The sequence below is a fragment of the Bombina bombina genome, chromosome 5, assembly GCF_027579735.1.
Source record: "Bombina bombina isolate aBomBom1 chromosome 5, aBomBom1.pri, whole genome shotgun sequence".
In the NCBI taxonomy this organism is placed as follows: Eukaryota; Metazoa; Chordata; class Amphibia; order Anura; family Bombinatoridae; genus Bombina; species Bombina bombina.
This window is the reverse complement of record NC_069503.1, coordinates 102,170,268-102,458,625: the sequence shown is the minus strand read 5'-3', so window position 1 is coordinate 102,458,625 and position 288,358 is coordinate 102,170,268. Positions and strand designations below refer to the sequence as shown.

Genomic DNA, 288,358 nt, shown 5'->3' with positions numbered 1-288,358 from the left:
ACTTTTCATTGACAGATGAAGATAAATATAAATCTTATAATAGTACCATTATTAGCTCGCTCCCTAAGGAATGATTATAATGAATGAATAGCATAAATTACAATAAATTAGAAATTAAAATCTAAAAATCAATTGGAAAAGTTGATTTATTTTTCATGCCTTTTAAAAATGTTATGCCCTTTAAAAATTGATATGGTTAGGCATGGAGCTCTGTCAAGTATCAAGATTTAATTCTTTAGTAAAGTAACAACGTTGACACTATGTTAGCATGTATTTTATATTGTGTCAATTCCTAGCTGATCAGTAGAATGTGGCTATTGTCAAGTATAGTACAGCGGTTAATGAAATTATACATGAATATATTTTCATGACAGTCTTTGTTAAAATGTGCATTTATCTTGTATACCTTTAATATGGAAAGGCTGTTGATTATGTTTAAAAGCTGTTTCTATTCAGGAATAACTAAGTTGCAATAGTTGCGATACATATTATTGTCTACGTACAGGTTTTAGCATAACGGGTTCCCATTTTAAGTTTTCTTTTCGCATCTTAATTTAATTTGTATTTTACACTTTGTATTTTTGTATTTTATAATTACGCTGTTGCATCATGGGAGTCTTTGTTAAGTTCATTTGCAACTATATTGAAAATACTGATAAACATGAAACAGTTAAAGTGCAGGTGTACTCTGCTTTTCTTTGCTTGAATGCGATTGGACTTTTCAAAATTTCCCCGGTGTTTTAACAGCTGATTGTAGCATTCTCCAATTGCTCTGATGAACTGCCAGTAAGGCAGGAAACGCGTTAGCGGTGGAGTCTCAAAGTGTGCTGTGCCAGGTCTGTTTTAATGTATCCAATAAAGTGATATTTTAACTTTTATCATCTCTCTCTCTCATAATCCTGAGTATACTGAACTGTAATATTTGCATGGTATTCGTTTTGCTTGAATAAGGGTTTAGGAGAGCCCTAACAGTTTCAGCACAGGACAGCCTACGACACAGGTATTTACCTGCCGTATTTATAGAGGACCAGATACCGCTTACATACCGGAGGGTGAGCGTCTTGACATCGAGAATATACAAGTGCATTGCTATCACAGTAACGCCAGGGTCAGTGATCCAGTGTTCAACCCTTACAGTCACAGACTGGTGCCGGAGCGGTAAGCCCTCTATATAAGTTACATATCAGTCTTGCTTGTTTATATAAGAAATGGTTATTAACCTTTATACTCTGTGATATCCGCATTTGGTGGGACCCCAGGACAGGGGATTTTTCACAAGAGTTACATTCTTATGATTGAATACAACACTATTATAGTCCGCACAACTACTTTGGATTATTAAGTAACAACATTGCAGCTTGCTTCTTTTATTGATACAGTTAGAGACTTTATCTCCTTAATATCTGCAAGTTTGTGATTAATATTCGTTGGATTTAGAACAGAGACTTTATTACCAGAAATATAATCTCTGATTTAAACAAGTATCACGCATCTCTAATGTTATCCAACTCGATAACAACACCTGAAAACCATTTGGTTTAAAGGGACACTGTAACCAAATGTTTTCTTTTGTGATACAGATAGAGCATGACATTTTAAGCAACTTTCTAATTTACTCCTATTATCAAATTTTCTTCATTCTCTTGGTATCTTTATTTGAAATGCAAGAATGTAAGTTTCGATGTCGGCCCATTTTTGGTGAACAACCTGGGTTGTCCTTGCTGATTGGTGGATAAATTCATCCACCAATAAAAAAGTGCTGTCCAGAGTACTGAAACCAAAAAAAAGCTTTGATGCCTTCTTTTTCAAACAATGATAGCAAGAGAACGAAGAAAAAAATTGATAATAGGAGTAAATTAGAACGTTGCTTAAAATTGCATGCTCTTTCTGAATTACAAAAGAAAAAATTTGGGTACAGTGTCCCTTTAAGTGCAGATTACTTTTTGCTTCGGATTTTGTATTCACACTATGATCTAAACAAATTTGAAAAATCTTAAAGGACCAGTCAACACATTAGATTTACATAATCAACAAATGCAAGATAACAAGACAATGCAATAGCACATAGTTTGAACTTCAAATGAGTAGCAGATTTTTTTATAACAAATTTCAAAGTTATGTATATTTCCACTCCCCTTGTACCATGTGATAGAAATCAGCCAATCACAAATGCATATACGTATAGTCTGTGAATTCTTGCACATGCTCAGTAGGATCTGGTGACTCAAAAATTGTAAATATAAAAGACTGTGTACATTTTATTTAATGAAAGTAATTTGGAAAGTTGTTTAAAATGACATGCTGTATCTGAATCATGAAAATGTAATTTAACCTGAGTGTCCCTTTAATGTTATAGCTGCTAGAAGTTTATATATGTTGTAGACGACTTTATAAGAAGTGTTCCTCCTATTTAGTATCACGACTATAACACAACTTTTACTGTCATCATATATAAGTGAATAAGGATTGCTATTTTTATTATTTTTATTTATGAATATCTGATACATATTGACACCGGTGTCTAGATAAAAGCTTTTACTACGTTTTTAAGTATTGTTTTTTAGATTGTCTACCCATATGGTATTTTAATATAATCACCACTTACTTACGAATATTGGTCATATTTACTCTCAGTAACAGGAGTACATAGTACACTTTACACGTAAATATATATAAATATATATATATATATATATATATATATATATACACATATACATACATACATACATACATACATATACACAAATATACATATATATATTTTTTTATATTGGCTACCAAGAATTAGGAATTAGCAATTACTAATTGCACCACCTTAATTCTGTACATAACATTTTAAACATTTTTGGGATAACATTTTTAAAGGTGAGCTTTTTTCCCACTCTAACCAGACAGTTACAATCTCTTTTTTATTATTTTGTCAATCATTTGAGACTGATGTTCTTGTTTATATAATTGTCTAACACTCTATTCATATAAAGACTCCTTTATTCTGCAAATGTAATTATTTTCTCCCCTATGTGAATCAAATGTACAACTCCTAACACTGGGATATTAATAAACAACACTGGGGGTGTTTTGGTAATGAATGGTTGTATAAACTGGTCAGTATGAGGGCAGATTTGTATATTCCTGTGTCTTATTTGGATTCTATCACATTTATATGAGAGAAACCAAAGTGCACATATATAGAGGCACAAAGGACAGCAGGAGAGCACTTCCAATCCGAGGCTTCTATAAATAAAATTTAGAAAGTATTATTACAATATCATCTCTTTTGATGCTTCTATTTAGAGAGTTTGTCCTCTTTAGGATAATTGCAAAAAAGTTTATACACTATGTATATAAAGTTTATTTGTGTGTAGATATTTGGTGTTTTGTGATACCTGATTTAAATAAAACCCTTTTTCCACTTTCTAAACGTGTGAAAGGTTTCTTCCCTTGTGAATCCTTTCATGGTATCTCAGATTACTTATTTGTGTAAAGCTATTTCCACACTCTGTACACGTGAAAGGCTTCTCCCCTGTGTGAATCCTTTCATGCTTTTTCAGATCACTCTTTTTTGTAAAACATTTTCCACACTCTGTACATGTGAAAGGCTTTTCTCCTGTGTGAATCCTTTCGTGATTTCTCAGAGTACTCTTTTGTGTAAAACTTTTTCCACACTCTGTATATGTAAAAGGCTTCTCCCCTGTGTGAATCCTTTCGTGATTTCTCAGAGTACTCTTTTCTGTAAAACTTTTTCCACACTCTGTACATGTGAAAGGTCTTTCTCCTGTGTGACTTTTTTCATGATTTTTCAGATCACTCTTACATGTAAAACTTTTTCCACACTCTGTACATGTGAAAGGCTTCTCCCCTGTGTGAATCATTTCATGCTTTTTCAGATCACTCTTTTCTGTAAAACATTTTCCACACTCTGTACATGCGAAAAGCTTTTCCCCTGTGTGAATCATTTCATGTTTTCTCAGATTACCCTTATCTGTAAAACTTTTTCCACACTCTGTACATGTAAAAGGCTTTTCTCCTGTGTGACTTCTTTCATGATTTTTCAGATCACTCTTCCGTGTAAAACTTTTTCCACACTCTGTACATTTGAAAGGCTTTTCCCCTGTGTGAATCCTTTCATGCCTTTTCAGATCACTCTTCCATGTAAAACATTTTCCACACTCTGTACATGTAAAAGGCTTTTCCCCTGTGTGAATCCTTTCATGCCTTTTCAGATCACTCTTTTCTGTAAAACATTTTCCACACTCTGTACATGTGAAAGGCTTTTCCCCCGTGTGAAATCTTTCATGTTTTCTCAGACTACTCTTTTCTGTAAAACTTTTTCCACACTCTGTACATGTGAAAAGCTTTTCTCCTGTGTGAATCCTTTCATGATTTGTCAGACTACTTATTTGTGTAAAACTTATTCCACACTCTGTACATGTGAAAGGCTTTTCTCCTGTATGACTCCTTTCATGCTTTTTCAGATCACTCTTTTGTGTAAAACATTTTCCATACTCTGTACAGCTAAATGGTTTTTCCCCCATGTGGGTCCTTTCATGAGCTAGATGTTTTGTCATTTGTATAAAACATTTGACACCCTCAGTACATGTGTTTGGCTTCTCACCTGTGTGAATGTTGTGGTGTTGTAGGAGATGAGACTTACATCTAAAGATTTTCTCACATTCTGTACATTTGAAATGTTTCTCCTTTGTATGAATCATTTGGCTAGACTGTAGACTTTTCTCTTCTTTAAAATGTTTTGAAAACTCAGTAAATGTTTGTGGCTTATCCTCAGGGATAATCATTTCACTAGATAAGGCATAATTCTTGTCCTCTTGTTTGATGACTAAATTACTCTCTGTACATAGTGATTGCTGCCCAGTTCCTGCCAATTCACCATCTTCTTTAAATATCTGCTGTGATTTCCCCAATGTTTGTGAATAATTATTAATGTCTACAAATGTTGGAGTCTGTGGTATCATTCTGATGCTTGCTGTGGTGAAGGATGGATATGAACTATTCATGTGTTTGTCTACATAAAAACAAATTAAAGAAAGAAAAATAACAATATGTATTCTTTATAATATAATCCATTTAAATAAAAAATCATATTATTAGTTTATACGCAAAACAAAATGTCTTCCATTTTTTGTTTATTTTTAAATTTACCTATAAATCATAAATTAAAAAATTATGACAAAGAATGTTGCATAATGTTCTCAGCCAGGGAACAAGTACATCTGTATTCCGGGCAAGAGAGTTGGCATCCAACATCCTCATTTAACATTGCACAAGCAAGCGCACATACAGTCCTGCACGGCTCATGCTCAACCAGTTGGGTGAGAACATTATGTCTTAATTATCACAGACTAATAATCAGTGTGAGATGTTTTGAGAGGGTAAGAAGCAGTGATTTTACAATACTTTTAAGCTTCAGCTGTGGTTGTTTAATTTATATAAACAGCCAAAAACTTTATTAGTTTAATAATATTTACTGCAAAATTAAGCACACAAATCAGGGGCGGTTCTGGGGTGGTGTAAGGAATCTATATCCTTTTCCCTTTAGGACCCCACTGTCACACTACTGTGTGTTAATCCAACCCACTCTCCCTACTTAACTGCTACCTTGATGTTTAACAGGTGCTTTGTTATTTTGTTCAAGCAAGGAACACATCCATGGAAATGTTCAGCCCGAGTTTTCTATATTTTGTTCTACCTGGATTTATTAGTTACCTCTCAGGAATTAAGAACTTTGGATTTCACTGTTCAGCACTTTTTACATTCGTGGTTGCAGAGTAATTGACGTCATTCAGGTTGCCCTCTAACGGAGTTTCATTTTCATATAGGAATCCTGTTTCCAATTTATTGAACTATACTCTACAACTTACCATACTCCTATGTAGTTGTTGATGACAGCTAAACATTTCTACAGAGATAAATCTTTGAGATTATAACTACCACTCTGTGTTATCGTAACTCTGACACACCCACTTGCTCGTCATCATCCTGGCAGCTGACTCCGGGTAAACCACCTACATCACCAGTATCGAGGATTCCTGCTCAGCCGCAGCATTACTGATAGCCATAGTGTAAACAGCATTCAAGCAGTGTTGCTTCCTCTGAGTTCCATAACAAAAGTTCTATAGTATACTCTGCTACCTATTATTCAGTTTCTCAAGTTCTTCTCTTGCTGTATCATATATTATCAAGTAGTTGATACATGTTAATACATGATCCAATTATTACGTATTAATTTCACTTAAGGCAGCCAAAAATCTTTTGGATATATCTGATCTATTGCCAAGTGATACATTTACCAACTTTTGTCTGCAGTTGCGATCCACAGATGTTCAGGATTTCAGAGATTCCAAGGTCTATTCTTACATAATAACAAAGCCATAACATGGATCCAGCAGACCTCTCCCAAATAGTTTACAATCTGTCTCAAAGTGTGGATCAGGGCCTAAGGGATCTACTGTACAAGTGGAAAATGACACTCTCAGGAAGGTCATCAGTGAATCACTTTCCAGTAAGCCTGTATTATCTGATAACACACCAGAACCACAGCTATCCCCTCCAGATCTGTTTTATGGTGACAGAAAGGCATTTCGCCAGTTTAAAAATGCTTGTTTGCCGACATTCAACCTTAAACCAAAGACTTATCCCAATGACAGGATTAAGGTTTTAACATTGATTTCTTTTTTAAGAGGAGAACCCAGGGTCTGGGCTGACTCATACTATGAATCAGATAATCTGATACTATCTTCATTGGATGACTTTTTGTCTGTAATGGATGAATTGAATCTCAACACCAATTTGCAAATTATTGCAGAAAGCAAAATGAGAGCACTGAAGCAAGGGAACAGACCAGTTGAAATGTTTATAAGAGAGTTTAAACAGTATGCAACTGACTCCCAATGGAATACTGTGGCATTGAGAAATCAGTATAGGCTAGTACTGTCTGACTTGGTGAAGGACAAATTAGCTAGGACTGAATTACCTACCTAATTACTCTAGAGGCATTAATCAAGCTTACTATGCAGATTAATAAAAGATTCAGAGAAAGAAGTGAACATCTGCATACAGACTCAGGATATAAAAGAAACGTAAATCCTATACCATATGTCCAGCAATCAAGCCAAAGTTATTCAGTAAACAGCTCAGAACCGATGGAAATTGGAATGCTAAGGGGACGTTTCACTGCAGAATCCAGTATAAAATGGTTTAAAAACGTACTTAGAAGCTTTCAGTTTAGCTCTGTTAAAAAGGCAGTTGGAAAGCCCACTGCAAGTGGGAAATAAGACACTCCCCCCCCTCCCCCTTCTTTTGCATATGAAAAGACCCTTTACACAAACAGGAGCAAGCTGGAGAAGGTAGCTGACGGTATTCAAATAAAACTTTGGGGCTTGGTTAGGAGTCTGAAAATCAGAGCAATGTTCTTTAAAAATAAGCAAAATTATACATTTTTTTTAAAAAACAAACTTTATGGGCTTTATAAATAGATCATATACAAAACATTTATGCAAAGAAAAAATGAGTGTATAATGGCCCTTTAAGGACTGCCCTATACTGGACAAGAATAAGAAAAGTAAGTGCAATGCCTCTTTAACCTCATTGTACATGACAAACCAGTTTACTGTACTGTATTTATCTCATTACAGTGGGACCGAAATCAAATGATGACAGAAGCCATCCTTGACACAAGAGTCTTTGGAAATTATATTGACAACACTTTAATTGATAAGAATAAAATACTACTCATAAAAAAGAAAACACCTGTGTCAATCTGTGTAGTCGATGGTTCAGAAATCTCCACTGGTCCTATTACACTGTACCTATTTTAACTACTATACACAATTCTTATCATGAAAATATAGTTTTCGAAGTCATTCCTTCCCCATTATTCCCTTTAGTGTTAGGTCTTCAATGGTTACGCATTTATGAACCCACACTTGATTGGAAAACTCTCCAAATAACCTTAAAATCTTCATACTGTCAACAAACCTGTTATACACACTCTCCTATTATGCAAATATCAAAAGTATCTGAAGATCAACTTAATATTCCTAAGGTATATTCAGAATTCGCTGAAGTATTAAGCGAGGCAGAAAATCTCCCTCCGCATAGATCTTACAGTTGTCCAATCGAATTGAAGCCAGGAACTACACCTCCATATTGACATCTATACCCTTTAAAGGGAGAGTCTAGGCCAAAATAAACTTTCATGATTCAGATAGAGCATGTGATTTTAAATAATTTTCCAATTTACTTTTATCACCAATTTTGCTTTGTTCTCTTGGTATTCTTAGTTGAAAGCTTAATATGCTAATTTCTTAGACCTTGAAGGCCACCTCTTTTCAGAATGCATTTTAATAGTTTTTCACCACTAGAGGGTGTTAGTTCACGTATTTCACATAGATAACACTGTGCTTGTGCACGTGAAGTTATCTGGGAGCAGGCAATGATTGGTTAAACTGCAAGTCTGTCAAAAGAACTGAAATAAAGGGGCAGTTTGCAGAGGTTTGGATACAAGATAATCACAGAGGTTAAAAGTATATTAATTATAACTATGTTGGTTATGCTAAACTGGGGAATGGGTAATAAAGGGATTATCTATATTTTAAAACAATAAAAATTCTGGCGTAGACTGTCCCTTTAAGTCAGCCGAACTTAACCATCTAAAGACTTATTTGGAAGACAACTTGAAAAAGGGGTTTATATGACCATCTGTATCACCAGCCGCTGCTGGTATGTTCTTCGTTAAGAATAAGGATCAGTCACTTCAACCTATAGTTGATTACAGGGATCTCAACAAAATCACAATCAAAAATAGGTATCCTCTCCATTGATTCCTGAATTGATTGAACAACTACATCAAGCCAAGTGGTTCACAAAATTGGATCTCAGGGGAGCCTATAATTTAGTACGCATTGTTACGGTTGCCTCCAGGCTGGCTGGAAGTTGGACCGTAGAAAAGGATGCTCCTAGCGCTCACCAAAGGATCATCAGCACCACAGACACCATAACTACTGCGTAGCCACCATAAGTAATGCAGACTCTATGAACCACCGCTGCTGGGCTGGTATCTCGCCGTCTGCTCTGCGCCCTGGACCTACGACCAGGCTCCAGTAGGTGAACCTCTTCCTTCTGTAGAGCGAAGCAGGATCAGGAACTAGAGCTCTTACCAGAGCTCAGTAGCTAAGGGAGGATGAAGAGCATAGCAATCCCTGTAGTGATTATAGCTGTCCCTTACAAACATGAGTCAAGGCTGCAAGTTAGAGGTTCAGAAGAGGTCTGAGGTGCTGGAACACCCAGCCTGGTTTTTATTGAGGTTACATGCAAACAGGACACTCTCAGGGGGAGGCATAAAATCACCAATCACACCTTTGGTACATTTAGATAGAGAGACAACGCCCTTTGACAGGCCACAATAGAATTACATTACTTCAGCAGATAACAAGTTACACACAAGAAAACAATGCAGTCCATCTTATCAACTAGCAGTCTGACTCTGGAGGTGATTAGACAATGGGAATGTTTATCACTAAACTTAATTAGAGCTGATGCCAGCAAACTTGTATTTAGAAAATAGCTTCTTAAAGCTGAACAAAGTTAACTCTTTCAGTTCTGACCGAAGGGTCTGTCACATAGCACTTAACGGTACATAATGAAAACTAATGCTTTTGTAACAGTGCTCCCTTTCTGTGGAACACTCTGGCAGACACGGTCTGACCCCTTTTCGGGGGCATTGTTCACCAAAGTCACAATATGTCCCCAGCCGGTTCTTAAAGGGCCATACACACCCAATAAAAGTTAATACGTTTTCAGGGGCACAATCTTCCAGGGGCCATAGTCATGAGGAAGGAGGCTGGCAAATAGGCTTCTCCACAATCCAGGAAAGCAGGGCAATTTTCCATTTAAAGGGCCAGTTACAAATAGCAGTTTGTAACATATCTCCCCTTTTGGAGGGAGACTAACCAGGCACCTGACCTTCTGTCGGTCAGTGCCTAAGTTAGTCTCGCAACCCACCCACAAATAAACATTAGCAGCAAAGTAGCCCCCCCACAATAAGTAGTACTGGCCTGTAGGTTCCAGGTTGTAGGATGAAAATGTAGCATCCTCGGCCTTCCTGGCGCAGCTGGGCAAATAGCTGGGGGTACTTAGGGGGCAGAGGCCAGCGGCACTCTGCCCTGGTGCCAGCGCTTCTGCTGGGGGAATTGGGGCATAGTCCTGCCCGGTGGCAAAGGGAACGTGGGGGTCAGTGGGGGTTAACATCTCCACTATTAACCCTGGGCCCAAGTTAGGAGTTAGCTGGGGAGGGGGAGATTGGCTTACCTCCTCCTCCTGATACTCCGGCGGCCGTTGGGAAGGGAGGTCGATGCTCTCCGCTCCCTGTGGAACATGCTGCGGCTGGGGAGAGAGACCGGTTGTCTCCTCTCCCTGGAAGACACACTCCGGCTGGGGAGGGAGGTCGATGCTCTCCCCTCCCTGTAGCTGGGTCTGTCGCTGGGGATCTGGGCCGCCTGCCCAGCATCCCTGTAGGGCCGGTAGAGAGACTGCGGTCCCATCTCCACCTGCCTGCTGGGGGTCCTCCCAGGACCAGTCTATGAGGCCTGCTGCCTCGGGTATCTCTGGTTGGGGTTGGGGAAGGAGACCAGTTGTCTCTTCCCTCTGCACGGTATACTGCCGCTGGGGAGGGAGGTCGCTGCTCTCCTCTCCCTGTAACTCACTTTCTCGCTGGAGACCAGGTGTCCATACCCCCAAACTCCACAGTTGGCGCTCAAAGGCTCGTGCCGCTTCGTTCTCAGTATCCAATTCACGGATGATTCGACTGACTACCTCCTGCGCAGGGTCTGGACCATATCGGACTAGCCGCCTCTTTACCTCTGGAACGAAATCAGCGCCCTCATAGCGACAGATCAGGTTGAGGTGCTCTTCCCAGGGTTCTGACCAGTGTCCTGTCAGCTCCATGCTGCTGTAGGTAGGGACGCTGCACAGTGGCTAGCGTTGCCCTCAATAACTCTCATACGATACCAGTGCTGTTGGGGTGCTGCTCCTTGCGCTAGGACGCCATCCCACCGCTGCCGCCAAAGGTTACGGTTGCCTCCAGGCTGGCTGGAAGTTGGACCGTAGAAAAGGATGCTCCTAGCGCTCACCAAAGGATCATCAGCACCGCAGACACCATAACTAATGCAGACTCTACGAAGCACCGATGCTGGGCTGGTATCTCGCCGTCTGCTCTGCGCCCTGGACCTACGACCAGGCTCCAGTAGGTGAACCTCTTCCTTCTGTAGAGCGAAGCAGGATCAGGAACTAGAGCTCTTACCAGAGCTCAGTAGCTAAGGGAGTATGAAGAGCATAGCAATCCCTGTAGTGATTATAGCTGTCCCTTACAAACATGAGTCAAGGCTGCAAGTTAGAGGTTCAGAAGAGGTCTGAGGTGCTGGAACACCCAGCCTGGTTTTTATTGAGGTTACATACAAACAGGACACTCTCAGGGGGAGGCATAAAATCACCAATCACACCTTTGGTACATTTAGATAGAGAGACAACGCCCTTTGACAGGCCACAATAGAATTACATTACTTCAGCAGATAACAAGTTACACACAAGAAAACAATGCAGTCCATCTTATCAACTAGCAGTCTGACTCTGGAGGTGATTAGACAATGGGAATGTTTATCACTAAACTTAATTAGAGCTGATGCCAGCAAACTTGTATTTAGAAAATAGCTTCTTAAAGCTGAACAAAGTTAACTCTTTCAGTTCTGACCGAAGGGTCTGTCACATAGCACTTAACGGTACATAATGAAAACTAATGCTTTTGTAACAGTGCTCCCTTTCTGTGGAACACTCTGGCAGACACGGTCTGACCCCTTTTCGGGGCATTGTTCACCAAAGTCACAATATGTCCCCAGACGGTTCTTAAAGGGCCATACACACCCAATAAAAGTTAATACGTTTTCAGGGGCACAATCTTCCAGGGGCCATAGTCATGAGGAAGGAGGCTGGCAAATAGGCTTCTCCACAATCCAGGGAAGCAGGGCAATTTTCCATTTAAAGGGCCAGTTACAAATAGCAGTTTGTAACACGCATAAGGGAGGGTGATGAGTGGTATGGGTTATACGAGTATCTGGTGATGCCCTTCAGCTTATGCAATGCCCCAGCCACCTTTCAGCACTTTATTAATGATGTCTTCAGGGAATTGCTGGATATATGTGTAGTAGTTTACTTGGATGATATCTTAATCTATTCTCAGTCTATTGACGAACATATCAAACATGTTAGGTGAGTGCTATAAAGACTTCAAGTGCACTGATTATATGCCAAAGCTGAAAAGTGTGTTTTTCACACTCAGAATATATACTTTCTTGGTTATACCATTACGGTCCCAAAGGAATTCAGATGCAGGAGAATAAGGTAGATGCCATGAAGCAATGGCCTCAGCCTACCACCAGGAAAGAACTACAGCAGTTCCTGGGTTTCAGCAACTATTATAGGAAATTTATAAAAGAGTTTTCCAAAATTGCTAAACCCCTCACCTAACTTACGAGTTCTACCACTCCATTCCATTGGAATAACGAGGCGCCACACTCTTTTGAATATCTAAAATAATCTTTCACTTCAGCACCCATTCTTCGCTTCCCTGACCCTACATTACATTTTATATTAGAAGTCGATTCCTCTGACTATGCTCTGGGAGCTGTCCTCTAACAAAGGAAGAATCTTCACAAACCTCTACATCCTGTGGTTTATTATTCCAAGGTTATGTCACCTCCAGAGATGAACTATCCCATAGGGGAAAATGAACTTCTGGTAATAAAAAGATCCTTTGAACATTGGAGACATTTGCTTGAAGGCACTGACCTCCCGATTATCATTTATACTGATCATAGGAACCTTGAATATACAGGAACCTTGAATATCTCCAGAAAAACAAAACTCTATCATGTAGACAAGTAAGGTTGAGTCTGTATTTCAGAAGATTCAACTACCAAATCATTTACAGACACGGATCAAAAAATGGGAAGGCTAACTCTCTATTTCGAAAAGAATAAAGACCATTAACATCTCCATCACCTGCCTCCATCATTTCTCAAAAGAATTTCCTAGGATTGTTACCAGTATTCTCCTCACAACTTTAATCTGCCTTACGTACAGATAAGGATCTGCCAATCAAAGACCTCAAAAAGGTCAAAACTCTACATACCTGAATAACTAAGATCTGTAGTACTCAAACAGCATCATGACTCTCCCCTCTCTGGACACCCTGGAATTAGGAGAACTAAAGATCTTTTAGATGGACTTTATTGGTGGCCTAATATGTCTAACGATGTCAGAGAATATATTCAAAATTGTACTACTTGCACAACATCAAAACCAGAGAAAAAATCTCCTTACAGTCTACAGATGCCCATACAGATACCAGACTAACCTTGGAATCACTTGGGATCGGACTTTATCATTGATCTACTGCTCAGTTCAGGAAATAATACGATCCTTGTGGTCATCGATTTACTTACTAAGATGGCACAACTTTTCCTAGATCATGTAGTCAAATACCATGGTATTCCCTCCATATTGACTACTGACAGAGGTAATCAGTTCACTTCTAATTTTTGGAAACATCTGTTTCAGGTTTTACAGTTAGATCATTGATTCAGCACTTCTTACCACCCACAAACTAATGGACAATCAGAACGCCTGAACCAGTGGTTGGAACAGTATCTGAGGTGTTATTGTTCCTATCATCAAAATGAGTGGATGAACCATCTATCCATGGCAGAATTAGCCTATAACAATATACGTTAAACTCATCATCTACAATGACTCCGTATTTTGCGAACTACGCATATCACCCTAGGATGTCTTTACTAAGTGCTGATGGATCACCTTGTCCATGTATAGATGACCCGACACATAAAATTACAGAAAACTTCCAAATGTTACGAAAGAATATCCAAAACGCACAAAGCAACCAAAAGAGATATTACGATCTCAGAAGAAGAACACCCCCTCAATACACTGTAGGTGATTTGGTTTGGCTTTCCACCAAGAACCTCAAAATACAGGTACTGAGTAAAAAACTTGCAGGTTTATTCATCGGTCCGTTTCCTATTTCAAAGATAATCAACCCAAATGCTGTCAGCCTTGACTTACCAACTTTGGTTTGGCTTTCCACCAAGAACCTCAAAATACAGGTACTGAGTAAAAAACTTGCAGGTTTATTCATCGGTCCGTTTCCTATTTCAAAGATAATCAACCCAAATGCTGTCAGCCTTGACTTACCAACTTCCCTCAAGATACATCCCACATTCCATGTTTCTTTGTTGAAACCAGCCAAAGGAAAAGTACAGAACACTATATTACCACCTGCACTGATACTCTTGGACACTGAGGAGTTTGAGATTTAAGATCTATTGGATGCTAGATTTTTGGACGGTGAAACTACAATATTAAGTCTGCTGGAAGGGGTACTTTCCAGATGATGATACGTGGGAACCCCATACTCATGTAAATGCTCCAAGGCTTGAGTCACGGTTCCACAGGAGGTATGCGCGTCATCCTAGTCTTCAAGCCTTTGGATGGCTTGTTTGAGGAGGGGGTCATGTAAGGAATCTATATCCTTTTCCTTTTAGGACCACGCTGTCACACTACTGTGTGTTAATCCAACCCACTCTCCCTACTTAACTGCTACCTTGATGTTTAACAGGTGCTTTGTTATTTTCTTCAAGCAAGGAACACAGCCATAGAAATTCTCAGCTCGAGTTTTCTATATTTTGTTCTACCTGGATTTATTAGTTACCTCTCAGGAATTAAGATTTCACTGTTCAGCACTTTTTACATTCCTGGTTGCAGAGTAATTGACGTCATTCAGGTTTCCCTCTAACGGAGTTTCATTTCCATATAGGAATCCTGTTTCCAATTTATTGAACTATCCTCTACAACTTACTATACTCCTATGTAGTTGTTGATGACAGCTAAACATTTCTACAGAGATAAATCTTCGAGATTATAACTACCGCTCTGTGTTATCGTAACTCTGACACACCCACTGGCTCGTCATCATCCTCTCAGCTGACTCCGGGTAAACCACCTACATCACCAGTATTGAGGATTCCTGCTCAGCCACAGCATTACTGATAGCCTTAGTGTAAACAGCATTCAAGCAGTGTTGCCTCCTCCGAGTTCCATAACGGAAGTTCTATACTATACTCTGCTACCTATTATTCAGTTTCTCAAGTTCTTCTCTTGCCGTATCATATATTATCAAGTAGTTGATACATGTTACAACGTGATCCAATTATTACGTATTAATTTCACTTAAGGCAGCCAAAGATCTTTTGGATATATCTGATCTATTGCCAAGTGATACATTTACCAACTTTTGTCTGCAGTTGCGATCCACAGATGTTCAGGATTTCAGAGATTCCAAGGTCTACCCTTACAGGTGGGGAACACACTGTCATGAATTTTTCATGACAGAACAGACTCCATGTTGTTTTCTTGTTTTAAGCTTAACCAGGGCTCAGCTATTATTACATTGAATTTTGTTTTCCTCAGTCTTGCTGACTGAGAAGTTTCATATCAATATGTTTTCATTATTCAAGGTAGTTTACTTGCTTAGGCCCCAGCTAGTCGCTTATTTCTGTAAATAAGTGCAGTTTATAACCTTGATTGTAGTTTAGGAATGTTGGGGTAAACATAAATATAATAAGTGTTTTTCCAATATTTTTACCCTATATGCGAGAGCCATCTACTGTTAGAACAATAATATTTCATCTAATTAATTTTATGTTAATCAATGATTAAAATATTATAATTAATGACTCCTCCTAGATGAAAGAATGGGAATATATAGGGTCTAGCCCAAGGGGAGGGGGTCGTTTTTCCTGGGCTTTTAAACTGGTCACATAATTTATGGAGTTGGTAATTTGCTAATCAACTACAGAGGTCCGAGAATATTGGATTATAACTGCTGAGACGAGTTTAGCCTATTCGGACAGACCTACGACCTGACAGTTTGATTCCTGTCTTAAAAGGGGGAATTTATTACTTTGGTGATGTATGAAAGAAAGTCACTTTAGATGTTAATATCATTAAGATTTACATTTAACATTTATGTAAAATGCCTTTTCATATTTAATCAGGTAAATTAATTAATTGTTTTATAGCTTTGTGTTTTCTTTATAAAAGTTCCTACCACCTGGTCTTATTTGTCGACAATAACACCGGGTGAATCAGGAATTAGGATAGATTATCATCTGACGGTTTGTCATAATTATTAATCTACCTGATTCTCCGCAATTACCTTAGAGGGTTATAATGAAATATTTGGTTCTTATCATCATGCAAATGTTTGTGTTATTTTGAAAATATGACTTAATCATCTTTATAGTTTAATCTCTGTATTATTCTGTTTTCCTTGCTATTTGTAGCGTTAGTGATTATTATAGAACCGTAGTTTATATCTCTGTAATATTTTGATTGCTTAAGTTTCTATTAAATGCTAATTATTAAGAACAGAATACTTTAATAAAGCTAATTTTTTTTTATTATTCATCTGGTGTCGGTATAATTAGTAGACTGATAGCAACTAAAAGGATTCAGATTTGTTTATTACCTTTCATAACTTATAGAAAAATGTGTCATCTAAAATTGCACCATTTCACATAATATACTTTTATAGATAAAGGTAATATTCATAACATCTTGGAGGCACTAGCAGAGAGTTGAAATAGTTTATTGATTGCCGATATTGCTGTTTTCTTGTGGAAATAATTAGTATTAATTACGTATCTTCTTGCAATTGTATTTCTCCTTTAAGTGAAAAGCAGACTTGAGTTTGTTTTGCTGTCCTTGTGTTGCTTTGAGAAGAGATAACATTTTGGCTGTTGTCCCGGATAGGGAAAAAGTATTTTACAGTTAAAGCTACAGTGGGATATTTGAGCATTTGATTAGGGAAAATGTCTGTGTTTGGGGATGTTTCTCGTCAGGATAGTGGGTCCCTGTTGGGAAATTCCCAACCTATATCTGATACTGATACAGCGGAAGTTGTGCGAAATAGAGTTTTACATCAACTGTTTCGTAAAGTTAAATCAAAGGATTCTTTTGATAATTGGTATCTGGGTTTGAAGTCAATGATCCGTGACCCAAAATATATTTTGTGTGATAACCCTGATGGTTATATGGCAAAATTGTTAGAATTGGCAAATGCTAAGGGCTCTAATGAGATAAATAAATTGATATATAGTACATGGCCAATATTATTTCTTTTGCATGAATTTTGGATTGACAAATATGTCCAACAGAATGCTGAATTTACTATTGTATCAGCTGAGGTGGATATGTTGAATAAAAAATTGTCTGAAAGTGAAAATAAGGTTCGCTGCCAGGAAAAGACAGAACGGGAGTTGCAGATTAAAATAAATGACTTAGAATACAGAGTTAGCGCTCTTAAAGACAGATTGACATCCTCTAATCGTGAAAATGATGCTTTAACACATGTTAATAGCATTCTTGATAAACGAGTAATGTATGCTGAAAAGGAGTTGGAGAAATTAAAGGAAGGTCAATCTGAGCTCTGTGTTCAACCTGAGATTAAGTTTTCAACTCCCGCTCATGTTGATTTTTCCTCAAAGGAAAAGAAAGATTTGGATCACAGAATTAAGACTTTAATACATTCTGACTGTGATGTGTCAGAATCGGGAGAGGCACAGGAATTTTCTGACGGTGCTGAAAGTATTGATTATAAAACAATGCCAAATAAAAGGAAACAAGCAAAACAATTGAACGTTAGACATAATGATGTGAAAATCATAAAGTTTCTTAAGGAAACTATTCAACCATTTGATGAATGTAGTAAAACATCAATTGTTGATCATATAGATTTATTTGAACGTACTCTGGAGTTGTTGGAGGTGACAGATAACAGTTCTAAGATACGTTATTTACCTTGGACTTTTGCCATTAAGCATTTTGGATTTTTCAAATGTCTTGAGGAAGAGGGGGTTAAACGGTGGGATGATATAAAGGATGAACTGTATACAGCCTTTTCCCCTCTTAAATCTGTCCTTGCAAAGAAAAAAAGTTTGTATAGTATGCAATGTGCAGATGATCAGAGCCCTCGTGATTTTCTGGCTTGTCTCAAACGCTTTTATTGTGAGTGTGAAGCCAGCGCCGATTGTAATTGCCCAGAATTTAAACAATTGTATTTTTATGCATTACCTGCATACATACGTCAAAATCTGGTTAGAGATTTTAACCCGACAGTGTCATTAAATTGGCTTGTTAAAGAATGTACCAAAGTTTTTGAAATTCACCAACTTGAGTTAAAGGGTATTTCTAAAACAAAGAGTTTTTCAGGCCAAGTAGCAGAAATTAGTGTTGCTTCTGAGCATCCATTACAGTCCAGTCAGAATTATCAGACAGAAAAATGTTCAGGAGAGGGGGGGCCGAGACAGAACACACGGGGTCCTGCAAATGCTAATACTGATTATTTTGGTCGAGGGAAAAGAAACTGGTTTAACAGGAGCTATTATAATAATAGGTTTCCTGGCAGAGGATCTGCAAATACTAATCTTACAGCAACAGCTGTAACACAGCCTGCCCCTTCCAGTCCAAAGGAGGGAACGTCTAAGAAAGCTCCTCAAAAGTCTGAAGACTATGGTAGGCTGGAAAAACAGGTTAAGGAGTTAAGCTTGCAGATGAGCCAGTTGATGTCAATGTTGTCCCAGCCAAACATAAAATCAGGAAAGAACCCCTTTTCTGACTGCCAGCCTAGTACTAGTCAGGTAAATTGACTAATTGATACCCCAAAGCAAACTCCAGGATTTGATGTGATTAATGAATCTAATGTACACGTGTTGTCTGATGTAAATAGTAATTTAGAGAATGTTATTGCTCATGGTACTAATGTTTCCTCAGGTGAAAATGTGGTAAAGCTTCAATCTAATCAAAAAATTATTGTAAGTGATCATGTAAGCTCTAATGAATGCAAAAATGCTTCTCTCCCTTTAACAGGACAGACTGAGAGTGTGTTATGTGTCACTCCTGATCTTGCTCATATGGGGTTAAGAGATAACATGTTACTTGAAAACTGTAGTCATATGCAGGATGTTATTAAATCCCATGAGACTACGGCAGTTCTGCAAGCTTTACCTGAAGGTGGTGGTAATGGGTTGATATTGGATACCCCTACCATTAATACTGATAATTCACCTAAAATTTTTACAATACAATGGTTAGGTGCTTCAGACCTGGAGGGGGACAATATTACCAAATGTAAACAATGGAAGAATGCTAACATGTTGGAGCATTCTCATTTTCTCTGTGAAATGCAAGAAAGAAATCAGAGGTATTATATACCCCTCAACATCCAGAACATTATGGGACAGGTCATGAGCCTGATTGATACTGGTTCTCAAATTACTGTCATGTCAGAAAATATTTTTAGGCAAATCATGGACATAGCTCCAGAGGAGTTAAAGTTAAAAACTTACATTGGTATTTTGCAAAATTTTGATGGAAAACCTATTGAAGTTATAGGTTATGTATGGCTTAAAATTAAAATTGGGAAAATGTCCCTGCAACATCCAGTTGTTGTGGTTAAAGCAGCGGAAGAACAATTTCTTATTGGGAATGATTTGCTTAGACGTCTTAATCCTATAATTGATTGCATAAATGGTGTTGTATGGTCACAGGTGAATACACCAATTAATTATCAACGGGTTAAATATTATACTAACCCAAAGTGTTGTCATATAATTGAGCATAGAGAGGATTCTGTTGAAATTCATTTTCGGAACAGTCAAGTACCTGAGATGACAATCCTACAAAATAAGGATGTTGGCATGCAGTTATATATGTGTGACAATGTAATTCAAGTCAATCCAAAAGAGATTACAGGTACTTTGGTGGAAGGTGATGTACTTACTATTTCTTTTCTTCAGAAGAATGGTAAGTCATCTGATTTAAAGAATCATACTCAGTTTTTAACCGAGTTAAAAGAAATAGATCATGAATTGTTTATTCCTCTTCAAATTAATGATATTGGAAGGGTAAAACATGCAAAACTTGCCCTTAATAGAGAGCATAGTTACATTAGTAGTTGCTTATTAAGACAATTGGAGAATCCAATGATAATTAGGAATCTTCCACCTTATGATCAGTGGGTGCATGATATTGATGGTGATGTTACAGACGTAGCTGTTGTAGCTAAATGCTTGTTGTCTGTCTCTCTTGGAAATAAGATTGCCAGACATTTATTTTTGGTTTTGGATGAGCCAAAATATCAAATGTATATTGGAAATGATTTGTTACATCGCTTTGCTGTTCAAATTGATTTTACTAACCATATTTTATGGTCAAGATTAAAGAGTAACCCTCTAAACTATATGGATGACATAAAGGTTTTGAGATCTGCTCAACAATTGCCATATGCAATGATTGTACAAGTTCAAAATAATGTAACTATTCCAGGGGGTGGAAATCAATTTCCCCTTTCTCTAGAGGTTAAAAGGGGGCAAGAAATTCAAGGCTCTGATGCTCTGATAAATATATGTCAGAGGATCCAACAATTGGGCATAACTGTTACTCATATGCCATTGGTCAATATTCACCAGATGCCATTTACCATTTTGGTAAATAATGTGATGCCCCATAGTATATGTTTGAAGAGGAGTACTATAGTGGGGTTTGCAATAGATTCTGAGTATTTTACCTCTGATCCCACTAATTCTGTTATAGGTCTTATCCCTGATGGATATTTAACAGAAGAGCAGATAGTGGAGCAATGTTTCCATTCCCAACCTGATGGATTGTTCACAGTGCAATCTGTATACCCTTTCAAGGAAAAGGAAGGTATATGTAAGATTACAGAATCTGAGATTATCTTTGATCAAAAGCTCTCTGATGATGAATCAGAAGGGTATGCAAAGGAAGAAAAGAAGAGGGTAAATATGATTACAAAGGATCTATCCATACAGCTCGAAGAGACATATGAGATAGGTAAACCTGAAATTTTTCCTGGATTTAATGAAATGGTGGAGGAACAGATTTCTTTGGCAGATGGGTGTTCTAATGAAAGGGAATGCCAACAATTAAGAGAAATCTTAATGGAATTTCAGGAGATATTTGCCAAAGATTCTTATGACTGTGGTTCAACAGATCTACATACTCTTAGAGTTCCAACTGATCCTAAAGCACCTCCAGTATATGTGAGACAATATCGTTTGCCATTGGCCTCCTATGAATCTTTAGCAGATATTAAGAACTTAGAATCAAGAGGTATTATTAAACCAATACATAGTCCCTTTAATACTCCTATTTTGAGAGTGTTGAAACCAAAATGGGCAATGGAGGTTGTGTGCTGACTTGAGACAGCTTAATAAGCGTGTGCCTATGTCAGGATGGCCAGTTCCATACATAGATCAATGTCTTGCACAGATACAAGGTTCTAAAATTTTTACGACCTTAGACTGTGCGCAAGGTTATTGGACTGTCAAGGTGTGTGAGGAGGACCAACCTAAACTTGCATTTTCATTTGGTGGAGAACAATTTACCTGGGTCAGGATGCCTTTTGGGTATATTAATTCGGGACAGGAGTTTGGTATTTTTATGCATAAGGCTATGCCTGATGCTGCTGAAAGGGGGACATTATGCTATGTGGATGATATATTAATCAAAAGCTCTACTTTTGATGAACACTTGGAAGAAGTCAGGCATGTACTTAATCAATTGAAAAGGGCAGGTGTAAAACTCTCAATTCATAAAGCTCAATGGTGTAGAACTAAGGTGAATTTCCTTGGTCATGAAATAACTGCTGATGGTTTGAATCCCCAGAAAAAGAAAGTTGAAGCTTTATTGAAAACAAAGAGTCCAACAAGTATTAAAGAACTAAGATCCTTCCTAGGTATAACAAATTACTCTAGGAAATTTATTGACAGCTATGCTGAAATTACTAAACCCTTGATTAGGCTATTAAAGAAAGGGGAGCCTTGGAATTGGACAGTAGAACAAGACCAGGCAGTTCAAGAGTTAAAGCTAAGACTTACTCAAGCCCCTTGTTTAGCCTATCCAGTAAAGGGAGATCCATTTTACTTGGAGACAGGATATACGGATCTTACCTTGAGTGCAGTTCTTTATCAGCAACATGATAAACAGAATAAGATCATTGCATATGCAAGCAAGGCCTTATCTCCAGTGGAGATCAAATTTAATGATTGTGAAAAAGCATTGTTTGCAACAGTTTGGGCCTTACAATATTTTCGGAGTTATATCCAAGGAGAAAAAATTATTGTGGAAACTGCTCATCAGTCTTTGCAGTATTTGCAGAGTAATAAAATAAAGGCAGGAAATCTATCTAACAGTCGTATTACATCCTGGACCTTGTCTTTGCAGGGTTGGCCTTTGGAGGTTCATTATGCACATAATAAGAAAAATTATGTTGCACAAGGACTAGCTGAACTTCATGATTGCTCTGAACAGGATATAAAGGAGGAAATTTGTGAGGATGATTATATGGATGATTACATATTCTCACGACATAAGGTTTATGAGGAAATGTATTGTCAACCACTACCTAAGGTATATGTTGATGGTTGTGCTTTTCATACCACTGAAAATGGTGAAAAGAAACTTGTAGCTGGAGCAGGTATTGTGTGGGGTAGTGATTATCACATACAACCTGTTGGTTATTGTTTGGGCCCGAAAAGTAGCCAAATGGCTGAGTTAAGCGCTGTGTATAAGGCCATTCAGATGGCAGTAAATCAGGGATTTAAAGAATTTGTTATCATTACAGATTCAGATTATGTCCGTAACAGTTTTGTTGAATACCTTCCTGTGTGGAAGCGTAATCGGATGATGAGAGCCCGTAACAAGCCAGTTAAACATGGAAAAATGATACTTGCAATTGATGATATTGTTATCTCTAATGACTTGATTGTCTTTTGGAAGAAGACAAAGGGTCATTCAAAGATGCATGGTATTGACAAGGAAGGAAATAATTTAGCTGATACAATGGCTAAACAGGGTGCACTAGAGGGGGAAATATTTGACATTGAACACCTTCTTGGTGCATGTCAAATCGCAGTAGTAACCCGTCAGCAAATAAAGAAGGATCAAGAACTATCTGTAGTGCAATGGAGTCAGGATGCACCTAACGAGGATTTGATTACCGGTCAGAGAGAGGATCCTGTTGTGGGTAAATTTTACCTTTTTAAGGAGAATCCTATAGTGTATCCAATCCAGAAAAAAGATTGCACTGGAAATGAGGACCTTAGGATCTTATTTAAGTATAAGTCTAAATTTAGTCTTAAAGATGGTTTGTTAGTTCGGACAACTAATAATGGATCTATACAGTGGGTTGTTCCTACTTCTTTTAGAGGTCTTATGCTGCAGCATGCCCATGATGCACCAACATCAGGTCATCGCGGGGAGAGAATTACTTATGAAGTATTGCGTGACTATGCATATTGGCCACATATGCTGAAAGATGTTCAGACTTATTGTCAGGGGTGTTTGGTTTGTTCACAGTTTCAACCAAATTCTCCAACCCACAGGGCACCTTTACAAAAAAGAGGTATGTCTCTCCCATGGTCTGATCTACAAATTGACTTTGTAGGACCACTTACAAAGACATCACGGGGCAACCAATACATGTTAACCGTTACAAGTATGTTTACCAAATGGGTGGAGTGTCTTCCATCCCCTAATTGTAGGTCTGAAACAGCTGCTGCTTTATTAATCAATCATGTTTTCTCTAGGTTTGGACTTCCTCAGAGGATTGAGTCTGATAGAGGTACTCATTTCACAAGTGAAGTGATGAGAAGAATGTGGTCTATTCTGGGTGTGAAAAGGAAATTACATATTTCTTACCGTGCTGCCTCGAGTGGTGGAGTTGAACGGTATAATCAGTCAGTTGTAAATATCCTGAAAAAATTTGTGAAGGAATCAGGGAAAGATTGGGATATTAAATTACCTTTGGTGTTGATAGCTATTAGATCCACTCCTAGTACTGCGACAAAAATGTCTCCTTTTGAACTAATGACAGGTAGAAGGATGGTACTTCCACAGCATTTGTTGTATCGTACTCAGGATCAGAGTTTGATCAATGCAACAACAACCTATCAATATGTTGAGAATTTAAGAAAGCATTTGCAACAAGCATTTGCTTTTGCTCAGAGAAATCTTGAGAAAGCCGCAATATGTGCTAAAACATATTATGACATGAAAACCACAAAGAAAGAATATGAGGTAAATGATAAAGTTTATCTTTACAATTTTCTTAGAAATCAAGTTAGAGAGAAGAAGTTTCTCCCATCATGGAAAGGGCCGTATGTCATTATTGACAAACTTTCACCTGTGGCATACAAGATTTTGATTCCCACAAGTGGGAAGTCAATAGAAAAGTGGGTGCACATTAACCAATTGCGTGCCTGTCACCCTAGGTCAAAGTTAAAACTAGAGGGGGAGAATAATACATATATAGAAGAATAATCACTATGATTATTAAAATGGTTTCTTTAGGATAAAGGTGTATATTTTGTACTGAATATGTTTTTTTTTCCCCTATTACAGATAAATATCACCTTCCAGTTGGGTTTGGATTGATGAGATCCAGGATGTTGGCAGTTATCTGGACCATCCTGTTCCTGTGCCAGGGTGTCTCGGTTGAGATTCATGTACAGCCTGTAATAGAACCTGGTCCATCTTCTGGGATCATGATTGAGGAATCACCTGGTTTCCTGATTACCAACCGGAAAGTTTTCTCCCAAAAGATATTTATCAGTCTGGATCCTAAGGTTACTATTGAAAAATATTTTGATGTTTCCAAGGTTGAATCACCAGAAATTAAATCTTGGTATCAAGAACATGTTAAAAGGATCCAGTCTACTACTAAGGAAATGTTGGGGCAGTTGCAGAAATCTTTTCCTGGTGGATCTTACAATGTACAATCACGTACCAAACGTTCACCTGGAGTTATTGCTGGACTAGTTGCGACATCCGTCATCGGTTTTTCAGCTGTTACTGCCGCGGCTGTGTCTAATTCAATTTCCATCAGTAATTTGAATCATGAAATGTCAATTTTTCGTGAACAGATGGCAACCATGATGGAGGTTTTGAAGAAACAAAAGGAGAGTTTGTCAGATATGATGGAGATAGTCAATGATACTGTTGTGACCACTAATTTGCATTCAGGTCTTTCCATCCGAGCGATAAAGGTCCAATATAAACATGAACTAATTCAGAATGAACTGTTAAGTTTTTTGGACCCAGTGGTGTATTTTACAGGAAATTGGTTACGAGAGATTCAAAGTGGAATTGAGAGTCTTGTTGAGGGACGTATTCCATTATATTTTGTCAACAAGGACATTATAAAAACAATGCTCTTAAGAGCTTATGGAAAGGATGTTGATGAAATGCAAATAAACATTGCTTTTGATGCTGGTTCTGCTTTGCCACTCTACATTGATCCCCAAAACATGGAACTTTGTTTTCTAATAAAGGTGCCACATATGTCATTTAATGATATTTATCAATTGAAAGTTGTACATAATGTGGGTACTTGGAAAAATAATATACATGTACAAATCCAAACCCCAAGTGTGGTGGCATATCAATCCCGTACATCTAGTCCGTATTTGGTTCCCAAACTTGAAACTTGTGTTAAGTTTAAGGATCATAATTATTTATGCCCTGGTAAACCTTTCTTAAATTATGCTTCAAAGGCACTATGTGGTGTCAGGTTTATGTCACAGGTTCAGGAACAATGTGAAGTGACTATGACTAAGACTGATGACTTGGCTCAAACTAGAGCTGTGTTGGTAAAAGATAAGTGGTTAGTGAGTACAAATCTGAAGAATATGACTGTTACTTACATAATGCATGGTGGGGTTTATACAATACCAATACCCTATAATGTGATGCTCATACAGGTACCTAAAGATCACCTTGTTACCATTGGTGATATTACTCTTTTTTATATTGAATCTTCAGTATTAGATGGTGAAGTAGAAGTGGTAGATGCCTTCCAAGGTCGTGAGATTCCTATAGATGCTGAGTTAATGTATCTCCTTAATAATAAACCTAATCATACTGTAAAGATGAACATCCGCAAGGATGACTTATCTATTTCTGATTTCATGTATCCTACATTTACTGGCTGGATGTCTCCTTTTAACATTTGGAACCAGAAGATAGGTGCAATTATATCCATTTTTGATATATTTATTGTAATTTGGAATTGTGGATTAACAATTCTATGGTATAAGAATTTCAAGAGGGGAAGATACCCTCCTCCTCTTAGTCTTCGGATGGTTGACCATAATAATCGCCCATATAAGACAGTGATCTAGACTGATCTCATCCATCCTGGGCGGGGTAAGATAGTCTAGATGAGGGGGAATATGTCATGAATTTTTCATGACAGAACAGACTCCATGTTGTTTTCTTGTTTTAAGCTTAACCAGGGCTCAGCTATTATTACATTGAATTTTGTTTTCCTCAGTCTTGCTGACTGAGAAGTTTCATATCAATATGTTTTCATTATTCAAGGTAGTTTACTTGCTTAGGCCCCAGCTAGTCGCTTATTTCTGTAAATAAGTGCAGTTTATAACCTTGATTGTAGTTTAGGAATGTTGGGGTAAACATAAATATAATAAGTGTTTTTCCAATATTTTTACCCTATATGCGAGAGCCATCTACTGTTAGAACAATAATATTTCATCTAATTAATTTTATGTTAATCAATGATTAAAATATTATAATTAATGACTCCTCCTAGATGAAAGAATGGGAATATATAGGGTCTAGCCCAAGGGGAGGGGGTCGTTTTTCCTGGGCTTTTGAACTGGTCACATAATTTATGGAGTTGGTAATTTGCTAATCAACTACAGAGGTCCGAGAATATTGGATTATAACTGCTGAGACGAGTTTAGCCTATTCGGACAGACCTACGACCTGACAGTTTGATTCCTGTCTTAAAAGGGGGAATTTATTACTTTGGTGATGTATGAAAGAAAGTCACTTTAGATGTTAATATCATTAAGATTTACATTTAACATTTATGTAAAATGCCTTTTCATATTTAATCAGGTAAATTAATTAATTGTTTTATAGCTTTGTGTTTTCTTTATAAAAGTTCCTACCACCTGGTCTTATTTGTCGACAATAACACCGGGTGAATCAGGAATTAGGATAGATTATCATCTGACGGTTTGTCATAATTATTAATCTACCTGATTCTCCGCAATTACCTTAGAGGGTTATAATGAAATATTTGGTTCTTATCATCATGCAAATGTTTGTGTTATTTTGAAAATATGACTTAATCATCTTTATAGTTTAATCTCTGTATTATTCTGTTTTCCTTGCTATTTGTAGCGTTAGTGATTATTATAGAACCGTAGTTTATATCTCTGTAATATTTTGATTGCTTAAGTTTCTATTAAATGCTAATTATTAAGAACAGAATACTTTAATAAAGCTAATTTTTTTTTATTATTCATCTGGTGTCGGTATAATTAGTAGACTGGAAATAAAGTAGTCATTCAAGTGTAGTTATGGGTGTTCCATGAGCGACGTCAGGGCAGGGGAAGGTGGAGTTGCCAGTGTTCTGAGTACAGAAGTCTGGGGGTGAGGTTAGGCAGTTGTTAGACATGATCTATCTAAAAGGACAGAGGGGGAGTAGTATTTTTTACCCTGATCCTCATCCAAATGGGAGTTGCTCCTTCTTCATAACCGTCACTGACACAAATGTACTTAAAAGATGCAGATATAAATATAATAGGTTATATTTGCTTAATGAATAATTTACTCTATTTTCCCAGTAATTAAAGTCAGCATCATATCTATTTTACTCACCTAACACATAGGAGTTCATGCTGATAACAGGCTCCAATGTCTGTGTTCAGGAAGAAGGATCCCTTATTCACTCCAGTTACATCAATACCCAATATTATTATTATTGGTTATTTGTATGGTGCTAACAGACTGTGCAGCGCTAATATCTCTCAGTGCTCTGGCCGTGTCTGTAAAAAGTATATTAAATGGTTTAAAGGGATAATAATACATAATTGTTCTGATTAACTGTACGTATGTTATAATTAAAGGCACACATAACAATTCATGTGATACAGATCAGCCGATTAGGTTATTACATATGTGGTATTGATTCACCACAAGCATTTAGTACAGTTAACACTGTGTGTGTTATAATTGCCCCTTAAAGGGACATTAAAGTCCAAATTAATTGTTCATGATTCAGATACGGAATGTCATTTTAAAAAACTTTCTAATTTACTTTTATCATCAAATTTGCTTTGTTCTCTTGGTATTCTTAATTGAATGCTAATTCTTGGAGGTTCCTTTGCTAATTTCTAAGCCCTAGAAGGCTGCCTCTTATCTAAATGTATTTGACATTTTTTCACAGCTGGAGGATGTTAGTTCACGGGTTTCATATAATAACATTGTGCTCATGCACGTGGAGTTATTTAAGAGTCAGCACAAATTGCTTTAAATGCGTCTGTCAGAAATATCTGAGATAAGGAGACAGTCTGCAGAAACTTAGATTCAAGGTAATTACAGAGGTAAAAAGTATATTTCTATAACAGTGTTGGTTATGCAAAACTAGGGAATAGTAAATAAAGGGATTATCTATTTTATCAAACATTAACATTTTGGGTGTTTACTATCACTTTAAATATGAATCTTCCTAGATCTATACAACATAATGGTAGAAAATCTATTTATGAGTGAGGCCATATCACAACTTTACAAATATATTATAATCTTTGTTTTCTGTCATTTATATGAAACAATATTTTCTCCTGAAATAAATTAAATATAATTTGTTTTAATATAAGTTAAATTGGATACTGCAGTATGGGTATTTTACTTCCTACTAATTCTCACTGTCAAACATTTTGTATTTGTCATGTGCTCCACCCCCCGTCCTTTAAAGGGACACTGAACTCAAAATTTTAATCTGCCCCCTACCAGCTGAGCTGGAATGAGGGCCGCACCTTCATGTGGCCTTGGGGGCTGGCTTTGGTTTCTTAAATGGCTTGGATTTATTCCAATTTGAAGAAGGTTTCCAATTAGAAACAGATTCCTTGTGGGAAGGAATAGGCTTCTGTTCCTTAATTTGTGAAAAGGAACAAAAACGGTTAGAAGCTTTAGATTTACCCTTAGGTCTGTTATCCTGAGGCAAAAAAACTCCCTTCCCCCCAGTGACAGTTGAAATAATCGAATCCAACTGAAAACCAAATAACTTATTACCTTTGAAAGAAAGAGATAGCAATCTAGACTTAGAAGTCATGTCAGCATTCCAAGATTTTAAGCCACAAAGCTCTTCTAGCTAAAATAGCTAAAGACATAGATTTAACATCAATTTTGATGATATCAAAAATGGCATCACAAATAAAATGATTAGCATGTTGAAGCAAGCGAACAATGCTAGACAAATCAGAATCTTGTTGCGCTAAATGTTCCAACCAAAAAGTTGATGCAGCTGCAACATCAGCCAAAGAAATTGCAGGCCTGAGAAGATGACCAGAATATAAATAGGCTTTCCTTAGATAAGATTCAAGTTTCCTATCTAAAGGATCTTTAAAAGAAGTACTACCTTCCATAGGAATAGTAGTACATTTAGCAAGAGTAGAGACAGCCCCATCAACTTTGGGGATCTTTTCCCAAAACTCAAATGTAACTGCTGGCAAAGGATACAATTTTTTAAACCTTGAAGAAGGAATAAAATAATTACCAGGCCTATTCCATTCCTTAGAAATCATATCAGAAATGGCATCAGGAACTGGAAAAACCTCAGGGAGTAACCACAGGAGGTTTATAAACAGAATTTAAACGTTTACTAGTTTTAGCATCAAGAGGACTAGTTTCCTCAATATCCAATGTAATCAACACTTCTTTTAACAAAGAACGAATATACTCCATTTTAAATAAATAAGTTGTTTTGTCAGTGTCAATATCTGAGAAAGGATCCTCTGAATCAGATAGATCCTCATCAGAGGAGGATAATTCAGTATGTTGTCGGTCATTTGAAATGTCATCAACTTTATGAGAAGTTTTAAAAGACCTTTTATGTTTATTAGAAGGCGGGATGGCGTACTTGAGCTCTGTAGATAAGACCAGACTATTATAACAATATAGAAAAAAAAGACAATAATGATAGACAATAAACAAATATTTTTATTGCAGGATTTTTCAGCGGAGACATCTGCAGAAGAAGGGAGATCGCCCCTTATTGCACAGGATGCATAAATGCAGGATTAAAAGCGAATTTAAGATACCCAGCAAAACTAATAATTGAGGATAAGTGTTAAAATCTGTATCAGAAGCTAAAGCTTATTGCATCAAAAATAATGTAAAAGTGATTAAGAATACACAAAACAGAATGGGCAGCTAGGGACGATAACAAGAAAGATGAAAAAGTCAGGGGTGACCCCTGAATGAATGAGTAAATCAGACAAAAATGATGACAGTTTATTTAGATTACAGGTTGAAGTGCAATTATTGTTGTTTTTTTTCTGTGTTATGTTGAAGCACCACCCCAAGGGTGTTTTTTTTTTTTTTCTCCCTGCCTCTCTTCCCTCGACTCCCCCAAGACAATATGACACCCGGGTGTCTCACACCCTAAACTAGAGATATGGGAGACCTAAAAGTAGTTTCATGGAATATTGGCGGAGTCACGTCGCCTATTAAATGTAAAAATATTTTAAAAGCATTGAAAAAGCATAGCCCTGATATAATTGGGCTGCAAGAATTACACTTAAAAAGGGAAGAGATTCCGAAATTAAAAACAAATTGGATTAAGGAAATTATTGCCACTACAAGTATAAAAAGAAAAGGAGTAGCTATACTTATCAATAAAGAATTTCATATAACTTGATTAAGCAAGAACTGGACCCCCTAGGGCGCTACATGATTATACAGCTAGAAATTGAGAACATAGTTTGGTCATTTTGCAATGTCTATGGTCCAAATAGATTAGATCTAGATTTCTGGCATAACTTAAAAAACAAATTAATTCCATATATAGGTCAAAATCTAGTAATGATGGGAGATTTTAACATGGTAATGTACACAGAGACAGATAGATTTTTGCAAAAACAATCTTCCAGACATCAAAGAGAAGCAAAATGTTTGAGGACATTTTGCAAAGATTTAAATTTAAAAGACATTTGGCGGTTGCAACACCCTGATACCCGGAATTTTACATGCGAATCTAGGGCTTATAAGAACTTCTCTAGGATAGACATGTTCTTAATAGAAGAAACAATTTTAAAATTAGATATGGAGTCTCAAATAGAGAATATTATAATATCTGACCATGCCATTATTTCCCTAACGATAAAGGTCAATAACAATGAAGGAAAAAAAATAAACACTTTTAGCTTCCCAAAATACATGTATCACAATGTACGGTTTTGTAATTTGCTCCGAATTAGGTGACAAGGATATTGTAAGTTCAATTCTGAATATCGATGCAAATCGGAAATTTTTTGGGAAGCGGGGAAAGCAGTAATGAGAGGAGAAATAAAAGCAGAAATGGTCAAAAGCAAGAAAAAGGCAGAAGGCAAAGAGCTACAGTTAGCAAGTCAACTTAAAAATAGGTTCAGGAAGTATTTAAATAATCCTGACCCAAGATCTTAGGAAAAATATTGTCTAGCCAAAACAGAGAGGGAGATATTTTTAAAGTCTAAATGGGCATTAGAGGAATTGAAGGCGAAAGCATATTTTCAGGGATTCAATGGAATTTCGGCAAAACATCTAACAAAACTTAGAAAATTTAGAAAAAAAAAAAGAACATGATACCTTTAATAAAAAAGGATAAGGAAAGCTATTCCCAAGCATCAGAGATCAGAGGGGCATTTTTACAATACTATTAACAATTATATTCACAAATCCCAATTGACAAGACAGAGAAAGAAAACTTTTGGCAGAATATTACTTTACCTGAGATAGAATCGGAACAACTAAAAAAAATTAATAGAGAAATCTCTATAGATGAAATAGCTGCAGCGATAGATAAGATGAAATTAGGGAAAGCACCAGGGCCGGACGGGCTGCCAGCAGAATTTTATAAGATTCTGAAGGACAGTGTTTTAGATGTATTATGCAGTTTATTCAATCAATATTTTATTCAGAATGAGATGAATTCACCTTATTTTTTGGACTCGATAGTCACTTTAATTCATAAGGGAAAGATCCAGAGAATATGGGATCATATAGACCAATTTCTCTCTTAAATCTAGATTATAAAATCCTGACGGCTATTTTAGCTGAAAGACTTAACAATGTCATGGGATCTTTGATAAAAGAAGATCAAACTGGTTTTATGGCAGGAAGAAACTCCACACAAAACATGCGTAGAGTCCTTATAACATTCGACTATTTTCATAATAAACGAGAAAGGCCAGGTAAGAACAGCAAAGACGATTTAGCGTTAGTCACTATAGATGCCGAGAAGGCATTTTATTCCATAACATGGGACCACATGTTTACATCCCTGATGAAGTTTGGATTCGGAGGTAATATATTGAACATTATCAAGTTAATATGCAATAAGCCCAGATCACAGCTATTAATAAATAGTGAACTAACGCAATATATAACATTACAGAGAGGTACACGTCAGGGGTGCCCACTCTCACCTTTTCTGTTTAACATCTCGAATGAGTCACTAGCCACCTATCTGAGGAAGGAAATAAAAGGCATAGAGATAGGCAACAAGAATCTAGTGATTTCGTTATATGCGGACGATATTCTCCTGTTTCTAAAGAATTCAAATTTAAATATACCTAAGTGTCTTGAAATTATAAAAAAATATGGCCAGTTTTCTGGATATAAAATAAACTCTAGTAAGTCGGAAATTCTGTGGATACACAAAACCCAAAAAAGTATACGACCAACATCCATTCCAGGAAGTCAGGCACATTAATTATTTAGGAATCAAGCTTAGTAAAAGTCCAATGGAATGGTACTCGTTGAACTATGACAAGGTCTTTAGGGAGCTTGACAATGATTTTAGTAAATGGAATATGTTTCTCTTGTCATTGTCAACAAAGATAATGATAATTAAAACAATCATTTTTCCACGTAACTTATTTTTGATGCAAAATTTACCAATACTCATTACCCCGCAAGACATAAAGAAATATAATAAGGCCTGCGCAAAGTTCATATGGGGAAGCAAGAAACCACAACTTGCAATTAACAGACTTATGGAGCTCAAAGAATATGGGGGTTTCTCCCTATCCAATTTAAAATACTATAATCTAGTATCAATGACAAAGTATGCCGTAGACTGGCTGACAGAAGCCGAGTATACCACATACTACGATTTAGAATCCAAGATAGTTAGGCCATTTAATTTAAAGGCTTTACTTCATTATCCACACAGTAAATTGCCAAGCATAATTTGTCAGATGCCTACATTGGTAAATATAATTTGTGCTTGGCAAAAGATACTACAGCTGATGGTGATTGACTATCGTGTATCACGCTATTTACCTTTGAGGGGTACCCTTTATTTTTCACCAGGCTATCATAATATAGTCTTCCAGGAATGGCAGGAGAAGGGTCTAGTGAATATTATACAATTACTAGATGAAAATAGCAGTAAGATAGAAACATATTCAGTGATAGCAAAAAAATTTAACATTTCCCCAAAAAACTTTTTCGCATACTTGCAGGTTAGAAGCTTTATGAACCAATTAGACTGGGGAAGAAAGAGAGATTGGCTAGAGATAGAAGCAGGGCTGAATATATACAAAACTGGAGCCCGCTCAATTAAGTATTGGTACCAAAGATTACTCACAAGGGGGGGACAAGACTATGTCGACAAGTTAAAGAAGGGTTACCTGAAACATTTTCCAGAAATAACAGTTCACGAGATAAGGAAAAGTATAAATATATCAGAAGACACCACAACCAATTATAGTCGGAGAGAGTCACAACTGAAACTAATGAATAAATATTACCTGACACCAGACAGGATCAATAAGTGGGCACAAAATGACCGCAAGCGCCTATGTTCAAAATGCAGAGCAGAGGGGGCAGATATGTTTCACAGTTTTTGGGGATGTACAAAGATCAGACAGTATTGGGGCAAGATTAATTTTTGGCTAAAGAAGATAATGAAAAATGATTTTACTATCACACCATATTTTGTGTTCTTTCTGGTTCAATATCCAATACAGAAGGGAGATAGAATGTTAATAAATATGTCAATTTTAGTAGCACGTAATTTAATCCTTAGAAAATGGGTATCACATTCCGCCCCTAGTATTGCGGAATTTACTAATGCTTTAAAAGTTCAAATGAACATAGAACTACATGACAATAATTTAATGAAAGAAAGTAATTTCAGAAATTATTTCAAAAAGTGGTTAAAAGTGATTCTGTCTTGGCCAATGCCAAACCAAATTCAATTTATTACATACTTAAAACATTCAATATATTTACAAGTACTGATCATTGAGGGAGTTCTTCCTAGACAATGGACAGATCTATAAGAAATAAGAAGAAGGGCCCTAGGTATAGATAGGAGGGGTCGGGAGGAGGGGAGAGAGAGGATGATCCTTAAAGGGAGGAGAAGAGAAGGGAAAAATATTTCCCTTTTTTTTTTCATTGTTTATTTTAATTTTTTGTTCTTTATTTACTTATTGGGTGAGGTTCTGTATGTATGTATACATGTATGTATCTAGGTACACAAATTGAAAGTTTATGTAATATGAGGTTCTAATATTGCATAGTATTCCTGATGCACTTATACTTTAAGAATTTACATGTTATATTGCCTGAAAACCGGAAAACTTGCAATTTACCATATTCCAATGCAACTATATCCGTCATGTTTGGTTATTTACCATTTATTTTCTTTTTTCTGTTATACGGATGCCTACAATTATATTTTCTGATAACCTGAATAAAAATATAAACTAGAAAAAAAAAAAAAAAAGAAGACGGGATGGCAGACAAAGCCTTCTGAATAGAATCAGCAATAAAATCTTTTAAATTTACAGGTATATCTTGTACATTAGATGTTGAAGGAACAACAGGCAATGTACTTTTACTGATGGACACATTGGGGGGTAGTTTTCAAGCTGTCTACTTTTCTGCCTTCGCCGGCCCAATACGCCCGCCTAAGCTCGCCTACCTTCGCCGCCGCGGACCTTGAATACGTTCGCCTAAGTTATCAAATAAAGCTGTCAAAAAGCCGCGGGGCGATGAGCAGCGGACTGTGAGAGTTATCACTCATCCGATCTCGCTGCTCTTCGGCTTTTTCCCAGCTTTATTGCTAGCCTGTCACTAAGCACTCACACTAAACTGCACTGTTCTATCCCTATACCGGCGCCCCCGGAGCCTCCCGCAACTAAATAAAGTTACTAACCCCTAAACCGCCGCTCCTAGACCCTGCCGCAACTCTTATAAATGTATTAACCCCTAAACCGCCGCTCCTAGACCCTGCCGCAACTCTTATAAATGTATTAACCCCTAAACCGCCGCTCCCGGACACCGCTGCCACCTACAGTATACCTAGTAACCCCTATCCTGCCCCCCCTATACCGTCGCCCTCTATAATAAAATTATTAACCCCTATCCTGCTGATCCCGCACCTCGCCGCAACTAAATAAATAGTTTAACCCCTAAACCGCCGCTCCCTGAACCCGCCGCAACCTATATTAAACCTATTAACCCCTATCCTGCCCCCCCTACACCGTCGGCACCTATAATAAATTTATTAACCCCTATCCTGCCCCCCACTACACCGCCGCCACTGTAATAAAATTATTAACCCCTAAACCTAAGTCTAACACTAACCCTAACACCCCCCTAATTTAAATATTAATTAAATAAATCTAAATAATATTTCTATTATGAACTAAATTAATCCTATTTAAAACTAAATACTTACCTTTAAAATAAACCCTAATATAGCTACAATATAAATAATAATTATATTGTAGCTATCTTAGGATTAATTTTTATTTTACAGGCATCTTTCAATTTATTTTAACTAGGTACAATAGCTATTAAATAGTTATTAACTATTTAATAGCTTACCTAGCTAAAATAAACTGAAATTTACCTGTAAAATGAATCCTAACCTAAGTTACAATTACACCTAACACTACACTATACTTTAATAAATTATTCCTATTTAAAACTAAATACTTACCTGTAAAATAAACCCTAATATAGCTACAATATAAATAATAATTACATTGTAGCTATCTTAGGATTTATATTTATTTTAAAGGTAACTTTGTATTTATTTTAGCTAGTTAGAATAGTTATTAAATAGTTATTAACTATTTAATAACTAACTAGCTAAAAGAAATACAAAATTACCTGTAAAATAAATCCTAACCTAAGTTACAATTAAACCTAATACTACACTATCATTAAATTAATTAAATAAACTACCTACAAATAACTACAATTAAATACAATTACATAAACTAACTAAAGTACAAAAAATAAAAAAAGCTATGTTACAAAAAATAAAAAAAATAAGTTACAAACATTTAAAAAGATATTACAACAATTTTAAGCTACTTACACCTAATCTAAGCCCCCTAATAAAATAACAAACCCCCCAAAATAAAAAAATGCCCTACCCTATTCTAAATTAAATAAAGTTCAAAGCTCTTTTACCTTACCAGCCCTTAAAAGGGCCATTTGTGGGGCTTGCCCCAAAGAAAACTGCTCTTTTGCCTGTAAAAGAAAAATACAACCCCCCCAACATTAAAACCCACCACCCACACACCCCTAATCTAACCCAAACCCCCCTTACAAAAACCTAACACTAATCCCCTGAAGATCATCCTACCTTGAGTCGTCTTCACTCAGCCGAGCAGCGATGGAACCGAAGTGGACATCTGGAGCAGAAGAAGTTAATCCCCCAAGCGGCGCTGAAGAAATCTTCTATCCGATGAAGTCATCATCCAGGCGGCGCTGAAGAAGTCTTCGATCCGGGCGATGTCATCTTCCAAGCCGGGTCTTGAATCTTCCTCCCGCCGACGCGGAACATCCTTCTTCACCGACGGACTACGACGAATGAAGGCTCCTTTAAGGGACGTCATCCAAGATGGCGTCCCCTCAATTCCGATTGGCTGATAGGATTCTATCAGCCAATCGGAATTAAGGTAGGAAAAATCTGATGGAATCCGATTGGCGAGCTCAATCTGATTGGCTGATTGGATCAGCCAATCGGATTGAACTTGAATCTGATTGGCTGATTCCATCAGCCAATCAGATTTTTCCTACCTTAATTCCGATTGGCTGATAGAATCCTATCAGCCAATCGGAATTGAGGGGACGCCATCTTGGATGACGTCCCTTAAAGGAGCCTTCATTCGTCGTAGTCCGTCGGTGAAGAAGGATGTTCCGCGTCGGCGGGAGGAAGATTCAAGACCCGGCTTGGAAGATGACATCGCCCGGATAGAAGACCTCTTCAGCGCCTCTTGGAAGATGACATCGCCCGGATCGAAGACTTCTTCAGCGCCGCCTGGATGATGACTTCATCGGATGGAAGATTTCTTCAGCGCCGCTTGGAGGATTAACTTCTTCTGCTTTAGATGTCCACTTCGGTTCCATCGCTGCTCGGCTGAGTGAAGACGACTCAAGGTAGGATGATCTTCAGGGGATTAGTGTTAGGTTTTTGTAAGGGGGGTTTGGGTTAGATTAGGGGTATGTGGGTGGTGGGTTTTAATGTTAGGGGGGGTTGTATTTTTCTTTTACAGGCAAAAGAGCAGTTTTCTTTGGGGCAAGCCCCACAAATGGCCCTTTTAAGGGCTGGTAAGGTAAAAGAGCTTTGAACTTTATTTAATTTAGAATAGGGTAGGGCATTTTTTTATTTTGGGGGGTTTGTTATTTTATTAGGGGGCTTAGATTAGGTGTAAGTAGCTTAAAATTGTTGTAATATTTGTAAAATGTTTGTAACTTATTTTTTTATTTTTTGTAACTTAGCTTTTTTTATTTTTTGTACTTTAGTTAGTTTATGTAATTGTATTTAATTGTAGTTATTTGTAGGTAGTTTATTTAATTAATTTATTGATAGTGTAGTATTAGGTTTTTTTTTTTTTTTTTTTTTTTTTTAAATATTTTTTATTGAGACAAACAAGAGAAAATAAAGTAATACAGCTCCACATGGGTATGTGCATAGTAATTACAGACATAAAAAGGTATACGATAAGTCTTAGACAGTGGTGTAATAATTATTTCTTATACTTAACACATACATAGTTCTTCATTTGCTGGTAAGTATAGAGGTGGAATTTCTCAGGAGTGAATATAGGGTCTCTTTTTACTGTTATGAGGAGTATTATGAATATAAGTTGGCATAATTATATCTCTGTTTTGTGGAGAGTTAAGCCAGGTAGACCACTCTCTGTAAACTAAAGTGGATGCAGAGTGATAATATATCAAGAGATCTGTGTCAATGGGGAGATATAACCAATAAGAGTACTGTGAGAGAAGGGAAAGAGTACAGCGGGCAAGAGCCGCTTGGGTTAAAGAAAAATGGGTATAGGACCCAGTATAAGGGGGGGGGGGAGGCAGAGCTATAATAGATTGCTCTAAACATTAGTTAAGTACAATATTCATATGTTATGCAGTCAATATATCTAGATGAAACAGAGTAGGGGTAAGTTAGAAAAGTTTAACTTGCACAAATGAAACCTGATATAGTAAGTTATGAGCCTGTCTATGTGAGTATATAATTATATGGCCTATACAAATATATTTTAGTTTTAGTCAAGAACAACTGACCAACTCAGAGAAAAAAAGAAGACAAGAGGATAACATAATAAAATAAAGATTGCCAGACCCTAGATGCTTATGTAATACAAAAAAGTAAATCTTCTGAATGAACATGAGCAACCTTCAACTATTATTTAGACATCCGTCAAATAGACTTCACAAATACAATAGTTTCACATCTTATGGTATGGCTTAACAGTCCCTGTTATGAGTCTGAGGTGTTAGGTCTCCTTTATGACTTATCTTGCTCCCTGTCTCCAACCATGGGAGACGTTTACTTAAGGAAGGAGGATCATGGCATATTAGAAGGAAGTTGTCATTAAATGTATGAGGGCATTTAGTACAAAGGTAATACAGTTATAGCTACAATGAGGTGCACATTCAAATTGCCAATAGCTATATTGGACCATATATGTGCACTTACCATAGGATATTATCAGAGTAATAATCAGGTATACAAATATACTTTATACATAACCATGTGTAGCCAAAACAGCCCTATTTACATATTGTAACAGTTATTCTCACTGCATAATTGGCGACCTTTACGCCATTCTTCATTATATAATTGGGTTATGAAATAGCAAGGGTGACATCTCAATTAGCACTTATTTAACCAACTATATATTATGTGTGACAAATCCTACCCAATAGGCTTTATAACCCCCTGCTATGTCTAAATAAACAAGTAGAGACAAACCTAAACGTAATATAACAAGCTTATCTAACTGTTTAAAACTGGGTTGTATAACTTGCAAAAAAGAAAAAGGGAAGGGAGAGAGTCTCTGTCATAAAGTTGCTTTTAAGCGATGGGATGATGTCGAAGATTTTACCCAATACCTAACCTACAGCAGGATACAATCCAGGCAGCTCCGGACACTCTCATTCTTATGACAAGTAGTTGTATCATCCTTCTCAAGGTATTGGAGGGTCTGATGTAGTGTGTTACTGTCAGGAGGCTCAAGTGACACCGGGACTGTATCGGCATTAAGCAGACCTCATATGACTCCCCTGTGTCTAGCGTAATGATCAAAGACTCTACACAAGTTCCTAGGAGTGGAGAGGTAAGTGACAGTGCAGTCTCCGGGAAATATGCAGGGGTGTTGAGATCAGCGGCCGTTATCAGAGGTATGGTGGGCGCTTTCTGCGTCATGGAAGAATTAGCTCCTAAAGTGATGTTCATTGGCAGACGCAGCCCAGTTGCTAGAACCCCACTTCCAACGGCTGGTGAAATGGCAGAGGCCCCTCCAGAGTTACCCCAGTCTAAGAAATCAGCTGTTTCTTCCTGCTCCGCGGGATGCTCACTACTGCTAGAGTTAGAGTCCGGCGTTAGTGCGAAGGTAAGTGAATTCCGGTCAGACCAGGCAACCCTTTCTAGACTGGAAGGTTGGTGAACTTCCACGTTTAAGTAGGTGAAGCTATTGCCGAACTCGAGACCCTGTGGTTGAGGGGAGGAAGAGGTGGCAAACAAATTGTCTACAAGCAGAGGCTGCCTAGCGTAGGAACCGCATTCCCCTCCTGTGATAGACCTTACTGAGACCAGTTCCTCCTTCAGTGCAAGAAAGTGAGTGTCTAGCTTAGCATCTAGCTGCTGTAATAAGCGTAGGATCGTCGCCATTTTGAATAGGATTCAGCTTTAATGAAGTTTAGTGATCTTATTGAGGGGTTATCCGTGTGGGTGCTTCTGTGAAGCGATGTATTTAGGAGAATGGGTGTTCGCTGCAAGGTTTTCTGTTGCATATGAGCCACGTTATCAACTGACTCTCAAGTCTGTGATATGCAATGACGCGTGGTTGTTCCTAGGCAGAAGTACAAAGTCTCCTTCAAACTACTACTTCTCCGACTATTCCTCAGCCCTGTGGTTCCTGTTGTTCCTTCTGAGATTTATATTATACACACACATGATGACAGTTTCAAGGATAATATCCATTTTAAAGTGAATAGAGTCAGGAGCTTCATCGGAAGTGTAGTATTAGGTTTAATTGTAACTTAGGTTAGGATTTATTTTACAGGTAATTTTGTATTTCTTTTAGCTAGGTAGTTATTAAATAGTTAATAACTATTTAATAACTATTCTAACTAGCTAAAATAAATACAAAGTTACCTGTAAAATAAATATAAATCCTAAGATAGCTACAATATAATTATTAATTACATTGTAGCTATATTAGGGTTTATTTTACAGGTAAGTATTTAGTTTTAAATAGGAATAATTTATTAAAGTATAGTGTAGTGTTAGGTGTAATTGTAACTTAGGTTAGGATTCATTTTACGGGTACATTTCAGTTTATTTTAGCTAGGTAAGCTATTAAATAGTTAATAACTATTTAATAGCTATTGTACCTAGTTAAAATAAATTGAAAGTTGCCTGTAAAATAAAAATAAATCCTAAGATAGCTACAATATACTTACTATTTATATTGTAGCTATATTTGGGTTTATTTTAAAAGGTAAATATTTAGTTTTAAATAGGATTAATTTAGTTAATAAGAGAAATATTATTTAGATTTATTTAATTAATATTTAAGTTAGGGGGGTATTAGGGTTAGTGTTACACTTAGGTTTAGGGGTTAATAATTTAATTACAGTGGCGGCGGTGTAGTGGGGGGCAGGATAGGGGTTAATAAATGTATTATAGGTGGCGACAGTGTAGGGGGGGCAGATTAGGGGTTAATAAATTTAATATAGGTTGCGGTGGGCTCCGGGAGCGGCGGTTTAGGGGTTTATATGTATAGAGTAGCTTGCGGTGGGCTCCGGGAGCGGCGGTTTAGGAGGTAATAACTTTATTTAGTTGCGGCGGTGTAGGGGGGACAGATTAGTGGTGTTTAGACTCGGGGTACATGTTAGGGTGTTAGGTGTAGACAGCTCCCATAGAAATCAATGGGATATCTGGCAGAAGCGAACTTGTACTTTCGCTATGGTCAGACTCCCATTGATTCCTATGGGATCCGCCGCCTCCAGGGGTGGCGGTTTGAAAACCAGGTACGCTGGGCCGTAAAAGTGCCGAGCGTACCTGCTAGTCATTTGATAACTAGCAAAAGTAGTCAGATTGTGCCGCACTTGTGTGCGGAACATCTGGAGTGACGTAAGAATCGATCTGTGTCGGACTGAGTCCGGCGGATCGAAGTTTACGTCACAAAATTCTACTTTTGCCGGTCTCGAGCCTTTGATAACTAAGGCGAATCAGCCTCGCCACAAATACGCTGCGGAATTCCAGCGTATTTGAGGTTGACGGCTTGATAACTAGGCCCCATTCTCTGCATGTAAAAGTTTATCATGACAACTATTACAAACCACAGCTGGAAATATAATCTCCACAAGTTTACAACAAATGCACTTAGCTTTGGTAGAACTGTTATCAGGCAGCAGGGCTCCAACAGTGATTTCTGAGACAGGATCAGATTGAGACATCTTTTAAAAGTAAGAGAAAAAAACAACATATAAAGCAAAATTATCAATTTCCTTATATGGCAGTTTCAGGAATGTGGAAAAATGCAAACAGCATAGCCCTCTGAAAGAGAAAAAGGCAAGAGGCATATAGGAATGGGGTTTTAAATAATGAAAATATTTGGCGCCAAGTATGACGCACAACACAAACAGAAATTTTTTTTTGCCGCTAACAACATCCGGAAATGACACACTTGCGTCATTGAAGATGCAACTTTGTGAAAGGACTCGGAGTCGACTATGACGCCGGAAATGACGAATTTGCATCATCGAACGTAACTTCGCACCAAAAAATCTCACAACAAAAATGGCGCAACATACTTTGGCATTTTGTGCCCTCAAATTTAAAATAACAGTCAATTTGAAAAAAAGACTATACCCCAGGTAAGAAAAAAAAAATTCCTAAAAAATGCATTTCCCAGATATGAAACTTATAGTCTGTAAAAGGAAATATATTTAAACCTGACTCATGGCAAATATAAGTACAATACATATATTTAGAACTTTATATAAATACATAAAGTGCCAAATCATAGATGAGAGTGTCTTAAGTAATGAAAACATACTTATCAAAAGACACCCATCCACATATAGCAGATAACCGTTTCAGTACTGGTTTGGCTATCAGTAGAGGTAATGGAATATGAGAGTATATCGTCGATCTGAAAAGGGAGGTAAGAGATGAATTAACAGAGAACCTATGAAATAGATATCCCGTGAGGAAAAGCATTGCATTCAATAGGTGATACTCCCTTCACAGCCCTCTGACATTCACTGTACTCTGAGAGGAATCGGGCTTCAAAATGCTGAGAAGCGCATGTCAACGTAGAAATCTTAGCACAAACTTACTTCACCACCTCCATAGGAGGCAAAGTTTGTAAAAACTGAATTGTGGGTGTGGTGAGGGGTGTATTTATAGGCATTTTGAGGTTTGGGAAACTTTGCCCCTCCTGGTATATCAGGCGCTTGCACTAGGAGCTCTGCAGCCTAAATAGATGTTTCATGCACCGCTAAGTTTGAAAATAATGATTTGACTTCTATGGTATAAGGTCGGAATTCCTGCTATTGCACTAGTTTAGCTTAATTGTTGCGAGGTTTGTCCTCTTTATTTAGGGTTAGTTTTTGTGCAATCCGTGAGCATATTTGGGTGTTTATATAGCAGATTTTTTCCTCTCTGATTAATTGAGTATATTAGTGTTTTAAATTGTGTGCAGTCACATCTCCAAGGATATTTTTATGGGCTTTCCAGATCTGCTGTATTTCAATACAGTTTTTAATACACCACACTGGTAGTAATTTACTACCTTTTTAATTACGTTATTTAATAAATGTTAAGTTTTATTATTTTTTCTCTGTGTATTACCTCACTGTAAATACACTTACTACTTGACACGCCTAAGAGTGCTCTGGATTATCCATTTCTCTTGTTTTTGTTTAGGATTGTATATCCCATACGTAACCAGCTCATGTACTATTGTCCAATTACATGAAAGAAAAAAGCTTAGATGCCTTCTTTTTCAAATAAAGATAGCAAGAGAACAAAGAAAAATTGATAATATGAGTAAATTAGAAAGTTGCTTAAAATTGCATGCTCTATCTGAATAACAAAAGAAAAAATTTGGATTCAGTGCCCCTTTAACTTCTCTTGGTCAATACTGTGTTGTCTTAAATCACACTGCAATTGAGTATGAGAGATAGGCACTAAAAACAGAATTTATGCTTACCTGATAAATTTCTTTCTCTTGCGATGTATCGAGTCCACGTATTCATCCAATACTTGTGGGATATTCTCCTTCCTAACAGGAAGTGGCAAAGAGAGCACCCACAGCAGAGCTGTCTATATAGCTCCTCCCCTAACTCCACCCCCAGTCATTCGACCAAAGGCTAAGAAGAAAAAGGAGAAACTATAGGGTGCAGAGGTGACTGAAGTTTTAAAAAGAAATACTACCTTTCTTAAATAGACAGGGCGGGCCGTGGACTCCATACATCGCAAGAGAAAGAAATTTATCAGGTAAGCATAAATTCTGTTTACTCTTGCAAGATGTATCGAGTTCACGGATTCATCCAATACTTGTGGGATACCAATACCAAAGCTTTAGGACACGGATGAAGGGAGGGACAAGACAGGTACCTAAACGGAAGGCACCACTGCTTGTAGAACCTTTCTCCCAAAAATAGCCTCCGAAGAAGCAAAAGTATCAAATTTGTAAAATTTGGAAAAAGTAGGAAGCGAAGACCAATTCGCCACCTTACAAATCTGTTCAACAGAAGCCTCATTTTTAAAAGCCCATGTGGAAGCCACCACTCTAGTAGAGTGAGCTGTAATTCTTTCAGGAGGCTGCTGGCCAGCAGTCTCATAAGCCAAACGGATGATGCTTTTCAGCCAAAAAGAAAGAGAGGTTGCCGTAGCCTTTTGACCTCTCCGCTTTCCAGAATAGACAACAAACAATGAAGATGTTTGACGGAAATCTTTACTTGCTTGTAAGTAGAATTTTAAAGCACAAACCACATCTAGGTTGTGCAACAGACGTTCCTTCTTGGAAGAAGGATTAGGACACAGAGAAGGACAACAATTTCCTGATTGATATTCCTATTAGAAACAACCTTAGGAAGAAACCCACGGCACACTGGTTGAAAAACACTGCTATATCCTTTTAAGCCAGGGCTGCCCTCTGCACTACTTACTGTGCGCCCCTCTGCGCTAATTACCGTGTGCCCCTAAATAAAGCAGGACTGATAACGTGCATTTTATGGATTTCTGGTAGGTCGGGAAAAAAGAATTGTAGAACTTGCCCTGTGCAGCTGGACATTTGTTGTAAATATTATTATTTGTGTGTTTGACAAAATGTATACGCAGCCCCTGTGAGTTAGGACCCATCACTGCCCTGTGCTACTCTGGGCAAATCTGACCATAATGCAGCTAATCATTCCCATACATTCATATCTACACATATATTTATTTATAATATAAAACTTTAGCTGTTGTCTGATTACAAATGAATAAACTACACCTGTGTGATGACACGTGAGCTGCACATTATACACATTACATGATACTCAGTGTCTAATACTGATTTATATAACGTTTTATCTTATTCCCCTGCCCTGTGTGTAGCTGCTGTAAATGACTAACTCAAACATAACTTGTGCTACAGTTGTGCTTCAGTGTGTATTAACCCTTCACTGGCACAGAGAGCAGCACAGTGTGTATTAACCCTTCACTGGCACAGAGAGCAACACAGTGTTTATTAACCCATCACTGGTACAGAGAGCAGCACAGTGTGTATTAACTCTTAACTAACACGGAGCAGCACAGTGTGTATTAACCCTTCACTGGCACATAGAGCAGCACAGTGTGTATTAACCCTTCACTAGCACAGAGAGCAGCACAGTGTGTATTAACTCTTCACTGGCACAGAGAGCAGCACAGTGTGTATTAACCCGTCACTGGCACAGAGAGCAGCACAGTGCGTATTAACCCTTCACTGGCACAGAGAGCAGCACAGTGTGTATTAACCGTTCACTGGCACAGAGAGCTGCACAGTGTGTATTAACCGTTCACTGGCACAGAGAGCAGCACAGTGTGTATTAACCCTTCACTAGCACAGAGAGCAGCAGTGTGTATTAACCCTTCACTGGCACAGAGAGCAGCACAGTGTGTATTAACCCTTCACTGGCACAGAGAGCAGCACAGTGTGTATAAGCCCTTCACTAGCAGAGAGCAGCACACTTTGTATTAAGCCTTAACTAGCCCAAAGAGCAGAACATTGTATTAACCCTTCATTAGCACAGAGAGAAGCACAGTATGTAATTACCCTTCACTAGCACAGAGCAGTATAGTATGTATTAACCCTTCACTAGCACAGAGAGCAGCACAGTGTGTATTAACCCTTCCCTAGCACAGAGAGCAGCACAGTGTGTATTAACCCTTCACTAGCACAGAGCAGCACAGTGTGTATTAACCCTTGTCTAGCACAGAGAGCAGCACAGTGTGTATTAACCCTTATTATTAATTTGTATAGCGCCACCAAATTCCGTAGCGCTGGTGCAGTGATAGGGGTATACAATGACAAGGATTTGTGATAAAATACAAAACTAAACAAATCTAGTACAGGAAGAAGGGGGCCCTGCTCCGGAGAGCTCACAGTCTACAGGTTTAGGTTGCAGAGACATAAGGTTGGGGGTAGCTTTTCACATCGGTTGTAGTTGCAGCAGTGTGTCAGACAGTTCATGTATTAGTTTGGTTAAGATGAGAGATGGTAAGCCTCTCTGAATAGGTGGGTTTTCAAGGAGCGTCTGAAGCTATACAAGGTTTGAGACAGTCTTATGGAGCTGGGTAGAGAGTTCCAGAGAACAGGATCAGCACGTGTGAAGTCTTGGAGACAGGATTGGGACATAGAGATAACAGGAGTGGAGAGACGTAGGTCAGAGGTTGATCAAAGAGGACGGAATCGGCAATATTTCATGATGAGAGAGGAAATATGTTGGGAGTTAGACTATTGAGTGCTTTGCAAGTTAGGGTTAATACTATAAATTCTATTCTGGAATGTATGGGGAGCCAGTGTAGAGACTGGCAGAGCTGAGCAGCTGATATAGACCGGTGACTTAGGTGGATGAGTCTAGCAGAAGCATTCATAATAGATGGGAGGGAGGAGAGGCAGTGTTTTGGAAGGCCATTTAGAAGTAGATTGCAATAATCAATCCGTGACAAAATGAGAGAATGAATAAGTATTTTTGTAGGTTTTTTTGAGTAAGGAAGGGACGAATTCTGGAAATGTTGCGTAGGTGTGAACAGCAGGATTTGGTAAGCGCTTGTATATGTGGGTTGAATGTGAGTTCTGAGTCAAGTGTAACCCCAAGACATCGGACCTGGGGTGAGGTGTTGAGAATTGAGTCTCCAACCATCAGAGAAATGTCAGGTGTTGGATGTCTCGAAGAGGAGGGAATAAGAAGCAGCTTAGTTTTGGACAGATTGAGTTGGAGGTAGTGTGAGAAGCACAGCGTGTATTAACCCTTCACTAGCACAGAGAGCAGCACTGTGTGTATTAACCCTTCACTAAAACAGAGAACTGCACAGTGTTTATTAACCCTTCACTAGCACAGAGAGCAGCACAGTGTGTGTTAACCCTTCTCTAGCACAGAGAACTGCTTAGTGTTTATTAACCCTTCACTAGCACAGAGAGATGAAGTGTGTATTAACCCTTCACTAGCACAGGGATCAGCACAGTATTAACCCTTCACTAGCACAGGGAGCAGCACAGTATGTGTATTAACCCTTCACTAGCACAGAGAACTGCACAGTTTGTATTAGCCCTACATTAGCACAGATAGCAGCACAGTGTGTATTAACCCTTCACTACCACAGAGAACAACAGTGTGTATTAACCCTTCACTAGTACAGAGAGCTGCACAGTGTGTATTAACCCTTCACTAGCACAGAGAGCAGTACAGTGTCTATTAACCCTTCACTAGCACAGATAGCAGCACAGTGTCTTAACCCTTTACTAGCACAGATAGCAGCACAGTGTGTATTGACCCTTCTCTAGAACAGAAAGCTACAAAGTGTGTATTAATCACACTAGCACAGAGAGCAGCAACATCTGTATTAACCCTTCACTAGCACAGATAGCAGCACAGTCTGTATTAACCCTTAACTAGCACAGCACAGTGTGTATTGACCCTTCACTAGAACAGAGAGTTGCACAGTGCGTATTAACCCTTCACTAGCACAGAGAGGACAGCACAGTGTGTATTGACCCTTCACTAGAACAGAGAGTTGCACAGTGTGTATTAATCATTCACTAGAACAGAGAGCTGCACAGTGTGTATTAACCCTTCACTAGCACAGAGAGGACAGCACAGTGTGTATTGACCCTTCACTAGAACAGAGCTGCACAGTGTGTTTTAACCCTTCACTAGCACGGAGAGCAGCAGTGTGTATTGACCCTTCACTAGAACAGAGAGCAGCACAGTGTGTATTAACCCTTCACTAGCACAGAGAGCAGCACAGTGTGTATTGACCCTTCACTAGCACAGGGAGCAGCACAGTGTGTATTAACCCTTCACTAGCACAGAGAGATGCACAGTGTGTATTGACCCTTCACTAGCACAGAGAGATGCACAGTGTGTATTAACCCTTCACTAGCACAGAGAGCAGCACAGTGTGTATTGACCCTTCACTAGCACAGGGAGCAGCACAGTGTGTATTAACCCTTCACTAGCACAGGGAGCAGCACAGTGTGTATTAACCCTTCACTAGCACAGGGAGCAGCACAGTATGTGTATTAACCCTTCACTAGCACAGAGAACTGCACAGTTTGTATTAACCCTACATTAGCACAGATAGCAGCACAGTATGTATTAACCCTTCACTAGCACAGAGAGATGCACAGTGTGTATTGACCCTTCACTAGCACAGATAGCAGCACAGTGTGTATTGACCCTTCACTAGCACAGGGAGCAGCACGGTATGTGTATTAACCCTTCACTAGCACAGAGAACTGCACAGTTTGTATTAACCCTACATTAGCACAGATAGCAGCACAGTATGTATTAACCCTTCACTAGCACAGAGAGATGCACAGTGTGTATTGACCCTTCACTAGCACAGAGAGAAGCACAGTGTGTATTAACCATTGACTAACACAAAGAACAGCACTTAGTAACCCATTGCCTGGCACAAGCAGGTGAATAACATGCACTAAAAAGAACAACATTTATAACAATTATAAACGTTTTAAGCAGACTAGAAAGCAACTAAAACGTTTTATCACACAATACACACAGCCTGACTCACTCACCCAGCAGGAGCTGCACAGGAAGTAAATGGGAGGGGAACAAAAAGCTGTTCAATACTGAACTACATCTCCCAGAATACATGCAGAGAAGTCACATGTTAAGCAGCAGCCAATCAGACAAAAAGAAAAAAATTTAAACATTTCAAAAACAAATTGGATGCTAGCATTGTTTAAATGCTGCAAGTTCATAAAATTAGTAACTGAGGAGATTGTCACTGTCATATCCTCTACTAGTACATTACAGCTACACTATATACATAAAGCTACACAATATATATTAGCACTTTCACTAGCACTGAGAATACAGCTGCACAGTGTGTATTAACCCTTCACTAGCACAGAGAGCAGCACCATTTGTATTAACCCTTCACTAGCAAAGAGAGCAGCACAGTGTGTATTAACCATTCACCAGCACAGTGAGTAGCACAGTGTATTAACCCTTAACTAGCACAGAGAGCAGCACAGTGTGTATTAACCCTTCACTAGCACAGAGAGCAGCACAGTGTGTATTAACCCTTCACTAGCACAGAGAGCAGCACAGTGTGTATTAACCCTTCACTAGCACAGAGAGCAGCACAGTATGTATTAACACTTCACTAGCACAAAGAGCAGCACAGTGTGTATTAACTCTTCACTAGCACAGAGAGCTGCACAGTGTGTATTAACCCTTCACTAGCACAAAGAGCAGCACAGTATGTATTAACACTTCACTAGCACAAAGAGCAGCACAGTGTGTATTAACCCTTCACTAGCACAGAGAGCTGCACAGTGTGTATTAACCCTTCACTAGCACAAAGAGCAGCACAGTGTGTGTTAACCCTTCTCTAGCACAGAGAACTGCTTAGTGTTTATTAACCCTTCACTAGCACAGAGAGATGAAGTGTGTATTAACCCTTCACTAGCACAGGGATCAGCACAGTATTAACCCTTCACTAGCACAGGGAGCAGCACAGTATGTGTATTAACCCTTCACTAGCACAGAGAACTGCACAGTTTGTATTAGCCCTACATTAGCACAGATAGCAGCACAGTGTGTATTAACCCTTCACTACCACAGAGAACAACAGTGTGTATTAACCCTTCACTAGTACAGAGAGCTGCACAGTGTGTATTAACCCTTCACTAGCACAGAGAGCAGTACAGTGTCTATTAACCCTTCACTAGCACAGATAGCAGCACAGTGTCTTAACCCTTTACTAGCACAGATAGCAGCACAGTGTGTATTGACCCTTCTCTAGAACAGAAAGCTACAAAGTGTGTATTAATCACACTAGCACAGAGAGCAGCAACATCTGTATTAACCCTTCACTAGCACAGATAGCAGCACAGTCTGTATTAACCCTTAACTAGCACAGCACAGTGTGTATTGACCCTTCACTAGAACAGAGAGTTGCACAGTGCGTATTAACCCTTCACTAGCACAGAGAGGACAGCACAGTGTGTATTGACCCTTCACTAGAACAGAGAGTTGCACAGTGTGTATTAATCATTCACTAGAACAGAGAGCTGCACAGTGTGTATTAACCCTTCACTAGCACAGAGAGGACAGCACAGTGTGTATTGACCCTTCACTAGAACAGAGCTGCACAGTGTGTTTTAACCCTTCACTAGCACGGAGAGCAGCAGTGTGTATTGACCCTTCACTAGAACAGAGAGCAGCACAGTATGTATTAACCCTTCACTAGCACAGAGAGATGCACAGTGTGTATTAACCCTTCACTAGCACAGAGAGCAGCACAGTGTGTATTGACCCTTCACTAGCACAGGGAGCAGCACAGTGTGTATTAACCCTTCACTAGCACAGGGAGCAGCACAGTGTGTATTAACCCTTCACTAGCACAGGGAGCAGCACAGTATGTGTATTAACCCTTCACTAGCACAGAGAACTGCACAGTTTGTATTAACCCTACATTAGCACAGATAGCAGCACAGTATGTATTAACCCTTCACTAGCACAGAGAGATGCACAGTGTGTATTGACCCTTCACTAGCACAGATAGCAGCACAGTGTGTATTGACCCTTCACTAGCACAGGGAGCAGCACGGTATGTGTATTAACCCTTCACTAGCACAGAGAACTGCACAGTTTGTATTAACCCTACATTAGCACAGATAGCAGCACAGTATGTATTAACCCTTCACTAGCACAGAGAGATGCACAGTGTGTATTGACCCTTCACTAGCACAGAGAGCAGCACAGTGTGTATTAACCCTTCACTAGCACAGAGAGAAGCACAGTGTGTATTAACCATTGACTAACACAAAGAACAGCACTTAGTAACCCATTGCCTGGCACAAGCAGGTGAATAACATGCACTAAAAAGAACAACATTTATAACAATTATAAACGTTTTAAGCAGACTAGAAAGCAACTAAAACGTTTTATCACACAATACACACAGCCTGACTCACTCACCCAGCAGGAGCTGCACAGGAAGTAAATGGGAGGGGAACAAAAAGCTGTTCAATACTGAACTACATCTCCCAGAATACATGCAGAGAAGTCACATGTTAAGCAGCAGCCAATCAGACAAAAAGAAAAAAATTTAAACATTTCAAAAACAAATTGGATGCTAGCATTGTTTAAATGCTGCAAGTTCATAAAATTAGTAACTGAGGAGATTGTCACTGTCATATCCTCTACTAGTACATTACAGCTACACTATATACATAAAGCTACACAATATATATTAGCACTTTCACTAGCACTGAGAATACAGCTGCACAGTGTGTATTAACCCTTCACTAGCACAGAGAGCAGCACCATTTGTATTAACCCTTCACTAGCAAAGAGAGCAGCACAGTGTGTATTAACCATTCACCAGCACAGTGAGTAGCACAGTGTATTAACCCTTAACTAGCACAGAGAGCAGCACAGTGTGTATTAACCCTTCACTAGCACAGAGAGCGGCACAGTGTGTATTAACCCTTCACTAGCACAGAGAGCAGCACAGTGTGTATTAACCCTTCACTAGCACAGAGAGCAGCACAGTGTGTATTAACCCTTCACTAGCACAGAGAACAGCACAGTGTGTATTAACCCTTCACTGGCACAGAGAGCAGCACAGTGTGTATTAACCCTTCACTAGCACAGAGAGCAGCACAGTGTGTATTAACCCTTCACTAGCACAGAGAGCAGCACAGTATGTATTAACCCTTCACTAGCACAGAGAGCAGTAGTGTGTATTAACCATTCTTTAGCACAGAGAGCTGCACAGTGTGTATTAACCCTTCACTAGCACAGAGAGCTGCACAGTGTGTATTAACCCTTCACTAGCACAGAGAGCAGCACAGTGTGTATTAACCCTTCACTAGCACAGAGAGCAGCACAGTGTGTATTAACCCTTCACTAGCACAAAGAGCAGCACAGTATGTATTAACCCTTCACTAGCACAGAGAGCAGCACAGTGTGTATTAACCCTTCACTAGCACAGAGAGCAGCACAGTGTGTATTAACCCTTCACTAGCACAGAGAGCAGCACAGTATGTATTAACACTTCACTAGCACAAAGAGCAGCACAGTGTGTATTAACCCTTCACTAGCACAGAGAGCTGCACAGTGTGTATTAACCCTTCACTAGCACAAAGAGCAGCACAGTGTGTATTAACCCTTCACTAGCACAGAGAGCAGCACAGTGTGTATTAACCCTTCACTAGCACAAAGAGCAGCACAGTGTGTATTAACCCTTCACTAGCACAGAGAGTAGCACAGTGTGTATTAACACGTCACTAGCACAAAGAGCAGCACAGTGTGTATTAACCCTTCACTAGCACAGAGAGCTGCACAGTGTTTATTAACCCTTCACTAGCACAGAGAGCAGCACAGTGTGTATTAACCCTTCACTAGCACAAAGAGCAGCACAGTGTGTATTAACCCTTCACTAGCACAGAGAGCAGCACAGTGTGTATTAACCCATCTAGCACAAAGAGCAACACAGTGTGTAATAACCCTTCAGTAGCACAGAGATCTACACTGTGTATTATCCCCTCGACTTAGACCAAGAGCTGCACAGAGAGCAGCACACTGTGTAATAATCCTTCACTAACACCAATAGAAGAATAGCACTTAGTATCCCATTGCCTGACACAGGTAGATGAGTAACATGCATTAAAAAAACACCATTTATAACAATGACTAGTCCTAAAGCCCGTGCACACAGGGCATTTTTTGTAGTACAGCGGCCCCACCCCTTGCTCTCTCTCTCTCTTCCCCCTCACTTTTGCGCTCTCTCCCCCCTCTCTTATGAGCTCTCTTTACCCCTCTCTTTTGCGCACTCTCTCTCTCCCCTCTCTTTTGTGCTTTCTCTCCCCCCTCTCTTTTGCTTTCTTTCTCTCTCCCACTCTCTCTTAAGGAATTTAAACTTTATTAACTGTATATAAATGGATTTCATTAGCTATCACCTTCTGCTTCCAAATCCTGATGCCATTAAAACTTCTTAGGAAATGGGGGGGCGGAGCTATCTAGCAGAGAGAGCAGACGTGTTTGTCTGTAGCTCTGCTACCAATGCACAAGATTCAAAATTTATAGCAATACCACAAAAAAATTTAACAAGCCCTATCTGCCTTTCTACGAGGTATACCCTTAAATAGTGGGACATTTCTTATTTCTTTTTTGCCCCTTCAAAGCGGACCTTACTTGGGAGCCTGCTGATTTCCCTGGAGGACTCCCCCAAATATCCTGCCACTGAAGCTTCGGGATCAGTGAGCAATTTCACTCTGCAGGGAGCTCGGAGCCCTCTCAGCAGCGTTGTGCAACAGGGGACCTGGTGGAGATCGACAGTCTGCTGCATCCGCTGGCAGGTCTTGCTTAGAACACCAGAGCCTAGAGAACTTGAAGGTACTTATCCCAGCAAACAGCCGGGTCACTACTTCGGACGTGGCAGCAGTCCGTCTCAACTTAACTCACCTTAGATCATCACGCTCCAAATTTCCAGCTAGCAAGGGTACCTCTCAGCCGCATCTAGCCCCTTGGAGAGAGCTCCGATCACCCTCGGTGTCTACGGGAGAGGCCTGTTCTTTTGGCGCGAGCCGCCATCTTGCCTAACTTAGTAAGTGCGCAATTCCTCCGGCCCACACCTGCACAAGGCCTTCACTAATTTACACCCACCTGGGCCTCTGGGTCTACATTAAATCAGTTGGGTGCGGGAGTGGAACAACTGTATGGGAATTAAAGGAGGCTTCACATATCCAAAATTAATAGAAAGGTAAATTACTAGCCCTGCCTTCACTTCAGAGGCCTACAATCATTTCTACAACTATAGTTCTGAAGTATAATTCCTTTGACTGTCACTTGTTGTTAACAGATTAAGAGACACAGGGAGCTTGCGGTAAATCTACTTCTTTACTAAACTCCTCCTGCCAGTGGACAAAAAGTTCTCTTCCCTACATTTATACTGCAGCAGATGCAGGCCTATTAGTCTCCGCAATATATCCTTGGCTTATGGTACCTTCTGACTGACTCTTCTCCTCCCTTTTCCGCCGGCACACTTGCCTGTGGGTCATATCCACACCCCTTCACCCACATTGCTCTGAGGGAGCACCTCGCCAGGAGAAGAGGTCTAAACATCTTTGTCACCAGGCTGCTCCCCCTACCATTACATCACTTGTTTACCTGTCTCACAGTGGACATTTAATTATGCTGGAGTAGACTCCACGAATACGGGGTACCGGGTACACTCTCCCCCTTCAACCTAGTCTGCTATTTCTTGGAATTAGCAACCAGCAGTTCCCATATTCAACTTACTGTTATAACTATCCACATTTCCAAATGGCGCATTCTCAAAAGAAAAAACAGAAACAGACAGACAACCCTTAGAGAACCCTAGCGGATCATTTCAACAGTAAAATACTGCCAGATCAAGAGGGATCAGATGAGGATTCCAGGTAATCAACATTCTCACTTAAGGGTACCCATAAAACGGATTATCACTCTATGGACAGATCTATATCCTCACACTCTTCCATTATGGAGTCTATTAAGGCCTTATCAGATAAAATGGACACACATTACACGTCCTTAAAGCAGGACCTTAAGACTTCTGTCAGAGCTTAAAAGGAACATTTCTTCCTTGGGTGAGCGCACAGAAACCCTTGAACGAAAGCACAAGGACCTTGCAGTGGACCACGCTAACTTACTATCATATACCCAATCCTTATCTGAGATGATAACAGACCTAGAATCTAAACTGGCTGACCTTGAGGACAGGTCACACAGTAATAACATTAGAATCCGGGGAATACCGGAGGATGTGAGTTCTGTTGACCCAATTTTTTGTTAGGCCTTTTCAAGGAACTCTTGGGATCCCTGAAGGATCATGATCCCCTTATTGATAGGGTTCATAGAGCTCTCCGTCCACAGAATTCCAACTCAGATACCCCAAGAGACGTCATCATCCGTCTGCATTATTATACCTTTAAAGAGAAGTTGTTGAGGGCTTCATATCTAAACAAAAATTTGAAGGAGCCCTATCAGGCAATACAGATCTTCCCTGATCTTTCCTCACACACGCTCGCAAGAAGGCACTCCTTCCAACAGGTCACACAGTCTCTTCGAAAGAATAGTGTCAAGTATTGGTGGGGTTTTCCTGTGAAGGTTTTCTTTCAGCATGAAGACCATTCCTACATCATTTTCACTCCAGACCAGGGGATTAAACTTCTTTAATCTCTAGGCCTGTCTCCTTCTTCGGAACAAAACAGAAAACGTTCAGACAACCCCAGACAACTCAACACTGAAGCTCCAGAATGGCAACCTTTACCTAAAAGGCCTCAACAACAACCAAAGAGGCAAGATAGACCAGAACCTAGAGAAGACTTTTGATCCACAATTCTTCGGCCAATTGGTCATGTAAAAAAATAATGATATCTCCCCATATCGGGGAAAGTCCCAAGGACTGGGGACCACATGTATCCTTTTGCTATGTGGTTTCTTATGTTTCATGTTCAATGTTTTTTGTTTCTGGTTCTGACTTTTTCTTTTTTCAGAGACTAACAGTTGTACAGGCACTTCCAGGAGTGCTGGTCTAGAGGAGATAATTGATCATAGAACATTTAATGGACTCTGGGGCTGGCCTGCAGCATCCACAACTCTTAAGGAGATGAACTGTAGTACTTTCATAATCATAAGGGCATTTGTCAGAGTCAGCTGTCCAGATGATCTTGAAGGTCAAGAGCACAGACGAATAAGACTCCCCAGGGAAATTATTTCATTTCATACCATAAATCTATTAAGCTAACTTATTGGAAATGTTTCATTGTTGTTTCGATTTTATGTTATATCTTGTTTAGTCTTTGATAATGGTTATTTGCATGTAGAAGCCTTTTTGTGGGTCCCTCTCTTCCTACTCTCATTCCTTAGACCTATCGAGTTTGGGTCCCTCCTGCTAAATTCTCCTCCTCACAAGATGTGATACACAACAATATGGCCAGTTGGCCAGCTGAGCATACAGTCGTCTGGTCCCAGGTAAAGGTATCATATGTCCTTCCCCCAGCCCCTTGGACTACAAATAACTCCACCATCTTTTTAAAAAAAAAAAAACACTTCACCCCTTTAATTGGCTTATCTCACTCTAAGTCCTACAGACCTTTCACTATTCCTCTGACCCCCAACCTACTCCCTCCCACAAACAGGCTCTATATGGTCCTTACTTATGTGAATTATGCACTTGTTATGATATATTCTTTATAGCGTTTAATTCTTATTCCTTTCAATATATTGTAACTAGAAGGTTATGTATAATAGCTTGCATGCTGGATGGTATCAAGAGCCTTTAACCAATGATCAGTTGGCTTAGAAATAGAACCTACAGGTTGGTACATTAACGACCATATTGCACTATGCACACAATTCAACCACTCCTCATGGGAGTCCGATAGAAATTAATTATTTACCTCATTGTTTACACATTACACGTCCTTAAAGCAGGACCTTAAGACTTCTGTCAGAGCTTAAAAGGAACATTTCTTCCTTGGGTGAGCGCACAGAAACCCTTGAACGAAAGCACAAGGACCTTGCAGTGGACCACGCTAACTTACTATCATATACCCAATCCTTATCTGAGATGATAACAGACCTAGAATCTAAACTGGCTGACCTTGAGGACAGGTCACACAGTAATAACATTAGAATCCGGGGAATACCGGAGGATGTGAGTTCTGTTGACCCAATTTTTTGTTAGGCCTTTTCAAGGAACTCTTGGGATCCCTGAAGGATCATGATCCCCTTATTGATAGGGTTCATAGAGCTCTCCGTCCACAGAATTCCAACTCAGATACCCCAAGAGACGTCATCATCCGTCTGCATTATTATACCTTTAAAGAGAAGTTGTTGAGGGCTTCATATCTAAACAAAAATTTGAAGGAGCCCTATCAGGCAATACAGATCTTCCCTGATCTTTCCTCACACACGCTCGCAAGAAGGCACTCCTTCCAACAGGTCACACAGTCTCTTCGAAAGAATAGTGTCAAGTATTGGTGGGGTTTTCCTGTGAAGGTTTTCTTTCAGCATGAAGACCATTCCTACATCATTTTCACTCCAGACCAGGGGATTAAACTTCTTTAATCTCTAGGCCTGTCTCCTTCTTCGGAACAAAACAGAAAACGTTCAGACAACCCCAGACAACTCAACACTGAAGCTCCAGAATGGCAACCTTTACCTAAAAGGCCTCAACAACAACCAAAGAGGCAAGATAGACCAGAACCTAGAGAAGACTTTTGATCCACAATTCTTCGGCCAATTGGTCATGTAAAAAAATAATGATATCTCCCCATATCGGGGAAAGTCCCAAGGACTGGGGACCACATGTATCCTTTTGCTATGTGGTTTCTTATGTTTCATGTTCAATGTTTTTTGTTTCTGGTTCTGACTTTTTCTTTTTTCAGAGACTAACAGTTGTACAGGCACTTCCAGGAGTGCTGGTCTAGAGGAGATAATTGATCATAGAACATTTAATGGACTCTGGGGCTGGCCTGCAGCATCCACAACTCTTAAGGAGATGAACTGTAGTACTTTCATAATCATAAGGGCATTTGTCAGAGTCAGCTGTCCAGATGATCTTGAAGGTCAAGAGCACAGACGAATAAGACTCCCCAGGGAAATTATTTCATTTCATACCATAAATCTATTAAGCTAACTTATTGGAAATGTTTCATTGTTGTTTCGATTTTATGTTATATCTTGTTTAGTCTTTGATAATGGTTATTTGCATGTAGAAGCCTTTTTGTGGGTCCCTCTCTTCCTACTCTCATTCCTTAGACCTATCGAGTTTGGGTCCCTCCTGCTAAATTCTCCTCCTCACAAGATGTGATACACAACAATATGGCCAGTTGGCCAGCTGAGCATACAGTCGTCTGGTCCCAGGTAAAGGTATCATATGTCCTTCCCCCAGCCCCTTGGACTACAAATAACTCCACCATCTTTTTAAAAAAAAAAAAACACTTCACCCCTTTAATTGGCTTATCTCACTCTAAGTCCTACAGACCTTTCACTATTCCTCTGACCCCCAACCTACTCCCTCCCACAAACAGGCTCTATATGGTCCTTACTTATGTGAATTATGCACTTGTTATGATATATTCTTTATAGCGTTTAATTCTTATTCCTTTCAATATATTGTAACTAGAAGGTTATGTATAATAGCTTGCATGCTGGATGGTATCAAGAGCCTTTAACCAATGATCAGTTGGCTTAGAAATAGAACCTACAGGTTGGTACATTAACGACCATATTGCACTATGCACACAATTCAACCACTCCTCATGGGAGTCCGATAGAAATTAATTATTTACCTCATTGGACTCACACCTTGTAGCTTACTAGTCCCCTTGCCCCCCCCCCCAACTGTCCATTTGGATTATCATACTTCTGTTTCCTAAGTGTCTGGTCAGGTCCACTTAATTTAAGACTTGTTCTATGATGCATCGTAGCCATAACTCTCTTATTTCTTAGAAATCTATTGGATTTGACAGACCTTCCATATGGTCCTCCCTCTGCACTAGTGTTACAAATTTCACACATACTAGGGGTGGGTATCCACCCCTCTTGGGGCGGCACCCCCATTCTCTTATTACTAACACTACTAAGGTACTTTCATTAGATCTTCAAAACACCTCAAGCATTACAGGTGTCGGCTTCCCTTGAAGCCTTCGTAGACTCCTTCCACCCCCACATAGCATAATTAAGTGTGTTCGAAGGATTGTTGTATATACTATGTTTAATTAGAATCCAGAGCTTTACCTGCAGGACATAATGCCTCACAAGGACAGCCAGCAATGGCTCAGGTTAGTTGGTATCAGTCCATAACCTATGTCATGTCTATACTAAATATTATAGACTAGTAATGTATACCATCCTGCACTGTTATTAGATACTGCCTTTAATTGTATAAATAGCACGTTTACTTACCTATCTAATTTTTATTCACATGGCGCTCTTATAGTTCGTCAAAGGCTTTCTTTATTACACTGTACATTCCAGATCTCACTGTTTGTTTTGGGTGGAGGTTTGTAGAATATTGATAATTAATAATGGCCTTCAAATATCGCCAAACAGAGGGTGTCACGCATAGGGGAGGTAGATACACTACTCACTGATCAACATAGTATCTTAAACAGCTAGCAACATTAACCGTTGTAGTGGTTAATTTCACTATTATCTAATAGGGGATAATGCTAGATTATACACATATAACCTACTTTGAGACCAATACCTAGGACCATATACTCCTTTTACTTAATTGATGGTCTCTCACTACCCTGATCTATGATATTCCCAACTGAGACTTTAAAGCATACTCTTGCCCTTATTTAAACACAACAGTCCTTGTCCTTCGGACAGCGGCCAAGTCTGTGGGATAGGACAAGTCAATCCCATCAAAGGATTTATACATATAGGCCAAGGAGAGACTAATATATCTGTTATATATTCGTACTATGGAGCTAACTGTAACCACTATAAAGATTTCACATTGATCTAATACTTATATTCTAACAGTTACATCGGGTAGTTTTACCAGCAGCACATACTTATCTCTAGGAGATGTTCTAAGCTTTATTTCCGTTTAGCCATGACAAGCTCCTATCATCCTAGCCCCTTGATAACAATGTGTATACAATAGCTCCCTACTCATTTGTAACAATCTCTGTGAGTATGTGCACCTCTATAGATAGGACCCCTATAGTTACTACATTTCATTATACGCAGTGACTGATTATTATGATACCTCCCTTGGCTATATATCATCTGTTGTGTACTAATGCCCTTGGTTTAATAGTAGGGTATACTAATATGCTTGGTTTAACAGTGGTCTCTTGTGGTTTTTATATGTTAATGATGCTGGATATTTTCTTGTATCTTATTCACCCATGCCAATCATATAATTTGTCCCCATATCACTGCCCTTTATTCTTCTATTCATTTACTGACATACCTTAATAGGCCCCGCCCCTCCCTTCCCCCTCTTTAATATGAGCGGCTCTCGCCCGCTGTACTCCCGCCCTCTCTCACATGCTATGGTCCAGGAGTGACCAAAACATAAGTCATATCCCCTTATTACGCTATGGTTAACTTAGATTATACAGAGGTTTCCTTCTGTCATTTTGGGGAACATATGCTACATATTAAACTATAGAAGTGAAGTTCAATTTTGATTCGTTCATACCTTCTCTCATGCTCCATTAGAATATGATATGCTATTGTAATTTATACCTAACTTGGATGTAATTACCTGTCTTTTGTTTGTCAATCTCACAACTTCAATAAAAATTTATTTAAAAAAAAAAAACTTCTTAGGAAATTATCCCATACTTTTAAATCCCTTTTTAATTGGCTGTTCAGTCAAATCATGTGACTAGGCTTTACAACCCCTCTGGTACTCACTTTCAACCTTCTTTTTACAGCCTGCCAACCTAACCAAAGTTACTGCCTGGTCAAATCACTGGTTGGATACTGATGCATCCTCCCTACTGATTGTGTCATTTACTGACTGACCCTTGGGGCAGGATAATTGCTGATTTATTCGGAATTTACAAGCCTCTTTTTTGGTCACCTCTCCCAAAAGTGATCTAATCAAATTTTTTAACTGTTTGTCATTAAAGGGGCCTGCTATCCTTCCTAAGACTTCTGCCCATCTGGAGGACCACTTCTGCCCGGCTTGGATGAAGACTTCTGCCCGTCTGGAGGACCACTTCGCCCAGCTTGGATGAAGACGTGTCCCGGTAAGTCGATCTTCAGGGGGTTATTGTTAGGTTTTTTAAGGGTGTATTGGGTGGGTTTTATTTTTATGTTAGGGACTTTGGGCTGCAAAAGAGCTAACTGCCCTTTTAAGGGAAATGCCCACCCAAATGCCCTTTTCAGGGCAATGGGGAGCTTAGGTTTTTTTAGCTAGTATTTTATTTGGGGCGTTGGTTGTGTGGGTGGTGGGTTTTACTGTTGGGGGGTTGTTTCTATTTTTTTTTACAGGTAAAAAAGCTGATTACTTAGGGGCAATGCCCGCAAAAGGCCCTTTTAAGGGCTAATGGTAGTTTAGTTTAGGCTAGTTTTTTTATTTTTATTTAAATAGGGCTATTAGATTAGGTGTAATTAGTTTACATTTCTGTAATTTGTTTATTATTTTCTGTAATTTAGTGTTTTTTTTGTACGTTAGATAATTTAATTTAATTTCTTTAATTGGATTTAATTTAGTTAATGTATTTAATTATATTGTAGTGTTAGGTGTTAGTGTAACTTAGGTTAGGTTTTATTTTACAGGTACTTTTGTATTTATTTTAGCTAGGTAGTTATTAAATAGATAATAACTATTTAGTTAAGTTAGGGGATGTTAGGGTTAGACTTAGATTTAGGGGTTAATAACTTTAATATAGTGCAGCGTTTTAGGGGTTAATATATTTATTATAGTGGCGGTGATGTCCGGTTTGGCAGATTAGTGGTTAAAAATTTTCTGTTAGTGTTTGCGATGTGGGAGGGCCTCGGTTTAGGGGTTAAGAGGTAGTTTATGGGTGTTAGTATACTTTTTAGCACTTTAGTTAAGAGTTTTATGCTGCGGCATTGTACCATAAAACTCTTAACTACCGACTTTAAAATGCGGTACCAGTCTTGACAGGAGAGGGTGTACCGCTCACTTTTTGGCAGACTCGTAATACTGGCGCTATGCAAGTCCCATTGAAAAAAGAGGATATGCAATAGACGTAAGTGAGCGGTACACCTGTACCTGCAATACCAGCAAGCATTAAAAAGCAGCATTAGGACAGGCTAACGCTACTTTTTAACCCTAATGCAAAACTCATAATCTAGACGAAAGTTTTTTCACAATTTCTTAGCAATTACCCTGTTCCTTGGAGCCATTTCTGCAACAAAGAAAAACTGCTCTGCTCTGAAACAAAGAAAAAAGGTTAGTGATCCCTTCTTCTTGTCTCACCCTTATTAATTATTTTTCTGCCTTGGCATGGTGTTCATCAGCTTATATCCCCTATGCAACCCCTCCTTTTTGTGACATCACGCATATTAATTCATCAATCCAGTAGAAGCATGACCAGCTGAAACTTTACACCTGGTTTACTCACCCACCCCTTATGTGGCTTACCTAGCTTCTAAACAATGCCCTAGCTTAAAACAACAATGCAGACCTTACTTCCCTTTGCTAACAAATGGCCAGATTCCGAGTTTTGTGGTAACAGGGGTGCGTTGTAAACTTTCACTTTACAGTATAACTGAAACTTGGTGGGATGATTCACATGACTGGGCAGTTAACTTAGAGGGGTATACATTATTTAGGAGGGACAGGAATAATAAAAGGGGTGGAGGAATTTGCATGTATATTAAACCTGACCTTAAACCTACAATAAGGGAAGATATTTATGATACAAGTGACAATGTAGAGACCCTGTGGGTTGAAATAAAGAGTGGGGGGAAAAATCCTAAAAAAATATTACTAGGAACATGCTACAAGCCTCCCAACATTAGTGACCCGGAGGAAACTCAACTACTTATCCAAATAGGTAAGGCTGCTAATAACAGTGCTGTAATTATGGGAGATTGTAACTACCCTGATATAAACTGGGCCAATGAAACTAGTAATTCAGCTAAGGGGGATAGATTTTTAAATGTTCTCAGGGATAACTTCTTGTCACAATTAATAGAGGAGCCAACTAGGAGTAAAGCTATATTGGATTTATTGCTATCAAACAATACAGATATAATATCAAACATAGAAGTTAAAGAACATTTGGGTAACAGTGATCATAACATGGTCACATTTGAAATCTCTTTTCATATGCAGTGTTTTAAAGGCTTAACTAAGACTTTTAATTTCAAGAAAGCAAAATTCAACGATTTAAGGAAATCATTAAATATAAATTGGGACAATGTATTTTCTAATAAAAATACAGAGGATAAATGGATAATATTTAAAAATGTGTTAAATAAATATACATATCAATACATACCATATGGTTATAAAAATAAAAATAAAAAAACAAAGCCGTTATGGCTAAATAAAAATGTGTTAAGAGAAATTAGGAAAAAACGTAGGGCATTTAAATTATTAAAAGAAAATAGTACAGACTCAGCATACAATATTTATAAGGAATGTAACAAAGCATGCAAAAAAGCAATCAAATTAGCCAAAATTGAAAATGAAAAATTAATTGCCAAGGATTCTAAGTCTAACCCTAAAAGGTTCTTTAAGTACATAAATAGCAAAAAATCTAAGAAGGATAATATAGGTACATTAAAATGTGTGGAGGGTAGCATGATAAATAATGACAGGGAGAAGGCTGAGGTACTAAACCAGTTTTTTTCTTCAGTATACACAAGAGAGGAACCATTGAATGATACTTTGGAACAGAATAGAACATGCCAGTCCATACCGCTAACTGGGTTTTGTTTAGAGGATATCAGGAAAAAACTAAAAAATATTAAGGTAAATAAAACTCCAGGCCCAGATGGAATACACCCAAGGGTGTTAAGTGAACTTAGCACTGTTATAGACAAACCTTTACTCTTAATTTTTCAAGACTCATTATCCTCAGGCATGGTACCCCAGGATTGGCGTAAAGCTGATGTGGTGCCACTCTTCAAAAAGGGAAGCAGGGATGATCCAGGAAGCTATAGACCAGTTAGTCTGACATCAATAGTGGGGAAGATATTTGAAGGGATTATAAGGGATTATATTGATGAGCATATTCGTGTAAACAAGATTATGAGTTCTAATCAGCATGGCTTTAGGAGAAATAGATCATGTCAAACTAATCTAATTAGATTCTACGAGGAAGTAAGTAAAAATATAGATAAAGGGGAATCAGTTGATGTGATATACTTAGATTTTGCAAAGGCATTTGATACAGTGCCACATGAGAGATTAATGCACAAAATTAAGGGACTGGGAATAGCTGAAAATGTTAGCTCATGGATAAATAACTGGATAAAAGATAGGGAGCAACGAGTAGTAGTAAATGGATCATACTCAGATTGGACAAAGGTAATCAGTGGCGTCCCCCAGGGATCAGTACTGGGCCCTGTTCTTTTTAATATTTTTATAAATGACTTGGAGCAAGGATTAAATAGCGACATCTCTATTTTTGCAGATGATACTAAGTTAAGTAAGGTCATTAGGTCAGAGCAGGACGAACTCTCTTTACAAAGGGATTTGCTAAAATTAGAACTATGGGCAAGTGAATGGAAAATGAGATTTAATACGGAAAAATGTAAGGTTCTACATTTTGGAAGTAAAAATAAGCAGGCTACGTATTTTTTAAATGGGACAAGACTTAGCCAAACACAGGAGGAAAGGGATTTGGGAGTAGTAATAGATAACAAGCTAAAGATGAGTGCACAATGCAGGGCAGCGGCTTCAAAGGCTAATAAGATACTAGCATGTATTAAAAGAGGCATTGATTCAAGGGAGGAAAGCATAATTCTGTCATTATATAAAGCCCTGGTAAGACCTCACCTTGAGTTTGGAGTGCAGTTCTGGGGACCGATTGCTAAAAAAGATATTGCAGAACTAGAAAAAGTTCAGAGAAGGGCCACAAAGCTAATAAGGGGATTGGAGAAATTAACCTATGAGGATAGGCTAGCCAAACTGGGTCTGTTCTCTTTAGAAAAAAGGCGCTTGAGAGGTGACATGATTACTTTATATAAATATATTCAAGGCCCATATACAGAGATGGCAGAAGCTCTTTTTATTCCAAGAAAATTGTTTCTGACAAGAGGTCATAATTTAAGGTTGGAGGAAAGGAGATTTAATCTCCTGCAACGGAAACGTTTTTTCACTGTAAGAGCAATAAAATTGTGGAACTCATTACCAAAGGAAGTAGTGAATGCCAATACCATAGATACATTTAAAAATAGTCTGGATAAATTTCTGTATATAAACAAAATTCATGGATATGATTGCTAGTATTAAATGGGTCACATTTAACTGGAGCTTTTTGTAAGTATTTTAGATTTGTATAGGTTGAACTCGATGGACTTCAGTCTTTTTTCAACCTTATCTACTATGTTACTATGTTTATTCTGACCGCTCACTTACATGCAGCGCTGGTATTACAGGTTTTTATAAACCCGGCGTTAAAAGACAAGAAGTAAGCGTAGGGCAAAATTGAGCTCCACACTGCACTCCAATACCAGCGCTGCTTAAGTCAGCGGTGAGTTGGTTATACATGCTCATGCACGATTTCCCCATAGACATCAATGAGGAGAGCCGGCTGAGAAAAAGTCTAACACCTGCAAAAAAGCAGTGTAAATCTCAGTAACGCCCATAATCTTACAGTTATTAACCCCTAATCTGCCGCTCCGGATATCGCCGCCACCTACATTATACTTATGAGCTTGCATTCTATTGGCTGTTCCAATCAGCCAATAGAGTGCGAGCTCAATCCTATTGGCTGATTGGATTTTTTCAACCTTAATTCTGTTTGGCTGATATAATTCTATCAGCCCATCGGAATCTAAGGGACGCCATCTTGGATGACGTCACTTAAAGGTACCTTCGTTTGTCGGGTAGTCGTTGCTTGAAGATGGACCCGCTTATTTAATTGCAGTTTGAGTTTAGGTGTTAGTGTAACTTAGGTTAGGTTTTATTTTACAGGTAAATTTGTATTTATTTTAGCTAGGTAGTTATTAAAGTTTATAACTATTTAGTAACTATTCTATCTAGTTAAAATAAATACAAACTTGCCTGTAAAATAAAAATAAACCCTAAGCTAGCTACAATGTAACTATTAGTTATATTGTAGCTAGCTTCGGGTTTATTTTACAGGTTTTTTAACTAGGAATAATTTATGTAATAATTGTAGGTTTTATTTAGATTTATTTAAATTAAATTTAAGTTAGGGTGTGTTAGGGTTAGACTTAGGTTTAAGGGTTAATAAATATAATATAGTGGCGGTGGCGACGTTGGGGGCGGCAGATTAGGGGTTAATAAATGTAGGTAGGTGGCGGCGATGTTAGGGATGGCAGATTAGGGGTTAATATTTATCTATTGTTTGTGAGGCGGGAGTGCGGTGGTTTAGGGGTTAATATGTTTATTATAGTGGCGGCGATGTCGGGAGCAGCAGATTAGGGGTTCATTTTATTTTGGTGTTTGCAATGCGGGAGGGCCTCAGTTTAGGGGTTAATAAGTAGTTTATGGGTGTTGGTGTACTTTTTAGCACTTTAGTTATGAGTTTTATGCTACGGCTTTGTAGTGTAAAACTCATATCTACTGACTTTAAAATGCGTTAGGAATCTTGACAGGATAGGGTGTACCGCTCACTTTTTGGCCTCCCAGGACAAGCTTGTAATACCGGCGCTATGCAAGTCCCATTGAAAAAAGCCTTTACGAAATTTACGTAAGTTGCTTTGCGGTAAGGCTAAAAAAGTGTGCGGTGAAACTAAATCTGCAAGACTCGTAATACCAGCGGGCGTGAAAAAGCAGCGTTAGGACCTGATAACGCTGCTTTTTCACCTTAACGCAAAATTCGTAATCTAGCCGATAGTAAATTCCTTAAGCTGTTACATTCCTAGACTGTCAGTACACTGTACTTTGCTCTCATTCACTCTCCCCCTTTCTTTTGCTCTCTCTCTCTCTCCCCCTCTCTTTTGCTCTCTCTCCTCACTCTCTTTTGCTCTCTCTCCCCCTCTTTGCTCTCTCTACCCGCTCGTTTGCTCTCTCTCCCCATTGTTTGCTCTCTCTCCCCCCTCATTTGCTCTCTCTCCCCCTCTTTAGTCTCTCTCCCCCCTCCTCTTTTGCTCTCTCTCCCCCCATCTTTTGCTCTCTCTCTCCCCACTTTTGCTCTCTCTCTCCCCACTTTTGCTCTCTCTCCACTCTCTTTTGCTCTCTCCCTCCTCTCCTTTTTTCTCTCTTGTCAGGATTTTTTCCTGCTTTGTTTGCCATGTGCTGCTGGCAGCCATTTTACTCACCTCTCTTGCTGACTTTTTTGCATTCTGTGTGATGCTGCTCATTTCCTGCACTTCCTTTTATGGCCAGACTGGTGTACATCATCCGTGTGAGACAGGATGCAGTCTCAGAATTGTGATGTCATCACTTATTATTTAAAGGGCCTTTGTTCAGTATGCTTGGCCCTTGCGTTGTCTCAGACCTGTTTGTGAGAGCTCCTGTGTATTACCTGGCTGTCTGACATCCCTCCTGGTTCCTGATCCCTGGCTTGTTCCTGACTCTGCTGTTCTCCTTGTTCCTGATTCCAGCTCGTCTGACTACTCACTTTGGCTCCTGACTCAGCACATCTGACTACCAGCTCTGGTTTTGATTCCTGGCTTGTTATTTGACTTGTGGACATTTTATTATTTTTTGCTATTAATAAAGGTGTGAATATTTTTGCAGTTCTCGTCTCAGTCTGATTCCTGGCACCCTGACATTACGCAAGGGCTATGAATCCTGATGGTGCTAATAATCCACCTTTAACTGCCATAATTTCCAGGATGGATGAACAGGATCACCGGCTGACTCGCACTGCACATTTAGACCAAAGTGTCCCGCAAGTTCTGACTGCTTCTATTTCCGCTGCTGCACCTAGTCCTACCAGGAGCATGTACGGTTCTGCACCTCTACCTCAGCGATATGGAGGCGATCCTAATCAGTGCTGAGGTTTTTTGAACCAGGTGGGCATTGACTTTGAGATGTTACCTCAGGCGTTTCCCTCTGACAGAGCTAAGGTGGGATTTCTCATCTCGTTACTCTCTGACAAAGCACTTGCCTGGGCTAATCCCTTGTGGGAGACTAATAAACCTGTGATTTCCAATTACCCTGAATTTGTGGCCTCCTTTCGAAGGGTATTTGATGTTCCGGATCACTCCTCCTCTGCTGCTAAACGACTCATGTCCATTCAGCAAGGTACAAGATCTGTTGCTCAGTATGCCATTGAGTTTCGTACGTTTGCCGCAGAGGTAGGTTGGAACAATGAAGCCCTTGTTGCCGCCTTTGTTCATGGGCTCTCTGATGTGATTAAAGACGAAGTTGCTGCCAGAGATTTACCAGAAGATCTCGAGGCATTGGTGTCTTTTTTTTATCCTAATTGATATCAGACTAAGTGAGAAGCCCTCTTTCAAGGAGCGCTTGTGGAAGCCTCCTGTTTCGTTGTCTCCTACATGCTTGTTCCCACCCATGCCTCCCTCTCCTCCCATGCCTCATGGTCCCAAGTCACTAGGTACTGCTGAGCCAATGCAGTTGGGATTCACGCATCTCTCAGCGGTGGAGAGGGCCTTTAGGAGGAGGGAGGGGCTCTGCCTCTATTGTGGGTTACAGGGCCACCTTTTGAAGTCTTGTCCTACACGGCTGGGAAATGCTCACACCTAAGGTCCTGTCGGGGGCAGACCTTGGGTGGTTTATCCTCATCCCCGGAACCGCTAAAGGAGAAAACTTTGGTCATGGTTGTCTTTTCCTGGGTGGACTCCTGCATAGTCACCCAGGCTCTTGTTGACTCCGGTGCTGTGGGCTATTTTATTGACAGTGCTTTTGTATCAAAGCACTCCATTCCTGTATTGCCTCGGTCTGTTCTGTTTGCTATTGAGGCCATTGATGGCAAGCCCCTTCAGCCCGCACTCGTTACTCACGAAACTGCTCCATTATCCATGGCTGTTGGGGCTCTCAATTTTGAAACCTTCCAGTTCCAGGTAATAAACTCTCTGCATTTTCTGGTTGTTCTGGGTTATCCCTGGCTCCAAAAGCACAATCCCAGTCTCGACTGGCGCAGGTTTGAAATTTTGTTGTGGTCTCCGCAATGTATTTCCACTTGTCTTCGTAAACCAGTTAAAGTCTTGTGCGCTTCTTCGGTATCTCAATTGCCAGAGGAGTACCGAGAGTTCCTAGATGTTTTTGACAAGGTGCGTGCCGGTACGTTGCCTCCTCACCGGTCTTACGATTGTGCCATAGACCTGCAACCCGGAGCCATTCCTCCTCGGGGCCAGGTTTACCCTCTGTCTGTTGCGGAGAATTGAGCTATGGAGGAGTATGTTGCTGATGCTCTGTCACGGGGGATCATCCACAAATCCTGCTCTCCTGCAGGGGCTGGCTTCTTCTTTGTGAAGAAAAAGGGTGGCGAGTTAAGACCATTCATTGATATAGTGGTCTTAATCGTCTTACCATTAAGAAGGCTTACCCTATTCTGCTCATTACGGAACTCTTTGACTGCCTCAAGGGATCTACGGTATTTACTAAACTTGATTTGAGAGGAGCATACAATCTCGTTAGGATCAAGGAGGGCCACGAATGGAAAACAGCATTTAACACCAGGAGCAGGCATTATGAGTATCTTGTAATGCCCTTTGGCCTATGTAATGCTCCTGCTGTTTTCCAGGAATTTATTAATGATGTCCTATGAGATATGTTGCAACAGTGTGTTGTGGTGTACTTAGACGACATCCTCATACACTCACCCTTGAGGCTCATCGTTCTGATGTTACACAGGTTCTTCAGAGACTACGTGATAATGGCCTGTTTTGTAAACTCGAGAAATGTGAGTTCCATCAGACTCAAGTAACCATCCTAGGTTATGTTATTTCTGTTGCAGGGTTCTCCATGGACCCTGACAAGTTGTCTGCAGTTCTGCAGTGGCCTCGCCCAGTTGGTCTTTTGTCTATTCAACGTTTTTTGGGGTTCGCAAATTACTATAAAAAGTTTATTAAAAACTTTTCTTCCTTGGTCAAACCTATCACAGACATGACCTATAAAGAGAATGATCCACTCCATTGGACACTTACTGCCATTAAGGCCTTTGATAGTCTTAAGACTGCCTTTTCTGCTGCTCCAGTTCTGGCTCATCCTAACCCTGTCCTGCCTTTCATTCTTGAAGTCGATGCGTCTGAGACTGGAGTAGGTGTCCTCTTGTCTCAACGTCCTATGCCTGATGGTTCCTTGCATCCGTGTGGTTTCTTCTCTAAGAAATTGTCTCCAGCGGAGTGCAATTATGAAATTGGCGACCGGGTTATTACTGGCCATAATTTTGGCACTCAAGGAATGGAGGCATCTTCTCGAGGGTACTAGCGTGCCAGTGCTCATTCTTACTGACCCGACAGGCCAGATGTGCACTATTTTTGTCTCTGTTTAATTATGTGGTCTCCTACCTGCCTGGTAGTAAGAATGTTAGGGCTGATGCCCTCTCTTGACAATTTTCGCCTCTTTCCAAGGAGGAGTCTGTACCTACTCCAGTTATACCTCCTGAATATATTTTGGCTACCATACATACTAATTTGACTTCTCCATGGGGGAGGAGATCCTGGCTGCACAAACCAATGCACCTCCTGAGAAACCTAGTGGTAAGTGTTTTGTTCCTGAGAATCTTCGAACTAAACTTTTGCACACTTACCACTATCCTACAGCCACAGGTCACCCAGGCAAGAACCAAATGATTTGGTCTGTCACTCGACAATTCTGGTGGCCAGGTCTTCGTTCTGATGTTGCTGCGTATGTTGCCTCCTGCTCAGTTTGTGCACAGAATAGGACTCCTCGACATCTTCCTGTGGGTCTTCTTCAACCTATTGCTAATGGTGAGCACCCTTGGACACATATTTCGATGGACTTTATTGTCGAGCTCCCTTTTTCCAATGGCAATACTGTTATCCTTATGGTGGTTGACCGTTTTTCTAAAATGTCACATTGCATTCCCGTGAAGAAGTTGCCTACCGCTCAGGAGCTTGCTTCAATTTTTGCCCGGGAGGTCTTCCGTTTACATGGGTTACCCAAGGAGATAGTGTCAGATCTGGGTAGCCAGTTTGTCTCCATATTTTGCGTTCCTTTTGTGCTCAAATGGGGATCCAGCTTTCCTTCTCCTCGGCATATCACCCTCAATCCAATGGGGCTGCGGAACGGTCTAATCAAGCTCTGGAACAGTTCCTCCATTGCTATGTCTCAGATCACCACAATAATTGGTCTGAACTGTTACCTTGGGCAGAGTTTGCTCGTAATAGTGCTATTAATGCTTCCTCCAAGTTATCCCCGTTCATGGCGAATTATGGGTTTCAACCATCCTTGTTGCCCGATTCATTCATGTCTCAGGGTATTCCGGCTTTGGAGCAGCATCTCTGGCAACTCCGTTCCACGTGGGTACAGATTCAGGATTGCCTTCATCATTCTATGCAGTGCCAAAAGTTCCAGGCTGATCATAGGCACCTGCATGCGCCTTCCTACCAGGTTGGTGAGAGAGTTTGTCTGTCCTCCCGCAACTTGAACCTTCATGTGCCTTCCAATAAACTGGCTCACCGTTATGTTGGTCCTTTTCGAATACTCCGACAGGTCAATCGTGTGGCCTACGCTCTTGACCTTCCTCCTGCAATGCGCATCTCCAATGTTTTTCATGTCTCCCTCTTGAAACCATTGGTTTGTAATCGGTTTACCACTGTTTTGCCTCGTCCCCATACTATCTTTGTTGACAACCATGAAGAGTATGAGGTCAGCAGCATTATTGACTCTCGTATTTCCAGGGGCCGCGTACAGTATTTGGTTCACTGGAGGGGCCATGGTCCGGAGGAGCATTCATGGGTTTCCTCCTATGAGGTTCATGCTCCCACCCTCCTTTGTTCCTTCCATTCCAGTTTCCCCAATAAGCCTTTTGTCCTCCTGCAGGGGAGGGGTCATTGAGGGGAGGGGTACTGTCAGGGTTTTTTTCCCTGTTTTGTTTGCCATGTGCTGCTGGCAGCCATTTTACTCACCTCTCTTGCTGACTCTGGTGCATTCTGTGTGATGCTGCTCATTTCCTGCACTTCCTTTTATGGCCAAACTGGTGTACATCATCTGTGTGAGACAGGATGCAGTCTCAGAATTGTGATGTCATCACTTATTATTTAAAGGGCCTTTGTTCAGTATGTTTTGCCCTTGCGTTGTCTCAGACCTGTTTGTGAGAGCTCCTGTGTATTACCTGGCTGTCTGACATCCCTCCTGGTTCCTGATCCCTGGCTTGTTCCTGACTCTGCTGTTCTCCTTGTTCCTGATTCTGGCTCATCTAACTACTCGCTTTGGCTCCTGACTCGACTCATTTGACTACCAGCTCTGGTTTTGATTCCTGGCTTGTTATTTTTTCGTCTCAGTCTGATTCCTGGCACCCTGACAGACATACAAACCTGTGATGTAAACATATAAAAATACACACACACACACATTATATATATATATATATATATATATATATATATCACAATGTTGCGGAAATGTATTACCATATAATCCATCACAGGTGCCATACTTATAATCTTTATACCCTTATTCATTTTTTTTTAGCCAGTGTTATAATAAAATAAATAGCAATCAATAATGATAAACTAATTCTACTGATATTGAGATCTTGAGGTTAATGTTAAAAAATGTATATATTACTGCGTGAAGTGCAATCCTCCTGTGATTACGATTATAACATGTTATGCTCTGTTCTAATCCCTCTGATTATCAGGATTCAGATCGTATATTTCTTGTAATGTTCCATTATTGCATCATTTTCCAAATAAATGTATCTCATAACCGAAGATAAAGACACTATAAGGGGCATATAATGTTGAGCTGATACTGGCTAATAATAGCCAAACAGATGAGACTCCTCCATTTTCCAGAATGGATCCAATCTGGATTTCCTATTCATAATGATGTCACTCTGATTAGCCAATGGTGTGATTCGCTATGAGTGACGCATGACAAGAGTCGTGTAATGTGAGGACTGAGTCGGTTGCGTGTCTGTCAATCTCCTATCTGATGTTGACCCAATAGAGTAGTGTCTATTCCTAATGAATGAATGTAATTAATAACACCTACACTAGCCGTGACCTAATCCTATGAGACGATAAATGGGTTATTGCACATGTTATAATGATATGATGGTGTCTATAGCGCTCTGAAAAGATATATATTAAAGTTACTATAAGTATACATGTCGATAAGTGCCCATCGATATGTGAAATATTGTCTAGGCTTGAAAGCATGATTCAAAATCTAATATAGGACAACTTGATCTTTAGTGTAGTGTGTGATCAAATATTTATATATAATAGTTATAAAATAGACATATGTCTCCCAATGGATGTGAAACTACGTGCCTACATCTAAAGTATGTGAATGTGTATAAACGATTATAATTAAGAAATACAAACTAAAGCTTTTACCAAGTGTCTGTATTTGTGATTTAAGTATGTGATAAGAATAGCTTCTTATGTTCTAATTATTATTACTGTGCTGTCCATAATCCAGTACATAGAGTGTACTATTCTAACTAATAATGTACTAATAATAGAAGGTGTTTGTGTACTTTATATAGAATATATATTGTAAAGATAAAACTAATATCTGTTAACAAGTGTATCTAATACGAATTAAGCTAATCTATAATGAATAGATGTTTCTATACTAATAAAGAGAGGACGTCTGAGATTTATCTATAGGTTTATAATGGTATATAATGGCGATGTACCTAAAATGGTTGTCCTCCTATATGTTAACTATATAACATCTGAGATTTATCTATGGGTATGTTTGGTATTTATCTATAGGTGTATAATGTGATGTAATGACAATATACTTAATATGGTTGTTATCCTATGTGTTAACTGTATGTGACGATTAACTAATATAAATCTATATTTGTGATTTAAGTATGTGATAGTAATAGCTTCTTGTGTTCTAATTATTATTACTGTGCTTTTCAAAACCAGTGCAAATAAATAGAATTATTTGAGTGCACTATTCTAACTTAATAATAGACTAATAATAATGTGTGTTTGTGTACTTATATAAAATATATACTGTTAAGAAAAAACTGGGGGTCGATCCGATATAAATCGTCGCCCGCAAAAGCCGGCGACGCCAATATTTACGCTGATTTGGTATCCTATATACGGCGTAACCTAGAAGTTACGCGCGTATATTTCTGCCGTCGCCCGTAGTTTTTTGGGCTATAGGCAGGTATACCAAACCAGCGCAGTTTGGTATCCAATATGCAGCGTAAGGACTTACGTGGCGAAAATGGAGAAAACTTACTCCATTTTCACCTCGCCACAAAAAGCAGCCGTAAGAAGCCTTACGCTGACTATTTGAGACCCGTAACTCCCTAAACTGGCTGCTAAAATAAACCTAACACCTAACGCATGCGCAATGTCTATCTCCCTGTCAACCGCGATCTTCTAAAATAAACCTAACACCTAACGCATGCGCAATGTCTATCTACCTGTCAACCGGGGCCCCCCCCCCGAAATCCCTAATAAAGTTATTAACCCCTAAACCGCCGCTCCCGGACCCCGCCGCCATCTACATAAACTAACCCCCTACTGTGAGCCCCTAAAACCGCCGCCATCTACCTTATCTATCCCCTAATTAGAACCCCTTACACCGCTGTCATCTACCTTATCTATCCCCTAATCTGACCCCTTACACCGCCGCCACCTATATAAAAATTATTAACCCCTAATCTAATCCCCCTATACCGCCGCCAGCTATATTAATATTATTAACCCCTAATGTAAGCCCCTTACACCGCCGCCATCTCTATTAAAATGATTAACCCCTAATTTAATCTACCTACCCCGCCGCCAGCTATATTATCTATATTAACCCTAAGTATATTATAGTTAATATAGGTATTACATTATATATATTAACTATATTAACCCTAATTATATTAGGGTTAATATAGTTAATATAGTTACTATAGTATTTATATTAACTATATTAACTCTATCTAACCCTAACACCCCTAACTAAATTTATATTAAATTAATATAATTCATTTATAAACTAAAATATTCCTATTTAAATCTAAATACTTACCTATAAAATAAACCCTAAGATAGCTACAATATAATTAATAATTACATTGTAGCTATGTTAGGGTTAATATTTATTTTACAGGTAAATTGTTAATTATTTTAACTAGGTATAATAGCTATTAAATAGTTATTAACTATTTAATATCTACCTAGTTAAAATAATTACCCAATTACCTGTAAAATAAATCCTAACCTAAGTTACAAATACACCTACACTATCAATAAATTAAATAAACTACAAACATCTATCTAAAAATACAATTAAATTAACTAAACTAAATTACAAAAAAAAACCAAACACTAAATTACAAAAAATAAAAAAAAGATTACAAGATTTTTAAGCTAATTACACCTATTCTAAGCCCCCTAATAAAATAATAAACCCCCAAAATAAAAAAAATTCCCTGCCCTATTCTAAATTAAAATAAGTTCAAAGCTCTTTACCTTACCAGCCCTTAAAAGGGCCTTTTGTGGGGCATGCCCCAAAGAAAACAGCTCTTTTGCATACAAATACAATACCTCCCCCCCCATTACAACCCACCACCCACATACCCCTATTCTAAAACCACCCAAACCCCCCTTAAAAAAGCCTAACACTACCCCCCTGAAGATCTCCCTACCTTGTCTTCACCACACCGGGCCGAACTCCTGATCCGATCCGGGCGATGTCTTCCTCCAAGCGGCAAAGAAGAATTCTTCCTCCGGCGATGTCTTCCTCCAAGCGGCAAAGAAGAATTCTTCCTCCGGCGATGTCTTCCTCCAAGCGGCAAAGAAGAATTCTTCCTCCGGCGACGTCTTCCTCCAAGCAGCAGCAAAGTCTTCATTCTTCCGGCGGCATCTTCAATCTTCTTTCTTCGCTCCGCCGCCGCGGAGCATCCATCCAGGCCGACGACTGAACGACGAATGAGGTACCTTTAAATGACGTCATCCAAGATGGCGTCCGCCGAATTCCGATTGGCTGATAGGATTCTATCAGCCAATCGGAATTAAGTTAGAAAAATCTGATTGGCTGATTGAATCAGCCAATCAGATTCAAGTTCAATCCGATTGGCTGATCCAATCAGCCAATCAGATTGAGCTCGCATTCTATTGGCTGTTCCGATCAGCCAATAGAATGCGAGCTCAATCTGATTGGCTGATTGGAGGAAGAATTCTTCTTTGCCGCTTGGAGGAAGACATCGCCGGAGGAAGAATTCTTCTTTGCCGCTTGGAGGAAGACATCGCCGGAGGAAGAATTCTTCTTTGCCGCTTGGAGGAAGACATCGCCGGAGGAAGAATTCTTCTTTGCCGCTTGGAGGAAGACATCGTCCGGATCGGATCAGGAGTTCGGCCCGGTGTGGTGAAGACAAGGTAGGGAGATCTTCAGGGGGGTAGTGTTAGGCTTTTTTAAGGGGGGTTTGGGTGGTTTTAGAATAGGGTATGTGGGTGGTGGGTTGTAATGGGGGGGGGGGGTATTGTATTTGTATGCAAAAGAGCTGTTTTCTTTGGGGCATGCCCCACAAAAGGCCCTTTTAAGGGCTGGTAAGGTAAAGAGCTTTGAACTTATTTTAATTTAGAATAGGGCAGGGAATTTTTTTTATTTTGGGGGTTTATTATTTTATTAGGGGGCTTAGAATAGGTGTAATTAGCTTAAAAATCTTGTAATCTTTTTTTTATTTTTTGTAATTTAGTGTTTGTTTTTTTTTGTAATTTAGTTTAGTTAATTTAATTGTATTTTTAGATAGATGTTTGTAGTTTATTTAATTTATTGATAGTGTAGGTGTATTTGTAACTTAGGTTAGGATTTATTTTACAGGTAATTGGGTAATTATTTTAACTAGGTAGATATTAAATAGTTAATTACTATTTAATAGCTATTATACCTAGTTAAAATAATTAACAATTTACCTGTAAAATAAATATTAACCCTAACATAGCTACAATGTAATTATTAATTATATTGTAGCTATCTTAGGGTTTATTTTATAGGTAAGTATTTAGATTTAAATAGGAATATTTTAATTAATAATATTAATATTAGATTTATTTTAATAAGAGTTTAGTTAGGATGTTAGAGTTAGATAGGGTTATTATACTTAATATATATATAATTATAATAACGATATTAACTATATGAACCCTAGTATAATTAGGGTTAATATAGTTAATATATATAATATAACTATATTAACCCTAATATAATTAGGGTTAATATAGTTAATATAGCTGGCGGCGGTGTAGGGGGATTAGATTAGGGGTTAATACATTTATTATAGGTGGCCGCGGTGTAGGGGGATGTAGATTGTAGGCAAAAGAGCAGTTTACTTTGTGACAAAGCCCCGCCAAAAGCCCTTTTAAGGGCTGGCAAAAGAGCTGTTACTTTGGGGCAATGCCACGCAAAAAGCCCTTTTCAGGGCTATTTGTAGGGTTAGACTTAGGTTTAGTGGTAGGGATAGTTTAGTATTTTAGGGGTTAAATAATTTAATATAGATGGCGGCGGGGTAGGGGGATTAGATTAGGGGTTAATAATTTTAAAATAGCGGCGGGGTAGGGGCTCACTTTAGGGGGTAGGTAAGGTAGATGGCGGCGGTGTTAGGGGCTCACTTTAGGGGGTTATAGATTTAATATAGCTGGCGGCGGTTTAGGGGTTAATAACTTTATTAGGTAGCGGCGGTTTAGGGGTTAATACATATTTTATTGTTAGGATAGTGAGGGGGGATAGCGGATAGAGGGTTAGACGTGTCGGGCTATGTTAGGGAGGCGTGTTAGACGTGTCGGGCTATGTTAGGGAGGCGTGTTAGACAGTGCGGGTGTTTTAGACTTTAGTCAGGTTTTATAGGCGCCGGCAGTTTCTAACGTGCCGCAAGTCACTGGCGACGCCAGAAATTTGTACTTGCGCAGATTTCTGGACATCGCTGGTTTGTCAGACTTACGGCACGTTAGCATCTGACGGCGACTTATATAGGATAGCTCGAGTTGCGAGCTGAAACTGCGGGCGACGCCGGTTCCCTCGCTTGCGCCACAAACTGCGATCTATATCGGATCGCGCCCCTGATGTCTGATAAGACAAGTGTATCTAATTCAAACTGAACTAATCTATAATAGATAGATGTCTCTATACTATTGGATAGAGAATGTCTGAGATTTATCTATAGGTGTATAATGGTACTTATATAAAATATATACTGTTAGGATAAGACTAATGTCTGATAAAACAAGTGTATCTAATTCAAATTGAGCTAATCTATAATAGATAGATGTCTCTATACTATTAGATAGAGTGTCTGAGATTTATCTATAGGTGTATAATGGTACTTAAATAAAATATATACTGTTAGGATAAGACTAATGTCTGATAAAACAAGTGTATCTAATTCAAATTGAGCTAATCTATAATAGATAGATGTCTCTATAATACTAAATAGAGGACGTCTGAGATTTATCTATAGGTGTATAATGGAATATAATGATAATATTTCTAAATTAGTTGCCCTAATATGTGTTAACTATATAACATTTAAAATGTATCTATAAGTGTATTTGGTATTTATCTATAGTTGTATAATGGTAAATAATGACAATATACCTAAAAATGGTTATCCTCCTATGTGTTAACTATATGTGGCAATTCACTATTATAAATCAATATGTGAGATATATCGCCCTTATTTTAAAACCTCTATGATGGTATGTTCCTATATTAAAATCTCTATGAATTAGATTAGTAAAGGATGGTATCAGAATGAGCCGAATATAACACTGGCTAATATGCCAATAATTAAAGTGCTAGCAACACTTATATAAAAGTCAATAAATTTGTTCTACATTATCATATAGGCAAAAAATAGACAATGAATCAAACCAAATGGTAGGCCATTAGTATGTGACCAACACTGATATTTGCTTATAAATAACAAATATGCAATACAGACTACTAGAGGGGAATAGACTTCCCTCATAAACTAGTAGGTAAGTAGTAGCCTCTTCTCTAAGTGCAAAAATATACAAACAGCAGCTAGATCAATGACCTCATTTAGACCAGAGGTAAAGAGGGACTGGAAACGATAAATCCAGTATGTCTCCCTCTGGCGTAAATGAGTGTATCTGTTGCCCCTATTGGAGCATGGTATGCTCTCTAATGGAGTGATCACAAATGTATTTTGTTTGTCATGTTGTAGGACACTGTGTCTTGAGAAACTATGTTTCAGTGAACCAATTCTTACATTCCTGTTGAGCTCACTCCATCTTGTGCACACCTTCCTGCACGTACGGCCTATATATTGTATTCCACACTCAGATGTGAGAACATAGATAATGTGGGTTGGTGAATGTTGGGGGTTAATTTGATATTATTTTATGTACTGTTAAAGGGACGGTAAAGTCAAAATTAAACTGAAATGGATTGAATAGAACATGACATTTCAAACAACTTTCCAATTTACTTATATTATTATTTGTGCTTAGTTCTCTCAGTATCCTTTGTTAAATAGTAATTATAGGTGAACTCAGACAGCAGAGTTTGCAAGAACATTTATAGCTGTTATACATAGCTACAAACACTGCTGCACAGACTGCTAAATACACATGCACGCCCCTAAGCTCATATAATATTAGCCTCCTAGGTTTATTCTATAACAAAGGATACCAAAAGAACAAAGCAAATTATATAATAGCAGTAAATTGGAAAGTCTATCTGAATTATCAGCGTTTAACTTTGTCAGTTTTGGTTTCTGTCTTTGATGATGTTTCCCTAATTATTCTGTGATATTGTGTTTTTAATTATACAAAAAACACAAAATACTGGTCTGGATTACAATCACTTTTTATTTGCAGGGAAAAAAAACATTGTATATCATTATATAGTAAAAAGCAGCATTACATGATACATGCACACAATGGTATAAATATACCTAACACTTGTGCTCTTGATACAAAGGGATTTATCAGATATATAATGTCCCATTTAGTTATAGTAGCCATTAAAATTAAACTGATTATGATCACGTATTTTACTGATATTGTGTCTCATGAAAAAAAATCAGTTTCCCCTCAGTAATTCCTCTGATATATAACCGTGATACCAAATAGGAGGAACACTTCGTATAAAGTTAACTACAACATACATAAACTTCTAGCAGCTATAACATTAAGATTCTTTAAATTTGTTTAGATCATATTGTGAATACAAAATCTGAAGTAAAATGTAATTTGCACTTAAACCAAATGGTTTTCAGGTGTTGCTATCGAGTTAGATAACATTAGAGATGCGTGATACTTGTTTAAATCGGAGATGATATTTCTGGTAATAAAGTCTCTGTTCTAAATCCAACGAATATTAATCACAAACTTGCAGATATTAAGAAGATAAAGTCTCTAACTGTATCAATAAAAGAAGCAAGCTGCAATGTTGTTACTTAAACAAATTCAGAGCACAAAAAGAGAGAGCGCCTAATGGTGTAATATCGTCAAGAACCAAAATTGATGCAATCAGATACAGTATCAGCTGAATGGATACTCACAAAGAGATTGGCACTCGCAAGTAGTGCATACAGGCGGGCTGACCTTTGTACAGCAGTCATTACGCTGAATATATGAAAATCATATCGGAGATCTGTTATGATCCTCTAGATGTAACGTGAAAGAACCAAAAACAATGCACCTGGAGCTGAATGGAAGCTCAGAGTGTGCACAGTGTATAGAATACAAACGCGTTGTTTGTAGCTCCAAATAAATTCCCTTTTAATTATTTTGACCCAAAATTTTTGTCCGCTGACTTCCTTTTTAAACTTGTGATTTTAAAAATATATTTCTCAACTATACGTCTTTACCCTGCCACCAATATATCAGATTTACAACTTCTATACACTGTGCACACTCTGAGCTTCCATTCAGCTCCAGGTGCATTGTTTTTGGTTCTTTCACGTCACATCTAGAGGATTTCTTCTTACTAGAGAACAGCTGAGCTGCAGCCGATGATTCAGTGCACACGCTGTGTGCAGAGGACAAGCCTGAGCCGATAACGGTTACAAACAATCAGCGTACTGACTGCTGTATCAAGGTCAGCCTGCCTGAATGCACTACATGAGAGTGCCAACTCCATTGTGAGTATACATCTTGCTGATACTGTGTCTTTTCCATGTCCATCTGGGTTCAGACGATATTGCACCATTGGTTCTTTTGTGTTTTTTGTCTATCATAACAGATCTCCGATACGATTTTCATATATTCAGCGTACTGACTGCTGTACAAAGGTCAGCCCGCCTGTATGCACTACTTGCGAGTGCCAATCTCTTTGTGAGTATCCATTCAGCTGATACTGTATCTGATTGCATCAATTTTGGTTCTTGACGATATTACACCATTAGACGCTCTCTCTTTTTGTGCTCTGAATTTTACAGATTACCCGACTTACCACCGGCTTGGAATGGAGCAGCCGTCCAGAATAACAGATTCTGACAACGTCTATTTCACATATTGCCTCTATATTCTGGACTTTACAGTGAATATTAACTTTTTTGTATTTTTATTTTGAACACATTGTGTTTTTTTAACATTTTTTCAACATATTATTATTTTTGCACACCCAACTAGAGTCATTAGTGAGTGCACTGTTTGGCAAGGTTACATCTCATTTTTATCACATTGTTTTTTATTAACCATTTTTCTGTCACAACATGAATACCATATGATCATTTGTAGATCCACTACTTTTATCTACTTCACATATACACTAGTATATAGAATACACAATATTTGTGTTTCATTATTTTACGCACCCTATTGTATGATCTAATATCATACTTCTCTTTTTACTTAAACAAATTGTTTTCTTTTCCTGTTTGAGTTGTTAAGCAGTAAATTTTGTATCACAGTCGTGTTAGTTTTCTCAATTTTTCATGATTATCGCGATCAACACATTTATGAGTGTAAGTTAATTTTAAGCAGTTAATAAATACAAATCTTCGGCTATACGGCCAAATAGTACCTTTATATTCCAGTTCATAGTGCACTGTAAAAGATGTTGTTATTTGGTGGTGGGGGTGAATCTCCAGTATTTCAAATGGAGTTCAAGCGTACAGTCTCACCTATGGAAAGTGATCTGGAGCGATCTCCAATGCTGGATGCTGGTCACTTCACCTTTATTTCACCTTTTGTGAATCCTTTTGTTGGGGTAGCTGTTCTGCTACACAGGCTTCTTTGCTGTTTGAGACAGGTCTTTGGAGTGTCATTGTGGGACCTCTATGGATCTGGTCTTTACCTCCTGTCCATACTCTGTGTTCTTGGATTTATTTGTCCAGTTCTTTGCTGGGGTAGCAGTTCTGCTATACAGGCTTTTTTGCTGCTTAAGACAGGTCCTTGGAGTGTCAATGCGGGACCTCTGTGGATCCTTTTTTTACTCCTCTCCGTGTTCTGTATCTTTGAATCGATATATCAGGTTCAACGCGTTTCGGCTGGGGAGCCTTTCTCAAGATACCTGATATAATTGATTTCTTGCCTTTTATAGCTCTGTTCGTTTACATCTTCGGTTCTCTTAACTCCTTAATTGCCATTCTTATATGCGTGTGCAGTGCAGTTAATAGATACGAATATAATTCTTCTCTCTTAAAATGTATTTTATTTTTATATACTATTAATTCCTATTGTTGGTAGTTTTTACAGGAGTACACAGTACTGGATAAGAATTGTTTACAATATCCAGATTGATATTATAATTGTGTATATTTAAGAACGTGTTCTTAATAGTTATAACCTACTACACATTCAACGAGATTACGAGTTTTGCGTTAGGAGCTGTGCGGTGCTTTTGAGCAGTTTATTGTCATCGCTCACTTACCTGCAGCGCTGGTATTACAGGTTTTCTGAAACCCGGCGTTAAAAGACAAATAGTGAGCGTAGAGCAAAATTGTGCTCCATACCGTACTCCAATACCAGAGCTGCTTAAGTCAGCGGTGAGCTGGTCGTACGTGCTCATGCACGATTTCCCCATAGACATCAATGGGGAGGGCCGGCTGAGAAAAATTCTAACACCTGCAAAAAAGCAGCGTAAAACTCAGTAACGCAGCCCCATTAATTCCTATGGGGAAACACATTTTATGTTTACACCTAACACCCTAACATGGACCCCGAGTCTAAACACCCCTAACTTTACACTTATTAACCCCTAATCTGCCGACCCTGACATTGCAGATACCTGCATTATATTTATTAACCCCTATTCTGCCGCTCCGGACACCACCGCCACCTACATTATACTTATGAACCCCTAATCTGCTGCCCCCAACATCGCCAACACCTACATTATATTTATTAACCCCTAATCTGCTGCCCCCAATGTCGCTGCAACCTACCTACACTTATTAACCCCTAATCTGCGGCCCCAACGTCGCCGCCACTATAGTAAATGTATTAATCCCTAAACCTAAGTCTAACCCTAACCTAAATAGAATTTAAAAAAATCTAAATAAAATTACTATCATTAACTACATTATTCCTATTTAAAACTAAATACTTACCTGTAAAATAAACCCTAAGCTAGCTACTATATAACTAATAGTTACATTGTATCTAGCTTAGGGTTTATTTTTATTTTACAGGCAAGTTTGTATTTATTTTAACTAGGTAGAATAGTTATTAAATAGTTAATAACTACCTAGCTAAAATAAATACAAAATTACCTGTAAAATAAAACCTAACCTAAATTACAATAACACCTAACCTTACAGTATAATTAAATAAATTCCCTTAATTAAATACAATTAAATAAATTAAATTAGCTAAATCACAAAAAAACACTAAATTACAGAAAATAAAAAACAAATTACAAGATCTTTAAACTAATTACACCTAATCTAAGAGCCCTATCAAAATAAAAAAGCCCCCCAAAATAATAAAAAAAAACAAGCATAAACTAAACTACCAATAGCACTTAAAAGGTCTATTTGCGGGGCATTGCCCCAAAGAAATCAGCTCTTTTTCCTGTAAAAAGAAATACAAACACCCCCAACAGTAAAACCCACCACCCACACAACCAACCCCCCCAAATAAAATACTAACTAAAAAAACCTAAGCTCCGCATTGACCTGAAAAGGGTATTTGGATGGGCATTGCCCTTAAAAGAGCATTTAGCTCTATTGCGGCCCAAAGTCCCTACTCTAAGAAATAAACCCACCCAATACACCCTTAAAAAAATCCTAACACTAACCCCCGAAGATTCACTTACCGGGAGAAGTCTTCATACAAGCGGCAAGATGTCCTCAACGAAGCTGGCAGAAGTGGTCCTCCAGACGGGCAGAAGTCTTCATCCAGACAGCATCTTCTATATTCATCCTTCCGGCGTGGAGCGGGTCCATCTTCAAGACATCCGACGCAGAGCATCCTCTTCAAACGACGGCTTCTTCGTAATGAATATCACTTTAAGTGACGTCATCCAAGATGGTGTCTCTTAGATTCCGATTGGCTGATAGAATTCTATCAGCCAATGGGAATTAAGGTAGAAAAAATCCTATTGGCTGATGCAATCAGCCAATAGGATTGAGCTGGCATTCTATTGGCTGATTGCATCAGCCAATAGTATTTTTTCTACCTTAATTCCCATTGGCTGATAGAATTCTATCAGCCAATCGGAATCTAAGGGACGCCATCTTGGATGACGTCACTTAAAGTGATATTCATTACGAAGAAGCCGTCATTTGAAGAGGATGCTCCGCGTTGGATGTCTTGAAGATGGACCCGCTCCGTGCCAGAAGGATGAAGATAGAAGATGCCGTTTGGATTAAGACTTCTGCCCATCTGGAGGACCACTTCTGCCCGTCTGGAGGACCACTTCTGCCGGCTTCGTTGAGGACATCTTGCCGCTTGGAAAGACTTCTCCCGGTAAGTGAATCTTCGGGGGTTAGTGTTTTTTTAAGGGTGTATTGGGTGGGTTTATTTTTTAGATTAGGGACTTTGGCCCGCAATAGACCTAAATGCCCTTTTAAGGGCAATGCCCATCCAAATGCCCTTTTCAGAGCAATGGGGTTCTTAGTTTTTTTTTAGTTAGTATTTTATTTGAGGGGGTTGGTTGTGTGGGTGGTGGGATTTACTGTTGGGGGGTGTTTGTATTTTTTTTTTACAGGAAAAAGAGCTGATTTCTTTGGGGCAATGCTCCGCAAAAGGCCCTTTTAAGGGCTATTGGTAGTTTAGTTTAGGCTAGGTTTTTTTTTATTTTGGGGGGGCCTTTTTATTTTGATAGGGCTATTAGATTAGGTGTAATTAGTTTAAAGATCTTGTAATTTGTTTTTTATTTTCTGTAATTTAGTGGTTTTTTTTGTGATTTAGCTAATGTAATTTATTTAAGTGTAGTGCAGTGTTAGGTGTTAGTGTAACTTAGGTTAGGTTTTATTTTACAGGTAACTTTTTATTTAGGGTTAATAAATTTAATATAGTGGCAGCGACATTGGGGATGGCAGATTAGGGGTTAATAAATGTAGGTAGGTGGCGTCGATGTTGGGGGCAGCAGATTAGGGGTTAATAAATATAATGTAGGTCGCGGCGATGTCCAGAGCGGAAGATTAGGGGTTAATAAGTATAATGTACTTGGCGGCGATGTTAGGGGCGGCAGATTAGGGGTTAATATTATTTAACTAGTGTTTGCAATGCGGGAGTGCGGCGGATTAGGGGTTAATATGTTTATTATAGTGGCGGCGATGTCCGGAGCGGCAGATTAGGGGTTAAAATTTTTATTATAGTGTTGGCGATGCGGGAGGGCCTCGGTTTAGGGGTTAATAGGTAGTTTATGGGTGTTAGTGTACTTTTTAGCACTTTAGTTATGAGTTTTATGCTATGGCGTTGTAGTATAAAACTTATAACTACTGACTTTAGAATGCGTTAGGGATATTGGAGGTAGAGGGTGTACCGCTCACTTTTTGGCCTCCCAGGACAGACTCGTAATACTGGCGGTATGGAAGTCCCATAGAAAAAAGACTTTATGAAGTTTACGTAAGTCGGTTTTCTGTAAGGCCAAAAAAGTGTGCGGTGCCCCTAATCCTGCAAGACTCGTAATACCAGCGGTAGTGAAAAAGCAGCGTTAGGACCTGTTAACGCTGCTTTTTCATCTTACCACAAAACTTGTAATCTAGCCGATTATTAGGGTGACAGTACATCCTATATCATACAAGAGGTAGTGTGAACCAGCACAACTGTGGATAGTGCACGAGTGACAGAGGTATACTGCTTTACCCCAATGTAAATTCAAAGTCCAAGGAGTCACCAGCACTGTAGAGTTTTAAAAAACTTTTATTGGAAATACTGATTAAAATCGACGATTCAGGGATTCACCCCTTAGTCATGCTATAGATGATACATATTCAACATTCACCTTCTAGACATCATTTGGCACCAAACATTTCAAAAAAATTGGTTAGGGCCCCCTCTACTAGTACAAAGGTCATATGACATCTTTACTTGCATATATATCATTTAAAATACTTTGTATATAAAATTGTTGGATGGTTAGCAATAGGTTACATATTTACAAAAATTGCTGTAATGTTACACTTTGGTGTCATTTATATTGGAAGTGGTTTCTTTTTTTTTTTTTCTTTTTTTTTTAACATCGTTTTTATTGTTTTACACATAGTTAACTACAATCACAATTAACACCACACAGGGTGTATAAATAAACAAAAAAAAGGAAAAGAAAACAGACAGTAAGAAAAAAAGAAACTTGTAACCCCGGCTCCTGCGGGTGAGATTGTAAACACGGTAAACATAGTCTTTGACACAATTAAATATGACTAGAATTCAACTAAAATGCGTTAGGCACAGAATCTCTGTAATCCAGTCTCTCCAACTTTTTACTTCTTATATAATCGGGTCTAGAGAAATATTGTGTTATATTACACAGTTATTCTCGTAACTGGTCGGCTAAAGCCCCAACCGACCAGAGCAGAACCATAGCTAATTCATCAAGACACAAAATTTAAAACAACTAAACAAAACTAGACAAAACAAAACGAAATAAAACTCAAAAAAACATAACAAGACAAAACAAAACGAGACAAAACAAAACAGAACCAAACAAAATGAAAAAAAAAAAAAAAAAAAAGGGGGGGGGGGAAACTTTCATCTTCCGAGCCTTACCTCTCATCTCCAATACCCAACAGGGCCTCAATTAGGGAGTTCACCTCTAAGACATGCTTCCAAAACAGGGACAGAGTTTCTAAACGGGAATATATATTGTTTCTGTATACCTGTAGGTAAGCTTTGTAAAAAATGAATCCATTTATTAAGGAATCTTTTAATCTCCTGTTCTGAATCGATTGATGTATCATACTGTTCAATAGTTAATTTTAAATGCAAATTATTTAGAAATTGCACAAAACTTGGAGAACTCTTCGATTTCCAGGAAGCAAAGATGGTGTTCCTGGCACATAAAACTGTAAAATTTATAAATGTTGTATTCAGATTAGTTACCAAGGGTGTCTTTTCAAGTAGCAAAATTATGTCATCTAGTTTAAGGTGAATCTGTTGCCTGAATATTTTTGAGAGACAAAATGAAATTTTAGCCCAAAAGGATGCAACCTTTGGACAACTCCAAATACAATGGATCAAGTTAGCCTTCGGGAAATTACATCTCCAGCAGGCATAACAATAGTTTTTATTCCAGAGATTTAGTGCGTGACGCGTTACATATGTACAATTAATCAATTTTAGCTGTGACTCTCTCCAAGCTAGTAACGGAGTAGCTTGCCAGGCCCTCAAAAAACTTTTGCTTATTGCATCAGTGTCAATCCCTGGCATATCAGATGACCATCTTTGTGCCAAGCAAGTAAGATGCTTCTCTCCTTCTTTTTGTATAGCAGCTTGTACCAGTAGGAGATGGAATGCACACCAGCACGGAAGAGGGCAATCCCTGTATACAAGCCCTCCCAACTAATATTATCAAACCTAGATTTCTTAGAATTCAAGTAGTGTCTCACTTGTAGATATCCAAAGAAGTCTTTGTTATCAACTTGAAAATTAGTTTTAATACTTTCAAATGAGTGGAGATTTCCAGACTCTCGGTTAATACATTGATCAAAGTAGGCCAGGCACTTAACCTGCCAGTTTTTGAAGATCTTATTATTTATCCCCTCTGTAAATTCAGGATTACCTATAATAGGTAAATATTTAGAGTAGCTATAATCAGTTTTTATAAACTTGCATATTTTATGCCATGCGATAATAGGGTTTTTAAAAGTACACATGCTTTTTAACATGGTAGGTAGTTTAGGTGTATTTAAATGTATAAGAGCTTTTAGGCAGAAGGGCCAGAAGAGGTCCTGTTCTAACTCCTTTATTTGAAAATATCCCATATCCACTAGCCAATCTGGAATAATTTTAACCAGGCAAGCCCAGTTATATTTTTGAAGACAGGGAAAACCAAATCCCGCTGAGTCTCTCTCAAGAACAAGTTTATCTAGAGATAGTTTGATTTTATCTTTCCCCCACAGAAAAAGCCTAAAAGCTTTATTCATTCTTTTGAGATCGGAGGATTTTATGAACAAAGGCATGTTCTGCATTATATATAGGAATTTAGGGAGAATAGTCATTTTAACTAGGTTTATTTTGCCTGCTAGTGTAAGAGGGAAATTAATCCATCTTGATAAGTCATTTTCCGCTTTGTTAATCAATCCTACAAAGTTTTCCTCGTACCATTTTTCTGGAAATCTATTAACATTAATCCCTAAGTACCTCAAGCTTTCCACTTCCTTAAAAAGGCATTCACCTTTGTAGTTACCTGATTTTTGAACCCATAGTATTTCAGATTTTTGTAACTTTACCTTATAACCTGAGAAAGTACTGAAACTATCAAGAATTTTCATAAGTTTTGGAATATTTTCATCTGCTTTACTGATAAACACCAGTAAGTCATCCGCATAGAGGGATATTCTAAGCTCTTTGGAGCCTACTTTAATACCATGCATGTTGTTCCTCAGCACTGATGCCAAAGGTTCTATACATAGATTAAACAGCAGTGGAGATAGCGGACATCCTTGCCTCGTTCCTCTGTTCAGTTGAAAACTTTCAGAGAGTAAGCCATTTACCACCAGTGCTGAGAATGGGTTATCGTATAATTTATAAATAAATTTAAGAAAATTACCTATTAGGCCAAAACGAGCTAGAGAACTAAAAAGGTGCTGCCATTCCATCGCGTCGAAAGCTTTTTCGGCATCTATGGCAATCACTGCCTTATCATCGCCTAAAAAAGTGTTGTCTTTAGCTTGAGCATTATAATAATCCACTGTTAGGAGCAGTTTCCTTAAGTTGGTAAAAGAGGACCTGCCTTTCATAACATAGTGACCAAACTGGAAGTGGTTTATTAGTTATATCACTAAAGATCACTCGCTAATTATATCACAAAGATAGTTATTGTATAAGAAAGTTAAGCACATAGATAAAATTCAATTAAGGAGCTTCAACATGTTACTATGATTACAGTATATCATTCCTATAAAAAGCAAGTGAGATCAAAATCTCTAAGCCCCTTGGGGTGCATAGTGTCTAACTTGTGGATACACCACATTTATTTTTGCTTAAGAAGTTTTTTCTAGGTATTTTAACCTGTTTGATGACTTGCAACCTCAGTTGGCTAATTCCATGTCCTTGCTCTAAGAAATGCTTGGACAATGGGGCTTCTAGGTTTTTCCTTCTTATGTTGGAGCAATGTTGACACAATCGCTCCCTAACCTTTTGGGTGGTCTCTCCTAGATAGAAAAGGGAACACTGACATTTTATCAGATATACATTGAAAGAACTATAACAAGTGAAATATCCATTAAAATGTGTTCCTTTTATGATAGAACTACAGCTCATACACCCCAAGCAGGGGAAACTGCCATTCCTTTTACTCCCTATAAGTGTTTGTTGGATATTTTTTGCTGAGCCTATATCTGATTTCACCAAATGGTCACAAATGTTTTTGACCCTCCTGAATGCCATTAGTGGTGGTTCCCTGAACAACTTAATCTGGGGATTACATTCTCTAAGCACATGCCAATTTTTCCTTATTGCTTTTGTGATGGCATTACTATGGGGACTATATTGCGAGACAAAAACCAACCTACTTTCTTTATTCATTTTATCTTCCTTTGGTTTTGGGCTTTTTATCTCTTCAGGTTTTTTGTTAATGAGTTTCAATGGGTAACCTCTCTCTAAAAAACTTTTTGTCATCTCTTTGAGTCTTAAGTTGTTATCAACATCATTACTCACTATTCTCTGCACCCTAAGTAAGTGGCTCTTAGGTAGTGAGTCCACCAATCTTTTGGAATGAAAACTGCCATATTTTAACAATGTATTCCTGTCTGTTTCTTTGTGATATAAATCAAATTTTAATGACACCCTTGTGTCTAAAAAGGTAACTGACTCTTCACTGAAAGAAAGGGTACATTGTAACCCTCTAACCGCCAAATTGAGTTCACTAACAAACTGTTCCAGGGTTCCAATGCTGCCCCACCAAATGCCAAACACATCATCGATATAGCGCCACCATATCGTTCCGTGCTGTTTAAACAAATCACTCTCATATACAATTCATTCTTCAAATTCATTCATATAAAGGTTGGCATAAGATGGGACAACATTGGAACCCATGGCAGTTCCCTTGACCTGCACAAACTGCTCATCCTGGTTGTTTAAAAGGCAAATGTAGAGTACTTCCTATATATATGCCAGATGTGTTAATATGTTATCTCTTTGATATCATAAAAAAATATAAATATATATATATAAGTAATAACTCTACATTAATGGATAGCTTTATCTATTCATGGGATTGGATAACTATAGTTATTGTTATCCCCCATGATATGAATTATGTTGTTATTGGCCAAGCTCATTATTCTATCCTTATTCATAGGACTAGTATGTATGTTGGTCTATATACATATTCCTATATCAGTGAAATTTATTCTTACTTAAAATAGATATATGTTAACCCTATTTAATGGTATTTTTGTTATTGTTGTTTTTTTATTTTAATTTAGATGATTGCATTAAGGTCGAGTTCACTATTTAGACCTTTGAGGTATAGGGTTACCATCTTGAAAATAAGTTCTGCTTCTTGATGGAGCAGTCTCTTTTCTATCTTCCCCCCCCTTCCATCTGTCCTGACCTTCCTAATACCCCAATATACACAATTATAATATCAATATGGATATTTTAAACGATTCTTATCCAGTACTGTGTACGCCTGTAAAAACTACCAACAATAGGAATGAATAGTATATAAAAAATAAAATACATTTTAATAGAGAAGAATTATATTAGTATCTATTAACTGCACTGCACAAGCATATAAGAATGGCAATTAACCCCTTAATGACAACTGACGTACCAGGTACGTCATGCAAAAACAACCAGTTAATGACAATAGACGTACCTGGTACGTCAGTTGTCTAACAGAGTGCTGGAAGCAATCGCAATCGCTTCCAGCAGCTCTCAGGGTATTGCAGTGATGCCTCCATATGGAGGCATCCTGCAATACCTTTTTAGAAGACTCCGATGCAGAGAGAGCCACTCTGTGGCCCTCTCTGCACCGGTAGCGATGGTGCCGGTTCGTTGGTGGGTGGGAGCGTAACAGGGAGGCGGGTGGGCAGCCCATCGCTACCCGGCATCCGGTTCCTGTAAGTCCAATGTGCACGCCGGGTGCCGGGAGCATGCGGGGGGCGCGCGCGCATTAGCTGGCCACTGACACCAATGAGGAGGGAAGAGGGGGGAAAAAAGATTTAAAAAAAGTTAATATAAAAGGATCTGGGAGGGGGAGGGGGATAGGGGTATTGTGGGGGGCTGCTACACTACAGAAAACATTAAAAATTGCAAAAGAGGAAAATATACTTTTGTTTTTGGGGCAAATTGGGTACTGGCAGACAGCTGCCAGTACCCAAGATGGCGGCAATTAGGTAGGGGAGAGGGTTAGAGAGCTGGGGGCGGGGGATCATGGAGGTTGGGGCTAAGGCAGGGGTCCATCACAGCTAAAATATTTTATTTTTTTTATAAAAAAAAAAAAACTCCTTTTATTTAGTACTGGCAGACTTTCTGCCAGTACTTAAGATGGCGGGGACAATTGTGGGGTGGGGGAGGGAAGAGAGCTGTTTGGGAGGGATCAGGGGGTGGGATGTGTCAGGTGGGAGGCTGATCTCTACCCTAAAGCTAAAATTAACCCTGCAAGCTCCCTACAACCTACCTAATTAACCCCTTCACTGCTGGGCATAATTTACGTGTGGTGCGCAGCAGCATTTAGCGGCCTTCTAATTACCAAAAAGCAATACCAAAGCCATATAAGTCTGCTATTTCTGAACAAAGGGGATCCCAAAGAAGCTTTTACAACAATTTGTGCCATAATAGCACAAGCTGTTTGTAAATACTTTCAGTGAGAAGCCTAAAATTGTGAAAAATGAATTTTTTTTTATAATTTGCTCGCATTTGGCGGTGAAATGGTGGCATGAAATATATCAAAATGGGCCTAGATCAATACTTGGGGTTGTCTACTACACTACACTAAAGCTAAAATTAACCCTACAAGCTCCCTAAATAACCCCTTCACTGCTGGGCATAAAACACGTGTGGTGCACAGCGCCATTTAGCGGCCTTCTAATTACCAAAAAGCAACCCCAAAGCCATATAAGTCTGCTATTTCTGAACAAAGGGGATCCCAAAGAAGCATTTACAACCATTTGTGCCTTAATTGCAGAAGCTGTTTGTAAATAATTTCAGTGGGAAACCTAAAGTTTGTGACAAAATTTGTAAAAAAAAGTTAACTTTTTTTTTTATTTGATCACATTTGGCAGTGAAATGGTGGCATGAAATATACCAAAATTGACCTAGATCAATACTTTGGGATGTCTTCTAAAAAAAAATATATACATGTCAAGGGTTATTCAGGTTTTCCTGACAGATATCAGGGTTCCAATGTAACTAGCACTAATTTTGAAAAAAAGTGGTTTGGAAATAGCAAAGTGCTGCTTGTATTTATTGCCCTATAACTTGCAAAAAAAGTAAAGAACATGTAAACATTGGGTATTTCTAAACTCAGGACAAAATTTAGAAACTATTTAGCATGGGTGTTTTTTGGTGATTGTAGATGTGTAACAGATTTTGGGGGTCAAAGTTAGAAAAAGTGTGTTTTTTTCCATTTTTTCCTCATATATTAAATTTTTTTTTATAGGAAATTATAAGATATGATGAAAATAATGGTATCTTTAGAAATTCCATTTAATGGCGAGAAAAACGGTATATAATATGTGTGGGTAAAGTAAATGAATAAGAGGAAAATTACAGCTAAACACAAACACAGCATAAATGTAAAAATAGCCTTTGTCATTAAGGGTAAGAAAATTGAAAAATGGTCTGGTCATTAAGGGGTTAAAGGGACACTGAACCCAATTTTTTTCTTTCGTGATTCAGATAAAGCATGCAATTTTAAGCAACTTTCTAATTAACGCCTATTATCAAATTTTCTTCATTCTCTTGGAATGTTTATTTGAAAAGCAAAAATGTAAGTTTAGATGCTGGCCCATTTTTGGTGAACAACCAGGGTTGTCCTTGCTGATTGGACAGCACCAATAAACAAGTGCTGACCATGGTTCTGAACCAAACATTTGCTTAGCTTAGAAGCCCACTTTTTCAAATAAAGATAGCAAGAGAATGAAGAAAAAATGATAATAGAAGTAAATTAGAACATTGTTTAAAATTGCATGCTCTATCTGAATCATGAAAGAAAAAATTTGGGTTCAGTATCCCTTTAAGGAGTTAAGAAAACAGAAGACGTAAATGAACAGAGCTATAAAAGGCAAGAAATCAATGATATCAGGTATCTTGAGAAAGGTTCCCCAGCCGAAACGCGTTGAACTTGATATATTTATTCAAAGATACAGAACACGGAGAGGAGTAAAAAACGGAAAAAACACAGAAGTCCCGCATTAATACTCCAAGGACCCATCTTAAGCAGCAAAAAAGCCCGTATAGCAGAACTGCTACCCCAGCAAAGAACTGGACAAAAATCCAAGAACACAGAGTACGGACAGGAGGTAAAGACCAGATCCATAGAGGTCCCACAATGACCCGTCTCAAACAGCAAAGAAGCCTGTGTAGCAGAACAGCTACCCCAACAAAAGGATTCACAAAAGGGAAATAAAGGTGAAGTGACCAGCATCCGGCATTGGAGATTGCTCCAGATCGCTTTCCATAGGTAAGACTGTACGCTTGAACTCCATTTGAAATACTGGAGATTCACCCCCACCACCAAATAACAACATCTTTTATAGTGCACTGTGAACTGGAATATAAGGTACTATTTGGCCGTAGAGCCGAAGATTTGTATTTATTAACTACTTACAATCAACTTACATTCATAAATGTGTTAATCGTGATAATCATGACAAATTGAGAAAACTAACATGACTATGATACAACATTTACTGCATAACAACTCAAACAGGAAAAGAAAACAATCTAAGTAACACCATTGCAGCTTGCTTCTTTTATTGGTACAGTTAGAGACTTTATCTTCTTAATATCTGCAAGTTTGTGATTAATATTCGTTGGATTTAGACTTTATTACCAGAAATATCATCTCCGATTTAAACAAGTATCACGCATCTCTAATATTATCTAACTCGATAACAACACCTGAAAACCATTTGTTTAAGTGCAGATTACTTTTTGCTCCAGATTTTGTATTCACAATATGATTTAAACAAATCTGAAGAATCTTAATGTTATAGCTGCTAGAAATTTATATATGTTGTAGACAACTTTATACGAAGTGTTCCTCCTATTTAGTATCACAACTATAATACGACTTTTACTGTCATCATATATAAGTGAATAAGGATTGCTATTTTTATTATTTTTATTTACGAATATCTGATACATATTGACACTGGTGTCTAGATAAAAGCTTTTACTACATTTTTAAGTATTGTTTTTTAGATTGTCTACCCATATGGGATTTTAATATAATCACCATTAAACATATTTGTTTTATACTTACGAATATTGGTCATATTTCCTCTCAGTAACAGGAGTACATAGTACACTAAATGTAAATGTAATTATTTTCTCCCCTATGTGAATCAAACGTACAACTCCTAACACTGTCATACTAATAAACACTGGGGGTGTTTTGGTAATGAATAGTTGTATAAACTGGTCAGTATGAGGGCAGATTTGTATATTCCTGTGTCGTATTTGGATTCTATCACATTTATATGAGAGAAACTGAAGTGCACATAAAGAGAGGCACAAAGGACATCAGGAGAGCACTTCCAATCCGAGGCTTCTATAACTAGGATTTAGAAAGTATTATTACAATAACATCTCTTTTGATGCTTCTATTTAGAGAGTTTGTCCTCTTTAGGATAATTGTAAAAAAGTTTGTACACTGTGTAAAGTTTATTTGAGTGTAAATATTTGGTGTTTTGTGATACCTGATTTAAATAAAAACCTTTTCCCACTTTCTAAACATGTGAAAGGTTTCTTCCCTTGTGAATCCTTTCATGTTTTCTCAGATTACTCACTTGTGTAAAGCTATTTCCACACTCTGTACATGTAAAAGGCTTTTCCCCTTTGTGAATCCTTTCATGCGTTTTCAGATCTCTCTTTTCTGTAAAACATTTTCCGCACTCTGTACATATGAAAGGCTTTTCCCCTGTGTGAAATCTTTCATGTTTTCTCAGATTACCCTTATCTGTAAAACTTTTTCCACACTCTGTACATGTGAAAAGCTTTTCTCCTGTGTGACTTCTTTCATGATTTTTCAGATCACTCTTCCGTGTAAAACTTTTTCCACACTCTGTACATGTGAAAGGCTTTTCCCCTGTGTGAATCCTTTCATGCCGTTTCAGATCACTCTTTTCTGTAAAACATTTTCCACACTCTGTACATATGAAAGGCTTTTCCCCTGTGTGAAATCTTTCATGTTTTCTCAGATTACCCTTATCTGTAAAACTTTTTCCACACTCTGTACATGTGAAAAGCTTTTCTCCTGTGTGAATCCTTTCATGATTTGTCAGACTATTTATTTGTGTAAAACTTATTCCACACTCTGTACATGTGAATGGCTTTTCTCCTGTGTGAATCCTTTCATGATTTGTCAGACTACTTATTTGTGTAAAACTTATTCCACACTCTGTACATGTAAAAGGCTTTTCCCCTGTGTGAATCCTTTCATGCCTTTTCAGATTACCCTTATCTGTAAAACATTTTCCACACTCTGTACATATGAAAGGTTTTTCCCCTGTGTGAAATCTTTCATGTTTTCTCAGATTACCCTTATCTGTAAAACTTTTTCCACACTCTGTACATGTGAAAAGCTTTTCTCCTGTGTGAATCCTTTCATGATTTGTCAGACTACTTATTTGTGTAAAACTGATTCCACACTCTGTACATGTAAAAGGCTTTTCCCCTGTGTGAATCCTTTCATGCCGTTTCAGATCACTCTTTTCTGTAAAACATTTTCCACACTCTGTACATGTGAAAGGCTTTTCCCCTGTGTGAAATCTTTCATGTTTTCTCAGACTACTTTTTTCTGTAAAACTTTTTCCACACTCTGTACATGTGAAAGGTTTTTCTCCTGTGTGAATCCTTTCATGATTTGTCAGACTACTCTTTTCTGTAAAACTTTTTCCACACTCTGTACATGTGAAAGGCTTTTCTCCTGTGTGACTCCTTTCATGCTTTTTGAGATTTCTCTTTTCTGTAAAACGTTTTCCACACTCTGTACATGTGAAAAGCTTTTCTCCTGTGTGAATCCTTTCATGGTTTTTCAGATTACTTATTTGTGTAAAACTTTTTCCACACTCTGTACATGTGAATGGCTTTTCTCCTGTGTGAATCCTTTCATGCTTTTTCAGATCACTCTTTTGTGTAAAACTTTTTCCACACTCTGTACAGCTAAATGATATCTCCCCCATGTGGGTCCTTTCATGAGCTAGACGTTTTGTCATTTGTATAAAACATTTGACACCCTCAGTACATGTGTTTGGCTTCTCACCTGTGTGAATGTTGTGGTGTTCTAGGAGATGAGACTTATATCTAAAGCTTTTCTCACATTCTGTACATTTGAAATGTTTCTCCTTTGTATGAATCATTTGGCTAGACTGTAGACTTTTCTCTTCTTTAAAATGTTTTAAAAACTCAGTAAATGTTTGTGGCTTATCATCAGGGATAATAATTTCACTAGATAAGGCATAATTCTTGTCCTCTTGTTTGATGACTAAATTACTCTCTGTACACAATGATTGCTGACCAGTTCCTGCCAATTCACCATCTTCTTTAAATATCTGCTGTGATTTCCCCAATTTTTGTGAATAATCATTAGTGTCTAAAAATATTGGAGTCTGTGGCATCATTCTGATGCTTGCTGTAGTGAAGGGTTGATATGAACTATTCATGTGTTTGTCTACATAAAAAGAAATTAAAGAAAGAAAAATAACAATATGTATTCTTTATAATATATTCCATTTAATACAAAATCATATTATTAGTTTATACACAAAACAAATGTCTTCCATTTTTTGTTTATTTATAAATTTATTTACCTATAAATCATAAATTAAAAAATGATGACAAAGAATGTTGCATAATGTTCTCAGCCAGGGAACAAGTACACCTGTATTCCGCGCAAGAGAGGTGGCATCCAACATCCTCATTGAACATTGCACAAGCAAGCGCACATACAGTAATGCACGTCTCATGCTCAACCAGTTGGATGAGAACATGATTTCTTAATCATCACAGATTAATAATCAGATTGAGATGTTTTGAGAGGGTAAGAAGCAGTGATTTTACAATACTTTTAAGCTTCAGCTGTGGTTGTTTAATTTATATAAACAGCTAAAAACTTTATTAGTTTAATAATATTTACCGCAAAATTAAGCACACAAATCAGGGGCGGTTCTGGGGTGGTGTAAGGAATCTATATCCTTTTCCCTTTAGGACCACGCTGTCACACTACTGTGTGTTAATCCAACCCACTCTCCCTACTTAACTGCTACCTTGATGTTTAACAGGTGCTTTGTTATTTTGTTCAAGCAAGGAAAACAGCCATAGAAATTCTCAGAACGAGTTTTCTATATTTTGTTCTACCTGGATTTATTGGTTACCTCTCAGGAATTAAGAACTTTGTATTTCGCTGTTCAGCACTTTTTACATTCCTGGTTGCAGAGTAATTGACGTAATTCAGGTTTCCCTCTAACGGAGTTTCATTTCCATATAGGAATCCTGTTTCCAATTTATTGACCTATCCTCTACAACTTACCATACTCCTATGTAGTTGTCGATTACAGCTAAACATTTCTACAGAGATAAATCTTTGAGATTACAACTACCACTCTGTGTTATCTCAACTATGACACACCCACTGGCTCGTCATCATCCTCTCAGCTAACTCCGGGTAAACCACCTACATCACCAGTATCAAGGATTCCTGGTCAGCCGCAGCATTACTGATTCCTCTGAGTTCCATAACAGAAGTTCTATACTATACTCTGCTACCTATTATTCAGTTTCTCAAGTACTTTTCTTGCTGTATCATATATTATCAAGTAGTTGATACATGTTAATACTTGATCCAATTATTACGTATTAATTTCACTTAAAGCAGCCAAAAATCTTTTGGATATATCTGATCTATTGCCATGTGATACATTAACCAACTTGTCTGCAGTTGCAATCCACAGATGTTCAGGATTTCAGAGATTCCAAGGTCTATTCTTACATAATAACAAAGCCATAACATGGATCCAGCAGACCTCCCCCAAATAGTTTACAATCTGTCTCAACGTGTGGATCAGGGCCTAAGGGATCTACTGTACAAGTGGAAAATGACACTCTCAGGAAGGTCATCAGTGAATCATTTTCCAGTAAGCCTGTATTATCTGATAACAAACCAGAACCACAACTATCCCCTCCAGATCTGTTTTATTGTGACAGAAAGGCATTTTGCCAGTTTAAAAATGCTTGTTTGCTGACATTCAACCTTACACCAAAGACTTATCCCAATGACAGGATTAAGGTTTTAAGATTGATTTCTTTTTTAAGAGAAGAACCCAAGGTCTGGGCTGACTCATACTATGAATCAGATAATCTGATATTACCTTCATTGGATGACTTTTTGTCTGTAATGGATGAATTGTATCTCGACACCAATTTGCAAAAGAAAGCAAAAATGAGAGCACTGAAGCAAGGGAACAGACCAGTTGAAATGTATATAACAGAGTTTAAACAGTACGCAACTGACTCCCAATGGAATACTGTGGCATTGAGAAATCAGTATAGGCTAGTAGTCTGACTTGGTAAAGGACAAATTAGCTAGGACTGAATTACCAGACACTCTAGAGGCATTAATGAAGCTTACTATGCAGATTAATAGAAGACTCTGAGAAAAAAAGTGAACATCTGCATAGAGACTCAGGATATAAAAGAAATGTAAATCCTATACCACATGTCCAGCAACCAAGCCAAAGCTATTCAGTAAACAGCTCAGAACCTATGTAAATTGGAATGCTAAGGGGACGTTTAACTGCAGAAGAAAGGTACAGGAGGAAAACCAAAGCTTTGAGCATGTATTGTGCTAACCCAGCACATACAGTTAAGGACTGTCCTATACTGGACAAGAATAAGAAAAGTAAGTGCAATGCCTCTTTAACCTCATTAATTGTACATGACAAACCAGTTTGATCGAATGATGACAGAAGCCATTCTTGACACAGCAGCCTTTGGAAATTATATTGATAACACTTTAATTGATAAGAATAAAATACCACTCATAAAAAAAGAAAACACCTGTGTCAATCCGTGTAGTCGATGGTTCAGAAATCTCCACTGGTCCTATTACACTGTACCTATTTTAACTACTATACACAATTTCCACCATGCATATATAGTTTTCAAAGTCATTCCTTCCCCATTATTCCCTTTAGTGCTAGGTCTTCAATGGTTACGCATTCATGAACCCACACTTGATTGGAAAACTCTCCAAATAACCTTACAATCTTCATTACTGTCAACAAACCTGTTATACACACTCTCCTATTATGCAAATATCAAAAGTATCTGAAGATCAACTTAACATTCCTAAGGTATATTCAGAATTCGCTTAAGTATTTAGCAAACGTGAGGCAGAAAATCTCCCTCCGCATAGATCTTACAATTGTCCAATCGAATTGAAGCCAGGAACTACACCTCCATATGGACATCTATACCCTTTAAGTCAGCCAAACTTAATCATCTAAAGACTTATTTGGAAGACAACTTGAAAAAGGGGTTTATATGACCATCTGTATCACCAGCCGCTGCTGGTATGTTCTTCTTTAGGAATAAGGATCAGTCACTTTGACCTATAGTTGATTACAGGGATCTCAACAAAATCACAATCAAAAATAGGTATCCTCTCCATTGATTCCTGAATTGATTGAACGACTACATCAAGCTAAGTGGTTCACAAAATTGGATCTCAGGGGAGCCTATAATTTAGTCTGCATAAGGGAGGGTGAGGAGTGGTTGGTCGCATTTTGAACCAGATATGGGTTATACGAGTACCTGGTGATGCCCTTCAGCTTATGCAATGCCCTAGCCACCTTTCAGCACTTTATTAATGATGTCTTCAGGGAATTGCTGGATATATGTGTAGTAGTTTACTTCGATGATATCTTAATCTATTCTCAGTCTATTGACGCACATATCAAACATGTTAGGTGGGTGCTATCAAGACTTCAAGTGCACTGATTATATGCCAAAGCTGAAAAGTGTGTTTTTCACACTCAGGATATATCCTTTCTTGGTTATACCATTAGGGTCCCAAAGGAATTCCGATGCAGGAGAATAAGGTAGATGCCATGAAGCAATGGCCTCAGCCTACCACCAGGAAAGAACTACAACAGTTCCTGGGTTTCAGCAACTATTATAGGAAATTTATAAAAGGGTTTTCCAAAATCGCTAAACCCCTCACCCAACTTACGAGTTCTACCACTCCATTCCATTGGAATAACGAGGCTGCACACTCTTTTGAATATCTAAAAGAATATTTCACTTCAGCACCCATTCTTCGCTTTCCTGACCCTTACATTACAGTTTATATTAGAAGTCGATTCCTCTGACTATGCTCTGGGAGCTGTCCTCTCACAAAGGAAGAATCTTCACAAACCTCTACATCCTGTGGCTTATTAATCCAAGGTTATGTCACCTCCAGAGATGAACTACCCCATAGGGGAAAAGGAACTTTTGGTAATAAAAAGATCCTTTGAACATTGGAGACATTTGCTTGAAGGCACTGAACTCCCGATTATAATTTATACTGATCACAGGAACCTTGAATATACAGAAACCTCAAATATCCCCAGAAAAATAAAACTCTATCAGGTAGACAAGTAAGGTGGAGTCTGTATTTCAGTAGATTCAACTACCAAATCATTTACAGACCAGGATCAAAAAATGGGAAGGCTAATGCTCTATTTCGAAAAGAACAAAGACCATTATCATCTCTATCACCTGCCTCCATCATTCCTCAAAATAATTTCTGAGGATTGTTACCAGTATTCTCCTCATAACTTTAATCTGCCTTAAGTACAGATAAGGATCTGCCAATCAAAGACCTCAAAAAGGTCAAAACTCTACATACCTGAAGAACTTAGATCTGTAGTACTCACACAGCATCATGACTCTCCCCTCTCTGGACACCCTGGAATCAGGAGAACTAAAGATCTTTTAGATAGACTTTATTGGTGGCCTAATATGTCTAACAATGTCAGAGAATATATTCAAAATTGTATAACTTGCACAACATCAAAACCAGAGAACAAATCTCCTTACAGTCTACTGATGCCCATACAGATAACAGGCTAACCTTGGAATAACTTGGGATCGGACTTTATCGTTGATCTACTGCTCAGTTCAAGAAATAATACGATCCTTGTGGTCATCGATTTACTTACTAAGATGGCTCATTTCATCCCATAAACTCCCTTCATCAGCACAAACAGCACAACTTTTCCTAGATCATGTAGTCAAATACCATGGTATTCCCTCCATATTGACTACTGACAGAGGTAATCAGTTCACTTCTCATTTTTGGAAACATCTGTGTCAGGTTTTACAGTTAGATCATCGATTCAGCACTTCTTACCACCCACAAACTAATGGACAATCAGAACGCATGAACCAGTGGTTGGAACAGTATCTGAGGTGTTATTGTTCCTATCATTAAAATGAGTGGATGAACCATCTATCCATGGCAGAATTTGCCTATAACAATATACGTTAAACTCATCATCTACAATGACTCCGTATTTTGCAAACTAAGCATATCACCCTAGGATGTCTTTACTAAGTGCTGATGGATCACCTTGTCCATGTATAGATGACCTGACACATAAAATTACAGAAAACTTCCAAATGTTACGAAAGAATATCCAAAATGCACAAAGCAACCAAAAGAGATATTACGATCTCAGAAGAAGAACCCCCCCCCCCTCAATACACTGTAGGTGATTTGGTTTGGCTTTCCACCAAGAACCTCAAAATACAGGTACAGAGTAAAAAACTTGCAAGTTTATTCATCGGTCCGTATCCTATTTCTAAGTTAATCAACCCAAATGCTGTCAGCCTTGACTTACCAACTTCCCTCAAGATACATTCCACATTCCATGTGTCTTTGTTGAAACCATCCAAAGGAAAAGTACGGAACACTATATTACCACCTGCACCGATACTCTTGGACACTGAGGAGTTTGTGATTCAAGATCTATTGGACTCTAGATTTTTGGACGGTGAACTACAATATTAAGACCGCTGGAAGGGGTACTCTCCAGATGATGATACGTGGGAACCCCATACTCATGTAAATGCTCCAAGGCTTGAGTCACGGTTCCACAGGAGGTATGCGTGTCGTCCTAGACTTCAAGCCTTGGGACGGCTTGTTTGAGGTGGGGGTCATGTAAGGAATCTATATACTTTTCCCTTTAGGACCACTCTGTCACACTACTGTGTGTTAATCCAACCCACTCTCCCTACTTAACTGCTACCTTGATGTTTAACAGGTGCTTTGTTATTTTGCTCAAGCAAGGAACACAGCCATCTAAATTCTCAGCCCGAGTTTTCTATATTTTGCTCTACCTGGATTTATTAGTTACCTCTCAGGAATTAAGAACTTTAGATTTTGCTTTCAGGTTTCCCTCTAACAGAGTTTCATTTCCATATAGGAATCCTGTATCCAATTTATTGAACTATCCTCTACAACTTACCATACTCCTATGTAGTTGTCGATGACAGCTAAAAATTTCTACAGAGATAAATCTTCGAGATTATAACTACCACTCCGTGTTATCATAACTCTGACACACCCACTGGCTCATCCTCTTCCTCTCAGCTGACTCCGGGTAAACCACCTACATCACCAGTATCGAGGATTCCTGCTCAGCCACAGCATTACTGATAGCCATAGTGTAAACAGCATTCAAGCAGTGTTGCCTCCTTTGAGTTCCATAACGGAAGTTCTATACTATACTCTGCTACCTATTATTCAGTTTCTCAAGTACTTCTCTTGCCGTATCATATATTATCAAGTAGTTGTTACAACTTGATCCAATTATTACGTATTAATTTCACTTAAGGCAGCCAAAGATCTTTTGGATATATCTGATCTATTGCCAAGTGATACATTTACCAACTTTTGTCTGCAGTTGCGATCCACAGATGTTCAGGATTTCAGAGATTCCAAGGTCTACTCTTACAGGTGGTTAACACACACTGGAAATAAGGTAGTCATTCAAGTGTAGTTATGGGTGTTCCATGAGCGAGGTCAGGGCAGGGGAAGGTGGAGTTGCCGGTGTTCTGAGTACAGAAGTCTGGGGGCGAGTTTAGGCAGTTGTTAGACATGATCTATCTAAAAGGACAGAGGGGGAGTAGTATTTTTTACCCTGATCCTCATCCAAATGGGAGTTGCTCCTTCTTTATAACCATCACTGAATCAAATGTACTTAAAAGATGCAGATATAAATATAATAGTTTATATTTGTTTAATGAATGATTTACTCTATTTTCCCAGTAAGTAAAGTCTGCATAATATCTATTTTACTCACCTAACACATAGGAGTTCATGCTGATAACAGGCTCCAATGTCTGTGTTCAGGAAGAAGGTTCCCTTTTTCACTCCAGTTACATCAATACCCAATATTATTATTATTGGTTATTTGTAGAGTGCCAACAGATTGCGCAGCGCTAATATCTCTCAGTGCTCTGGCCGTGTCTGTAAAAAGTATATTAAATGGTTTAAAGGGATAATAATAAATAATGGTTCTGATTAACTGTACGTATGTTATAATTAAAGGCACACATAAAAATTAATGTGATACAGATCAGCTGATTAGGTTACTACATATGTGGTATTGATTCACCACAAGCATTTAGTACAGTTAACACTATGTGTGTTATAATTGCCCCTTAAAGGGACATTAAAGTCCAAAATAATCATTCATGATTCAGATAGGACATGTCATTTTAAATAACTTTCTAATTTACTTTTATCATCAAATTTGCTTTGTTCTCTTGGTATTCTTAATTGAATGCTAATTCTTGGAGGCTCCTTTGCTAATTACAGAGGTAAAAAGTATATTTCTATAACAGTGTTGGTTATGCAAAACTAGGGAATAGTAAATAAAGGAATTATCTATTTTATCAAACATTAACATTTTGGGTGTTTATTACTATCACTTTAAATATGAATCTTCCTAGATCTATACAACAGAATGGTAGAAAATCTATTTATGAATGAGGCCATATCACAACTTTACAAATATATTATAATCTTTGTTTTCTGTCATTTATATGAAACAATATTTTCACATGAAATAAATGGTAAATATAATTTGATTATATATAAGTGAAATTGGATACTGCAGTATGGGTATTTTACTTCCTACTAATTCTCACTGTCAGACATTTTGTATTTGTCATGTGCTCCACCCCCATCCTTTAAAGGGACACTGAACTAAATTTTTTTCTTTTGTGATTCAGATAGAGCATGAAATTTTAAGCAACTAATTTACTCCAATTATCAAATTTTCTTCATTCTCTTGGTATCTTTTATTTGAAATGCAAGAATGTAAGTTTAGATGTCGGCCCATTTTTGGTGAACAACCTTAGTTGTTCTTGCTGATTGGTGGATAAATTAACCCACCAATAAAAAAGTGCTGTCCAGAGTTCTAAAAAAACAAAACATAAATTTATGTAAGAACTTACCTAATAAATTTCTTTCATATTGGCAAGAGTCCATGAGCTAGTGATGTATGGATATACAATCCTACCAGGAGGGTCAGAGTATCCCAAACCTCAAAATGCCTATAAATACACCCCTCACCACACCCACAATTCAGTTTAACGAATAGCCAAGTAGTGGGCCGATAAAGAAAGGAGTAAAAAGCATCAACAAAGGAATTTGGAAATAATTGTGCTTTATACAAAAAAATCATAACCACCATAAAAAGGGTGGGCCTCATGGACTCTTGCCAATATAAAAGAAATTAATTTATCAGGTAAGTTCTTACATAAATTATGTTTTCTTTCATGTAATTGGCAAGAGTCCATGAGGTAGTGATGTATGGGATACCAATAACCAAGATGTGGAACTCCAGGCAAGAGTCACTAGAGAGGGAGGGATAAAATAAAAACAGCCAATTTTCACTGAAAAAAATTAATCCACAATCCAAAATATAAGTTTATTCTCATAAATGAAAGGAAAAATTTAAAATATAAGCAGAAGAATCAAACTGAAACAGCTGCCTGAAGAACTTTTCTACCAAAAACTGCTTCAGAAGAAGCAAATACATCAAAACTGTAGAATTTAGTAAATGTATGCAAAGAAGACCAAGTTGCTGCTTTGCAAATCTGATCAACTGAAGCTTCATTCTTAAAAGCCCACGAAGTGGAGACTGATCTAGTAGAATGAGCTGTAATTCTCTGAGGTGGGGCTTGACCTGACTCCAAATAAGCTTGATGAATCAAAAGCTTTAAACCACGATGCCAAGGAAACGGCAGAAGCCTTCTGACCTTTCCTAGAACCAGAAAAGATAACAGACTAGAAGTCTTCCTGAAATCTTTAGTAGCTTCAACATAATTTTTCAGAGCTCTCACCACATCCAAAGAATATAAAAATCTCTCCAAAGAATTCTTAGGATTAGGACACAAGGAAGGGACAACAATTTCTCTATTAATGTTGTTAGAATTCACAACCTTAGGTAAGAATTTAAATGAAGACCGCAAAACTGCCTTATCCTGATGAAAAATCAGAAAAGGAGATTCACAAGAGAAAGCAGATAATTCAGAAACTCTTCTAGCAGAAAAGATGGCCAAAAAAATAACACTTTCCAAGAAAGTATTTTAATGTCCAAAGAATGCATAGGCTCAAATGGAGGAGCCTGTAAAGCCTTTAAAACCAAGGAGGAGAGATTGATTTAATGACAAGCTTGATACGAACCAAAGCCTGAACAAAAAGGACAGCTTAGCAATCTTTATGTGAAATAAAACAGAAAGGGCAGAGATTTGTCCCTTCAAGGAACTTGCAGACAAACCCATATCCAAACCATCCTGAAGAAACTGTAAAATTCTAGGATTCTAAAAGAATGCCAAGAGAATTTATGAGAAAAACACCATGAAATATAAGTCTTCCAAACTCAATAATAAATCTTTCTAGAAACAGATTTACGAGCCTATAACATAGTATTAATCACTGAGTCAGAGAAACCTCTATGACTAAGCACTAGGCGTTCAATTTCCATACCTTCAAATTTAATGATTTGAGAGCCTGATAGGAAACACGGACCTTGAGACTGAAGGTTCGGCCTTAATGGAAGTGTCCAAGGTTGGCAACTGGACATCCGAACAAGATCCACATACCAAAACCTGTGAGGCCATGCTGGAGCCACCAGCAACACAAACAATTGTTCCATGATGATTTTGGAGATCACTCTTGGAAGATGAACTAGAGGTGGGAAAATATAAGCAGGTTGATAACACCAAGGAAGTGTCAATGCATCCACTGCTTCTGCCTGAGGATCCCTGGACCTGGACAGGTACTTGGGAAGTTTCTTGTTTAGATGAGAAGCCATCAGATCTATTTCTGGAAGACCCCACATCTGAATAACCTGAGAAAATACATCTGGATGGAGGGACCACTCCCCCGGATGTAAAGTCTGACGGTTGAGATAATGCGCTTCCCAATTGTCTATACCTGGGATATGAACCGCAGAAATTAGACAGGAGCTGGATTCCGCCCAAGCAAGTATCCAGGATACTTCTTTCATAGCTTGGGGACTGTGAGTCCCACCCTGATGATTGACATATACCACAGTTGTGATATTGTCTGTCTGAAAACAAATTAACTGTTCTCTCTTCAACAGAGGCCAAATCTGAAGAGCCCTGAAAATCGCACGGAGTTCCAAAATATTGATAGGTAATCTCGCCTCTTGAGATTTCCAAACTCCTTGTGCTGTGAGAGATCCCCAAACAGCTCCCCAACCTGAAAGACTCGTATCTGTTGTGATCACAGTCCAGGTTGGACGAACAAAAGAGGCCCCTAGAACTATATGATGGTGATCTAACCACCAAGTCAGAGATAGTCGAACATTGGGATGTAAAGGATATTAATTGTGATATTGTTGTATAATCCCTGCACCATTGGTTCAGCATGCAAAGCTGTAGAGGTCTCATATGAAAACAAGCAAAAGGGGATTGCTTCCGATGCTGCAGTCATGAGACCTAAAACTTCCATGCACATAGCTACTGAAGGGAATGACTGAGACTGAAGGTTCTGACAGGCTAAAACCAATTTTAAACGTCTCTTGTCTGTTAGAGACATGGACACTAAATCTATCTGGAAACCTAAAAAGGTGACCCTTGTCTGAGGAATCAAATAAATTTTTGGTAAATTGATCCTCCAACCATGTTTTCGAAGAAACAACACTAGTTGATTCGTGTGAGATTCTGCAGAATGTAAAGACTGAGCTAGTACCAAGATATCGTCCAAATAAGGAAACGCTGCAAAACCCGCTCTATGATTAAAGAGAGTAGGGCACCAAGAACCTTTGGCAAGATTCTTGGAGCTGTCGCCAGGCCAAAAGGAAGAGCGACAAATTGGTAATGCTTGTCTAGAAAAGAGAATCTCAGAAACTGATAATGATCTGGATGAATTTGAATATGAAGATATGAATCCTGCAAGTCTATTGTGGACATATAATGCCTTTGCTGAACAAAAGGCGGAATAGTCCTTATAGTCACCATTTTGAAAGTTGGCACTCTTACATAACGATTCAACATTTTTAGATCCAGAACTAGTCTGAATGAGTTTTCTTTCTTTGGAACAATGAATAGATTTGAATAAAACCCCAGACCCTGTTCCTGAAATGGAACCGGCATGATTACCCCTGAAAGCTCCAGGTCTGAAACACACTTCAGGAAAAGCTTGAGCCTTTACTGGATTTGCTGGGATGCATGAGAGAAAATATCTTCTCACATGAGGTCTTACTCTGAATCCTATTCGATACCCCTGAGAGACAATACTCAGAATCCATTGATTTTGGACAGAATTTGTCCAAAACATCCTTGAAAAATTTTAATCTGCCCCCTACCAGCTGAGCTGGAATGAGGGCCGCACCTTCATGTGGCCTTGGGGGCTGACTTTGGTTTCTTAAATGGCTTGGATTTATTCCAACTTGAAGAAGGTTTCCAATTGGAAACAGATTCCTTGGGGGAAGGAATAGGCTAGTCCTTCTATTACCAAATCTGCTTTATTCCCTTTGTGGCACTTAGTCACTGATTTGATCTAAATGTCACCACACTCAGTACTTTCAGATAGTTTGTTCCCTAATGAAAATAAAACAGATTTGCACTGAAATCAAATCTAATCTGCATGTAACACATTTTATCTCAGTCTGGGCACCTTTTACAGCTACTCCAGTCAAGAACAGATGTTTTTTAAAAAGAAAACGTTATTACAACCAACTCTAGTTAAACACATAAACAGTGACAAAACAATTATAAGAAACCATTTCACAGCTTTTATTATATGCTCAAAGACTATCATGAAATAGACAAAAACTTATCCACAGGGATAGGAAAACAATAATTTATTCAGTGTTAGGGGCTGATTTATCATAGCCCGAATGGGGCCGTATACACCCGTTACTGCGTGAGCCTTCAGGCTTGCCAGAAACAGGAGTTAAGAAGCAGCGATCTAATGACCGCTGCTCCTTAACTCGTCTGCCACCTCTGAGGCGACGGACAGCAATCAGCCGGATCGCATACACATGTGTGTGTGTGTGTATATATGTATTTACAGACATATATATATATATACACATAAATGCATTAATATATATGTATACATGTGTGTGTATATATGTATTTACAGACATATATATATATATATATATATATATATATATATATATATATATACACATAAATGCATTAATATATATGTATACACATGTGTGTGTATATGTGTATATATGTATTTACAGACATATATACACATAAATGCATTTATATATGTATACATGTGTGTATATGTGTATATGTATTTACAGACATATATACACATAAATGCATAATTATATATGTATACATGTGTGTGTATATGTATTTACAGACATATATACACATAAATGCATTAATACATATGTATACATATTTTTCATATTTTCATTTCGGCATTTATCGATGTGCGGCGAACATGATCTTCTACAGCGGATCATGTCTGCTGCACTTTGATAAATCGGCCCCGTTGTGTTTACATAGAGTGATAACAAAATTAGATAGTTTCTCCCAGCAAGCTCAGCACATTTAAAAGGATAATAAAGTATAGCATTACAAAATCAAGAGATGCATAATAACAATACAGTGCAATAAAACTTACTATGAATTTCAAAAGGAGATTTTTTCTGACATTTTATTCTACACCTGTGCCATGTGACAGCTATCAGCCATTAACAGACTCATATTTTATATATGATAAACTCTTGCATTGTAGGAACTTGTGCCTTATAACATGTATTTTATTTAATATAAACTCCTGCACTTGCTAAGTAGGAACTGGTGCTGTATAACCTGTATTTTATTTAATATAAACTCTTGCACTTGCTAAGTAGGAACTGGTGCCATATAACCTGTATTTTATTTAATATAAACTCTTGCACTTGCTAAGTAGGAACTGGTGCCATATAACCTGTATTTTATTTAATATAAACTCTAGCACTTGCTAAGTAGGAACTGGTGCTGTATAACATGTTTTTTATTTAATGTAAACTCCTGCACTTGCTAAGTAGGAACTGGTGCCTTATAACATGTATTTTATTTAATATAAACTCCTGCACTTGCTAAGTAGGAACTGGTGCTGTATAACCTGTATTTTATTTAATATAAACTCTTGCACTTGCTAAGTAGGAACTGGTGCCATATAACCTGTATTTTATTTAATATAAACTCTTGCACTTGCTAAGTAGGAACTGGTGCCATATAACCTGTATTTTATTTAATATAAACTCTAGCACTTGCTAAGTAGGAACTGGTGCTGTATAACATGTTTTTTATTTAATGTAAACTCCTGCACTTGCTAAGTAGGAACTGGTGCTGTATAACCTGTATTTTATTTAATGTAAACTCTTGCACTTGTTAAGTAGGAACTGGTGCTGTATAACGTGTATTTTATATAATGTAAACTCTTGCACTTGCTAAGTAGGAACTGGTGCCGTATAATGTGTTTTTTATTTAATGTAAACTCTTGCACTTGCTAAGTAGGAACTGGTGCTGTATAACATGTATTTTATTTAATATAAACTCTTGCACTTGCTAAGCAGGAACTGGTGCCTTATAACCTGTATTTTATTTAATATAAACTCTTGCACTTGCTAAGTAGGAACTGGTGCCGTATAATGTGTTTTTTATTTAATGTAAACTCTTGCACTTGCTAAGTAGGAACTGGTGCCGTATAACATGTATTTTATTTAATATAAACTCTTGTACTTGCTAAGTAGGAACTGGTGCTGTATAACGTGTATTTTATTTAATAGAAACTCTTGCACTTGCTAAGTAGGAACTGGTGCTGTATAACCTGTATTTTATTTAATATAAACTCTTGTACTTGCTAAGTAGGAACTGGTGCTGTATAACATGTATTATATTTAATATAAACTCTTGCACTTGCTAAGTAGGAACTGGTGCTGTATAACGTGTATTTTATTTAATATAAACTCTTGCACTTGCTAAGTAGGAACTGGTGCTGTATAACCTGTATTTTATTTAATATAAACTCTTGTACTTGCTAAGTAGGAACTGGTGCTGTATAACATGTATTATATTTAATATAAACTCTTGCACTTGCTAAGTAGGAACTGGTGCTGTATAACGTGTATTTTATTTAATATAAACTCTTGCACTTGCTAAGTAGGAACTGGTGCCGTATAACGTGTATTTTATTTAATATAAACTCTTGCACTTGCTAAGTAGGAACTGGTGCCGTATAACGTGTATTTTATTTAATATAAACTCTTGCACTTGCTAAGTAGGAACTGGTGCCGTATAACGTGTATTTTATTTAATATAAACTCTTGCACTTGCTAAGTAGGAACTGGTGCCGTATAACCTGTATTTTATTTAATATAAACTCTTGCACTTGCTAAGTAGGAACTGGTGCCTTACAATGTGTATTTTATTTAATATAAACTCTTGCACTTGCTAATTAGGAACTGGTGCTGTATAATGTATATTTTATTTAATATAAACTCTTGCACTTGCTAAGTAGGAACTGGTGCTGTATAATGTGTATTTTATTTAATGTAAACTCTTGCACTTGCTAAGTAGGAACTGGTGCCATATAACGTGTATTTTATATAATATAAACTCTTGCACTTGCTAAGTAGGAACTGGTGCTGTATAACCTGTATTTTATTTAATATAAACTCTTGCACTTGCTAAGTAGGAACTGGTGCTGTATAACGTGTATTTTATTTAATATAAACTCTTGCACTTGCTAAGTAGGAACTGGTGCCTTACAATGTGTATTTTATTTAATGTAAACTCTTGCACTTGCTAAGTAGGAACTGGTGCTGTATAACGAGTATTTTATTTAATATAAACTCTTGCACTTGCTAAGTAGGAACTGGTGCCGTATAACGTGTATTTTATTTAATATAAACTCTTGCACTTGCTAAGTAGGAACTGGTGCCGTATAACCTGTATTTTATTTAATATAAACTCTTGCACTTGCTAAGTAGGAACTGGTGCCGTATAACCTGTATTTATTTAATATAAACTCTTTCACTTGCTAAGTAGGAACTGGTGCTGTATAATGTGTATTTTATCTAATATAAACTCTTGCACTTGCTAAGTAGGAACTGATGCCTTATAACCTGTATTTTATTTAGTATAAACTCTTGTACTTGCTAAGTAGGAACTGGTGCCGTATAACCTGTATTTATTTAATATAAACTCTTTCACTTGCTAAGTAGGAACTGGTGCCGTATAAAGTGTATTTATTTAATATAAACTCTTGCACTTGCTAAGTAGGAACTGATGCCTTATAACCTGTATTTTATTTAGTATAAACTCTTGTACTTGCTAAGTAGGAACTGGTGCCGTATAACGTGTATTTTATTTAGTATAAACTCTTGTACTTGCTAAGTAGGAACTGGTGCCGTATAACGTGTATTTTATTTAATATAAACTCTTGCACTTGCTAAGTAGGAACTGGTGCCTTATAACCTGTATTTTATTTAATATAAACTCTTGCACTTGCTAAGTAGGAACTGGTGCTGTATAACGTGTATTTTATTTAATATAAACTCTTGCACTTGCTAAGTAGGAACTGGTGCCTTATAACCTGTATTTTATTTAATATAAACTCTTGCACTTGCTAAGTAGGAACTGGTGCCGTATAACGTGTATTTTATTTAATATAAACTCTTGCACTTGCTAAGTAGGAACTGGTGCTGTATAACGTGTATTTTATTTAATATAAACTCTTGCACTTGCTAAGTAGGAACTGGTGCCGTATAACGTGTATTTTATCTAATATAAACTCTTGCACTTGCTAAGTAGGAACTGGTGCCGTATAACGTGCATTTATTTAATATAAACTCTTGCACTTGCTAAGTAGGAACTGGTGCCGTATAACGTGTATTTTATTTAGTATAAACTCTTGCACTTGCTAAGTAGGAACTGGTGCCGAATAACCTGTATTTTATTTAATATAAACTCTTGCACTTGCTAAGTAGGAACTGGTGCCTTATAACCCGTATTTTTTATTTTTTTTAAATTTCTTTATTGCAAAATCATATAAAATATACAACACAGTAAAAAAAGTAAGTGGAAAGTGTTGAATACAATATTAATACAGTCCCTCATCAGTTATCTTATCACAGATTTATCATTACAAAATCCACCCCCTACAACACTCTCCTTTCCTTTACTGAAACCACTTATTAACCTTACAATATTAATTATTATTTTAAATGAATACAAGTTCCTTATATACAATTTATCTACTCCCAACCCCTCTTGCCTCCAAAAAGGAAAAAAAAAAAAAGAAGAAGAAGAAAGGGGGGGGGGGGGGGGAAGGCTACATCACCCTTTCCCCACTCCCCTCAGATAGTGGAATTATCTGTTATATATTTAGCAAGACATCTTCCCCCATATATTTAATAAATTCCAGCCATGTGTTCTTATAAATCAAGATATTTCCTTTACTATAGAGTTTGGTATCATAAGCCTCCAGGTAAGCTTGTCTGACTAACATTTTTTTTAACTGCTCCCATAGAGGGAATCTTAACATTAATCCAATTTGCATAGATTAAAGATCTTGTTAAGATTATAACCCATTGAACAAATCTGGTGTTTATCCCCCAGTTTACCTCTTTATTTAGGAAAATCGAGTTCTCACCTGTTATTTTAATCATCTTCCTTATTACCACAAATAGAAAATACTCAATTTTGCGCCACATCTGTCTAATCCTGGGACATTCAAACACCAAATGGATTATAGATGGATCTACCGCCCCGCATTTTACACACTTATTATCTATTAAATTATTCCACTTTTGTGCCCTCTGAGGCGGCGGACAGCAATCAGCCCGATCGCATACACATGTGTGTGTATGTGTATATGTATTTACAGACATATATACACATAAATGCATTTATATATGTATACATGTGTGTATATGTGTATATGTATTTACAGACATATATACACATAAATGCATAATTATATATGTATACATGTGTGTGTATATGTATTTACAGACATATATACACATAAATGCATTAATACATATGTATACATATTTTTCATATTTTCATTTCGGCATTTATCGATGTGCGGTGAACATGATCTTCTACAGCGGATCATGTCTGCTGCACTTTGATAAATCGGCCCCGTTGTGTTTACATAGAGTGATAACAAAATTAGATAGTTTCTCCCAGCAAGCTCAGCACATTTAAAAGGATAATAAAGTATAGCATTACAAAATCAAGAGATGCATAATAACAATACAGTGCAATAAAACTTACTATGAATTTCAAAAGGAGATTTTTTTCCTGACATTTTATTCTACACCTGTGCCATGTGACAGCTATCAGCCATTAACAGACTCATATTTTATATATGATAAACTCTTGCATTGTAGGAACTGGCGCCTTATAACATGTATTTTATTTAATGTAAACTCTTGCACTTGCTAAGTAGGAACTGGTGCCGTATAACGTGTATTTTATATAATATAAACTCCTGCACTTGCTAAGTAGGAACTGGTGCTGTATAACATGTATTTTATTTAATATAAACTCTTGCACTTGCTAAGTAGGAACTGGTGCCGTATAACGTGTATTTTATTTAATATAAACTCTTGCACTTGCTAAGTAGGAACTGGTGCCGTATAATGTGTATTTTATTTAATATAAACTCTTGCACTTGCTAAGTAGGAACTGGTGCTGTATAACCTGTATTTTATTTAATATAAACTCTTGCACTTGCTAAGTAGGAACTGGTGCCGTATAACGTGTATTTTATTTAACATAAACTCTTGCACTTGCTAAGTAGGAACTGGTGCCGTATAACGTGTATTTTATTTAATATAAACTCTTGCACTTGCTAAGTAGGAACTGGTGCCGTATAACGTGTTTTTTATTTAATGTAAACTCTTGCACTTGCTAAGTAGGAACCGGTGCCGTATAACGTGTATTTTATTTAATGTAAACTCTTGCACTTGCTAAGTAGGAACTGGTGCCGTATAACGTGTTTTTTATTTAATGTAAACTCTTGCACTTGCTAAGTAGGAACTGGTGCCGTATAACGTGTATTTTATTTAATGTAAACTCTTGCACTTGCTAAGTAGGAACTGGTGCCGTATAACGTGTATTTTATTTAATGTAAACTCTTGCACTTGCTAAGTAGGAACTGGTGCTGTATAACATGTATTTTATTTAATATAAACTCTTGTACTTGCTAAGTAGGAACTGGTGCCGTATAACGTGTATTTTATTTAATATAAACTCTTGCACTTGCTAAGTAGGAACTGGTGCCGTATAACGTGTATTTTATTTAGTATAAACTCTTGCACTTGCTAAGTAGGAACTGGTGCCGTATAATGTGTATTTTATTTAATATAAACTCTTGCAATTGCTAAGTAGGAACTGGTGCCGTATAACCTGTATTTTATTTAGTATAAACTCTTGCACTTGCTAAGTAGGAACTGGTGCCGTATAACGTGTATTTTATTTAATATAAACTCTTGCACTTGCTAAGTAGGAACTGGTGCCGTATAACGTGTATTTTATTTAATGTAAACTCTTGCACTTGCTAAGTAGGAACTGGTGCCGTATAACGTGTATTTTATTTAATATAAACTCTTGCACTTGCTAAGTAGGAACTGGTGCAGTATAACGTGTATTTTATTTAATATAAACTCTTGCACTTGCTAAGTAGGAACTGGTGCCGTATAACCTGTATTTTATTTAATATAAACTCTTGCACCTGCTAAGTAGGAACTGGTGCCTTACAATGTGTATTTTATTTAATATAAACTCTTGCACTTGCTAAGTAGGAACTGGTGCCTTATAACCTGTATTTTATTTAATATAAACTCTTGCACTTGCTAAGTAGGAACTGTTGCTGTATAACCTGTATTTTATTTAATATAAACTCTTGCACTTGCTAAGTAGGAACTGGTGCCGTATAACGTGTATTTTATTTAATATAAACTCTTGCACTTGCTAAGTAGGAACTGGTGCCGTATAACGTGTATTTTATTTAATATAAACTCTTGCACTTGCTAAGTAGGAACTGGTGCTGTATAACGTGTATTTTATTTAATGTAAACTCTTGCACTTGCTAAGTAGGAACGGGTGCTGTATAACGTGTATTTTATTTAATATAAACTCTGGCACTTGCTAAGTAGGAACTGGTGCAGTATAACGTGTATTTTATTTAATATAAACTCTTGCACTTGCTAAGTAGGAACTGGTGCTGTATAATGTGTATTTTATTTAATATAAACTCTTGCACTTGCTAAGTAGGAACTGGTGCTGTATAACGTGTATTTTATTTAATATAAACTCTTGCACTTGCTAAGTAGGAACTGGTGCTGTATAACGTGTATTTTATTTAATATAAACTCTGGCACTTGCTAAGTAGGAACTGGTGCAGTATAACGTGTATTTTATTTAATATAAACTCTTGCACTTGCTAAGTAGGAACTGGTGCCGTATAACGTGTATTTTATTTAATGTAAACTCTTGCACTTGCTAAGTAGGAACTGGTGCCTTACAATGTGTATTTTATTTAATATAAACTCTTGCACTTGCTAAGTAGGAACTGGTGCCTTACAATGTGTATTTTATTTAATATAAACTCTTGCACTTGCTAAGTAGGAACTGGTGCTGTATAATGTGTATTTTATTTAATGTAAACTCTTGCACTTGCTAAGTAGGAACTGGTGCTGTATAATGTGTATTTTATTTAATATAAACTCTTGCACTTGCTAAGTAGGAACTGGTGCCGTATAACATGTATTTTATTTAATATAAACTCTTGCACTTGCTAAGTAGGAACTGGTGCCGTATAATGTGTATTTTATTTAATGTAAACTCTTGCACTTGCTAAGTAGGAACTGGTGCCGTATAACCTGTATTTTATTTTATATAAACTCTTGTACTTGCTAAGTAGGAACTGGTGCTGTATAACGTGTATTTTATTTAATATAAACTCTTGCACTTGCTAAGTAGGAACTGGTGCCGTATAACCTGTATTTTATTTAATATAAACTCTTGCACTTGCTAAGTAGGAACTGGTGCCGTATAACGTGTATTTTATTTAATATAAACTCTTGCACTTGCTAAGTAGGAACTGGTGCCGTATAACCTGTATTTTATTTAATATAAACTCTTGCACTTGCTAAGTAGGAACTGGTGCCTTATAACCTGTATTTTATTTAATATAAACTCTTGCACTTGCTAAGTAGGAACTGGTGCTGTATAACATGTATTTTATATAATATAAACTCTTGCACTTGCTAAGTAGGAACTGGTGCCGTATAACCTGTATTTTATTTAATATAAACTCTTGCACTTGCTAAGTAGGAACTGGTGCCTTACAATGTGTATTTTATTTAATATAAACTCTTGCACTTGCTAAGTAGGAACTGGTGCCTTACAATGTGTATTTTATTTAATATAAACTCTTGCACTTGCTAAGTAGGAACTGGTGCTGTATAATGTGTATTTTATTTAATGTAAACTCTTGCACTTGCTAAGTAGGAACTGGTGCCTTACAATGTGTATTTTATTTAATATAAACTCTTGCACTTGCTAAGTAGGAACTGGTGCCTTACAATGTGTATTTTATTTAATATAAACTCTTGCACTTGCTAAGTAGGAACTGGTGCCTTACAATGTGTATTTTATTTAATATAAACTCTTGCACTTGCTAAATAGGAACTGGTGCCGTATAACCTGTATTTTATTTAATATAAACTCTTGCACTTGCTAAGTAGGAACTGGTGCCGTATAACGTGTATTTTATTTAATATAAACTCTTGCACTTGCTAAGTAGGAACTGGTGCCGTATAACGTGTATTTTATTTAATATAAACTCTAGCACTTGCTAAGTAGGAACTGGTGCCGTATAACGTGTATTTTATTTAATATAAACTCTTGCACTTGCTAAGTAGGAACTGGTGCCGTATAACGTGTATTTTATTTAGTATAAACTCTTGCACTTGCTAAGTAGGAACTGGTGCCGTATAACGTGTATTTTATTTAATATAAACTCTTGCACTTGCTAAGTAGGAACTGGTGCTGTATAACGTGTATTTTATTTAATGTAAACTCTTGCACTTGCTAAGTAGGAACGGGTGCTGTATAACGTGTATTTTATTTAATATAAACTCTGGCACTTGCTAAGTAGGAACTGGTGCAGTATAACGTGTATTTTATTTAATATAAACTCTTGCACTTGCTAAGTAGGAACTGGTGCTGTATAATGTGTATTTTATTTAATATAAACTCTTGCACTTGCTAAGTAGGAACTGGTGCTGTATAACGTGTATTTTATTTAATATAAACTCTTGCACTTGCTAAGTAGGAACTGGTGCTGTATAACGTGTATTTTATTTAATATAAACTCTGGCACTTGCTAAGTAGGAACTGGTGCAGTATAACGTGTATTTTATTTAATATAAACTCTTGCACTTGCTAAGTAGGAACTGGTGCCGTATAACGTGTATTTTATTTAATGTAAACTCTTGCACTTGCTAAGTAGGAACTGGTGCCTTACAATGTGTATTTTATTTAATATAAACTCTTGCACTTGCTAAGTAGGAACTGGTGCCTTACAATGTGTATTTTATTTAATATAAACTCTTGCACTTGCTAAGTAGGAACTGGTGCTGTATAATGTGTATTTTATTTAATGTAAACTCTTGCACTTGCTAAGTAGGAACTGGTGCTGTATAATGTGTATTTTATTTAATATAAACTCTTGCACTTGCTAAGTAGGAACTGGTGCCGTATAACATGTATTTTATTTAATATAAACTCTTGCACTTGCTAAGTAGGAACTGGTGCCGTATAATGTGTATTTTATTTAATGTAAACTCTTGCACTTGCTAAGTAGGAACTGGTGCCGTATAACCTGTATTTTATTTAATATAAACTCTTGTACTTGCTAAGTAGGAACTGGTGCTGTATAACGTGTATTTTATTTAATATAAACTCTTGCACTTGCTAAGTAGGAACTGGTGCCGTATAACCTGTATTTTATTTAATATAAACTCTTGCACTTGCTAAGTAGGAACTGGTGCCGTATAACGTGTATTTTATTTAATATAAACTCTTGCACTTGCTAAGTAGGAACTGGTGCCGTATAACCTGTATTTTATTTAATATAAACTCTTGCACTTGCTAAGTAGGAACTGGTGCCTTATAACCTGTATTTTATTTAATATAAACTCTTGCACTTGCTAAGTAGGAACTGGTGCTGTATAACATGTATTTTATATAATATAAACTCTTGCACTTGCTAAGTAGGAACTGGTGCCGTATAACCTGTATTTTATTTAATATAAACTCTTGCACTTGCTAAGTAGGAACTGGTGCCTTACAATGTGTATTTTATTTAATATAAACTCTTGCACTTGCTAAGTAGGAACTGGTGCTGTATAATGTGTATTTTATTTAATGTAAACTCTTGCACTTGCTAAGTAGGAACTGGTGCCTTACAATGTGTATTTTATTTAATATAAACTCTTGCACTTGCTAAGTAGGAACTGGTGCCTTACAATGTGTATTTTATTTAATATAAACTCTTGCACTTGCTAAGTAGGAACTGGTGCCTTACAATGTGTATTTTATTTAATATAAACTCTTGCACTTGCTAAGTAGGAACTGGTGCCGTATAACCTGTATTTTATTTAATATAAACTCTTGCACTTGCTAAGTAGGAACTGGTGCCGTATAACGTGTATTTTATTTAATATAAACTCTTGCACTTGCTAAGTAGGAACTGGTGCCGTATAACGTGTATTTTATTTAATATAAACTCTAGCACTTGCTAAGTAGGAACTGGTGCCGTATAACGTGTATTTTATTTAATATAAACTCTTGCACTTGCTAAGTAGGAACTGGTGCCGTATAACGTGTATTTTATTTAGTATAAACTCTTGCACTTGCTAAGTAGGAACTGGTGCCGTATAACGTGTATTTTATTTAATATAAACTCTTGCACTTGCTAAGTAGGAACTGGTGCCTTATAACCCGTATTTTTAATTTTTTTTAAATTTCTTTATTGCAAAATCATATAAAATATACAACACAGTAAAAAAAGTAAGTGGAAAGTGTTGAATACAATATTAATACAATCACTCATCAGTTATCTTATCACAGATTTATCATTACAAAATCCACCCCTACAACACTCTCCTTTCCTTTACTGAAACCACTTATTAACCTTACAATATTAATTATTATTCTTAATGAATACAAGTTCCTTATATACAATTTATCTACTCCCAACCCCTCTTGCCCCCCCCCCTCCAAAAAGGAAAAAAAAAAAAAGAAGAAGAAGAAGAAGAAAGGGGGGGGGGGGGGAGGCTACATCACCCTTTCCCCACTCCCCTCAGATAGTGGAATTATCTGTTATATATTTAGCAAGACATCTTCCCCCATATATTTAATAAATTCCAGCCATGTGTCCTTATAAATCAAGATATTTCCTGTACTATAGAGTTTGGTATCATAAGCCTCCAGGTAAGCTTGTCTGACTAACATTTTTTTTAACTGCTCCCATAGAGGGAATCTTAACATTAATCCAATTTGCATAGATTAAAGATCTCGTTAAGATTATAACCCATTGAACAAATCTGGTGTATATCCCCCAGTTTACCTCTTTATTTAGGAAAATCGAGTTCTCACCTGTTATTTTAATCCTCTTCCTTATTACCACAAATAGAAAATACTCAATTTTGCGCCACATCTGTCTAATCCTGGGACATTCAAACACCAAATGGATTATAGATGGATCTACTGCCCCGCATTTTACACACTTATTATCTATTAAATTATTCCACTTTTGTGCCCTCTGAGGCGGCGGACAGCAATCAGCCCGATCGCATACACATGTGTGTGTGTATGTGTATATGTATTTACAGACATATATACACATAAATGCATAATTATATATGTATACATGTGTGTGTATATGTATTTACAGACATATATACACATAAATGCATTAATATATATGTATACATGTGTGTATATGTGTATATGTATTTACAGACATATATACACATAAATGCATAATTATATATGTATACATGTGTGTGTATATGTATTTACAGACATATATACACATAAATGCATTAATATATATGTATACTTATGTGTGTGTGTATATGTATTTACAGACATATATACACATAAATGCATTAATATATATGTATACATGTGTGTATATGTGTATATATGTATTTACAGACATATATACACATAAATGCATTTATATATGTATACATGTGTGTGTATATGTATATATGTATTTACAGACATATATACACATAAATGCATAATTATATATGTATACATGTGTGTGTATATGTATTTACAGACATATATACACATAAATGCATTAATACATATGTATACATATTTTTCATATTTTCATTTCGGCATTTATCGATGTGCGGCGAACATGATCTTCTACAGCGGATCATGTCTGCTGCACTTTGATAAATCGGCCCTGTTGTGTTTACATAGAGTGATAACAAAATTAGATAGTTTCTCCCAGCAAGCTCAGCACATTTAAAAGGATAATAAAGTATAGCATTACAAAATCAAGAGATGCATAATAACAATACAGTGCAATAAAACTTACTATGAATTTCAAAAGGAGATTTTTTTCCTGACATTTTATTCTACACCTGTGCCATGTGACAGCTATCAGCCATTAACAGACTCATATTTTATATATGATAAACTCTTGCATTGTAGGAACTGGCGCCTTATAACATGTATTTTATTTAATGTAAACTCTTGCACTTGCTAAGTAGGAACTGGTGCCGTATAACGTGTATTTTATTTAATATAAACTCTTGCACTTGCTAAGTAGGAACTGGTGCCGTATAACGTGTATTTTATTTAATGTAAACTCTTGCACTTGCTAAGTAGGAACTGGTGCCGTATAACGTGTATTTTATATAATATAAACTCTTGTACTTGCTAAGTAGGAACTGGTGCTGTATAACCTGTATTTTATTTAATATAAACTCTTGCACTTGCTAAGTAGGAACTGGTGCCGTATAATGTGTATTTTATTTAATATAAACTCTTGTACTTGCTAAGTAGGAACTGGTGCCTTACAATGTGTATTTTATTTAATGTAAACTCTTGCAGTTGCTAAGTAGGAACTGGTGCTGTATAACGTGTATTTTATTTAATATAAACTCTTGCACTTGCTAAGTAGGAACTGGTGCCGTATAACCTGTATTTTATTTAATATAAACTCTTGCACTTGCTAAGTAGGAACTGGTGCCTTACAATGTGTATTTTATTTAATGTAAACTCTTGCACTTGCTAAGTAGGAACTGGTGCTGTATAACGTGTATTTTATTTAATATAAACTCTTGCACTTGCTAAGTAGGAACTGGTGCTGTATAACGTGTATTTTATTTAATATAAACTCTTGCACTTGCTAAGTAGGAACTGGTGCCTTACAATGTGTATTTTATTTAATATAAACTCTTGCACTTGCTAAGTAGGAACTGGTGCCTTACAATGTGTATTTTATTTAATATAAACTCTTGCACTTGCTAAGTAGGAACTGGTGCCGTATAACCTGTATTTTATTTAATATAAACTCTTGCACTTGCTAAGTAGGAACTGGTGCCGTATAACGTGTATTTTATTTAATATAAACTCTTGCACTTGCTAAGTAGGAACTGGTGCTGTATAACGTATTTTATTTAATATAAACTCTTGCACTTGCTAAGTAGGAACTGGAGCTGTATAATGTGTATTTTATTTAATATAAACTCTAGCACTTGCTAAGTAGGAACTGGTGCCGTATAACCTGTATTTTATTTAATATAAACTCTTGCACTTGCTAAGTAGGAACTGGTGCCGTATAACGTGTATTTTATTTAATATAAACTCTTGCACTTGCTAAGTAGGAACTGGTGCTGTATAACGTATTTTATTTAATATAAACTCTTGCACTTGCTAAGTAGGAACTGGAGCTGTATAATGTGTATTTTATTTAATATAAACTCTAGCACTTGCTAAGTAGGAACTGGTGCCGTATAACGTGTATTTTATTTAATATAAACTCTTGCACTTGCTAAGTAGGAACTGGTGCCGTATAACGTGTATTTTATTTAGTATAAACTCTTGTACTTGCTAAGTAGGAACTGGTGCTGTATAACGTGTATTTTATTTAATACTAGTACTAAAGCCCGTGTACACGGGCCATTTTTTTCAGAACAGCGGTCCCACCCCTTGCTCTCTCCCCCCTTTCTTTTGCTCTCTCTTCCCCCCTCTCTTTTGCTTTCTTTCCCCCCTCTCTTTTGCTTTCTCTCCCCCCTCTCCTTTGTTCTCTCTCTCCCCTCTTTTGCTCTCTCTCTCCCCTCTTTTGCTCTCTCTCTCCCCTCTTTTGCTCTCTCTCTCCCCTCTTTGGCTCTCTCCATCCTTTCTTTTGCTCTCTCTCCCCCCTCTTTGGCTCTCCCCCCCCTTTGGCTCCCCCCCCCCTCTTTGGCTCCCCCCCCCCTCTTTGGCTCTCTCCCCTCTTTTGCTCTCTCTCCTCTTTGGCTCCCCCCCCCTTTGGCTCTCTCTCCCCCCTCTTTGGCTCTCTCTCCCCCCTCTTTGGCTCTCTCTCCCCCCTCTTTGGCTCTCTCTCCCCCCTCTTTGGCTCTCTCTCCTCTTTGGCTCTCTCTCTCCCCCCTCTTTGGCTCTCCCCTCCCCTTTGGCTCCCCCCTCCCCTTTGCCCCCCCCCTCTTTGGCTCTCCCCCCCCCTCTTTTGCTCTCCCCTCCCCTCTTTGGCTCTCTCCCCCCTCTTTTGTTCTCTCCACCCTCTTTGGCGCTCTCCCCCCCTCTTTGGCTCTCTCCCCCCCTCTTTGGCTCTCCCCCCCCCTCTTTGGCTCTGCCCCCCCCTCTTTGGCTCTCTATCCCCCCTCTTTGTCTCTCTCTTTGGCTCTCTTTCCTCTTTGGCTCTCTCTCTCCCCCCTCTTTGGCTCTCCCCCCCTTTAGCTCTCTCCCCCCACCTTTGGCTCTCTCCCCCTCCCCTCTTTGGCTCTCTCTCCCCCCTCTTTGGCTCTCTATCCTTTTTGGCTCTTTTTCCTCTTTGGCTCTCTCTCTCCCCCCTCTTTGGCTCTCCCCCCCTTCTCTTTGGCTCTCCCCCCCTTCTCTTTGGCTCTCCCCCCCTTCTCTTTGGCTCTCTCTCCCCCCCCCTTCTCTTTGGCTCTCTCTCCCCCCCCCTTCTCTTTGGCTCTCTGCCCCCCCCCCTTCTCTTTGGCTCTCTGCCCCCCCCTTCTCTTTGGCTCTCTGCCCCCCCTTCTCTTTGGCTCTCTGCCCCCCCCCCTTCTCTTTGGCTCTCTGCCCCCCCCTTCTCTTTGGCTCTCTGCCCCCCCTTCTCTTTGGCTCTCTGCCCCCCCCTTCTCTTTGGCTCTCTGCCCCCCCCTTCTCTTTGGCTCTCTGCCCCCCCCCCCTTCTCTTTGGCTCTCTGCCCCCCCCCCTTCTCTTTGGCTCTCTGCCCCCCCCGCCTTCTCTTTGGCTCTCTGCCCCCCCCCGCCTTCTCTTTGGCTCTCTGCCCTCCCCCGCCTTCTCTTTGGCTCTCTGCCCCCCCGCCTTCTCTTTGGCTCTCTGCCCCCCCTTCTCTTTGGCTCTCTGCCCCCCCTTCTCTTTGGCTCTCTGCCCCCCCCCCTTCTCTTTGGCTCTCTGCCCCCCCTTCTCTTTGGCTCTCTGCCCCCCCCTTCTCTTTGGCTCTCTGCCCCCCCCCTTCTCTTTGGCTCTCTGCCCCCCCCCTTCTCTTTGGCTCTCTGCCCCCCCCTTCTCTTTGGCTCTCTGCCTCCCCCCCTTCTCTTTGGCTCTCTGCCCCCCCCTTCTCTTTGGCTCTCTGCCCCCCCCCCTTCTCTTTGGCTCTCTGCCCCCCCTTCTCTTTGGCTCTCTGCCCCCCCTTCTCTTTGGCTCTCTGCCCCCCCCCCTTCTCTTTGGCTCTCTGCCCCCCCTTCTCTTTGGCTCTCTGCCCCCCCCTTCTCTTTGGCTCTCTGCCCCCCCCTTTCTCTTTGGCTCTCTGCCCCCCTTCTCTTTGGCTCTCTGCCCCCCCTTCTCTTTGGCTCTCTGCCCCCCCTTCTCTTTGGCTCTCTGCCCCCCCCCTTCTCTTTGGCTCTCTGCCCCCCCCCTTCTCTTTGGCTCTCTGCCCCCCCCTTCTCTTTGGCTCTCTGCCCCCCCCCTTCTCTTTGGCTCTCTGCCCCCCCCCTTCTCTTTGGCTCTCTGCCCCCCCCTTCTGCTCCCTCTCTGGCTCTGTCTTCGCGGGACCCCGCCCGGCCACGCCCCATCGCGACAACACCCGCCCGGCCACGCCCCTCGCGACACCCGGCCACGCCCCTCGCGACGCCCGGCCACGCCCCTCACGACGCCCGGCCACGCCCCTCGTGACGCCCGGCCACGCCCCTAGCGACGCTCCCGTCGGCCATAAACAGCTGTGAGGTCTGGGGAGCGCGTTGCCGCTTCTCACGCAGCAGACCTCACAGCTGTTGAGTAGCTCGCGCTCCCTATCTCACAGCTGCTTGTATGCTGTGTACCTCGCGCTCCCAATCTGTCAGCTGTCAGCTATGCCGAGGTGCTCGAGAATAGAATCTAAGGCCAAGTGTTTGTCTGTACTGCGCATGACGGCTTCAGACAAACACTTGTCTTTTATAATATAGGATAAACTCTTGCACTTGCTAAGTAGGAACTGGTGCCTTATAACCCGTATTTTTTATTTTTTTTTAATTTCTTTATTGCAAAATCATATAAAATATACAACACAGTAAAAAAAGTAAGTGGAAAGTGTTGAATACAATATTAATACAATCACTCATCAGTTATCTTATCACAGATTTATCATTACAAAATCCACCCCTACAACACTCTCCTTTCCTTTACTGAAACCACTTATTAACCTTACAATATTAATTATTATTCTTAATGAATACAAGTTCCTTATATACAATTTATCTACTCCCAACCCCTCTTGCCTCCAAAAAGGAAAAAAAAAAAAAGAAGAAGAAGAAGAAGAAAGGGGGAGGGGAAGGCTACATCACCCTTTCCCCACTCCCCTCAGATAGTGGAATTATCTGTTATATATTTAGCAAGACATCTTCCCCCATATATTTAATAAATTCCAGCCATGTGTTCTTATAAATCAAGATATTTCCTTTACTATAGAGTTTGGTATCATAAGCCTCCAGGTAAGCTTGTCTGACTAACATTTTTTTTAACTGCTCCCATAGAGGGAATCTTAATATTAATCCAATTTGCATAGATTAAAGATCTCGTTAAGATTATAACCCATTGAACAAATCTGGTGTATATCCCCCAGTTTACCTCTTTATTTAGGAAAATCGAGTTCTCACCTGTTATTTTAATCCTCTTCCTTATTACCACAAATAGAAAATACTAAATTTTACCCCACATCTGTCTAATCCTGGGACATTCAAACACCAAATGGATTATAGATGGATCTACCGCCCCGCATTTTACACACTTATTATCTATTAAATTATTCCACTTTTGTGCCCTCCTTGGGGTAATATAATCAAAATGTATTAATCTAAAATGGGATTCCCTGAGTTTGGCTGACTTCATAATATTCTTAATAGCTCCAAAACTCTTAGGGATAATCTCCCTTGTACTAAGGTTATATTTAACCCACTTATTAGTATACTCTCCAGTAACTTTCTCCATCTCTGGAGTTTGCAGTATACCATATAGGAGAGACAATAAACCCTTTTCAATTCTGAATCTTAGACAATCTAAGATCACATGCTTGTGAACAGTTCTTGGCTCTTTAACTATCAACAAATAATGTTTTGCCTGAAAAAAATAGAACTTATCCGCCATTGACACTCCATATTTTAACTGGAACTCCCTAAAATTATATGGACGTGCTAATAGAGGGTTAACTAAATGATTAATATATACAATATTCTTAAGCATCCATCGATGGAATACCTTATAACTCAAACCTGGAATAAATCTAGGATTTCCCAGAAGGGACAATTGTTTAGTAACCATATATCCATGGCCCACCAACTTCAGTGACCCCCTCCAAGCCCTTATTATATCTTTATACAGAGGATGTGTACGAATTCTAATGCCAAGTTCTTTATTTGAAGCATGCAAAATAAATGGCAAAGATAGTGGCGCGCAAATTGCTTCCTCCATTTTACAATTCGAAAAATTATCCGTATGTGTTAAGCAGTCTAGGGGGTATCTTACTAAGGCAGCATAATTATAACTTTTTAAATTAGGGAGGGCCAACCCCCCTCTAGCAATTGGATGGTATAACTTTTCTAATCTAATCCTCGGCTTCTTCCCTTTCCACAGGAAGCGCCGGAGTTCTTTCAAAAAATTACCAATATCTACATATTTAATCAACATAGGTAAAATAAACATTTTAAATACGGCCACCCTGCCTGATAGTACGAGCGACATATTGATCCATTGCTTTAATCTTTCTATATTCTGTTGGAGAGCCGGAATAATATTTAATTCATACCATTTAGCTGGGTTTGCTGATAAAAAAATTCCCAAGTAACTCAATTTCTGTGTTTCTATAAATTGATAGATTTGAGTATCACTTGATTTCTTTAACCATAAAATTTTAGATTTAGAATAGTTGATTTTTTAATCCTGATACCTCTCCATACATATCTAATATTTCTATTATTCCCTTGACATACTTTCCTGGTGATACGACAACCATAAGTAAATCATCTGCAAAAAGCGAAATTTTTACAATTTCTTTACCAATCTCAGACCCTTCCAAAAAAAACCTGAGAAGAATCGCCAATGGTTCCAGAATTAGATCAAATAACAATGGGGACAAAGGGCATCCCTGCCTTGTACCTCTCTTTAAGGAGAAAGAGGAAGATAAATAACTATTTACCAATACCGAAGCTTCTGAGTATGAGTATACATTCACTATTAATCCCAAGAACCAGCCCTCAAAACCACAACCCACCAGTACCTCCATTGAAGGCTTTCTCTGCATCCAAAGATAGCAGGAAGGCCTCCGGCAGAGCCGAGCTATCCTCCCCTTGTTTATGTTCACATATTACTTAAAGTATCTTCCTTATATTCCCCTCTGGAGTTCTACCCACTACAAAACCCGCCTGATCAGTATGAAGTAACCTTGGCAGTATTGCTTTGAGTCTATCAGCCATTATTTTCATCAATATCTTGTAGTCAAGATTTAAAAGGGAGATTGGCCTATAAGATGAGAGTTGTGTAGCATCTTTTCCCTCCTTTTGAAGAAGAATAATGTTAGCTGTCTTAAACTGTGCAGAGATTTTTAGATTGTGAGTAAGAAAGTGATTATATACTTCTCTTAAGGTAATTACAATATCATCGTTAAGGCACAGGTAAAATTCTAATGGCAAGCCATCTGGCTCAGGTGCTTTCCCTTTACTCATAGCCTTTAAGGTGTTTAAAATATCTGTCTCAGAAATGGGTGCATTGAGGGCTAGTTTATCCTCCTCTGAAAATTTTGGAAGCTTAATGTTGGTTAAAAACTTCTGAATAATTTCTTTTTTTAGGGGATTGAGAGGAGTATAAATCTACAAAATACTTCTGGAATAATAATATAATTTCTTCCACTTTATTTTGTATTTTACCTTCTGAATTAATCAAGCCTATTGTTTTCCTTTTTTTGTTCTATTAATTAAGTTCGCTAAATATTTGCTTCCTTTGTTACCAAATCTTTCAAAGCATGCTGTACCTTTCAGAAGGGCTTTTCCCGCTATAGATAACAATAATTCCTCTCATTCTTTTTTGGCTTTATAGTAGGCTTCTCTATTCTCCTTTGACGGAGAGCTCTTCATTCTTGAATATGCTGAAGATAAATCCATAGAAAATTTCTCCTGGCTAATTGGGCTTCTTTCTTTGTTCTGATTACATACGTTGTAATATCTGCTTTCAACTTAGCTTTTGCTGCTTCCCAGTATATGTCTATATTACCACTATAGTTTAGATGATTGTACTTAAACTCTTGCCATTTTGCCTTTAAAAACTGAACAAACTTTACTGAATTATTCAAATAACTAGGCATAAAAAATGAATTATAATTCGGATTATTAGGATCCTTTACCCTTAAAACTATAGGAGAGTGGTCTGATAATATAAACTCCAAAATTTTTGTGTCCTCGACTTTATTAATCAATGTACCTGATATCAAAAATAAATCTAATTGAGCTAAAGTCAGATGTGTTTTAGATAAGCATGTATACTTGTTAGGATTTAAAGATCTCCATACATCCCCCAAATTATATAAATCTAATAAAGTTGAGAATATCTTTTTTTCATATTTTATATTCTGTTTTGGATTTATTTTCCTCTGATTACCCTCCAATTTCCCTCTGTCAAGAAGATAATCTGGTGTAATATTATAATCACCCATAATTATTGTCTCATACATTGAACATTTATGTAGGATTTTGAAAATATTCCACCAAAATATCCAATCTATTCTGTTTGGACCATATATATTCCCAATAAAATATTCCCTACCTTCTATATCTATATGTATATGTATAAAGACATACCTGCCTTCCTTATCAATGATTTTTTGCTTAATTACATAATTCAGCTTTTGATGTACTAGAAATGCTACCCACCTTGCCGATTTCTTATATGATGAACTAATAACTCCAGAAACCCATCTAGCCCTTATTTTTTGGTGTTCACATTCAGACAGCTGCGTTTCCTGGAGGCCTATGATATCCGCCCTCTTCTTACTCAAAAAATTCACAATGGCTTTGCATTTAATCGGGGAATTAATCCCCCCCACGTTCCATGACAATCATTTAACCAGTCTGTTTATCTAAGTTTACCATCAGCAACACAAAAAAAAGGAGGATTTGGGGGGTCAGAGCGGAGGGAGCAAACACAAATGACACAGCTGCTCCATAACCCTTCACTCTATGTACCTTCATTTTATTACTCATTATAAAATTGCCCAACTCGTTACCAATCACCTCTCAATGCTATATTCTTCCCTAACTCCAAGAGGAGAGGAAGGGAAAGAAAAAAAAATCCCCTATTTTCCAACATTTCTTATCCTTTTAAAGTTTCTTTCAATACTTAGCATATATTTTCAGATTTTTTTATAAACAGGATTATACAGTACTCCTAAAAAAACCTCTGTAATTGTCTAAACAAATATCACCATATTGACCATCTTAATACTTTGTGCAATACCCTCATAATGAATGTCCTCTACCCTTTAAACTTGATCCCCTTCCTTCAATCATTTCTCTTTCCTATTTTTTTCCCTTAAAATTTCTTTTACCCAACATGCTTGACATACATTTCACACATTTTTAGTAAGCAAGGTACTATATTGTTCCTATAACCTCTCTATGGATGTCTAAATTACTATATATAAAGAAAAAAAAAGAAAAAAGAAAATCTTCTTTTCTCTTTTCCTTTCTTTTTTAAAATTTCTAATCCTTTAAAAATATATTTCCATACTTAACGTATAGTACACAGAATTTTCCATAAACACAGTTAAACAGTATTCCTATAAAACTCTGTGATTATATATTCAAATATCACCATAGCAACCATCTTATTAAATTGTGCAATACCCTCATAGTGAGTATCCTTAACCCTTCAATTTTAATCCCCTTCCTTCAAAGCTTTCTTTTCCTATTTTTTCCCTTAAAATTTTCTCATCCAATCTGCTTTGCCTACATTACTCACTTTTTCATTAAACAAGATTGTATATTGTTCCTGTAAATTCTCTGTAAATATCTAAAGTGCTATAGCATACTCATTCTTCTAAAAAAAAAAAAATCCTCTCTCTCTTTTTTTTTTAACGTTTCTTATACTTTAAAAATGTCTTTCCATACTTAACATATAGTAAGTACACAGAATTTTCCATAAACACAGTTAAACAGTATTCCTATAAAACTCTCTGTTATTGTCTATTCAAATATCACTATAACAACCATCTTATTAAATTGTGCAATACCCTCATAGTGAGTATCCTTAACCCTTCAAGTTTAATCCCCTTCCTACAAAGCTTTCTTTTCCTAATTTTCCCTTAAAATTTCCTTATCCAACATGCTTTGCATACATTTCTCACCTTTTCATTAAACAAGAATGTATATTGTTCCTATACACTCTCTGTGAATGTCTAAAGTGCTATAACATACTCAATTAAAAAAAATAGCAACCAACTTATTACATTATGCAATCATTTCCTTACCCAACCTACTTTACATACATTTCTCACAATTTTAATAAGCAAGATTATATATTGTTCCTATAAACTCTTTAAAAGTATCTAAATAACTGGGGGAAAAAAGTAGGATCCCCCTAGAGGGGAAGCATCACTGAGAGATGGTAGGAAACTCATCAGTCAAAAACTAATTGGGCTTCATATCTCTGTCCAGAAATCTTTGTGCTTGATCAGGGGATTAAAAAATAAAAAAACTCGTTCCCTGATCTGATCTTCAATTTGGCCGGGTACATTAGAGAGAAGTTCTTCCCCTCCTTCGCCAATTGTGTACAAATAGGTGAAAACAGTTTCCTTTTACTTGCTGTCTCAAATGAAAAGTCCTGAAAAATGAAGACTCTTCCTTCCTTATAAGTGAGCTGTTATATTTTTCTATAAGTTCTCAAGATGGCCCATTTACTCTGGAAACTAAGGTATTTCATTACCACCACTCTGGGTCTAGCTGGTCTCATCTCAGATGCCTCCAATATTCATCCCACATGATGGGCTCTCTCCACCAAGAACCTAGTCCCTCCTCCTTCCATTTCCAAAAGTGAAGGCAAGGTTGATTCTGCAAAGTGAATTACATTTTCTGGTTTTACTTCTTCCGTTAGACCAATTATCCTTAAATTGTTCTGTCTGCTTCTGTCCTCCAACTCTTCAACTTTAGCTTCCAATCTAGCATTTTGTTTTGAGAGTAAGTTGACTCTGGAGTCATGCATATTTAAGTTATCTTCGCAATATGAAATTCTTTGCTCCATTTCTGTAAACCACTCATTTTGCCTCTTCATCTCCTCCATAATTGAGGCCAGTTTTGTTTATTTCTTCCATCTTAGGAAAAATTAAGGCAGAAACTTGACTAGCAATAACATTAGCCTCCATATCTTCACCTTTGTCTTCCAAAATTGATGAACCAGAAATATTGATGTTTCTATTAGGTTTTCTTTCCCCCATTTTCTGTTTTGGTGACATCTTCTGGAGCTTCAGATATTTATCCATCCAGAATTTTCCTGCTATTATAGCATATATAACAATTTATCAGTCTGGATGTTATTAATTCTTTAGGAAGAGTATGAGGGGGGCTTACACTAAGACCACAGATTGTGTTTCCTGTATTGAAAAGTAAATAGGTTCAGAACAGTCTTTTTATAAACAGTCTATATTGATAGTTCACTTGGACCAGGTGTTAATTACAGACCCAACCCCCTTTGATTCTACACCAGCCTCTTAGAGTCTTAAGGATGTCAGCATAACACACTCCATTATTGGCAACCAACCAAACGCTTTCAGATGTTACTAGCAATATTTTCTCTGCTCTATTTTCTTCAGAGCCCGATAGTGCTATGCTCACAGGATAGTGTACAATCCAATTATAAATGGAAAAGAGCATATATAGAGTAGCGCCCCAACTAAACTTAGGGCTGAAGGTTAAATAAGAGCACATTTAAGTAAGACACATATAAATTCAGTTATACTATCAATAAATTATAATTTATTTTATCTAAAATAAAATGACCGAAATTCCTAAATGACAAATTCTTATTCCAAACCTCTGTATATATAAAATATTTATTGAAGCATGATATGTATCACCTAAAAAAGTTAAAAATAAATCCTATACAAATAATCCTAAACAAACAATTTATCTAATAGAAATAGTTGTGGCCACAACTTTCAAAAGCAATAAATTATATAATAAATCGAGTGATCCTTTATAGGCAGTAAGAGGACTCTTATGAATGTCCTGATTAGCTCACAGTGTGAGATTGTCCTTTTAGAAATTATAAGGATAATCAGTTCTCAATATTAGTATCAGTGTAGTTAAATAGTTTCAGTTAAGTCTATACACACCGGGTAGCGTCACTCTAGCCGTTAGGTTTTCACAGTCAGTTTTAGATCTCAGAACCAATCAGCTATTGGTATTTGGACAACTCCCTTGTTTGAATTTCAAATGCCGGTTAGAAACTTTGCAAAGTTATAACAATTGTAACAATATATCTTAGTGTTTGTTCCAGAAAATGAGTGTTCTCCTTTTGTATCCAAACAGTCTCTTTATACCATTCACTTTCTAACCGCTTTAACTTGCAGAAGAGAAAATGCTCTTACCTCATCTGTGTCTCTTGTTTTTCTTAGGCGGCTTCTTAATTCAAGCCTTACCTGGACACTTTGGAGCGATTCTCTGCAGTTACTCGGTATCGTGGAAAGCTGTATAAGTAAGTTGTAGTCCTGACAGCTGCAGCTTGTCTTCGCGATATGCTCCTGTTAGTGGGTAACGTTTACCCTCCTTACAGTATTCAATGTAGTTCAATTTCTTCCGATGTTGTAATAATCAATTCAATTCAAAGAGCAGAATTGTAATCCTTCCTTCACTTCTACGCGTTTCAGCATCCCATAGATGCCTTTATCAAGATGAAAGGAAGTTGGCTCTGATCCGTCTTTTATTTCCGCTCATTAAAGGGATAGGTTTCCTTATTCTTAAAGGGATAATCATTTCTAAAACAATTGCATTCTTTGTTTTTAGAATGCTTATATTCTCTTACTGCCATATTTTATTTTAAGAGTATGTTACACTACTTGTTATTATAAAAAACATAATAGTTTAAATATTCATTATTAAAAGATAAAATATAAGATAAAGTATAAATTAAAATAAATTAAAATAAAATAGGAGTTACAATTCCTAAAAATAATAATAATCAAAAAGTACTCATTTGTATCTAAGCTAAATAGTAAAATATAATTATATTAGGGTAACAGATAATATAAGATGAATTATATATCATATATCCATTATAGAGGAATCATAGGGCGGTATGTTTTCTAAAATTGTATTTAAAATTAATTCATTAGTATTTTTTATAAATTATCTAAAAATACTTCATCACATAGGATTTCAACACTATTACACTAATTTAACAAATATTTTAACCAATACTATACGTTAAAATTCTATATCATATTTTCATTATAGAGGAATCATAGGGTGGTCTATTTTTAAATGTATTTAAAATTAATTCATTCATATTATTTATAAGTTATCTAAAAATTATCTGAAAATGTTTCATCACATTGGATTTCAACGCTGTTAGATAATTTATAAAAAATACTAATGAATTAATTTTAAATACAATTTTAGAAAACATACCGCCCTATGATTCCTCTATAATGGATATATGATATATAATTCATCTTATATTATCTGTTACCCTAATATAATTATATTTTACTATTTAGCTTAGATACAAATGAGTACTTTTTGATTATTATTATTTTTAGGAATTGTAACTCCTATTTTATTTTAATTTATTTTAATTTATACTTTATCTTATATTTTATCTTTTAATAATGAATATTTAAACTATTATGTTTTTTATAATAACAAGTAGTGTAACATACTCTTAAAATAAAATATGGCAGTAAGAGAATATAAGCATTCTAAAAACAAAGAATGCAATTGTTTTAGAAATGATTATCCCTTTAAGAATAAGGAAACCTATCCCTTTAATGAGCGGAAATAAAAGACGGATCAGAGCCAACTTCCTTTCATCTTGATAAAGGCATCTATGGGATGCTGAAACGCGTAGAAGTGAAGGAAGGATTACAATTCTGCTCTTTGAATTGAATTGATTATTACAACATCGGAAGAAATTGAACTACATTGAATACTGTAAGGAGGGTAAACGTTACCCACTAACAGGAGCATATCGCGAAGACAAGCTGCAGCTGTCAGGACTACAACTTACTTATACAGCTTTCCACGATACCGAGTAACTGCAGAGAATCGCTCCAAAGTGTCCAGGTAAGGCTTGAATTAAGAAGCCGCCTAAGAAAAACAAGAGACACAGATGAGGTAAGAGCGTTTTCTCTTCTGCAAGTTAAAGCGGTTAGAAAGTGAATGGTATAAAGAGACTGTTTGGATACAAAAGGAGAACACTCATTTTCTGGAACAAACACTAAGATATATTGTTACAATTGTTATAACTTTGCAAAGTTTCTAACCGGCATTTGAAATTCAAACAAGGGAGTTGTCCAAATACCAATAGCTGATTGGTTCTGAGATCTAAAACTGACTGTGAAAACCTAACGGCTAGAGTGACGCTACCCGGTGTGTATAGACTTAACTGAAACTATTTAACTACACTGATACTAATATTGAGAACTGATTATCCTTATAATTTCTAAAAGGACAATCTCACACTGTGAGCTAATCAGGACATTCATAAGAGTCCTCTTACTGCCTATAAAGGATCACTTGATTTATTATATAATTTATTGCTTTTGAAAGTTGTGGCCACAACTATTTCTATTAGATAAATTGTTTGTTTAGGATTATTTGTATAGGATTTATTTTTAACTTTTTTAGGTGATACATATCATGCTTCAATAAATATTTTATATATACAGAGGTTTGGAATAAGAATTTGTCATTTAGGAATTTCGGTCATTTTATTTTAGATAAAATAAATTATAATTTATTGATAGTATAACTGAATTTATATGTGTCTTACTTAAATGTGCTCTTATTTAACCTTCAGCCCTGAGTTTAGTTGGGGCGCTACTCTATATATGCTCTTTTCCATTTTTAGTGATTTGAACGTTTTTTGAGGGGATAACGTTTTAATTGAGTAAGTTAAGAAGGTAGTATATTAGTGAGATCCAGAGGAACGCAGTGTATTAAATTTGTTTATTAACCCTATCCTCTCTCCTCTGTTTTTGAACTCCTAATTCATCTTTCACACAAATATACGGATAACTATATAGATATTGACACAAATAATAAAAAACAGTTACCGAATTGCAAAGCTAATAGCTATCCCTATTTATTTAATATGGATATTTTTAGTGTAAGACACAATATTTTAGAAAGCATGGATCTTCATCCTAGCGCTAACACAGACACTGAACCCATATTATCTGAGATAATGGATAGTTTAGAAATGAATCTAATTAAAGAGATGAAATATAAAGCAGAATTAACTTTTATTCAAAAATACATTAATGGAGAAATGGTCCCTAGGGGACTCAGATTAAAAAAGAATTGTACTTTCAACCTAGAACCAGATCATAACCTAGAATGGTGGGAGGTTTTACAAAACGCCTCATTAGATTTAATGAAAATTATTATAAAAGCGAGAACACGCTCACTTACCAATACTAGTAAGCTAATTGAAGAACATAGAGACAAACTAGTAAAAGAAACAGATAACCCCTTGTTCAAAGAAAAACAGAAACAGATTATAAATAATATTACAAACACAAAAAAAGAAATAATTGAGATAAAATGGAAAAAATTTACAAGAGATGAACAAGATTACCAGAAAAAAGATATAGTAGAAACAAATAGAGATACGGATATAGAACAGGATAACATTACAGTAGAAAATTCACTAACATCCAATAGAGAACAAACGATTATTAAATTATTTAGAAAAGAGAATAAGGTCAGTAATCAGAATAAACTAAAAAAGAACCACATTCCTGAATGGAGGAATACAGACAATAATGACATGAGAAGAGAAAGAACAAATGAAGGATATCAGATAAGGAGAAATACTGAGGGTTATCAAAACAATAGAGGTCCATACTGGCAAAATAGGAGGAACCCAGGAACATGGGTAAATAATAATCACTACCAGTTTGCACAAAAAGGGAGAGAATATACTAATAGGAATACATACAAAGATAATACATATCAAAATAAGACACCAAGAAGAGATTACTCTCAAAATACACCCTATTATAGAAGCCATACACAACAGGAATCGTACTACAATTCAGAACGGATAAATATGAACAGACAAAGAATGCCGAATTATTTTGATAGAAATAACTATAGAAATTTTGAAGAAAATAACTATAGACACTATGAGGGAAATAGACATTATGAAGAAAACAGACACCATGAAAATAGGAATTTTACAGACAGAGGTAATATACCACTATTCAATAGGTTCAAACCATTAGAAAACCAAAGACATAATGAGAATGAGAATAGAGAGGTAGTCAATGAACCAGATATTCATTTTTTAGAGGGAACCTCAACAGGAAGAGAAACCCCATGGGGACAAAGAAAAGAGAAACACGACTTAGATATAAAATCCCAAAAAGGAAAAAGAAGGTTAGAGGAAGAAGAGGGAGAGGGAGGAGAAAGACAAGGGAACAAGAGAGTAAGATAAAGGAAAAGAAACTAACACCTACTGGAATTTTTAATTTGAGCAATCTTACACTTAATAAAGAACAAGAAAAAGTGTTACGTATGGGTCTATCTTTTGCTCCAACAAGGAGGCTAAATAAATTCGAAACTATGATAAATATCAACCAATATATTAGGAAACTGACATTAAAAAGACACTATCTAAAAAATCCAATCGAATATACAGCTTTATCTGACTCACAACTTGGTACACAATATACCCATACTACACTAAGACCTAAATCCACCTATTACCCAACACAAGATAAGGGAAAATACCTCGAAATATTTGAAAAATCCATTAAAGAGGATCTCCAAAAATGTACATTAAAAAAGAATAAGTACCCAAATATAACAAAGAAGGAAAATGACACAATAAGAGATTTGAAAAACAACCCAGATATTATTTTAAAGCCAGTGGATAAGGGTGGAGGGTTAGTAATTTTAAATACAGAAGACTATGTGAAAGAGGCCTACAGACTACTTGATGACACAAGCACTTATAAAAGATTGAAATCTAACCCTGTGAACAACCAAATGAGAAAATTAGAAAAGATATTACAATTTGCAAAAAAAGAAAAAATACTTAATGAGAAGGAATTTAGTTTTTTAAATAATTTATATCCTAAAACTCCAATCTTTTATTATCTGCCAAAAATTCACAAGTCACTTTCAGATCCACCAGGTAGGCCGATAGTGTCGGGTATTAACTCACTAACCTCTAATATGTCAGCATATGTAGATAGTTTTCTACAAAAATATGTAGTTACATTACCCTCTCATATTAAGGATTCAACACATTTCCTAAATTTATTAGGTGAAATAGTATGGAAGGAGGAATACATCCTCGCAACTTGCGACGTAAATTCCTTGTACACAAACATAATCCATAGTTTAGGTTTAGGAGCAGTTAAACATTTTTTACATAATGATGAGGGTATTCCAACAGTACAGGCTGATTTTATATTACAATGTATCTATTTTATCTTGAACAATAATTATTTTAATTTTAATGGGGAGTTTTATATCCAAACAAAAGGCACAGCAATGGGTACTAAATTCGCACCAAGTTATGCGAATATTTTTATGGGCCTTTTTGAACTGGAGAATATCTTGCAATCACATTGGAACAATAATCTAATCATGTTTAAAAGATACATAGATGACATTTTTATTATATGGAAAGGGGGCGAAGAACTTCTCGATTTATTTATACAAGATTTAAATAAAAACACATGGGGTTTAACCTTTACACATGAATTAAGTAATACCAAAATTAACTTTTTAGACATTCATATTTATATAGAACAAAACCAAATCTTAACAAAAACTTTTTTCAAGGAAGTGGATGCCAATAACTATATCCACTTCCAAAGTTGTCATCTGGATTTATGGAAATTGAATATCCCTAAGGGCCAATTCTTGCGACTAAGAAAAAATTGCACAGACATAGCAATATATAAAGAACAAGCTAAAGTTCTGAAAGAAAAATTCATTGAACGAGGATATGACGAAATAAGTATAGAAACAGCAATGTTAGAGGTAGAACAGAAAGACAGAAAAACAGAATTTATGTTTACCTGATAAATTACTTTCTCCAACGGTGTGTCCGGTCCACGGCGTCATCCTTACTTGTGGGATATTCTCTTCCCCAACAGGAAATGGCAAAGAGCCCAGCAAAGCTGGTCACATGATCCCTCCTAGGCTCCGCCTTCCCCAGTCATTCGACCGACGTAAAGGAGGAATATTTGCATAGGAGAAATCATATGATACCGTGGTGACTGTAGTTAGAGAAAATAAATCATCAGACCTGATCAAAAAACCAGGGCGGGCCGTGGACCGGACACACCGTTGGAGAAAGTAATTTATCAGGTAAACATAAATTCTGTTTTCTCCAACATAGGTGTGTCCGGTCCACGGCGTCATCCTTACTTGTGGGAACCAATACCAAAGCTTTAGGACACGGATGATGGGAGGGAGCAAATCAGGTCACCTAGATGGAAGGCACCACGGCTTGCAAAACCTTTCTCCCAAAAATAGCCTCAGAAGAAGCAAAAGTATCAAATTTGTAAAATTTAGTAAAAGTGTGCAGTGAAGACCAAGTCGCTGCCTTACATATCTGATCAACAGAAGCCTCGTTCTTGAAGGCCCATGTGGAAGCCACGGCCCTAGTGGAATGAGCTGTGATTCTTTCAGGAGGCTGCCGTCCGGCAGTCTCATAAGCCAATCTGATGATGCTTTTAAGCCAAAAAGAGAGAGAGGTAGAAGTTGCTTTTTGACCTCTCCTTTTACCAGAATAAACAACAAACAAGGAAGATGTTTGTCTGAAATCCTTTGTAGCCTCTAAATAGAATTTTAGAGCACGAACTACATCCAAATTGTGCAACAAACGTTCCTTCTTTGAAACTGGATTCGGACACAAAGAAGGCACGACTATCTCCTGGTTAATATTTTTGTTAGAAACAACTTTCGGAAGAAAACCAGGTTTAGTACGCAAAACCACCTTATCTGCATGGAACACCAGATAAGGAGGAGAACACTGCAGAGCAGATAACTCTGAAACTCTTCTAGCAGAAGAAATTGCAACCAAAAACAAAACTTTCCAAGATAATAACTTGATATCAACGGAATGTAGGGGTTCAAACGGAACCCCCTGAAGAACTGAAAGAACTAAATTAAGACTCCAAGGAGGAGTCAAAGATTTGTAAACAGGCTTGATTCTAACCAGAGCCTGAACAAAAGCTTGAACATCTGGCACAGCCGCCAGCTTTTTGTGAAGTAAAACAGATAAAGCAGAAATCTGTCCCTTCAAAGAACTTGCAGATAATCCTTTCTCCAAACCTTCTTGAAGAAAGGATAGAATCTTAGGAATTTTTATCTTGTTCCATGGGAATCCTTTAGATTCACACCAACAGATATATTTTTTCCATATTTTATGGTAGATCTTTCTAGTTACAGGCTTTCTGGCCTGAACAAGAGTATCAATGACAGAATCTGAGAACCCTCGCCTTGATAAAATCAAGCGTTCAATCTCCAAGCAGTCAGTTGGAGTGAGGCCAGATTCGGATGTTCGAACGGACCTTGAACAAGAAGGTCCTGTCTCAAAGGTAGCCTCCATGGAGGAGCCGATGACATATTCACCAGATCTGCATACCAAGTCCTGCGTGGCCACGCAGGAGCTATCAAGATCACCGATACCCTCTCCTGTTTGATCCTGGCTACCAGCCTGGGAATGAGAGGAAACGGTGGGAACACATAAGCTAGGTTGAAGCTCCAAGGTGCTACTAGTGCATCCACTAGAGTCGCCTTGGGATCCCTGGATCTGGACCCGTAGCAAGGAACCTTGAAGTTCTGACGAGACGCCATCAGATCCATGTCTGGAATGCCCCACAATTGAATTATTTGGGCAAAGATTTCCGGATGGAGTTCCCACTCCCCCGGATGAAATGTCTGACGACTCAGAAAATCCGCTTCCCAATTTTCCACTCCTGGGATGTGGATTGCAGACAAGTGGCAGGAGTGAGTCTCCGCCCATTGAATTATTTTGGTCACTTCTTCCATCGCCAGGGAACTCCTTGTTACCCCCTGATGGTTGATATACGCAACAGTCATCATGTTGTCTGATTGAAACCGTATGAATTTGGCCTTTGCTAGCTGAGGCCAAGCCTTGAGAGCATTGAATATCGCTCTCAGTTCCAGAATATTTATCGGGAGAAGAGATTCTTCCCGAGACCAAAGACCCTGAGCTTTCAGGGGTTCCCAGACCGCGCCCCAGCCCACCAGACTGGCGTCGGTCGTGACAATGACCCACTCTGGTCTGCGGAAGCTCATCCCTTGTGACAGGTTGTCCAGGGTCAGCCACCAACGGAGTGAATCTCTGGTCCTCTGATCTACTTGTATCGTCGGAGACAAGTCTGTATAATCCCCATTCCACTGACTGAGCATGCACAGTTGTAATGGTCTTAGATGAATTCGCGCAAAAGGAACTATGTCCATTGCCGCGACCATCAAACCTATTACTTCCATGCACTGCGCTATGGAAGGAAGAAGAACAGAATGAAGTACTTGACAAGAGCTTAGAAGTTTTGATTTTCTGGCCTCTGTCAGAAAAATCCTCATTTCTAAGGAGTCTATTATTGTTCCCAAGAAGGGAACTCTTGTTGACGGAGATAGAGAACTTTTTTCTACGTTCACTTTCCACCCGTGAGATCTGAGAAAGGCCAGGACAATGTCCGTATGAGCCTTTGCTTGTGGTAGAGACGACGCTTGAATCAGTATGTCGTCTAAGTAAGGTACTACTGCAATGCCCCTTGGTCTTAGCACCGCTAGAAGGGACCCTAGTACCTTTGTGAAAATTCTTGGAGCAGTGGCTAATCCGAATGGAAGTGCCACAAACTGGTAATGCTTGTCCAGAAAGGCGAACCTTAGGAACCGATGATGTTCCTTGTGGATAGGAATATGTAGATACGCATCCTTTAAATCCACCGTGGTCATGAATTGACCTTCCTGGATGGTAGGAAGAATTGTCCGAATGGTTTCCATTTTGAACGATGGAACCTTGAGAAATTTGTTTAGGATCTTGAGATCTAAGATTGGTCTGAATGTTCCCTCTTTTTTGGGAACTATGAACAGATTGGAGTAGAATCCCATCCCTTGTTCTCCTAATGGAACAGGATGAATCACTCCCATCTTTAACAGGTCTTCTACACAATGTAAGAATGCCTGTCTTTTTATGTGGTCTGAAGACAATTGAGACCTGTGGAACCTCCCCCTTGGGGGTAGCTCCTTGAATTCCAGAAGATAACCTTGGGAGACTATTTCTAGCGCCCAAGGATCCAGAACATCTCTTGCCCAAGCCTGAGCGAAGAGAGAAAGTCTGCCCCCCACCAGATCCGGACCCGGATCGGGGGCCAACATCTCATGCTGTCTTGGTAGCAGTGGCAGGTTTCTTGGCCTGCTTACCTTTGTTCCAGCCTTGCATTGGCCTCCAGGCTGGCTTGGTTTGAGAAGTATTACCCTCTTGCTTAGAGGATGTAGAACTTGGGGCTGGTCCGTTTCTGCGAAAGGGACGAAAATTTGGTTTATTTTTAGCCTTAAAAGACCTATCCTGAGGAAGGGCGTGGCCCTTACCCCCAGTAATATCTGAAATAATCTCTTTCAAGTCAGGGCCAAACAGCGTTTTCCCCTTGAAAGGTATGTTAAGCAATTTGTTCTTGGAAGACGCATCCGCTGACCAAGATTTTAGCCAAAGCGCTCTGCGCGCCACAATAGCAAACCCCGAATTTTTCGCCGCTAATCTAGCCAATTGCAAAGTGGCGTCCAAAGTAAAAGAGTTAGCCAATTTAAGAGCATGAATTCTGTCCATAATCTCCTCATAAGAAGAATCTTTATTGAGCGACTTTTCTAGTTCATCGAACCAGAAACACGCTGCTGTAGTGACAGGAACAATGCATGAAATTGGTTGTAGAAGGTAACCTTGCTGAACAAACATCTTTTTAAGCAAACCCTCTAATTTTTTATCCATAGGATCTTTGAAAGCACAACTATCTTCTATAGGGATAGTAGTGCATTTATTTAGAGTAGAAACCGCCCCCTCGACCTTGGGGACTGTCTGCCATAAGTCCTTTCTGGGGTCGACCATAGGAAACAATTTCTTAAATATAGGGGGAGGGACAAAAGGTATGCCGGGCCTTTCCCATTCTTTGTTTACAATGTCCGCCACCCGCTTGGGTATAGGAAAAGCTTCGGGGGGCCCCGGGACCTCTAGGAACTTGTCCATCTTACATAATTTCTCTGGAATGACCAAATTGTCACAATCATCCAGAGTAGATAACACCTCCTTAAGCAGAGCGCGGAGATGTTCCAATTTAAATTTGAATGTAATCACATCAGGTTCAGCTTGTTGAGAAATTTTCCCTGAATCTGAAACTTCTCCCTCAGACAAAACCTCCCTGGCCCCCTCAGACTGGTGTAGGGGCATGTCAGAACCATTATCATCAGCGTCCTCATGCTCTTCGGTATTTTCTAAAACAGAGCAGTCGCGCTTTCGCTGATAAGTGGGCATTTTGGCTAAAATGTTTTTGATAGAATTATCCATTACAGCCGTTAATTGTTGCATAGTAAGGAGTATTGGCGCACTAGATGTACTAGGGGCCTCCTGTGTGGGCAAGACTGGCGTAGACGAAGGAGGGGAAGATGCAGTACCATGCTTACTCCCCTCACTTGAGGAATCATCTTGGGCATCATTTTCTCTAAATTTTGTGTCACATACATCACATCTATTTAAATGAGAAGGAACCTTGGCTTCCTCACATACAGAACATAGTCTATCTGATAGTTCAGACATGTTAAACAGGCATAAACTTGATAACAAAGTACAAAAAACGTTTTAAAATAAAACCGTTACTGTCACTTTAAATTTTAAACTGAACACACTTTATTACTGAATATGTGAAAAAGTATGAAGGAATTGTTCAAAATTCACCAAAATTTCACCACAGTGTCTTAAAGCCTTAAAAGTATTGCACACCAAATTTGAAAGCTTTAACTCTTAAAATAACGGAACCGGAGCCGTTTTTATATTTAACCCCTATACAGTCCCTGGTATCTGCTTTGCTGAGACCCAACCAAGCCCAGAGGGGAATACGATACCAAATGACGCCTTCAGTAAGCTTTTTCTATGTATCTGAGCTCCTCACACATGCATCTGCATGCCTTGCTTCCCAAAAACAACTGCGCATTAGTGGCGCGAAAATGAGGCTCTGCCTATGATTAGAGAAGGCCCCCAGTGAAAAAGGTGTCCAATACAGTGCCTGCCGGTTATTTAACATAATTCCCAAGAATAAAATAACTCCTCAAAGCAAAAAACTATTAAAAATGCTTAAAAATCAATCGTTTTAGCCCAGAAAAATGTCTACCAGTCTTTAAAGCCCTTATGAAGCCCTTTATTCTTGTTTAATAAAAATGGCTTACCGGATCCCATAGGGAAAATGACAGCTTCCAGCATTACCAAGTCTTGTTAGAAATGTGTCATACCTCAAGCAGCAAAAGTCTGCTCACTGTTTCCCCCAACTGAAGTTAATTCCTCTCAACAGTCCTGTGTGGAAACAGCCATCGATTTTAGTAACGGTTGCTAAAATCATTTTCCTCTTACAAACAGAAATCTTCATCTCTTTTCTGTTTCAGAGTAAATAGTACATACCAGCACTATTTTAAAATAACAAACTCTTGATTGAAGAATAAAAACTACATTTAAACACCAAAAAACTCTAAGCCATCTCCGTGGAGATGTTGCCTGTACAACGGCAAAGAGAATGACTGGGGAAGGCGGAGCCTAGGAGGGATCATGTGACCAGCTTTGCTGGGCTCTTTGCCATTTCCTGTTGGGGAAGAGAATATCCCACAAGTAAGGATGACGCCGTGGACCGGACACACCTATGTTGGAGAAACAACTCTTAAAACCTAAAACTAAGTCTAATATGAATAAGGGTCAAGAAATCTCCATCAAAGACACAGCTTTTATCACTAGTTTTAGTTCTGACCATAAGTTAATTAAGAAAATTTTAAATAAGCATTGGTACTTGGTTAAGAAAGATCCAATACTATGTGACCAAATTAGCGAAAAACCACAAATAATATATTAAAAAGCGAAATCCCTAAAAAAAATTCTGTCCCCAAGTGAATTTTGCCAAAAGAAAGGGAATAAGAGGGATATCACTCTAACAGGTCAAAAGCTAGAAGGTTTTTTCCCTTGCTTGAGCTGTAAGGCCTGCAAGTTCAGCAAGAAAACTAAGAGTGTACAAGCTAGCCATTCCAATTTTAAATTCAATATTAAAGAGATTCTAAGATGCACTGACAACAATATGGTGTACATAATCCAATGTCCATGCGAAAAACAATATATAGGTCAAACTAGTCGCCCATTAAGGGACAGGATAAGACAACACCTACTTAATATTGAATTGGGTTTTGAGGATCACTTGCTATTCAAACACTTTAAGGACTGTCATAATCAGAGTACTAAAGGGTTAAAATATTGGGGTCTAAAAAAAGTTAATTTACATAGAGGGGGGGACATAACAAATACCCTCCTCTTTACTGAAGCTGAATTGATCTTTAATTTTAATACCCTAACTCCAAATGGCCTAAATGCTGAATTGGATTTGAACCCATTCATTTGATGAATAGAACCGCTATTTTTAAATAGATATATTTTTAGATGACTTGGACGTTTTAGATATTTTTAGATATTTTAGATATTTAAGCTAACTGAGATATTAAAATGATTTGGATATTTTAGACATCACTATAATTATATTAATATATATACATAATTTTATAATTTTAAATATCTAATTTTTATAACAGCGTTGAAATCCAATGTGATGAAACATTTTCAGATAATTTTTAGATAACTTATAAATAATATGAATGAATTAATTTTAAATATATTTAAAAATAGACCACCCTATGATTCCTCTATAATGAAAATATGATATAGAATTTTAACGTATAGTATTGGTTAAAATATTTGTTAAATTAGTGTAATAGTGTTGAAATCCTATGTGATGAAGTATTTTTAGATAATTTATAAAAAATACTAATGAATTAATTTTAAATACAATTTTAGAAAACATACCGCCCTATGATTCCTCTATAATGGATATATGATATATAATTCATCTTATATTATCTGTTACCCTAATATAATTATATTTTACTATTTAGCTTAGATACAAATGAGTACTTTTTGATTATTATTATATTTAGGAATTGTAACTCCTATTTTATTTTAATTTATTTTAATTTATACTTTATCTTATATTTTATCTTTTAATAATGAATATTTAAACTATTATGTTTTTTATAATAACAAGTAGTGTAACATACTCTTAAAATAAAATATGGCAGTAAGAGAATATAAGCATTCTAAAAACAAAGAATGCAATTGTTTTAGAAATGATTATCCCTTTAAGAATAAGGAAACCTATCCCTTTAATGAGCGGAAATAAAAGACGGATCAGAGCCAACTTCCTTTCATCTTGATAAAGGCATCTATGGGATGCTGAAACGCGTAGAAGTGAAGGAAGGATTACAATTATGCTCTTTGAATTGAATTGATTATTACAACATCGGAAGAAATTGAACTACATTGAATACCTTAAGGAGGGTAAACGTTACCCACTAACAGGAGCATATCGCGAAGACAAGCTGCAGCTGTCAGGACTACAACTTACTTATACAGCTTTCCACGATACCGAGTAACTGCAGAGAATCGCTCCAAAGTGTCCAGGTAAGGCTTGAATTAAGAAGCCGCCTAAGAAAAACAAGAGACACAGATGAGGTAAGAGCGTTTTCTCTTCTGCAAGTTAAAGCGGTTAGAAAGTGAATGGTATAAAGAGACTGTTTGGATACAAAAGGAGAACACTCATTTTCTGGAACAAACACTAAGATATATTGTTACAATTGTTATAACTTTGCAAAGTTTCTAACCGGCATTTGAAATTCAAACAAGGGAGTTGTCCAAATACCAATAGCTGATTGGTTCTGAGATCTAAAACTGACTGTGAAAACCTAACGGCTAGAGTGACGCTACCCGGTGTGTATAGACTTAACTGAAACTATTTAACTACACTGATACTAATATTGAGAACTGATTATCCTTATAATTTCTAAAAGGACAATCTCACACTGTGAGCTAATCAGGACATTCATAAGAGTCCTCTTACTGCCTATAAAGGATCACTTGATTTATTATATAATTTATTGCTTTTGAAAGTTGTGGCCACAACTATTTCTATTAGATAAATTGTTTGTTTAGGATTATTTGTATAGGATTTATTTTTAACTTTTTTAAGTGATACATATCATGCTTCAATAAATATTTTATATATACAGAGGTTTGGAATAAGAATTTGTCATTTAGGAATTTCGGTCATTTTATTTTAGATAAAATAAATTATAATTTATTGATAGTATAACTGAATTTATATGTGTCTTACTTAAATGTGCTCTTATTTAACCTTCAGCCCTGAGTTTAGTTGGGGCGCTACTCTATATATGCTCTTTTCCATTTTTAGTGATTTGAACGTTTTTTGAGGGGATAACGTTTTAATTGAGTAAGTTAAGAAGGTAGTATATTAGTGAGATCCAGAGGAACGCAGTGTATTAAATTTGTTTACAATCCAATTATAAGGTTAACAGCAAGCAAAAAAAAAGAAAAATCAGTACCTTACTTCAGGTGCTGTTATATTTTCCCTTGGAGCACTCCTCTGTAGTCCCGAACTTGCTCGTCTATCCAAGGGGAGGGTCTCACCTGTTGTTATTTGTGAATGGGGTAGAAATCCTTTCTTAATTCTAAAGGCAGGCTCTTCACCTTTGAGCCTATGTCATCCTTCCTGGCCGTGGCTTGTGCCCAGAACATCCAGTCCGTCTTACTCCACGTCGCTTTGCTGACCTGCAGACCCACTTTGCTTCGGCGGGTTTGTTGATATGCAGCCCTGCTGCTAGACAGAGTTCGCTTAATTGCTGATGGTAGGCGCCCAATACTTTCCCACTCCACCTTACTCTGCAATCACGCAACTCCTCCACCAACTTCCTGTGTGACGTGTGACGACACCACTATGCCACTCCTCCTCTTGATCGATGATGTATCAAATAATTAATGTAACTGTCAACGTGTATTTTATTTAATATAAACTCTTGAACTTGCTAAGTAGGAACTGGTGCCGTATAAGGTGTATTTTATATAATATAAACTCTTGCACTTGCTAAGTAGGAACTGGTGCCGTATAACATGTATTTTATTTAATATAAACTCTTGTACTTGCTAAGTAGGAACTGGTGCCGTATAACCTGTATTTTATTTAATATAAACTCTTGTACTTTCTAAGTAGGAACTGGTGCCGTATAACGTGTATTTTATTTAATATAAACTCTTGCACTTGCTAAGTAGGAACTTAACTCAAACGGAGAGTCTGCCTAACTCCCTCGACATACACACAAATATCCCTATATACGTACTGACGCACAACGGTTTATTTAAGAACCACTCAGATTTGCACAGGGAGATAGGACCACCATTTGATAAATGGTTTGTCTACCTTCAATCTAGGCACTCAATTATGTCCAGCACACAAAAGTCTGAACTTTTGAGATCTCTCACACCATTTTAGAAACTATGCACAACAATCACTATGAATGGATCTCATATTCCTAAATTTGCACCGTCCTACATAAAACAATGGGAACATGAATTACAGATAGAACTTACAGAAATACAATGGTCCCATTCATTCATCTCAACCAAAAAATCCTCCATTTCCCCAACTCTAGCAGAATTAAACTACAAGATTCTGTCAAGATGGTATCTCACACCACATATACTGCATAAGATTTTTCCTAAAGTATCTCCCCTATGCAGGTTAAATTGTGCAAAAAGATTGATTCCAAGGTTATGGAAGAAACAGGAAATCACAAACCTAACACAATCTCAGAGGTTAATTTGGTTTTAAAACTGGAAAAAATGTATTATAGCTATTTAGGAAAACAGGATGTTATACTAAATGTCATATTCCTATGGGAACAAGATCCTGCCAATATTACATAATAGCCATAATGTCTCGGGTTCTTTTAGATACACAGGCAGGGTATGAGAAATGAAATAAATTGATTTTTTATTGATAACATTTCTCTTTTCACCTCATAAGCAGTATTATGAATGCAATGTTAACTCCACCAATGTTATTCTGCCTGCAGCATTAAATCTAATCATATGTCATTCCCTGTATGTAGACATTTTTGTCAAATAGTTGATTGTTTATGTTTTATACAGATGCATTGTACCAGCTGTATCAGAGGATATTGTTAACACTTTCTTTAAAAAAAAAAGAAAAAGTTCAATAAAAACATTTATTTAGAAAACATTTATTTTATTATTCAGATAGAGTATGCAGGTTTAGGCAACTTTCCAGTTTGCTTCTGTTGTCTAGTTTGCTCTGTACTTTTGGTGTCTTTTGTTGAAAAGCATACCCAGGTAGGTTCAGGAGCAGCAAGGCAGGGGAGAGAGGGGGGAGAGAGAGGGGAGAGAAAGAGGGGGGAGAGGTGATTGGTGGCAGCACATATAAGTCTCTTGTTACTGGTTCCCCAAATGTGTTCAGATAGCTTCAACAGGGGATACAGGAGAATGAGGGGAATTGGATGATAGCAGTAAATTGGAAATGTGTTTGACATTAAATGATCTATCTGAATCATGAAAGAAACATTTTGAGTTTCATGTCTTAAATGTATATATATTTGCATGAAAAGGGGTTTAAATAATGGCCTTTCATGTGCATGATCACATTTTTGAGTTAAGGTTCCTTTTAAAAGACCAGTTAAATGCTAACTTTTTTTTAACAAAAAATAAGCTAAGTAATTATTTAGTATATTGTATAACTGTTGCATGGGCCTTGCTGAGGGATTTAAACAATGTTTTTAGCCATTGGAGAGATTTACTTTTCATAAAAAAAATACTTAGAACATCTTACAACATTCAACAGATGGGAGTTCTATATTTTTTTAATGTTTTCACTGAAATTGTAATTGGCATAAAGTGTGTTTTATTTTTTCTCTATGTGTAGGTTTGGGTAGAGGAAGAACAGCATCTCCCCACTATATTGTGCTGCGCAACATGCAGCAGAAAGAAACCTTTGACCTCTCTAAAAAGAGGAGAATGAAGGAAACATTTCATCACTCAGATGGGGAGAGTGTGAAGGGAAGTTCCTCCCAGGACGATGAAGATGAAGGAAGCCACAGCTCTGGAATATATAACCATGAAACTCAGTACCTGGAATATATAACCATGAAACTCAGTACCTGGAATATATAACCATAAAACTCAGTACCTGGAATATATAACCATAAAACTCAGTACCTGGAATATATAACCATAAAGCTCAGTACCTGGAATATATAACCATAAAACTCAATACCTGGAATATATAACCATGAAACTCAGTACCTGGAATATATAACCATGAAACTCAGTACCTGGAATATATAACCATGAAACTCAGTACCTGGAATATATAACCATGAAACTCAGTACCTGGAATATATAACCATAAAACTCAGTACCTGGAATATATAACCATAAAACTCAGTACCTGGAATATATAACCATAAAACTCAGTACCTGGAAAATATAACCATGAAACTCAATACCTGGAATATATAACCATAAAACTCAGTACCTGGAAAGTGAGAATAGTGAACACCGAGTGTTTTAACCAAAGCATACTGCAAAAAAAAGAAAGACCTGATATGTAACGAAGAAAAACATAATTTATGCTTACCTGATAAATTTATTTCTCTTGTGGTGTATCCAGTCCACGTATCATCCATTACTTGTGGGATATTCTCCTTCCCAACAGGAAGTTACAAGAGGATCACCACAGCAGAGCTGTCTATATAGCTCCTCCCCTAACTGCCACCTCCAGTCATTCGACCGAAGAAAAGCAAGAGAATGCAGAAACCATAGGGTGCAGTGGTGACTGTAGTTTAAAGTTAAAAAATACCTGCCTTAAAATGACAGGGCGGGCCGTGGACTGGATACACCACAAGAGAAATAAATTTATCAGGTAAGCATAAATTATGTTTTCTCTTGTAAGGTGTATCCAGTCCACGGATCATCCATTACTTGTGGGATACCAATACCAAAGCTAAAGTACACGGATGAAGGGAGGGACAAGGCAGGTACTTAAACGGAAGGTACCACTGCCTGTAAAACCTTTCTCCCAAAAATAGCCTCCGAAGAAGCAAAAGTATCAAATTTATAAAATTTTGAAAAAGTATGAAGCGAAGACCAAGTCGCCGCCTTGCAAATCTGTTCAACAGAAGCCTCATTTTTAAAGGCCAATGTGGAAGCCACAGCTCTAGTAGAATGAGCTGTAATCCTTTCAGGAGGCTGCTGGCCAGCAGCCTCATAAGCCAAGCGTATTATACTCCTTATCCAAAAAGAAAGAGAAGTTGCTGAAGCCTTTTGGCCTCTTCTCTGTCCAGGGTAAACAACAAACAAAGCAGATGTTTGACGAAAATCTTTAGTAGCTTGTAAATAAAACTTTAAAGCACGAACTACGTCAAGATTGTGTAATAGACGTTCCTTCTTTGAAGAAGGATTAGGACACAATGACGAAACAACAATCTCCTGATTGATATTCTTATTAGATACCACCTTAGGTAAAAAACCAGGTTTGGTACGCAAAACTACCTTATCTGCATGGAAGATCAGACAAGGGGAATCACATTGTAAGGCCGATAACTCAGAAATTCTACGAGCCGAGGAAATGGCTACCAAAAATAGAACTTTTCAAGATAAAAGCTTGATATCTATGGAATGAAGAGGTTCAAATGGAACCCCTTGAAGAACTTTAAGAACCAAATTTAAACTCCATGGTGGAGCAACTGGTTTAAACACAGGCTTGATTCTAACTAAAGCCTGACAAAATGCCTGAACGTCTGGCACATCCGCCAGACGCTTGTGCAAAAGGACAGAGCAGAAATCTGTCCCTTTAAGGAACTACCTGACAATCCATTTTCCAATCCTTCTTGGAGAAAGGATAATATTCTGGGAATCCTGACTTTACTCCATGAGTAACCCTTGGATTTGCACCAATAAAGATATTTACGCCATATCTTATGATAAATTTTCCTGGTGACAGGCTTTCGTGCCTGAATTAAGGTATCAATGACTGACTCGGAGAAGCCACGCTTTGATAACATCAAGCGTTCAATCTCCAGGCAGTCAGTCTCAGAGAAACTAGATTTGGATGGTTGAAAGGACCCTGAAGTAGAAGGTCCTGTCTCAGAGGCAGAGTCCATGGTGGAAAGGATGACATGTCCACCAGATCTGCATACCAAGTCCTGCGTGGCCACGCAGGCGCTATCAAGATCACCGATGCTCTCTCCTGCTTGATCTTGGCAATCAGACGAGGGAACAGAGGAAACGGTGGAAACACATAAGCCAGGTTGAAGGACCACGGCGCTGCTAGAGCATCTATCAGCGTCGCCTTGGGATCCCTGGACCCGTAACAAGGAAGTTTGGCGTTCTGACGAGACGCCATAAGATCCAGTTCTGGTTTGCCCCAACGATGAATCAATTGAGCAAACACCTCCGGATGGAGTTCCCACTCCCCCGGATGGAAAGTCTGTTGACTTAGAAAATACGCCTACCAGTTCTTTACTCCTGGGATATGGATAGCTGATAGGTGGCAAGAGTGAATCTCTGCCCAACTAATTATCTTTGAGACATCCAACATCGCTAGGGAACTTCTTGTTCCCCCTTGATGGTTGATGTAAGCCACAGTCGTGATGTTGTCCGACTGAAATCTGATGATCCTCATTGTCGCTAGCTGAGGCCAAGCCTGAAGAGCATTGAATATCGCTCTTAGTTCCAGAATGTTTATCGGAAGGAGTGTCTCCTCCTGAGTCCATGATCCCTGAGCCTTCAGGGAGTTCCAGACTGCACCCCAGCCTAGAAGGCTGGCATCTGTCGTTACAATTGTCCAATCTGGCCTGCGAAAGGTCATACCTTTGGACAGATTGACCCGAGATAGACACCAGAGAAGAGAATACCTGGTCTCTTGATCCAGATTTAGTAGAGGGGACAAATCTGTGTAATCCCCATTCCACTGACTGAGCATGCAGAGTTGCAGCGGTCTGAGATGTAGGCGGGCAAACGGCACTATGTCCATTGCTGCTACCATTAAGCCGATTACTTCCATACACTGAGCCACTGAAGGGCGAGAAGTGGAATAAAGAACCCGGCAGGAATTTAGAAGTTTTGATAACCTGGTCTCTGTCAGGTAAATCCTCATTTCTACAGAATCTATCAGAGTTCCCAGAAAGGAAACTCTTGTTTCACTTTCCACCCATGCGACCTCAGAAATGCCAGAACTATGTCCGTATGAGACTTGGCAATTTGAAAATTTGATGCCTGTATCAGAATGTCATCTAAATAAGGGGCCACTGCTATGCCCCGTGGCCTTAGGACCACCAGAAGTGACTCCAGAACCTTTGTAAAGATTCTTGGGGCTGTAGCTAACCCAAAGGGAAGCGCTACAAACTGGTAATGCCTGTCTAGGAAGGCAAACCTGAGAAACCGATGATGATCTTTGTGTATCGGAATGTGAAGATAAGCATCCTTTAAATCCACTGTAGTCATGTATTGACCCTCCTGGATCATAGGTAGGATGGTACGAATAGTCTCCATCTTGAATGATGGGACCCTGAGAAATTTGTATAGGATCTTGAGATCTAAGATTGGTCTGAAGGTTCCCTCTTTCTTGGGAACCACAAACAGATTTGAATAGAATCCTTGTCCCTGTTCCTCCTTTGGAACTGGGTGGATCACTTCCATAACTAGGAGGTCTTGAACACAGTGTAAAAATGACTCTCTCTTTATCTGGTTTGCAGATAATTGTGAAAGGTGAAATCTCCCTTTTGGAGGAGAAGCTTTAAAGTCCAGAAGATATCCCTGGGATACAATTTCCAACGCCCAGGGATCCTGGACATCTCTTGACCACGCCTGGGTGAAGAGCGCAAGTCTGCCCCCTACTAGATCCATTATCGGATCGGGGGCCAATCCTTCATGCCGTCTTAGAGGCAGCAGCCGGCTTTTTGGCCTGCTTACCTTTGTTCCAAGTCTGGTTAGGTCTCCAGAATGACTTGGACTGAGCAAAAGTTCCCTCTTGATTTGTATTAGAAGTTGATGCCGCACTCGCCTTAAAGTTTCGAAAGGCACGAAAATAAGTCTGTTTGGCCCTTGATTTGGACCTATCCTGAGGAAGGGCATGACCTTTTCCTCCAGTGATATCAGAGATGATCTCCTTCAAACCAGGCTCGAATAGGGTCTGCCCCTTGAAGGGAATATTAAGCAGCTTAGACTTTGAACTAACGTCAGCTGACCATGATTTAAGCCATAACGCCCTACGCGCCTGAAGAGCAAAACCAGAATTCTTAGCCGTTAGTTTAGTCAAATGAACAATGGCATCAGAAACAAAAGAACTGGCTAGCTTAAGTGCTCTAAGCTTGTCAAGTATATCGTCCAATGGGGTCTCTACCTGTAAAGCCTCTTCCAGAGACTCAAACCAGAAGGCCGCAGCAGCAGTGACTGGGGCAATGCATGCAAGGGGCTGTAGAATAAAACCTTGTTGAATAAACATTTTCTTAAGGTAACCCTTCAAAAAAAATTTTTTTTTTTTTAAACAAGCTTTATTGAATGAACTATTAGTACAATACATCAGTTATCATAGTACATTGACCAAAGTGTAGACATTTTTCATATTTCAGATATTGCTTATCTTGGTACAATCAATACGTGTCACACAAAAAAAGGTTATACAAAGAGAAATGTTCATCGTTAACATACAGACTATGTGATAACTATAATGCCCATAGAAAGTCTTATGGGATAGCCAAATTTAGAATCTTGAGAATACAATTTTATTCTGGTTAATCTCGGTGCTTTTACAGGTCTCTCTGTTCTCACACTCATTAAACAGAGAGCAGACAAATGTATTTCTGTTTAGATCCCCGAGGGACAAGGCTAAACAAATAGATATAGAAGAACGAAGAAGAGAGAAAAAGAGGAAGGGGGACAAAAGTGGGAAAGGGGGGAAAGGAGCAGGGGGGATAGGGGAAGGAAGACAGGGAGGCGTGGGACTCCCTTTAAATTTAGTATAAGATTTTACAAATAATCTTCTCACCAAATGAAGGGGTGGGCTCATATTTCCTTACCCTGCAACAGCAATGTCATATGTTCATGTGTCGCCAATTTCCCGTGGCTAAGGTAGTGGTATCTTTCTAGACTAAGCAGATCCCCGACCCCAGCCCTCCATTCATGGACATTAGGGACCCGTGAGGTTTTCCAATACTTTGGTATTAGCCCTTTTGCGCAGTTCAGCATCAGCAAGAATAGATGGCGTTTAGCCTCTTCGGCTAAGTTAGGTATATCATGATATAATAAAAATTTCAAGTTAGGGGGCAGGATAATCTTTAGGGTTCGACTGATTTCAAGAAGAACAGCCTCCCAGAAGGGTTGGATAGAAGGACACCGCCACCAAATATGTAAGAGTGTCCCCACCTCTCCACAGCCCCTCCAGCACTCCCCACCTGTCTGCGGGTATATTTTTTTGAGCCTCTGAGGGGTCAAGTACCACCTACTGAGAAATTTAAAATGCATCTCCTGAAGCTTCACCGAGACCGAGGCTTTTCTTGCCTTATCAAATATCAGTTGCCACGACTTGTCGTCAATCTCTAGCCCCTATTCCCTGTGCCAAGCGACCACGTAACTGGGCATTATTGTTTCCCCTCTGTTCAAAAGCATCTTATACAGAAGTGATATTAGGTGTTTTGGGATAATAGTTGCAGTGCAGAGTGATTCAAACGGAGTCCTAGACCTAGTCAGAGACCCCTGTCCCCCACACCTCCAATGAAGTGTTGAAGCTGTGCTACTGTAAACCACGAGGAGAACATTTCCTGATCCCACTCTTCTTGAGTCTTAACCTTCTCCTGATGAAAGGCGTTCGATATTGTAGCCGCTGCTAATGAATAGGGAGAGCCCGGGCCCCGACCCCCAAAAGCCAAATCAAGCCCTGGGTTTTCACGTATCGGGATCAGTGGTGATATCACTGTGGACATTTTGCTCCCAGTCCTGAGAGCCCTGTCCCAAGCTCAAAAGACATCCTCTACTAGTTGGTACTGTAGTATCTCGCAGGGGCGCCGGGCGGGGTCTATCCACGCCAGAGCGCCCATGTTGCCTCCATGCAGTATTTCATTGTCTATGCCTATCCAGGCACGATCAACCGAGTTATGGCACCACTCGACCAACCGCTGTAGAATAATTGCTTTGTGGTATTCGATCAACAGGAAGACCCCCACGCCACCCCTATCTCTGGGGAGGTACAATGTCCTCCTACTAACTCTTGGTTTTATGCCATTCCAGATGTAAGACTCTATGTCAGATTGTATCTGGTGAATAAAGTGCATAGCAGAAGATAGAGGGACCGTCTGCATGATGTAGAGCACCCTGGGCAGAGTATTCATCTTTATAACGTGCACCCTGCCCAGCCAGGAGATAGATTTATTCTTCCAGGCCATCAGGTCCCTGCTCACCTCATCCCTGATGCTTTTATAGTTCAGATCTACAATTTCTTTAATCGTGGAGGCTAGCATTATTCCCAGATATTTTAGATGTGTCGGGACAATTTTGAGTGGACATTGTAGCCGAGACTGCTCAAAATCCTCTCGGGAGACACTAATGTTCAAGATTTCTGATTTGTTAGGGTTCAGAAGAAAATCCGAAACCCTCCCAAATGCTTCGAATTCCATGAGCGAAGCCTGTAGGGAAGCACCGATGTCATGTAAGGTCAATAGAACATCATCGGCATACATAGCCAATTTGTGCTCCTTCCTCCTATTTGAAGGCCCTTAATGTTTGGATTCATTCTGATTTTGCAAGCCAGGACCTCCATGACCAAAGCAAAGAGCAGGGGTGAGAGGGGGCAACCCTGCCTCGTCCCATTATTTATAATGGAGTCAGAGAACATACCATTGACCCGCACTCTGGCCCCAGGGTTAGAATATAGTGCCATTATACTGCTGATAAAGCCAGGGCCTCATAAATGTCCAGTTAACGCGATCGAAGGCCTTCTCCGCATCCGTTGACACAAGTGCCAACGGCGCGGAGTTGGCCCGCGCGTAGGATATCATCTGTATAACTTTGAGGGTGTTATCCCTTGCCTCTCTGGCAGGGACAAACCCCACTTGATCCGTTGAGACCAGCTGGGGAAGGAACTTTTTAAGGCGATTCGCAATGATCTTAGCCAGGATTTTAATGTCCGCGTTAAGCAGAGAAATCGGCCTATAGCTGCCCGGTTGATCTTCTGGTTTGTTGGGCTTGGGAATAACCAATATATAGGCCTTCAGCATTGTGCGCGGAAGTTTTTGTGATTCTGGCAGGTGGTTGAATATCCGAAGCATGTGTGGTATTAGAATATCCGAGAGTTCCTTATAGTACCGAGTCCCTATCCCATCAGGCCCTGGACTTTTCCCGTTTGGGAGATCTCTGATTGCTCTACGGACCTCTTCAGCTGTGAGTGGGGACTCGAGCTGGTCTGCATCTTCCCCAGAGATGGCCGGCAGAGGGATCCCTGACAGGTATTCAGTTATATCGGAAGTGGAGGGCGAACCCCTCTGGTGGCTGTCTCGGCTTCTCTCCCCATCATGGATGTTGTAAAGAGAAGAATAAAAGTGACCGAAGGCATTAGCGATCGCTTGGCCATCTTTCTGGGTCTCCCCATTGTGGTCAGTAATCTGATAGACATACGATTTAAGCCTTTTTCGTGCCAAAGCCCTCACAAGGAGTTTGCCCGCCTTATTACCCTGCTCAAAGAACCTCTGCCTAAGGATAAGCGCCTTCTTCTGTTGCTCTTTTTGTAAATGATGTAGGAGGGCAGTTCTAGACGCCGTCAGTTTATCCTGCAAGGTTTGATTAGCAGGTTGTTCCTTGTGCGCCAGCTCATCTCGGTTAACTTGTGTCAACAGGGCATTATACAGATCCTGACGACGCTTATTAGCAGCAGATTTATGTGTGATCAGGACATCCCTCATGACACATTTGTGTGCCTCCCACACCACTGTATGATCAATAGCACCATCTGTGTTCAGGCGGAAGTATTCCTCCATTTTATTGGTCAACTCTAGTTTGAGTGTTGGATCATCAAGCACAGTCTCATCCATCCTCCATACATAAGGTGTTAGTGGAGTATTGGGCCATCTAATCGTGCATCTAACAGGTGCATGATCCGACCATGTAATTGGATGAATGTGACTGCTGGTCGCGATAGAGAGGCCGGCTGAATCTGTAAAAAGATAATCTATTCTAGTGTACTTCCTATGTGGGTGAGAATAGAAAGTGTAATTATGAGTAGTTGGGTGATGCGTGCGCCAAATATCATGAAGGACAAGTTCCTTAAGGGACCCTATAAGATGTTTAATCACCCTATGAGGAGTGCTGGAGAGGCCATTGGAGGCATCTAGCGCGGGGCTTAGAGAGACATTGAAATCGCCCCCCAGATAGAGGGTTCCCTTCTGGACCTCCAGCAGTTTCAAAGAGATAGATTTAAAGAAAAGGTCTTGGGCAGTGTTTGGGAAGTACAAATTGGCCAGGGTCAGGGGCCTGTCAAATAAAGTCCCTGTCAGTATCAGGTATCTACCATTAGGATCGCTATATGACTGATCCATTTTGAAAGGGACAGTGGAGCGAAAAAGGATGCCCACTCCATTCTTTTTAGAAGGGCCAGATGCAAAATGAGCTATTGGGTAATACTGATTAAACCATTTAAGATTTTTAAGCCTAGAGAAATGGGTTTCTTGTACAAAAATTATATCTCCCCCCAGATTCTGCAGGTCCCTGGTGTTTATGGAGCGTTTACTCGGGTTATTGAACCTTTTGACATTGACAGTGATCAGGCCTAGGGACATATCCCTAGCCCGTGAGTGTGGGGTGGTCTGCATCATACTAATGTCAGAGAGATCAGGGTATGGGAGGGGCTAGGAGGGAGTAGCAAGGGAGGGGAAAGATGGGGCAAGGAAGGGTGGGCAAAGGGTAAGAGAAGTAGAAGAGGTAGAAAAAAAAAGGAGTAGAAGTGAGATAAAGACGTGAGGTGCGTGGAAGTAACTCAACACCCCAAGCAATTTCAAAGAACTCAAGAGTACGTGACTATAAGTCAAATTTAAAAAAAAAAAAGGCAATCACAGGAGTAGTAACCCCAGTACTCTCTTCCATTGATATATAAACTTAGTAAAAAAAAACATTGTAGGTAAGTGTAACCCTAAAGGTTGATATAACAAATAACACCAGAACTGGAACCATCAAAGCTAACAAAGGCCCGAGCGGGCCGGGTCAAGTAACCTATTATGAAACCTAGTCTTAGCATGCATCTCACCAACGGGTGAAGTCTATTAAATGTCAGAAATGTCGGAATGTGTGCCTACCACTCCTCTAAATATGAAATAAAAGGAATCTGTGTTATCGCCTTATCTCACTGTCACCACAGATCAGGTCCTAGTGTGTTCGTCCCATTATATGAGGATTTTAGTAGGCCTCAGGTTAGTGACAGCCTAATCTATGGCTTAAGCTAGTGCTGCTTGTCTGGACCTAGTGCTAAAAGCTATGAGATAGATCCCAGAAGAGTGATACATACTAATATTAATATTCGCGGGCGTAGTGAGAGAGATAAATAGAAACAAAAAACATCACATCCCTCCCCTCCCGCATTTCCCCCCACACATATGACATAAAGACCTCACAGAGTAGCAATTAAGATAGTCTTACCCCACTCCTTGCTAAAAGAAGAAGTCACTGCTTGTCGCTGTGGTAGTGAGTCTCTCGGGCTGAAGACCCTGAAGTCAACCCTCCCCAGCTGCATTGTATCAGGAACAGCTGTACATTCTAAATAATAATAAATATACAGAAAAAAAAAAACAAGGGAGGGGGCATTATGGGGAGAAACATCCTATAGAGAGAAGGAGGGAGGACATAAACAAGATTAATGAATTGTCTGACACATAGTCCAAAGGGTATAGGAGGTAGCTGTCCCAAGTGCACCCTGCAGGTGTTTAACTAGGCCTCTCAAGAAATCTGGGGCGAAATGATCAGAGCCCTTTCAGACAGGCCGGATCTCTCTCATGCCATGCTCTACTTCAGCTCTGGCAGGCCCAGGTTGCTCTTCTGTCCTTGGAGGCCTAATCTGCAAGCCAAGTGCTTGGTTGAAGGCTTGAAGGTCTTGTGGTGCTCTGAAGATAGCAGTTGTTCCGTTTCTGGAAGCAATAATGCAAGTGGGAAATCCCCACCTGTACTGGATGTGCTGGTCTTTCAGTTCGGCAGTGATATAGCGCAGGTCCCTCCGCTTCTGAAGTGTGGCAGGGCATGTCTGTGAAAACTTGTATATCTGTGCCATCATAAACAATAGGATGCTTATTTCTGGAATGTCGCAGTATATCCTCACGATCTTTGTAAGAGAGCAGCTTAACAATTACATCCCTTGGCGGGGCTCTTGCAGGTGGCCTAGGTCTCAAGGCTCTGTGTGCCCGCTCCACATGTACATCTTCTGCGGCGGGGGAGTTTTTAATAAATTTGAAAAGGTCCTGAATATATTGGGCTATGTCAGGAGGGCTGATGGACTCCGGGATTCCTCTGAGCCGCAAGTTGTTCCGCTGGCACCTGTTTTATAAATCCTCTAGTCTGTCGGTCAAATTCTGTATTGTGGTGTCGTGAGATTGTATGCAGCTACCTTGATGCTGAAGGTCAGAGCGCAGAGTTTCCTGCGCCTCCTCCATCTGCACAACCCTGCGATCAATTGCCCCAATGTCCTTTTTAAGATCATTAAACATATTTTTAACATCTGACATTGCCTCTCTGATGTCAGACTTAGAGGAGAGGTGCTTAATGTCCTCTTTAGTGACATATGTGTGCTGGGGAAGGACCTCAGAGTGTGGCATAGTTGAAACTAATGATGGAGCCTGAGGGAGGATCTGGCTGAATCAGATAGCTGTCCATGTTGATGGATTGCGCACCCTTAGGAGCTTTGGGGTTTCTTTTACAGGCCATTCCCAGTTAGGCCCCGGTATGCGTAGTAAGGGGTTAATGACAAAAAAAAGGGGGTAGAGAGAGGATTATTTCAATAATTGCAGGTCCCTTTTGTGAGAAAAGAAAAAACCCCTGATATATAAGTCCAAGCTGTATTCACTGTATTAATAGCCCCTGAACAACAACTTTAAATTCAACAGGCCCAAGTCAGTACAAGGCCTCTTCTGACTGCGACTGTGTGTGTATTGCTGCGGGACTGTAAGTGAGGGCACCTTGTATCTTCTGCCTCCCAGCCGCCACCAGCCCAGGCCCACTTAAAGTAAGGTGCTCACCTGCACAGACCCGGTCACTCCAGTTAGTGGCAGTATCAGAGCCAACAGCCTCTGCGATGACATCCCCCGGCGACGTTAGGTGTCCCCTCTCAGCCGGATCGGTTACCCAGTATGTAGGGGAGTACTGCGCCAGCTGCCCGCTCCAGTGGTAAGTGCTGTCGGCAAGCTCAACCGCGCCGATAAGATCAGGGTCTCACTTGTTGCTCAGAGGACTGGCCCCTGACAGGTACTCATGCTCCACAGGATAGCTGATAGGCCCCGCCACGCAGTCGTGCAGATGTTCAATATTTAGTTGAGGGAGGGCGCCTACTCAAATCTATGAGTGCATTAAAAAAGCACCAGCGTTGTGGTAGGTTCCAGCTAGTAATTATGAATTATGGGTCACAAATAGCCTTTATTGAGAGCACTGGGGCTTCAGAGCTAATCTAAAATGCGGCCATCAGCTAGCGCGGCCAAGCTCCGCCCCGGTAACCCTCTAACTTTTTATCCATTGGATCTAAAAAAGCACAACTGTCCTCGACAGGGATAGTAGTACACTTAGCTAGGGTAAAAAAAACTGCTCCCTCCACCTTAGGGACCGTTTGTCATAAGTCCCGTGTGGCGGCATCTATTGGAAACATTTTCTTAAAAATAGGAGGGGGAGAGAACGGCACACCTGGTCTATCCCATTCCTTAGTAATAATTTCTGTAAACCTTTTAGGTATTGGAAAAACATCAGTGTAAACAGGCACTGCATAGTATTTATCCAATCTGCACAATTTCTCTGGCACTGCAATTGTATCACAGTCATTCAGAGCAGCTAAAACCTCCCTGAGCAACACGCGGAGGTGTTCAAGCTTAAATTTAAATGTTGCCATATCAGAATCAGGTTGAATCCTCTTCCCTGAGTCAGAAACATCACCCACAGAAAGAAGCTCTCCTTCCTCAGCTTCTGCATATTGTGAGGGGGTATCAGACATAGCTACTAAAGCATCAGGATGCTCTGTATTTCTTCTAACTCCAGAGCTGTCTCGCTTTCCTTGTAACCCAGGTAGTCTGGATAATACTGCTGACAGTGTATTATCCATGACTGCCACCATGTCTTGTAAAGTAAACGCAATGGGCGCGCTAGATGTACTTGGCACCTCTTGAGCGTGAGTCCCTTGAGCGGGATTCAAAGGTTCTGACACGTGGGGCGAGTTAGTCGGCATAACTTCCCCCTCGTCAGATTCCTCTGGTGATAAATTTTTTAAAGACAGAATATGGTCTTTATTACTTAAAGTGAAATCAGTACATTTGGTACACATTCTAAGAGGGGGTTCCACCATGGCTTCTAAACATAATGAACAAGGAGTTTCCTCTATGTCAGACATGTTTAAACAGACTAGCAATGAGACCAGCAAGCTTGGAAAACACTTTAAAGCAAGTTAACAAGCAAAAAATAAAAACGGTACTGTGCATTTAAGAAGAATAAAAAAGGTCAGAATTTGAAAAACAGTGAAAAAAAGCAGTAAATCAAACGAAATTTTTACAGTGTGTATAATAAGCTAACAGAGCATTGCACCCACTTGCAAATGGATTATTAACGCCTTAGTTTAAAAAAACAGATCAAAAAAACGATATAGACGTTTTTTAACAGTTACAACAAACTGTCACAGCTCTGCTGTGGCCCTACCTTGCCATACAAACGACTTTGAAAAGCCCAAAAACCCTTTAGAGAGGTCCTATAGCATTCAGGGGACTCCTTCAGGGAAGCTGGATGTCTCAGTCTGCAAAAGTTACTGCGCAATTAAGCGCTAAATTAGGCCCCTCCCTCTCATGTCTACACAGTGGGAGGCCTAAGAAAACTGTTTCTAGGCAAATTTAAGCCAGCCATGTGGAAAAAAACTAGGCCCCAATAAAGTTTTATCACCAAAACATATATAAAAACGTTTAAGCATTCCCAGCAAACGTTTTATATGACAGGAATTGAAAAATAATAAGAGTATTACCTCTGACAGTAAGCATGATACCAGTCGCTATTAAATCACTGTAATCAGGCTTACCTTAAATAAATCTGGTATCAGCAGCATTTTCTAGCATTTACATTCCTCTAGAAAAAAAATTAAACTGCACATACCTCATAGCAGGATAACCTGCACACCATTCCCCAGCTGAAGTTACCTCTCTCTTCAGTTATGTGTGAGAACAGCAATGGATCTTAGTTACAACCTGCTAAGATCATTAGAGACCACAGGCAGATTCTTCTTCTATTTTCTGCCTGGGACAAAAAACATAATTTATGCTTACCTGATAAATTCCTTTCTCCTGTAGTGTGATCAGTCCACGGGTCATCATTACTTGTGGGATATTAACTGCTCCCCTACAGGAAGTGCAAGAGGATTCACCCAGCAGAGCTGCTATATAGCTCCTCCCCTCTACGTCACCTCCAGTCATTCGACCAAGGACCAACGAGAAAGGAGAAGCCAAAGGGTGTAGTGGTGACTGTAGTATAATTTAAAAAGTATTTGCCTGCCGTAAAAAACACAGGGCGGGCCGTGGACTGATCACACTACAGGAGAAAGGAATTTATCAGGTAAGCATAAATTATGTTTTCTCCTGTTAAGTGTGATCAGTCCACGGGTCATCATTACTTGTGGGATACCAATACCAAAGCAAAAGTACACGGATGACGGGAGGGACAGGCAGGCTCTTTATACAGAAGGAACCACTGCCTGAAGAACCTTTCTCCCAAAAATAGCCTCCGAAGAAGCAAAAGTGTCAAATTTATAAAATTTGGAAAAAGTATGAAGCGAAGACCAAGTTGCAGCCTTGCAAATCTGTTCAACAGAGGCCTCATTCTTAAAGGCCCAAGTGGAAGCCACAGCTCTAGTGGAATGAGCTGTAATTCTTTCAGGAGGCTGCTGTCCAGCAGTCTCATAAGCTAAACGAATTATGCTACGAAGCCAAAAAGAGAGAGAGGTAGCAGAAGCTTTTTGACCTCTCCTCTGACCAGAGTAAACGACAAACAGGGAAGACGTTTGTCGAAAATCTTTAGTTGCCTGTAAATAAAATTTAAGGGCACGAACTACATCCAGATTGTGCAAAAGACGTTCCTTCCTCGAAGAAGGATTTGGGCACAAGGATGGAACAACAATCTCCTGATTGATATTCCTGTTAGTGACTACCTTAGGTAAGAACCCAGGTTTAGTACGCAGAACTACCTTATACGAGTGAAAAATCAAATAAGGAGAATCACAATGTAAGGCTGATAACTCAGAGACTCTTCGAGCCGAGGAAATAGCCATTAAAAATAGAACTTTCCAAGATAACAACTTTATATCAATGGAATGAAGGGGTTCAAACGGAACGCCCTGTAAAACGTTAAGAACAAGGTTTAAACTCCATGGTGGAGCCACAGCTTTAAACACAGGCTTAATCCTGGCCAAAGCCTGACAAAAAGCCTGAACGTCTGGAACTTCTGACAGACGTTTGTGTAACAGAATGGACAGAGCTGAGATCTGTCCCTTTAAGGAACTAGCGGATAACCCCTTTTCTAAACCTTCTTGTAGAAAAGACAATATCCTAGGAATCCTAACCTTACTCCAAGAGTAACCTTTGGATTCGCACCAATATAGGTATTTACGCCATATTTTATGGTAAATCTTTCTGGTAACAGGCTTCCTAGCCTGTATTAAGGTATCAATAACTGACTCAGAAAAGCCACGCTTTGATAAAATCAAGCGTTCAATTTCCAAGCAGTCAGCTTCAGAGAAGTTAGATTTTGATGTTTGAAAGGACCCTGAATCAGAAGGTCCTGTTTCAGAGGTAACGACCAAGGTGGACAGAATGACATGTCCACCAGATCTGCATACCAAGTCCTGCGTGGCCATGCAGGCGCTATTAGAATCACTGATGCTTTCTCCTGTTTGATTCTGGCAATCAATCGAGGAAGCATCGGGAAAGGTGGAAACACATAAGCCATCCTGAAGGTCCATGGTGCTGTCAAGGCATCTATCAGGACCGCTCCTGGATCCCTGGATCTGGACCCGTAACGCGGAAGCTTGGCATTCTGTCGAGACGCCATGAGATCTATCTCTGGTTTGCCCCAACGTCGAAGTATTTGGGCAAAGACCTCTGGATGAAGTTCCCACTCCCCCGGATGAAAAGTCTGACGACTTAAGAAATCCGCCTCCCAGTTCTCCACTCCCGGGATGTGGATTGCAGACAGGTGGCAAGAGTGAGACTCTGCCCAGCGAATTATCTTCGATACTTCCATCATTGCTAGGGAGCTTCTTGTCCCTCCCTGATGGTTGATATAAGCTACAGTCGTGATGTTGTCCGACTGGAACCTGATGAACCCCCGAGTTGTTAACTGGGGCCAAGCCAGAAGAGCATTGAGGACTGCTCTCAATTCCAGAATGTTTATTGGAAGGAGACTCTCCTCCTGATTCCATAGTCCCTGAGCCTTCAGAGAATTCCAGACAGCGCCCCAACCTAGTAGGCTGGCGTCTGTTGTTACAATTGTCCAGTCTGGCCTGCTGAATGGCACCCCCCTGGACAGATGTGGCCGATAAAGCCACCATAGAAGAGAATTTCTGGTCTCTTGATTCAGATTTAGAGTGGGGGACAAATCTGAGTAATCCCCATTCCACTGACTTAGCATGCACAATTGCAGTGGTCTGAGATGTAGGCGTGCAAAAGGAACTATGTCCATTGCTGCTACCATTAGTCCGATTACCTCCATGCATTGAGCTACTGACGGGTGTTGAATGGAATGAAGGACACGGCATGCATTTTGAAGTTTTGTTAACCTGTCCTCTGTCAGGTAAATCTTCATTTCTACAGAATCTATCAGAGTCCCCAGGAAGGGAACTCTTGTGAGTGGAAAGAGAGAACTTTTCTCTTCGTTCACCTTCCATCCATGCGACCTTAGAAATGCCAGTACTATCTCTGTATGAGACTTGGCAGTTTGAAAGCTTGAAGCTTGTATCAGTATGTCGTCTAGGTACGGAGCTACTGAAATTCCTCGCGGTCTTAGTACCGCCAGAAGAGTGCCCAGAACCTTTGTGAAGATTCTTGGAGCCGTAGCCAGTCCGAATGGAAGAGCTACAAACTGGTAATGCCTGTCTAAAAAGGCAAACCTTAGATACCGGTAATGATTTCTGTGAATCGGTATGTGAAGGTAAGCATCCTTTAAATCCACTGTGGTCATGTACTGACCCTCTTGGATCATGGGCAAAATTGTTCGAATAGTTTCCATCTTGAACGATGGAACTCTTAGGAATTTGTTTAGGATCTTTAAATCCAAGATTGGCCTGAAGGTTCCCTCTTTCTTGGGAACTACAAACAGATTTGAGTAAAACCCTTGTCCTTGTTCCAACCGCGGAACTGGATGGATCACTCCCATTAATAAAAGATCTTGTACGCAGCGTAGAAACGCTTCCTTCTTTGTTAGGTTTGTTGACAACCTTGACAGATGAAATCTCCCTCTTGGGGGAGAGGATTTGAAGTCCAGAAGGTATCCCTGAGATATGATCTCTAACGCCCAGGGATCCTGAACATCTCTTGCCCAAGCCTGGGCGAAGAGGGAAAGTCTGCCCCCCACTAGATCCGGTCCCGGATCGGGGGCCCTCAATTCATGCTGTCTTAGGGGCAGCAGCAGGTTTTCTGGCCTGTTTGCCCCTGTTCCAGGACTGGTTAGGTTTCCAGCCTTGTCTGTAGCGAGCAACAGCTCCTTCCTGTTTTGGTGCAGAGGAAGTTGATGCTGCTCCTGCTTTGAAATTACGAAAGGAACGAAAATTGGACTGTCTAGCCTTGGCTTTGGCCTTGTCCTCAGGCAGGGCATGACCTTTACCTCCTGTAATGTCAGCAATAATCTCTTTCAAGCCGGGCCCGAATAAGGTCTGCCCTTTGAAAGGAATATTAAGCAATTTAGATTTAGACGTAACATCAGCTGACCAGGATTTCAGCCACAGAGCTCTGCGTGCCTGAATGGCGAATCCTGAATTTTTAGCCGCAAGTTTAGTTAAATGTACTACGGCATCTGAAATAAATGAATTAGCTAACTTAAGGAATTTAAGTTTGTGTGTGATGTCATCTAGTGTGGATGATTCAAGTGTCTCTTCCAGAGACTCAAACCAAAATGCTGCTGCAGCCGTGACAGGCGCAATACATGCAAGAGGTTGCAATATAAACCCTTGTTGAACAAACATTTTCTTAAGGTAACCCTCTAATTTTTTATCCATTGGATCTGAAAAAGCACAGCTATCCTCCACCGGGATAGTGGTACGCTTAGCTAAAGTAGAAACTGCTCCCTCCACCTTAGGGACCATTTGCCATAAGTCCCGTGTGGCGGTGTCTATTGGAAACATCTTTCTGAATATAGGAGGGGGTGAGAAAGGCACACCGGGTCTATCCCACTCCTTAGTAACAATTTCAGTAAGTCTCTTAGGTATAGGAAAAACGTCAGTACTCGTCGGTACCGCAAAATATTTATCCAACCTACACATTTTCTCTGGGATTGCAACTGTGTTACAATCATTCAGAGCCGCTAATACCTCCCCTAGTAACACACGGAGGTTCTCAAGCTTAAATTTAAAATTTTAAATGTCTGAGTCCAGTTTATTTGGATCAGAACCATCACCCACAGAATGAAGCTCTCCGTCTTCACGTTCTGCAAACTGTGACGCAGTATCAGACATGGCCCTTGCATTATCAGCGCACTCTGTTCTCACCCCAGAGTGATCACGCTTACCTCTTAGTTCTGGTAGTTTAGCCAAAACTTCAGTCATAACAGTAGCCATATCTTGTAATGTGATTTGTAATGGCCGCCCAGATGTACTCGGCGCTACAATATCACGCACCTCCCGAGCGGGAGATGCAGGTACTGACACGTGAGGCGAGTTAGTCGGCATAACTCTCCCCTCGTTGTTTGGTGAAATATGTTCAATTTGTACAGATTGACTGTTATTTAAAGTAGCATCAATACATTTAGTACATAAATTTCTATTGGGCTCCACTTTGGCATTAACACATATAGCACAGAGATATTCCTCTGAATCAGACATGTTTAACACACTAGCAAATAAACTAGCAACTTGGAAATACTTTTCAAAGTAATTTACAAATAATATGAAAACGTACTGTGCCTTTAAGAAGCACAGAAAAAAATTATAACAGTTAAAATAATTAAGTTATAGCATCAATCTTTGTCAGAATATACAGTTTTAGCAAAGGATTGTTCCCCTCAGCAAATGATAACTAACCCAGGCAGCAGAAAAAAATACACAAATAAACTTTTTTTATCCCAGTCAATTACAATCAGCACAGCTCTGCTGGAATGATTACTTCCCTCAAAAAAGGCTTTGGAGATCCCTGAGCTCTGTAGAGATGAACCGGATCATGCAGGAAGAAAATGAACCTCTGACTGAGTTTTTTGATGCGTAGTAAAAGCGCCAAAAATGGCCCCTCCCCCACACACATAACAGTGAGAGGGATCAGTGAACTGCTTTAATTTAAACCAAAACTATTGCCAAGTGGAAAAAATAGTGCCCAAAACATTTTTTCACCCAGTACCTCAGAGAAAAAAAACGTTTTTACATGCCAGCAAAAAAACGTTTTACCTCAATAATTAAATGTCATTTAAAACCTATTGCAAGTCCCTGCAAATTAGGTTAAGTCTATGTATACAGTATAAAAACCAGAGAAGTACCATTCCCCAGAAAACTGAAGTGTAAAATATACATACATGACAGCCTGATATCAGCTACATCTACTGCATTCAAGGCTGAGTTTACATTATAACGGTATGGCAGGATTTTCTCATCAATTCCATGTCAGAAAATAATAAACTGCTACATACCTCTTTGCAGATTAATCTGCCCGCTGTCCCCTGATCTGAAGTTTACCTCTCCTCAGATGGCCGAGAAACAGCAATATGATCTTAACTACTCCGGCTAAAATCATAGAAAAAACTCAGGTAGATTCTTCTTCAAATTCTACCAGAGAAGGAATAACACACTCCGGTGCTATTATAAAATAATAAACTCTTGATTGAAGGTATAAAAACTAAATATAATCACCATAGTCCTCTCACACATCCTATCTAGTCGTTGGGTGCAAGAGAATGACTGGAGGTGACGTAGAGGGGAGGAGCTATATAGCAGCTCTGCTGGGTGAATCCTCTTGCACTTCCTGTAGGGGAGCAGTTAATATCCCACAAGTAATGATGACCCGTGGACTGATCACACTTAACAGGAGAAATAGTACAACTCCGGTACCATTTAAAAATAACAAACTTTTGAATTGAAGAAAAAACAACTACATTTCACCACATCTCTCTTACTGCTTCCATGCTTGTCGAGAGTTGCAAGAGAATGACTGAAGGTGGCAGTTAGGGGAGGAGCTATATAGACAGCTCTGCTGTGGGTGATCCTCTTGCAACTTCCTGTTGGGAAGGAGAATATCCCACAAGTAATGGATGATCCGTGGACTGGATACACCTTACAAGAGAAATAAAGACAGGACAAATAAAAAACAGAAGAAAGATGGTGTCATAAGGGAGCTGAACTTGCAAGGAGGACATTTTGGTTACTTGTATTTCAGGCTCAAAAACACAAAATGTACATAGGTTACTAGACAATAAAAAACAATGGACCATGAAAATAAAGCAACATTAAATATGTAAAATAAATTACACATACCCAAAAATACAAAATTCTGCTTATAGCAGCTACAACATTTTATATAAAAGCAGTTTTTTTTTCCATTTTGCTTAAACTATTTTCATTAATTGCTTGTAGATATATGTCTATAATAGCAAACCTAATAAGACAAAGCATAATTAATTGAATTTTAATATAAAATAATAAGTAAAACCATAATGTTTTAGTCAAATTAATATGTAATCTCTTGCACTGGCTATATAGTATGTCTTATAGCCAGTGCTTTTAAAACTTCTTTAAAAATAGTAGATGTTTGCAATAGGAACCTAATAACGATTTTTTGCTGTTTTTCTGTAATTTCTAACTAACATTTAATAATCTGCCAAACCCATTATCTACCTTGCTATGCCGATCTAGTTGCGATGTTCTACCTAGGTAGAAACATCATGGTGTCCAGCATGCGCATTGTAAGCCTTCTTTTGCCAACGCATGCGCATATTAGCTCCCCTGTGTCCTATCTCCTGAGGCGTGTCACTATCCAAACGCCGGATGGAGAGCAGAGATGAAAATGCTGACGTCTATGTTGGGGGCGTGGCATATCAGCGTGCAGAAGTCTAGCAGTGATCAGAAGGAACAGATGAAGGAGCATCATCATCATCATCATCTACGATAATATTGATCTAGATGAGTATCCAAACTTCTCCTACACTAATGAGCATATAGTTATATTAATACAAGGCAAAGGGCTGTTTTGACTGAGTGCGCATGCAAGTCCATTTCATTACTAGTGCGCATGCGGGTCTATTACTTTACTAGTGCGCATGCGATGTCCCATAAAAATTAGTAAAATGAATATTCATAACAAGTGGACGAAACTCATTTGTTATTGGCTGTGGCACATTTAATCTTTTTTTCATATGTTCTGCTTACAAATATGGGCGGTCTTTGCCTCTTGTTATATGCAAAAATAAAAGTTATTTTTCCTGTGGTTGGCAGCTTTGTTTGAAGTGCAAAGTAGGCAGATAGTTTTCCATTTATATATGAAATTATAATTAGGTGTTTTATTTATGTCTGGTTTGTCACAGATTTCTAACCCTTTAATAATGATCATATTAGGTCCTATAGCAATTCTGGAGTGTCTTGCTGCAAACTATACTGCAAATAGTATATAATATTGATGTTTTTTTCTAATATTACATGTAAACTGTACATTTTGCATATAATTATTGTTAAAGCTGATTTTAACAAAATATAAACATCATAAAGACAAAAAAAAAAAATCTCATTCGCGACTAGCCTAAGCTGAGATTTAAGTACCCATTAGTTTCTCTGGACTCTGTTAGTCCTGGCTCCCTGACATCACTAGTGAAGAGTGTCAGGCTCCCTCTTGACCACTTCCCATAGGTCTGTCTGCGCTGGTGGGGGTGTATCCCCAAAGTATAAACAAAGCGTAGATCTTTGCTCTCCTTGTTTCCAATAGCGTTTAACAAAAGGGAGGGTTATAATACATCAAGTTCACCTTTAACCCCTTAATGACCGGACCATTTTTCAATTTTCTTACCCTTAATGACAATGGCTATTTTTACATTTCTGCAGTGTTTGCGTTTAGCTGTAATTTTCCTCTTACTCATTTACTGTACCCACACATATTATATACCGTTTTTCTCGCCATTAAATGGACTTTCTAAAGATACCATTATTTTCATCATATCTTATAATTTACTAAAAAAAATATTATAAAATATGAGGAAAAAATGGAAAAAAACACACTTTTTCTAACTTTGACCCCCAAAATCTGTTACACATCTACAATCACCAAAAAACACCCATGCTAAATAGTTTCTAAATTTTGTCCTGAGTTTAGAAATACCCAATGTTTACATGTTCTTTGCTTTTTTTGCAATTTATGGGGCAATAAATACAAGTAGCACTTTACTATTTCCAAACCACTTTTTTTCAAAATTAGCGCTAGTTACATTGGGACACTGATATCTTTCAGGAATACCTGAATATCCCTTGACATGTATATATTTTGTTTTAGAAGACATCCCAAAGTATTGATCTAGGCCCATTTTGGTATATTTCAGGCCACCATTTCACCGCCAAATGCGATAAAAAAAAAAAAAGTTAACTTTTTCACAAATTTTGTCACAAACTTTAGGTTTCCCACTGAAATTATTTACAAACAGCTTCTGCAATTATGGCACAAATGGTTGTAAATGCTTCTCTGGGATCCCCTTTTTCAGAAATAACAGACTTATATGGCTTTGTGGTTGCTTTTTGGTAATTAGAAGGCCGCTAAATGCCGCTGCGCACCACACATGTTTTATGCCCAGGAGTGAAGGGGTTAATTAGGGAGCTTGTAGGGAGCTTGTAGGGTTAATTTTAGCTTTAGTGTAGTGTAGTAGATAACCCCAAGTATTGATCTAGGCCCATTTTGGTATATTTTATGCCACCATTTCACCGCCAAATGCGAGCAAATAAAAAAAAAAAAACTTTACATTTTTCACAATTTTAGGTTTCTCACTGAAATTATTTACAAACAGCTTGTGCTATTATGGCAGAAATTGTTGTAAAAGCTTCTCTGGGATCCCCTTTGTTCAGAAATAGCAGATTTATATGGCTTTGGCGTTGCTTTTTGGTAATTAGAAGGCCGCTAAATGCTGCTGCGCACCACACGTGAATTATGCCCAGCAGTGAAGGGGTTAAATTAGGTAGCTTGTAGGGAGCTTGCAGGGTTAATTTTAGAGATCAGCCTCCCACCTGACACACCCCACCCCCTGATCCCTCCCAAACAGCTCTCTTCCCTCCCCCACCCCACAATTGTTACCGCCATCTTAAGTACTGGCAGAAAGTCTGCCAGTACTAAATAAAAGAGTTTATTTTTTTTTTTAAATAAAAATTATAAAATATTTTAGTTGTGATGGACCCCTGCCTTAGCACCAACCTCCCTGATCCCCCCCTCCAGCTCGCTAACCCTCTCCCCTACCTAATTACCGCCATCTTGGGTACTGGCAGCTGTCTGCCAGTACCCAGTTTGGCCCCACAAACCAAACTATTTTAATTTTATTTTTAACTTTTATTTGTATGTTTAATTATTTCTGTAGTGTAGCAGCCCCCCCACAATACCCTCACCCCTCCCCCTCCCAGATCCTTTTAAATGTAAAAAAAAAATAAAAAAAAAAATTTCCCCTTCCTTTTTCATTGGTGTCAGTGTGGCTAATGTGCGCATGTGCTCGTGCACGTGCACGCGCGCCCACGGGCACACGCTCCCTCCTCCCACCGGACAAAGGCACCATCGGCACCATCACTACCGGTGCAGAGAGGGCCACAGAGTGGCTCTCTCTGCATCGGAGTCTTGTAAAGGGGTATTGCAGGATGCCTCCATATTGAGGCATCACTGCAATACCCTCAGAGCTGCTGGAAGTGATTGTGATCACTTCCAGCACTCTGTTAGAAAACTGACGTACCAGGTACGTCCATTGTCATTAACTGCTTGTTAATGCATGACGTACCTGGTACGTCAGTTGTCATTAAGGGGTTAAACTAACCAAACCCATTCACCACTCACATCTACATACACATTATACTCCCATGAGTAAGCACTCTGTGTTGAACTCCCATCACTTATCCTCCAACACCCTAAATAAGAACACCATATAAATAGTGATGTCGCGAATAGTTAGCCGGCGAACATAGCTTGTTCGGGTTCGCCGCGCGAACATATACGATGTTCGATCCGCCCCCTATTCATCATCATTGAGTAAACTTTGACCCTGTATCTCACAGTCTGCAGACCCATTTCAGCCAATCAGCAGCAGGCACTCCCTCCCAGACCCTCCCAGCTCCTGGACAGCAGCCATTTTAGATTCATTCTGATCCTGCATTATTAGTGAGAGGAGGGATAGTGTAGCTGCTGCTGATTTTATAGGGAAATTGATAGCTAGGCTAGTGTATTCAGTGTCCACTACAGTTCTGAAGGACTCATCTGATCTCTGCTGTAAGGACAGCACCCCAAAAAACCCTTTTTAGGGCTAGAACATCTTTTTTTTTTTGCCTGTGTAATTTTGACTGTGAAACATCAATCTGCTAGTGTAATCTAATTGCAGTTGCCTGCCTGCAGTGCCACCACTCATATCTGTTGTAACAGTAGTGTAAATTTTGTAAAAAAAAAAACTTTTTTGACTGTGAAACATCAGTCTGCTAGTGTAATCTAATTGCAGTTGCCTGCCTGCCAGCGTGTGTGCCAGGCCCACTTGCCAACTAGTGCCACAACTCATATCTGTTGTAACATTAGTGTAAATTTTAAAAAAAAAAACTTTTTTGACTGTGAAACATCAGTCTGCAAGTGTAATCTAATTGCAGTTGCCTGCCTGCCTGCCTGCTAGTGTGTGTGCCAGGCCCACTTGCCAACTAGTGCCACCACTCATATCTGTTGTAACAGTAGTGTAAATTAAAAAAAAAACTTTTTTGACTGTGAAACATCAGTCTGCTAGTGTAATCTAATTGCAGTTGCCTGCCTGCCAGAGTGTGTGCCAGGCCCACCTGCCAACTAGTGCCACCACTCATATCTGTTGTAACAGTAGTGTAAATTTAAAAAAAAAAGTGTAAATTTTTAGTAGTGTAAAATGCCATACCTGTACTCGATTGTGCAAAAGGAAGTAATGGCATATGGGGTTTTTCATGCTGTCGTGCCTGTTAAAGGGCACCCTCGTATAAAAAGGCTGAAGGAGAACGACCTGTACTGGGTGTCCAAGCATCTTTTTCCATCTCCCGGTTCCTAAAATCATCTCCGGGTTCCTAAAATCGATGCCATATACACATCCCCTGATAGGGGACGTAACAGGGATTAAACTGATAAGAAAAGTACTAGTTAACACACCACTCCTATCTGGTGGCACAGTAGATTTCACGCGGTGCTCTGACAAAATGCAGAAGGAAATTTGGCAGACTGACATTTGACAAACGGACAATTGGCCGACAGGCAGAAAGCTAAAGAATGTTCCAATTTCGGCCGAGGGCAGATACACAGAGTGCTCTGTTCTAATCAGAGCCTCGGGCGCCGCAACTGCCATGGGTCCCAGACCGCCCGTCTTGTAATTCTCTGTCTGGGAAATTATCTATCTATCAAATCTATCTATTTATCTATCAAATCTATCTATCATATCTATCATCAAATGTATCTATTGCTTCTATTGATCTATCTATCTAATCTATGTATCTATCTATCTCGTGGCCGGACCGACCAAGCATCTTTTTCCATCTCCCGGTTCCTAAAATCATCTCCGGGTTCCTAAAATCGATTCCATATACACGTCCCCTGATAGGGGACGTAACAGGGATTAGACTGATAAGAATAGTACTAGTTAACACACCACTCCTATCTGGTGGCACATTAGATTGCACGTGCAGTGCCCCAAATTGGAAGTAGGAGGACTGACCAAGCATCTCATCTCTGTGTAATTCCTGTTCTTGTAGGACAGTTAATGGGTCAGTCATGTTGCACAGCTCCTCAATGTGACAAATCTTCCTGGTTAGCTCGTCGTTCTCTTTTTCCCAGCTGCTGGATCCAATCAGAGATTGTGAGTAAAACCTGCTCCTGCTGCTGGGTGATCTCACTCAGGACTTGCTTCTCTAGGTCTTCCAGCTGTTTACTGATGTCCCTAATCAGGGCAGTCAGTCTCTCTGTTACAAAAGCTGCTTTCTCTTGCACCCCTCTCCTGTGCTTCTGCAGACTCTGGACTCTTTTCTCAGTCTCCTCTCTCTTTGTGGTCAGTTTCTGCAGAACATTTCTCAGTTTCTTTTTCTTCTTCTCAGAAGCCTCATTCAGCAGCTCGACCTGGTGTCCCCTGTGCTCTCCGGCCAGGGAGCAGGACACACAGATACAGGCTGCATCCTCAGTGCAGTAATATAATAGGAGCATCTTGTGGGTGGAGCATTTTCTGTTACCCCAGGAAGTGATTGCACACGCAGTGACAACAGTGAGGACAAGGAACGGGACATGGCTAGCTTGGTATCCAACCTTGTGCAAATGGGGAGTTTGCGGTTGTTTGCGGTGCGTTAAACGGGGAGTTTGGTCTGTCACTGTGAAGCGGGCGTAACCCTTACACTACCTGAATGATAAAACATCATACCTGATGTTTTAAAGCACGTTATTCCAAACAATTTAGGAATTTTAGGTGATTTATGCCCTTTATGGATTAAAACCAGACTCTGCATCAACTATGTAATTTTCCATGGGAGTTTTGCCATGGATTCCCCTCCGGCATGCCACAGTCCAGGTGTTAGTCCCCTTGAAACAACTTTTCCATCACTTTTGTGGCCAGAAAGAGTCCCTGGGGGTTTTAAAATTCGCCTGCCTATTGAAGTCTATGGCGGTTCGCCCGGTTTGCCCGTTCGCAAAATTTTAGGTTCACGACATCAATATATATATATATATATATATATATATATATATATATATATATATATATATATATATATAAAAACAGCTAGTAGGGGTTAGTATTTAGACTGGTGAACTAGGGCCCACCTCTCTTAATATTTAGATGAGACCCCAGGTGCAAGGAGGCTTAAAAAATAACTATAATTAGATTGAGAAATAGAAGCCTTTTCCAGCACTGCACATAAAGGCACAAAATTAAATTCACACAATGAATCTGTGAATCACTTAAAGCTCGACTCAAACACGGTTGTCAAGATGCAACAAATAAATTTATTAAAGGAAAAAAATCATAAAGAAAGTATATGTGCAAAAGTTACAATAAATTTGATGCAATTCATCAACTGAATAATAAGCATGCTAGTGCATTCATTACCCCTCCCACAAACAAAGGCTCTTTTTCCATAGAGTTAGTTGCAGTGTGTCCAGTGAGGAAAAAGCACGGTTACCAGTTAGTAATAAATGATTCCACTGAAGCTATATGACAAGCTGTAAAGTTAGTTGTGCTTAAGCTGTATTAATATGCAATGCACTGCAGTGAAAGCAAATATCCTCTTTTGCTGTGTGATTGACACGGATATGAAATGCAGTTCAAGTGGTATAGAGGTATTCAGGTGGTGTTAAATAACATTCCCGGGGCTAATATAATATACAGAGTCCCTGATAATAAGTCCCCACCACTCACTCTAAGTTGGATCGAGCTGAACAGTTGCCAGAGGGGCCGAGAGAATCACTCAGCAGGGATAACTAGTCGTATATTCCTCACAGGTATGCGCTGTCTCACATAGTACTATGCCACAAATACAGCTGGTTTACCCGAGTCCTGAAAACGATACGGTTCTTCACCCCTATGTTAAATATAACAGCCACCGCTTACCACATCATCTTAGGACATCCTCCTTCAATGCAAAGAGATCCGATTAGAGGTAGTTCTTCATCCATAAACATATGCTGTAATTTCAACCAGCATGGAAGGTTAAACTGTTGCTACACGTGTTTCACCCTACATTAACAAGGGCTTTCTCAAGCTGAATAGATATCCAGTATAGGATTGCAGCTGCTATTTAAACACGGACCAACAGGTGAAATGGAACAAAATATAATTAGCACATATTCTTACCACATTAAGCTGTTGCTTACTGGTCTAAAGTGAAAAGAAAACCATTTTACCATATTTTACTATTTGACAACCGTGTTATGGTATACAATTCCACTATATAAGAAAAGAAACATAATCTTATTAAATTTACAATTACTAAGTATGTATACATTAATAAGGATTCTATGGGCAAAAAAACACAAGTTCAGCTATATAGCTGTAAGTTAGAAAATTACCTATACTTGAATAAAATAAATTTCACTCTCAAACATTTGTTTAGTATAAATGCCCACAAGAAACAGAAATATAAGTCTTAAAGGTATACATACTAACAACATTGACATCTAAAATGATGAATAGTTGTCATAAGTAATAAAAATTAGAGCTCTGAGTGATGCATTTGTGAATAGAGTAGTTAAATGTAAACCAAACTCTAGGTGATAGAGAGATAATAAATTTCTTAAAGGTATATACACCCCATTTCTAATTATCCAAAAGCTAAGGAAATACCTTCTATATAGCATATGTATTGTCAATATTATCTAGTTGTAACTAGAATAATTAAATCTAGACCAAAATCTGGGTGAAAAAGAGATAATGAATTTCTTAAAGGTATATACACCCCATATCTAAATATCCAAAAACTAAGGATATTACCCTCTATATAGCATATGCATTATTAATATTATCTAGTTATAAAGAGAATTAGTTAAGTCTAGACCAAAATCTGTCTAATAACAAGATCATAAATTTCTTAAAGGTATATACATCCCATTTCTAAGTTTCCAAAAACTAAGGATATTATCCTCTATCTAGCATATACATTTTCAATATTATCTAATTAATGTTAGCAATATGAAAACATTATTATTCACAACTTTAATTGCTGAGGAATGGAGCAAAATTTAATTCTTCATTAAGACCATTTGGTTGCATTGAATGCAAGTTGTATATCCATTTGCAATCTGATTTCAACAAAATGTTGTCCCACTTACCACCCCTCTCACTCACGTCTATTAATTCAAGGCCCATAAATTTAAGGTCCTCAACACTGCTTTGGTGCATCTCAGAGAAATGTCTTGCGACACCACTGTCTTTAATTTTTTCATTCAATATGTCCCTCCTGTGTTCCTTCCTCCGTTCCCTGAACTCACGATAGGTTTTACCCACTTAAAATTTTGGGCATGAACAAAAAATTATATATATATATTAAATAATAATATTACAATTATGTTATTACATATTACTAAATTATTCACTATTACATATTACAAATCATCAGAATTTCTTCATGGGCCCTCCTTTTACAAGCTCTACATCTTATAAATTGTACTTAATGTGTCACTCACTATGCAAACAAACCCATTATGATGTTGTCAGCTCAAATACTTAGTGATACACATGTATCTCCTGTGTGAAAACACACATGCACTTTGTGCACTGACTGCAGTCTGGCTGTAGAGATGGCCAATGCCATAACCAGGGCAGGTTCCAACTTCCAAAGTTTTGTATTGTATTCTCTGTTGTAATTTTGAAAAATGTACTCTTACTGTACACAGTACTATGCTGCAGTGCTGCTGCTATTAGTTGATGCATGGATGTTAAAAACAGGTTGCAGGATTTACCTTGTCAATGCCACATTCCTCATGTTTTCCTGGATGGTCACTCAGCTAAATGACTAACACATGAAGCAGTGTGCGGTGTACTAAGTACTACCTTTACTGTACACTTAGAAACACAAATCAGACATGCTGCCGGACAGTCAGCACTTTGCCGGTTTGTCTATCCATATACACTTCTTCATATGTTACTCATACCACAGCTAGACTGACTGGCCAAAAAAAATGGACAATGTGGCAAGAACTGGCCAGCTAATTTAATTTCAATTAGCTGTGTGTGTGTTGAGTTCAGTTGTTTGAATTATGTATTGTACTCTAGCTAGAACTGTTCTACTTCTTAGTGTTCTGTACTAAAGCTATAGCTGTAAAAAATAATGTAATATGACAGGCTGCAGAATGTCAGGATTGACCTTGTCAATTCCACATCCCCCATGTTTTCCTGGACAGTCACTCAGCTAAATAACTAACACATGCAGCAGTGTGCATTGTACTAACTTTACTGTTCTTAGAAACACAACACAAATCATGCTGCTGGACAGTCAGCACTTTGCAGGTTTCTCCATGCATACACTGTTTCATATGTTACTCATAACACAGCTAGACTGACTGCCCAAGAAAACAAAAGGACAATGTGGTAAGAACTGGGCAGCTAATTTCATTTCAATTAGCTGTGTGTGTGTGTTGAGTTCAGTTGTTTTTATTATGTATTGTACTCTAGCTATAACTGTTCTACTTCTTAGTGTTCTGTACTACAGCTATAGCTGTACAAATTAATGTAATATGACAGGCTACAGGATGTCAGGATTGACCTTGTCAATGCCACATCCCTCATGCTGTAAAGTCAGCAGTTTTCTGGTTTCTCCATGCTTACACTGCTTCATATGTTAATCATACCACAGTTAGAATGACTGTCCAAGAAAACATGACAATGTTTTGTGTGCCAGAAGACCTAAGAACTGGCTAGTGGCTACTATGTAACCACAGCACAGGCAGCTAATTTTATTTTAAAAATGTTGTGGTTTATATTTTTATGCTCCAATAGTGTATTGGACATTGAGAAACATGTACATTAAGATTCTGTATGCAATGCATTTCCCGGCTTCTAAAAAAACCCACTGTTTCATCAGGCATTTGATGAAATGCCGATTTTTTAAGAAGCCGAGAAACGCGTTGCATACAGGGGGCTATATGTCTATGCCCCCTCCACTTATTGCTTGATGTTTTTAATGTGATTTTTAAATAAACCATTTTTAACAAAAGCTAAGTGCAAGCAACATATTATCTGTTGGAACTCGCATCCTGTTTCCAGTTTGAAGCCAGGACAAGGGTTAGCTGATGCAGGCTGATAACTTAGGGTGTAACTACCAGCACATAAGGGTGCTATTGCTACATGTGAGTACCCATTTGACATCTATGGATGTTTTTTTGCTGGCGGCATTTTTTTTTTTTTTAAATTAGATTTTTTTTATTGATTTTTGTCATAATAAAAGTGGAATAAATACAACATCTGTACGAGACAATCGTACGTCAAAAATAAGTACTGCAAATATCAACGCATTTACATAATCAATATAGACATAACGTAAATTTCAATGAAAAGTGAGAAAGTGTCCTCATAGGACATGAGCTATCCTCAATAAGGGGGGGGGGAGGGAGGGGGGGAAGGGGGAGGGAAGGGAAGAAGAATGGGAAGGTACACTGAGATGACTATAAAAAGGAGCTTAGTGCAGATTTGTGAAGGTGAGGTCAAATCTACTGTTCATGTAGTTAGGGGTGTACTGCTATTTAGGTTTCAAAGGTGGGGAGCCAGAGGGTATCAAAACTGCTTTTCCAGTCGGACCAGATCAACTCAAAGAGATCAGTCCTACCTGAGGCGTAGTAGATATTCTTCTCCATAGAGTACATGTATGCCATTGTGGATATAATATCCGACCAGGCAGGGGGGAGGGATCTTTTCCAAGATCTCGCTATATTAAGTTTTACTGCTGATAACAGGTAGATGCAAAGTGCCCCATAGTGTTTGGGTAGTTTACAAACACCCAAGTGAAACAGGGCCGTCTCGGGAGTTCTAGGTATGTTAATACCAAAGCTGGTTAGTGTAGAGAAACACTTGTTCCAAAGAGGTTTAAGTCTGGGGCAGCTCCACCAGATGTGGATCATATCTCCTACGTGCGAGCATTCTCTCCAACAAGTGGGGGAGGCCTCTGGGAAGATTTTCGCAAGCCTAGCTGGGACATAATACCAGTGTGTGAGCACTTTAATGTAGGTTTCCAGGATGGTGATGCAATGAAGGGTTTTCTTTGTGAGAAGGAGCGTGCGTTGCCACTCTATAGAGGGTTCCGTGAAGTCTAACTTCCGTTCCCATTTCAGAATATGCTGGGCTTTATCAACTGGGGCAGCGCCTTCCATAAGGGAGTAGTGTAGGGACATTGGTTTGCCCAGTCTGAGTCCCTGTTGCCATCTAGCTTCCCATATGGTAAGCTGTCGAGATAGAGATGGTTTGAAGCCCCACCTAAATAAGAAACTAGTAACTCTGGAGTATTCGAATTTCATGAACAGAGGGGTAGATGGAGTTATGCTGAGTTGGGTGTAGGGGGTGAAAGTTGTATGTGGTGGGGTTGACCAAAGGTCTCCCACCTTCGTAATACCTAGCCGGGCCCAAGCATTCGGGTGAGAGTCCGGTAAACCGGACAGGAGGCCAGTTACAGAGGTAATTGGGGAAGGGTGGGGGGCTACCTTGGGGTTATGCCTTAGGCGGTCCCAGACAGCCAGGCATTCCTTAATAATCGGGTTAGAGGCACCTAGGTTCCTTCTGCAGTGGGATGGTGTCCAAATTAGGTCCCTCAACGTAAGGTTATATGGTAGGGAAAGATAAAGAAAGTGTATATCCTGCGCAAAGAACAGATGGGGAAAGGGGATGGGGAATGCCTCTAGCTCTCCTCGATGGGTACCCTAGCGTGCCCAATGTGTAAGAGATATATGTAAGGTAGAGGTGAGCGCCAAAAGAAGGCTGAGGCTAGGGTAGGGAATGCCAAAATAGGCTATAATGAACTGATAGAGTGTAAAATTAAATATTATTTATTCCATTCAATGATTATATTAAAAAACATTAAAAAACCATATACACTTGTTAGTTAATCATGGATCCATGTTACAAAATAGGGTAAAAAGCAGTACAATATAATATTAAAAACGATATATGAATAGAGATAAAGTCAGTGGCTGGTGATATAGCCGTTTATACTGGGTGTTTGTAGTATTTAACACCTTGATTGAGTCCAGTCAGTATAATATGCTCCTGGTTTAATTGTAATCCAATACTGTGCAGGAAAAAATGAGATTCAGGTGCGGTCAGTGTCCAATACAATAATTGGGAAAAAAAAAAAAAAGTGATAAAAAATGTGTGTTCACTCTATGTGATAAAAAATGATGATGAGATCCCTCCAAAAAAATGTGTTATCAAAAGATGAGAAAAAATGAAATCCAAAGTGATGTTAGTGATATCAGTGCAAGTCAATCAATCAGTGGTTCAATGTTGATACGATATTTTTGACATTAAAAATATGCAAAAAAGAAAAAATCCTGAAAAAAAGAAAACAAACAATACTCTAATATATGCAATCTGTACAATGGATATATCAGTAATATGCTTACTCAGATCTGTCGACGCGTTTCGGCCATATACCTCTGGCCTTTATCAAGACTAATGAAATGAGTAAGCTCACAGAATTTATAAGAGTAATGGCTGATGTTTTGGCGCCAAACAGTAATAAGCCACGCCCCCTTCCTGTTTGGTAGCATTATGGGTATGGGCGAAAGCATTTATTTTGCCTTTGTTATTGAGGTTATTGTTATGTTTTTTTTAACTGTTTTTTTGGACATATGTAGTTATATATTTTCTTTCTAGTGTGTATAGCTAGTTCGTGTGTGTCCTAATATAAATTTGTTTGTTCGTTCATGTACTTCCGGTTTCGCTAGTGAATCTGGCCCTTACTTCAGGCTTAGCCCTTACTTCCGGTTTCGCTGCCCTGTGTGACGTTTTAGGCCTGGATATTCTTATTGGTTCTTATGCTAGTGTGTGGGTAATTTTGTTGCGACTTTTCTTATCGATCTAATTTATATGGGCTCTCTTCTTTCTCTCTAATTTCTAAGTCCTGCATGTGTTTCTTTTATTTAGCAGTTATTGCTTCCGGTTACCATTTCCGGTTTGAGTTTATGTTTGTTTACCATTTTCTTATTTCCGGTTACCTATTTCCGGTTCCGGTTTATGTCGCTACTAGGTGCTGGCAGTAAAAGTCGACATAACATGATGACTGTGAAAATGGGGCTAATCCAAACATGTATATTGGAAAGAAATGAATGCAAATAGGATTCGAATGTGCAATTACGCTGTATGGTCAGTCAGATCAATAAATACAATAGGATTCGAATATGTAATTACGCTGTATGGTCAGTTAGATCATTATTCTAGACTGAATCTTCAAACAGTCTAAAAGTGAATAAAAGTGAAGATATGCAGACACAATGAAAGGCTAAGATCTAAATGCAATAGAGTGTATAAAATATGGTGAATAAAAGACATGAATATACATGGCTAATAAAACTTTACACTTAAGGCTATACACTGATTAATAAAATCACATGGATATACACTTAATAACATACACTTAATTATAAAATCCAAATAAATAAATTAACATATAAAATTCTGATGTTATAAAAGGCTAATGCTTTTAAAAGGAAGATATACAGACACAATGAAATAAAACTTTACACTTAAGACTATACACTTATTAATAAAATCACATGGATATACACTTAATAACATACATTAATTATAAAATCCAAATAAATAAATTAACATATAAAATTCTGATGTTATAAAAGGCTAATGTTTTTAAAAGGATGCATAAGTTATTTGAATAAAAATGTATAAAAGATCCAGAGAAAATCGTATAAGGGGGGGGAGGGACAATGCAGAGAAAGTACACTAAGAGTAGGTTGTCACCTATGATAGGAAAATGACATCAAATGTTGATAAAAGATGAATAAAACCAAATTGAATAAAACAGGATAATGAGAAACATGTGACTGAAATGGCTGATCACTGACAATGAATGTACCCATGATTAGTGTCGTATAGTCCTGACTAGGAGACTATGGCCTAGATTTAGAGTTCGGCGGTAGCCGTGAAAACCAGCGTTAGAGGCTCCTAACGCTGGTTTTAGGCTACCGCCGGTATTTAGAGTCGTGTAGGTAAGGGTCTAACGCTCACTTTTCAGCCGCGACTTTTCCATACCGCAGATCCCCCTACGCCATTTGCGTATCCTATCTTTTCAATGGGATCTTCCTAACTCCGGTATTTAGAGTCGTTTCTGAAGTGAGCGTTAGAGCTCTAACGACAAAACTCCAGCCGCAGAAAAAAGTCAGTAGTTAAGAGCTTTCTGGGCTAACGCCGGTTCATAAAGCTCTTAACTACTGTACTCTAAAGTACACTAACACCCATAAACTACCTATGTACCCCTAAACTGAGGTCCCCCCACATCGCCGCAACTCGATTCAATTTTTTTAACCCCTAATCTGCCGACCGCCACCTACGTTATACTTATGTACCCCTAATCTGCTGCCCCTAACACCGCCGACCCCTATATTATATTTATTAACCCCTAACCTGCCCCCCACAACGTCGCCGCCAGCTACTTACAATAATTAACCCCTAATCTGCCGACCGCAAAGCGCCGCCACCTACGTTATCCTTATGTACCCCTAATCTGCTGCCCCTAACACCGCCGACCCCTGTATTATATTTATTAACCCCTAATCTGCCCCCCTCAACGTCGCCGACACCTGCCTACACTTATTAACCCCTAATCTGCCGAGCGGACCTGAGCGCTACTATAATAAAGTTATTAACCCCTAATCCGCCTCACTAACCCTATCATAAATAGTATTAACCCCTAATCTGCCCTCCCTAACATCGCCGACACCTAACTTCAATTATTAACCCCTAATCTGACGACCGGAGCTCACCGCTATTCTAATAAATGGATTAACCCCTAAAGCTAAGTCTAACACTAACACTAACACCCCCCTAACTTAAATATAATTTACATCTAACGAAATAAATTAACTCTTATTAAATAACTTATTCCTATTTAAAGCTAAATACTTACCTGTAAAATAAATCCTAATATAGCTACAATATAAATTATAATTACATTGTAGCTATTTTAGGATTAATATTTATTTTACAGGTAACTTTGTAATTATTTTAACCAGGTACAATAGCTATTAAATAGTTAAGAACTATTTAATAGTTACCTAGTTAAAATAATAACAAAATTACCTGTAAAATAAGTCCTAACCTAAGTTATAATTAAACCTAACACTACCCTATCAATAAATTAATTAAATAAAATACCTACAATTACCTACAATAAAACCTAACACTACACTATCAATAAATAAATTAAATACAATAGCTACAAATAACTACAATTACATAAACTAACTAAAGTACAAAAAATAAAAAAGAACTAAGTTACAAAAAATAAAAAAATATTTACAAACATAAGAAAAATATTACAACAATTTTAAACTAATTACACCTACTCTAAGCCCCCTAATAAAATAACAAACACCCCCAAAATAAAAAAATGCCCTACCCTATTCTAAATTAATAGAGTTAAAAGCTCTTTTACCTTACCAGCCCTGAACAGGGCCCTTTGCGGGGCATGCCCCAATAAAATCAGCTCTTTTGCCTGTAAAAAAAAACATACAATACCCCCCCCCCCAACATTACAACCCACCACCCACATACCCCTAATCTAACCCAAACCCCCCTTAAATAAACCTAACACTAGCCCCTGAAGATCTTCCTACCTTGTCTTCACCATCCAGGTTCACCGATCCGTCCTGGCATCCGGTGCTGAAGAGGTCCAGAAGAGGCTCCAAAGTCTTCCTCCTATCCGGCAAGAAGAGGACATCCGGACCGGCAAACATCTTCTTCCAAGCGGCATCTTCAATCTTCTTCCATCCGGTGCGGAGCGGGTCCATCTTGAAGCAGCCGACGCGGATCCATCCTCTTCTTCCGGTGTCTCCCGACGAATGACGGTTCCTTTAAGGGACGTCATCCAAGATGGCGTCCCTCGAATTCCGATTGGCTGATAGGATTCTATCAGCCAATCGGAATTAAGGTAGGAATATTCTGATTGGCTGATGGGATCAGCCAATCAGAATCAAGTTCAATCCGATTGGCTGATCCAATCAGCCAATCAGATTGAGCTCGCATTCTATTGGCTGTTCCGATCAGCCAATAGAATGCGAGCTCAATCTGATTGGCTGATTGGATCGGCCAATCGGATTGAACTTGATTCTGATTGGCTGATTCCATCAGCCAATCAGAATATTCCTACCTTAATTCCGATTGGCTGATAGAATCCTATCAGCCAATCGGAATTCGAGGGACGCCATCTTGGATGACGTCCCTTAAAGGAACCGTCATTCGTCGGGAGACACCGGAAGAAGAGGATGGATCCGCGTCGGCTGCTTCAAGATGGACCCGCTCCGCACCGGATGGAAGAAGATTGAAGATGCCGCTTGGAAGAAGATGTTTGCCGGTCCGGATGTCCTCTTCTTGCCGGATAGGAGGAAGACTTTGGAGCCTCTTCTGGACCTCTTCAGCACCGGATGCCAGGACGGATCGGTGAACCTGGATGGTGAAGACAAGGTAGGAAGATCTTCAGGGGCTAGTGTTAGGTTTATTTAAGGGGGGTTTGGGTTAGATTAGGGGTATGTGGGTGGTGGGTTGTAATGTTGGGGGGGGGGGTATTGTATGTTTTTTTTTACAGGCAAAAGAGCTGATTTTATTGGGGCATGCCCCGCAAAGGGCCCTGTTCAGGGCTGGTAAGGTAAAAGAGCTTTTAACTCTATTAATTTAGAATAGGGTAGGGCATTTTTTTATTTTGGGGGTGTTTGTTATTTTATTAGGGGGCTTAGAGTAGGTGTAATTAGTTTAAAATTGTTGTAATATTTTTCTTATGTTTGTAAATATTTTTTTATTTTTTGTAACTTAGTTCTTTTTTATTTTTTGTACTTTAGTTAGTTTATGTAATTGTAGTTATTTGTAGCTATTGTATTTAATTTATTTATTGATAGTGTAGTGTTAGGTTTTATTGTAGGTAATTGTAGGTATTTTATTTAATTAATTTATTGATAGGGTAGTGTTAGGTTTAATTATAACTTAGGTTAGGACTTATTTTACAGGTAATTTTGTTATTATTTTAACTAGGTAACTATTAAATAGTTCTTAACTATTTAATAGCTATTGTACCTGGTTAAAATAATTACAAAGTTACCTGTAAAATAAATATTAATCCTAAAATAGCTACAATGTAATTATAATTTATATTGTAGCTATATTAGGATTTATTTTACAGGTAAGTATTTAGCTTTAAATAGGAATAAGTTATTTAATAAGAGTTAATTTATTTCGTTAGATGTAAATTATATTTAAGTTAGGGGGGTGTTAGTGTTAGTGTTAGACTTAGCTTTAGGGGTTAATCCATTTATTAGAATAGCGGTGAGCTCCGGTCGTCAGATTAGGGGTTAATAATTGAAGTTAGGTGTCGGCGATGTTAGGGAGGGCAGATTAGGGGTTAATACTATTTATGATAGGGTTAGTGAGGCGGATTAGGGGTTAATAACTTTATTATAGTAGCGGTGCGGTCCGCTCGGCAGATTAGGGGTTAATAAGTGTAGGCAGGTGTCGGCGACGTTGAGGGGGGCAGATTAGGGGTTAATAAATATAATATAGGGGTCGGCGGTGTTAGGGGCAGCAGATTAGGGGTACATAAGGATAACGTAGGTGGCGGCGCTTTGCGGTCGGCAGATTAGGGGTTAATTATTGTAAGTAGCTGGCGGCGACGTTGTGGGGGGCAGGTTAGGGGTTAATAAATGTAATATAGGGGTCGGCGGTGTTAGGGGCAGCAGATTAGGGGTACATAGGGATAATGTAAGTTGCGGCGGTTTACGGAGCGGAAGATTAGGGGTTAATAAGTGTAAGGTTAGGGGTGTTTAGACTCGGGGTACATGTTAGAGTGTTAGGTGCAGACGTAGGAAGTGTTTCCCCATAGGAAACAATGGGGCTGCGTTAGGAGCTGAACGCGGCTTTTTTGCAGGTGTTAGGTTTTTTTTCAGCTCAAACAGCCCCATTGTTTCCTATGGGAGAATCGTGCACGAGCACGTTTTTGAGGCTGGCCGCGTCCGTAAGCACCGCTGGTATCGAGAGTTGCATTTGCGGTAAAAATGCTCTACGCTCCTTTTTTGGAGCCTAACGCAGCATTTTTTTGAACTCTCGATACCAGAGTTAATTTTATGGTGCGGCCAGAAAAAAACCCGCGGAGCGTTAACAACCCATCTACCGCCAAACTCCAAATCTAGGCCTATATGTTTATATGTGGGACACTATAATGGATAAAGGACACCTGACTAAAATGAGGGGAGGGTGATGTGGTAGATTCTTGTGGCGGATAGTTGTTAAGGGTGCTATACTGATCAAAGCTTAGCTTTATTTCGTGAAACTGAACAGATGAGATAAGTCCTCCTTATTATTTAGGCCCTTAGGATATAGACAGTTCAGAGAAAATATCCATTTGGACTCTTGTAGGAGTAGCTTCTGCTCGTGGTTTCCTCCTCTCCAGTTTTTCCTCACTATCTCTATTCCACAAAATCTCATTTCCCTAACATTTCCTCCATGTTTAGTAGTGAAATGTTTATATAGGGCTGTATCTGTCCTTTTATTCTCTATACATAATATATGCTCCCTCATTCTGTCTCTTAATTTTCGAGAGGTTTGTCCCACATAATGAAATTTGCATGGACATTCGATGAGGTATATGACATTATGGTCACTGCATCTTATCAGACTGTTAATCATAAATTTTTCTTTGGTGTGTACTGATGCAAATGAGGTTGTTTTCCAGCCATTTTTGCACGCCTTGCAATTCGGGCACGGGTAGAAGCCCTTTATCTTCTTATTACAATGGTCTAACACTGTGCCTATTTTTTGTTTAGGTACAGTTGGAGCCAGTCTGTTTTTTAGGTTGTTCGTTTTCCTATAAATAAATTTCGGATGCGGCGTTAGTAGTTCTCCCAGGATGTCATCATCCTTCAAAAGTGACCAGTGTTTCTTATAAATTTTTTCTATAATATGTTTGTTCTCACAGTATTCTGTAATAAAAGGGACATCTATAGTGTCTTTCATAGCCATTTTGTCTTCTCTGTTTTTATATTTTAGGAGGGTTTTTCTATCAACAGTTTTAACTTCTTCAATTTTTTCTTCCAATAATGTTGCTTCGTATCCTCTCTCAATATTAAAACAGAGATTCATTGAGAGAGGATACGAAGCAACATTATTGGAAGAAAAAATTGAAGAAGTTAAAACAGTTGATAGAAAAACCCTCCTAAAATATAAAAACAGAGAAGACAAAATGGCTATGAAAGACACTATAGATGTCCCTTTTATTACAGAATACTGTGAGAACAAACATATTATAGAAAAAATTTATAAGAAACACTGGTCACTTTTGAAGGATGATGACATCCTGGGAGAACTACTAACGCCGCATCCGAAATTTATTTATAGGAAAACGAACAACCTAAAAAACAGACTGGCTCCAACTGTACCTAAACAAAAAATAGGCACAGTGTTAGACCATTGTAATAAGAAGATAAAGGGCTTCTACCCGTGCCCGAATTGCAAGACGTGCAAAAATGGCTGGAAAACAACCTCATTTGCATCAGTACACACCAAAGAAAAATTTATGATTAACAGTCTGATAAGATGCAGTGACCATAATGTCATATACCTCATCGAATGTCCATGCAAATTTCATTATGTGGGACAAACCTCTCGAAAATTAAGAGACAGAATGAGGGAGCATATATTATGTATAGAGAATAAAAGGACAGATACAGCCCTATATAAACATTTCACTACTAAACATGGAGGAAATGTTAGGGAAATGAGATTTTGTGGAATAGAGATAGTGAGGAAAAACTGGAGAGGAGGAAACCACGAGCAGAAGCTACTCCTACAAGAGTCCAAATGGATATTTTCTCTGAACTGTCTATATCCTAAGGGCCTAAATAATAAGGAGGACTTATCTCATCTGTTCAGTTTCACGAAATAAAGCTAAGCTTTGATCAGTATAGCACCCTTAACAACTATCCGCCACAAGAATCTACCACATCACCCTCCCCTCATTTTAGTCAGGTGTCCTTTATCCATTATAGTGTCCCACATATAAACATATAGTCTCCTAGTCAGGACTATACGACACTAATCATGGGTACATTCATTGTCAGTGATCAGCCATTTCAGTCACATGTTTCTCATTATCCTGTTTTATTCAATTTGGTTTTATTCATCTTTTATCAACATTTGATGTCATTTTCCTATCATAGGTGACAACCTACTCTTAGTGTACTTTCTCGGCATTGTCCCTCCCCCCCTTATACGATTTTCTCTGGATCTTTTATACATTTTTATTCAAATAACTTATGCATCCTTTTAAAAACATTAGCCTTTTATAACATCAGAATTTTATATGTTAATTTATTTATTTGGATTTTATAATTAATGTATGTTATTAAGTGTATATCCATGTGATTTTATTAATAAGTGTATAGTCTTAAGTGTAAAGTTTTATTTCATTGTGTGTGAATATCTTCCTTTTAAAAGCATTAGCCTTTTATAACATCAGAATTTTATATGTCTATTTGGATTTTATAATTAAGTGTATGTTATTAAGTGTATATCCATGTGATTTTATTAATCAGTGTATAGCCTTAAGTGTAAAGTTTTATTAGCCATGTATATTCATGTCTTTTATTCACCATATTGTATACACTCTATTGCATTTAGATCTTAGCCTTTCATTGTGTCTGCATATCTTCACTTTTATTCACTTTTAGACTGTTTGAAGATTCAGTCTAGAATAATGATCTAACTGACCATACAGCGTAATTACATATTCGAATCCTATTGTATTTATTGATCTGACTGACCATACAGCGTAATTGCACATTCGAATCCTATTTGCATTCATTTCTTTCCAATATACATGTTTGGATTAGCCCCATTTTCACAGTCATCATGTTATGTCGACTTTTACTGCCAGCACCTAGTAGCGACATAAACCGGAACCGGAAATAGGTAACCGGAAATAAGAAAATGGTAAACAAACATAAACTCAAACCGGAAATGGTAACCGGAAGCAATAACTGCTAAATAAAAGAAACACATGCAGGACTTAGAAATTAGAGAGAAAGAAGAGAGCCCATATAAATTAGATCGATAAGAAAAGTCGCAACAAAATTACCCACACACTAGCATAAGAACCAATAAGAATATCCAGGCCTAAAACGTCACACAGGGCAGCGAAACCGGAAGTAAGGGCTAAGCCTGAAGTAAGGGCCAGATTCACTAGCGAAACCGGAAGTACATGAACGAACAAACAAATTTATATTAGGACACACACGAACTAGCTATACACACTAGAAAGAAAATATATAACTACATATGTCCAAAAAAACAGTTCAAAAAAACATAACAATAACCTCAATAACAAAGGCAAAATAAATGCTTTCGCCCATACCCATAATGCTACCAAACAGGAAGGGGGCGTGGCTTATTACTGTTTGGCGCCAAAACATCAGCCATTACTCTTATAAATTCTGTGAGCTTACTCATTTCATTAGTCTTGATAAAGGCCAGAGGTATATGGCCGAAACGCGTCGACAGATCTGAGTAAGCATATTACTGATATATCCATTGTACAGATTGCATATATTAGAGTATTGTTTGTTTTCTTTTTTTCAGGATTTTTTCTTTTTTGCATATTTTTAATGTCAAAAATATCGTATCAACATTGAACCACTGATTGATTGACTTGCACTGATATCACTAACATCACTTTGGATTTCATTTTTTCTCATCTTTTGATAACACATTTTTTTGGAGGGATCTCATCATCATTTTTTATCACATAGAGTGAACACACATTTTTTATCACTTTTTTTTTTTTTCCCAATTATTGTATTGGACACTGACCGCACCTGAATCTCATTTTTTCCTGCACAGTATTGGATTACAATTAAACCAGGAGCATATTATACTGACTGGACTCAATCAAGGTGTTAAATACTACAAACACCCAGTATAAACGGCTATATCACCAGCCACTGACTTTATCTCTATTCATATATCGTTTTTAATATTATATTGTACTGCTTTTTACCCTATTTTGTAACATGGATCCATGATTAACTAACAAGTGTATATGGTTTTTTAATGTTTTTTAATATAATCATTGAATGGAATAAATAATATTTAATTTTACACTCTATCAGTTCATTATAGCCTATTTTGGCATTCCCTACCCTAGCCTCAGCCTTCTTTTGGCGCTCACCTCTACCTTACTTATATGGTAGGGAGGCTTGCTCAATAGATCTCCATTTGCTGTCCGATTCCTTGATGCCCCATTGAGAGATATGAGTCAGCATAGCGGCATCCGCATACCTAAAGACAGAGGGGGAAGCAACCCCGCCATGTACTTTGGGGTATTGCAGGACATTATGAGCAACTCTAGGGGGTTTACCCTGCCAAATGTATTTGGTGCAGGCGCTCTGGAGCTGAACTAGAAGGGTTATGGGTACTCTTATTGGTAGGCAGCGAAGGGCATATGTGAGTTTAGGGAGATAGCTCATTTTTAGAGCTGCTATGCTTCCTAACCAGGATACACATTTGAAGTTCCAACGTGCGGGCAGGGACCTCAGTTCGGTCAAAAGGGGTTTGAGGTTATCTTCAAGAATTTGGGGGAGAGAGTCTGATAGTTTAACTCCAAGGTGGGATACATACTTATGGCTGGGGGTAAATTTATATTTTTTACAAAGGGTTTTGGAGATCTCCTCGGGTAACCCAGAGGTGAATAATTCGGATTTCGAGTGATTTAATTTATAGTGCGACAGGGAGCCAAATGTCTCTAGGAGGGACAAGAGTCTCGGTATCTCTCGCAAGGGTCTGGAAAAGAATAGGGTAGTATCATCTGCAAACAAGGCTACTTTATGAACCATACCGTGGAGGGTGATTCCCGAGATCTCGTTATCTGTCCTGATGGCCGCAGCCAGAGGCTCCATGGCCAGTGCAAATAAAATCGGGGAAAGGGGACAACCTTGACGGGTGCCATTAGAAATAGGGAAGGGAGTGGGGTCAAATCCCAGTCCTCTTACTGAAGCCACTGGGGAGGAATATAAAGCCTTGATTGCTAGAATAATACGCGTAGGGAACTGGAAGTTCTCCAAGACCCGCCAGAGGTATTCCCATCTGACGCGGTCGAAGGCTTTCTCGGCATCCAGGGAGAGCACCGCAAGTGGCCTATTCAGTCTCTTGGCCTCTAGGAGTATGTTAAGGAGCCTCCTGGTGTTATCAGGGCCTTCTCTCCCTGGTATGAACCCGACCTGGTCTGGGTCAATCAGTGTTGGGAGTAATTTTGCTAGCCGATTAGCCAGGATTTTGGCATATATCTTAACGTCAGTATTGATGAGTGAAATGGGTCGGTAGCTAGCGCAGAGGGTAGGATCTTTATTGGGTTTGGGGATGGTGATGATGGAGGCCTCAAGGAATTCCCTGTCGAATGTCCCAGTGGACATAGCCTTGTTGAAAAATCTGGTAAGTATAGGGACGAGTTCTGTTAGGTATGTCTTATAGAAAATGGCCGTGAAGCCATCGGGGCCAGGGGCTTTAAGGGATTTTAGTTTTTTGATAACCAATTTAACCTCCTGGCCAGTAGCTGGCGGCATTTTTGATCTACACATGAGGCGTTCCTCTGTTTTGTGTTTATTTCTAATGCCTGATCTGGATTAATCTGAGAGGAGGAGAGCAGCCGTCCATCCTGTGCCTTCTGTTTGGATAGCATAGCACTACCCCTCCTTTTTGGGACTTATTACTCTACTATTATTATCAATTTTGTATCTGATTGCATTATATATGATATTGTGATGCTGTATACCTAACTGTTGTATCTTTATTGCATCTTGTTTATTGTACAGGCTTCAGTCCACCATTCTGTTTTTTGTTAGAAAGCGCCCCCTCTCATTTCTGATTATATGTGCTAATTAACCCCTTTACTGCTGGGAATAATAAAAATGTGGTTTGCAGCTGCAATAAGTGACTTTCTAATTCCAAAAAAGCAATGGCAAAGCCATATATGTCTGCTCTTTTTGAACAAAGGGGAACCCAGAGAAGCTTTTATAACCATTTGTGCCATGGTTGCACAAGTGATATGTAAAAAATTTCAGTGAGAAACCCAAAGTTTGTGAAAAAGTTCATGATTTTTTTTATTTGATCGCATTTGACGGTGGCATGAAATATAACAAAATGGGCCTAGATCAGTACTTTGGGTTGTCTACTAAAAATAAATATATAGTTTTGATAAGTAAATAAAATAAAAAAAAAACAAGGCTCTATTTCTGTTTAAATAGAGTGATGACAAAAATGCTAAAAATGCTCTGGTCTTTTGGGGATGTTTTAGTCTGAAATGCCCGGTCCTTAAGGGGTTAAAGTAAGTTTTTTTCTAATGGATTATATATTCACATGACAAGAGGAAACAGAGATATTAATAAAACACAGACCAGTAAAGTAACAAGAGATAAAACAAATGGTTAATAACAGACAGAATATAAAACAAAACACAATATTATCTGAGAATACACAAATAGATAAGGGAGAATGTGACAATCAGCACAAGGTGTTGTGTAACTGGAAGGAATAGGTGCTGGGGAAGGTGGGGTAGATAAGGTAAGAAGGGAGATAGGGAAGGATAATGTATAGGGGAGTATAGAGCACAGAGGCAGTAAATGACATAAGGTGCTATTAGACACAATGAGGCCCATTTATCAAGCTCCGAACGGAGCTTGAGGGCCCGTGTTTCCGGCAAGCCTGCAGGCTCATCAGAAACAGCAGTTAGAAAGCAGCTGCTGGTGCAATGCTGAATACGGAGAGCGTATTGCTCTCCGCATTCAGCAAGGTCTGTCGGATCTGATCCACACTGTCGGATCAGGTCCGACAGACCTTTAATAAATAGGATCACATATAACAGTCAATGACACTAAATACTGGAGCACCACTTTCACTTGTCTCAATTATACTAATAAAGGGACGGTGTAAAGGTGCACAATATACAGGGCACTACACAACAGGCTGAATGCTGCTGTAAACATAATATAGTAACACATTTGTACATAATAACTTATTAGCAAGAGATCTGCTAAACTAGATGATTCCATCAGTTCAGTAGCCCAGATAGCTGAGAGTACCAGGGTGTATATATCTATATCACAAAAAAGGGAAACTAATTTATATATCAATGCTCTGTAATAAGCGGATGTGTAATAAGCAGATGTGAAGAACAGTCTCATAGGGTTAAGCATAAGCTGGTTAGTAGACCCCAAACACAGTGCTCCTGTATAGGGCCATATCTCTCAGCAAGTGTTTTATCTCTTTGAAATCACAACTCATTAAAATGGGCTGAACTTTAGAGAGATCATACCTATTTATTGTATCACATTCTACACACAGAAATAATTCCTTATCTTATCTCTGTCTGTAAGCCAAAGCCCATTATTCATAGAGAACAATTTAAAATTAACATTTTAGTACACATTAGTCCTACTCACCTCTAGGAGTGTAATGTCTTCTGTTGTCCCTTGTTTACATAGCTTTTTAATATCCAATATTTAAAGTGAAAGTCAATCCTAGCATTTCACAAACGCTAGGATTGACTATTGAAACAAATAAAGGGGACTTTCTTTCATGAAGTATAAGATACTTCATGCAGAAAGCTCCTTTATTTGTTTCAACCGATGGGCAATTTGAGCTGCTAACAAGAGCTGCACAGTGACAGTGTGTATTAACCCTTCACTAGCACAAAGAGCAGCACAGTGTGTATTAACCCTTCACTAGCACAAAGAGCAGCACAGTTTGTATTAACCCTTCATTAGCACAGATAGCAGCACAGTGTGTATTAACCCTTCACTAGCACAGAGAGCAGCACAGTGTGTATTAACCCTTCACTAGCACAGAGAGCAGCAGTGTGTATTAACCTTTAACTAGCACAGCACAGTGTGTATTAAACCTTCACTAGCACAGAGAGCAGCACCGTGTGTATTAACCCTTCCCTAGCACATAGAGAAGCACAGTGTGTATTAACCCTTCACTAGCACAGAGAGCAGCACAGTATGTATTAACCCTTCACTAGCACAGAGAGCAGAACAGTGAGTATTAATCCCTTTACTAGCACAGAGAGCTGCACAGTGTGTATTAACCCTTCACTAGCACATTGCGCTGCACATAGGGTGACCACATATCCAAACTGCCATTCAGGGACGCCCCCCCTGGTCCGCCCCCCTAGACCCCCCTGGTCCGCCCCTCTCTGGGCCGTGCCCCCAGCCCCCCTCTGCCCCCCCCCCCAAAAAAAGGCGATTTTGATACCTTTTTATTTTTGTGCCAAATTTTGAAAGGGGAAAAAAATGGTCACCACTTTAGACAGGTTAACACAATGTGTACCTGCTTTAACTAAGTCACTTACAGTATACTTTACCCTGTCCTTAAAGTTGTCAAGTAATAATGAGACTCTGGCAGCAGCTGCTAGCCTCATTTTGTTCTGTTGATATCAGGGTGCACAGATCCTTGTCTGTCTGTGATAAATATAAAGTGGAGCTATCCAAATAAATGTGAGTGTAAAAATGTATAACATTTATGAAATTCAATACAGAATTTTGTTGTTTTTTTTAAACAATTTAGTACTAAGCAAAATGAGTTGACATGGGTAAGAGATATATGTGTTGCTAAAACAACTAACTTCTAGAAATCAGGATGTGGTGGTGCTTTTTAAAATGTATCCACAAGTTTTACATTTAGGTATTATATTACAACTTGTGTTTTCCATTAGTTATAAAATGATGGGGGGGACTTCATCTTCCATTTTATGTCCTTATTTTTACAAAATAACAAAGAGCAGGGTGTGATTTCTAATTGTACTGCACAGAAAAAAAGGAACTGAAATTGGGGTAAAAATGTAAAGAGTAGAAACAAAATGAATGACTTTACCATCATGGGTATGAAATTGCTCTGCAGTAAAGGGTTAAGCACTAGGGACCTTAGGATACACAGTTATAATACATCAACTACTTGTTTTACCACCAATATATATATATATATATATATATATATATATATATATATATATATATATATATATATATATATAAAATTAATTATTTTATGTTATTTATCAACAGCCTTAAAAATGATGGTTCAGTTCCATTTTTACCAATGCTTACATAATGCTCTTATATATCAAATGAAGGATAAAGCTTTACTAGGTAATTGCAGTCTCAGCGTTAATTCCATAAAAGTGCACAAGGGAGAGGATGAGGAAAAGTCTCACACCGTTATTCGGTTCCCACTGTCACTTGAGGCAGCAAATGACATAGTAACATCTGTAATCGGGATCAGGGCCTCACTTTCTTAGCTTTGCGTCATATCGCAAGTTAGGGCTTATAGAATACAACACAGCCACACATATCTTTGAACACCAACTTTTGCCGCTATAGGCGGTTTCATTGCCACACCTGAGCCTGTCACTCACCATCTTCATCGCATTTACCGTAGTGCTCAGCCGTGATCTCCCAGTTCACAGCGTCAAGCGAATGCTAGAAATGACGGACCTTGACATAAAACAGTTTGGGCACATAACTGACATGACATAGTCTAGACCAGGGCTTGACAAACCCAGGAGCCTGGGAGCCACTGGCTCCTAGAATTTTACCCCTGGCTCCTAACTTTTTGGGTTATTCTCTATATATCTATATACAAATCCAACTGTCTGGCTCCTAAAAATATGCCTGGCTCCTAATTTTTGAACATATTTGTCAAGCACTGACTTGATACTATTTTTTGACTTGAGATATCTCCTACTTAGAGGAGATTAGCAGATATATTCAGCTTTTTTTTAACCCATTTCTATACTTGCCCAAATACAGTTTTGGTTTATGGCATGCCCTCTCTTTTAGCTGTATAAACATATAGCTTGTTTTTTTGCCAAAGAAATCTGTTACTTTATCTATGTATACATTGTTTTAAGTAAAACACTCAAACAACCTAACAGTATTCAGCACTTTTTCGCTTACACCAGGGCTCGACAAACCCAGGGAGCCACTGGCTCCTAACTTTTTGAGTTATTCTCCATATATCTATATGCAATTACCTCTGTCTGGCTCCTAAAAATGTCTGGCTCCTAAATATTGTTACTGGCTCCTAATTTTTAAACAGATTTGTCGAGCACTGGTCTAGACCAATCAGCAATCCCCTTTCCTCGCTAGTAAAAACAATTAAATCTAGAAAAACAAGTGTAGGTTTCAATTTCTATGTTTGATATTAGGGGACATAAGGACCTGCACCTGCACGCTCTCCTGCTCTTTGTCGGCTGCATGGCTCCAGTCCAACTGTCAGGCACAGCAACAGCACTCTTGTCTCCACCGGTGTTGTGCCTCAACTACACTAGTCCACGGGCCAGGTCCAGTAGTCCACACAGCCTGCTGGCAGCCAGCGACATATCGCATTATATAGCTAGAGCTAGACACTAGACGGCAACCAGTCCAGAGGGGGTGGCGGGTGGGCCGGGGGAATTGTGCATATATTAAAATAAATTCATTTCCGGATTCCGGAAAAGGCTCCCTCAATTTACTGGCCAGTTGGCCACTGGCGGCACCTCTGGTCTGGCCCCCTGCCCCCTGGGATGATGTCGTCTGGAGACTGGAGTCTAGAAGGAGTCTCAACACACTCACTATCTGCACTGCGGGAAGCCGGCAACAAGCCGCCCTATAGAGTCTTAGTGAGAGTGAGTCAATTTGCGTGGCTGTCAGTGCTGTCAGTTTCAGTCAGTCAGTCCGGGACAATGAATGGAGATACCCGGGACCCGGGACAGACCTTTAAAATGCGGGACTGTCCGGGTAATACGGGACACGTGGTCACCTTAGCTGCACAGTGTGTATTAACCCTTCACTAGCACAGAGAGCTGCACAGTGTGTATTAACCCTTCACTAGCACAGAGAGCTGCACAGTGTGTATTAACCATTGACTAACACAAAGAACGGCACTTAGTAACCCATTGCCTGGCACAAGCAGTTGAATAACATGCATTAAAAGAACAACATTTATAACAATTATAAACTTTTTAAGCAGACTAGAAAGTGACTAAAACGTTTTATCACACAATACACACAGCCTGACTCACTCACCGAGCAACTGCTGCACAGGAAGTAAATGGGAGGGGAACAAAGAGCTGTTCAATACTGAACTACATGTCCCAGAATACATGCAGTGAAGTCACATGTTAAGCAGCAGCCAATCAGACAAAAAGAAAAAAAAATAAACATTTCAAAAACAAATTGGATGCTAACATTGTTTAAATGTTGCAAATTCATAAAATTAGTAACTGAGCAGATTGTCACTGTCATATCCTCTACTAGTACATTACAGCTACACTATATACATAAAGCTACACAATATATATTAGCACTTTCACTAGCAATGAGAAGAGCTGCACTTTGTATTAACCCCTTCATCAGCACAGAAAGCTGTGCAGTTTGTATTAACCCTTCACTAGCACAGAGAGCAGCACCATTTGTATTAACCCTTCACTAGCAAAGAGAGCAGCACAGTGTGTATTAACCCTTCACTAGCACAAAGAGCAGCACAGTGTGTATTAACCCTTCACTAGCACAAAGAGCAGCACAGTATGTATTAACCCTTCACTAGCACAGAGAGTAGCACAGTGAGTATTAATCCTTCACTAGCACAGAGAGTAGCACAGTGTGTATTAACCCTTCACTAGCACAGAGAGTAGCACAGTATGTATTAACCCTTCACTAGCATAGAGAGTAGCACAGTATGTATTAACCCTTCACTAGCATAGAGAGTAGCACAGTGTGTATTAACCCTTCACTAGCACAGAGAGTAGCACAGTGAGTATTAACCCTTCACTAGCACAGAGAGTAGCACAGTATGTATTAACCCTTCACTAGCATAGAGAGTAGCACAGTGTGTATTAACCCTTCACTAGCACAGAGAGTAGCACAGTGAGTATTAACCCTTCACTAGCACAGAGAGTAGCACAGTGTGTATTAACCCTTCACTAGCATAGAGAGTAGCACAGTATGTATTAACCCTTCACTAGCACAGAGAGCAGCACAGTGCGTATTAACTCATTCACTAGCACAGAGAGCAGCACAGTGTGTACTAACCCTTCACTAGCACAGAGAGCAGCACAGTGTGTATTAACCCTTCACTAGCACAGAGAGTAGCACAGTGTGTATTAACCCTTCACTAGCACAGAGAGCAGCACAGTGTGTATTAACCATTCACTAGCACAGAGAGCTACACAGTGTGTATTAACCCTTCACTAGCACAGAGAGCTGCACAGTGTGTATTAACCCTTCACTAGCACAGAGATCAGCACAGTGTGTATTAACCCTTCACTAGCACAGAGAGCTACACAGTGTGTATTAACCCTTCACTAGCACAGAGAGCAGCACAGTGTGTATTAACCCTTCACTAGCACAGAGAGTAGCACAGTGTGTATTAACCCTTCACTAGCACAGAGAGCTGCACCGTGTGTACTAACCCTTTACTAGCACAGAGAGTAGCACAGTGTGTATTAACCCTTCACTAGCACAGAGAGCAGTAGTGTGTATCAACCCTTCACTAGCACAGAGAGTAGCACAGTATGTATTAACCCTTCACTAGCACAGAGAGCAGCACAGTGTGTATTAACCCTTCACTAGCACAGAGAGCTGCACAGTATGTATTAACCCTTCACTAGCACAGAGAGCAGCACAGTGTGTATTAACCCTTCACTAGCACAGAGAGCAGCACAGTATGTATTAACCCCTTCACTAGCACAGAGATCTACACTGTGTATTAACCCCTTGACTAAGACAAAGAGCTGCACAGAGAGCAGCACAGTGTGTATTAACCCTTCACTAGCACAGAGAGCAGCACAGTGTGTATTAACCCTTCACTTGCACAGAGAGCAGCACAGTGTGTATTAACCATTCACTAGCACAGAGAGCTGCACAGTGTGTATTAACCCTTCACTAGCACAGAGAGCTGCACAGTGTGTATTAACCCTTCACTAGCACAGAGAGCTGCACAGTGTGTATTAACCCTTCACTAGCACAGAGAGCAGCACCGTGTGTATTAACCCTTCACTAGCACAGAGAGCAGCACAGTGTGTATTAACCATTCACTAGCACAGAGAGCTGCACAGTGTGTATTAACCCTTCACTAGCACAGAGAGCAGTACAGTGTGTATTAACCCTTCACTTGCACAGAGAGCAGCACAGTGTGTATTAACCCTTCACTAGCACAGAGAGCTGCACAGTGTGTATTAACCCTTCACTAGCACAGAGAGCTGCACAGTGTGTATTAACCCTTCACTAGCACAGAGAGCTGCACAGTGTGTATTAACCCTTCACTAGCACAGAGAGCAGCACCGTGTGTATTAACCCTTCACTAGCACAGAGAGCAGCACAGTGTGTATTAACCATTCACTAGCACAGAGAGCTGCACAGTGTGTATTAACCCTTCACTAGCACAGAGAGCAGTACAGTGTGTATTAACCCTTCACTAGCACAGTGAGCAGCACAGTGTGTATTAACCCTTCACTAGCACAGAGATCAGCACAGTGTGTATTAACCCTTCACTAGCACAGAGAGCAGCACAGTGTGTATTAACCATTCACTAGCACAGAGAGCAGCACAGTGTGTACTAACCCTTCACTAGCACAGAGAGCTGCACAGTGTGTATTAGCCCTTCACTAGCACAGAGAGCAGCACAGTGTGTATTAACCCTTCACTAGCACAGAGAGCAGCACAGTGTGTATTAGCCCTTCACTAGCACAGAGAGCAGCACAGTGTGTATTAACCATTCACTAGCACAGAGAGCAGCACAGTGTGTATTAACCCTTCCCTAGCACAGAGAGCTGCACAGTGTGTACTAACACTTTACTAGCACAGAGATCTACTCTGTGTATTAATCCTTCACTAAGACAAAGAGCTGCACAGAGAGCAGCGCACTGTGTAATAATACTTCACTAACACCAATAGAAGCACTTAGTATCCCATTGCCTGGCACAGGTAGATGAGTAACATGCATTAAAAAACACCATTTATAACAATGACTAGTCCTAATATAGGGTTGCCACCTTAGATTAGATTTGTTTTATTGTCATTGTACAAAGTAGGAAAACAGAGACAACGAAATTATATTTGAAAATCTAACCAATCCTATACACAGATAGCACTATAATGGTAAAACTAATAGATAGCAAAGAATTCAAGTGACTTGTGCAAAAAATTTCTATACCACAAAAGTAAGTACAATGCAAGTGTAATAAAGTGCAAGTGCAAAAAAAATCAGTTCCATACAAAAAAGTATATATATGTGTAAAAAAATGTAATAAAAAATTAGTCATCTTGCACACATATGTGTACATTTGCATTATATATATGATGTGAATCATGAGTGTTTTATATGAATCATATGTGTATTTTATATTATATGTGTTATGTGAATATAAAGTGAGGTGAAAAAGAACCATTAACAGGATAATCAATAAATTCAATTAAAACCATTAATTTAGCACTTTCTTCATTATAATAAAAAGATCTAATCATCAGAAGGATAAAAAATTAAAAGAGGCTATGAGCATAAGAGAGATTTTTAAAAGTTATTATTTAGCAGAGTAATGGCTCTTGGAAAAAAACTATTCCGTAATCTAGCAGTTTTTCCTTTTAAGCTTCTATAACGTCTCCCAGATGGTAAAAGGGCAAATAGTCTGTTGCTAACATGGAAGGGATCATGAATAATTCGATAGGCCTTTAAAAGACTACGTCTGCTTTGAAGATCTTCAATGCTAGGTAACTGAGCACCTATGATATACTGGGCGGTTTTAACTACCCGTTGCAGAGCTTTGCGATCAGAATTAGTACAGTTTCCATACCATACTGTGATACAGTTGGTGAGAATACTCTCAATAGTACAGCGATAAAAATTAATTAAAATCTGAGTAGATAAATTAACTTTTTTCAGTGTTCTTAAAAAATAGAGACGTTGTTGTGCTTTTTTCACTAAAGTTGAGGTGTTCAAAGACCAAGTCAAATCCTCAGAGATGTGTGTGCCCAGAAACTTGAAACTTGGTACACGTTCAACCTCAGTTCCATTTATATGAATGGGCAATTGTAAACATCGATTAGATTTCCTAAAATCAATAATAATTTCTTTAGTTTTTTTAGTGTTTAGGTCCAGGTTGTTCTCAGCACACCAAATAGCCAGTTGCCTTATTTCTTCTCTATAAGCTGATTCATCGTTGTTACTGATCTGGCCTATCACAGTGGTGTCATCAGCAAACTTGATAATACTATTGGATACATACTTAGGCAAACAGTCATGGGTAAAAAGAGAATATAGCAGTGGACTCAATACACACCCTTGTGGAACACCAGTATTAAGGGTCAGAGTAGATGAGGTGTGATTACCAATTTTTACCAATTGCGGTCTGTTTGTCAAGAAGTCCAGAATCCAGTTGCATAATAAATTATTTATGCCAAGATCATGGAGTTTGGCAACCAGCTTAATAGGAACAACTGTGTTAAATGCTGAACTAAAATCAATAAACAACATTCTAACATAGGTGTTATTGTGATCTAAGTGAGTGAGGGCAAAATGCAGAGCTGACGAGATAGCATCTTCTGTTGACCTATTTTGGCGATACACATATTGGTTAGGATCCAATGCAGGTGGTAGGCAAATTTTTAGATAGGCCATGACCAGCCTCTCGAAACATTTCATAAAGGCTGAAGTGAGTGCAATGGGGCGAAAGTCATTAAGACAGACTGCTGTTGATTGTTTAGGCACAGGAATGATGGTGGTTTCCTTAAAGCATGTAGGAACGGTTGTTTGAGCCAGAGACAGATTAAAAATATCAGTAATTACTGTAGCCAATACTCCAGCACAGGATCTTAACACATGTCCAGGAATATCATCAGGACCGGCCGCTTTATGTACATCCACCTTGGAGAGGATCCGATACACTTCAGCAACGGAAAAACTCAGGGGTAGTTCATCTGTCCTAAAGCCCGTGCACACGGGCCATTTTTTGTAGTACAGCGGTCCCACCCCTTGCTCTCTCTCTTCCCCCTCTCTTAAGTGCTCTCTCTCCCCTCTCTTATGTGCTCTCTTTACCCCTCTCTTTTGCGCACTCTCTCTCTCCCCTCTCTTTTGTGCTTTCTCTCCCCCCTCTCTTTTGCTTTCTTTCTCTCCCACTCTCTCTTAAGGAATTTAAACTTTATTAACTGTATATAAATGGATTTCATTAGCTATCACCTTCTGCTTCCAAATCCTGATGCCAATAAAACTTCTTAGGAAATGGGGGGGGGGGGGGGGCAGAGCTATCTAACAGAGAGAGCAGACGTGTTTGTCTGTAGCTCTGCTACCAATGCACAAGATTCAAAATTTATAGCAATACCACAAAAAAAAAAAAAAAACCTTAAATAGTGGGACATTTCTTGTTTTTTTTTGCCCCTTCAAAGCGGACCTTACTTAGGAGCCTGCTGATTTCCCTGGAGGACTCCCCCGAACATCCTGCCACTGAAGCTTCAGGATGAGTGAGCAATTTCACTCCGTAGGGAGCTCAGAGCCCTCTCAGCAGCGTTGTGCAACAGGGGACCTGGTGGAGATCAACAGTCTGCTGCATCCGCTGGCAGGTCTTGCTTAGAACACCAGAGCCTAGAGAACTTGAAGGTACTTATCCCAGCAAACAGCCAGGTCACTACTTCGGACGTGGCAGCAGTCCGTCTCAACTTTACTCACCTTAGATCATCACGCTACAAATTTCCAGCTAGCAGGGGTACCTCTCAGCTGCATCTAGCCCCTTGGAGAGAGCTCCGGTCACCCTCGGTGTCTACGGGAGAGGCCTGTTCTTTTGGCGCGAGCCGCCATCTTGCTTAACTTAGTAAGTGCGCAATTCCTCCGGCCCACACCTGCACAAGGCCTTCACTAATTTACACCCACCTGGGCCTCTGGGTCTACATTAAATCAGTTGGGTGCGGGAGTGGAACAACTGTATGGGAATTAAAGGGGGCTTCACATAGCCAATATTAATAGAAATGTAAATTACTAGCCCTGCCTTAACTTCAGAGGTCTACAATCATTTCGACAACTATAGTTCTGAAGTATACGTCGTTTGACTGTCACTTGTTGTTAACAGATTAAGAGACAGAGTGAGCTTGTGGTAAATCTACTTCTTTTCTAAACTCCTCCTGTCAGTGGACAAAAAGTACTCTTCCCTACATTTATAATGCAGCAGATGCAGGCCTATTAGTCTCCGCAATATATCCTTGGCTTATGGTACCTTCTGACTGACTCTTCTCCTCCCTTTTCCGCCGGCACACTTGCCTGTGGGTCATATCCACATACCTTCACCCACATCGCTCTGAGGGAGCACCTCGCCAGGAGAAGAGGTCTAAACATCTTTGTCACCAGGCTGCTCCCCCTACCATTACATCACTTGTTTACCTGTCTCACAGTGGACATTTAATTATGCTGGAGTAGACCGCACGAATACGGGGTACTGGGTACACTCTCCCCCTTCAACGTAGTCTGCCATTTCTTGGAATTAGCAACCAGCAGTTCCCATATTCAACTTACTGTTATAACTATCCACATTTCCAAATGGCGCATTCTCAAAAGAAAAAACAGAAACAGACAGACAACCCTTAGAGAACCCTAGCGGATCATTTCAACAGTAAAATACTGCCAGATCAAGAGGGATCGGATGAGGATTCCAGGTAATCAACATTCTCACTTAAGGGTACCCATAAAACGGATTATCACTCTATGGACAGATCTATAGCCTCACACTCTTCCATTATGGAGTCTATTAAGGCCTTATCGGATAAAATGGACCCACATTAAACGTCCTTAAAGCAGGACCTTAAGACTTCTGTCAGAGCTTAAAAGGGACATTTCTTCCTTGGGTGAGCGCACAGAAACCCTTGAATGAAAGCACGAGGACCTTGCAGTGGACCACGCTAACTTACTATCATATACCCAATCCTTATCTGAGATGATAACAGACCTAGAATCTAAACTGGCTGACCTTCCCTAAGTGTCATAATTTGCATAAATAAAAAGAGAGAAGCGCTCAACCTGGGAACGAACAATAGCATAATAGCTTGTTCTATGGCTAGTTACCACCCTAGAAGCAACCTCTTTTTGCTCAATATGTGCCTTTCACAGAGAAGAACTTTCCTGTAGCATATCAGTCTGATCCTGACTTCACAGTACAGTCCAGCCCCGAAATACCAGGCCACTTAATTTAAGACCTGTTCTATGACGCATCGTAGCCATAACTCTCTTTATATCTTAGAAATCCATTGGATTTGACAGACCTTCCATATGGTGTCCACGATCAGTTAATAAATAAAAGGATGTGTGTGAAATGTATATATCCAATCAATAAAATCCTAGTTAAAATATAACATTTAATGAGTTTACACTTAAAATAGATAAGTAAAAACACGTGGTTAATGAAACAAATATTAAAATAATTGAAATAATCTATAGGTAGATAAACGTAGAGCCTATATTGAGTAAATTAGCTGTTGAATTATAAAACCAAATGTTGAACACAAGATGGTTAAATACAATATATCTAAAACTTTTACACATAATGTATATAAAATTATTTGTCGAAAATGTCAGAAAAGCATCAATTAGATAATCCAAATGAATTCTAATAAATAAATAGTCCAAATTAAAAAGTCCCACCAGTCTAGAGAAAGGTCCCTGCGGACCGAAACGTGTTGATTGCTAACTGGTATTACGGCTCAGGCTCTCATTGGTGAGTAGAATACCTAAATTCTCCAGTTTTAGTGACTTTATTGCACTATGTCGGTTTTCATATATTTTTATAGGATCAGGATGGCATCATCTTCCACTTGCCTCTAGGATCAAACACAAAATTCTCACTCTGACATACAAAGCCCTCAACTGCACTGCTCCCCCCTATATCTCAGATCTTGTCTCCAGATACTCTCCTTCCCGTACCCTTCGCTCTGCTCAAGACCTCCTACTCTCCTCCTCTCTTGTCACCTCATCACACTCCCGTTTACAGGACTTCTCCAGACTGGCTCCCATCTTGTGGAACTCTCTTCCTCGCTCCACAAGACTCTCTTCTATTTTTAAAAGCTTCAAGTGCTCCCTAAAGACTCTACTGTTCAGGGATGCATACATCCTACGCTAACCTTATTTTATACCAGTTCCTCTCCTCCATTGCTATCCCCTGAACCCCCCTAGCATGTAAGCTTAAGAGTCCAGCTGTTTGTTGATCACCTTCTCAAGAGCTGACTACAACAGTGCAACTCTTGGCAGGGCCCTCTACCCATTTGATCCCTATAACTGTTTTTTTTTTGTACTCCGCCTTTGTTAATAGCGCTGCGGAATCTGTTGGCGCTCTACAAATAACCGATAATAATAATAATAATAATCACATACTATTTAACAAGAGGATAATCATCTAACAAGATCATACTACACTCCTTTTTTTCTGTACACAAAAATTGAGACATTATCAACTTTTTAGGACACTAAAGATTTATTGAAAGGATTAAATCACTAAAGGATAAACAATTATTTTTGGACCTTTTATAGGTGTACACCTCACATTTTTTTCACCTATTTACATTTATATTTTTATCGCATTTTTTATATTTTATATTATATTTTTAAATTTTTTCTTTTTGATCTGATCAAACACATTTTTTTCATCAATTTATTTCACCTTTTTCAAGCTTATGTGATAATTTCACCTTTTTGAATCACTATACTTTTTTAATCACCAGCACTGGAATAGGATTGGACATTCATTGTACCTTTGCATATTTTTACATATCTACCTCACTATATGGATATTTAACTGGACTATTTAATTGGACTTTTTAATTTGGACTATTTATTTATTAGAATTCATTTGGATTATCTAATTGATGCTTTTCTGACATTTTCGACAAATAATTTTAGATACATTGTGTGTAAAAGTTTTAGATATATTGTATTTAACCATCTTGTGTTCAACATTTGGTTTTATAATTCAACAGCTAATTTACTCAATTAGGAATATAGGCTCTACGTTTATCTACCTATAGATTATTTAAATTATTTTAATATTTGTTTCATTAACCACGTGTTTTTACTTATCTATTTTAAGTGTAAACTCATTAAATGTTATATTTTAACTAGGATTTTATTGATTGGATATATACATTTCACACACCTTACATCCTTTTATTTATTAACTGATCGTGGACACCATCTTTAGAAACATATCCCCTAACAGGGATATTGTAGCGCTAACTCTCGGCATTTTATTTAATAGATATATCGGAATCCGGTTGGGAGATTTCGTCTTTTTTGAGTTATAGCTTGTATGGTTGTTTACTGTGGCGCTGTTTGATAAACTTTCAATTGAGACCTTCCATATGGTCCTCCCTCTGCACTAGTGTTACAAATTTCACACATACTAGGGGTGGGTATCCACCCCTCTTGGGGCGGCACCCCCATTCTCTTATTAATAACACTACTAAGGTACTTTCATTAGATCTTCAAAATACCTCAAGCATTACAGGTGTCGGCTTCCCTTGAAGCCTTCGTAGACTCCTTTCTCTCACCCCTTCCTCTGCCCCCACATAGCATAATTAAGTGTGTTTGAAGGATTGTTGTATATACTATGTTTAATTAGAATCCGGAGCTTTACCTGCAGGACATAGTGCCTCACAAGGACAGCCAGCAATGGCTCAGGCTAGTTGGTATCAGTCCATAACCTATGTCATGTCTATACTAAATATTAAAGACTAATGTATAATGTATACCATCCTGCACTGTTATTAGATATTGCCTTTAATTGTATAAATAGCATGTTTACTTACCTATATATTTTTTATTCACATGGCGCTCTTATAGTTCGTCAAAAGCTTTCTTTATTACACTGTACGTTCCAGATCTCACTGTTTGTTTTGGGTGGAGGTTTGTAGAATATTGATAATTAATAATGGCCTTCAAATATCGCCAAACAGAGGGTGCCACGCATAGGGGAGGTAGATACACTACTCACTGATCAACATAGTATCTTAAACAGCTAGCAACATTAACCGTTGTAGTGGTTAATTTCACTATTATCTAATAGGGGATAATGCTAGATTATACACATATAACCTACTTTGAGACCAATACCTAGGACCATATACTCCTTTTACTTAATTGATGGTCTCTCACTACCCTGATCTATGATATTCCCAACTGAGACTTTAAAGCGTACTCTTGCCCTTATTTAAACACAACAGTCCTTGTCCTACGGACAGCGGCCGAGTCTGTGGGATAGGACAAGTCAATCCCATCACAGGATTAATACATATAGGCCAAGGAGAGACTAATATATCTGTTATATATTCATACTATGGAGCTAACTGTAACCACTATAAAGATTTCACATTGATCTAATACTTATATTCAAACAGTTACATCGGGTAATTTTACCAGCAGCACATACTTATCTCTAGGAGATGTTCTAAGCTTTATTTCCGTTTAGCCATGACAAGCTCCTATCATCCTAGCCCCTTGATAACAATGTGTATACAATAGCTCCCTACTCATTTGTAACAATCTCTGTGAGTATGTGCACCTCTATAGATAGGACCCCTATAGTTACTACATATCATTATACGCAGTGACTGATTATTATGATACCTCCCTTGGCTATATATCATCTGTTGTGTACTAATGCCCTTGGTTTAATAGTAGGGTATACTAATATGCTTGGTTTAACAGTGGTCTCTCAGTTTTTATATGTTAATGATGCTGGATATTTTCTTGTATCTTATTCACCCATGCCACTCATATAATTTGTCCCCATATCACTGCCCTTTATTCTTCTATTCATTTACTGACATACCTTAATAGGCCCCGCCCTTCCCTTCCCCCTCTTTAATATGAGCGGCTCTCTCCCCCTGTACTCCCGCCCTCTCTCACATGCTATGGTCCAGGAGTGACCAAAACATAAGTCATATCCCATTATTACGCTATGGTTAACTTAGATTATACAGAGGTTTCCTTCTGTCATTTTGGGGAACATATGCTACATATTAAACTATAGAAGTGAAGTTCAATTTTGATTCGTTCATACCTTCTCTCATGCTCCACTGGAATATGATATGCTATTGTAATTTACACCTAACTTGGATGTAATTACCTGCCTTTGGACGAATTATGTTTGTTTCTCTTTTGTTTGTCCATCTCACAACTTCAATAAAAATTTATTTAAAAAAAAACTTCTTAGGAAATTATCCCATACTTTTAAATCCCCTTTTAATTGACTGTTCAGTCGAATCATGTGACTAGGCTTTACAACCCCTCTGGTACTCACTTTCAACTTTAAAAATTATTTCCACTGGAATCACCCTGCATGCAAAATGTAACAGGCCCAGTAAGTGATACCTTCTTTTTATCAATCACCTGTGATGTCCTCCCTCATCTTCACAACCTTACTTTGGGGCAATTTGCACTGCTGATTCACTGAATCAATCTATATGCCTAGAAAGGATTGCTTAGAACAGGGACCCTCTGATTTGTCATCTGCCACTGGAACCCTCATCTCCAAAAACATTTTCAGCAGTACATGAAGAACTCTATCACATGATCCTGTACACTTTCTACCTACTACCATGAAGTCATCAAGGTAATGCACAATACTACTCTCACCTGCCCTTCTCTCTACCAGCCAATGCAAAAAAGTGCCGGACATTTAAAAATACGCCCAAGTTATAGCACACCCCATAGGCAGACATTTGTCGATATAGAACTTGCCCTCAAATTTGCATCTCATCAAAACAAATTTTTTTGGCTTTATAGGTAGTAATCTGAATGCTGATTATATATTGACTTTTGCTAAATCAGCACCCAGCCGCAAACCTAACCAAATTTACTGCCTGGTCAAATGACTGGTTGGATACTGATGCATCCTCCCTACTGATTGCGTCATTTACTGACTGACCCTTGGGGCAGGATAATTGCTGATTTATTCGGAATTTACCGGCCTCTTTTTTCGTCATCTCTCCCAAAGGTGATCTAATCAAATTCTTTAGCTGTTTGTCATTAAAGGGGCCTGCTATCCTTCCTAAGATTTGTGCCCGTCTGGAGGACCACTTCTGCCCGGCTTGGATGAAGACTTCTGCCCGTCTGGAGGACCACTTCGCCTGGCTTGGATGTAGACGTGTCCCAGTAAGTCGATCTTCAGGGGGTTAGTGTTTTTTTAAGGGTGTATTAGGTGGGTTTTATTTTTAGGTTAGGGACTTTGGGCCGCAAAAGAGCTAACTGCCCTTTTAAGGGAAATGCCCACCCAAATGCACTTTTCAGGGCAATGGGAAGCTTAGGTTTTTTAGCTAGTATTTTATTTGGGGCGTTGGTTGTGTGGGTGGTGGGTTTTACTGTTGGGGGGTTGTTTCTATTTTTTTTTTACAGGTAAAAGAGCTGATTACTTAGGGGCAATGCCCGCAAAAGGCCCTTTTAAGGGCTATTGGTAGTTTAGTTTAGGCTAGGCTAGGGTTTTTTTTTTTTTTTTTAATAGGGCTATTAGATTAGGTGTAATTAGTTTACATTTCTATAATTTGTTTATTATTTTCTGTAATTTAGTGTTTTTTTTGCACTTTAGATAATTTAATTTAATTTATTTAATTGGATTTAATTTAGTTAATTATATTGTAGTGTTAGGTGTTAGTGTAACTTAGGTTAGGTTTTATTTTACAGGTAGTTTTGTATTTATTTTAGCTAGGTAGTTATTAAATAGATAACTATTTAGTTAAGTTAGGGGGTGTTAGGGTTAGACTTAGGGTTAATAACTTTAATATAGTGGCGGCGACGTTGTGGGCGGCAGATTAGGGGTTAATAAATGTATGTAGGTGGCGGCGATGTTAGGGACAGCAGATAAGGGGTTATTGATATTTAACTAGTGTTTGCGATGTGGGAGGGCCTCAGTTTAGGGGTTAATAGGTAGTTTATGGTGTTAGTGTACTTTTTAGCACTTTAGTTAAGAGTTTTATGCTGCGGCATTGTACCATAAAACTCTTAACTACTGACTTTAAAATGCGGTACCAGTGTTGACAGGAGAGGGTGTACTGCTCACTTTTTGGCAGACTCGTAATACCGGTGCTATGCAAGTCCCATTGAAAAAAGAGGATACGCAATTGACATAAGTGGATTTGCGGTATTGCCAAGTCTGGCCAAAAAAGTCAGCGGTACACCTGTACCTGCAAGACTCGTAATACCAGCGAGCATTAAAAAGCAGCGTTAGGATAGGCTAACACTGCTTTTTAACCCTAACGCAAAACTCGTAATCTAGCCAAAATTTTTTTCACAATGTCTTAGCAATTACCCTGTTCCTTGGAGCCATTTCTGAAACAAAGAAAAACTGCACTGCTCTGAAACAAAGAAAAAAGGTTAGTGATCCCTTCTTCCTGTCTCACCCTTATCAAAAAAGACAAAATTATTTTTCTGCCTTGGCATGGTGTTCATCAGCTTATATCCCCTATGCAACCCCTTCTTTTTGTGACATCACGCATTTTAATTCATCAATCCAGTAGAAGCATGACCAGCTGAAACTGTACACCTGGCATACTCCCCCACCCCTTATCTGGCTTACCTAGCTTCAAAACAATGCACTAGCTTAAAACAACAAATCACACCTTACTTCCCTTTGCTAACAGGCCAGATTACGAGTTTTGTGGTAACAGGGTTGCATTGTAAACTTGCACTTTATTCTCACCGCTCACTTACATGCAGCGCTGGTATTACAGGTTTTTATAAACCCGGCGTTAAAAGGCAAGAAGTGAGCGTAGGGTAAAATTGAGCTCCACACTGCACTCCAATACCAGTGCTGCTTAAGTCAGCGGTGAGCTGGTTATACGTGCTCGTGCACGATTTCCCCATAGACATCAATGGGAAGAGCCGGCTGAGAAAAAGTTTAACACCTGCAAAAAAGCAGAGTAAATCTCAGTAACGCCCATAATCTAACACTTATTAACCCCTAATCTGCCGCTCCGGACATCGCCGCCACCTACATTATACTTATGAGCTTGCATTCTATTGGCTGTTCCAATCAGCCAATAGAATGCAAGCTCAATCCTATTGGCTGATTGGATTTTTTCAACCTTAATTCTGTTTGGCTGATATAATTCTATCAGCCAATCAGAATCTAAGGGACGCCATCTTGGATAACGTCAATTAAAGGTACCTTCATTCGTCGAGTAGTCGTCGTTGGAAAAGGATGCTCCGCGCCGGAGGTCTTGAAGATGGACTCGCTTATTTAATTGCAGTTTGAGTTTAGGTGTTAGTGTAACTTAGGTTAGGTTTTATTTTACAGGTAAATTTGTATTTATTTTAGCTAGGTAGTTATTAAAGTTTATAACTATTTAGTAACTATTCTACCTAGTTAAAATAAATACAAACTTGCCAGTAAAATAAAAATAAACCCTAAGCAAGCTACAATGTAACTATTAGTTATATTGTAGCTAGCTTCGGGTTTATTTTACAGGTTTTTTAACTAGGAATAATTTATGTAATAATTGTAGGTTTTATTTAGATTTATTTAAATTATATTTAAGTTAGGGGGTGTTAGGGTTAGACTTAGGTTTAAGGGTTAATAAATATAATATAGTGGCGGCGACGTTGGGGGCGGCAGATTAGGGTTTAATAAATGTAGGTAGGTTGTGGCGATGTTAGGGATGGCAGATTAGGGGTTAATATTTAACTATTGTTTGTGAGGCGGGAGTGCGGTGGTTTAGGGGTTAATATGTTTATTATAGTGGCGGCGATTTCGGGAGCAGCAGATTAGGGGTTAATTTTATTTTAGTGTTTGCAATGCGGGAGGGCCTCAGTTTAGGGGTTAATAGGTAGTTTATGGGTGTTAGTATACTTTTAAGCACTTTAGTTATGAGTTTTATGCTACGGCTTGGTAGTTTAAAACTCATATCTACTGACTTTAAAATGCGTTAGGAATCTTGACGGGATAGGGTGTACCGCTCACTTTTTGGCCTCCCAGGACAAGCTCGTAATACCGGCGCTATGCAATTCCCATTGAAAAAAGCCTTTACGAAATTTACGTAAATTGCTTTGCGGTAAGGCCAAAAAAGTGTGCAGTGCCCCTAAATCTGCAAGACTCGTAATACCAGCGGGCATGAAAAAGCAGCGTTAAGACCTGATAACGCTGCTTTTTCACCTTAATGCAAAACTCGTAATCTAGCCGATAGTAAATTCCTTAAGCTGTTCCATTCCTAGACTGTCAGTACACTGTACTTTGCTCTCTTTCACTCTCCCCCTTTCTTTTGCTCTCTCTCTCTCCCCCTTTCTTTTGCTCTCTCTCCTCACTCTCTTTTGCTTTCTCCCCTCTTTTGCTCTCTCTCCCCCTCTTTGCTCTCTCTACCCCCTCGTTTGCTTTCTCTCTCCCCCCTCGTTTGCTCTCTCTCCCCCTCTTTGCTCTCTCTCCCCCCTCGTTTGCTCTCTCTCCCCCCCTCTTTTGCTCTCTCTCCCCCCATCTTTTGCTCTCTCTCTCTCCCCTCTTTTGCTCTCTCTCCCCCCTCTTTTGCTCTCTCTCCCCCCTCATTTGCTCTCTCTCCACTCTCTTTGCTCTCGCCCCCTCTCCTTTTTTATCTCTTGTCAGGGATTTTTCCTGCTTTGTTTGCCATGTGCTGCTGGCAGCCATTTTACTCACCTCTCTTGCTGACTTTTGTGCATTCTGTGTGATGCTGCTCATTTCCTGCACTTCCTTTTATGGCCAGACTGGTGTACATCATCCGTGTGAGACAGGATGCAGTCTCAGAATTGTGATGTCATCACTTATTATTTAAAGGGCCTTTGTTCAGTATGCCTTGCCCTTGCGTTGTCTCAGACCTGTTTGTGAGAGATCCTGTGTATTACCTGGCTATCTGACGTCCCTCCTGGTTCCTGATCCCTGGCTTGTTCCTGACTCTGCTGTTCTCCTTGTTCCTAATTCCGGCTTGTCTGACTACTCACTTTGGCTCCTGACTCGGCACATCTGACTACCAGCTCTGGTTTTGATTCCTGGCTTGTTATTTGACTTGTGGACTTTTTATTATTTTTTGCTATTAATAAAGGTGTGATTATTTTTGCAGTTCTCGTCTCAGTCTGATTCCTGGCACCCTGACATAACACAAGGGCCATGAATCCTAATGGTGCTAATAATTCACCTTTACCTGCCATAATTTCCAGGATGGATGAACAGGATCACCGCTTGGATCAATTTGCACTAGCCCTGTAAACCCTGCTGACTCGCACTGCACATTTGGACCAAAGTGTCCCGCAAGTTCTGGCTGCTCCTGTTTCCGCTGCTGCACCTAGTCCTACCAGGAGCATGTCCGGTTCTTCACCTCTACCTCAGCGATATGGAGGCGATCCTAATCAGTGCTGAGGTTTTTTTGAACCAGGTGGGCATTTACTTTGAGATGTTACCTCAGGCGTTTCCCTCTGACAGAGCTAAGGTGGGATTTCTCATCTCGTTACTCTCTGACAAAGCTCTTGCCTGGGCTAATCCCTTGTGGGAGACTAATAAACCTGTGATTTCCAATTACCCTGAATTTGTGTCCTCCTTTTCGAAGGGTATTTGATGTTCCGGCTTGCTCCTCCTCTGCTGCTAAACGACTCATGTCCATTCAGCAAGGTACAAGATCTGTTGCTCAGTATGCCATTAAGTTCTGTACGCTTGCCGCAGAGGTAGGTTGGAACAATGAAGCCCTTGTTGACGCCTTCGTTCATGGGCTCTCTGATGCGATTAAAGACGAAGTTGCTGCCAGAGATTTACCAGAAGATCTCGAGGCATTGGTGTCTTTTTTTATCCTAATTGACATCAGACTAAGTGAGAGGCCCTCTTTCAAGGAGCGCTTGTGGAAGCCTCCTGTTCCGTTGTCTCCTACGTGTTCGTTCCCACCCATGCCTCCCTCTCCTCCCATGCCTCATGGTCCCAAGTCACTAGGTACTGCTGAGCCAATGCAGTTGGGATTCACGTGTCTCTCAGCGGTGGAGAGGGCCTTTAGGAGGAGGGAGGGGCTCTGCCTCTATTGTGGGTTACAGGGCCACCTTTTGAAGTCTTGTCCTACACGGCTGGGAAATGCTCACACCTAAGGTCCTGTTGGGGGCAGACCTTGGGTGGTTTATCCTCATCCCCGGAACCGCTAAAGGAGAAACCTTTGGTCATTGTTGTCCTTTCCTGGGTGGACTCCTCCATAGTCACCCAGGCTCTTGTTGACTCCGGTGCTGTGGGCTATTTCATTGACAGTGCTTTTGTATCAAAGCACTCCATTCCTGTATTGCCTCGGTCTGTTCTGTTTGCTATTGAGGCCATTGATGGCAAGCCTGCACTCGTTACTCACGAAACTGCTCATTATCCATGGCTGTTGGGGCTCTCCATTTTGAAACCCTCCAGTTCCAGGTGATAAACGCTCCGCATTTTACGGTTGTTCTGGGTTATCCCTGGCTCCAAAAGCACAATCCCAGTCTCGACTGGCGCAGGTCTGAAATTTTGTTGTGGTCTCCACAATGTATTTCCACTTGTCTTTGGAAACCAGTTAAAGTCTTGTGCACTTCTTCGGTATCTCAATTGCCAGAGGAGTAGCGAGAGTTCCTAGACGTTTTTGACAAGGTGCATGCTCGTACGTTGCCTTCTCACCGGTCTTACGATTGTGCCATAAACCTGCAATCCGGAGTCATTCCTCCTAAGACCATGCATCGATATAGTGGTCTTAATCGTCTTACCATTAAGAAGGCTTACCTTATTCCGCTCATTACGGAACTCTTTGACCGCCTCAAGGGAGCTACGGTCAACTTGATTTGAGAGGAGCGTACAATCTCATTAGGATCAAGGAGAGCCACGAATGGAAAACAGCATTTAACACCAGGAGTGGGCATTATGAGTATCTTGTAATGCCCTTTGTCCTATGTAATGCTCCTGCTGTTTTCCAGGAATTTATTAATGATGTCCTACGAGATATGTTGCAACAGTGTGTTGTGGTGTACTTAGAAGACATCCTCATACACTCACCCTTGAGGCTCATCGTTCTGATGTTACCCGGGTTCTTCAGAGACTACGTGACAATGGCCTGTTTTGTAAACTTGAGAAATGTGAGTTCCATCAGACTCAAGTAACTATCCTAGGTTATGTTATCTCTGTTGCAGGGTTCTCCATGGACCCTGACAAGTTGTCTGCAGTGGCCTCGCCCAGTTGGTCTTCGGTCTATTCAACATTTTTTGGGGTTCGCAAATTACTATAAAAAGTTTATTAAAAACTTTTCTTCCTTGGTCAAACCTATCACAGACATGACCCATATAGAGAATGATCCACTCCATTGGACACTGCCATTAAGGCCTTTGATAGTCTTAAGACTGCCTTTTCTGCTGCTCCAGTTCTGGCTCATCCTAACCCTGTCCTGCCTTTTGTTCTTGAGGTTGATGCATCTGAGACTGGAGTAGGTTCCCTCTTGTCTCAACAGTCCTACGCCTGACGGTTCCTTGCATCCATGTGGTTTCTTCTCTAAGAAATTGTCTCCAGCGGAGTGCAATTATGAAATTGGCGACAGGGAATTACTGGCCATAATTTTGGCACTCAAGGAATGGAGGCATCTTCGCGAGGGTACTAGCATGCCAGTGCTCATTCTTACTGACCACAAAAATTTAACTTATCTATCTGAAGCAAAACATTTGTCCCCCGACAGGCCAGATGGGCGCTATTTTTGTCTCGTTTTAATTATGTGGTCTCCTACCTGCCTGGTAGTAAGAATGTTAGGGCTGATGCCCTCTCTTGACAATTTTCGCCTCTTTCCAAGGAGGAGTCTGTACCTACTCCAGTTATACCTCCTGAATATATTTTGGCTACCATACGTACTAATTTGACTTCTCCATGGGGGAGGAGATCCTGGCTGCACAAACCAATGCACCTCCTGAGAAACCTAGTGGTAAGTGTTTTGTTCCTGAGAATCTTCGAACTAAACTTTTGCACACTTACCATTATCCTAAAGCCGCAGGTCACCCAGGCAAGAACCAAATGATTTGGTCTGTCAGGCGACAATTCTGGTGGCCAGGTCTTCGTTCTGATGTTGCTGCGTATGTTGCCTCCTGCTCAGTTTGTGCACAGAATAAGACTCCTCAACGTCTTCCTGTGGGTCTTCTTCAACCTATTGCTAATGGTGAGCACCCTTGGACACATATTTCCATGGACTTTATTGTTGAGCTCCCTGTTTCCAATGGCAATACTGTTATCCTTATGGTGGTTGACCGTTTTTCTAAAATGTCACATTGCATTCCCTTGAAGAAGTTGCCTACCGCTCAGGAGCTTGCTTCAATTTTTGCCCGGGAGGTCTTCCATTTACATGGGGTACCCAAGCAGATAGTGTCGGACCGGGGTAGCCAGTTTGTCTCCAGATTTTGGCGTTCCTTTTGTGCTCAAATGGGGATCCAGCTTTCCTTCTCCACAGCATATCACCCTCAATCCAAGCTCTGGAACAGTTCCTCCATTGCTATGTCTCAGATCACCACAATAATTGGTCTGAACTGTTACCTTGGGCAGAGTTTGCTCGTAATAGTGCTATTAATTCTTCCTCCAAGTTATCCCCGTTAATGGCGAATTATGGGTTTCAACCATCCTTGTTGCCCAATTCATTCATGTCTCAGGGTATTCTGGCTTTGGATCAGCATCTCTGGCAACTCCGTTCCACGTGGGTGCAGATTCAGGATTGCCTTCATCATTCTATGCAGCGCCAAAAGTTCCAGGCTGATCATAGGCGCCTGCACGCGCCTTCCTACAAGGTTGGTGAGAGAGTTTGTCTGTCCTCCCGCAACTTGAACCTTCATGTGCCTTCCAATAAACTGGCTCCCCGTAATGTTGGTCGTTTTCAAATACTCCAACAGGTCAATCGTGTGGCCTACGCTCTTGACCTTCCTCCTGCAATGCGCATCTCCAATGTTTTTCACGTCTCCCTCTTGAAACCATTGGTTTGTAATTGGTTTACCACTGTTTTGCCTCACCCCCATCCTATCTTTGTTGACAACCATGAAGAGTATGAGGTCAGCAGCATTATTGACTCTTGCATTTCCAGGGGCAGCGTACAGTATTTGGTTCACTGGAGGGGCTATGGTCCGGAGGAGCATTCATGGGTTCCCTCCTCTGATGTTCATGCTTCCGCCCTCCTCCGTGACTTCCATGCCCGTTTCCCCAATAAGCCTTTTGTCCTCCTGCAGGGGAGGGGTCATTGAGGGGAGGGGTACTGTCAGGGTTTTTTCCCTGTTTTGTTTGCCATGTGCTGCTGGCAGCCATTTTACTCACCTCTCTTTCTGACTCTGGTGCATACTGTGTGATGCTGCTCATTTCCTGCACTTCCTTTTATGGCCAGACTGGTGTACATCATCCATGTGAGACAGGATGCAGTCTCAGAATTGTGATGTCATTCTTATTATTTAAAGTGCCTCTTTTCAGTATGCTTTGCCCTTGGGTTGTCTCAGACCTGTTTGTGATAGCTCCTGTGTATTACCTGGCTGTTTGATGTCCCTCCTGGTTCCTGATCCCTGGCTTGTTCCTGACTCTGCTGTTCTCCTTGTTCCTGATTCCGGCTAATCTCACTACTTGCTTTGGCTCCTGACTCGGCTCATCTGACTATTTGCTTTGGTTCCTGACTCAGCTCATTTGACTACCAGCTCTGGTTTTGATTCCTGGCTTGTTATGTGGACTTTTTATGTGCACTTCTCATCTCAGTCTGATTCCTGGCACCCTGACAGACATACAAACCTGTGATGTAAACATATAAAAATACACATAAACATATATATATATATATATATATATATATATCACAATGTTGGGGACATGTATTACCATATCATCCATCACAGGTGCCATACTTATAATCTTTATACCCTTATTCATTTTTTTGTTAGCCAGTGTTATAATAAAATAAATAGCAATCAATAATGATAAACTAATTCATCTGATATTGAGATCTTGAGTTTAATGTGAAAAAATGTATATATTACTGCGTGAAGTGCAATCCTCCTGTGATTACGATTATAACATGTTATGCTCTGTTCTAATCCCTCTGATTATCAGGATTCAGATCGTATATTTCTTGTAATGTTCCATTATTAAATCATTTTACAAATAAATGTTGTATCTCATAACCGGCGATAAAGACACTATAAGGGGCATATAATGTTGAGCTGATACTGGTTTATAATAGCCAAACAGATGAGACTCCTCCGTTTTCCAGAATGGATCCAATGCGGATTTCCTATTTATAATGATGTCACTCTGATTAGCCAATGGTGTGATTCGCTATGAGTGACGCATGACAAGAGGCGTGTTGTGTGTCTTTCAATCTCCTATCTGATGTTGACCCAATAGAGTAGTATCTATTCCTAATGAATGAATGGAATTAATAACACCTACACTAGGCGTGACCTAATCCTATGAGACGATAAATGGGCTATTGTACATGTTATAATGATATGATGGTGTCTATATTACTCCTAAAAGATATATATTAAAGTTACTATAGATATACATGTCGATAAGTGCCCGTCGATAAGTGCCCGTCGATATGTGAAATATTGTCTAGGCTTGAAAACATAATTCAAAATCTAATATATGACAACTTGATCTTTAGTGTAGTGTGTGATCAAATATTTATATATAATAGTTATAAAATAGACATATGTCTCCCAATGGATGTGAAACTACGTGCCTACATCTAAAGTATGTGAATGTGTATAAACGATTATAATTAAGAAATACAAACTAAAGCTATTACCAAGTGTCTGTATTTGTGATTTAAGTATGTGATAAGAATAGCTTCTTATGTTCTAATTATTATTACTGTGCTGTCCATAATCCAGTACATAGAGTGTACTATTCTAACTAATAATGTACTAATAATGAAAGGTGTTTGTGTACTTTATATAGAATATATATTGTAAAGATAAAACTAATATCTGTTAACAAGTGTATCTAATACGAATTAAGCTAATCTATAATGAATAGATGTCTCTATACTAATAAAGAGAGGACGTCTGAGATTTATCTATAGGTGTATAATGGTATATAATGGCGATGTACCTAAAATGGTTGTCCTCCTATATGTTAACTATATAACATCTGAGATTTATCTATGGGTATGTTTGGTATTTATCTATAGGTGTATAATGTGATGTAATGACAATATACTTAATATGGTTGTTATCCTATGTGTTAACTGTATGTGACGATTAACTAATATAACTCTATATTTGTGATTTAAGTATGTGATAGTAATAGCTTCTTGTGTTCTAATTATTATTACTGTGCTTTTCAAAACCAGTGCAAATAAATAGAATTATTTGAGTGCACTATTCTAACGTAATAATAGACTGGATAATAATGTGTGTTTGTGTACTTATATAAAATATATACTGTTAAGAAAAAAACTGATGTCTGATAAGACAAGTGTATCTAATTCAAATTGAGCTAATCTATAATAGATAGATGTCTCTATACTATTGGATAGAGAATGTCTGAGATTTATCTATAGGTGTATAATGGTACTTATATAAAATATATACTGTTAGGATAAGACTAATGTCTGATAAAACAAGTGTATCTAATTCAAATTGAGCTAATCTATAATAGACAGATGTCTCTATACTATTAGATAGAGAATGTTTGAGATTTATCTATAGGTGTATAATGGTACTTATATAAAATATATACTGTTAGGATAAGACTAATGTCTGATAAAACAAGTGTATCTAATTCAAATTGAGCTAATCTATAATAGATGGATGTCTCTATAATACTAAATAGAGGACGTCTGAGATTTATCTATAGGTGTATAATGGAATATAATGATAATATTTCTAAATTAGGTGCCCTAATATGTGTTAACTATATAACGTTTAAAATGTATCTATAAGTGTATTTGGTATTTATCTATATTTGTATAATGGTAAATAATGACAATATACCTAAAAATGGTTTTCCTCCTATGTGTTAACTATATGTGGCAATTCACTATTATAAATCAATATGTGAGATATATCGCCCATATTTTAGAACCTCTATGATGGTATGTTCCTATATTAAAATCTCTATGAATTAGATTAGTAAAGGATGGTATCAGAATGAGCCGAATATAACACTGGCTAATATGCCAATAATTAAAGTGCTAGCAACACTTATATAAAAGTCAATAAAATTGTTCTGCATCATCATATAGGCAAAAAATAGACAATGAATCAAACCAAATGGTCAAATGGTAGGCCATTAGTATGTGACCAACACTGATATATGCCTCAAAATAACAAATATGGAATACAGACTACTAGAGGGGAATAGACTTCCCTCATAAACTAGTAGGTAAGTAGTAGCCTCTTCTCTAAGTGCAAAAATATACAAACATATCAAAAAGCAGCTAGATCAATGACCTCATTTAGACCAGAGGGAAAGAGGGACTGCAAACGATAAATCCAGTATGTCTCCCTCTAGCATAAATGAGTGTATCTGTTGCCCCTATTGGAGCATGGTATGCTCTCTAATGGAGTGATCACAAATGTATTTTGTTTGTCATGTTGTAGGACACTGTTTCAGTGAACCAATTCTTACATTCCTGTTGAGCTCACTCCATCTTGTGCCCACCTTCCTGCACGTACGGCCTATATATTGTATTCTACACTCAGATGTGAGAACATAGATTATGTGGGTTGGTGAATGTTGGGGGTTAATTTGATATTATTTTATGTACTGTTAAAGGGACAGTAAAGTAAAAATTAAACTTAAATGGATTGAATAGAACATGACATTTCAAACAACTTTCCAATTTACTTATATTATCATTGGTGCTTAGTTCTCTCAGTATCCTTTGTAAATAGTAATTATAGGTGAACTCAGACAGCACAGTTTGCAAGAACATTTATAGCTGTTATACATAGTTACAAACACTGCTGCACAGACTGCTAAATACACATGCACGCCCCTAAGCTCATATAATATTAGCCTCCTAGGTTTATTCTATAACAAAGGATACCAAAAGAACAAATCAAATTATATAATAGCAGTAAATTTTAAAGTCTATCTGAATTATCAGTGTTTAACTTTCACTGTCAGTTTTGGTTTCTATCTTTGATGATGTTTTCCTAATTATTCTGTGATATTGTGTTTTTAATTATACAAAAAACACAAAATCCTGGTCTGGATTACAATCACTTTTTATTTGCAGGAAAAAAAACATTGTATATCATTATATAGTAAAAAGCAGCATTACATGATATATGCACACAATGGTATAGCAATAAGTAGAAAGAAATCCAGGGTCAAAATGAAGTAAAGTAAAATCCAAACTTTATTGTAGTCCACTTGTGGATAAAAAACCATGGGGGTCAAAAAACGAACAACACTCAGCACTTGTTGCTTCCAGCTGACATGTTTCGGTGTGATACCGTAATCATAGCTGATGGAATGCACAAGTGCTGCTTCATTTAAAAGCAGAATATAATTCTGATTGGTTAAGAACAAAAACAAAACTACGTGTGAGTGTGCAGACTGGTAATTGTGTAAAAAATTAACCATTTGCATACCTAAAGTGTTACAACTTATATATTGTGAATGAAAGAGAACATTGTGTCCATTAGTTAAAGCATAAAGCTTAAACTTGCTCTGAGGTTCAATCTGCTATAATGGAAAGCACATATTGTATCCATTGTTTATATAATATAATAGCATGTACCTTTAATCCCGTGTTACACAGTAAAGGATAAAAAGAGAACAAGAACATTAGAAAAAATGCTCAACATTTTTTGAGCATAGTAGCGCTTGATTTAAATACTATTAGAAAACTATATGAACAATGTTAATATCATCAGATAAAGGATTTAGTAAAACATGTTTCACTGATCACAAAAACTGTTGCAACACATATAAATACAATAAACCTTCTCTGGATATAGTAAAAATTAGTTTGTAAAGCTAACAGAAAGGATCAATGTTTGTGACCAATCTCATATCGAAATAGCGCTATATAAATAATTAAGAAAGTAAAGATTAAGTACAACCTAACTAACAAAAGCCTTTTTTAACAGAAAAATGAATGGCTCAATAGGTGGCTGTAATGTATATGATTCATACTCTGTAACCTACTACTTCCAATAATTAATCAGATCATATTCTGAATTGAGTCCCTTAGGGACACGAGTCTGTAACTTAAAAATCCAGAACATCTCCCTTTTACCTAGGATATGGGATCTATCACCTCCACGCAAGGGAGTAGTAACCCTTTCAATAGCCTGCCACCTTAGTGTTGCACTGCTCTTGTTATGTACAAGTTTAAAGTGTTTGACTAGTGGGGTACTAGCTTCTCCGATTTTATGGTAGAAAGGTGGTTACGAATCCTTGTATTGACCTCAGTACTAGTGAGCCCTACGTACTGTAAATGACATTCTATGCATGTGAGTAAGTATATGACATAGGAGGATGTACAGTTTAGGCATGCCTGGATTTTAAACTCCTCACCTGTGACTGTTGAATGAAATTTATCCGCAATAATAGCAAGGTCACACGGTTTACACCTAGATTTGCCACATCTGTACATCCCCCTATGTTTCAACCATGATCCTTGTGGTTTCTCGGAGCAGGGTGGTAACTCTGATGGTGAAAGGATATTTCCTAAAGTCTTGCTCCTTCTAAATGAGCAGCGTAAGCCTTTCTCCACTGTACTCACAAGCTTATCATCGGCTGCCAACATTCTAAAATGTTTATTGACTATATTGCAGATTTCTTTATATTCCATACTATAGTCAGTGACAAAGGTAACTTTATTGTCTGTCCTAGCAACCTGTGTCCTATTCTGTGTTCTAGATCCTTTGAGGAGGGTCTCCCTATCTACTCTATCCACTTGTGCATGTGACTGTTTAATGACATGTTTAGGGTATCCTCTTTCTCCAAGTCTCTTTTCAAGTTCCATTCTCTGTTTTTGGAAAGTTGACTCTTCACTGCAGTTTCGTTTGAGCCTAATCATTTCCCCTTTTGCTACTGCTAATGGTACATGCTTGGGGTGACAACTCCTAGCATGGAGCAGGGTATTCCTTGTGATTGGCTTTCTAAACGTACTGCTGTGAATTTTACCTGACCTGTCAGCTTTGAGAGTGAGATCCAAAAAGTTGATCTCAGTATGATGGTGTTCAAATGTAAATTTTAGGCCTACATTATTATTATTTAGTCTGTTAACAAAATCTAGAAGGTCTGTGGTTGATCCACACCACACAAAAAGGAGATCATCGATATACCGCCTGTAAAAGGATATCTGATCTCTGTAGGGGTTCTGCTCTCCAAAAATGTGGGACATCACCCACCAACCCATAACGAGGTTGGCATATGAGGGCGCAAATTTAGCCCCCATAGCTGTCCCACACCTTTGGAGATAAAAAGATTCCCCAAACCGAAAATAATTGTGTGTTAACATAAAATGTGTGGCCCTTAGTATGAATTCAATGAAGGGTCCATCTAAGGATGAAAAAATTTCCAGAAAATATCTTATGGCCTCTAAACCCTTTTCATGTGGGATTGAGGAGTAAAGGGCGACTACATCCACGGTCAACCAAATGTGCACCCTAGAGTCCCATGAAAAATCTTCAAGTAAATTCAAAAGATCTTTGGTATCTCTCAAATAACTCTGCAAACTTTTTACAAAGGGAAAGAGTAATGCGTCTAGCCATTGAGATAGATGTTCAAAGATAGACCCAATTCCGCTTATAATTGGTCGTCCTTTTACCTCTGTCAATGTTTTGTGGACTTTTGGAAGATGGTGGAAGATGGGCACTACTGGGCATTCGACATACAAATACTCAAAAGTGGCAAAATCAAAGTGCCCATCCTCCAAACCATCGTCCAAGAGTCTTCTCAAATCCCTTTGGAAACATTACGCCAGTATCTGGGGTCTGTAGGCTTGAAAGCCTCTCACTTAGCAGACTGATTTTGGATTCGCCTGCCCCTTTGAGCCTCACTACGTCTACACGTTCTTACCAGATGACAAGGCTAGGGACACTCTGATTGGACACCGCACATCACGTGACCGGCTGTGTATACGTCATCGGACGCTCACAGTGTGAACAGAGAAACACACAGAATCGGCACTTCATTGAGGATTTTACTAATAGCGGTGAGCTAAGAGGATTTACTTGCAGCACACGGAGCAGGACGGTTAGTGACAACGCAGCACCGCATCTGATGCAGTGAGTATAGCCAACGATTCTATTGTGGCAAAGTTAAATCTCACATGGTATATTCCATTTTGCTGTTGTTTTGTTTTGTCTGAAGAGTCCGGGGCAAGAGTGTGCATGCATTTGAACTTCGTGCTAAGTTACTTCCACGGACTGTCTATTCCCTTGATTTGGGCAAAGGTTGCAAGTTTGCAAGTGAGAGTTGATAATCATTCCCACACTGGGAGCTTTCTAAAATCAGTGCACTTTACTAACTTTCTCTAGCTAAATTGCACACAATGGTATAAATATACCTAACACTTGTGCTCTTGATACAAAGGGATTTATCAGATACATAATGTCCCATTTAGTTATAGTAGCCATTAAAATTAAACTGATTATGATCACGTATTTTACTGATATTGTGTCTCATGATAAAAAATCAGTTTCCCCTCAGTAATTCCTCTGATATATAACATGTACAATGCTAAGCATCTATTGCTATAAGAAAAGGTTTATCTACATGATATGCACATGAAATATATCTCCCAGATGTCAATCATTTGAAATGTTATGTACAGAATTAAGGTGGCGCAATGTGTAATTGCTAATTCCCAATTCTTGGAAGCCAATATAAAAAAAATAATATATATATATATATATATATATATATATACACACATACATATCTAAATATTTACGTGGAAAGTGTACTATGTACTCCTGTTACTGACAGGAAATATGACCAATATTCGTAAGTATAAAACAAATATGTTTAATGATGATGATATTAAAATCCCATATGGGTAGACAACCTAAAAAACAATACTTAAAAACTTAGTAAAAGCTTTTATCAAGACACCGGTGTCAATTTGTATCAGATATTCGTAAATAAAAAAATAATAAAAATAAATAGCAATCATTATTCACTTATATATTATGACAGTAGAAGTCGTATTATAACCGTGATACTAAATAGGAGGAACACTTCGTATAAAGTTAACTACAACATACATAAACTTCTAGCAGCTATAACATTAAGATTCTTTAAATTTGTTTAGATCATATTGTGAATACAAAATCTGAAGTAAAATGTAATCTGCACTTAAACCAAATGGTTTTCAGGTGTTGCTATCGAGTTAGATAACATTAGAGATGCGTGATACTTGTTTAAATCGGAGATGATATTTCTGGTAATAAAGTCTCTGTTCTAAATCCAACGAATATTAATCACAAACTTGCAGATATTAAGAAGATAAAGTCTCTAACTGTATCAATAAAAGAAGCAAGCTGCAATGTTGTTACTTAAACAAATTGTTTTCTTTTCCTGTTTGAGTTGTTATGCAGTAAATTTTGTATCACAGTCGTGTTAGTTTTCTCAATTTGTCATGATTATCGCGATCAACACATTTATGAGTGTAAGTTAATTTTAAGCAGTTAATAAATAAAAATCTTCGGCTCTACGGCCAAATAGTACCTTTATATTCCAGTTCATAGTGCACTATAAAAGATGTTGTTATTTGGTGGTGGGGGTGAATCTTCGGTATTTCAAATGGAGTTCAAGCGTACAGTCTCACCTATGGAAAGTGATCTGGAGCGATCTCCAATGCTGGATGCTGGTCACTTCACCTTTATTTCCATTTTGTGAGTCCTTTTGTTGGGGTAGCAGTTCTGCTACACAGGCTTCTTTGCTGTTTGAGACGGGTCTTTGGAGTGTCATTGTGGGACCTCTATGGATCTGGTCTTTACCTCCTGTCCGTACTCTGTGTTCTTGGATTTATTTGTCCAGTTCTTTGCTGGGGTAGCAGTTCTGCTATACGAGCTTTTTTGCTGCTTAAGACAGGTCCTTGGAGTGTCAATGCGGGACCTCTGTGGATCCTTTTTTTACTCCTCTCCGTGTTCTGTATCTTTGAATCGATATATCAGGTTCAACGCGTTTCGGCTGGGGAGCCTTTCTCAAGATACCTGAGATAATTGTTTTCTTGCCTTTTATAGCTCTGTTCGTTTACATCTTCGGTTCTCTTAACTCCTTAATTGCCATTCTTATATGCGTGTGAAGTGCAGTTAATAGATACGAATATAATTCTTCTCTCTTAAAATGTATTTTATTTTTATATACAATTAATTCCTATTGTTGGTAGTTTTTACAGGAGTACACAATACTGGATAAGAATTGTTTACAATATCCAGATTGATATTATAATTGTGTATATTTAAAAACGTGTTCTTAATAGTTATAACCTACTACACATTCAACAAGATTACGAGTTTTGCGTTGCTTATGAGCAGTTTATTGTCATCGCTCACTTACCTGCAGCGCTGGTATTACAGGTTTTCTGAAACCCGACATTAAAAGACAAATAGTGAGCGTAGAGCAAAATTGTGCTCCATACCGTACTCCAATACCAGAGCTGCTTAAGTCAGCGGTGAGCTGGTCATACGTGCTCATGCACGATTTCCCCATAGCCATCAATGGGGAGGGCCGGCTGAGAAAAATTCTAACACCTGCAAAAAAGCAGCGTAAAACTCAGTAATGCAGCCCCATTAATTCCTATGGGGAAACACATTTTATGTTTACACCTAACACCCTAACATGGACCCCGAGTCTAAACACCCCTAACCTTACACTTATTAACCCCTAATCTGCCGCCCCGACATTGCAGACACCTGCATTATATTTATTAACCCCTATTCTGCCGCTCCGGACACCACCGCCACCTACATTATACTTATGAACCCCTAATCTGCTGCCCCCAATGTCGCTGCAACCTACCTACACTTATTAACCCCTAATCTGCGGCCCCAACGTCGCCGCCACTATAGTAAATGTATTAATCCCTAAAACTAAGTCTAACCCTAACCTAAATATAATTTTAAAAAATCTAAATAAAATTACTATCATTAACTACATTATTCCTATTTAAAACTAAATACTTACCTGTAAAATAAACCCTAAGCTAGCTACTATATAACTAATAGTTACATTGTATCTAGCTTAGGGTTTATTTTTATTTTACAGGCAAGTTTGTATTTATTTTAACTAGGTAGAATAGTTATTAAATAGTTAATAACTACCTAGCTAAAATAAATACAAAATTACCTGTGAAATACAACCTAACCTAAATTACAATAACACCTAACCTTACAGTATAATTAAATAAATTCCCTTAATTAAATACAATTAAATAAATTAAATTAGCTAAATCACAAAAAAACACTAAATTACAGAAAATAAAAAACAAATTACAAGATCTTTAAACTAATTACACCTAATCTAAGAGCCCTATCAAAATAAAAAAGCCCCCCCAAAATAATAAAAAAAACCAAGCATAAACTAAACTACCAATAGCACTTAAAAGATCTATTTGCGGGGCATTGCCCCAAAGAAATCAGCTCTTTTTCCTGTAAAAAGAAATACAAACACCCCCCAACAGTAAAACCCACCACCCACACAACCAACCCCCCCAAATAAAATACTAACTAAAAAAACCTAAGCTCCCCATTGACCTGAAAAGGGTATTTGGATGGGCATTGCCCTTAAAAGAGCATTTAGCTCTATTGCGGCCCAAAGTCCCTAATCTAAGAAATAAACCCACCCAATACACCCTTAAAAAAAATCCTAACACTAACCCCCGAAGATTCACTTACCGGGAGAAGTCTTCATACAAGCGGCAAGATGTCCTCAACAAAGCTGGCAGAAGTGGTCCTCCAGACGGGCAGAAGTCTTCATCCAGACAGCATCTTCTATCTTCATCCTTCAGGCGTGGAGCGGGTCCATCTTCAAGACATCCGACGCAGAGCATCCTCTTCAAACGACGGCTTCTTCGTAATGAATATCACTTTAAGTGACGTCATCTAAGATGCAATCAGCCAATAGAATGCCAGTTCAATCCTATTGGCTGATTGCATCATCCAATAGGATTTTTTCTACCTTAATTCCCATTGGCTGATAGAATTCTATCAGCCAATCGGAATCTAAGGGACGCCATCTTGGATGACGTCACTTAAAGTGATATTCATTACGAAGAAGCCGTCATTTGAAGAGGATTCTCCGCGTTAGATGTCTTGAAGATGGATCCGCTCCGTGCCAGAAGGATGAAGATAGAAGATGCCGTTTGGATTAAGACTTCTGCCCATCTGGAGGACCACTTCTGCCCGTCTGGAGGACCACTTCTGCCGGCTTCGTTGAGGACATCTTGCCGCTTGGAAAGACTTCTCCCGGTAAGTGAATCTTCGGGGTTAGTGTTTTTTTAAGGGTGTATTGGGTGGGTTTATTTTTTAGATTAGGGACTTTGGGCCGCAATAGACCTAAATGCCCTTTTAAGGGCAATGCCCATCCAAATGCCCTTTTCAGAGCAATGGGGTGCTTAGTTTTTTTTTTAGTTAGTATTTTATTTGAGGGGGTTGGTTGTGTGGGTGGTGGGTTTTACTGTTGGGGGGTGTTTGTATTTTTTTTTTTACAGGAAAAAGAGCTGATTTCTTTGGGGCAATGCTCCGCAAAAGGCCCTTTTAAGGGCTATTGGTAGTTTAGTTTAGGCTAGGGTTTTTTTTATTTTGGGGGGGGGCTTTTTTATTTTGATAGGGCTATTAGATTAGGTGTAATTAGTTTAAAGATCTTGCAATTTATTTTATTTTTTTCTGTAATTTAGCGTTTTTTTTGTGATTTAGCTAATGTAATTTATTTAAGTGTAGTGCAGTGTTAGGTGTTAGTGTAACTTAGGTTAGGTTTTATTTTACAGGTAACTTTTTATTTAGGGTTAATACATTTAATATAGTGGCGGCGACATTGGGGACGGCAGATTAGGGGTTAATAAATGTAGGTAGGTGGCGTCGATGTTGGGGGCAGCAGATTAGGGGTTAATAAATATAATGTAGGTTGCGGCGATGTCCGGAGAGGAAGATTAGGGGTTAATAAGTATAATGTTGGCGGCGATGTTAGGGGCGGCAGATTAGGGGTTAATATTATTTAACTAGTGTTTGCAAGGCGGGAGTGCGGCGGATTAGGGGTTAATATGTTTATTATAGTGGTGGCGATGTCCGGAGCAGCAGATTAGGGGTTAAAATTTTTATTATAGTGTTGGCGATGCGGGAGGGCCCCGGTTTAGGGGTTAATAGGTAGTTTATGGGTGTTAGTGTACTTTTTAGCACTTTAGTTATGAGTTTTATGCTATGGCGTTGTAGTATAAAACTTATAACTACTGACTTTAGAATGCGTTAGGGATATTGGAGGTAGAGGGTGTACCGCTCACTTTTTGGCCTCCCAGGACAGACTCGTAATACTGGCGGTATGGAAGTCCCATAGAAAAAAGACTTTACGAAGTTTACGTAAGTTGGTTTTCTGTAAGGCCAAAAAAGTGTGCGGTGCCCCTAAACCTGCAAGACTCGTAATACCAGCGGTAGTGAAAAAGCAGCGTTAGGACCTGTTAACGCTGCTTTTTCATCTTACCACAAAACTTGTAATCTAGCCAATTATTAGGGTGACAGTACTTCCTATATCATACAAGAGGTAGTGTGAACCAGCACAACTGTGGATAGTGCACGAGTGACAGAGGTATACTGCTTTACCCCAATGTAAATTGAAAGTCCAAGGAGTCACCAGCACTGTAGAGTTTTAAAAAACTTTTATTGGAAATACTGATTAAAATCGACGATTCAGGGATTCACCCCTTAGTCATGCTATAGATGATACATATTCAACATTCACCTTCTAGACATCATTTGGCACCAAACATTTCAAAAAAATTGGTTAGGGCCCCCTCTACTAGTACAAAGGTCATATGACATCTTTACTTGCATATATATCATTTAAAATACAAAACAAAACAGAACCAAACAAAATGAAATATATCATTTAAAATACAAAACAAAACAGAACCAAACAAAATGAAAAAAAAAAAAAAAAGGGGGGAAAAAAAAGCTTTCCTCTTCCGAGCCTTACCTCTCATCTCCAATACCCAACAGGGCCTCAATTAGGGAGTTCACCTCTAAGACATGCTTCCAAAACAGGGACAGAGTTTCTAAACGGGAATATATATTGTTTCTGTATACCTGTAGGTAAGCTTTGTAAAAAATTAATCCATTTATTAAGGAATCTTTTAATCTCCTGTTCTGAATCGATTGATGTATCATACTGTTCAATAGTTAATTTTAAATGCAAATTATTTAGAAATTGCACAAAACTTGGAGAACTCTTCGATTTCCAGGAAGCAAAGATGGTGTTCCTGGCACATAAAACTGTAACATTTATAAATGTTGTATTCAGATTAGATACCAAGGGTGTCTTTTCAAGTAGCAAAATGATGTCATCTAGTTTAAGGTGAATCTGTTGCCTGAATATTTTTGAGAGCCAAAATGAAATTTTAGCCCAAAAGGATGCAACCTTTGGACAACTCCAAATACAATGGATCAAGTTAGCCTTCGGGAAATTACATCTCCAGCAGGCATAACAATAGTTTTTATTCCAGAGATTTAGTGCGTGAGGCATTACATATGTACAATTTATCAATTTTAGCTGTGACTCTCTCCAAGCTAGTAACGGAGTAGCTTGCCAGGCCCTCAAAAAACTTTTGCTTATTGCATCAGTGTCAATCCCTGGCATATCAGATGACCATCTTTGTGCCAAGCAAGTAAGATGCTTCTCTCCTTCTTTTTGTATTAGCAGCTTGTACCAGTAGGAGATGGAATGCACACCAGCACGGAAGAGGGCAATCCCTGTATACAAGCCCTCCCAACTAATATTATCAAAACTAGATTTCTTAGAATTCAAGTAGTGTCTCACTTGTAGATATCCAAAGAAGTCTTTGTTATCAACTTGAAAATTAGTTTTAATACTTTCAAATGAGTGGAGATTTCCAGACTCTCGGTTAATACATTGATCAAAGTAGGCCAGGCCCTTAACCTGCCAGTTTTTGAAGATCTTATTATTTATCCCCTCTGTAAATTCAGGATTACCTATAATAGGTAATTATTTAGAGTAGCTATAATCAGTTTTTATAAACTTGCATATTTTATGCCATGCGATAATAGAGTTTATAAAAGTACACATGCTTTTTAACATGGTAGGTAGTTTAGGTGTATTTAAATGTATAAGAGCTTTTAGGGAGAAGGGCCAGAAGAGGTCCTGTTCTAACTCCTTTATTTGAAAATATCCCATATCCACTAGCCAATCTGGAATAATTTTAACCACCAGTTATATTTTTGAACACAGGGAAAACCAAATCCCGCTGAGTCTCTCTCAAGAACAAGTTTATCTATAGATAGTTTGATTTTATCTTTCCCCCACAGAAAAAGCCTAAAAGCTTTATTCATTCTTTTGAGATCGGAGGATTTTATGAACAAAGGCATGTTCTGCATTATATATAGAAATTTAGGGAGAATAGTCATTTTAACTAGGTTTATTTTGCCTGCTAGTGTAAGCGGGAAATTAATCCATCTTGATAAGTCATTTTCCGCTTTGTTAATCAATCCTACAAAGTTTTCCTCGTACCATTTTTCTGGAAATCTATTAACATTAATCCCTAAGTACCTCAAGCTTTCCACTTCCTTAAAAAGGCATTCACCTTTGTAGTTACCTGATTTTTGAACCCATAGTATTTCAGATTTTTGTAAGTTTACCTTATAACCTGAGAAAGTACTGAAACTATCAAGAATTTTCATAAGTTTTGGAATATTTTCATCTGCTTTACTGATAAACACCAGTAAGTCATCCGCATAGAGGGATATTCTAAGCTCTTTGGAGCCTACTTTAATACCGTGCATGTTGTTCCTCAGCACTGATGCCAAAGGTTCTATACATAGATTAAACAGCAGTGGAGATAGCGGACATCCTTGCCTCGTCCCTCTGTTCAGTTGAAAACTTTCAGAGAGTAAGCCATTTACCACCAGTGCTGAGAATGGGTTATCGTATAATTTGTAAATAAATTTAAGAAAATTACCTATTAGGCCAAAACGAGCTAGAGAACTAAAAAGGTGCTGCCATTCCATCGCGTCAAAAGCTTTTTCGGCATCTATGGCAATCACTGCCTTATCATCGCCTAAAAAAGTGTTGTCTTTAGCTTGAGCATTATAATAATCCACTGTTAGGAGAAGTTTCCTTAAGTTGGTGAAAGAGGACCTGCCTTTCATAACATAGTGACCAAACTGGAAGTGGTTTATTAGTTATATCACTAAAGATCACTCGCTAATTATATCACAAAGATAGTTATTGTATAAGAAAGTTAAGCACATAGATAAAATTCAATTAAGGAGCTTCAACATGTTACTATGATTACAGTATATCATACCTATAAAAAGCAAGTGAGATCAAAATCTCTAAGCCCATTGGGGTGCATAGTGTCTAACTTGTGGATCCACCACATTTATTTTTGCTTAAGAAGTTTTTCTCTGTCCCCCCCATTTCTAGGTATTTTAACCTGTTCGATGACTTGCAACCTCAGTTGGCTAATTCCATGTCCTTGCTCTAAGAAATGCTTGGACAATGGGGCTTCTAGGTTTTTCCTTCTTATGTTGGAGCAATGTTGACACAATCGCTCCCTAACCTTTTGGGTGGTCTCTCCTAGATAGAAAAGGGAACACTGACATTTTATCAGATATACATTGAAAGAACTATAACAAGTGAAATATCCATTAAAATTTGTTCATTTTATGATATAGAACTACAGCTCATACACCCCAAGCAGGGGAAACTGCTATTCCTTTTACTCCCTATAAGTGTTTGATAGATATTTTTTGCTCAACCTATATCTGATTTCACCAAATGGTCACAAATGATTTTGACCCTCCTGAATGCCATTAGTGGTGGTTCCCTGAACAACTTAATCTGGGGATTACATTCTCTAAGCACATGCCAATTTTTCCTTATTGCTTTTGTGATGGCATTACTATGGGGACTATTTTGCGAGACAAAAACCAACCTACTCTCTTTATTCATTTTATCTTCCCTTGGTTTTGGGCTTTTTATCTCTTCAGGTTTTTTGTTAATGAGTTTCAATGGGTAAACTTTTTGTCAGCTCTTTGAGTCTTAAGTTCTTATCAACATCATTACTCACTATTCTCTGCACCCTAAGTAATTGGCTCTTAGGTAGTGAGTCCACCAATCTTTTGGGATGAAAACTGTCATATTTTAACAATGTATTCCTGTCTGTTTCTTTGTGATATAAATCAAATTTTAATGTATTTTTACCTTTTGACACCCTTGTGTGTAAAAAGGTAACTGGCTCTTTACTGAAAGAAAGGGTACATTGTAACCCTCTAACCGCCGAATTGAGTTCACTAACAAACTGTTCCAGGGTTCCAATGCTGCCCCACCAAATGCCAAACACATCATCGATATAGCGCCACCATATCGTTCCGTGCTGTTTAAACAAATCACTCTCATATACAATTCATTCTTCAAATTCATTCATATAAAGGTTGGCATAAGATGGGACAACATTGGAACCCATGGCAGTTCCCTTGACCTGCACAAACTGCTCATCCTGGTTGTTTAAAAGGCAAATGTAGAGTACTTCCTATATGCCAGATGTGTTAATATGTTATCTCTTTGATATCATAAAAAAATATAAATATATATATATATATATATATATATATATATATATAAATAAGTAATAACTCTACATTAATGGATAGCTTTATCTATTCATGGGATTGGATAACTATAGTTATTGTTATCCCCCATGATATGAATTATGTTGTTATTGGCCAAGCTCATTATTCTATCCTTATTCATAGGACTAGTATGTATGTTGGTCTATATACATATTCCTATATCAGTGAATTTTTTTTTACTTAAAATGGATATATGTTAACCCTATTTAATGGTATTTTTGTTATTGTCGTCATAGTAGTACAATTATTGAATTTATAAGGTTTATTTTATTTTAATTTAGATGATTGCATTAAGGTCGAGTTCACTATTTAGACCTTTGAGGTATAGGGTTACCATCTTGAAAATAAGTTCTGCTTCTTGATGGAGCAGTCTCTTTTCTATCTTCCCCCCTTCCATCTGTCCTGACCTTCCTAATACCCCAATATACACAATTATAATATCAATATGGATATTTTAAACGATTCTTATCCAGTACTGTGTACGCCTGTAAAAACTACCAACAATAGGAATGAATAGTATATAAAAAATTAAATACATTTTAAGAGAGAACAATTATATTAGTATCTATTAACTGCACTGCACAAGCATATAAGAATGGCAATTAAAGGGACACTGAACCCAATTTTTTTCTTTCGTGATTCAGATAAAGCATGCAATTTTAAGCAACTTTCTAATTAAAGCCTATTATCAAATTTTCTTCATTCTCTTGGTATGTTTATTTGAAAAGCAAAAATGTAAGTTTAGATGCCGACCCATTTTTGGTGAACAACCAGGGTTGTCCTTGCTGATTGGACAGCACCAATAAACAAGTGCTGACCATGGTTCTGAACCAAACATTTGCTTAGCTTAGATGCCCACTTTTTCAAATAAAGATAGCAAGAGAATGAAGAAAAAATGATAATAGAAGTAAATTAGAACATTGTTTAAAATTGCATGCTCTATCTGAATCATGAAAGAAAAAATTTGGGTTCAGTATCCCTTTAAGGAGTTAAGAAAACAGAAGACGTAAATGAACACAGCTATAAAAGGCAAGAAATCAATGATATCAGGTATCTTGAGAAAGGTTCCCCAGCCGAAACGCGTTGAACTTGATATATTTATTCAAAGATACAGAGCACGGAGAGGAGTAAAAAACGGATCCACAGAGGTCCCGCATTAATACTCCAAGGACCCATCTTAAGCAGCAAAAAAGCCCGTATAGCAGAACTGCTACCCCAGCAAAGAACTGGACAAAAATCCAAGAACACAGAGTCCGGACAGGAGGTAAAGACCAGATCCATAGAGGTCCCACAATGACCCGTCTCAAACAGCAAAGAAGCCTGCGTAGCAGAACTGCTACCCCAACAAAAGGATTCGCAAAAGGGAAATAAAGGTGAAGTGACCAGCATCCGGCATTGGAGATTGCTCCAGATCGCTTTCCATAGGTGAGACTGTACGCTTGAACTCCATTTGAAATACTGGAGATTCACCCCCACCACCAAATAACAACATCTTTTATAGTGCACTGTGAAGTAGAATATAAGGTACTATTTGGCCGTAGAGCTGAAGATTTGTATTTATTAACTACTTACAATCAACTTACATTCATAAATGTGTTAATCGTGATAATCATGACAAATTGAGAAAACTAACATGACTATGATACAAAATTTACTGCATAACAACTCAAACAGGAAAAGAAAACAATCTAAGTAACACCATTGCAGCTTGCTTCTTTTATTGGTACAGTTAGAGACTTTATCTTCTTAATATCTGAAAGTTTGTGATTAATATTCGTTGGATTTAGACTTTATTACCATTAAATTCTCTGATTTAAACAAGTATCACGCATCTCTAATGTTATCTAACTCGATAACAACACCTGAAAACCATTTGTTTAAGTGCAGATTACTTTTTGCTCCAGATTTTGTATTCACAATATGATCTAAACAAATCTGAAGAATCTTAATGTTATAGCTGCTAGAAATTTATATATGTTGTAGACAACTTTATACGAAGTGTTCCTCCTATTTTGTATCACAACTATAATACGACTTTTACTGTCATCATATATAAGTGAATAAGGATTGCTATTTTTATTATTTTTATTTACGAACATCTGATACATATTGACACTGGTGTCTAGATAAAAGCTTTTACTACATTTTTAAGTATTGTTTTTTAGATTATCTACCCATATGGGATTTTAATATAATCACCATTAAACATATTTGTTTTATACTTACGAATATTGGTCATATTTCCTCTCAGTAACAGGAGTACATAGTACACTAAATGTAAATGTAATTATTTTCTCCCCTATGTGAATCAAACGTACAACTCCTAACACTGTCATATTAATAAACACTGGGGGTGTTTTGGTAATGAATAGTTGTATAAACTGGTCAGTATGAGGGCAGATTTGTATATTCCTGTGTCGTATTTGGATTCTATCACATTTATATGAGAGAAACTGAAGTGCACATATATAGAGGCACAAAGGACATCAGGAGAGCACTTCCAATCCGAGGCTTCTATAACTAGGATTTAGAAAGTATTATTACAATAACATCTCTTTTGATGCTTCTATTTAGAGAGTTTGTCCTCTTTAGGATAATTGTAAAAAAGTTTGTACACTGTGTAAATAAAGTTTATTTGTGTGTAAATATTTGGTGTTTTGTGATACCTGATTTAAATAAAAACCTTTTTCCACTTTCTAAACATGTGAAAGTTATCTTCCCTTGTGAATCCTTTCATGTTTTCTCAGATTACTCATTTGTGTAAAGCTATTTTCACACTCTGTAAATGCAAAAAGCTTTTCCCCTGTGTGAATCATTTCATGTTTTCTCAGATTACCCTTATCTGTAAAACTTTTTCCACACTCTGTACATGTAAAAGGCTTTTCCCCTGTGTGAATCCTTTCATGCCTTTTCAGATCACTCTTTTCTGTAAAACATTTTCCACACTCTGTACATATGAAAGGCTTTTCCCCTGTGTGAAATCTTTCATGTTTTCTCAGATTACCCTTATCTGTAAAACTTTTTCCACACTCTGTACATGTGAAAAGCTTTTCTCCTGTGTGAATCCTTTCATGATATGTCAGACTACTTATTTGTGTAAAACTTATTCCACACTCTGTACATGTAAAAGGCTTTTCCCCTGTGTGAATCCTTTCATGCCTTTTCAGATTACCCTTATCTGTAAAACATTTTCCACACTCTGTACATATGAAAGGCTTTTCCCCTGTGTGAAATATTTCATGTTTTCTCAGATTACCCTTATCTGTAAAACTTTTTCCACACTCTGTACATGTGAAAAGCTTTTCTCCTGTGTGAATTCTTTCATGATTTGTCAGACTACTTATTTGTGTAAAACTTATTCCACACTCTGTACATGTAAAAGGCTTTTCCCCTGTGTGAATCCTTTCATGCCGTTTCAGATCACTCTTTTCTGTAAAACATTTTCCACACTCTGTACATGTGAAAGGCTTTTCCCCTGTGTGAAATCTTTCATGTTTTCTCAGACTACTCTTTTCTGTAAAACTTTTTCCACACTCTGTACATGTGAAAGGCTTTTCTCCTGTGAAAATCCTTTCATGATTTGTCAGACTACTCTTTTCTGTAAAACTTTTTCCACACTCTGTACATGTGAAAGGCTTTTCTCCTGTGTGACTCCTTTCATGCTTTTTGAGATTTCTCTTTTCTGTAAAACTTTTTCCACACTCTGTACATGTGAAAGGCTTTTCTCCTGTGTGACTCTGTTCATGCTTTTTCAGATTACACATGTGTGTAAAACTTTTTCCACACTCTGCACATGTGAAAGGCTTTTCTCCTGTGTGAATCCTTTCATGTTTTCTCAGAGTACTCTTTTCTGTAAAACGTTTTCCACACTCTGTACATGTGAATGGCTTTTCTCCTGTGTGAATCCTTTCATGCTTTTTCAGATCACTCTTTTGTGTAAAACTTTTTCCACACTCTGTACAGCTAAATGATATCTCCCCCATGTGGGTCCTTTCATGAGCTAGACGTTTTGTCATTTGTATAAAACATTTGACACCCTCAGTACATGTGTTTGGCTTCTCACCTGTGTGAATGTTGTGGTGTTCTAGGAGATGAGACTTATATCTAAAGCTTTTCTCACATTCTGTACATTTGAAATGTTTCTCCTTTGTATGAATCATTTGGCTAGACTGTAGACTTTTCTCTTCTTTAAAATGTTTTAAAAACTCAGTAAATGTTTGTGGCTTATCCTCAGGGATAATAATTTCACTAGATAAGGCATAATTCTTGTCCTCTTGTTTGATGACTAAATTACTCTCTGTACATAATGATTGCTGACCAGTTCCTGCCAATTCACCATCTTCTTTAAATATCTGCTGTGATTTCCCCAATTTTTGTGAATAATCATTAGTGTCTAAAAATGTTGGAGTCTGTGGCATCATTCTGATGCTTGCTGTACTGAAGGGTTGATATGAACTATTCATGTGTTTGTCTACATAAAAAGAAATTAAAGAAAGAAAAATAACAATATGTATTCTTTATAATATATTCCATTTAAATACAAAATCATATTATTAGTTTATACACAAAACAAATGTCTTCCATTTTTTGTTTATTTATAAATTTATTTACCTATAAATCATAAATTAAAAAATGATGACAAAGAATGTTGCATAATGTTCTCAGCCAGGGAACAAGTACACCTGTATTCCGCGCAAGAGAGGTAGCATCCAACATCCTCATTGAACATTGCACAAGCAAGCGCACATACAGTAATGCACGGCTCATGCTCAACCAGTTGGATGAGAACATGATTTCTTAATCATCACAGATTAATAATCAGATTGAGATGTTTTGAGAGGGTAAGAAGCAGTGATTTTACAATACTTTTAAGCTTCAGCTGTGGTTGTTTAATTTATATAAACAGCCAAAAACTTTATTAGTTTAATAATATTTACTGCAAAATTACGCACACAAATCAGGGGCGGTTCTGGGTTGGTGTAAGGAATCTATATACTTTTCCCTTTAGGACCACGCTGTCACACTACTGTGTGTTAATACAACCCACTCTCCCTACTTAACTGCTACCTTGATGTTTAACAGGTGCTTTGTTATTTTGTTCAAGCAAGGAAAACAGCCATAGAAATTCTCAGAACGAGTTTTCTATATTTTGTTCTACCTGGATTTATTGGTTACCTCTCAGGAATTAAGAACTTTGTATTTTGCTGTTCAGCACTTTTTACATTCCTGGTTGCAGAGTAATTGACGTAATTCAGGTTTCCCTCTAACGGAGTTTCATTTCCATATAGGAATCCTGTTTCCAATTTATTGACCTATCCTCTAGGACTTACCATACTCCTATGTAGTTGTCGATTACAGCTAAACATTTCTACAGAGATAAATCTTTGAGATTACAACTACCACTCTGTGTTATCGTAACTATGACACACCCACTGGCTCGTCATCATCCTCTCAGCTAACTCCGGGTAAACCACCTACATCACCAGTATCGAGGATTCCTGGTCAGCTGCAGCATTACTGATTCCTCTGAGTTCCATAACAGAAGTTCTATACTATACTCTGCTACCTATTATTCAGTTTCTCAAGTACTTCTCTTGCTGTATCATATATTATCAAGTAGTTGATACATGTTAATACTTGATCCAATTATTACGTATTAATTTCACTTAAAGCAGCCAAAAATCTTTTGGATATATCTGATCTATTGCCATGTGATACATTAACCAACTTGTCTGCAGTTGCAATCCATAGATGTTCAGGATTTCAGAGATTCCAAGGTCTATTCTTACATAATAACAAAGCCATAACATGGATCCAGCAGACCTCCCCCAAATAGTTTACAATCTGTCTCAACGTGTGGATCAGGGCCTAAGGGATCTACTGTACAAGTGGAAAATGACACTCTCAGGAAGGTCATCAGTGAATCACTTTCCAGTAAGCCTGTATTATCTGATAACAAACCAGAACCACAACTATCCCCTCCAGATCTGTTTTATTGTGACAGAAAGGCATTTTGCCAGTTTAAAAATGCTTGTTTGCTGACATTCAACCTTAAACCAAAGACTTATCCCAATGACAGGATTAAGGTTTTAACATTAATTTCTTTTTTAAGAGAAGAACCCAAGGTCTGGGCTGCCTCATACTATGAATCCGATAATCTGATATTACCTTCATTGGATGACTTTTTGTCTGTAATGGATGAATTGTATCTCGACACCAATTTGCAAATTATTGCAGAAAGCAAAAATGAGAGCACTGAAGCAAGGGAACAGACCAGTTGAAATGCATATAATAGAGTTTAAACAGTATGCAACTGACTCCCAATGGAATACTGTGGCATTGAGAAATCAGTATAGGCTAGTAGTCTGACTTGGTAAAGGACAAATTAGCTAGGACTGAATTACCAGACCCTCTAGAGGCATTAATCAAGCTTACTATGCAGATTAATAGAAGACTCTGAGAAAAAAAGTGAACATCTGCATAGAGACTCAGGATATAAAAGAAATGTAAATCCTATACCACATGTCCAGCAACCAAGCCAAATCTATTCAGTAAACAGCTCAGAACCTATGTAAATTGGAATGCTAAGGGGACGTTTAACTGCAGAAGAAAGGTACAGGAGGAAAACCAAAGCTTTGAGCATGTATTGTGCTAACCCAGCACATACAGTTAAGGACTGTCCTATACTGGACAAGAATAAGAAAAGTAAGTGCAATGCCTCTTTAACCTCATTAATTGTACATGACAAACCAGTTTGATCGAATGATGACAGAAGCCATCCTTGACACAGCAGCCTTTGGAAATTATATTGACAACACTTTAATTGATAAGAATAAAATACCACTCATAAAAAAAGAAAACACCTGTGTCAATCCGTGTAGTCGATGGTTCAGAAATCTCCACTGGTCCTATTACACTGTACCTATTTTAACTACTATACACAATTTCCACCATGCATATATAGTTTTCAAAGTCATTCCTTCCCCATTATTCCCTTTAGTGCTAGGTCTTCAATGGTTACGCATTCATGAACCCACACTTGATTGGAAAACTCTCCAAATAACCTTACAATCTTCATTACTGTCAACAAACCTGTTATACACACTCTCCTATTATGCAAATATCAAAAGTATCTGAAGATCAACTTAACATTCCTAAGGTATATTCAGAATTCGCTGAAGTATTTAGCAAACGTGAGGCAGAAAATCTCCCTCCACATAGATCTTACAATTGTCCAATTGAATTGAAGCCAGGAACTACACCTCCATATGGACATCTATACCCTTTAAGTCAGCAGAACTTAATCATCTAAAGACTTATTTGGAAGACAACTTGAAAAAGGGGTTTATATGACCATCTGTATCACCAGCCGCTGCTGGTATGTTCTTCTTTAGGAATAAAGATTAGTCACTTCGACCTATAGTTGATTACAGGGATCTCAACAAAATCACAATCAAAAATAGATATCCTCTCCATTGATTCCTGAATTGATTGAACGACTACATCAAGCTAAGTGGTTCACAAAATTGGATCTCAGGGGAGCCTATAATTTAGTCCGCATAAGGGAGGGTGATGAGTGGTTGGTCGCATTTAGAACCAGATATGGGTTATACGAGTACCTGGTGATGCCCTTCAGCTTATGCAATGCCCCAGCCACCTTTCAGCACTTTATTAATGATGTCTTCAGGGAATTGCTGGACATATGTGTAGTAGTTTACTTCGATGATATCTTAATCTATTCTCAGTCTATTGACGCACATATCAAACATGTTAGGTGGGTGCTATCAAGACTTCAAGTGCACTGATTATATGCCAAAGCTGAAAAGTGTGTTTTTCACACTCAGGATATATCCTTACTTGGTTATACCATTACGGTCCCAAAGGAATTCAGATGCAGGAGAATAAGGTAGATGCCATGAAGCAATGGCCTCAGCCTACCACCAGGAAAGAACTACAACAGTTCCTGGGTTTCAGCAACTATTATAGGAAATTTATAAAAGGGTTTTCCAAAATCGCTAAACCCCTCACCCAACTAACGAGTTCTACCACTCCATTCCATTGGAATAACGAGGCTGCACACTCTTTTGAATATCTAAAAGAATATTTCACTTCAGCACCCATTCTTCGCTTCCCTGACCCTTACATTACAGTTTATATTAGAAGTCGATTCCTCTGACTATGCTCTGGGAGCTGTCCTCTCACAAAGGAAGAATCTTCACAAACCTCTACATCCTGTGGCTTATTAAAGGGACATTATACACTCATTTTTTCTTTGCATAAATGTTTTGTAGATGATCTATTTATATAGCCCATAAAGTTTTTTTAAAAAAATAAATGTATAGTTTTGCTTATTTTTAAATAACATTGCTCTGATTTTCAGACTCCTAACCAAGCCCAAAAGTTTTATGTGAATACTGTCAGCTACCTTCTCCAGCTTGCTCCTGTTTGTGTAAAGGGTCTTTTCATATGCAAAAGAAGGGGGAGGGGGGGAGCATCTTATTTCCCACTTGCAGTGGGTTTTCCAGCTACCTTTTCAACAGAGCCAAACTGACAGCTTCTAAGTAAATTTTTAAACAGTTTTATACTGGATTTTTATATCAGTATCTGTGCATCTTATTCTTTATAGTAGTGTCTATTACATGCAGTTATATGAAAATGAGTGTATACTGCCCCTTTAATCCAAGGTTATGTCACCTCCAGAGATGAACTACCCCATAGGGGAAAAGGAAGTTTTGGTAATAAAAAGATCCTTTGAACATTGGAGACATTTGCTTGAAGGCACTGAACTCCCGATTATAATTTATACTGATCACAGGAACCTTGAATATACACGAACCTCGAATATCCCCAGAAAAATAAAACTCTATCAGGTAGACAAGTAAGGTAGAGTCTGTATTTCAGTAGATTCAACTACCAAATCATTTACAGACCAGGATCAAAAAATGGGAAGGCTAACGCTCTATTTCGAAAAGAACAAAGACCATTATCATCTCCATCACCTGCCTCCATCATTCCTCAAAAGAATTTCTGAGGATTGTTAGCAGTATTCTCCTCATAACTTTAATCTGCCTTAAGTACAGATAAGGATCTGCCAATCAAAGACCTCAAAAAGGTCAAAACTCTACATATCTGAAGAACTTAGATCTATAGTACTCAAACAGCATCATGACTCTCCCCTCTCTGGACACCCTGGAATCAGGAGAACTAAAGATCTTTCAGATAGACTTTATTGGTGGCCTAATATGTCTAACAATGTCAGAGAATATATTCAAAATTGTACAACTTGCACAACATCAAAACCAGAGAACAAATCTCCTTACAGTCTACTGATGCCCATACAGATAACAGACTAACCTTGGAATCACTTGGGATCGGACTTTATCGTTGATCTACTGCTCAGTTCAAGAAATAATACGATCCTTGTGGTCATCGATTTACTTACTAAGATGGCTCATTTCATCCCATAAACTCCCTTCATCAGCACAAAAAGCACAACTTTTCCTAGATCATGTAGTCAAATACCATGGTATTCCCTCCATATTGACTACTGACAGAGGTAATCAGTTCACTTCTCATTTTTGGAAACATCTGTGTCAGGTTTTACAGTTAGATCATCGATTCAGCACTTCTTACCACCCACAAACTAATGGACAATCAGAACGCCTGAACCAGTGGTTGGAACAGTATCTGAGGTGCTATTGTTCCTATCATCAAAATGAGTGGATGAACCATCTATCCATGGCAGAATTTGCCTATAACAATATACGTTAAACTCATCATCTACAATGACTCCGTATTTTGCGAACTAAGCATATCACCCTAGGATGTCTTTACTAAGTGCTGATGGATCACCTTGTCCATGTATAGATGATCTGACACATAAAATTACAGAAAACTTCCAAATGTTATGAAAGAATATCCAAAACGCACAAGGCAGCCAAAAGAGATATTACGATCTCAGAAGAAGAACCCCCCCCCCCCCTCAATACACTGTAGGTGATTTGGTTTGGCTTTCCACCAAGAACCTCAAAATACAGGTACAGAGTAAAAAACTTGCAAGTTTATTCATCGGTCCGTATCCTATTTCTAAGTTAATCAACCCAAATGCTGTCAGCCTTGACTTACCAACTTCCCTCAAGATACATTCCACATTCCATGTGTCTTTGTTGAAACCAGAAAGGAAAAGTACAGAACACTATATTACCACCTGCACCGATACTCTTGGACACTGAGGAGTTTGTGATTCAAGATCTATTGGACTTTAGATTTTTGGACGGTGAACTACAATATTAAGACCGCTGGAAGGGGTACTCTCCAGATGATGATACGTGAGAACCCCATACTCATGTAAATGCTCCAAGGCTTGAGTCACGGTTCCACAGGAGGTATGCGTGTCGTCCTAGACTTCAAGCCTTGGGACGGCTTGTTTGAGGTGGGGGTCATGTAAGGAATCTATATACTTTTCCCGTTAGGACCACTCTGTCACACTACTGTGTGTTAATCCAACCCACTCTCCCTACTTAACTGCTACCTTGATGTTTAACAGGTGCTTTGTTATTTTGCTCAAGCAAGGAACACAGCCATCTAAATTCTCAGCCCGAGTTTTCTATATTTTGTTCTACCTGGATTTATTAGTTACCTCTCAGGAATTAAGAACTTTAGATTTCGCTGTTCAGCACTTTTTACATTCCTGGTTGCAGAGTAATCAACGTCATTCAGGTTTCCCTCTAACAGAGTTTCATTTCCATATAGGAATCCTGTATCCAATTTATTGAACTATCATCTACAACTTACCATACTCCTATGTAGTTGTCGATGACAGCTAAAAATTTCTACAGAGATAAATCTTCGAGATTATAACTACCACTCCGTGTTATAATAACTCTGACACACCCACTGGCTCATCCTCTTCCTCTCAGCTGACTCCGGGTAAACCACCTACATCACCAGTATCGAGGATTCCTGCTCAGCCACAGCATTACTGATAGCCATAGTGTAAACAGCATTCAAGCAGTGTTGCCTCCTCTGAGTTCCATAACGGAAGTTCTATGCTAGACTCTGCTACCTATTATTCAGTTTCTCAAGTACTTCTCTTGCCGTATCATATATTATCAAGTAGTTGATACATGTTACAACTTGATCCAATTATTACGTATTAATTTCACTTAAGGCAGCCAAAGATCTTTTGGATATATCTGATCTATTGCCAAGTGATACATTTACCAACTTTTGTCTGCAGTTGCGATCCACAGATGTTCAGGATTTCAGAGATTCCAAGGTCTACTCTTACAGGTGGTTAACACACACTGGAAATAAGGTAGTCATTCAAGTGTAGTTATGGGTGTTCCATGAGTGATGTCAGGGCAGGGGAAGGTGGAGTTGCCGGTGTTCTGAGTACAGAAGTCTGGGGGCGAGGTTAGGCAGTTGTTAGACATGATCTATCTAAAAGGACAGAGGGGGAGTAGTATTTTTTACCCTGATTCTCATCCAAATGGGAGTTGCTCCTTCTTTATAACCATCACTGACACAAATGTACTTAAAAGATCCAGATATAAATATAATAGTTTATATTTGTTTAATGAATGATTTACTCTATTTTCCCAGTAAGTAAAGTCTGCATAATATCTATTTTACTCACCTAACACATAGGAGTTCATGCTGATAACAGGCTCCAATGTCTGTGTTCAGGAAGAAGGTTCCCTTTTTCACTCCAGTTACATCAATACCCAATATTATTATTATTGGTTATTTGTAGAGTGCCAACAGATTGCGCAGCGCTAATATCTCTCAGTGCTCTGGCCGTGTCTGTAAGAAGTATATTAAATGGTTTAAAGGGATAAAAATAAATAATGGTTCTGATTAACTGTACGTATGTTATAATTAAAGGCACACATAAAAATTCATGTGATACAGATCAGCTGATTAGGTTACTACATATGTGGTATTGATTCACCACAAGCATTTAGTACAGTTAACACTATGTGTGTTATAATTGCCCCTTAAAGGGACATTAAAGTCCAAAATAATCATTCATGATTCAGATAGGACATGTCATTTTAAATAACTTTCTAATTTACTTTTATCATCAAATTTGCTTTGTTCTCTTGGTATTCTTAATTGAATGCTAATTCTTGGAGGCTCCTTTGCTAATTTCTAAGCCCTAGAAGGCTGCCTCTTATCTGAAATGTATTTGACATTTTTTTCACAGCTAGAGGATGTTAGTTCACAGGTTTCATTGTGCTTATGCATGTGGAGTTATTTAAGAGTCAACACAAATTGCTTGAAATGCTTCTGTCAGAAAGTTCTGAGATAAGGAGGCAGTCTGCAGAAACTTAGATTCAAGGTAATTACAGAGGTAAAAAGTATATTTCTATAACAGTGTTGGTTATGCAAAACTAGGGAATAGTAAATAAAGGAATTATCTATTTTATCAAACATTAACATTTTGGGTGTTTATTACTATCACTTTAAATATGAATCTTCCTAGATCTATACAACAGAATGGTAGAAAATCTATTTATGAATGAGGCCATATCACAACTTTACAAATATATTATAATCTTTGTTTTCTGTCATTTATATGAAACAATATTTTCACATGAAATAAATGGTAAATATAATTTGATTATATATAAGTGAAATTGGATACTGCAGTATGGGTATTTTACTTCCTACTAATTCTCACTGTTAGACATTTTGTATTTGTCATGTGCTCCACCCCCCATCCTTTAAAGGGACACTGAACTAAATTTTTTTCTTTTGTGATTCAGATAGAGCATGACATTTTAAGCAACTAATTTACTCCAATTATCACATTTTCTTCATTCTCTTGGTATCTTTTATTTGAAATGCAAGAATGCAAGTTTAGATGTCGGCCCATTTTTGGTAAACAACCTTAGTTGTTCTTGCTGATTGGTGGATAAATTAACCCACCAATCAAAACATGCTGTCCAGAGTTCTAAAAAAAAAACACATAAATTTATGTAAGAACTTACCTAATAAATTCATTTCTTTCATATTGGCAAGAGTCCATGAGCTAGTGACGTATTGGATATACAATCCTACCAGGAGGGTCAAAGTATCCCAAACCTCAAAATGCCTATAAATACACCCCTCACCACACCCACAATTCAGTTTAACGAATAGCCAAGTAGTGGGGCGATAAAGAAAGGAGTAAAAAGCATCAACAAAGGAATTTGGAAATAATTGTGCTTTATACAAAAAAATCATAACCACCATAAAAAGGGTGGGCCTCATGGACTCTTGCCAATATAAAAGAAATTAATTTATCAGGTAAGTTCTTACATAAATTATGTTTTCTTTCATGTAATTGGCAAGAGTCCATGAGGTAGTGATGTATGGGATAGCAATAACCAAGATGTGGAACTCCACGCAAGAGTCACTAGAGAGGGAGGGATAAAATAAAAACAGCCAATTTTCACTGAAAAAAATTAATCCACAATCCAAAATATAAGTTTATTCTCATAAATGAAAGGAAAAACTTAAAACATAAGCAGAAGAATCAAACTGAAACAGCTGCCTGAAGAACTTTTCTACCAAAAACTGCTTCAGAAGAAGCAAATACATCAAAACGGTAGAATTTAGTAAATGTATGCAAAGAAGACCAAGTTGTTGCTTTGCAAATCTGATCAACTGAAGCTTCATTCTTAAAAGCCCACGAAGTGGAGACTGATCTAATAGAATGAGCTGTAATTCTCTGAGGCGGGGCTTGACCCGACTCCAAATAAGCTTGATGAATCAAAAGCTTTGAACCACGGTGCCAAGGAAATGGCAGAAGCCTTCTGACCTTTCCTAGAACCAGAAAAGATAACAAATAGACTAGAAGTCTTCCTGAAATCTTTAGTAGCTTCAACATAATATTTCAGAGCTCTCACCACATCCAAAGAATATAAAGATCTCTCCAAAGAATTCTTAGGATTAGGACACAAGGAAGGGACAACAATTTCTCTATTAATGTTGTTAGAATTCACAACCTTAGGAAGAATTTAAATGAAGACCGCAAAACTGCCTTATCCTGATGAAAAATCAGAAAAGGAGATTCACAAGAGAAAGCAGATAATTCAGAAACTCTTCTAGCAGAAAAGATGGCCAAAAAATAACACTTTCCAAGAAAGTATTTTAATGTCCAAAGAATGCATAGGCTCAAATGGAGGAGCCTGTAAAGCCTTTAAAACCAAGAAGGGGAGATTGATTTAATGACAAGCTTGATACGAACCAAAGCCTGAACAAAAAGGACAGCTTAGCAATCTTTCTGTGAAATAAAACAGAAAGGGCAGAGATTTGTCCCTTCAAGGAACTTGCAGACAAACCCATATCCAAACCATAATGAAGAAACTGTAAAATTCTAGAATTCTAAAAGAATGCCAAGAGAATTTATGAGAAAAACACCATGAAATATAAGTCTTCCAAACTCAATAATAAATCTTTCTAGAAACAGATTTACGAGCCTATAACATAGTATTAATCACTGAGTCATAGAAACCTCTATGACTAAGCACTAGGCGTTCAATTTCCATACCTTCAAATTTAATGATTTGAGATCCTGATGGAAACACGGACCTTGAGACTGAAGGTTCGGCCTTAATGGAAATGTCCAAAGTTGGCAACTGGACATCCGAACAAGATCCACATACCAAAACCTGTGAGGCCATGCTGGAGCCACCAGCAACACAAACAATTGTTCCATGATGATTTTGGAGATCACTCTTGGAAGATGAACTAGAGGTGGGAAAATATAAGCAGGTTGATAACACCAAGGAAGTGTAAATGCATCCACTGCTTCTGCCTGAGGATCCCTGGACCTGGACAGGTACTTGGGAAGTTTCTTGTTTAGATGAGAAGCATTCAGATCTATTTCTGGAAGACCCCACATCTGAATAACCTGAGAAAATACATCTGGATGGAGGGACCACTCCCCTGGATGTAAAGTCTGACGGTTGAGATAATGCGCTTCCCAATTGTCTATACCTGGGATATGAACCGCAGAAATTAGACAGGAGCTGGATTCCGCCCAAGCAAGTATCCAGGATACTTCTTTCATAGCTTGGGGACTGTGAGTCCCACCCTGATGATTGACCTATACCACAGTTGTGATATTGTCTGTCTGAAAACAAATTAACTGTTCCCTCTTCAACAGAGGCCAAATCTGAAGAGCCCTGAAAATCGCACGGAGTTCCAAAATATTGATAGGTAATCTCGCCTCTTGAGATTTCCAAACTCCTTGTGCTGTCAGAGATCCCCAAACAGCTCCCCAACCTGAAAGACTCGTATCTGTTGTGATCACAGTCCAGGTTGGACGAACAAAAGAGGCCCCTAGAACTATATGATGGTGATCTAACCACCAAGTCAGAGATAGTCGAACATTGGGATGTAAAGGATATTAATTGTGATATTGTTGTATAATCCCTGCACCATTGGTTCAGCATGCAAAGCTGTAGAGGTCTCATATGAAAACGAGCAAAAGGGGATTGCTTCCGATGCTGCAGTCATGAGACCTAAAACTTCCATGCACATAGCTACTGAAGGGAATGACTGAGAATGAAGGTTCTGACAGGATAAAACCAATTTTAAACGTCTCTTGTCTAGTCATGGACACTGAATCTATCTGGAAACCTAAAAAGGTGACCCTTGTCTGAGGAATCAAATAAATTTTTGGTAAATTGATCCTCCAACCATGTTTTCAAAGAAACAACACTAGTTGATTCGTGTGAGATTCTGCAGAATGTAAAGACTGAGCTAGTACCAAGATATCGTCAAAATAAGGAAACGCTGCAAAACCCGCTCTCTGATTAAAGAGAGTAGGGCACCAAGAACCTTTGGCAAGATTCTTGGAGCTGTCGCCAGGCCAAAAGGAAGAGCGGCAAATTGGTAATGCTTGTCTAGAAAAAAGAATCGCAGAAACTGATAATGATCTGGATGAATCGGAATATGAAGATATGCATCCTGCAAGTCTATTGTGGACATATAATGCCTTTGCTGAACAAAAGGCGGAATAGTCCTTATAGACACCATTTTGAAAGTTGGCACTCTTACATAATGATTCAACATTTTTAGATCCAGAACTAGTCTGAATGAGTTTTCTTTCTTTGGAACAATGAATAGATTTGAATAAAACCCCAGGCCCTGTTCCTGAAATGGAACCGGCATGATTACCCCTGACTCTGAATCCTATTCGATACCCCTGAGAGACAATACACAGAATCCATTGATTTTGGACAGAATTTGTCCAAAACATCCTTGAAAAATTTTAATCTGCCCCCTACCAGCTGAGCTGGAATGAGGGCCGCACCTTCATGCGGCCTTGGGGGCTGACTTTGGTTTCTTAAATGGCTTGGATTTATTCCAACTTGAAGAAGGTTTCCAATTGGAAACAGATTCCTTGGGGGAAGGAATAGGCTTCTGTTCCTTAATTTGTCAAAAGGAACGAAAATGGTTAGAAGCTTTAGATTTACCCTTAAGTCTTTTATCCTGAGGCAAAAAACTCACTTCCCCCCAGTGACAGTTGAAATAATCGAATCCAACTGAAAACCAAATAACGTATTACCTTTGAAAGAAAGAGATAGCAATCTAGACTTAGAAGTCGTGTCAGCATTCCAAGATTTTAAGCCACAAAGCTCTTCTAGCTAAAGACATAGATTTAACATCAATTTTGATGATATAAAAAAAGGCATCACAAATAAAATGATTAGCATGTTGAAGCAAGCGAACAATGCTAGACAAATCAGAATCTAATTCTTGTTGCGCTAAATGTTCCAACCAAAAAGTTGATGCAGCTGCAACACCAGCCAAAGAAATTGCAGGCCTGAGAAGATGACCAGAATATAAATAGGCTTTCCTTAGATAAGATTCAAGTTTCCTATCTAAAGGATCTTTAAAAGAAGTACTACCTTCAATAGGAATAGTAGTACGTTTAGCAAGAGTAGATAGAGATAGCCCCATCAACTTTGGGGACCTTTTCCCAAAACTCAAATGTAACTGCTGGCAAAGGATATAATTTTTTAAACCTTGAAGTAGGAATAAAATAATTACCAGGCCTATTCCATTCCTTAGAAATCATATCAGAAATAGCATCAGGAACTGGAAAAACCTCAGGAGTAACCACAGGAGGTTTATAAACAGAATTTAAATGTTTACTAGTGATACCATCAAGAGGACTAGTTTCCTCAATATCCAATGTAATCAACACTTCTTTTAACAAAGAACGAATATACTCCATTTTAAATAAATAAGTAGATTTGTCAGTGTCAATATCTGAGGAAGGATCTTCTGAATCAGATAGATCCTCATCAGAGGAGGATAATTAAGTATTTTGTCGGTCATTTGAAATGTCATCAACTTTATGAGAAGTTTTAAAAGACCTTTTACATTTATTAGAAGGCAGGATGGCAGACAAAGCCTTCTGAATAGAATCAGCAATAAAATCTTTTAAATTCACAGGTATATCTTGTACATTAGATGTTGAAGGAACAACAATAGAGAATGTACTATTACTGATGGACACATTCTCTGCATGTAAAAGTTTATCATGACAACTATTACAAACAACAGCTGGAAATATAATCTCCACAAGTTTACAAAATATGCACTTAGCTTTGGTAGAACTGTTATCAGGCAGCAGGGTTCCAACAGTGATTTCTGAGACAGGATCAGATTGAGACATCTTGCAAAAGTAAAAGAAAAAAAAAACATATAAAGCAAAATTATCAATTTCCTTATATGGCAGTTTCAGGAATGAGAAAAAAATGCAAACAGCATAGCCCTCTGATAGAGAAAAAGGCAAGAGGCTTATATGGGGTTTTAAATAATGAAAATATTTGGCGCCAAGTATGACGCACAACACAAACAGAATTTTTTTTGGCGCTAACAATATCCGGAAATGACACACTTGCGTCATTGAAGACGCAACCTTGTAAAAGGACTCAGCGTCAACTAAGACGCCGGAAATGATGAATTTGCATCATCGAACGTAACTTTGCACCAAAAAATCTTGCGCCAAAAATGGTGCAATATACTTTGGCATTTTGCGCCCTCGCAAGCCTAATTTTGCCTGCAAATTTAAAATAACAGTCAATTTGAAAAAAAAGACTATACCCCAGGTAAGAAAAAAATAATCCTAAAAAATGAATTTCCCAGATATGAAACGGACAGTGTGAAAAGGGAAATATATTTAAACTTGACTCATGGCAAATATAAGTAAAATATATATATTTAGAACTTTATATAAATATATAAAGTGCCAAACCATAGATGAGAGTGTCTTAAGTAATGAAAACATACTTACCAAAAGACACCCATCCACATATAACCAAACCAGTACTGAAACGGTTATCAGTAGAGGTAATGGAATATGAGAGTATATCGTCGATCTGAAAAGGGAGGTAGGAGATGAATCTCTACGACCGATAACAGAGAACCTATGAAACAGATCTCCTGTGAGGAAAACCATTGCATTCAATAGGCGATACTCCCTTCACATCCCTCTGACATTCACTGTACTCCGAGAGGAATCGGGCTTCAAAATGCTGAAAAGCGCATATCAACTTAGAAATCTTAGCACAAACTTACTTCACCACCTCCATAGGAGGCAAAGTTTGTAAAAACTGAATTGTGGGTGTGGTGAGGGGTGTATTTATAGGCATTTTGAGGTTTGGGAAACTTTGCCCCTCCTGGTAGGATTGTATATCCCATACGTAACTAGCTCATGGACTCTTGCCAATTACATGAAAGAAAAAAGCTTAGATGCCTTCTTTTTCAAATAAAGATAGCAAGAGAACAAAGAACAATTGATAATAACAACTGATAATATGAGTAAATTAGAAAGTTGCTTAAAATTGCATGCTCTATCTGAATAACGAAAGAAAATTTTTGGATTCAGTGTCCCTTTAACTTCTCTTGGTCAATACTGTGTTGTCTTAAATCACACTGCAATTGGGTATGAGAGAGATAGGCACTAAAATGTTCATTCCAATTGCTATCTTAGATATAGAAAAGAAAAGGAAGTGTTTGTGTTTACATAGAGTAATACCATAATGAGAAATGTTTTTTGAAAAGTTCAATCCATTTAAAAGGACCATAACATATAGAATTACAAAACCACAGATGCATAATAAAAATACAATGCAATAAAACTTACTATGAATTTAAAAAGAGAAGTAGATTGTTTGCTGATAAATGTAGTTCTGCACCTGTACCATGTGACAGCTATCAGCCAATAACAGACTCATATTTTTATATAATGTGAACTCCTGCATATGCTAAGTAGGAGCCGCTGCCTCAGGTCATTTAAAAGGCTGTGTACAATTTAATAATGAAAATAAATTACAAACAGCAAACAGTTATTTTACATAAAAACTAAAGCTAAAGGTGAAATTTCCCATACACTTTATACTATTTTAAACACCGGTAAAACAAGTCATTAAAAACACATTAAAGCAGGGGTGCTCACACTATTTTGTGTTGGGATTTACTTTTCAAATGAGCAGCGCAAATAAAGATAATGAAGAAAAATTGATAATAGGAGTAAATTAGAAAGTTGTGTGAAATTGCTTGTTCTAGATCTGAATCAAGAAAAAAAATGTGTTTCATATCCCTTTAAGGCTGCATGATTTAGCAACACATGGATGTGCAAAAGCATAAAGATACAACAGATTAATCCTGAGGACAAAAGTAGCACTGACTTTAATTCGGGTTAACAGGAGCAACCCCTTGTGCCTTGTTACAAAACACTGCATTCAAATGACTGCCACCGACCCCCTTTACTTTGTGCCGTGGGCTTGGCCTGATATGACCCAGTGAGGCTCACACAAATAAATCTCAATAGCGCGCCATGCAGACAATTTTTCTTACTGGGTCAACACGTTCATTTGCCAGAAGTCAATTAGATTTGTTCCTTTAGCAGAGCACAGCAGCCTCCGCTTACCCTCCTAACAATACTATATTGCCATATCCATTGGGTGAGTACTCACTCAACCATGCTTTTGATTGGCCAATTGTGTTGTCATTCAAAAATCATCCACATTGATTGGTTAAAATCGATATTCCTCAAGATGCAATCCTGTAGCACTTTTAATGTCCGACCATCAGACTGTTTAATGACCTGCCCCTCAGACACTGTGGTAGATAATCCCTAGCAACCATACTCTACTCACGCCCCAGTGTTGAGATTGTGTAACTTGACCACATAATTTTCATTAAACAACTCTACAATGTCCTTCTATTACCAAATCTGCTTTATTCCCTTTGTGGCAAAGGTGCTGATTAGTGGTTGCACATACAAGCCTCTTGCCATTGTCTCACATTATGTGCTCAGCTAGCTCCCAGTAGTGCATTGCTGCTGCTTCAATAAAAGATATCTAAAGAATGAAGCAAATATCATAATTGAAGTAAAATGGAAAGTTGTTTAAAATTATATGTTCTATTTAAATAATGAAAAACATTTGGGTTTTATTGTTCTTTTAAGCGAAAACCAAATGTACAGGACACTGTCCCTTTAAGTCTGTGATCATGTGACACAAACAGCAGCAGCTGAAGGTGCAGAATACACTTACTAAGGTCTTTACTAACAACAAGAACAGTCACAGATCAGTGGGATAAACGTTCTGATGATAAACAGGTGCAGCTAATAGAAATAAGAAATGTATTATAAAATAACCTCATTAGAAATAAAATAATATGCAGATCACAAGATATTTATGATTAGATCAGTAAATGTGATGAGACTGATACAACAGGGCCATAAGCTGAGTGATATTTATTACTGGAGCAAATAGCAGCTTCAGACTAATATTAAATGAAAATGGTTTATCTCGGCTCTACAGTTAATTATAAACCTATAGGGAAATACAGGATTCTAATTGGCTGATACTTAATATCTATTGCTCACTGGATAACAGGAACAACTCCCACACATGTATTATTGGTCAGACCGCCTCAAGCTTCAGAATATTGTTTGGTTCTGCTACAAACATTCATTTTACAAACTGCTACAAATTATTATGTATTCAAATGAGCTTTTTAATGGAAAAACTAAACAATAAATTAATTTACACAGCATGAAAAATATAGAAAACAAATTAAATAAGTACAGTTTAGTTTTTTAATATAGATTCAGTTTCTTATATGAAGTGAAATAGTTTATCTTTATCATAACAAAATACAGAACAATATTTTCTCATTATTATATAAAACACAACAGTGTGAGGCTGTTAATAAAGATTTATGTCAGGTTTTGCAAATTACCGTTTAGCAGAAGCTCTGTAAGTATGAAGTCTCTCTGGTTCCTCCTGTGATATCACTGAGTGTTACACAGATATTTATACTAATGTGGGAGTGTCACCTTTCTCTGTGTGACTCACATGAGTACAACTTGTCAGTTGGGAGACAATGAGAGGGTCACACCTGGACTTTTGTTCTCATATAGATTGTTCTGTTGTGTCCTAAAATATCTCAGGATACAGCATTATATTATGTTTTTATTGATGGAAATTCTTATTTTAACAGAACTTAGTTGCAAACAGATGTATAATATTTACACGTTATTAGACACATATGAGATACAAAGCTGAGTATTTCAATAATAATGTGACCTCTCATTATCACTAACAGTATTATCAAATATTTATTTTTCTAATCTGTCTAGCATAAATGATAAATTATATTTCCATAATATAATATATAGATGTACACAAACCATATTGCTGCATCTTTTTTAAACATAAATCCATACTTTGGAAAAGCCTAAAATGAAAGATTTTACACTAATTTCTAAAGGAACAGACCTGCAGATTTGTGTGTTTGTTATAAATTGCTTCATCTATTATCTTTTTATTTTCAAAAATTAGAAAATAGTAAAAAAAAAAAAACTACATATAAAATGTTAAATGTCCGTAAAGCTAAATACATTTGAATTTAAAAGGGTCAGCTTTATATTGTTTAATGTAGAAATATTACTACATCTTACAACATACAATATTTTACATCTAAACAGTCACCTTACATGGGTATCAATATAATGTTTTCCAATTGTTTTTACAGTCACTGATTTTATCTAAATGTCACCACACTCAGTACTCTCAGATAGTTTGTTCCCTAATAAAAATAAAACAGATTTGCACTGAAATCAAATCTAATCTGCATGTAACACATTTTATCTCAGTCTGGGCACTTTTTACAGCTACTCCAGTTAAGAGCAGATGTTTTTTTAAAAAGAAAACTTTATTACAACCAACTCTAGTTAAACACATAAACAGTGACAAAACTCTAGTTAAACACATAAACAGTGACAAAACTCTAGTTAAACACATAAACAGTGACAAAACAATGATAAGAAACCATTTCACAGCTTTTATTATATGCTCAAAGACTATCATGAAATAGACAAAAACTTATCCACAGGGATAGGAAAACTCGTCTACCACCTCTGAGGCGGCGGACAGCAATCAGCCGGATCGCATACACATGTGTGTGTGTGTATATGTATTTACAGACATATATACACATAAATGCATTAATATATATGTATACATGTGTGTGTATGTGTATATACTTATTTAAAGACATATATACACGTAAATGCATTAATATATATGTATACATGTGTGTGTATATGTATTTACAGACATATATACACATAAATGCATTTATATATGTATACATGTGTGTGTATATGTATATATGTATTTACAGACATATATACACATAAATGCATAATTATATATGTATACATGTGTGTATATGTATTTACAGACATATATACACATAAATGCATTTATATATATGTATACATGTGTGTATATGTGTATATGTATTTACAGACATATATACACATAAATGCATTAATATATATGTATACATGTGTGTGTATATGTATTTACAGACATATATACACATAAATGCATTAATATATATGTATACATGTGTGTGTATATGTATTTACAGACATATATACACATAAATGCATTAATACATATGTATACATATTTTTCATATTTTCATTTCGGCATTTATCGATGTGCAGCGAACATGATCTTCTACAGCGGATCATGTCTGCTGCACTTTGATAAATCGGCCCTGTTGTGTTTACATAGAATGATAACAAAATTAGATAGTTTCTCCCAGCAAGCTCAGCACATTTAAAAGGATAATAAAGTATAGCATTACAAAATCAAGAGATGCATAATAACAATACAGTGCAATAAAACTTACTATGAATTTCAAAAGGAGATTTTTTTCTGACATTTTATTCTACACCTGTGCCATGTGACAGCTATCAGCCATTAACAGACTCATATTTTATATATGATAAACTCTTGCATTGTAGGAACTGGTGCCTTATAACATGTATTTTATTTAATGTAAACTCTTGCACTTGCTAAGTAGGAACTGGTGCTGTATAACCTGTATGTTATTTAATATAAACTCTTGCACTTGCTAAGTAGGAACTGGTGCCGTATAACCTGTATTTTATATAATATAAACTCTTGCACTTGCTAAGTAGGAACTGGTGCCGTATAACCTGTATTTTATTTAATGTAAACTCTTGCACTTGCTAAGTAGGAACTGGTGCTGTATAACCTGTATTTGATATAATATAAACTCTTGCACTTGCTAAGTAGGAACTGGTGCCGTATAACCTGTATTTTATTTAATATAAACTCTTGCACTTGCTAAGTAGGAACTGGTGCTGTATAACGTGTATTTTATTTAATATAAACTCTTGCACTTGCTAAGTAGTAACTGGTGCTGTATAACCTGTATTTTATTTAATATAAACTCTTGCTCTTGCTAAGTAGGAACTGGTGCTGTATAACCTGTATTTTATTTCATATAAACTCTTGCACTTGCTAAGTAGGAACTGGTGCAGTATAACGTGTATTTTATTTAATGTAAACTCTTGCACTTGCTAAGTAGGAACTGGTGCCGTATAACCTGTATTTTATTTAATATAAACTCCTGCACTTGCTAAGTAGGAACTGGTGGCTTACAATGTGTATTTTATTTAATATAAACTGCACTTGCTAAGTAGGAACTGGTGCTGTATAACCTGTATTTTATTTAATATAAACTCTTGCACTTGCTAAGTAGGAACTGGTGCTGTATAACCTGTATTTTATATAATATAAACTCTTGCACTTACTAAGTAGGAACTGGTGCTGTATAATGTGTATTTTATTTAATATAAACTCTTGCACTTGCTAAGTAGGAACTGGTGCTGTATAACGTGTATTTTATTTAATATAAACTCTTGTACTTGCTAAGTAGGAACTTGTGCCGTATAACCTGTATTTTATTTAATATAAACTCTTGTACTTGCTAAGTAGGAACTGGTGCCATATAACGTGTATTTTATTTAATATAAACTCTTGCACTTGCTAAGTAGGAACTTGTGCCGTATAACCTGTATTTTATTTAATATAAACTCTTGTACTTGCTAAGTAGGAACTGGTGCCGTATAACCTGTATTTTATTTAATATAAACTCTTGCACTTGCTAAGTAGGAACTGGTGCCATATAACGTGTATTTTATTTAATATAAACTCTTGCACTTGCTAAGTAGGAACTGGTGCCGTATAACGTGTATTTTATTTAATATAAACTCTTGCACTTGCTAAGTAGGAACTGGTGCAATATAATGTGTATTTTATTTAATATAAACTCTTGCACTTGCTAAGTAGGAACTGGTGCCATATAACGTGTATTTTATTTAATATAAACTCTTGCACTTGCTAAGCAGGAACTGGTGCCGTATAACGTGTATTTTATTTAATATAAACTCTTGCACGTGCTAAGTAGGAACTGGTGCCGTATAATGTGTATTTTATTTAATATAAACTCTTGCACTTGCTAAGTAGGAACTGGTGCTGTATAACCTGTATTTTATTGAACATAAACTCTTGCACTTGCTAAGTAGGAACTGGTGCCGAATAACCTGTATTTTATTTAATATAAACTCTTGCACTTGCTAAGTAGGAACTGGTGCCTTATAACCCGTATTTTTTATTTTATTTTTTACATTTCTTTATTGCAAAATCATATAAAATATACAACACAGTAAAAAAAGTAAGTGGAAAGTGTCGAATACAATATTAATACAGCCACTCATCAGTTATCTTATCACAGATTTATCATTACAATATCCACCCCCTACAACACTCTCCTTTCCTTTACTGAAACCACTTATTAACCTTACAATATTAATTATTATTCTAAATGAATACAAGTTCCTTATAAACAATTTATCTACTCCCAACCCCTCTTGCCCCCCCCCACTCAAAAAAGGAAAAAAAAAAAAAAGAAGAAGAAGAAAGGGGGGGGGGGGAGGCTACATCACCCTTTCCCCACTCCCCTCAGATAATGGAATTATTTGTTATATATTTAACAAGACATCTTCCCCCATATATTTAATAAATTCCAGCCATGTGTTCTTATAAATCAAGATATTTCCTTTACTATAGAGTTTGGTATCATAAGCCTCCAGGTAAGCTTGTCTGACTAACATTTTTTTAACTGCTCCCATAGAGGGAATCTTAACATTAATCCAATTTGCATAGATTAAAGATCTCGTTAAGATTATAACCCATTGAATAAATCTGGTGTTTATCCCCCAGTTTACCTTTTTATTTAGGAAAATCGAGTTCTCACCTGTTATTTTAATCCTCTTCCTTATTACCACAAATAGAAAATACTCAATTTTGCCCCACATCGGTCTAATCCTGGGACATTCAAACACCAAATGGATTATAGACGGATCTACTGCCCCGCATTTTACACACTTATTATCTATTAAATTATTCCACTTGTGTGCCCTCCTTGGGGTAATATAATCAAAATGTATTAATCTAAAATGGGATTCCCTGAGTTTGGCTGACTTCGTAATATTCTTAATAGCTCCAAAACTCTTAGGGATAATCTCCCTTGTACTAAGGTTATATTTAACCCACTTATTAGTATACTCTCCAGTAACTTTCTCCATCTCTGGAGTTTGCAGTATACCATATAGGAGAGTCAATAAACCCTTTTCAATTCTGAATCTTGGACAATCTAAGATCACATGCTTGTGAACAATTCTTGGTTCTTTAACTATCATCTGCAACAAATAATGTTTTACCTGAAAAAAAATAGAACTTATCCGCCATTGACACTCCATATTTTAACTGGAACTCCCTAAAATTATATGGACGTGCTAATAGAGGGTTAACTAAATGATTAATATATACAATATTCTTAAGCCTCCATCGATGGAATACCTTAGAACTCAAACCTCGAATAAATCTAGGATTTCCCAGAAGGGACAATTGTTTAGTAACCATATATCCATGGCCCACCAACTTCAGTGCCCCCCTCCAAGCCCTTATGATATCTTTATACAGAGGATGTGTACGAATTCTAATGCCAAGTTCTTTATTTGAAGCATGCAAAATAAATTGCTTCCTCCATTTTACAATTCGAAAAATTGTCCATATATGTTAATCAGTCTAGGGGGTATCTTACTAAGGCAGCATAATTTTAACTTTTTAAATTAGGGAGGGCCAACCCCCCTCTAGCAATTGGAAGGTATGATTTTTCTAATCTAATCTTCGGCTTCTTCCCTTTCCACAGGAAGCGCCGGAGTTCTTTCAAAAAATTACCAATATCTACATCTTTAATCAACATAGGTAGCATTCTAATAGGATAAAGGATTCTAGGTAAGAAACATTTTAAATACGGCCACCCTGCCTGATAGTGCGAGCAGCATATTGATCCATTGCTTTAATCTTTCTATATTTTGTTGGAGAGCCGGAATAATATTTCATTCATACCATTTAGCTGGGTTTGCTGATAAAAAAATTCCCAAGTAACTCAATTTCTGTGTTTCGATAAATTGATAGATTTGAGTATCACTTGATTTTTTTAACCACAAAATTTTAGATTTAGATTAGTTGATTTTATATCCTGATACCTCTCCATACATATCTAATATTTCTATTATTCCCTTGACATACTTTCCTGTTGATACGACAACCATAAGTAAATCATCTGCAAAAAGCAAAATTTTTACAATTTCTTTACCAATCTCAGACCCTTCCAAAAAAACCCTGAGAAGGATCGCCAATGGTTCCAGAATTAGATCAAATAACAATGGGGACAAAGGGCATCCCTGCCTTGTACCTCTCTTTAAGGAGAAAGAGGAAGATAAATAACTATTTACCAATAACGAAGCTTCTGAGTCTGAGTATACATTCACTATTAATCCCAAGAACCCGCCCTCAAAACCACAACCCACCAGTACCTCCATTGAAGGCTTTCTCTGCATCCAAAGATAGCAGGAAGGCCTCCGGCAGAGCCGAGCCATCCTCCCCTTGTTTCTGTTCACTATATTTACATATTACTTGAAGTATCTTCCTTATATTCCTTTCTGGAGTTCTACCCACTACAAAACCCGCCTGATCAGTATGAAGTAACCTTGGCAGTATTGCTTTGAGTCTATCAGCCATTATTTTCATCAATATCTTGTAGTCAAGATTTAAAAGTGAGATTGGCCTATAAGATGAGAGTTGTGTAGCATCTTTTCCATCCTTTAGAAGAAGAATAATGTTAGCTGTCTTAAACTGTGCAGAGATTTTTTGATTGTGAGTAAGAAAGTGATTATATATTTCTCTTAATGTAATTACAATATCATCGTAAAGGCACAGGTCAAATTCTAATGGCAAGCCATCTGGCCCAGGTGCTTTCCTTTACTCATAGCCTTTAAGGTGTTTAAAATATCTGTCTCAGAAATGGGTGAATTGAGGGCTAGTTTATCCTCCTCTGAAATTTTTGGAAGCTTAATGTTGGTTAAAAACTTCTGAATAATTTCTTTTATAGGGGATTGAGAGGAGTATAAATTTACAAAATACTTCTGGAATAATAATATAATTTCTTCCACTTAATTTTGTATTTTACCTTCTGAATTAATCAAGCCTATTGTTTTCCTTTTTTTGTTCTATTAAGTTCGCTAAATATTTGCTTCCTTTGTTACCAAATCTTTCAATGCATGCTCTCCCTTTCAGAAGGGCTTTTCCCGCTATAGATAACAAGAATTCCTCTCTTTCTTTTTTGGCTTTATAGTAGGCTTCTCTATTCTCCTTTGACAGAGAGCTCTTCATTCTTGAATATGCTGAAGATAAATCCATAGAAAATTTCTCCTGGCTAACTTGGGCTTCTTTCTTTGTTCTGATTACATATGTTGTAATATCTGCTTTCAACGTAGATTTTGCTGCTTCCCAGTATATGTCTATATTACCACTATAGTTTAGATGATTGTACTTAAACTCTTGCCATTTTGCCTTTAAAAACTGAACAAACTTTACTGAATTATTCAAATAACTAGGCATAAAAAATGAATTATAATTCAGTTTATTAGGCTCCTTTACCTTTAAAACTATAGGAGCGTGGTCTGATAATATAAACTCCAAAATTTTTGTGTCCTCAACTTTATTAATCAATGTACCTGATATCAAAAATAAATCTAACCGAGCTAAAGTCAGATGTGTTTTAGATAAGCATGTATACTCTAAATTGTTAGGATTTAAAGATCTCCATACATCCCTCAAATTATATAAATCTAATAAAGTTGAGAATATCTTTTTTTCATATTTTACATTCCGTTTTGGATTTATTTTCCTCTGATTACCCTCCAATTTCCCTCTGTCAAGAAGATAATCTGGTGTAATATTATAATCACCCATAATTATTGCCTCATGCATTTAAAATTTATGTAGGATTTTGAAAATATTCCACCAAAATTTCCAATCTATTCTGTTTGGACAGTATATATTCCCAATAAAATATTCCCTACCTTCTATATCTATATGTATAAAGACATAACTTCCTTCCTTATCAATGATTTTTTGCTTAATTACATAATTCAGCTTTTGATGTACTAGAAATGCTACCCCCCTTGCCGATTTCTTATATGATGAACTAATAACTTCAGAAACCCATCTAGCCCTTATTTTTTGGTGTTCACATTCAGACAGATGCGTTTCCTGGAGGCCTATGATATCCGCCCTCTTCTTACTCAAAAAATTCACAATGCCTTTGCATTTAATCGGGGAATTAATCCCCCCCCCACGTTCCATGACAATAATTTAACCGGTCTGTTTATCTAAGTTTACCATCAGCAACACACAAAAAAAAGGAGGATTTGGGGGGTCAGAGCGGAGGGAGGAAACACAGATGACCCAGCTGCTCCATAACCCTTTGCTCTATGTACCTTCATCTTATTACCCATTATAAAATTGCCCAACTCGTTACCAATCACCTCTCAATGCTATATTCTTCCCTAACTCCAAGAGGAGAGGAAGCGAAAGAAAAAAAAATCCCCTAATTTCCAACATTTCTTATCCTTTTAAAGTTTCTTTCCATACTTAGCATATATTTTCAGATTTTCTATAAACAGGATTATACAGTACTCCTAAAAAAAACTCTGTAATTGTCTAAACAAATATCACCATATTGACCATCTTAATACTTTGTGCAATACCCTCATAATGAATGTCCTCTACCCTTTAAACTTGATCCCCTTCCTTCAATCATTTCTCTTTCCTATTTTTTTCCCTTAAAATTTATTTTACCCAACATGCTTGACATACATTTCACACATTTTTAGTAAGCAAGGTACTATATTGTTCCTATAACCTCTCTATGGATGTCTAAAGTACTATATATAAAAAAAGAAAATCTTCTTTTCTCTTTTCCTTTCTTTTTTAACATTTCTAATCGTTTAAAAGTGTATTTCCATACTTAAAGTATAGTACACAGAATTTTCCATAAACACAGTTAAACAGTATTCCTATAAAACTCTCTGTGATTATATATTCAAATATCACCATAACAACCATCTTATTAAATTGTGCAATACCCTCATAGTGAGTATCCTTAACCCTTCAAGTTTAATCCCCTTCCTTCAAAGCTTTCTTTTCCTATTTTTTCCCTTAAAGTTTCCTCATCCAACCTACTTTGCCTACATTACTCACTTTTTCATTAAACAAGATTAAATATTGTTCCTATAAACTCTCTGTAAATATCTAAAGTGCTATAGCATACTCATTCTTCTCAAAAAAAAAATCCTCTCTCTTTTTTTTTTTTTAATGTTTCTTATACTTTAAAAATGTCTTTCCATACTTAAAATATAGTAAGTACACAGTATTTTCCATAAACACAGTTAAACAGTATTCCTATAAAACTCTCTGTGATTGTCTATTCAAATATCACTATAACAACCATCTTATTAAATTGTGCAATACCCTCATAGGGAGTATCCTTAACCCTTCAAGTTTAATCCCCTTCCTACAAAGCTTTCTTTTCCTATTTTTTCCCTTAAAATTTCCTTAACCAACATGCTTTGCATACATTTCTCACCTTTTCATTAAACAAGAATGTATATTGTTCCTATAAACTCTCTGTGAATGTCTAAAGTGCTATAACATACTCCATAAATATAAAAAAAATTGCAACCAACTTATTACATTATGCAATAATTTCCTTACCCAACCTACTTTACATACATTTCTCACAATTTTAATAAGCAAGATTATATATTGTTCCTATAAACTCTTTAAAAGTATCTAAATAACTGGGGGGAAAAGGAGGATCCCCCTAGAGGGGAAGCATCACTGAGAGATGGTAGGAAACTCATCAGTCAAAAACTAATTGGGCTTCATATCTCTGTCCAGAAATCTTTGTGCCTGATCAGGGGATTCAAAAATAAAAAAACTCTTTCCCTGATCTGATCTTCAATTTGGCCGGGTACATTAGAGAGAAGTTCTTCCCCTCCTTCGCCAATCGTGTACAAATAGGTAAAAACAGTTTCCTTTTACTTGCTGTCTCATATGAAAACTCCTGAAAAATTAAGAGACTCTTCCTTCCTTATAAGTGAGCTGTTATATTTTTCTATAAGTTCTCAAGATGGCCCATTTACTCTGGAAACTAAGGTATTTCATTACCACCGCTCTGGGTCTAGCTGGTCTCATCTCAGATGCCTCCAATATTTGTCCCACATGATGGGCTCTCTCCACCAAGAACCTAGTCCCTCCTCCTTCCATTTCCAATAGTGAAGGCAAGGTTGATTCTGCAAAGTGAATTACATTTTCTGGTTTTACTTCTTCCGTTAGACCAATTATCCTTAAATTGTTCTGTCTGCTTCTGTCCTCCAACTCTTCAACTTTAGCTTCCAATCTAGCATTTTGTTTTGAGAGTAAGTTGACTCTGGAGTCATGCATATTTAAGTTATCTTTGCAATATGAAATTCTTTGCTCCATTTCTGTAAACCGCTCATTCTGCCTCTTCATCTCTTCCATAACTGAGGCCAGTTTTGTTTATTTCTTCCATCTTAGGAAAAATTAAGGCAGAAACTTGACTAGCAATAACATTAGCCTCCATTTCTTCACCTTTGTCTTCCAAAATTGATGAACCAGAAATATTGATGTTTCTATTAGGTTTTCTTTCCCCCATTTTCTGTTTTGGTGACATCTTCTGGAGCTTCAGATATTTATCCATCCAGAATGTTCCTGCTATTATAGCATATATAACAATTTATCAGTCTGGATGTTATTAATTCTTTAGGAAGAGTATGAGGGGGGCTTACACTAAGACCACAGATTGTGGCTCCTGTATTGAAAAGTAAATAGGTTCAGAACAGTCTTTTTATAAACAGTCTATATTGATAGTTCACTTTGACCAGGTGTTACAGACCCAACCCCCTTTGATTCTACACCAGCCTCTTAGAGCCTTAAGGATGTCAGCATAACACACTCCATTATTCGCAACCAACCAAACGCTTTCAGATGTTACTAGCAATATTTTCTCTGCTCTATTTTCTTCAGAGCCCGATAGTGCTATGCTCACAGGATAGTGTACAGTCCAATTATAAGGTTAACGGCAAGCAAAAAAAAAAAAAAGAAAAATCAGTACCTTACTCCAGGTGCTGTTATATTTTCCCTTGGAGCACTACTCTGTAGTCCCGAACTTGCTCTTCTATCCAAGGGGAGGGTCTCACCTGTTGTTATTTGTGAATGGGGTAGAAATCCTTTCTTAATTCTAAAGGCAGGCTCTTCACCTTTGAGCCTATGTCATCCTTCCTGCCCGTGGTTTGTGCCCGGAACATCCAGTCTGTCTTACTCCACGTCGCTTTGCTGACCTGAAGACCCACTTTGCTTCAGCGGGTTTGTTGATATGCAGCCCTGCTGCTAGACAGAGTTTGCTTAATTGCTGATGGTAGGCGCCCAATACTCGGTGCCTTCCCACTCCACCTTACTCTGCGGTCACGCAACTCCTCCACCAACTTCCTGTGTGACATGTGACGGCACCACTATGCCACTCCTCCTCTTGATCGATGAAGTATCAAATAATTAATGTAACTGTCAACATGTATTTTATTTAATATAAACTCTTGAACTTGCTAAGTAGGAACTGGTGCCTTATAACCTGTATTTTATTTAATATAAACTCTTCTCCATTAACCTTGACAAATCTATGCTGATGCCCATCAATTTAGGAAACTCAGATACCAAATACCTCTCCACTCACACAAAATTTGACTTAGTCAATTCAGTTAAATATCTAGGGACAACTATACCAGAAAATTCATTAGAGGTCTATAATAAAAACTTCTCATCTTTATACACAGAAATCAGCCAACTATTGGACAACTGGCACAAACAGGGACACCTGTCATGGATGGGATGCATTAACGCAATAAAAATGTCAATAATACCTAAATATCTTTACCTGTTCCAAACATTACCCATATATATATATATATATATATATATATATATATATATATATATATATATATATATATCTCAACATTTTTTAACCACACATCAAAAATGAATTGTCATTTATCTGGTCCCACAATAAGCCCAGAGTGGCGAGGAAAAATTTATATTTCACTAAAGATGATGGGGGACTGAATGTACCAATTCTGCAAAACTATTACTATGCGACTCACCTAGCATGTATAGTGGCGTGGTGTCATAATAGCCCATCAAATCCGTGGGTTCAGATGGAATCTCAGTTGGTAGAGATGCTAAATATATCTAAATTACCTTGGTTATTAAAGAAGCATAGGCCATGACAAACTGGTTCCAATAAACTAATCAAAGTCACTCTAGATGTTTGGGATAAGGTACTTAAAGAACAATGCGATCTTTCCACTAATGTATCACCATTATCTCCCCTATTCAACAACCCCTATTTATATCAAAATCAAATGGAGAGTCTGCCTAACTCCCCCAACATACACACAAATATCCCTATATACGTACTGCCGCACAACGGTTTATTTAAGAACCACTCAGATTTGCACAGGGAGATAGGACCACCATTTGATAAATGGTTTGTCTACCTTCAATCTAGGCACTCAATTATGTCCAGCACACAAAAGTCTGAACTTTTGAGATTTCTCACACCATTTTAGAAACTATGCACAACAATCACTATGAATGGATCTCATATCTCCTTTATCTATACATTACTAAGCAAAAAAAATCCTAAATTTGCACCATCCTACATAAAACAATGGGAACATGAATTACAGATAGAACTTATAGAAACACAATGGTCCCATTCATTCATCTCAACCAAAAAATCCTCCATTTCCCCAACTCTAGCAGAATTAAACTACAAGATTCTGTCAAGATGGTATCTCACACCACATAGACTGCCTAAGATTTTTCCTAAAGTATCTCCCCTATGCAGGTTAAATTGTGCAAAAAGATTGATTCCAAGGTTATGGAAGAAACAGGAAATCCCAAACCTAACACAATCTCAGAGGTTAATTTGGTTTTAAAACTGGAAAAAAATGTATTATAGCTATTTAGGAAAACAGGATGTTATACTAAATGTCATATTCCTATGGGAACAAGATCCTGCCAATATTACATAATAGCCATAATGTCTCGGGTTCTTTTAGATACACAGGCTGGGTATGAGAAATGCCATAAATTGATGTTTTATTGATAACATTTCTCTTTTCACCTCATAAGCAGTATTATGAATTCAATGTTTACTCCACCAATGTTATTCTGCCTGCAGCATTAAATCTAATCATATGTCATTCACTGTATGTAGACATTTTTGTCAAATAGTTGATTGTTTATGTTCTATACAGATGCATTGTACCAGATGTATCAGAGGATATTGTTAACACTTTCTTTAAAAAAAAAAAGAGAAAAAGTTCAATAAAAACATTTATTTAAAAAAAAATACAAATCCCCCCCACCCCCCCCACCACCAAAAACATTTATTTTATTATTCAGATAGAGTATGCAGGTTTAGGCAACTTTCCAGTTTGCTTCTGTTGTCTAGTTTGCTTTGTACTTTTGGTGTCTTTTGTTGAAAAGCATACCCAAGTAGGTTCAGGAGCAGCAAGGCAGGGGAGAGAGGGGGAGAGAGAGGGGAGAGAGAGAGGGGGGAGAGGTGATTGGTGGCTGCACATATAAGTCTCTTGTTACTGGTTCCCCAAATGTGTTCAGATAGCTTCAACAGGGGATACAGGAGAATGAGGCGAATTGGATGATAGAGGTAAATTGGAATTTTTTTTTACATTACATGATCTATCTGAATCATGAAAGAAACATTTTGAGTTTCATGTCTTAAATGTATATACCTGGAATATATAACCATAAAACTCAGTACCTGGAATATATAACCATAAAACTCAGTACCTGGAATATATAACCATGAAACTCAGTACCTGGAATATATAACCATGAAACTCAGTACCTGGAATATATAACCATGAAACTCAGTACCTGGAATATATAACCATGAAACTCAGTACCTGGAATATATAACCATAAAACTCAGTACCTGGAATATATAACCATGAAACTCAGTACCTGGAATATATAACCATGAAACTCAGTACCTGGAATATATAACCATAAAGTTCAGTACCTGGAATATATAACCATGAAACTCAGTACCTGGAATATATAACCATAAAACTCAGTACCTGGAATATATAACCATGAAACTCAGTACCTGGAATATATAACCATAAAACTCAGTACCTGGATTATATAACCATAAAACTCAGTACCTGGAATATATAACCATGAAACTCAGTACCTGGAATATATAACTATGAAACTCAGTACCTGGAATATATAACCATGAAACTCAGTACCTGGAATATATAACCATGAAACTCAGTACCTGGAATATATAACCATGAAACTCAGTACCTGGAATATATAACCATAAAACTCAGTACCTGGAATATATAACCATAAAACTCAGTACCTGGAATATATAACCATGAAACTCAGTACCTGGAATATATAACCATGAAACTCAGTACCTGGAATATATAACCATGAAACTCAGTACCTGGAATATATAACCATAAAACTCAGTACCTGGAATATATAACCATGAAACTCAGTACCTGGAATATATAACCATGAAACTCAGTACCTGGAATATATAACCATAAAGTTCAGTACCTGGAATATATAACCATGAAACTCAGTACCTGGAATATATAACCATAAAACTCAGTACCTGGAATATATAACCATGAAACTCAGTACCTGGAATATATAACCATAAAACTCAGTACCTGGAATATATAACCATAAAACTCAGTACCTGGAATATATAACCATGAAACTCAGTACCTGGAATATATAACTATGAAACTCAGTACCTGGAATATATAACCATGAAACTCAGTACCTGGAATATATAACCATAAAACTCAGTACCTGGAATATATAACCATAAAACTCAGTACCTGGAATATATAACCATAAAACTCAGTACCTGGAATATATATTTTTTTATATATATTTATTTATTAACCAAAAGCAAAATAGCAGCCTTACAATTTGGCTTACCTTTCACCACGCAGGGTATACCGAAACAAAAATTTAGCCCGACAAGTTGGGCTAGCATTTCACCACACAGGGTGTTTACATTAATTATGGAATATCAGAGTACTAATACATATAAATTAAGTTTTAACTTAAAAATCCACAACCTATATTCAGATGTTTCTTCAACTTTCAAATTAGACTCTACCTCAGCAATCATTCAATTACCCTGTTGAGACTATGTCACTATAGAAAAAAACCCTTCCTATAGAAACTTTGCAGTGGTAGCTGAATAGTCTAAAGTCATTTCTCCAAATGTATAACTTGCTTTTGGGTCTTTTACCTATTATAATAAGACCCCATCTAAAGACAATACTTGAAACACAATCAACAAAACAAACAAACAAAATAAAAAAAAACAAAAAAAAAACCCAACTCCTCTCCCCCACTTCCCTCCTCCCAGTTGCCGCAGGTACTATTTATTTTGCCCAGTAAAGTTATCTTACCCCGGAATATCAAGTTAGCCCATACCCCACTCTTGGGGTATCATGTTTTTTAACAAAAGTAACATGAATTCGGGGGAATTTTGTACTATATGAGTTGCTTTTGTACTATCAATGGTTTTTCCCTGATTATATTTAACCATTTTGAAAAGAAAGCCTTAAGTCTCTTTTCTGAATAGGGTCTAATATTAAGTAGCTCAATCGTCATCTGCGTATCCATTGTATTAATAAATTCTTTCAAACTAGGTTCTTCTGATGCTTTCCATTTTTTAAATATTATGTTGCGAGCGGCTAAAATAGCCAGATTTATAAGGAGTTTGTCTGGTTTATTATCTCCTTCATCATATAACAGGAATACATTGACTGCAGTCAAAGATATTTTAATACTTAAAAATTTATTAAGCCAGTAATTAATTTTGCCCCAAAATTGCAATACTTTTGGGCAAGCCCAAAGACAATGGATAATATCAGCGGTCTCAGCTTTACATTTAAAACATTTACAGCGCAGTGTATTATCAGCCCATTTATTAATTTTGTCAGGGGTTAAATAATAATTATTTAATAGTTTATATTGAGACTCTTTCCAACTGTACACTGACGTAGCCAAATCCAGATTAATAAAACTTTTTTTAACCTCTTGTGATTGCACCTGCGGGAAATACCTATTCATGTAGGTTGTGATTTTTTCCACTTGCATCATCCCAGATACGTTACATAACATATTGTACCATATAGAAATTGATCTCTTCCCAGCTTTATATAATTTTAGTCCAGAATCTATTTCTGACCACTCCCACTCAGTCCCGAAACATTGGCATAGTTGATTGAAATAACTCCTACTCTGTAGATAGGCATAAAAGCTTTTAGGATTCAATTGAAACTCAATTACCATATCTCGAAAAGACTTTATATATATTGTATCAGCTTGCCTGAATTGGGACCAATTCTTTAAACCTTTCTCCCTCCAAATTTTATATACCGGGTCTGACAGGCCGGGCAAAAAGTCGGGCATACCCATAATAGGACAAAAACTAGAAATATGGTATTGACAGTTTAAGAGGGTACAATATTTCTGCCAGGCTATAATGACATTCTTAAATGTTAGTAGATTGGAAATGTTGTTAGGGATTAATTTTTTATCTATGTGCAATAATGATTTAAGATTATAAGGCATAATTACTTCTGATTCCAAATTATAGTAGGTGACGTAGTCCCCCTCTACCAGCCAGTCTACTGCGAATTTAACTAAGGTCACCAAATTATATGTTTTAAGGCAAGGAAGTGCCAGACCCCCTTCTTTTCTACGCTGAATCAGTTTATTTAGAGCCAAACGAGGTTTACCATTGTTCCACAGAAATTGGGATATTGATTTATTGAACCTATGTAAGTCTGATCTTAGTATAAATAGAGGCAAGTTTTGAAGCAAAAATAAAAATTTAGGAAATATAATTGTTTTGATTACCATTATCTTTGCTGAAAGTGACAATTTGTACATACTCCATTTAGCTAAATCTTGAGGTAGTTTATTCAGTAAGTTTTCATAGTTTATTTTGTACCATTCATTCGGATTTTTACTTATATTTATACCTAGGTATTTTAACTGTTGCACTTCATGAAATCCGTGCTTGGTATAGCTCTTATTATTTTTCTGTAACCAGAGAATCTCCGATTTCTGCAGATTCATTCTATACCCAGAAAATTTACTATAGGTTCCTATTATATTAAGACATTTTGGAATGCTTTCAGTCGTTTTATATAGATACAATAGTAAATCGTCTGCATATAATGAGATTTTAATATTCTGCTTGCCAAGTCGGATGCCTGTTAACTCTTGCCTTAAAAGAATTGCCAAAGGTTCGAGAGAAATATTAAACAGAAGTGGCGACAATGGGCATCCCTGTCTTGTCCCTTTATGTAATGTTATATATTGCGAGAGTTCTGCGTTTACTAGTAGTTGTGATCTGGGGTTATTATAAATTGCTTTGGTTAAATTAAAGAAATTACCTTGTAGGCCGAATTTATCAAGTGCCGTGAATAGATGGTCCCATGTAATAGCATCAAATGCTTTTTCCGCATCGAGTGCAAGGAGGGCCAGGTCGCCTTTAATATGTTGCTTATGTCCCAAGAATTTGTTGTAGTAGAAATCTATTGTTGTCAGTATGCGGCGTATGTTTCTAACCACATTCCTGCCTGGCATAAAGCCTGCCTGGTCATGATGTATGACCTCACCTAGCACCCTTTTCAATCTGTCTGCCACTATTACCATTAGAATTTTATAGTCTACATTTAACAAAGATATTGGTCTATAAGACCCTAATTCTTCACGATTTTTACCTTTCTTATGAATCAGCGTAACAATTGAACTCGTGAAATATTTTGATTGATTGCTATTATTGACATAGTAATCATTATAAAGTTTACCTAACATATCAACAATATCTACTCTGATGCTTTTGTAAAATTCGGCTGGAAGCCCATCAGGGCCCGGAGCTTTATTGTTTTTCAATTTTTTTATGGCTTTATCTATTTCCCTTTCAGATATTCTTTGATTAATCTCCTTGAGAGCCGCTGGTGAAACTCTGGGCACTGTAATACTTTGCCAAAATTTGTTTTTAGCAACTATATCTATATCTTCAGCAGAATACAGTTTTTGGTAGTATCTAAAAAATACTTGTCTAACCTCAGATGCCTTTGTATGTAAACTAGCTCCTTCCCTTATATTTGAAATCATATTTTTATTATTTCTTGTTTTAATCAACTTTGCCAGATACCCTGCACACATACCCTTCGGGCCTTGGAAGGTCGCCCTTGCTTTTAAATCTTCCCTTGTCCATTTCTGTTTTAAAAATATTTCTCTTTCCTCTCTTGACTGTTTATATTTGCCCCATGTGTTGGGTTGTGGATTAGACAAGTAAGTGTTATATGCATTTTTAAGTTGTTTTGCTAATTGTACCTCACGTGCCAGGAACTTCTTTTTTAATTTTGACATATAGGCCACAATCTCCCCACGGAGTACTGCTTTGCCTGTTTCCCAAAGAATCTCTGTTTTATCAGCATGGCTAGAATTATTGGCTAGAAAGATTCTCCAGGCATTAGTTAACCAATTGCAGAATTTGATGTTATTACACATGTACTTTGGGAAGAAGAAATTATTACAAGTTCCTGCTTTTCTAGCTCTTATTTTTAACCCTATAATCGCGTGGTCTGAGAGGAGGATCTCGTTAATCGAGGTATCCATATCACGTTTAAGGAGTGATCTATCCACTAAAAATAAGTCAATTCGTGAAAAGTTTTTAAAAGCTCTAGATTCACAGGAAAAACTACGTTCATCTGGGTGCTGTATCCTCCAAATATCCTCAACCTCTAAGTTCTTCAATAAGCTTCCAAATTTTTTTGCCTCTTGTCTATATTGTTGCTTATTTACTTGTTTAAATCTATCAACAACTGGATTTAGAGTCATATTAAAGTCGCCCATAATTATTAAGTTTTGCCCTCGCAGAGGAAATAATTTTTTCTCTATCTTACTCCAAAAGATTTTATCACTTTTATTGGGGCCATAGATGTTACAGAAGGACCAGACACAATTGTCCATTCTAAGCTGTACTATAATATATCGGCCCTCCGGGTCAAGTTCACTTTTAATTATCTCATATTCCAAATCTCTGTGGAACAAGATGGCTACTCCACGACTACGCTTATCACAGGGTGTAGCAATAATTTCTTTTATCCAGTTAACCTTAAGTTTTGCAATTTCTGCCGTTTTTAAATGAAGTTCTTGTAAAAAAATAATATCTGCTTTCTGTTTTTTCACTAATTTGAGAACATTTTTCCTTTTAATTGGGGAGGTGATCCCTCCCACATTCCAAGAAACTAAGTTATACATATCTTAGCCCATTCATTATTTATTATTCTTGTATGTTTATATTGCAGACAGGAGTGTGGGAGCATGGGAGAGGGTGAGCAGGGAGAGGAGAGGAGAGAGAGAAAAAAAAACAAAAAAAAAAAAAAACAGAGACAACACCCAACACTTAAGGGGGTCCAGTGGACTGATTCCAAAGGAATTCCCCAAAACATATTTAAAAACACATAAATATAACCAGTGGTAATGCAACTTTAAAGCAGTTACCTTCTGCATGAATCTCTTAACGCTATGATCAGGATATTTAATTACACTATGGAGTTTTACTTTACTTTTATTCACTAATAACCTATTACTTATCTTCTGATCTTGTCACTTTTAGTGTTGCGGATTAGAACCTGTAAATTATGCTCTACAAAAAATGCTTTAGCTTCTGTGCAATTGTTTATGACCACATTGTTACCCTCTGTGTCTTCTATTATTATTTTAGCTGGGTATCTTAAACTAGCTTTATAGTTGTTCTGAATTAAAGCTGTACAGAATGGCACCATACTCTTTCTTTTATCTGCTGTTTCCGCAGAATAATCTTGGAAGAGGTATATTTGAGTATTTCCTATCATAAGTGGGTTGTGGTTTCTATATGCCCGCATTATGTCTACTTTTTCCTGAAAGTTTAAAAATTTTACCATGACCATTCTTGGTCTCGTATATCCGTCTTGGTATTTTATGCTGGAACCTGTTCTATGAGCTCTTTCTACCTGAAATTTTCCATTTTGTAAAGTTAATCCAAGTAATTTAGGTAATGTTATAGCAGCGAATGTAGATAGATCTTTATATTCACTAATTTCAGGAAGGCCAACTATTCGAATGTTACTTCGTCGGGATCTATCCTCTAAATCTTGAATTTTATTTTGTAGAATTTTAATTGTTTCATCTGTTTTTTTAGTCGCTGTCTCTTGTAAATTAGTAACATCCTCCAGATCTGACACCCGTCTCTCTACCTCAGAGATTCGTGCTGCAAAGTGTCTAACTTCTGTCGTCAGGGCCGTAATCTCATTTTTAAGGTTTCAAACAGTGGCATTATCATATCTGCCAGTTTGTCTAACATTATTTGTGAGTCAGTCATAGACCCATCTTCATTTGTATCTAATTTTTCGAAATTTTCCTGTATTGGTTTAATTTTTTTATCTTTTTTTACTGGCATGGCTGGTGATCTTACTTTTACATTTGTAATATATTTTTCCATACCCTGTTAATGACTAGAAGCTTATTGTGTGGAGAGTTCCTGTTCTTAATAAAATAGTGATTTTTAAAGAAAGTGATTCTAGTGGGGAGAGAAATCGCTCCCCCCCTATGTGTGTGGACCGTGAGTGCTAATGTCCTAAAAAAAGACAATCAAGAGTGTGATTTAGTGCAGCTTCAGAAGAGCTGTCTATATGTGTGTGTGTGTGTGTATATATATATATATATATATATATTTTTTTTTTTTTTAAACAAGAAAGTAGAAAAAGAAAAAAAAAGACAATCCAAATATATCAACACTAAAGTGATTTACAAACGTGGAAGTACCTGTGTACGTGAGGATACCAAATCATTAACTGAAGGGTATTTTATCCTACAATAGCTGATCACGCTATTCCCTATTTGGGGTAGCTATATACAGTTTTGCCACAAGCCTTGAAAATAAGGTTGATCCGACAGACTTTGACCAGATTATAGGATAAACTGAGTGCAGGCAGGCAATGGAATATAGGATGCTTTTTATCCCCTTATTTGAGGACGGGTGAGACTTTATCTTAGGGGTTTGCTAATTGTCTGAAGCCAGAATATTTATCTATTTCACCCACACACCTTAAACATATATTCCAGCTACAGTAAAGATCCTTTTGCAACTTATTGTATCAGAGTTTAGCCTAGAATGAGAAAGACAATTTAGGAGGCTTGTTATTACATCCTGCAAACCAAACCCTAGTGTAACAAGATTAGAATATTGCAGCCAAACCCTAGAAAGGGGAACTTTGAATCATCAGCATAAAAAAAAGAAAAAACAGACAGAGCAAAACATCATAGAAACTTTTAAATGTGTCACACTTTCTTGAGAGCAAAATTAGCTTTGTTATAGGTCCATACAAAGATATAGTAGTCTTTTTTTTTTTTTTTTGCTTAAGTGTCAGTCCAGAAATTTACACCTAGATCCCCTTTTCATAGCATCAATGCAGTTTGATCAAAAAGGGATATTGATATAAAGTACCTAGTGTGTCCTGAGGCTATGCCGCAGTTTTGTGTTTAACAGATTCGACCTTGTAGAGTGTGGTGCACAGGGGTTAAGCTGGAAATACTTGCGGTTTTAGGGATGTTTCTCTTTGCTTGGACTCAGTCCTCTTGTATGCCTGTATCTCTGCTTAGGCTCCCACAGAACACTACGCCGCACAGGACACCTCCCCCGCGGCGTAGATACCTGCTGCCGCCGTCTGCCTCTGGATACAGGAAAAAGGCTTAAAGCTGAAAGTTCCCTTTTTTTCCTTGCTTCCGTTCCACTGCTTGCACCGTGTTACTCACTCACAAACTTTGCATTCCTTTCCATGGGTTTCTGTCTAACGGGCTGTGCCTCAGGACACCAGGTCATCTGTAAAAGCTGGTATCAGCGCCACCTGATAGTAATAGCGCTGGGGGCTTCCTCTTTGCAGCCGGATACTGTGCTCCAAATCCCCGGGCAGCTTTGCAGAAGAAAACGCCAACAGGATCAATTGCTGCTTGTGTAGCGTTGGTCACGCTCTGTCCTTGCAGAGCCTGCGCACCGGATGTTGACGTGTGCGTCTCACAGGAAGCCCCAGTACCTGGAATATATAACCATGAAACTCAGTACCTGGAATATATAACCATAAAACTCAGTACCTGGAATATATAACCATAAAACTCAGTACCTGGAAAGTGAGAATAGTGAGCACCCGAGTGTTTTAACCAAAGCATACTGCAAAGAAAAGAAAGACTTGATATGTAACAAAGAAAATAAAGACAAGACAAATAAAAAACAGAAGAAAGATGGTGTCATAAGGGAGCTGAACTTGCAAGGAGGACATTTTGGTTACTTGTATTTTGACTGTGAAACATCAGTCTGCTAGTGTAATCTAATTGCAGTTGCCTGCCTGCCAGCGTGTGTGCCAGGCCCACTTGCCAACTAGTGCCACCACTCATATCTGTTGTAACAGTAGTGTAAATTTTTAGTAGTGTAAAATGTCATACCTGTACTCGATTGTGCAAAAGGAAGTAATGGCATATGGGGTCTTTCATGCTGTCGTGCCTGTTGAGGGACCCTCGTATAAAAAGGCTGAAGGAGAACGACCTGTACTGGGTGTCCAAGCATCTTTTTCCATCTCCCGGTTCCTAAAATCATCTCCGGGTTCCTAATAGGGGACGTAACAGGGATTAAACTGATAAGAATAGTACTAGTTAACACACCACTCCTATCTGGTGGCACAGTAGATTTCACGCGGTGCTCTGACAAAATGCAGAAGGACATTTGGCAGACGGACATTTGGCAGACGGACATTTGGCCGACAGGCAGAAAGCTAAAGAATGTTCCGATTTCAGCTGAGGGCAGATACACACAGAGTGCTCTGTTTTAATCAGAGCATCGGGCGCCGCAACTGCCTCTGGGAACCTTACCATGGGTCCCAGACCGCCCGTCTTGTAATTCTCTGCCTGGGAAATTATCTATCTATCAAATCTATCTATTTATCTATCAAATCTATCTATCGTATCTATCATCAAATGTATCTATTGATCTATGTATCTAATCTATGTATCTATCTATCTCGTGGCCGGACCGACCAAGCATCTTTTTCCATCTCCCAGTTCCTAAAATCATCTCCGGGTTCCTAAAATCGATGCCATATACATGTCCCCTGATAGGGGACGTAACAGGGATTAAACTGATAAGAATAGTACTAGTTAACACACCACTCCTATCTGGTGGCACATTAGATTGCACGCGCAGTGCCCCAAATTGGAAGTAGGAGGACCGACCAAGCATCTCATCTCTGTGTGATTCCTGTTCTTGTAGGACAATTAATGGGTCAGTCATGTTGCACAGCTCCTCAATGTGACAAATCTTCCTGGTTAGCTCGTCGTTCTCTTTTTCCCAGCTGCTGGATCAGATCAGAGATTGTGAGTAAAACCTGCTCCTGCTGCCGAGTGATCTCACTCAGGACTCGCTTCTCTAGGTCTTCCAGCTGTTTCCTGATGTCCCTAATCAGGGCAGTCAGTCTCTCTGTTACACCAGCTGCTTTCTCTTGCTCCCCTCTCCTGTGCTTCTGCAGACTCTGGACTCTATTCTCAGTCTCCTCTCTCTTTGTGGTCAGTTTCTGCAGAACATTTCTCAGTTTCTTTTTCTTCTTCTCAGAAGCCTCATTCAGCAGCTCGACCTGGTGTCCCCTGTGCTCTCCGGCCAGGGAGCAGGACACAGAGATACAGGCAGCATCCTCAGTGCAGTAATATAATAGGAGCATCTTGTGGGTGGAGCATTTTCTGTTACCCCAGGAAGTGATTGCACGCACAGTGACATCAGTGAGGACAAGGAACGGGACATGGCTAGCTTGGTATCCAGCCTTGTGCAAATGGGGAGTTTGCGGTTGTGCAAATGGACTGTTTGCGGTGCGTTAAACGGGGAGTTTGGTCTGTCACTGTGAAGCAGGCGTAACCTTTACACTACCTGAATGATACAACATCATACCTGATGTTTTAAAGCACGTTATTCCAAACAATTTAGGAATTTTAGGTGATTTATGCCCTTTATGGATTAAAACCAGACTCTGCATCAACTATGTAATTTTCCATGGGAGTTTTGCCATGGATCCCCTTCCGGCATGCCACAGTCCAGGTGTTAGTCCCCTTGAAACAACTTTTCCATCACTTTTGTGGCCAGAAAGAGTCCCTGTGGGTTTTAAAATTTGCCTGCCTATTGAAGTCTATGGGGGTTCGCCAACTTTTGCGGAAGTTCGTGTTCGTGAACGCAAAATTTTATATTCGCGACATCACTACCTATGAAATAGATCTCCATATAAAATATTAAAATGCCCCAGAATCCGTAACCAAACCATGCACATTTTTAAAGTTATATATATAATATATTATTTATGTTATTCTCTTATTTAAAAAAATAAATAAATATATATATATATATATATATATATATATATATATATATAGTAAATATTAATATTACAATTATGTTATTACATATTACTAAATTATTTACTATTACAAATCATCAGAATTTCTTCATGGGCCCTCCTTTTACTAGCTCTACATCTTATAAATTGTACTTAATGTGTCACTCACTATGCTAACAAACCCATTAGGATGTTGTCAGCTCAAATACTTAGTGATACACATGTATCTCCTGTGTGAAAACGCACATGCACTTTGTGCACTGACTGCAGTCTGGCTGTAGAGATGGCCAATGCCATAACCAGGGCAGGTTCCAACTTCCAAAGTTTTGTATTCTCTGTTGTAATTTTGAAAAATGTACACAGTACTATGCTGCAGTGCTGCTGCTATTAGTTGATGCATGGATGTTAAAAACAGGTTGCAGGATTTACCTTGTCAATGCCACATTCCTCATGTTTTCCTGGATGGTCACTCAGCTAAATGACTAACACATGAAGCAGTGTGCGGTGTACTAAGTACTACCTTTACTGTGCACTTAGAAACACAAATCAGACATGCTGCCGGACAGTCAGCACTTTGCCGGTTTGTCTATCCATATACCCTTCTTCATATGTTACTCATACCACAGCTAGACTGACTGGCCAAAAAAAAAATAGACAATGTGGCAAGAACTGGCCAGCTAATTTAATTTCAATTAGCTGTGTGTGTGTTGAGTTCAGTTGTTTGAATTATGTATTGTACTCTAGCTAGAACTGTTCTACTTTTTAGTGTTCTGTACTAAAGCTATAGCTGTAAAAAATAATGTAATATGACAGGCTGCAGGATGTCAGGATTGACCTTGTCAATTCCAAATCCCCCATGTTTTCCTGGACAGTAACTCAGCTAAATAACTAACACATGCAGCAGTGTGCATTGTACTAACTTTACTGTACTTAGAAACACAACACAAATCATTCTGCTGGACAGTCAGCACTTTGCAGGTTTCTCCATGCATACACTGTTTCATATGTTGGGAACAGAAATTGGGGATTTGACATCTCCAAAAAAATGTACACTTGATTAGCACTCTAATTCCCTAATATGGAATTGTTTACTGAGTTTCAAAAATGCGGATCAGTGAATTAAATTAAAACATAACTTTTATTGGACTATATATTAAAATTAAATGGAACAAATAATACTTTAAAAACCCAGGAATGAGTCAACTTAGATAGGAGTATGAAATAGAGCTATAATAAACCAAATCAGTAGCTACTATAAAATAAATCTTAATATATCTTTCGACTAGAGTTCTGCCAACTCTCTGAGTTATCCGTTTCTAATAAAAGTAAGAGTTAACCTAAAAGATTGTTAGGACATTCATAGTTCCAGTTAGTTTACTGAAACAAATGTCAGATTATGTAGAGTAGTGATTATGGTATCTTGTGGTATACCATGTACTTGAATATGAGGTTCGGTGTACTTTGGTTGCTTTTACAATGTTAACCCCTTTTAGGGTGTAATAAGTTAACTATTGTTGCACCATAATGCTAATATCAGAATCTCACTAGCAGTACACAACTATTGTTGCACCATAAGGCTAATATCAAAATCTCACTAGCAGTACATATATATTTTTTTACTTTTAAAAGATTTGTATTGGAAAACGTTCTTCAGCTAGCTAATGAATGACACTGAATAAGTAAGTTCGTCATACATTTATAAACACCCTTATATGGGTCTCATCAGTGTATTTGTCACTAAGTCTAGATATTCTAGATTCAGGCTATTATCAAAATTAGCTACAGTATATTTCTGATTTATTTGCTCTCTGAATTATTTCTGATGTAGGTAAACCATTGGATTTTAGCTGCAGCGTTTATAACATAGCATAGGGGTTTGCTGATATGGCTTATTTATGAAGCTAAAGGTAGTATACAAAGTTAATCACCAGAGTTCTAATAGTACTCTGGATTTTTAAGGAGCCAAGTATAGATTGAGTAAGTTTCAATCATTAATTAAACTGTGGTACTCAATATATGTGGACCTTGTATAAAGTTTGCTAGTAAATGTTATCAAGCTCAATCTATGTGACTTTTTAATCAAATCAAATAGGAACCACTAGCTGCAGCATAATTCTCTCGCTGCAAATGAGTACCGATCTATCACCAGTGACTTAGCACCATTAGCATCGCAGTTTATATGATCATTGACCGCTTGGTAGCTCAAAAAATATTAATATAAACGTGTCACTAAGGACAGTCAGTGCTTATATTGCAGCCAAATCGCCGCCGCTAATAAGCTAACAGTGGCTGACAGCCAATATTATGTCTATGACTGCTAGCGTTAATATTGTAACCACCTTTTAAACTGATTCTGCCAAGTTAGGTTTCCCACATTAATGCTAAGTATCGGTATATATGTATGCAGAGATACCCGCCGTTATAAATACTAGGTATAAGCCATTAAATATGACTTGTTTTTTAAGTATTAGCTGTATCACTGAATAAAGTGCCAATCGAGTGCCGATATTACGCTTCAGTTTTTAGTAAATTGGTTACCAATTATAACCCTAAATCAAAGTTGTTCCTGATATTAAAACACATATTTTTTTCTCTATAAGGAGCCCATTTTAACTCCCAACCTCCCCTGACATGTTTTGCCGAGCAATTCGGCTTTCTCAAAGGGTTTTTTCACTTTATTCAGTGATACAGCTAATACTTAAAAAACAAGTCATATTTAATGGCTTATACCTAGTATTTATAACGGCGGGTATCTCTGCATACATATATACCGATACTTAGCATTAATGTGGGAAACCTAACTTGGCAGAATCAGTTTAAAAGGTGGTTACAATATTAACGCTAGCAGTCATAGACATAATATTGGCTGTCAGCCACTGTTAGCTTATTAGCGGCGGCGATTTGGCTGCAATATAAGCACTGACTGTCCTTAGTGACACGTTTATATTAATATTTTTTGAGCTACCAAGCGGTCAATAATCATATAAACTGCGATGCTAATGGTGCTAAGTCACTGGTGATAGATCGGTACTCATTTGCAGCGAGAGAATTATGCTGCAGCTAGTGGTTCCTATTTGATTTGATTAAAAAGTCACATAGATTGAGCTTGATAACATTTACTAGCAAACTTTATACAAGGTCCACATATATTGAGTACCACAGTTTAATTAATGATTGAAACTTACTCAATCTATACTTAGCTCCTTAAAAATCCAGAGTACTATTAGAACTCTGGTGATTAACTTTGTATACTACCTTTAGCTTCATAAATAAGCCATATCAGCAAACCCCTATGCTATGTTATAAACGCTGCAGCTAAAATCCAATGGTTTACCTACATCAGAAATAATTCAGAGAGCAAATAAATCAGAAATATACTGTAGCTAATTTTGATAATAGCCTGAATCTAGAATATCTAGACTTAGTGACAAATACACTGATGAGACCCATATAAGGGTGTTTATAAATGTATGACGAACTTACTTATTCAGTGTCATTCATTAGCTAGCTGAAGAACGTTTTCCAATACAAATCTTTTAAAAGTAAAAAAATATATATGTACTGCTAGTGAGATTTTGATATTAGCCTTATGGTGCAACAATAGTTGTGTACTGCTAGTGAGATTCTGATATTAGCATTATGGTGCAACAATAGTTAACTTATTACACCCTAAAAGGGGTTAACATTGTAAAAGCAACCAAAGTACACCGAACCTCATATTCAAGTACATGGTATACCACAAGATACCATAATCACTACTCTACATAATCTGACATTTGTTTCAGTAAACTAACTGGAACTATGAATGTGCTAACAATCTTTTAGGTTAACTCTTACTTTTATTAGAAACGGATAACTCAGAGAGTTGGCAGAACTCTAGTCGAAAGATATATTAAGATTTATTTTATAGTAGCTACTGATTTGGTTTATTATAGCTCTATTTCATACTCCTATCTAAGTTGACTCATTCCTGGGTTTTTAAAGTATTATTTGTTCCATTTAATTTTAATATATAGTCCAATAAAAGTTATGTTTTAATTTAATTCACTGATCCACATTTTTGAAACTCAGTAAACAATTCCATATTAGGGAATTAGAGTGCTAATCAAGTATACATTTTTTTGGAGATGTCAAATCCCCAATTTCTGTTCCCAGTTTAGTAGTACACAGCACCTAACAAAGATACTATAAACACAATAAGTGGAATATAAGATTTTCATCTTCCACCTAATTTTATTATCATATAAGTATTAATAACTATATGCCTTATTTACAACCAGTGGTGCCATTGGGCCCTCTTCTCCTTTCTACTGTTTCATATGTTACTCATACCACAGCTAGACTGACTGCCCAAGAAAACAAAAGGACAATGTGGTAAGAACTGGCCAGCTAATTTCATTTCAATTAGCTGTCTGTGTGTGTTGAGTTCAGTTGTTTGTATTATGTATTGTACTCTAGCTATAACTGTTCTACTTCTTAGTGTTTTGTACTACAGCTATAGCTGTACAAATTAATGTAATATGACAGGCTACAGGATGTCAGGATTGACCTTGTCAATGCCACATCCCTCATGCTGTAAAGTCAGCAGTTTTCTGGTTTCTCCATGCTTACACTGCTTCATATGTTAATCATACCACAGTTAGAATGACTGTCCAAGAAAACATGACCATGTTGTGTCAACTTGTGTGTCAGAAGACCTAAGAACTGGCTAGTGGCTACTATGTAACCACAGCACAGGCAGCTAATTTTATTTTAACTATTTTGTGGTTTATATTTTTATGCTCCAATAGTGTATTGGACATTGAGAAACATGTACATTAAGATTCTGTATGCAATGCATTTCTTGGCTTCTAAAAAAAAAACACTGTTTCATCAGGCATTTGATGAAATGCCGATTTTTTAAGAAGCCGAGAAACGCGTTGCATACAGGGGGCTATATGTCTATGCCCCCTCCACTTACTGCTTGATGTTTTTAATGTGATTTTTAAATTAACCATTTTTAACAAAAGCTAAGTGCAAGCAACATATTATCTGTTGGAACTGCATCCTGGGGCCTATTGTTCTTGGAACTCGCATCCTGTTTCCAGTTTGAAGCCAGTACAAGGGTTAGCTGATGCAGGCTGATAACTCAGGGTGTAACTACCAGCACATAAGGGTGCTATTGCTACATGTGAGTACCCATTTGACATCTATGGATGTTTTTTTGCTGGCGGCATTTTTTATCTACACATGAGGCGTCCCTCTGTTTTGTGTTTATTTCTAATGCCTGATCTGGATTAATCTGAGAGGAGGAGAGCAGCCATCCATCCTGTGCCTTCTGTTTGGATAGCATAGTACTACCCCTCCTTTTTGGGACTTATTACTCTACTATTATTATCATTTTTGTATCTGATTGCATTATATATGATATTGTGATGCTGTATACCTAACTGTTGTATCTTTATTGCATCTTGTTTATTGTACAGGCTTCAGTCCACCATTCTGTTTTTTGTTAGAAAGCGCCCCCTCTCATTTCTGGTTATATGTGCTAATTAACCCCTTCACTGCTGGGAATAATAAAAATGTGGTTTGCAGCTGCAATAAGTGACTTTCTAATTCCAAAAAAGCAATGGCAAAGCCATGTATGTCTGCTCTTTTTGAACAAAGGGGAACCCAGAGAAGCTTTTATAACCATTTGTGCCATGGTTGCACAAGTGATATGTAAATAATTTCAGTGAGAAACCCAAAGTTTGTGAAAAAGTTCATGATTTTTTTTATTTGATCGCATTTGACGGTGGCATGAAATATACCAAAATGGGCCTAGATCAATACTTTGGGTTGTCTACTAAAAATAAATATATAGTTTTGATAAGTAAATAAAATAAAAAACAAGGCTCTATTTCTGTTTAAATAGAGTGATAACAAAAATGCTAAAAATGCTGTGGTCTTTTGGGGATGTTTTAGTCTGAAATGCCCGGTCCTTAAGGGGTTAAAGTAAGTTTTTTTCTAATGGGTTATATATTCACATGACAAGAGGAAACAGAGATATTAATAAAACACAGACCAGTAAAGTAACAAGAGATAAAACAAACTTAATAACAGACAGAAAATAAAACAAAACACAATATTATCTGAGAATACACAAATAGATAAGGGAGAATGTGACAATCAGCACAAGGTGTTGTTTAACTGGAAGAAAAAGGTGCTGGGGAAGGTGGGGTAGAT

General features: G+C 38.1%; 2 protein-coding genes across 2 annotated transcripts; both read right to left on the bottom strand.

Moving 5' to 3' along the window:
* Positions 1-3,394: 3,394 nt before the first annotated feature.
* On the bottom strand, positions 3,395-4,538 carry LOC128661358 (gastrula zinc finger protein XlCGF26.1-like). The gene has a single exon (XM_053715622.1). The coding sequence runs from the start codon at positions 4,536-4,538 to the stop codon at positions 3,420-3,422; it is 1,119 nt and encodes a 372-aa protein (XP_053571597.1). The 3' UTR covers positions 3,395-3,419.
* Positions 4,539-95,259: 90,721 nt separating this feature from the next.
* Positions 95,260-241,210, bottom strand: LOC128660000 (zinc finger protein 850-like). The gene is made up of 2 exons (XM_053713591.1): positions 239,555-241,210; positions 95,260-97,153 (listed from the first exon to the last, which is right to left on the bottom strand). The coding sequence occupies exons 1-2, from the start codon at positions 241,179-241,181 to the stop codon at positions 95,712-95,714; spliced, it is 3,069 nt and encodes a 1,022-aa protein (XP_053569566.1). The 5' UTR covers positions 241,182-241,210; the 3' UTR covers positions 95,260-95,711.
* Between the last annotated feature and the right edge of the window lie 47,148 nt (positions 241,211-288,358).

Coding starts and splice junctions, on each gene's coding strand:
- LOC128661358 (XM_053715622.1), bottom strand. CDS start 4,538: ATGGGGGAAAAACCATTTAGCTGTACAGAGTATGGAAAATGTTTTACA.
- LOC128660000 (XM_053713591.1), bottom strand. CDS start 241,181: ATGATGCCACAGACTCCAACATTTTTAGACACTAATGATTATTCACAA. Junction 97,154..239,554: donor GATTCACACAGGGGAAAAGC/TTTTTGCATTTA, acceptor TGGGGGAGATAT/CATTTAGCTGTACAGAGTGT.